Source organism: Phocoena phocoena, chromosome 10 (assembly GCF_963924675.1).
Source record: "Phocoena phocoena chromosome 10, mPhoPho1.1, whole genome shotgun sequence".
NCBI classification, from domain to species: Eukaryota; Metazoa; Chordata; class Mammalia; order Artiodactyla; family Phocoenidae; genus Phocoena; species Phocoena phocoena.
This window is the reverse complement of record NC_089228.1, coordinates 76,671,348-76,959,705: the sequence shown is the minus strand read 5'-3', so window position 1 is coordinate 76,959,705 and position 288,358 is coordinate 76,671,348. Positions and strand designations below refer to the sequence as shown.

The 288,358-nt window shown below is 39.1% G+C and overlaps 1 protein-coding gene and 1 non-coding gene across 2 annotated transcripts; one reads left to right on the top strand and one right to left on the bottom strand.

Moving 5' to 3' along the window:
- Positions 1–64,898: 64,898 nt before the first annotated feature.
- Positions 64,899–239,154, top strand: PTCHD4 (patched domain containing 4). The gene is made up of 3 exons (XM_065886048.1): positions 64,899–65,324; positions 115,509–115,989; positions 237,521–239,154. The coding sequence occupies exons 1-3, from the start codon at positions 64,899–64,901 to the stop codon at positions 239,152–239,154; spliced, it is 2,541 nt and encodes an 846-aa protein (XP_065742120.1).
- TRNAE-UUC (transfer RNA glutamic acid (anticodon UUC)) lies at positions 210,497–210,569 on the bottom strand. The gene has a single exon. It is a non-coding gene; the product is annotated as a tRNA-Glu (tRNA).
- Positions 239,155–288,358: the final 49,204 nt, after the last annotated feature.

The window sequence follows — 288,358 nt, the reverse complement described above, 5'->3', positions numbered from 1 at the left end:
TTATTTAAATAAAAAATTATTATGAAAAAACTTTAAAAAATAAAAGAATAAAAGAATGGATGGACGGAATCCTAGGACAAATGGTGAAAGCAAAGCTATATATCAAAATCTCACACAGAAACATACACATACACACTCACAAAAAGAGGAAAAGGGGAAAAAATAATATATCTTGTTCCCAGTGTCCACCTCCTCAATTTGCGATGATTTGTTGTCTATTCAGGTATTCCTCAGATGCAGGGTACATCAAGTTGATTGTGGAGCTTTAATCTGCTGCTCCTGAGGCTGCTGGGAGAGATTTCCCTTTCTCTTCTTTGTTCGCACAGCTCCCAGTGGTTCAGCTTTGGATTTGGCCCCGCCTCTGCGTGTAGGTCGCCTGAGGGCGTGTGTTCTTTGCCCAGACAGGACAGGGTTAAAGGAGCAGCTGATTCGGGGTCTCTGGCTCACTCAGGCCGGGGGGAGGGAGGGGCACGGAGTTCGGGGCGAGCCTGCGGCAACAGAGGCTGGGCTGATGTTGCCCCAGCCTGATCCATGCCGTGTGTCCTCCCGGGGAAGTTGTCCCTGGATCACTGGACCCTGGCAGTGGCGGTCTGGACAGGCTCCCAGGTGTGGAGGTTTGGATAGTGACCTGTGCTTGCACACAGGCTTCTTGGTGGCAGCAGCCGCAGCTTAGCATCTCATGCCGTCTCTGGGGTCCGTGCTGATAGCCGCGGCTCACGCCCATCTCTGGGGCTTCTTTAAGCAGCGTTTTTAATCCCCTCTCCTCGCGCACCAGGAAACAAAGAGGGAAGAGAAAGTCTCTTGCCTCTTCGGCAGGTCCAGACTTTTTCCCGGACTCCCTCCCAGCTAGCCGTGTTGCACTAACCCTCTGCAGGCTGTGTTCATGCCGCCAACCCCAGTCCTCTCCCTGACATCCGACGGAAGCCCGAGCCTCAGCTCCCAGCCTCCGCCCACCCCGGCGAGTGAGCATACAAGTCTCTAGGGCTGGTGAGTGCTATTTGGCACCCATCCTCTGTGCGGCAATCTCTCTGCTTTGCCCTCCGCACCCCTGTTGCTGCGCTCTCCTCCGTGGCTCTGAAGCTTCCCCCTCTGCCACCCGCAGTCTCTGCCCGCGAAGGGGCTTCCTAGTGTGTGGAAACCTTTCCTCCTTCACAGCTCCCTCCCACTGGTGCAGGTCCTGTCCCTATTCTTTTGTTTCTGCTTTTTCTTTTTTCTTTTGCCCTAACCAGGTACATGGGGAGTTTCTTGCCTTTTGGGAGGTCTGAGGTCTTCTGCCAGCGTTCAGTAGGTGTTCTAAAGGAGCAGTTCCACATGTATATGTATTTCTGATGTATCTGTGGTGAGGAAGGTGATCTCCGCGTCTTACTCTTCCGCCATCTTCTCTTTCTGTCGGCTTGTGTATTCTTGAACACTGCCTGTGGATGGCTAAAATGACTTGTGCTGATACAGTGCAACTCAACAGATAATAAAAAAGGTGACTCTTGTATCATCATCTGTTTTTAAGCTCCTAGCCCCTGCTTCCTGTCCCTTTTCTACCTAATTCCTGACCTTCCTCTTCAAAGAAGAAGAAAAAAAAGAGTTTCTCTTCACACAATATTGGGGCTCCCAGTGGACAAGGTTTCAAATAGAAGCATGAAACCAGAATGCATTTGCTGGGATAGAGAGCCAGTGGTGTCTCTGAATGTACATCTGCCTACGAGATCTCTGTCTCTCTACCCAAACTGTCTTCATTTAAAGATGTTATTACAATAACAGAATGTATGGTGGCCTCACAGTATGTTGGAAAGAATTCACAGGAGGTCTCAACCCTTACTGCTGGAAATCTAATCTTAGGTTTGCCATATTACAACACTGATCTCTTAAATGTCGTCAAGTTAATAAAAAGTGAAATGCTGTGCATTATACTATATTAGGTTGCCTTTTAAAGTCATACCAGTAATACATGCTTACTGAAGAGAAATTAGGGGGGAAAAGCAGAGGGATTACAATAATAACAGTACTATAAAAATCATATCATCTTTTATCCTACTACTTAGAGATAAGTGATGTGAAGTAACCCCCTTCCAAGTGGATAATATTCTTTCAGACAGTTTAAATTTTTAGATTTTTATTTGAATTATACTTTATATCCACTTGTTATGGACTGAATCGCCCCCAGAATTCACACGTTGGAGCCCTGATTCCCTGATGTCACTGATATGGAGATAGAACCTTGAAAGAAGTAATTAAGGTTAAATAAGGGTGGGGTCCTAATTTAATAGAATTGTCCCTATAAGGAAAGGAAGAGACACAAGGAACATACAGGCACAATGAAAAGGCCATATGAACACAGCAAGAAGGAAGCATCTGCAAGCCAGGAAGGTTACATTGGAAACCAGTGCTGCTGCCACCTTGATCATGGACTTCCAGCCTCCAGAGCTATGAGGAAATAAATTTCTGTTGTTTAAGCCACCCAGTCTGTGATATTCTGTTGTGGGAGCCTGAACAGACTAATACACTCTTACATAATGTTCTTTGGATTTCATTTATTCTTATACAACAAACATATTTTCTTTTAATAAATATCCCTCTACCATTGCTTTAAATAGTGTGAACCCCTATTAATTTCTAATAAGGAAGAAAAGATATGCCTGTAGCATTCTAGAATTATAAGAAAACCAGATTAAATCAAAGATTAGGTTTTATTTATTTATTATGACTGGTTTTCAATTTTATCATCATTAACTGTTGGCTTCTAGTTAACATACTGTACATACCTGTGTATACTCTATTAATTACTTAACTTGCTTTCTCATCATCTCTGCTTGGGTTATAGCTATAAAGAACACATCTGATCTTCTGCACAGTTGTCTTACTCATAACTCCTTCTTCAAAACACCTGGATGGATATTTTGTCTGCTTTAGCTCTTATAATTAATTGTGAGTTCAAGAGCCAAATCTGATATGTACTGGGGAAGAGTAGGCTAGAACTTCCAATGAAGCTGGGTATGAAAAGATACACTTAACTCCATGTTGGTACTGCTCCCCATGTGTAAGATTTTTTTACTTGAGATCTTATGTCCAGGTGATGTCCATGGCTAATTATTTGGGCCCAGAAAATGGAACCTGTTTTGAAACTTGCACTCAATTTTCATACAAAATTTATCTTTAAGGATCGGTTTTAAGGAGTTCCCAATTTTGTTGCATAAATCTGTAAACATGTAGGCAAATACTTAGGAAGGAGTTGAGTTTCCAGTAGTTGTTACAGAATTATTTCGATGTAAGATTCTCCCTGGGCTCTTAGAACTAGCATAATCCAGATTCCAACTGCTAAAATATACATCTGCTGCTGGACAAGACGCAGAATAAAATAGGTCATGGCAACTTTCCTGGCCTTTGAGGTGACAAGAGTCCTTACACAGTGAATTCTCCATGTAGTCAGAGGTAAAGTAAGGACACAGAGAGACTCACTCTTTATCTCACTTTTTATTCTAAGCATCACAATCTGCAACTTCCAAAATGAACATTGTTCTTATGAACTCTGTTATTGGTATTCATTGTTATTGGTATTCATAAAATAGAATGTGAAATCTTGATTCATCATTATGCAAGCAACCCCTCGAATAAGTCTGCATGCTGTTTACATTTTCTTTAAAGAAATTAAATGAATTTAAAGTCAACATCTATACATTGTTCTTTCTCACCCTCATAGGCTTACACATGTATATACCAACATCATTATTATTAAGTGGGTACAAATTTTAGAGGTCAAATTCACTTAACATAGATTAATTTCCATAGGACTTTTGCAGTCTTTACATCAACTGTACCCTGTGGAGAGGATGTCAGTCTTATCAGTGCTGTGAATGGCAAGTCTATGCTTTATGGGCTTATCTTGATGTTTAAAATAGCTTTGAATGGAATAGGATCCAATTTTTAATAGCACCCCCTTAAAAGGCCCAAGGTCTATAAAATTTTCAGTAAGATTCATTATTTAAAGTTCTTGACCCTTACTAGTTTCAAAGATGACATTCACTCTCTCTCCAAAAAGTACCCCAAATTTTTATTCTGTCTGTTATTTACATAAGATTCTCAAAGAAGTGAATTACTTCACAATAAGCTGAGAATTATGGACTTATATTCCAGTTGAGTAGCCTAAAATTGTACTGTGGGGATGGTGAAAAAATTCCATTCCTCAGATCCGACCATCCTTAGCTTTTCTCTTAATACATCCTAATTCACCCCTCTCCTGCTCATATTCACCTTCCATTCGTGCAGCTAAGCCTAGTTGCGTGGCTCTTCTCATGTTCTAACAATAAGACACACACACACACACACACACACGACATGTTAAATTTCGGAGGGATTGTTGACTCTGAATAGTACCAGTGGCTTAGGGAGGGCATGCCACAAGAGAAGTTAAAGTAAAATGGCTGGGTTATATTTAAGGATTTTTGGCAGATACTTAGGTGGAGTGGTTTTCCCCCCTTCTCACTGTCTTTGGTTTTTAGCACTTTTATCATGATGTGCCTAGGTGTGATTTTCTTAGAAACTCTCCAGCTTGTGGTTTAATAAATATAGATTGATGTTTTTCACTAAACTCAGGAAATTCTCAGTTGCATCCAGATGGGTATGTGCCCCTGGGGAAATAATGGTTACAGTTGATCAGTCTCAGTCATCACTCCCTCTAAGAATATTCAATTCTTGCCTTTCATTTTCTTAGGGTCCCTGCTTCTGGAAGTTTTTGTCTGTTAAGCACCTTGAGACTGCAGGAATTTCCCCTCTCATTTTAAGGGAATATCACTCCCACCAAATACAGCTTGGGAATGCTGCAAGTATCCATAAGAGGAAACCAGCCAAGTGTTGAGCCTCCTTGAATCCCAGGGTTTTTTCACTTCAGCCTGGTGTGACTGCCACTGGGCCCTCCATTTTCTCTGTTCCCCAGCAATGATCCTTTGCTCCCGCAAGCCCAGACTCTCAATCTTTAGCCCACAACCAATACTGGCAAATGCCTTCAAAGAAAAAGCAGCTACAGGTTCTGAGTTGAATTATGAAAGGTCTCCCCTCTTTGGTATCTCAGTACTTCTAGTTCTCCCTGCTTTTGCAACTCCTGATGATGTTTGTAATTTATTTTGGCTTCATAGGTTTTTTATAAATTTACTATTTCAGAAAAGTATTGAAATGCTGTGAACTAGTCTATCCTACTCCAAAACAGAGGTCTTCAAAACTACACATATTTTGGTTAACAGTATCTAAAGGTCCTTAATTGACTATAATGCTCACTGCACATCTCAAGATTCAGTACTTTAAGAGAGTGAACATTCCCTAAACATACAAAAACACTTAGAAGGGCAAATCATATATAATTAATAACTTTGTAAATAAATTTAATTTGACCGAATGAGCTCAGCTAACATCAAAGGAATCTAAGGAAAAGGTGTTAAATAGAAGAAGAATAAGTAAGAAATAATAAATTTTAGGACAAATAAATATTAGAGAAGAAGGGGGAAGTTCTAGTTAATCACAAAAGTAGAAGAAAAATTTGGGCATACAAACAAAATATGAAAAATGACAGAAGTGGAAGAAATAACCAGAAGGTGGCAAAATAGGTGTGTTTCACCTCCTTCATATTCTAAAGCCTGGCTCTTAGCAGAACGTAACAAGGTCCAAAAAGAAAAAAATATCTTAGTGTGCCCTTCTTCATTCTCAATAGAGTGGTAACATTTCAGAATTGACCAAAAGCAGTGGTTGTTAAGGAGTGTGCTGTGGACTTCAAGAAATTATTTTTGTAGAGATGTTACAGTAGCCACCTTCCATGATGGCCCTTCAGTGATTCTTCCCCCCAAAATTCAGGCCTGTGTATAATTCCTTTCCACGTAGAGCTGATCTGAGGAAACTGTAGGATTTAGCAGAAATAAAGAAATGTGACTTTCAAAGCTAGGTCATAAAAGACATTACAACTTCCCTTTGCTCTCTCTTGAATTGATCTCTCTGGAGAAAGCCATCTGTCATGTCATGAGAACACTCAAGACAGCCCTGTTAAAGAGTCCATGTGGCAAGGAATGGAGGCCTCTTGCTGAAAACCAGTACCAAATTGCTAGCCATAAGCCAAGGAACCACCTTAAAAGCAGATCTTCCAGCCTCAGTCAAGTCTTCAGATGACTACAGCCCTGACTGACATCTTAACCCCCATGGTATGAGCAACATCAGGCCAGAACCACCCAGCCTTAAGATTCCTGACCCACGCGAAAGTGAGATAATGTTTATTGTTAAGCCACTATTTTGGGGAGTAGTTTGTTAGACAGCAAAAGATAATTAAGACAGATGCCATGATATTATGTAAAAATTCAGGAGAAGAAGGTAAAGTGTAAAGCAAGTTGAAAGCACATATCAAGAATCCTGTGGTCCCATCTCTTGGTTTTACCATATTTCCAACATCCCTTAATTAATGGACCTACCGTTTGTGTTATGGCAACTGAGTATTATTTAAGAGAAACCACTTGAACAAATCCATCAGAAACGACAGTCTCCTTTTCTAACCCTTACAAAATTGCTTCCTGTCCTGCTCTCTCCAGCTTTTGGAACTACATTCTACTCTTCCCGTCTCCTCTCCAAACTCAGTAAACCTTATGTTATGGACCGAGTGTTTGTATCCTCCTAAAAATTCGCATTTGAAACTCTAATCCCCAATGTGATGGGATTTGGACACCTCTTTGGGAGGTGATTAGGTTTAGATGAGGTCATAAGAGCCCCCATAATGGACTTAGTCTCGTTATCAGAAGGGGGAGAGACTCCAGATTTCTCTGTCTCTCCACATCTATGCAAAGAGATCACCTGAGTGCACAAAGATGGTGACTGTCTAAAGCCAGGAAGAGGGCTCTCACCAAGAACTGACTCTGCCAGCACCTTGATCTTGGACTTCCCTGCCTCCAGAACTGTGAGCAATAAATATCTATTGTTTAAGCCACCCAGTCTATGGTATTTTGTTATAGCAGCCCAAGCAGACTAAGACAACTTATTAATAAGAACCAACTTCATCCCCTGCAAAAGAATTGTATATTATAACAAAAGCTGTGGTGCCAATGGAACTAATACACATATTATTATGAAAATAAGAAATCCAATCAAGCAAATGCAAAACGTGAAGGAAAAGTAACACTCAGGTGTCTAAGTAATCATGTTTGTAAACCATATCACTTTTCATGTTGGTTTCCCATGCATCCATTTACATTAACATGAATTTCAGGACATGATTTTGAGCACTTGCCTCTCTCCACAACTTCATGTGCTTTTTTCTAGAGGCTATGGGGAATTTTAACATCCACTCTGAAAGAAAGTCCACTGTCTGTGTGTGTTTACTAAATGTGTCATTGGACAAAAAGAATTAATCTTAACTACTGCCAAAATTCCTGAAATGAAGACATAAAAAGTCAGAGTAATAGACAGCCACTTGATGTATTCTACAACACTGAAAGGAAGTTCACTTCTTTTAATTTTCCCCTCTGACCCAGAATTTTCTTCTCTGTTAGTTTATTATAATAGTACCACAGGGAGGTTACATACAGATGGAAAAGCCTAAAAAGGAACATGATGCGTTTTACTTAAGCTGCTGAAAGCATTTCAAGAAGGGAGGACAGTTGCATAACCAATTGTCTTAATAATCCTTAAGTGAGGTTAGGAGACAGAAGGAGGATCAAGGTGAGATCTAGAGAGTGGAATTGAGCACTCAAATGAAATGTAGTTTTTATTTTTTTTAATTATCTTAACTTCCTTGGCTGAAAGCCTTATGATGTAAGTTTGTACTAATGATATGTCCTTGAACCACACAATATCTTTGCCACAACTCTGTTGAGCACGATTTTAGAAAAATCAACACTGCATTGTAGTGTTTTATTTAGGGATGATAGGAGAGGAAAATGTAATTGATTGTACCCAGTATTCTGTACAGGAGATTTCCACCAGAGAAAATACACCTTTTGGTTTTTCATTGAAATTTTCTTAATATTAGTGGGCTAAGTGGCAGCTGATAAAATTTTACTGATTCTAAGAAGATTCTTGTACCTCTCAAAAAGATAACCACAAGGCATAGTTCACACTAGAGCCTCTGTTCTTTTGATTTTAAAAGAGACTCTCATTCCCTATTAAAATGCAAACACCCAGGGAGAAATTAGCAAAGAAGATTGATTAATAAGTGTGCATCTCGCATGCTGAATTTGATGTTTAATCTTTCCTTCTCAATAATGAAATTTAAAAAAATGAAATCAGAGAAAAAATAATTATCAATTATAATGCATTCTCAGGAAATGATCTTACAGATTCATTCAAATTAAGAGGTCACTAAATGGTTACTGGTTAAAAAGTTACAACTCCAATGAGTTTTTCTTGTTAACAGAAGATGACAAAGTCTTTAGCCAAAAGACAAACCAGTGACTTAATATTTCATTCACCAGTAAACTTTATGAGCAGAGACATTTTTGCAATCCCTGAAATAACATAGGCGACCACCTAACCACCTTACTATGTAGAAAGCATGAAAGAACTGGACTTCTGAAGGAAAGAAGGAAGCTGAAACCATCAAGAGAAGAGAATTTATCATTGTTTCAGCCAACAAAATTAAAAACAACGAAAAAGAAAAACAACCAAAGTCTCAAGATTAAAAAGCATGAGAATCAGTTCAGTGCCCCTAAGCTCTTTTTCACCTGTGTTGTATACTTAGATTTCTGAAGGCCCTTTCCCAAACCCCATACTCAGTAATTAAGTGCCCTCTCTATTAACTCTTCACCCAAAGGTCCTTGGATGGTCTATGACTCCCAGATCTTTATTGTCAGTCAGGATTTTTCTTCTGGGTTCAGGTCGTATATCCAGTCACCTGCTCTCCACATCCAGATGAGATGTCCTGAAGGAAATTCAAGCTGAGCAAGTCCGAAGGTAAATTCATCATCTTTCCTCCAAAACTGCTTCTTACCCGGGGTTGCCCTCTCCCAGCAAATGAGAGAACAATACATCTAGTTTACAAGGTGGAACCATAGGCATCAACCTTGAAATGGATTGTTTCACTCCTCACAAAAATCTCTCTTTAATTACTTTTGATTTTCTGTCTTAACTATTTCTATGCTGTCTTCTGCTTCCTATCTCCAAAGCTTCCACTATTCTGGTCCAAGCTAGTATCATCTTCTGCTGGGCTGCTGCACTAGCCTGCTAACCACTCTCTCCTCTCCCACTTATGCTCTCTCAACAATCCATTCTCCACAGAAAGTACAGGAATCACTGTAGTGTGTGATTCCTCACACATCAAGACTTTTAGACATGGCCTGTCTTCGTTAGCCCTCAATGTCTTCCTCACAGCCACTTTGTTTAGACAATTCCAGTTTATCCTTCAGATCTCAAATCAAACAGCCTTTCTCTAGATAAGTCTAACTTCTCAGATTAGATGAACTCCCTAATCTGTTACCATGTCGTTATTTTTTTAATCATAGTTCTTATCTTATTTCTCATTTATACATTTGTGAAATTATTCACTTAATATCTTTCTCCCTACCCACTTCCCATGCTACTGGTCCATGAGGGCAGGTTTCATATATGCTTTGATTATCTCATTCCTGGCACATAGCTGGTTAATTGAATTAGGCAAAAAATTTTTAAATGACTCAAAACAGAAAGTGGCAGTCTCTGGAGAAATCAAATCTTGTGTACTTCACAACATGAAGGCGTGATTCTGCTAGTAATCATTTGATCTTCCTGAGTTGTAATGCAGATAAAGGCTAAATTAGTTGGGGAAAATAATATGAACTCAAGGGGAAGGAATTAAAAGGAAGGGTAATATGAGCAAGAATGTTTTGAACCTTCTTAAGAAGTGCATCAGCTTCCCAATAATTCAAAGTGATTACTAGATTCAATTTTGAAAATTGAATATTATTAACCAGAAGGTTCATCCTGAACTTAAGGTCAGTTTAAGGGCCATTTTATTACTTTGAATTGGACATCCACCTGCTTGGATGTATATACATATAAAATTTTCTGTGTTGTTCCTTTTGACCATCATTTTTAATTCAAGCTATAGAACTCCTAGAAGAAAATAGGGGGAAATGTTTATTACATTGGAGTTGGCAATGATTTCTTGTATATGACACCAGAAGTACAGGCAACAAAAGTAAAAATAGACAAATGGGACCATATCAAACTTAAAAACTCCACAGCATAGGAAACTATCAACAGAATTAAGTTGCAAACTATAGAATGGGAGAAAATATTTTCAAACCATATATTTGACAAGAGGTTAAATCCAGAATATTTAGAGAACTCCCACAACTCAACAACAACAAAAAACAAGTAATCCAACTAAAAGAGGAACAAAGGACTTGAACAAAAAATTATCCGAAGAAGATACACAAATGACCAACAAGCATGTGAAGAGATGCTCAACATCACTAATTATAAACGAAATGCCAGTCAAAACCACAATGAGCTGGGACTTCTCTGGTGGCACAGTGGTTAAGAATCCATCTGCCAGTGCAGGGGACATGGGTTCAAGCCCTGGTCCGGGAAGATCCCACATGCTGTGGAGCAACTAAGCCTGTGCACCACAGCTACGGAGCCTGCACTCTAGAGCCCACAAGCCACAACTACTGAAGCCCGTGCATCTAGAGCCCCTGCTCCACAACAAAAGAAGCCACCGCTCGCCACAACTAGAGAAAGCCCACGTGCAGCAACAGACCCAACACAGCCAAAAATAAAATTAAAAATTTATTTTAAAAAAAACAATGAGCTGTCACCTCGCACCTATGAGGATGTCCACTATCAAAAAATAGAAAATAACAAGTGTTGGCCAGGATGTGGAGAAATTGGATCCCTTGTGCACCACTGGTGGCAATGTTGAATGGTGTAGCTACTATGGAAAACAGTATATGATCCAGCAATCCCACCCACTTATATAAGTGGGAATGTATCCCACTTATAGGTATACATTCAAAAGAACTGAAAACAGAATTACAAAGGGATATTTGCACACCTGTGTTCATAGTAGCACTATATATATATATATGTATATATAAAATAGCCAAGAGGTGGAAGCAACCTAAATGTTCAACAGATGAATGAATAAAGAAAATGTGGGGTATACATACAATGAAATAGTTTTCACCTTAAAAAAAGGAGGGAGGGAATCCTGTCACATGCTACAACACGGATGGAACTTGAGGACTTTATGCTAAGTGAAATAAGCCAGTCACAAAAAGATAAATACTCCTTGATTCTTCTTACATGAGACATCTAAAATATTCAGTCCCTCAGAACCACAAAGTAGAATGGTGGTTGCTAGGTGCTAGGGAGAGGGTGGAAAAGAGGAGTTGTTGTTCAGTGGATATAGAGTTTCAGTTTTGCAAGATGAAAAAGTTAATAGAAATCTGGTGCAGACAATGTGCTTATAGTTAGTACTGTGCTGTACACTTAAAAATGGTTACAATGGTAAATTTTATGTTATATATTTTAACTCTGGTAAAAAAAAAATAAAAATAAAATCGTAGGAGCACAATGATATATGTATTATATTTACTTTCGAAGTGAGTTTATGTGATTCAGCTTTAAATGTGCATGTGAACTGGCTTCCTGCAAAGGAGTCGTTGAAACAGGAATACTGATTGTTTTGCGTAGGCATCAGAGATTTATCTCATTCTTTACCAATGAATGCAATCATCAAAAATAAAACACCAAGCCTCAAGTTTTGGCTTTTTTTTTTTTTGCGGTACGCGGGCCTCTCACTGTTGTGGCCTCTCCCATTGCGGAGCACAGGCTCCGGACGTGCAGGCTCAGCGGCCATGTCTCACGGGCCCAGCCGCTCCACGGCACGTGGGATCTTTCCGGACCGGGGCACGAACCCGCGTCCCCCTGCATCGGCAGGTGGACTCTCGACCACTGCACCACCAGGGAAGCCCTTGGCTTTTTTAGTTGAAGACGTCCAATAAAAATATATCCTAGCAACTTTTAGACAAGTAAAGCTGGAATGTAGGTCGTGGCTAGAGATCACCTATATATAGAGGTGAGAAGAAAGCTATGAGAGTGAAGATATAAATAGAAGACTTCTGAGGGCTAAGGAACCAGACTTAGGAGACATTCAAAATTTGTGGCTCTAACAAAACAAAAGCTAGAGCTAGAGAAGGAAAGTCTAAAAGGTTATAGAGGATACTCAGTCACAGACTTTTAGCCTTAGCTAAATGATCATGAGTATATTCCAAATAGCACTAAAGAAGAAATATTTTTCCCACTAAAACAGTGGTTTTGGTCTCTGTTGCTATGTTTTCTAATCTAAAATGTAGTCAATTCTCTTAAGACATCTTTCTTCTGTATTTTATAAAGCATCATTGACGTTCCACAAATACCTTACGAAAAAACCCCTAAATCCAGTTCTAAAGCACAGCTTGATGCAAGTGTTGGAGAATGGAAAAAAACAAAAAAACAGCAATTAAAAAAATGAAAAAAACAGAAATCACAAAACCTGAGACACAGAAAAAGGGAAATGTATTTGGAAAATTGAAGAGATATTCATACTTTAGAAAAATTGTATAAAAGATGATTTCCATCTAATTGCTGTATAGTCAATTTGCCAATGATGACAATTTGCATGTTTAACTGAAAAGAAAATAGCAAGCAACATCTGAATGCAAATGAACATTTTTGGCTTTTCCTTTTAATGGGCAGGTAAAACAATTACACGAAACCAAACATTAAATACAGAGAAAAGAACTATCAGCATTTAACTTAATGTTTAGCCAGTAATTTTGGTAGTTGCCCCAAATATATATATACATACACAAATACTTTGTAAAAAGCAATGCAAAATGTCATATGTGTGAAAGAGAATGAAACCTTGTAATTTTCATTGTAGTTGTAAGTTTTCTGGCCATTTTTATTCAAGTTTAATTTTAGACAGAAATTTCCTATTCTCAACTGCTTAGTGAAGATATAACCAATTTGATATGCCCATTGTTAAAGCATTAATGTTAAGTTATAATGCCAAAGAACAAAAACAAAATGGAACCCAAGTAGGGATAAGAAACATAACTCAAAATTACTGAGGCCGGCTTTGTAGTGAATAATTGCTAAAATGTAACTTAGAGACAGGTTAGAAACTTCTGTTACACTGTCCCCCAAGTCCTCTGATCATGTTGTTCACTACAGTTAGAAAGCTGCAATTACTCTGTCAAGTGGGAACTCAGAGAAGGAAAATAAATGTATGCAAGTTAAAATGGATAAAATGAACAGATGAAACTGAGATTTAAGGATATGTATTTGATCTCTGCTCCTTTTCAGAAGTTCACACTTTTCCAGCCCTGTTCTCACCTCCACATTCATGGGATGGACAGAGGCTGGGATCTACCCAGTCTTGTGGTGGTGACCATGCAATATGGCAGGCCAGTTGCAGTCTGGAACTTCACTCATCAAGGCTGTGGAGGCATCAGCCACATCCATGGCACAACCAGGGAGGTCCAAGCCTTGTGGTTGCAGCTATCCAACATGGCATGTCCCGTGGCCTCAGCCACCTTTGCCTTTTACCTGGATTGATTACCTTCAACATCAGATATAGCTGACTTCCATAGAATTTTGCAAGAAGTAGACCTGCAGGGAATCAGTCTTGGAGAAGTAAATCCTTAACAGAAAGAAATCACAGGAGTGAAGAAGAGAGTTGGATCAATTCTGCAACTAAGAAATAGATGTCATTTGGGCAAAAATTCTATGTTTGTGAGCTGTTTATGCAATGAGAAAAATAGGAATTTGGTAACATGCTGAGGATGACATGGCTTGTAAATGATGAATCAGGATTTAAAGCCAGCTGGCCCAACTCTAGTACCTGCTTCTTTAACTGTGGAATTGAACAGCATGTCCAAATTACATAGAAAATTCTAGGCCTCAATATTCTCTTTATTGATCATTAAGTGGTCATTACAGAATTGCCTAATAGTCCACAAAGTGTGGCTTGGTTTTGATATCAGTAATACATGATTAATAAGATTCTTCTCAAAAGGTAGTTTTCACAAGCTAATCCATGTAAAGTGCCTAGAACAGTACAAGTCACAGTGAGAGCTCGATAAATATTAGGTACTGCAATAATCAGTTATCTGTTGAGTGACCAAGGTAAAGGAGGAGTTGCCACAGGTAATACCATGAGAAAGTCTGCCTCTAAACAATGAACTTGGTACAATGTCATGGTTCTTCATCTCTAAAGACTATTTGGTAGGAAAAATAAATTGTAGAAAGTGGATTTCACAAGACTCAGAACACTGACTTATTTACCATTTTAGAATTTAAAATGTTATTAGAGAAACACCATTTTACTGAGATAGAACCAACTAAGCAAGGAAAAAATGAGATAGAAGTTTTTTTCATTTGAAATAGATTTCTTGCCCTGAAATAGGGGATGGTGATGTAGGCAATAAAAATGAGGAAGATCTCTAGTTGCTCAAATGTTCAATGGGGACTGACATTTCCAGACAGAGCTTTGGGAAATGACAGTGACTGCCAGGCTTCTGCCTCTCTATCCATGACACTAGTAAAAGCAGGAGGCTTGAAAGATCTGACTTGAACCACTTTCTCTACATCACATCAGCTGCTTGACTTTGGATAAGTTGTTTAAAGTCCCAAGGCTCAGTTTCTTCATTTATAATATGGTAGTGGTAATGCATACACACATTAAAGGATTGTAATTAAAAATACTGTAGGTAAAGTGCCTACAATATACAAGGACTCTAATAAAATAGTAGTTATTGTTATACTGATAGGCAAGCTGAGGTTTTAGTTCTGGTTCTGCTATGAAATAGGTACATGACCTAGGAAGAGGCACATCACTTCTCTAGGAGTCAGTTTATTTATATAACAGATGAAGCCTGTCATCCACCGCATAAAGTCTTTCTACCCATAAGGACTCAGGGGATGAGAACTGTGGTGAAACAGCTGCTATGTCACTCAGAATTTAAGAGGCATTTATATATTCTTCAAGAACTCAGAAATATACATTCTAGCCCTGAACTACCTGTTCCTAATTTTATCCCATTTTATGGTAATATGTGTCCATTAATGCATATTATTTGCACATGCATAAACTGGTGTACACTTATCAGTGTATTGTGAATATTGGACAGACTGATAAGCAAGAATAACTGGGACATTCAATACTTAAAGATAGTTCCTTGGGAATTTTACTCTGAATGACAATGATATGTTAACATATATCAGTTAAGACTGGTGATATATGGAAATTTGGAGTAAATCTCAATCTGTACTCAGGAAAGTAAGATGTGAAGTTGATGCACATGTATGTAGATTAGAAGTATTAGTGGCTCTTCTATTTGTAATTTAATGAAAGGAGATAAATAAAAGAATAATTCGATTTGTGAATGATAAATAGGATCCAAATTTAGTTCCCCTTGTCTGCTTCAAACACTAGTTCAAGTTTGTTGTTTAGTGTTTCTTTACACATAAATGTTCAGGAAATTTCTACCACATATTTTCATTTGTGTAGGGTCTTATGGTTTAAGCTAATGGATGAAAGCTTAGACAGTGTGCAGTGTTCTGACCCACTTCTGTGAAAATCGGTCCTTGGGATATTTTATTTACATTCAATAGCTGACTAAAACTTCAGTAAGGAAGTTTGCATTTTGATGGTTAATTCAGAAATCATTTCAAAATTGGGCTGTTGATAATAGCCATCCCAAGTGAGTGCAATGATTCAATCAGCAATAATGTCAAAAGCAATTACATTTTGAAATGCTGGGTTCTAGTTTGTACATAGATTTGTCGTAATACGCTGTTGAACATCTATTAAGTTTGTATTCAGGTTATATTCCTGTTATTTACATATGTATTCTGTCCAGTATCACAAGTTGATTAAGCATCTCCTCTACCTAAGGATGTGTTCTGGTCTTATTCTTTTTTATTCCCCACAGCATCCATCGCTGACTTAAAGAATCAACCTGTCACTTACCCAACACCTAGCAACAGTGCAAGCGTTTGGGAGGGAAAAAAAATCCCAAAATTTTACCAGGATGATCCAATATAATGGTATGGATTTGTCTTCTAAATCTTGAATTCTTAAAAGAATTGTTAACCTATTCCATATGTCAGTAAGAAACACAGTGAAACCATATTCTAAAGATGAATAGCCCTTTTACTTTTTAAAACCCTTAAGAATTTGCAATGGCAAACTATTCTTTAATTCAACTTAAAAAAGCAGTTATATATAGAGAAACATGTATACATTGATATAAAGCCATGGAGTTTTTGAGTGTACTTAAAGGATCCCTATATAGAAGTTTTAAGAATCTTCAAGAATCCAGGTTGGTGGCTGGAGTTCTGTTTTTAGAAAATGATAGTGATGCTGGCACTCTGCCACTGCCAGGTTCCCACACTGAGGACAGGATTAAGGGAAAGGCTGAGGAGAGAAACAAGTACATAGAAAAGTTGAGAAACACAGAAGACTTAGGCAGGTATTTAGAGAGAGTAGTGCTTCATAGTATGGACTTCCAAATCAGAGACCAGTCTTATAATCAGGGTCTGATACTTGTGAGATCTGTAATATCAAAAGATTTGTTTACATTCTATGAAATTTAGTTAGCTTATCAGTAATATAAAATTATTACTTTTCTCATAAGAGTATTATTAGATATGATAATATATATGATATATATGATAATATATGATATTAGGTGTATTTACCTGGTACATTTTTTAGTTTTGAGAGTTTTTTGGTTTTTTTGTTTTTGAGATACAAAATAAGAAGGGAACATTGGTGTTAGTAATTCTGGAGAGAGTTTCTCCAGTGAGCATGCTTTCAAGGAAGCCTTTCATCTTTTCAATTCTGATCTTTATTATGTATATGCCAGGGAAGAGAAAGGTGTGAAACCTCTCTGCCCTACATTCAGTCCATTTCAAGATTTAGATCAGAGGCTGAATAAAGACCCAGAATGCCCAAATATATGGATGATGTAATGCTCACAAATAACAAATTCACTGGTTGGCAGAATGAACAGGCCAGACAAATGGACATTTAAAAAAAAAAAGATGAAATGTAATAGGATTGAGGTAAATGTCCATGTTTGGTTCTCATCCCCTTGACAAGAATTACATACATGCAAGATAGAGGATATAAATTCATGTGAAAATACTTGAGTGTAAAAATTAACCACAAGTTATCTCTGTGTAGCCATCTCCACCCATTACCACATTAATGGTGCCCGAAACTCTCTAATCATCTTAGAATTGTTGCCCTTCTGTACTACGCCTTGAGGACAATTTTTTCTGCCATACCTACCCACTCCTACCTCTATCTTTTAAATTAGGATGAGTGAATAATTTAAGTATATAAGAAGCTGGTTTAGATGCTTTTCTCCTCTCCTAAAATATCACCTAAGATGGAGGAGCAAGGACTGGGAGAAGTAAGTACCAGATAGAGTTAGAGAAAACTGTTTTTGAATTCGTATGTGAATGTATACACACACATAGATTCAGGGTCTTTCCTATGTCAGCTGTGTGCTTTGGTTAAGTTATGTAACTTCTCCGAACCTCAGTTTTCTCCTCTGTAAAGTGGAGGTGATAATACTTACACCCCACAGTATTTTCATGAGTATCATAATGATATATTTCAAGTTTTCAGTAGGCACTTTACTGCACTTATCTCCATTCACACCCTTCCACAGAAGGCAGGTGCTGAGATTATAAAATGATTTAATTCCACTTCTTTCAGTGATTTAATATTTTACTTAAGGTCATTATTTTTGAAAGTATAGATATACATTGTCCTTATCAAGTGAGGAAATACCTTGAGGTTAGCCCACTTTGAAATCTTGGGTCTCAATTTAAATGCTATATTAAGACAATAAATAATGAGTGTATGGAGAAGATTGACTAAGATAGTGAAAGATAAGGACCCCAGATATAAATACAGTGGTCGAAGAATAGGATAGATTGGTAAAATGAAAATGCAGGATGGAGCTGGACACAAAGGCTGTCTTTAAATACTTGAGCAGATGTCATACAGAAGAGCAAGTCTATTGCTGCAGAGGGCTTAGAAGTAGGAACTGAGAATGAGAGTTACCAAGGGACTGCTTTGGGTTTACTATAATTTGGAGCTGACAAAACAGAGGGATTAGAAAACCATTTGTCACATATACTGTAGAGATGTCCCTGCATTGAGTAAAACTAAGTGAGCTGGAGGTGATGGTATTAATTTCATGTATATAATATGTGAACATACAGATAAAAAAATAATTCATTTCCAGTTATGACTGTGTGAGTCTGTTATTCTCTGATGGATGACATAGAGCCTGTTGAGACTTGTAAAAAGAGTAACTGAAGGCAATGATGGAATCTCTTTGGATAACTTGAAATATATACTTGTAAGTAATATGGCTACTGCCTCAAGTACCCTCACCTCTAAAACAGGAGGATGTTATCCCTCTCTCAAAGTGTCTCCAAGTCATGTTCAAGAATAACCAATAGCATGCCTCACTTGCATTCAAACTTAGATACCACCACATGTCTGTCCTGTTCTTACTTTCCTGGTTTGACTCCCCCATTACACATCTACTGACCAAACCAGAGTGGTTTCACAGCACTCACTGACAGTCATGGGAACACCTTGTCCAGCCATGTAGGTTACATCTGGAAGTTCCTGATGCTGGCTTCCATGGCCCTCTGTTCCACACAGAAACAGCACCAGCATCCACATCTCTGAGCCATTCTTTGTCTTTTGGGTTCTGAAGCAGCTCCACTCATGCCCATAATCTTCAAAGTCCCAACCTTATGATATTGGCCTTCGGCTCTGTCACTCTATCCCTACTCTGCCAGTTCAAAACCAAGCCAAGGGACCAATTTGGAATAGGCTCCACATCTCCTCCATCCTTCTTCTTCATCCTTTAAATCTTCCTTTTTAATCCCCTGCTCCTGCACTACCCAACCAAGACCATTTCTGTTTCTGGTTCTCAGTCAGTAAACAAAAGCATCAATTCATACAATCAAATAGATTTAACTGGGTGTAGATTTGTGTTGGCAATAGGAGATAGGATGTCAGTGGTCATATATAGAAGGAGGGAAATTATTGTTTATTTTAGCACCAGCTAGCCCAAATGCCTTGTTCCATATTTTTCTCAAGGGAAAAGCAGATATTAAACTCTTTTAAGATAACTTCAAATACACTAACATAGTTCCACAAAGAGTTTTCTTTCATGCACTATAGAAATAGGCCATTAAATTTGCATGTCTAAGGGACCTTTTTGGCAGTTGCTTTCCTTAAACACAATTAGTATGGTCAGCCCATGAAACTCCAAGAAAAAAGAGTACAAAGTAAATGATCCAACTTTGTTTTAGTGTGTGTAGTAGAGAGGAATAAAGACATCTCTTTTAACAGCTATACCTATATTTTAATTTGACTTTATAATGTGGAACAGCAAATTACATTAACCTTTTTTTAAAGTCCTTATCTGCTTGGTCTCCAGATGTGGGAATATTCTGGTCTAAAATAGAGACTGATTTAAAAGTCTCCTTTGAGGGAAAAACTAGAGATAATATAGCTAATATTCCTGTAACAAAGAAATATTATACCCCAGAAGTAAGAATTACATAGTTTTCAATATGAGCTCTGTGTCTAATTAGCATTGTAATTTGGGAAAACTTATTTTACCTTTCTGAGCTTCAATTTGGTATTCTATATATTGAGGGTATTAGATGTCTAACATTCCCTCCAGTTCTAAAAATAAGTCTATTATTCCAAACCACAAAGGATTTGGGGGAACCTATACACAGAAACATTTTTGTTTCTACGTTTCTTTTGTAGAGAAGGAAGGATACTTCTTTTTTTCTCTCACCTTCTTACTCTCATGAAGTTACTTAAACTGAGTAAAATATTTATTATGTAGGCCAGATGTTTTCAGTGTCTAGAGTATTGCTTTGACAACTGCATGATAAAATAAATTCTGTTACCACAATTTTAAAAAGTAGAGCCTTTTCTTTCTACCTGGTTTATCAAAGTAAGTTTGTAGTGGCTATTTCAAAAACAAGATTTCTAAAGAAACTAAGAGGGATTCAGTTTTAATAAACAGAACCTCTACTTAAATATTCCACTGACAAGCTGTATGAGTTTGCTAAGGACCTTAACTGCTACTATGTCTCACTATCTGCATGCATGAATTATGACTAAATTTCCTGTCTTACAGCCTTGCTTTGAAGATCAGTTGAAATACTTATTTAGCCAACCTTTAAATAGTGTTCACTTTTAAACCTTATGAAACAGTGTTTAAAATAGTATTATTTATAAAGCAGATAGTATCGTACCCAAACCTTAAAGAGTGTTCTTTGTGGGGGCGTTGTTTGAAATGTTTTATAAACATCAACTCATTTTATTTCCAAAACAACCAGGTGATCTGGGGCTATTATAATCCACATTTTATATATGAGAAAAATGAGGCCCAGAGAGGTTAAGCAACTTACTCAGACTTTCACAGCTTGTAAATATCTGAGCTGGGATTTTAACACAGTCTCTTTGGATCTGGAACCCATTTCTATAATCCCTATGCTATACTGTTGCTCACTTTGAAAACTCCAATACTTTGCACAAAGTTTGGGCACTATTATTTTTATGACCACTGCTACTACTATTATTACTGTTTTGTTGTTGTTAATTTTGCCTTACTTGTTCTTCTCAAACTGGGAGAGTTGTACAATGAAGGTTTTATAATGCTGTGTCAGGAGTCTATTCCAAGCCTCGGCATAAGCCATAAGCAATTTATTAGAAGATCTAAGGGAGAAAGATTAAGTAATTAAACTGGTAAATTATTTAAAGCATTGCTCTTATATTAAAATAATCACAAATGTTTTAGGTAATAAAGCAAAATTCACAAAATTTTCATGACAAAATATTTCAAATAACTTTCAGGTGTAAAGTAGAGAGCTATATTAGAGCTATATTCCATTCTATATTAGTTAATTTCCTTCTAGATTTTGTATTGTTATAGAGGATCTCTGGAAATTGCACCAGGATCACCAGGACCAAGACACCCATGTCACAGCTGATGGATCATAGTTGTGTCCTCAAAGGGAACTGCTCTCAGCTGGTTGCCTAGAACCACCTCACCCAAGGTTTTGCCCACACCTCTGGTAGCCATGGCCAATGACTGACTGATGTGGGAATACAAAAGCTAAGCCCCTGAATCTCAATTTCGGAAAATGTTGAAGGGCCATCCCAGCCCCACAGCTCCCAGTAGGGGCCAAGGGCTCAGTTGCAGCCCCATAGTGGACTAGCTTTTACCTCTGCCCTATTCTGTCTTCCACACTTCCTTAAAAGCTTATCTCTTGGGCATACCTCCTCCAAACCTTTGGCATGTCACCCTGTGTCTCATCCAGGGAACCCAGTCTAAGACAATGCTTTTTGGATTTTTCACCTCTTGTGGTGTGGACTTAACAGATTAGTTGATCATGGGAAGAAAAAAAAAGAAAGAAAGAAAGAAAACATCCAAAACATTTAAGGGCAGAATTTAATGATAATGAAACCATCAAGCTTTCAAGTAGTGTCAAGATGGGTGAGGAAAGCTGCTTGTTAATTTCCTGCTTGTTAATTGGAAATCTGGAGAGAGACTGTGATTGCCATTTTTGCCCTTATGCTTCATCACCTCCCATCATAACTGACAATGTAAACCAGTTTCCCGTTTCAGATCAAGGCCCAGAACAGAAGCATGTCTGTAAAGGCACATTTGGGAAAGGTCACGAGATATTGGAATGATGGTGATCACTTCTCTCCTTTGCCTCCTATTTACAGAATGAAATGAAATGAGAATATTTCATAAGTGTGAATTAATTGTGACAACTTGGAAAAACACTTCTTCTAACAGCCCTCATCTGAAAAAAAAAGTTCACAGTACTAGTTTAGAAGTTAGGGATTTGGATTTCTGAGCATATGAAGATATGAAATAAATTGTTAATTTATGTTCAGCTCCCTAGAACAGCCTTCAACTTCCCAGGGCTGTGGAATTTAATGACATGAGGTTCCCAGTACCTTGTTAGGGTCGAGATGGGGTTGCATGTTGTAGGTTTAAACTGGCTCCCAAGTATGATCAGGATCATAAAGACTCCTCTATTTCTTGACGACCAAGGGATTAGCACTGGGTAGGACCAAGCAGGCAAGCAGAAGGATGTTTTTGAAAAGCTCTGGTCACACTGTCTGAAGGGTTGTCAAAAAGTGTTAGAGCTGAGACAAGTCCATTACCAAGTCCAAATTCATCATCGAGTTACCATGTTTATGGAAGGATACGCTATGTCTGATACACAGTCAGAACCCAAGAAGACACTAAATGCCACAAAGGGACAGGGAAATTTTCTGAGTTTATTCTGAAGGGTGGTCGCTTCAAAGGTGACGGGAGGCTCCTTTCTGAGAGGGGTCGGCTCTCCACCTTGGTCCAGCCTCTCGTGTATAAGAGCCAGGACCTCGCTGAGCCAGCCATCTCCGCCTTGATACGAGATGAGTTCCTAAGAGGAGACTGGGCTGATGAGATGGGGGTTGCCATCATCCTGTTGGGAGAAGAAAGAAATATGAAAGGTCTTTCTACAGCTGTCCCTGCACCTGTCATGATTCGCTCACACTCTGTAATCACAGAAGGAACTTCGGATTTTTATTTTCTAATTTTTCTCTCTTCAGCAGCAGTGTCCACACATGATCTTACAGTTGGAATTAGAGCACTTCCAGAGGTGAGAAGGCATTGCTTCATACTGTGTACCTTTAATTAATTTATTCATTCTCTCTCAACAAACACTTAATGATCACCTAGATGGTTAAAGATGCTATGAGATATAAAGGCAAACTAACATTTCATCGTTTAAGAAGTTTACATAATCACATCAATAGTAAGATATACACTAAAATAATTAAATTTCAGTTAAAGGTGATAAGTATCTGTTACAGGCTGAATTATGTTCTTCCCAAATTCATATGTTGAAGCCCTGACCCCCAATACTTCATAATGTGCCTGTATTTGGAGACAGGGTCTTAAAAGTGGTAAAACAAAGTCAGTAGTGTGGGCCCTAATCCAATATGACTGGTGTCCTTATAAGAAGAGATTAGGACACAGCTATACACAGAGGAAAGACCATGTGAAGACATCAGAAGGACAGTGTCTACAAGTCAAGGAGGGAGTTCCTCAGAAGAAAATAACCCTGCTGACACCTTGATCTTGGACTTCTAGCCTCCAGAATGGTCAGAAAATAAAGTTTTGCTGTTTAAGCCAGTCTTGGTATTTTGTTATGGAAACGCTAGCAAACTAACACAGATTCTCTGAAAAAAAAAAAAACAACTGACAGAATTAAAAATTAAAAGATCACTTTACACACAGACGCACGCACACAACCCTCCTTCAGACTGAGTGCTTAGAATCTATGTCTCATTTTAAAACATTTGGATATGGTTTATTTCCATGAAACCTCTCCTATTCAGAAAGGTTATCAGTTGTATTCTTGATCACATTTGTAAATTCTTTTATTACACTAGAATATAATCTTTTGGTATCTGAAAACTGAATACCATTTAAAGGGTCTAGGTGTTGCCCTCTTATCTTCTCTCATGAGTTTCAATTCCACCTGACACCCTTTCTTTACAGCTCCTTGTTAAATAATAGTTGAGTATGTATGTTGTTTCTGTCAAGTTAACAAAAGTGTACATCTTCCTAAACAGTTTCTTCTCTTGTTCAGTTTATTTTCTTGTCTGCTCTTAACTAATATATATATATATATGTATGTATAATTGTCTTAAGTTTTTTTCATAGGTCTCTACACAGTCTGGGCTTTGGGCTATCCTGGCCATTTTGCTGCAGATCTGACTGTTCCATTTAAGGCAGTTCGTTCACACTATCCATTTAGTGATCCTAATGACCTCTCTATGTAATTTCTCCCTATTTTTTTTTAACCCGTTCTTTTAAATACTGACCTCAGAGAGCTCTGTGTATAGTCAAACTGTTCTCTTTTCTTTTTCTCTTCCATAGAATTACCAAAATTTTGTCAAAATTCCATTCTAGAAAATGCTATCGGGCTTCCCTGGTGGCGCGGTGGTTGAGAGTCTGCCTGCCGATGCAGGGGACACGGGTTCGTGCCCCAGTCCGGGAAGATCCCACATGCCGCGGAGTGGCTGGGCCCGTGAGCCATGGCCGCTGAGCCTGCACGTCCAGAGCCTGTGCTCCACAGCGGGAGAGGCCACAACAGTGAGAGGCCCGCATACCGCACAAAAAAAAAAAAAAAGAAAATCCTATCATTTTTGTATCAAATTTTATTTAAAATTATTTACATAATATAAAATGAACATGGGTTCCCTGTAAAATTGTTTTTCAGTAATACAGAAGTTTAGAGAACAAAAAGGTAAAATTTCCCCATGACCAAACCAATTTTAATTCCATTCCCAGAGGTAGTTGTCATTCATACATTGATGTTTCAATATCCTTTTCTAGGCATTTGCTGGAGGAGGTCATGGAGAGGACATGACCACTGGTTGACCTGTGAGCTGGACCCAGGCAATGGGAGGCACCTCAACTCCCTCCCCTGTCCTTGGGATGCACATTCTACCCACTGTTCCCACAATGGGAGCCGTTTTCAAGGACGCAGCCATGAGAGAGCAATGTGTTGTTGAGACCATCTGGACAGTACACACGACTGAACCAAGGTAAGGCCTCTACATAAACTTTCAAGATCCTGGCGGGGATTGTGGCACCAAAGGTAAGCCTCCTACATAAGTTCTCTTGCTTATTAAACCTGCCAACTACCACTCCCGAGTGGCTGCCTCTTCCTTCAGTCTCTCCAGGCCCTCATGTATGGGCCTTAGTTTCAGATTTCACCTGGAGAACTCCTGAGGTTTTGAACCAGCAGAATTTAAATTTGTCAGGAGATACATTATCTGGATGTCTAAACACCAGAACTTTCTAAAGTTTTATAGCCTGTTCTTTGATCATCAGTTTATAAACCAAAGTGTCATCATGGTTAAAGTTACTAGAGTGCATGATGTTGTTGTGCTGTAGTGCATGCTGATTGGTGGTAGTCCTGTGAATAGCCAGTTGGTGTTGCCATGGAATCCTTGTTCTTTGTGATACAGCCTGAATGTGTGGGACTTAAGGCAGGGTTGCATTAATGCCCAGTATCGCTGCTGGAATGACAAGTTTTCTAAGATTATCAGTCGTTTACATATTTTGACATTTAAAGTTCTTTATAAACCATTGAACTGTCCAAATGTGTATTATATATTTTAATCTTTTTCCATTATAGTGCACTGTGGATTTGAAATGTCTAAGTGTTGGAAATAGCATTATACCAAAACGTGGCAAATCTTAATTATGGATAAATGGATATGGATAAATACATCTGTGGGTATGGGGCTTTTTAAAACCTAACATACCCATTGTGGAATTGTTTTTATGTCAGTATATCTAATACCCCCTCACACTATTTAACAGCTGCATGGTATTACATAGCTTGTGTAGTAGTTGTGTTCCTAAGAAGAAAACGTGCGTGGGCAGGACTAAAAGAACCAGCAAGGGATGGTGAAGCACCCAGGTGTCAGCAACAGAAGAAAACAGTTACCACCTCGAGGACTGAGGAACAGGGAGAGAATGAGATTTGGTCCTCGAATGAGTGAGGACTGTGGGCCTGGGTGCTTGCCCATACGTATCCAGTGGGAGGTCCGGCCATAGGTAGAAGGATGCTGTCACAACCAATCACAGTATGGCAGGGAAGTAGCAAAGGAGAAATATCAGAAATACCTTCTCACTCTCCCATCCTGTTGGTGCCTCCATGGGTTGATCCAAACCAACAGAAGGCCAAAGCAGAATGGAAATGCAAGTCATCTTCCTAGGAATCAGAGAAGTACAGAGCATGGGTATAGAGGGGCAATCACAGAATAAAGAGCATTGCACATATATAAGAGTCATTCTGAAAATATTCACTGAGGACCTGCTATTCACTGTTGCCCTGTTCCAGGCATTGTTCTAAGCACTTTCCATATATCGCCTCAGTAAATAAATTAATAGCATAAACTTTTAAACCATTCTTTAGTGACAGAACATTATAGATGACTCATTCCCCACCCCTTTTTTTTTTTTGCTCTTACAACAATGCCAAACAAAATTATTTTCTTGAACACACATATAAGTGATCGTGTGGAAAAGATACCTACATAGGAAACAGCTGAGTCAAAGGGAAGACCTTGTTTTTAACTTAATAGATTCAGTCAAATAATTCTACAGAAAACTGCATCAATTCACACACTCACCGGTGAGAATGCCAGTTGCCCCAGACTCTGGCAGAATCTCACTATTCTCTCATTTTCACCCAATCTTCCAAGCAGGAAACGGCACATCGCTGTGGTTTTAATATGTTTTCCCCTGATTACCTGTGTGATTGAGCATACCCTTTTATATTTATTACCATTTATTAGTAATTTATAGTTATAAACTGTATTATTTGCTCCATTTTCTATTGGTTGTTTGCCTTTTTAAAAATTGTTAACATTTTTAAAATACACTAAGTTTAGTAAACTTTTATAGTTTTTTTTCTCTTACAAATATTTTCTCCTAATCTGGTGCTTGTCTTTCACTTTATTTAAGATACCTTGCATTTTACAGGACATGTTGCTATCCATTGAGTTGCGTTTATCAATCTTTTCTTTTAGGGGCTTTGGTCTTGTAGCATATTAGGAGGTCTTTGCTATCCCAGAGGAATAAAAATATTTTCTTTTTTTTCTCCAACAACCCCATGAACTTCTAAATATAGATATTCAATTTATATGGAGTTTCTTTTTGTACATGATGAGCGGCAGAATTATAACATTAGTTTTTCCCATATGGGTATCCAGTTGTAACACACTATTGAATAGCAAGTCTTTCCTCTCAAGTATTTGAAATACCATTTCTATTATAAACTACAAAGAATTCCTTAATGATATATCATATTGCAGTCCTGGGATAAATATACTTGGTTGTTATCTTAGTCTTTTAACAAGAAAAGAATTTAATTTGCTGATTTTTAAAATTATATCTATGTTCTATGTGACATCGAACTATTATTAAGTTTTTGTGACAGGAGGTACAACAGTACCTCTTGTATTATTGGCTTGGTGTTAATAGCAGACATGTGATGAATAAGAAAGCTTTAATCTTTTTCTTTACCGTGAAACAGCTTAAGTAACAGGAATTATTAAGTGCCTTATAGGATGCTTTGACTGAACTCATAAGCTAAACAGATGTCATTTAGGCACTTCTGCTTTAAATACTTTTCCATTTTTTAAAAAATTTGTTTGTTGGTTTATTAAGGTATTTTACTTGTTCTTCAGTCATTTCTTTGGTCACTCATATTTTCCTAGAAACTGATTATTTCATCTAGCTTTTCATATATATTGGTATAAATCTACATGTAGTATTTTCTTATTTTTAATTTCTTCAACATCTATAATTATATCTGTTTCTTTTTCCTAATGTAGATTACTAGTGAATTCTCTTTTTTCCTGTTAATTAGACTTGCTAGAGTTTTAGATATTTTATTTATTAATATATATTTTAAAAATCTACGTTTTGGCTTTTTAAATCACATATACTTTTCAATTTTTTCTTCTGTTTTATAAATCCTGAATTTATCTTTGTTTATTCTATCTCTCTAAGTACTTGGAATTGTTTTCCAAGATCTCAAATTAAAGGCTTAATCTATTCATTGTTTATTTCATTTTCTGTTAAATGCATTTAAGGCTGTAAGTGTTTCTCTGAGAACCTGTTGGGAGGGAGAAAGTGTGAGAAAATAAATTGTTATTCAAAAACTTTCCATTATTACTTATATCAGAAGATGTGACAATGGAAGTTTGAGCTGATACTCATGAACACTACAAATTACATCTCAGGGTGAGGTGGCAGACCCTCAGTGCAGAATTTTCAAAGGAAATATTCATGTTGTCCCTCACTCACATCTAGGATATTAGAGTCAAGAGTTGGATTTGGAGGAAATTGCTGAAGAAGGTGTCTCTGGCCTGAACCCTGCTGAGTCACAATCCCGCTCTCTCCCACAAGAAAAAAGAGTGAGGAATGTGCTCTCCCTCAGCTCCACCCACATCAACAGAAAGGGGGTTGCAGGTGACCACTCAGAGTTTAGCCTGTGTACTCTGCAGTTAGAGGGACATAGGAGTAGACAGGGGTCTGAGTCAAGACCAAGAAGCTAAATAAAATAAATAAAGCACAACATACTGGCTGAAGAGACCTCCATGGGAGCAAAGTAGTGGCCTGAAGTTTGGTAGGAAACTGCTCTTCCAAAGTTTTGGGGAAAAGACTTACAATTTCCATGGACTAGATATTTATAGAGAGCAGCATGGCCTCTCTCCCAATTTCCTATCCATCCATCCCATAATTAGAGTAGTCAGCTAGCCAGAAGGGGAGAAGGAATAGAAGAAATACAGGAGGAAAGAGAGAAAAAGCCAATTAACCTCCTTTCCTTAGATTTTTCCCTGCAGTGGGATCTCCAGGAGAGGACTTAAATCAAGATTAGAGTTTTTGATGATTATATAAGACTAGACATTTTAATCTCTGAAATAAGACCCTGTTTGACAAGTTAAACAGGAATTATTCCTTTAGGGTAAATTGTAAGGCTGCCAGTTAACCTGAGCTGGGTAAAGGGGAAAAGTAGCGGCACTGAACAAAAACAATAGGACAGTGAGACGCAGAATAGGGTTTCTTTATGACTACACCCATGAGTCATGTTTGCTCACATTAAGGTAACACTTAATTACCTTAAGCGTTGGGTCTTCGTTGCTGCGCGCGGGCTTTCTTCTAGTTGCGGTGAGCAGGGTCTACTCTTCATTGTGGTAGGCGGGCTTCTCATTGCAGTGGCTTCTCTTGTTGCGGAGTACGGGCTCTAGGTGCGTGGGCTTCAGTAGTTGCCGCACGTGGGCTCAGTAGCTGTGGCTCCCTGGCTCTAGAGCGCAGGCTCAGTAGTTGTGGCGTTCGGGCTTAGTTGCTCTGCAGCATGTGGGATCTTCCTGGACCAGGGCTCAAACCCATGTCCCCTGCATTGGCAGGCGGATTCTTAACCACTGCACCACCAGGGAAGTCCCATGGTAACACTTCTTGATCTGAGAGGAATTGTCAATGTCTCCCACTTTGATTATGTCTTTATCTGCTAGTCCTTATGTTTCACTGGGCTTGCTTTGTGTATTTTAAGCTGATGTGGCTGGAAGAATAAAGTCTTCTGATTGTTACAAATTCTTAGAAAAATAGACCTTGAATCATAATAAAATAGGCCTCTTTATCCAAATAAATAATCTCCACATTAAATTCTACCTTTTTGTTGTATTAATATTGTCACACTAGTTTTTAAAATAAGTTTTTACTTGGTACTTTTTCTTTCCATCCTTCATTTTTAAACTGTGTCATTTTGTTTGGGACGTGTTTCTTGAAAATAGCATTTAATTAATGTTGTTTGATTTGTCTATTTGTTTTTATTCTGAGTTTTTCTGTTTACATTCTTTTTACCCAATCCAGTGATATCTGTCTCATAGGAAAATTTAATCCTTCATGTTTATTTTAATTACTTTTGATTTACTTATTCATTTTATTATTTTTATTTATTTCAATATCATGAGACTTAAACACAGTAAATTATTTTAGGTTAATAATTTATCATGTGAGCTTGTTACCTAAGTTGTTCTTTTCTTGAGCTTTTGATCAGGATTCTCTATTCCAAGTGATATACAATTCAAAGTAAAAAAAAGTACACGTGTGTTTATGTTTAGCTATAGGCTAAAGCAAGGAAAACAGAGTAGTGAAAGGGAAGCTGGGCTCGGTGTCCACAGGATGTCAGGGCTTAAATGGTGTCAGGCAATCTCCCCACATTTCTGTTACCAGTTGAAGCTTCCTCTCTTTGTTGGCATCATTCCCTCAGCTTTCTCCTCCCAATGTCTCCTACTTGAATAGTGATACCTATAGGCTCATGGTCTTATAACTCAGAATATTAAGTGAGTAGAAATAACATTGTTTCTTCTGCTCACTGGTATACTATTTTAAATTCTAGCAATTTCTCTCATTCCATATCTTCAGATTAAGTGAGTAGAAATAACATTGTTTCTTCTGCTTACTGGTGTGCTGCTCTAAATTATCGCTCATTATTGACACAGAATTTTATTAACCCTTCTCTACCCATTTCTCTACCCCTAGGTCTGCCTTTAAAAAGACAGAATAAACTTCCTTCCAAGATTAGTAAATGAAATTTAAAGTTTAATTTTTACAGTAATTAAAAATGCATTTTATGACTTGGAGTTAATCATATGACTGTCTTGTATTTACATTTTTAAAAAGAGAACTACTTGGGCAAAAGTAGTTTGAAGTCACTTCAGCTTTTGGGATTTCAGTTTTTTTCAGGTTGAAAAATGAAGTGACTTGAAGTGGACGATCCCTTAACTTCTTTTTATCTTCAGGTCTCCATCAATCTGTGTCTCTATAATTTCTGTCTTGCAGAAATTCTGCAAGAATTAATGTTTGTGAAATAACTTAAGACTTAAGGATGCTAGTGTCAAAAACTATTTTTTTGCTAGTGTCAAAAACTATTTTTATTAAATGAAGCATGCCAGGGAAATCGTTTCCATCTCTTCCTCAGTAAGACAAAGTGCAGGAAGGATTCAGACTGACTTAGTTTTGATCTTCTGACTACTGTTAGACCAATGGTTGTTGCTTGGGATTTAGGTACCATGACTAGAAAGAGCAATTCTATCAACAGAAGGACAAGAGAAGGAATGACAGTGCAAAGGCAGGCATCTCATTTCCATTAGGCCTCACTCAGTTGGGGTCAATCTAATTTTTTTAGTAGTTTAGACATTTTATAAACTATATTTATTATCTGAGTGACTTACATTACTATTTTGTATGTATTTAATTAGTTAATTAATCTAAGGTACTTTTCAGTATCTATATCCAAATTTTTTAATGCAACAGAAATTTTAGCATGTTTCACATCCTCTCATGAATCCACATTGATATCATCGAGGATTAAAAGTTCCAGACTGTTTTCAATTTTATAAGCTATGTTCCAATAATTATTTTAACTATGCTCTTTCTGGCCCATTTATCCTCAGTAATAGTAATTTTGTCTGCATTTACCTTGCTGTTGAAAACCATCAACCCAGCATGTGGTTCTGAACTTCATTAAAATGGCCACTAACAGAAATTACACGAGACATTTCCAGTGAGGTTGTTAGTAGAAAACCTACTTGTGTAGACATTTGTTTGTATAGTAATGTGCACCCAGACACTCTTTGGTATATTCAGTCTACGTCTAAAAGACTGTATTCTAAGTTCTGGATCAGAATGCCTACTTCGAAAAGCTCTGCTTACTGCATAGCCTAGAAGTAAATGTCTAAGCCAGCTGCTGCCCTTTCAGGACATCCATTCTTCTTATGGCTCAATAATATTACATTGTATATATAAACCACATTTTATTTATCTGTTGATGGACACTTGGTTTTTTCCCCCCATCTTTTGGCTATTACGAGTAATGCTCCTATGAACATGTGTGTACAGGTATCCTTTGAGTCCCTGTTTTCAGTTCTTTTGAGTATTTACCTAGAAGTGGAATTGCTAGGTCATATGATAAGTCAATATTTAGCTTTTGAAGAATATACTTTTTATAGGACCAAATATTCTGAGTATAGAATGTATGACCACTTGGAAGGTTGGGGGAGGAGGAATTCAAGTATTTGATAAGGATTTAACCAGATGGTTCCTGAAATGCTTTAATAACCTGAAGATCTATGATATTATACTATTATGTTAACCATTTATTCATTTCATCTATCAATAAAATAACAAAATAAAACTTGCTCTATAAAAAAATACACCAGGTTTAAGAAACAGCATAATAGTGCCTTAATCTGAAGAGTACAGGCAGTAGCAATTTGATGAGATGCACCAGATACCACCCGAGTATAATAAAGGTGCTCTGTATCTTGAGAAATAAATCCACAAGCAACGGAACTAAAAATGGTGCTCTTGAAAACCCTGGATAATCCAGTAATATTCACCAGTAAGATAATATGATCACAATAGTGTTCAGTGGAAGAAACGTTTTAAAGGTGACAAATACACCCTTCTACTAGAATTTGAAAAATTGGGGGTTAGAAACACTCCTAGAAGAAGATGCAGTGACATACTGAGTTTGAATGGTGAGCCAACATGTACTAGCTATAATAAGACTTGGGGTAGGGCATGCAAATATAGGACAAGCCTTACAAGGAGAGATGTGCAGGAACTCCATTCCAGATCCAACTCCAGAGGAGATCACCTTGTTGAAGCCTCCACTCGGTGTCAGAATCTTAGAGCATCTTGGAAACTATTCTGAATATGGGATGGATGACTGCTTAGGGGGATGATGGAGAAAAGATTCAAGTACAGAGTAAAGATTTAACCAGATGATCCTTGAGACACTTTATAAGCCTGAGGGTTTATGATGCTATGCAATTATGCTTAACTATAAATTTGTTTCATCTATCAATACAATGCATCAAGATTAAGAAAAAAACGTGATAATGCAACACACTAGCCACCAGCCAAATTTACCTCAGAAGAATAGGATCTGGGCCTTTTCTGCAATTTCAGACAATTTCCCAAATTAACCCCTAACTGTAAGTCATTATTGGAGTCAGAGCTGAGAATAACTCTGTCTTTCCAGCACTTAAAAAGCCATTGGATTTAACACAAATCACAGATTGAAAATGTCATTAAAAATAACATCAATGAACAGTAAAACCCCAAAATTAAAGACATTAGCTTGTGTTGTAGGTATTATTCTTGTCTCTATATTTGTATTCACTACATATGAAATGTATTTTTCTGAAGAATGAACTATTTTGTATTCATTTTTTTCTATGATTGTTAAAACATTTTAAAATAGATATCAGTAAAACTGTGCTATCCTAGGACTTTGGAAGTAGAAGGAATCTTGAAGATTCCTGGTCTGAATTTTACTTTAAAGGATAATGAAACTCAGAGAAGCCAAGGGGTTTATATCAGACACGCAGGGAGGTAGTGGCAGAAGAGGCTCAGAAACTCTGTGCCCTAAACCTCATGTCATAATTATGTTTCCTTTGCTGTAAATCCATCAGTGAATTGCTTGACTTATAATGAAGAAAACAGGGCTGAGAGTAAAAGGTTTGCTCTTGGGTTCTGAGATAACTGGTCAACACCGTGCTTGTGATTTGTTTTCCACATCTCCACTCCAGTGGTTCTCCTTTTCAGCTCTCATATGCCTCTCATATGTATCTTATGTTACTGTTATCCTGTGGAATTGGTGCCCTGTCTACAGGGCCTGGAGCAGAAAAGAAGCACCCAGAGTTGGGTCACCTCAATGAAGCAGGAAGTGCAAACAGGCAATGCCAAATTCCAGAAGCGTAGAAACCCAAGGGTGTCCAGAAGGCCTACTTCTATTGGAGGCCCCTTACCACATGCTCAGCCACACTAATGACTGGAAGCAGGTCTCCCTTTAAAGACTGGAACTGTGCAGACTGGCGATCACTTTCCAACGAGCCTGCAATTTGGAAGGCCCTCTCCCAGCATGCATTAGAAATCTGGATCAAGTTCACATCAGCTATGCCAACCTCATTACTGTCAGGAAGGAGGCAGTTTCTCAAATAAAAAGAAGGCAAATAAGCTTCTTTGTCATACCAATCCCAGACAAAAATAGCTGAAACACTATTTAATATGAAACAAATTGCTGTAGAGGTATGCTGTAGAGGTACAGAGCTTGCTTTCATTTTAAGGAATCTGTATCTAGGTACTTAAGTCTTCAAAAAGAACAGAAGATACAATATACTCTTTTTTTTTTTTTTTTTTTTTTTTTGCTGTACGCGGGCCTCTCACTGTTGTGGCCTCTCCCATTGCGGAGCACAGGCTCCGGACGCGCAGGCTCAGCGGCCATGGCTCACGGGCCCAGCCGCTCCGCGGCATGTGGGATCTTCCCAGACCGGGGCACGAACCTGTGTCCCCTGCATCAGCAGGCGGACTCTCAACCACTGCGCCACCAGGGAAGCCCACAATATACTCTTTATTGAGCATTTTAAAGGATTTCATTTTTACAGTCTAATACTTAATTTTATTTCCAATATTCAGTTATATCTTAGAGTTGATGGCAATTCTTATTTCCATTATTTGAATCTTCTTTTTCCCATAGCCACTCAGATTGAATAAGGACAGCTCTAGAGTTTCCCCAAACCCAGAAGAATTTATGTCGAAAAGATCACTCTCTTTATGCATTAGAGTGTATCAAACCTAATTTGGCCAAGGGAAACAGCAGTCTCATAATGATGAAATTCCTTCCATCCTTTTAGGTTTGTACTCATTTCACTGTTTTTCTTTGAAGCTAAAGCAACTCCTATGTTTGCTATTTTGTACCCTTTCATTCAAAATTTCAGTTCTTCTTGCAGAATTGCTACATGGTAATTGCTGTGGCCTTAATGATACTTGAAGGTGTCCTCAGTGGTTGCTTGCTCCTGGACTTTTCCTGATTTCTGAGAATGTCCGTTTGGGTGATTATGGCTGGCAGCCTTAAAAAGGGCTGTATGGCCATGCTTACTGAGGCTGTAAGACCTGGCTGCTCTACTGTGACAGATATTGTACAGGAACTCAGCTACCAACCAAAGAGTTAAATGATTAGCATAAGTTTTTCTCTGCTTGCCTCTGCCTTATCTTTCTGAAGTTGATGTTAAAAGACACCTGTGCCTTCTCCTTCCTGCTGAAGCACTTGGCCAGACTCACCCTATTTCACATACATCTGGAAATGTTACTATTTGCAGATGGACTGAGCTTCTGTATTTATGATCTCTTTGATTTTTCCTACCTTCAGCAAACTTAGACTATACCATGTACCTGTGTTCACTCTTATAACAGCTTCCTACTAAAGGTCTATCTTCTTGGCTAGATTATAAGCTCTTAGAAGATAGGTCCTCCACTCCACTTATTCTTATATAATCTAAGGTGCTGGACACAGAGTAAGTGCTCAGTGAAAGCTTGAACTCAACAATCCAGAGACCCAATGTGGACTTTACAGAAGCAGGTTGGGTGGCAGCTTTGGATATTTCTTCCTCTGTTATTGGCCTTTTCATTGGTGATTTGTTAATTGCAAAAGGATGAAAATTATATTTGGAGTTGGCTAGATGCGAGTTTAAATTCCAAATCTATCATGTATCTATGGTATGATTTAAACTTCTTGAGTCTCATTGTCCTTGTCTTTCAAATGGGATAATGATGCCTCTTTTAAAAGGTTTTTATAAAGGCATAAAACTGTTAATTATTATATTTGTCACATATTATATGAATTTCTCCATCCTAATGAGAAAATACAATTATTTCAACCTTTAGCATGATTGTATTAATGAAAGGCTTTGAAGTCAGATCTTATAATAGTCAAACACAGTTGCAAAACTATAGAGCTAATAAAACCTTAGAAATTATGAAACCTAGTGCATTTCAAACTTATAAAGCTATGGGATTTCTGTTCAAGGAAAATACTTATAAGGGATTCAAAACTAAACATTAATTCTCTAGGATATTCTGGTTGAAGCAAAGATCGAGATAGTTGAACCCCATCTCTTTTACCTCCCCCTTTTTCTCCCATTCAATGAGCATCAACTAAGGAATTGTCTATATTTCTAGGACTCCTCATATGCGTTTTTGAAACCCAGTGGATGGTCCAACCCTGTCATTTTATAGATGAAAAAAGCTAAGAGTCAGGATAAACAACAAGGTCCTGCTGTATGGCACAGGGAACTATATTCAATATCCTGTGATAAACCATAAAGGAAAAGAATATGAAAAAGAATATATATATACAACTGAATCACTTTACCATACAGCTGAAATTGACACAACACTGTAAATCAACTATACGTTAACAAAATTTAAGAAAATTTTAAAAGCTACTAACCAATAACATTTTGTAACCTTAAAAAAAACACTAAGAGTCAGAGACATAATATTACACGTTCAAGGTGACACAGCTCACTAATATCAGACCTGAGGCAAGAGCCGCACTTCTTAATTTCCAATGTGGTGCTTTTTTCATTCACTAGAGGGCGGCATATGCACTTAGTATGACAAGGATAATTGGTCCCATATTGATCTTTCAGTCCAAACAAGTCCAGACAACAACAGCAATAAAAACAATATCTAATTTGTATTGAAGTTTACTGTATATCAAACACTATTTATGTATTTTAGAATCACTTTCATCTAACCATTGCAACACCCTATGATTTGAATATTGGTATTATCCCCATTTGACAATGAAGAAATTAAATATTAGAGAGGCCAAATAACTTGCTTAAAGTCACCCAGCAAGAAATCCTCAGGGTCTATACTAAGTTCAAATCTTCCCAACACGAAAATCTACATTGAAACAGCACTAGACTCTGGATACTGAGAAAATAAACATAAATATTGTTCACATCAGTAATCGTTAAAAATTTCAAGGCCAAACAAAGATACTGACTTTAGTCAGGGAAAAAATTCATTCCGTTCAAGTTTTCTACTGCATACATTTGAAAAGAATCTGTTGATTATTTTGCTTTACATTAACAAGCCATTTTCTTGATTAAAAGCCATTAAAAACCATTACTTTTTAAGCTATGCTTGCATTTCTCAGGCACATTTAAATTTTACAAGTCTTTATTTCCCAAGAGAAAGCTAAATTTAGTCAATATTTTTCTAAGAAAACAGTCTTTGATCTATGGTGGCACATGAATATTAAACCATTAAATAACAAAGAAGTATAATCATGACTTAACTAGCTGCTACAAATTAATTTAGATTTACATTGCAAAAATTATTTTAACAGGAAATAAAATTATGGACATTAGTTGCACTCCTATATTAATTTTTGTTTATATACCTCCAAAATTATCCATTGTAAAAGTCAAATATTTAATCATGAATTATTTTTGAACTGATTATTTTAGTGTATTCACCTATTTTTACTTGTTTAATGCAATATATATTTATGTTAGGTTTTTTTTGTTTTTGTTTTGTTTTGTTTTGTTTTTGCGGTACGCGGGCCTCTCACTGTTGTGGCCTCTCCCGTTGCGGAGCACAGGCTCCGGACGCGCAGGCTCAGCGGCCATGGGCTCACAGGCCCAGCCGCTCCGCGGCATGTGGGATCTTCCTGGACCGGGGCACGAACCCGTGTCCCCTGCATTGGCAGGTGGACTCTCAACCACTGTGCCACCAGGGAAGCCCTATGTTAGTTTTATATTGACTATATACTTCCATATTTTGAAACTCTAGTGATTCCCTCATGTCTAAATTCATATAATTGGCATACAAAAAATACACATGTATAAACTGTACAGTTTGATAAGTTTTGACACATATATATTCCTGTAAAACTATGCATCAGGATGGTAAACATATCCATGGTACCCAAAGGTTTCTTCATGCCCTACCCTGCCCCAATCCCCAAGCAACAACTGATTTGTTTTCTGTTCCTATAGTTTGTTTTTTCTAGAGTTTTTTATAAATAGAATCACACACTATGTACTCTTTTGGGGGGGGTAGGGGAGTGGAAGTTTGGCTTCTTTTACTCAATAGAAATATTTTGAGACTCATCTATACTGTTATGCATATTAATAATAATTCCTAAAGTCACAGTTGCTCTAACCTGCTAGGGTTTCAAGGAGGAGACACCACATTTATCTTAAAATATTACTACTTAAAATATCATCATCTACTCACATTTACCATATTACCCTAACTCTTCCTCATTTTCTTAGGCTACCAATCACACATCTTCCATTGTATTATCTTTTGAGGTATACATTTGTAGATTTAGTCATGTCTCTCGGGAAAGAAGACTTTGAAAAGCTAGCCCCAGTTTAGAAAGGTAAAGTTATTATTTGGTTAGGTCAAATCCATATGTCTTCCAATGTTCTGTCAATGCTGTGCTTAGCTGACTGTATTACACAGCATTAAGTGAGGAGTTTGTGGCCTTCCTTGTCTTCTAATCGATCTCATATTTCTTCATTTTCTCTGAAATGTAATCCTGTTTCACCTTTCTTCATTTTATTTATCAACCCAACAGTAAGTTCTCCCAAAATGCTCCAAGTACGTTCCCTCAAGTGGAATCTTCTCATTGTCAATAATCATGATTCATATCTTCATTTTCTTGCATTATTTTTTCACAAATTAGTCCTTTGGCTGCACCATAATACTGTTATTCATCCCTAGGAGTTTCTTCCATTTCTCTTTGTTTTTCAGGGAAAGAAAGAACATGATGCTTCTGATAAAATACATTCCTTTTTATCTGGAATGCCCTCTCCCTATCATCCTCATTTTTGCTAATCATTTTCTCTAGACTCACTTTGAATTCTTCCCCCCCGTCTCCCCAAATCCACCCATTTTGAAATCATATGTTTTCCATGTGCTCCCATAGCACTTCCTTTGTACTATTATGCATTTAGTACCTATAACTTTGTGGTAGGTTCTAGTATGTATAAGATATCTTTCTGCTGCCTGTGAAGTCTCAAACAGCAGCCTTGAATCCCTGAAGACGCCTTGCACCTAAGGGATAAATATTATTATCTCAGTAGCTTTTGTGTCAGTCTCCTGTCTCTGAACAGAAGCAAAAAGATCCCATGATGACCTTCCCACCAACCGTCTTTATGGATTAGTAGGTCTCTTCAGGGTCAGTTTCTTTCTTCTCCCTCCAAACTCCTTCTTCCTTTAAAGTGACAGATGATTAATATGTGGAGGTGGGAAAAGGGAGTGACAAAATGGTAAGAGGCGATTGGATCTATCTAGGATTAAAGATGGGAGGAGAGGTTGTCAGATTTAATAAAGAGAGACTCATTTCTAGCAATTTGTCTCATTCCATATCTTCAGATTAAGTGAGTAGAAATAACGTTTCTTCTGCTTACTGGTATGCTACTTTAAATTATCACTCATTACTGACACATCATTTTATTAACCCATCTCTACCCATTTCTCTACCCTTTAGGTCTGCCTTTAAAAAGATAGAATAAACTTTCTCCCTAGACTAATAAATGAAATTTAAAGTTTAATTTCTACAATAATTAAAAATGCATTCTATGGCTTGGAGTTACTCACCTGTCTTGCATTTACATTTTTAAAAAGAGAACTGCTTGGACTAGTCGCTTCACCTTTTAGGATTTCAATTTTTTTCACGTGAAAAATGAAGTGACTTGGGGCTTCCCTGGTGGCGCAGTGGTTGAGAGTCCGCCTGCCGATGCAGGGGACACGGGTTCGTGCCCCGGTCTGGGAAGATCCCACATGCCGCGGAGCGGCTGGGCCCGTGAGCCATGGCCGCTGAGCCTGCGCGTCCGGAGCCTGTCCTCCGCAACGGGAGAGGCCACAACAGTGAGAGGCCCGCGTAACGCATAAAAAAAAAAAAAAAAAAAAAAAAAAAAAAAAAAAAAAAAAAAAAAAAAAAAATGAAGTGACTTGAAGTAGATGATCTCTGAAGTTCTTTTTATCTTCAAGTCTCCATGAATCTGTGACTCTATAATGTCTGCCTTGCAGGAATTCTGCAAGAATTAATGTTTATGAAATAATTTAACACTCAAGGATGTAAGGTTTTATGCTAGTGCCAAAAACTATTTTTATTAAATGAAGCATGCCAGGGAAGTCTGTTGTGTCTGGGGATAGCTGCTGTCAGACTCCCCAGCACTGCTGTGCCCAACACAGCCTTGGAAAGGGGCAAAAGGGAACAAGAATTTCCCTAATAGATCCAGAAATCATGATGAATGCAGAGCACAAATATACCTGAAATTCAAAATGGAAGTGATAACATGTACGGTCAAACATTAATGCTTACAGAAAAGAGTCCATGAAAGGATCTTGCGTTGGTGGCCCTATTAACACTCATCCATGCACGAGAGAAGAATTGGTGATACCTCTGTGTGCCTGTTTGCATGGTGTTATCCCTAATGACTTCCCCTTTGTGCTGAACCTTTCTTTGCCTGATTCCTTCTACCCCTACCCCTGTTTGATAACCCTGTTTTAGCCATTGAAGTCACTGAAGTGATTACTGAATCACTGAGTTGGAATTCAAGACAATATAAAATTATTAATTCAGTTTTTCCCATGTTTCTCATATCAATAAACTGAGCTTCAGAACAGTCTATGAACTATCAAAAAACACAATTAATGCATATTTATACTAGGCCTGAATAGCATGCTGTGACTCATAACCAATGCTTATTTCACCACAACTTAATATCTTATAAATTAATTCTAGTCTCAGTACTGACTGATGGAAGTGTAATGGATCCCCTAACTGCATGTTGACAAAAGGTTTCAATGCTTTAACACAGAATATTGGTGAAGCAAATAATCTACCTCTTGGCAAGGGCAATGGAGGAGAAATTGTACACCAACACTAGAAGTGCTGGTACGAACTCCACCACACCGTTTAGGGATAATAAAGGAATCATGGTCAGTAGACTTAGCCCATCGGTGGATTACTATTTCATTACTGCCTAGGTTTCATTTTCCATAAATATGAAAAGGCAAGGTTAGAATTAAAACCATCAAAAACAGTCATTTTTGTTCATAGTAGATGAATATCAGCAATTTTAGGACAGGAGACAGATGTAAGGAATATATTGGAGTTAGTTGTCCAGTGAGAGCTTATCTAGGTCTTCATTTAAAATGTTTACTAATAACATGGGAATCTTATAAAATATAATTGCAATAGTCTGGAACATAGTCCAAGATTCTGCACTCGGGTGATGCTGACGCTTCCAGTCTCAGGACCTCATGATGAGGAGCAGTGATCTACAGCAGTGCTCCTCAAACTTGGTCATGCATCAGAATCCCCTGGGGGGCTTAACTGAAAACAGATTTCAGGGCCCTACCCCAGAATCTCTGCGGAGATTCTGATTCAGTAGATCTGTGGTGGGGACTGAGAATTTGCACATCTAACAAGCTCCCAGGTAAGCTTGGTTGACTGACTGAGGTCCATATTTTGAGTAACACTTCTCAGTCATCTGCAGCATGTCTTACATAATTTCATTTTTATTATTGCCATCACCAGATGTTGAACAATAAAAAAAAGTAGTGCTTTTGTTTTAGGTAAAGGAGAGTAAAAGCCACAAAAATTTTAAAAGATTAAAGTGAGTAGAGGTCTTCCCCAAGATGGCAGTGTAAGAAGACCTTGTGCTCACCTTCTCCCACGGGCACACCAAAATTATAACCACTTACAGAGCAACTATCTATAAGAATAACCTGAAGATTAGCAGACAAGATTTCCACAGCTAAAGATATAAAGGAGGAGCCACAACAAGATGGGTTGGAGGAGTGGAGACACAGCATAGTCAGGACCCACAACCCCAGGTTAGTGAAGCTTAAACTAAAGAGATATCAAACCACAGAGGTACTCCCCAAGGAGCAAGAAGCAAGAGGTCCAAGCCCTGCATCAGGCTCCCAAGCCTGGGGGTCCTACATCAGGAAGATGAGCTCCCAGAACATCTGGCTTTGAAAACCAGTGGGACTTAGGTTTGGGAAAGCTGGAGGGCTATAGGAAACAGAGACTATGCCTCTCAAAGAGCATGTGGAAAATGTCATCCGCTCCAAGTCTAAGCACAGAGGCAGTAGTTTGAAAGGCGACTGGGTCAGACCCACTTGCTAATCTTGGAGAGCTTCCCAGAGAGGCAGGAGGCAACTGGGACTCCTCCTGGGGATGGAGATGCTGGTGGCAGCCATTTTGGGGAGCTTGTTCTACCTTGATGACACTGGCACTGGTAAACACCCCACTGTTGGTGGGATGTAAATTGGTGAAAACACTGTGGAGAACAGTATGGAGCTTCCTCAGCAAATTAAGAATAGAACTACCTACCATATGATCCAGGAACTTCACTTCTGGGTATTTACCTGAAGAAAACAAAAACACTAATTCAAAAAGATATATACACCCCAATGCTCATAGCAGCATTATTTACAATAGCCAAGATATGGAAGCAACTCAAGTGTCCACCAACAGATAAATGGATAAAGATGTCATATATATATATATATATATATATATAATGGAATATTACTCAGCCATAAAAAAATAAAATCTTGTCATCTGCTACAACATGGATGGATCTAAAGGATATCATACTAAGTGAAATAATTTAGACAAAGAAAGACAAATGCCATATGGTCTCATGTATATTTGGAATGTAAAAACCAAACCAAGCAAACAAAACAAATTGCAAACAGACTTATAGATAAAGAGATCTATAAACAGGTGGTTGCCGGAGTGGAGAGCAGTGAAGGTTTGGGTGAAATAGGTGAAGTGGATTAACAGGTAGAAACTTGTAATTATAAAATAAATAAGCCACGGGGATATAATATACAGCATAAGTAATATGGTCAATAATATTTTAATAACTTCATGTGGGGGCAGATGGTCACTAGACTTGATGTGGTGATCATTTCATAATGTATGTAAATGTTGAATCACTACGTAGGTCACCTAAAACTAATATAATATTTGTAGATCAACTATTTTCAATAATAAAAAGACATTAAGGTAACTAAAATATGCTAAAATATAAAGATTTTGTTTCTCCATATTTTCCCTCACCTCAGTTATCCTAAATTATGGTAATTTTGCCCAGATTTACTTGCTGTTGGACACCATAAAACCAAGAGATGGTAAACTTTCATAATACTGCTTACTGCAAAAATTTTAAAGAAATTTTAATAGAAAAAAATGGTTATGCTAGACACTTGTTTATATAATAAGTGTGCAATGAAATTCTTGGTGTGAATTAAAAGCTGTGAAAAATTAACTATATTTAATACTAGGGTGCATGCTCTTTTAAAGGATGACTGAACACTATTGCAACTTTACCTCTGTCAAGAATGAAGCTAAGTCAAGACTGAAGTGGGATAGCTGATGAATATTACACATGACTTTTTAAAATTTATTTGAACATTTATGGATTCTAGCTGGCTACCAATGCTCATTCTATATTTTGATGTATGGTCTGCATTATTGAGTGGCCAGCCCCACGCATGGACAGATGACAAGGAATAGAGATTCTGCAGCTCTCGGCAGCCTGATTTTCTCATGGGATAATTATTTTTTCTCCTCCTGAGATTTTTTTGCAGCCTAATGTGGAAAAATGATATGCTTTTAAATCAGGCTGTTCTCAGCTCAAGTCCTAGCACAGATAATCATTAGCAGGATGACCGCTCTGAGCCTGCTGCAAAATGGCACTAAAAATACCTGCTTGGCAGGACTGCTGTGAGGATTAGAGACAACATAAGTTAAGCAGCCTGTAAAGTGCCCAGCTGATAGCAGCTATTCTCTGTGGAGGAGCAAGGTTTTTATAAGCTTCCCTGGGAATGACTTTCTCTTCAGTCAAATACCCAATGATCATGTAAAACAACTCTTGTTAATTTATCAATATTGACACAAAAGATAGCAGGTAAGTAGTGACTATTTATAAAATTGTGTGCATTTGTGAATGCATATTTATTTAACATTATTCATAATTAAATTTGGAATTGTAACTAACATTAAATGACCTATTTTAACTTCAAACGGACATTAGTTTTTATAATAACAGTATAGGTTCTAAATATTTATTAACTAAATCAAAGGTTACTATACCAAGAAGTATTAAAATGTATGAAATAGCTCTGAGAAACTACAGAAACATAGCGATGAAACATTAAAAGATACATCAAATTGACTCTTCAACTAAAACTTCTGTACCAAAGAAGGGAGATGGATAATATTAAAGAAAGAGAACAAATAGAAATGAAAAGAGAGGTAAAGTAATCATGTGGTGGTGCAGGATGTGAACAATTAACAATAATCAACATGGGAGGCACAGGGTGGGGAACACATGAGACATAAAACTGCAATTTATAACATTGGGAATAAGAATTTGTAATGCAACTGATAAATGCATTGAATGCTGCCCAACGAAAAGATTATTCTCAACCTGCTGAATGAGATAATATACTCTATATAAAGAGCTGGTTAAGGGAATTTAAATTTAAGAACAAAATTTGCAAAATCTTACACAAGTACAATTCAACAGTGGGGATTATGACGAGTGACAAAATTAAGCCAGTACTCTAAATGTTCACTGTCAAAAGATTCATCATCTCTTATATGAATATGATTGCTGGTTGTCTTTACAATGACTGTATGGTTAACTACATTTAAAAATGTGTTAATATTTTATTACCAATCATTAGAATCTGCTAAAACAGTAAGTTCTACATAGGTATAGCTAATTGTGATTCTTCTTGGTTTTATGGAGACAGACTGATAGCCTTTATATACCCAATTTACCACTTAATTAGTGACCATAACTTCCCAGAGTCTCAGAGTCCAATATTATGGAAAGTATTAAATAAATAATATTTAGAACATCCTTGAAACTATGTCTGTCCTAGAATAAGTACATTGTAAATTGTTCAGCTGTCATTACCATCATTTGATTACTATTAATCTTCTGGGAATTTCTACCTTATCTGGCCTTGCTACTATTGACTTCACCACATTATGGCATCAGCATACATTTGTCTTCAACACAGGCAAGCTTGCATCAGAGTGATGTTTACCCATTTTTCTTTAACTCAGAGATCTGGGCAAAGCCTACACATTGGGGAAAAATTCAGGTCCCTTTGACTTTGTGAAATATGTACATTTCCACTGCACTAAAATCACAGAGCCCTTTAGTTCCTCAAACACTTAGTGATATTCTTACATGATATGTTGGACTTTGCTGGATTTTTGCTCACGGCTTTGAAATAATAAATCATCTTCAACAATTCACATTTACACAACCACCCAGACTTACGAGTGTTTATTTCATGCATTGCTTTTGTTTGATCTATTCCATAGTCATCTTTAACACAATCAGTTGATGATCATTTAAACAGAGGCCAAAAAGTCAGTTGCTTTTTATGAAGAAAGGAGGCACTAGAAACTATAAGTCACTTACCTATTTTAGAACTTGGGGTTTTCATGAAATAGGTTTTCTTAAATCAAATCGACATATTTTTTGGAGCAGCTAAACTATGCTAAGTGAGGTAAATCAATTAGTGCTGACTGAAGAGGCCCACCCTTCCAAATGGGGCACACCAAAATGCTATCAGTAGAGACTTCTAAAAGATACAGAGTATTATTTTGTGTTTTATCAGAACAACCAAATTCTGGATGCTTTCCTGTAAAAGTTCTACAAGAAAGGACAAGGAATCTATGATCCTGGGTTTCCTATTGACAGTTTTGTAACTTAACATGTCCACACAAAATATTATTTTGGTTTTGAAGTAAATATAATTAGTGGTTATACCCTCGATTTAGTGCAGCCAGCTGGGTTGTATATTGTAAAATAACATTTATATTTTATCTAAGTTGCTCTTACATTAATATATTCTGTATATTGCCCACTTTATCTGAGATTTAACTTGTGGCTACCGCATAATGGTTTCATTTAAAATAGAGATACATAAACGTTATAATTGACCCTTGTCTTGGCTGCCTAACTCACTAATAATTGAGAGCTAAAGGAAGTGACAACTCACACAATAGCAGGCTAATTCTTTTTGGATAGTTATGACTTTTTCATTTACCTCATCAGCTTTCTCTTTAGAATCTATATATAGGCTTTGGAACAAAAAGCATCTGGATTTGAATCTAGGCTCTGCCATCTAGTGGTTATGAGAACTTAAACAAGTTGTTTATCCTCTTGGAGCCTCAATTAATTCATCTAGAACCCTATAGCAATGAATACCACCCACCCAGCACTTTTGTGAGGATTAAATAAAACAGTGCATGCAAAGGCCCTGGCTCTTAGTAAGGATGCCATAAATGTTAACTATTATGATTAAGATCATTAACGTTATAATTGCTTTCTAATAAGAGGTATTATGATAGCACAACTTGGTTTATCAAACTTGGTATTGTATCACCTAAAAGCATAAAGGTACTGGTCTGAGTACCTCTCATAGGGCATGAAAACAAGAAGTACTAAATATGAGACTGGGTACTGGGACTTCTGGAAATATCAAATAGGTCAGAGGAGGGAAGCACTGAAGGTGGTCACAAGGGACAAACACCAATCCCATTTCACAGTTTTTCTAGGCTGGGGCTAGTCCTGTCCTGAAACCAATGCTGTGTCACATCTCTACACAGATAGACAGGCCTAGGGAGGAGGTGTCTGGACAGGCGGGCAGGCAAGTGATGGGAGTAGAGTTGGGAGCAGCCTCCATGTCTTCCATTTCAAAGCTTTAAATACTGAGCTGGTCCATCTCTGCTTAAAGTCTGCTTTGGTACAAACAGCTCTTTTGTATTTACAATAAAATTCTGAAAATTAAGAGAAGCAAAAGCTTAGAATATTAAGGTAAAGGTATTCCTCTTATTTACTCTTTTAGATAATGAGAATATTGATGTAAAGGAATTCTTATTTGCACTGTTAAAAAAGAACAGGGATAACAAAAATCTAGGACAAATGTTATCATTTGTGCAAATGATAAAAATAAAACAAAACATAGTAACTGTAGAGAGTTGTGGTGGGAATGTTTTATTCCTTGTGCATGTGTGTTTTTCTCTGTAGACATTCTCACTTTCTTAATCTAAAGCATTCCCCACAAGTAAAATTGAAAAAGTTAAAGGGAAACAAATCCAAATGTCACTTTTCATTCATATTATTCTACTGCCATCTCCTCATAGTGACACAGAATTCTTACTTCATTAGTTCATCTGTAAGCAGACTTGCTCTGAGAAATAAGTCAATGTCCTTCCCCTTTCACCTCCATACTCCCCATTCTCCCCTACTATATTTTCACTGAAGTATATTTTTGAAAAAATAAAGGGAGAATATTTAGTGATTTAAGTTTATTTGAAAATTTTGATCTTTTAGTAAAGGATATTCTTCTGGTACAAGGGTCTGCAAACTACAGCCCTAAGGCCAAATCTTGACCTCTCTTTTTTTATGGATTACGAGTTAAGGGCAGGCTTTTCCTTTTAAATTATTGAAGTAAAATAAAAGTCAAAAGAAAAATAATTATTTGTGGCAGATGAAAACTATATAAAATTCAGATGTTATTGTCCACAATTAAATTTTTATTAGAACTCAACCACACCCATTCATTTACACATTGCCTACGGCTGTTTCCATGCTCCAACCGCGTAGTTGAGCAGCTGTGACACAGACCATATGTTGCACTCTCATTGCTTTGCACCGTTGCTTGGTTCACTACAAAATCACAGTGACAGTTCTAATTCTACAACATTTCTGGTGTCATGCATATCACTGTACCACAACATTTATTTTGTTACCATTGCATATCATGTCAAAATAAGAAAAGAAGAAAAGAGTGGACTTTGAGTACTGCAATCTAATGGTACAGTGGATTATGGATTATTTCATTATCAAATTAGATAAAAAATGTCTTTTTTATTAAGCAATGATACTATAGCAGTGCCAAATAAATGTTGATATTTTCAGACTATGCACTCATATCACATCTCCAACTCATGGGAAAACAACAATCAGATAAAGGAGAAAAATCTAAATGGAATAACTAATCACAAAAATTTCTTCACAAGAATAAAAACAAAAATGAGGTTGCAGTGAAATTTCTCAGAAGGTCATTTATTAGCCAAGCAAGAAATCCATTTACCAACGTTGACTTAGCAATTGAAGAAATGTAATGAGAGAAAGTAATTAAGACTATCAACTTTTTGACAAGAACAGTTTCTCAAAGAGTTGAAAACATTGAGAGTGACATTTATAGTCAATTAAAAACAAGGCAAACGATCTTGAGTGGCTTTCCTTACCTTACCAACGCTAGTCGGTTGTTGCTCACCAAAGAAGTCAGTGATGAGTTTGAAATGACTGAAGAATTACCCTCCATGACTAATCTGTGTGAAATAAACATAGGTGAGAATATTTTCAAGGAAGCTGAGAAAAACTAGTTCAGTACAACCTGAAGTGGAATCTGATAAGATGTGTTATCATTGATGGTGGTAAAAACCTGTGTGGAACAGAAAAGGGCTTATTTTTCTTTTAATTCATATAACTTGTGAAGAATCCAAGTGTTTAAAGCTTAAGGTTATTCCCTATATTATTCATTAGCAGGCACTTTGCGTAAAATATTTGACTCTATCTGGTGTTATCGAACCAGTGATGTCAACAGTGAACTTCAGTCACTCTTGAGAACTTAAGCATTGTCAGCTGGATGATTTTGAACTCAGGACCAAGAATACAATTTTTCTGAATGAGGAGAACTTCTCTTAACCACTGTTATCAAATCCTGAGCAGCTTTGAAATTAGCTTTTGCTGCTAACTTGATGTTTCTTAATGAACATGAAGAAAGGCAGGAGAATGCTTATATGTGAAATGTATGCTTCAGTATGGTCATTTGCACAGCAACTGATGTTGTTGAATCACAAGTAATATCAAACTTATTTTTATGTCTTATGCTGTCAAAAGTTAAAACAACAAGCTAGATCTCCATTCTTAGACAGATTGGTCGTGGGCTAAATTACAGTTCTAAGCTAAAACTACAGACTGCATCCACAGCTGCTAAAATTACAGCGGCCTTTGTCTGACCTTGATGAAAGTGCAAGGGAAATTTCCATATTTTGAGATCAATTTAACTGTGCAACTGAGGAGCTTCCACCAAATCTTCATTGAAAGTGGTTAATTTGCAATGCAATGGCAAGTTAAAAGGCAAACATTAAGAAGAGAATCTAATAGAATCCACAAATTCCTTCCAAGAGATGAATATGTTCAATTAAAAATCATATGTATGGACTTGAGGACACGGGGAGGGGGAAGGGTAAGCTGGGACGAAGTGAGAGAGTGGCATGGACTTACATATACTACCAAATGTAAAATAGATAGCTAGTGGGAAGCAGCTACACAGCACAGGGAGATCAGCTCGGTGCTTTGTGACCACCCAGAGGGGTGGGATAGGGAGGGTGGGAGGAGAGACACAAGAAGGAAGAGTTATGGGTATATATGTATATGTATGGCTGATTCACTTTCTTATAAAGCAGAAACTAACACACCATTGCAGAGCAATTATACTCCAATGAAGATGTTTAAAAAAAGAAGAGAAATAAAAGGAATCCAAAAAAATAAAAATCATATGTTTGTGGGACTTCCCTTGTAGTCCAGGGGGTAAGGCTCCATGCTCCCAATGCAAGGGGCCCGAGTTCAACCCCTGGTCCGGGAACTAGATCCCGTGTGCCGCGACTAAGACCCAGCACAGCCTTAATTAATTAATTAATTAATTAATTTTAAAAAATCATATGTTTGTGGATTGTTAACAGTACCTACCTGTGTGAAAATACATTTCATAGATGATATATACAAAATCTCATTTCAGATCAACATTGACAGGTGGACATTTGCAACCAATTTTGATGACAGAGCACACAAAAGTTGAAACCCCAATGTTGTGAGTTTTCGGTCACTGCTGTAACTAATTACCACAACTTAGTGGCTTAAAAATAATACCCATTTTTTATCTTACAGTTTTGTAAGTCAGAAGTCTGAGTTACAGCATGGCTCTTCTTAAAGTCTCACAAAGCCAACATCATGGTGTCAGCAGCAAAACTGTTCCTTTCTGGAGGCTCCGGGAATGATTCTGCTTCTAAGTTCATTCAGGTTGTTGGATGAATTCAGTTCCTTATGGTTGTAGAACTGAGGCTCTCATTTCCTTGCTGACTGTTGGCCAGGGGCCAGTCCTTGCTCCTAGATACTCCCCATGATCTTTCTCATGCTTTCCATGTGGCCCCTCGACCATCTGTGGGTCAAGTCCTTCTCATGCTTCTAATCTCTACGACTTCTTCCACTGCATCTCTCTGTCTTCAGCCTGAGAGCATTCTCTCTACTTTTAAGAGCTCATTTGATTAAATTAAACCTACATGAATAACCCAAGCTAATCTCCCTATTTTAACACTCATAATCTCAATTATATCTACAGCTTCCCTTTTGCTATATAACATATGTAAAGGATCCAAGGACTAGGATGTGGACATATTTGTAGGGTCATTATTCTGCCTAACGTATATAACTAAGCAAAATGTTACTGCCCAAAAAGAAATCTATTTTTTCATTAGCAGATCTGTGTTACAAAAAATTGTGCTTTACTTTTATTCTTATTATTATTATATTTTGAACTTCATTAATTAAAAATGTATGGGAAGTTGTGTTCCTCTCTTATATAAAGACTTATCTAATATCCTCAGTTTTGCCTTTGGCCCATAAGCTTAAAATATTTACTCTCTGGTCCTTCACAGAAAATGTTTGTTGATCCTTGTACTAATGAGAAAATAAGTTGGCATAGACTTTCTGGAAGGAAGTTTAACAATATGTTTCAGTGACTAAAACCAAAAAGACAAAAACAAACAAAAAGCTGTGCTAGAAACTATATTAACAGGAATTTTCCCTAGGAAATTATGTATGTGTGTGCTCAAATTCAGCAACAGTTTTTGCTTATTCAGCATCATTTATAAAGGCCAGAATCTGTAGCTAAGCCAAGTATGTATCAATAGGAGGATGGTTAAATAAATGAGTAAACCCATTCGGTACTAAAATTATATTATAATAAATGCAGCTCTTTTTATCATCATTGACTACATGCAACTTAATGTTTTTAATAATGCATATTTATAATAGTTTTAAGAGGTAACTATAATTATAAGCTATTTGTATAAAAATAAGTGACTTAATTTTGTGGGCACATTAAAAGAAGCAATAGAAAAAGACTTTAGTCTGAAACGGTTAATCCTGAAATAGAGCTCTATAACTATTGTTTAGAGGTTTAGAGAAATCTTCCAGAAGAAAGGGCTAAAAAAATAATGAAAGTTGTTTCTCAGTAGTGGGACTGAGAGTGGGAAGTTTTAGAGCAGGGAGCCTTGCTTTTCATTATAAGGTCTGTGTACTATTTGATTTTACTTTGATAAAAGTATAAAAATAGGGAATTTTGCATACTTGTGTGTGTGTGTTTGTGTGTGTGTATTTGTGTGGTCTCTTCTTTTAAGAAATGTGCCGTGGTAGCTGTCCTTTCCTCAGGAAATCATTATACTCCACAAAACAGAAATGACTGAGGAATTGAGAGTAGAACTAATTACTAAATTTGCTCCCTTTGACCAAATAGGCCAGAGCTTAAGTGAAAGAAACATAAATTGAATGGAATCTCACAGGACCTAAAAACAATATTTTGTAGGTCACATTTTTCCTTTTGTCCAGCATATTCTGCAGTCTTCCCTCTACACTCATTTCCTGAAGAGAATATTCCTGAATTCTGATGGTTGTAGAAAGCCCTCCCTTCCCACCAAGAGAAGGGACATCATTAAGCGAAGGTCTTTTTGTCCCCAGGACAAATCTGACACAGACGGTAGAATATTTCCCTTGTATGCACAGGGAGGCAAAGCAAGAAAAAGTCAATAGATAGGCAATTTTTCTAAACAAGGAAAAATCCAATATACACTAAGAACACAGAAAATTCTACTCAGCAGTCTAAATATCAGAATAAGAATGAGCTTTATAGTTGCCTAGCCTGATTTCAAATTCCAGTAATTCCTAACCCTGCAGACCTCAGTTCTAGTATCTGTAATACTGAGTAAACGATAATCTATGTCACAGGATTCTTTAGTAATTAATTAAATAATGAATATAAAGTAACTAGCATAGGTACTTCCCTGCTGGCGCAGCGGTTAAGAATCCTCCTGCCAATGCAGGGGACACGGGTTCGATCCCTGGCCGGGGAAGATCCCACGTGTCGTGGAACAACTAAGCCTGTGCACCACAACTACTGAGCCTGTGCTCTAGAGCCTGCGAGCCAAGATTACTGAAGCCTCAGGGCCTAGAGCCCGTGCGCCTCAATGAGAGAAGCCACCGTAATAAGAAGCCTGCGCACCGCAAAATGAAGAGTAGCCCTGCCCACGACAACTAGGGAAAGCTCATGCACAGCAACAAAGACCCAACGCAGCCAAATATAAATAAATAATAAATAAATAAATTTATTAAAAAAATAAAGTAACTAGCATAATATTTAGCATACAGTAAACATTCAACATAGCTAAGGTTCTCTGCCTATTACTGTAAACTTCTGCCCTTAAACTACTTCCTTTTAAGTATCTGCAATCATATAAATAATATCTAAATCTATCTATATATATACCTAGTACAGCTTTTAAATATACACAAATTAATTTAATTTAATTATCTGTTTTACTTTCAAGTAATTATGTGATTCCTTTCCCCTTGCATAAATATTTGAAGGCAAGGAGCACATGTAATACTTCTCATGTAACTACATATCGTGCATTCGTCTGTTAATGTATTTGAATATTTACGTTCAGTATTCCAGGTAATGTGCACACTAGCATCTGACTTGTGAACTTTTATTATCCCACTGTTACCGATGAAAAGGCTAAAACTTAGAGTAGTTATTAAATATCTTAGCCAAGGTAATACCACTAGAAGGAGGCAGAGAAGGGATTTGAGGGATTTGAACCAGATGTGTCTATCCAGAGTCCAGGTATCTATTATGTGTACAGCCATGACCTGTAAAACTGAAAGGAGAAAAGTTACTGCCATTGCTTTTATGCTTATCTTTGCAGGTACATTGAGGAGGTATACTCTCTGTTTTCAGTGTACACATACACATTTAATCCAGCACCAAATTATATCTATTTTCACCTGTAAGGGACTCTCAAATCCTTTCATTTCTCACCTGTCCCTGTCCTTATTACCTTGGTCCAGAATGCTCTTGTCATCAGCTCAAATAACTGCTTTGGCTTCCTAAAGGAACAACCAGTCTTTACTCTTACACCATCCAGTTCCCTGTCTACACTGTAGCAGAGCTGTGATCTAAAACCCAGTCTGTTCCTGTAGCACTTCAGTAGCCCCTACATTGTTCTGAGCAAGAAGCTCCAACTCTTTTGCTCCCCCTACAATGTAAGCTCTGGGTGAAAGTAGCCATCCTGTCCAGTTTGCATGGGAGGTTTTGCACATTTTTGTTGTTCAGTAACTCTTCAGTCCGTGTGTGAATGAACCTAGTTTCTAAGCTTCATTATGTTCTTCACCTGCTCATTCCTTCAGCTTCATCTTTTGCCACTCCTGAGCTTGAATTTACACTGCAGCTATAATGAATTGTTTAGATCATGAAAATCACCAAAAGAAAAAAAGTTATCAGAAAAGCACAGTGCTGAAAGAAAGAAAGGTAAGCTCCAAGACTCAGACATCTGATAAAGCCAGGAGAGCTGAGGCTGGTGACAGGGCAGCTAGGAGGGCCAAACAAAGAGATACTTGGGAACGAAAGGAAAATGGACAATGGACACAGGAGTACACACCCATGTCATCAGCCACAAGGACCAAATCTCTGGATCAAATGTTGTGTGTTGTGTCTTATCCTTAGGGACAAGTATACTTGTCTTACCTTCCTTAGTTCCTTCTGTGTTTTTCTTACATCAGGAGAGCCATTCTGGAATGAGTTCAGTGACTGTTTTGTTGCTATCTGGTTATTATATGCCAGGCATCCTGTTAGAAGGTGAGGGTGCAAGACCAGAGGGTAGTATGCATTTCCCTCATGAAGACTGCAGTCTATGTAGGAGGGAGATATCGATTATTTCAGCATGGTAGAGGAAAGACTGCACTAAATTTTATAGCTGCACGCAAAGATGAGGGCTCACAGAAAGAGGTTTCGTCACAGTTTCTATAAACATCTATTGATTTTATCTATGCCAACAAGATAACTAAGTCTCCAGATGTTTAGGCTACATGTTTGCTGGACATACATTGTTGTTTATGTAGAACAGGTGAAGGGTCATGTGAAACTTTTTTATTTTGCCATTTGAATATGAATTCATTTTGTTTACACTGCTTTTCCTGGCTAAAAGGCTGAAAATTTCCCAAAGGTCACAGTGGGATTCCTCACTTTGTTTGACAGGACGAAGACCAAATTTTTGAATGTCAAACACTCTTCTAAAGAGTTTGAGTTCATCTGATGTCTAATGCCATTTCACTTATATCTTTTTCTGAAGAAACTGTTTTCCCCAGCGTGAAAACTCTATTTGAAATTAAGTCATATGCAAGTTCTGCTGCAACAGGAGCTAGGTTCTTCCATGTCTCTCCTCTCAATTTCCACACCATTCTGAGAGGTGGGGAGATGGGTAGTCATCCAAGGGACAGGGGTTATAATCACATGAGTAGGCCAACTAGGTCTTTCATGTTACAGTGTTCCACCCAAATATTTTCAACAATATGCAGTATTGAATATGCAGATTAGGAACTTGCTCAGAAATCACAGTTGCAACTCCTGGGAGCAATGGTTTACCAGGTATGGGGAGAAGACAGAGCAGTGGAAGCCCTTCATCTCAAGTGTAGGCAGTAATAGCACTGGCTGTAGAAAATTTAAAGAAATAGTAAGACTGACTAAAATTTGGTCTGCTCATTATTATTACCATGTGCTGTCATTCTAAACAGTGTCAGTGGTAAAATCCTCCTTTCTGTTGAGCTAGATTACCCCCTCTGCACCACTCCCTTGCAAAGTCTCCTTCTCACTATTTACCTCTCTCTTTCTGTTCTACCTGTGGGGCAAGGGCTGCTGTTGAGACAGACTGTGACCTGGGACCCTTTGCTGAAGTGCTGCAATGCTTGTACCTGGAAATACCTCTCCTCAAGCAACAAAATACAAAGAAACTGTATGGGACTAAAAATAACTGTGTGTTGGCAATCTGTAGATCTTCTTTGGATAAATGTCTATTTAGGTCTTCTGCCCATTTTTGGATTGGGTTGTTTGTTTTATTGATATTGAGCTGCATGAGCTGCTTGTATATTTTGGAGGTTAATCCTTTGTCAGTTGCTTCGTTTGCAAATATTTTCTCCCATTCTGAGGGTTGTCTTTTCATCTTGTTTATGGTTTCTTTTGCTGTGCAAAAGCTTTTAAGTTTCATTAGGTCCCATTTGTTTATTTTTGTTTTTATTTCCATTTCTCTAGGAGGTTGGTCAAAAGGATCTTGCTGTGATTTATGTCATGGAGTGTTCTGCCTATGTTTTCCTCTAAGAGTTTTATAGTGTCTGGCATTACATTTAGGTCTTTAATCCATTTTGAATTTATTTTTGTGTATGGTGTCAGGGAGTGATCTAATTTCATTCTTTTACATGTAGCTATACAGTTTTCCCAGGACCACTTATTGAAGAGGCTGTCGTCTTTTCTCCATTGTATATTCTTGACTCCTTTATCAAAGATAAGGTGACCATATGTGCGTGGGTTTATCTCTGGGCTTTCTATCCTGTTCCATTGAACTATATTTCTGTTTTTGTGCCAGTACCATACTATCTTGATTACTGTAGCTTTGTAGTATAGTCTGAAGTCTGGAAACCTGATTCTTGCAACTCTGTTTTTCTTTCTCAAGATTGCTTTGGCTATTTGGGGTCTTTTGTGTTTCCATACAAAGGATATACAGATTGCCCACAAACACATGAAAGGACGCTCAACATTGCTAATCATTAGAGAAATGCAAATCAAAACTGCAGTGAGGTATCACCAGTCAGAATGGCCATCATCAAAAATCTACAAACAATAAATACTGGAGAGGGTGTGGAGAAAAGGGAACCCTCTTGCACTGTTGGTGGGAATGTAAATTGATACAGCCACTATGGAGAAAACAGTATGGAGGTTCCTCAAAAAACTAAAAATAGAGCTACCATATGACCCAGCAATCCCACTACTGGGCGTGTACCCTGAGAAAACCATAATTCAAAAAGAGTCATGTACCACAATGTTCATTGCAACTCTATTTACAATAGCCAGTACATGGAAGCAACCTAAGTGTCCATTGACAGATGAATGGATAAAGAAGATGTGGCACATATATACAATGGAATATTACTCAGCCATAAAAAGAAACGAAATTGAGTTATTTATAATGAGGTGGATGGACCTAGAGTCTGTCATACAGAGTGAAGTAAGTCAGAAAGAGAAAAACAAATACCGTATGCTAACACATATATATGGAATCTAAAAAAAAAAAAAAAAAAGGTTCTGAAGAACCTAGCACCAGGACAGGAATAAAGACACAGACATAGAGAATGGACTTGAGGACATGGGGAGGGGGAAGGGTAAGCTGTGATAAAGTGAGAGAGTGGCATGGACATACATACACTACCAGATGTAAAATATATAGCTAGTGGGAAGCAGCCACATAGCACAGGGAGATCAGCTCGGTGCTTTGTGACCACCTAGAGGGGTGGGATAGGGCGGGTGGGAGGGAGACGCAAGGAGGAGGACAGATGGGGATATACGTATATGTATAGTTGATTCACTTTGTTATATAGCAGAAACTAATACACCATTGTAAAGCAATTATAACCCAATAAAGATGTTAAAAAAAACAAAACAAAACTGTGCATGCACAGTTGGGGCAAATTCTGGACCCAGAAGATACAAAGAAACCAAAAAATCCAGTTGCCACTCTTGAAGAGCCTTGAGCAGAAACAGGGTACTGCGCATGCCCCCTGCACACACCACCACCTAACGGGTAGTAAACCAGCTAAGACACCCCTACAACCTGACCCCTGGACATACCCCTACCCTCATCCCGTATAAGGAATTGGAATCAGTTAAACCTGCCCCTGCCACTGAAAGAGCAAGTGAAGGAACCTGTTGTTTGTTCTCGCTCCCTGCTGCTGCAGCAGGCCCCCAATAAAGCCTCGCCTGGATTTCTTATGGGGCCTCTAGTCAATTTCTATTGGTTGGGGAAGGCCAGGAACCCTGGTGGGTAACACTGTTACCAGAGACAGGGAGTGTTGTCATCAGTTGCTGTTTTCTTTACAGTGGCATCTATGTTGCTATCTGATGAGGCAGTAATAAAGGTTCTATCCAGGGGCAACATCCCTACTGTTTCCCTACTAGAATATCTCTTCCCTGGCAAGTATGATGCCTTCTTCCACTCAGCAAATGGCTTCACAAAATTATTTTGTCAGGATCTGATGAGAGAACTGCCCTATCAGGGAATAGGAGGCATTTTCATGGTCAGGCCTGAAAGTGACGCACACAGTAGTTACTGAGCACTGCTCCTTTAAGAACAGGATTCTCCCTGGGTGCAGTAACACCACCAAAAGCCCAGTTTGGTAACCAACAACCCATTTTGAATATAAGCACAAGCTTTTTGGAAAATGTATAACATTGTAACTTATAAATAATAGGACAGAAATATCCTCCTGAGTTCATCTGGAAGAAAGAGAGATATTTTTTAGAATAATTTGCAGAAGGCCTTGCTAGGAATATTTGAGAAAAAAGAATTCCTACTGGAAGAAAGGGAAGGAGGGGAAAAGAGAGGAAAGGAAGGAAGGAAGGGAAAATGTGTAGAAAACCCTTCAATTTTTGTAGAGCACAACTGATTGACCTGTACTAATTTGGATTTAAAAAGAAAAAATTAAATTAAAAAATGGTTTAAAAAAAAAGTGTGGCCTACTTCTACCTAAATTAGAAAATGTTTATTTAAGTGATTGAAAATTGAATGTGTACAAAGCAGCACACCATCTCTGTGCCTTGATCCAATAAGACTCTGCACTATACTGTACCTTGGCAGGCAGTTCTTAATCTTCAGTCCAGCTACTCCCCTGTGGCCACAATATTCCAAGTATTTTTCCAGCCTCTATCTTTTTCCAGACCCAAAGCAAAGCTTGTCCTCTCCTTGTGTACTGGGCCACTCCCAACCCTCAGAGGTTCTGTGTTTGATACTTTGTAAATAGTAACCAGGAAAGGGAAGCTGAGACTTAGTAGGGAATCAGAGGTTACACTTGTTAAGATGTAGCAAACCTAGCAAATGAACCCCATGAGCTTAAGTTCCAGAAGATCATGGCATCAAACCTGGAGTGAAATTAACATCACTTTAGCTCAATTCTAATTGTATTAGTTTACAGATATAAATCTAAGGCATATGGACATTTAATGATTTGACCAAGGTGATACAGTAGTTAAGCAGGAAGACTAACTAACTAATGATTAATACAAAAGCAGAAGCTTGACTGCATGAAATCTTCTTCAGAACTTTAACTGTGTTCCACCACAGGAAGATAGTAGCTCTGGCAAAAATTCAGTCCTGATGATTTATTTATAAAGGGTAGAAAAGTGGATGTCTGTACCCTTTTGTTCCTTTTTTGAATATGTACTGTGGATATTTTACTGTTAGAATGAGAATGATGTTTATTTTAGGTTTTAAGCATACCGGGTGCAACAACATGGCAATGAGACTGAACCTGTAAGCCACATTTGATGCACAACTTTATAGATGATAAGTTTTAGGTTGTCAGTTAATGCAAATCCTATCTAAACTTATAATTTTCACTTACAATTTGCATGGACTCCTTGGGTCAGTCAGTTTCATCCCACACAGATACGGTGATCAGAGAGAGTGGAGTTTCTGGGAGAATACTACTTGTATATCTCTATCCTATTTAGATAAAGGCAATTTTAAAGATATCAAATATCCTTTGTATACCACTATAAAGCTTTTTAGCATAAATAAATTAAAAACCAGAAAAATTTCTTTGTCTGATTACAGCTCTATTTTCCATTCAGAAAGCATAGTCTCCAGAAACTAATTTGCTCCACACAGAAATACTCAGCACCAAAGTTAGCGCTGGATGCCGCACATTCAAACATCCCTGCCATCACACCATGCTTCTTTCTAAAGAAGCTTTTGCTTAAAACAAAACAAACAAAATAAACCCCACATAAACTCCCATATGACAATGTGCTCAGAGAGGAGGCTGGCCCCATTCCCAGCCACAGCCAGAGTCCAGATTGGTCTAAGCCAATTACTGTGTTATCATTCCTCTCATCAGTGACTGACTTAGATAAATGAGACTTACGAGGAAATCTGTTGGGGGTCTTCTGGGAAAGACTTCTTCACTCTTAGGAGAGATGCAGAGAAAGAGGCAGCTTCCTTTTCCTTGGGCTCTTATTTTGCCTGGATGTATTGCCCGTAGAGCTAGCACGGAGTTCAGAGTCCATGCTCTAGGGAGGGACAAAGCAGAATGATGAAAAGGACTTGGATTCCTAATGACACACTTGAACCTAAATTAACCAGCTCTATAACTGCCATTCTTCTGGACATCTTGTCATGCATGTGTAAGAAATATCCTTATTATTAAACTAGGTGCAGTTGGAAATATCCAACATGGTAAAGACCAAATTGCCTCTAAAACTTTCCCACTGAGATGTGCCCTTCCTGGATACAACAGGCCTCACCAAGAAGTGTGGAAGATCCAATGCAGACTCCTTAAAGCCATCACAGAAGGAGCCCCAAGAGCATTTTCTTAAAACCCAAAAGCCAGCACTGCTTGAGATGACAGTGGCAGAACAACGAGGTCTATGTGAAAAGACAAAGGGTACCAGATGTTCACCTTGAACATATAACAGGGACTTGGGTAAAGAGGGCAAGAGAATCCAGGAAAGGGGTGAGAGAGTCGGCACCATGATCATCATACCCATTTCCTCTTCTCCCTAGATACACAGCTAACCTGCATTATTCAGCTTCTCTGTGACTAAGTTCTAATCAGAGGCATATAAGAGGAAGTGACGTATGCCTCTTTCCAGACTGTGCCATAAACCTTCCAGATGTGCTCCCCCAGGCTCTCTCCCCCTTTCAGCTGCCTGGCTAGGAAATGGTCTTAGGAATGACCTTGAAAGCCATGAGTTAAAGGCGTATGAGTGACCCATGGAAACAGGTCTCTGTGTTCTACCTGTTCCTGCTCAGGAGGAATATCCAAAATAGACTATTAACCTTGAATGAGATATAAACTTTCATTGTTTTACACTGCTGAGTTTTAGAGGATTATTTGTTACAATTGCTAGTATTACAGCATTAATTAATACACCAGCGGTAAAGAGTTTTGGTGAATAGTGATATGACTGAAGTGAACAAGTGGGCTAATATAATTCAAGTTTATAAACAACAAAAACTGAGGCTCAGAGAGTTGGGTGTCTTGCCCAAAACACCCACGAAGTGATTTGTAGAGCTAACCTATAACTCAGATGTTCTGTGTCCAAGTTCACCTACTTGCGTTATCCTATCCTACAAAAGGACAAGTGGATAAAATCTGACTTAGTTCCAAGTCTTGAAGACTGATCTTGACTAAGATATATCAGAAAAGGCAAATCCTGTATGAACTAAACAGTACAGATTATTGTGTTGTTATTGATTGGTCCCTAAGTACACTGCTTTCAGCTTTATATTAAGCTTGATTTTACATCAGATTCACTAGAATTATCACATGATTGGTATCCACTGATGTTTTAGTGCAGATTAACCCGTAGGTTGATCTAGAACATTGCTAACATTTCCTTTATTTTTAGCGTATAATTTATCTTTCTAATATGGTATTTGGCATTAGCTTTTTTTTTTTTTTTTTTTTTGTGGTATGCAGGCCTGTCACTGTTGTGGCCTCTCCCGTTGAGGAGCACAGGCTCCGGACGCGCAGGCTCAGCGGCCATGGCTCACGGGCCCAGCCGCTCCGCGGCACGTGGGATCTTCCCGGACCGGGGCACGAACCCATGTCCCCTGCATCAGCAGGCGGACTCTCAACCACTGCGCCACCAGGGAAGCCCTGGCATTAGCTTTTAACAGTATCAAAATTAAGAAAGCATTCTTTTCTTCCATAATGGTATTTGGCATTAACTTTTACAGTATCAAAATTAAGAAACCATGCTTTCCTTCTTTCCCTTAAACATTTTTTCTAATTAAAAGTTAATATGTTTTCATTATAGCAAAGTTATTTAAAAATTTCTCACAGAGCCGGTTTCTCACTGTTGGAGTGGGAGGTTACAGGTAAGCAAGGGGAAGAGGCTACAATTATCCATCTGGTGATAGATTATAGTTGGAGACATAAGTATAAACATATTTAGCTTGATATAGATACAGAGAGTTACATAAAGAACTATATATAGATACACATATACAGGGATTAGTATAGACCCATGTATTTCCTTTTTCTGTCAGCTGAGAGGGCTTAGAAGCAATAACATCCCAAGAGCAAGCAGCACATATGGCACCCAGATCTTTGTTTCTGTTACCATTCTACAATAAAACAAAGCATGGCTCCTTGGAGAAATGGGTGATTCTAGGACTGGGGCAGGAAAGATACAAGATGAGCCTGGAATATCTTACAGTGCCAGAAAATAAGGAATAATTTTTTAAAGGTATCCCACAGTAATGGGATATGTCAAAGGAGCTCCTCATGACCAAAATTAGAACGATTTGAGCAACAAAGTAAACAAAGTAGTATCAAATTATAACGCAATATATAAAGAAATATCTAGAAATATCCATGAATCTGTATTGATACAAAATATTGAACAAATGAATGGAATAGAATAGAATAGACAAATATCTCATGCAGAAAAATTCCAAATAACTTATGGAGACTCCAGTCTCAAGGACGAAGGAGGTGGACCATAACTCCCACTACTGAAGTGTAGGCTGTACCTAGTGACTTCCTTCCAAAAAAGACAGTGCGGAAAGGTGGATGGAAGAAGAGTAACTTTACAATTAGTAGTGACAAGTCACATTGATAGAATATACCCTTCATAAGCTGTAATGAAAGGGGCACTTTACCTCTGTGTTCTTCCTCCCCAAAACTTCTTACCCCAGTCTAATCATGAGCAAAACATCGTACAATTCCCAGTTGAGGGACATTTTACAAAGTATCTGACCAGCATTCCTCAAATCTGTCAAGGTCATCAAAAACAAGGAAAATCTGAGAACTGTCACAGCCAAGAGGATCCTAAGGAGATAGGATGACTAAATGCAATGTGGTGTCCTGAATGGGATCCTGGAACAAAAAATGATGTTAGTAAAAACTCAGGAAATCTGAATAAAGTATGGACTTCAGTTAATAATAAGGTGTCAATACTGGTTCATGAATCGTCATGAAAGTACCATACTAATGTGAGATATTGATAATAGGGAAACTGGGTGTGAGGTATAAGGGCCCTCTGTGTACTGTCTTCACAATTTTTCCAAAACCTGAACTGTTCTAAAATTTAGAAGTTATTTTCTTTCAAAGAATTACCTGTAATCCTATCATCTTGCAATAAGCAGACATTTTAATGGAGATTTAATCTTTTTTTCTATGGGTCTATTTTTCAAAGTGGTTTCATACTGTACATACTTTTTTCACTTAACGTTTAGTGAACGTATTTTCATGTCATTATAATCTTACAACAATGTATCATCTTAGGGATGTATCATAAATTATTTAGTCAGTTATCTATTGGTATGTTTATTCTTCTCTAATCCTATTGAATTTATTGGGGAAGGAGATGTGGGAAATGGAGAGAGTATGAAGAGAGGAAACAATTCTGACATATTTGTTCACTGTGAGAAAGAGAGGGATGCGGCCAATCCAAAGCTGCCAGGGAAAATGCATTGGGCCCAGAAACAAGAGACCAAGACCAGACACTGGTGTCAGCTCTGCAAATGACTCTGACGGTAGCCTTTAAGTAACTTAATCTCTACAGTTCTTTATCTACAAAATGTTTTTATCTATAAGATGGGCTAGATAACTTGCTCAACACCATCCATTCCTAAAATCTATTCTTCCATATTTTGCAAAACGACTATTTCTTAGAAAATTTCATGTAGGTGATATGGCCAAATATACTTAATATAATGAAGAGGATGTAGAAAATGGATGACAGACACATTTCCTCTTTGTTGTATAGCCAAAAGCAATTTCCCATCACGTGGCACTAACAGAATACATTACATGAAGTGACAGTTGGAGGCAAAGGGGACTCTTCCTGGTGAAGGAGAGGGAGAACCAGTCCATGAATGTTGTGAGAACAGATAGGAAACTCTAACAACAGAATGATTTCTAGACAAATTAGTGAGTTTTTAGATGTGAGAATTTTGCAGCTTGGGGCTGGATAGTGAACCATTGGGGATATTACAGAAGGTATTTCTGCCCTGGGTAGGAATTCAAGCTGAATGGTCACCAAAAACACTTTCCATTTTAAAAGCCTAAGATTTTTCTTTAATTTTATGAACAACACCACCTTTAGCATTGACCCTGTTTCTGAGCTCTCTGCTGTCTCATTGGTCTCTTAACTGAAGAACTGAAACACTAGCAAAAATAAAGGCATCAATTAAGCGGATAAGTCCTTTGGCTTGTTTGTATGCATTGATGGGTACATCTCTAAGCATCTCATGAAGGACGGGCCCTTTCAGTGTGATTAGGAGAGTGTGAGCGGAATCGTCTCTTGAAGCTCAATCTTCTCTATTAGGGCAAATACAGAAAGAACAGAAACTTCGGAAAGCAGATCTCCTGTTCACAATCAACCTTTAGAATTTGGCCTCAAAATTCCTTCATATTCTTTTTGGAACGTGATTTTGTGAGAGCCCCAATAGGTAGAAAATAACAATACACACACTTATTAAAGTTTTTGAAATTGATCTGATTTGCAGGTAAGGGTTCTTCACCTTCACACTGTTGGGTATGGAGGGAGGAATTGCACCTGGTGGGAGTTTTCTTTCCCATGTGGTGAAGGTGACTCTGTTTCATACATTAGTTGACTCCAATGTGTTTCCCCCTACCTATCTCACCTTCTTTATTCAAAGATTTTGTCATGGGTGTCCCCAGACGTTTGTTTCTGGAGTTCCACTCCCACGAGAAAATGAAGGTTCTCAGGGATGAGGGGTGGAAGGGAAAATGGGGGAAGGAGATTGAAACAAGCCTTAAGAACTTTTGGTCCTAAACTTCAAAAGTACAGAAAGTGAATGTAATATTTTATGAGGAACCACATATTGTCTGTGGACCTTCACTTCCAACACACACACACACACGCGCGCGCACACACACACACACACACACGCACACCCCTAAGCCACAGGCGACTGCTATTGGCAAATGCCTCTTCTCCAATCACCAGAGCAAGGAAGGATCCCTAGAGCCCAACGCACCGCCAATAGTTGGGGTCTCTGGCAGCCTCGGCTGCAGTCGCCCAGTCTGGGGAATGACAGCGTGGAAGGCGCTGCAAGGAAATCCTTTGCATGCTTTGTGGTATGTTAAAAATGCAGCATCATCCTCTCTGCTCCTTTTCTTGGGCCGACAAGCCGAATTAGAGAGCACGGGGAATCCAGAAAGGCGAAAAGGCTGCCTCCGCCAAAAGCCCTCGAGTCCTCCACGCCCCCCACCCCAGCCCCCCACCCCTAACCCCCTTCTTAGGTTCTAATCGCCACCGCTCCAATGGGCCAGCGGCGCCTTCACCATCTCCTCTTCCATTCACTCCAGCGGGGAGGGAGGAGGGAAAACAAAACTCTAAAAATAACTGTCAGCCTCTTAAAAAAGGAAAAGCTTAGCTGCCGTCCCCCCCTGCATCCCCCGCTCCCTCCCTTCTCTTCTCCCTCCTCCCGCCCCCCCTCGTGGGGCACATGTCTGCTTCTTACAACACCGAGCCACATGGTTCCAGTTAGGCGCCGAACCCCACCAGGACGGAGAGGAAATCCACATCTGTGGGACGCTCCGCACGGAACCACCTCCAGCGAGGGTGGCCGTGGGACTGCAGCACCGGGATGAAGGGCTAGACCGCGGGATCGCTGCTCATGCGGTGAGAGGGGGCGCGGGAGGCGGCCGGGGAGGGGTGGGCCAGAGGGCCCCCGCAGCGCCCGCCGCCCGCCCCCGCGCGCGGTGGGTACCTGCCCGCCCTGCTGCAACTTGCTGCAGTGTTTGAAAGAGTAGTAGGAGCGCATGGAGGTGGGGCCGGGGAAAGACCGGGTGGCGTGGTGAGGGGTGAGCGCGGAGGGGGCGGGAAGGCGGCGGCGGCGATGGGGCGAGGGGCAGACCCGGGGCGGGTGGGACGGGGGAGACGCGGGGGTAGCCTGGCGCTTACACATGTCACATGTGCTTTTTAAGACGGCCGGGAGCGCCTGCAAGCTGGATTTGGTGGAGGATGCTGCGGCAGGTGCTTCGCAGAGGGCTCCAGTCGTTCTGCCACAGGCTGGGCTCGTGCGTGAGCCGGCACCCGGTCTTTTTCCTCACCGTGCCCGCAGTCCTGACCATCACCTTCGGCCTCGGCGCGCTCAACCGCTTCCAGCCCGAGGGAGACCTGGAGCGCCTGGTCGCTCCCAGCCACAGCCTGGCCAAGATCGAGCGCAGCCTGGCCAGCAGCCTTTTCCCCCTGGACCAGTCCAAAAGCCAGCTCTATTCGGACTTACACACCCCCGGGAGGTATGGCAGGGTGATCCTCCTCTCCCCACCCGGGGACAATATTTTGCTCCAGGCTGAGGGGATCCTGCAGACCCACCGAGCCGTGCTGGAAATGAAGGTGAACCACAAGGGCTATAATTATACTTTTTCCCATCTGTGTGTGTTGAGAAATCAGGATAAGAAATGCGTGCTGGATGATATTATTTCAGTGCTAGAGGATCTCAGGCAGGCTGCCGTCTCCAATAAGACAACAGCCAGGGTGCAAGTGAGGTATCCCAGCACTAAATTAAAGGTACGCTCCTCTTGCATGCTTCTGCCAGTTAAAGAGGCAGCACTTCATTTCTTGCCCTAAACAAGCAGAGAAAATGCAGAGGTCTCATCCTTAAGACTCAGAAGCTGATGCTTCTTTCATTTTGAGGGGTGGGGGGGAACGTTGGGCAACTGAGTTAAGAAAACAGGCAATAAATGGCATGACTAGATATTAAGAAATTCAAAGTCAAACAAAACAAATGCCAAAAAAGAAAAAAAAAGAAAAAAGTTGTTTCTGAGACCCTGCAATTACATCTTTGTTCAGGGTTAATAAATCAGTGAATGGAAGGGGGAGGGGGGATCCTGAACAATTTGGGGGATTTCTTTTCATTATGGGGCTCGATGTATTTCTTATTACTGATTACACATCCACCTGGTGCCATATCCACCTATTTACATCTTCCGCCTGGCTTGATTTTGACATGTAGGGAGTTTGTGCTTCGCTGCCCTGTGAGTGTGTGTCTGAAAGCAGTGGGTATGAATGGGGTAAGGATTCCAGGAATTATGTGTATGTGTGTTCGCACAGCAGAAGCAGCAGAAATTTTCTGTGTGTGAAAATAGAGATGTGCGGCTAACTGATGTACTAGTTAACTGAGTCCTGTTATCTTCCTTTCACACACACACACCCACACACACACCCACACACACACACAGTCCAAACCAGAGCAAGATTATTATAACAGCCCACTAGCAAAAGAAGAAATCCCCAGTCAGCAGAAGTTGCCGTGAATGATAATTCCGGCATTAAATAGATGTCACTGTTTAAACGCTCAGTTCAGATTTTGTCGCTCAGATGAGATTTCTAAACTCATTCCACACTGTCAGGTTTGAGCTGCTGCAGGCAGTGAGGCATGCAGTCTCCAGGTGACTGAAGTTTCAGGGACGAATGTGACTTCCAAAAGAGTCACTGCACCATTTGTATGCTTGACCCTGTGCATGCTCGGAGGCTGCACAGCCAAGAATTCCCGAGACAGGTGTTTCCCAAGAAGAAGGAATTTTCTTGCTTCTAATGTGTATGAGGATGTGTGTGTGCTTCTGGGGAGATCATGGAATAGGAGGGACCCCAGTTTCAATGAATGGGTGGCCAAACAGAAAATTGCTAATATTTCTGTTTATTTATTTGATACAGCATCTGTACACAATTTTAAAAATACATTTCTCAGGATTTTTGAGATAAAAAGGCTATTTTTCCTGAATTGAAGGAGGATTTAATGCACTAAGAAGCTAAGAATTCCTCAGGAAATCCCATAACCTGCTTCCTTTTAACATACTGTCCTTGTTTAAATGTATCCAGAGGCTGACAGGGTTTCAGCCCCTTGTTCAGAGGAGCAGTCCCTTGGGGTTTTAGTGAAACTAGACAGATGATTCATCAGCTTGAAATCTAGGTAAGGGCTTGCCTGCCTCACACTTACCGAAGGGAGCATGGTGAATGTATGTGGTTGGGTTGCATGCATTCCGTTTCCTGAATCCTTTGCCATCAACATTATTGCTTGCTCCAGAAAAGGATGCAGTGAAAAGGCGATCTTCTTCGCCTACAGTCTTTTAACTGAGTCCTGTGCTAAACATCTGGTGTAAAGAAAGATTTTGAAACTGTGACATATTTAAACTTCAGTTTGTTTTCCCTGTTGAAGCAGGTTTGCAGTTTATTAATATGCAGTCTTAGTTAAGTTCCTTATTTCCTTGAGTCAGCAGTACTCTCCAGGTGTAAGGGCTTTGTCCAGTCAACCACTGTGGGCATTTTGTTTAGCCGGCAATATCATTATGACATTTACAATACAAACCCCTGAGGTCTCTAATTCACTCCTTTAATAATGATTCGTTGTGTTCCTATGATTTACTGGGTGCTCTTCTAGGCACAGACAGTCTGGAGCAAGAAAAGCAAGGTTCTTACCCTAATGGGGCTTAATCGTAGAAGTCAGGGTCCTCACCCTGAGTTACCTGCAAGCAGGGACTCTGCAATCTTTGGGTCCACTAGGCTAGGCCTATAATAGGTGCTCTGTCTAAACTTTCTGGCTGATTGGTTGGTTGATCTGCATCTTGATCGGAGTCAGTGGATAATCAAAGAATGGAGTAATTGATTACAAAGGGCCATGTAGTACTAGTGGAATTATTCTACTAACCATAACAAGAACAGGAGAATTATACACTGGCTCTCTAATCTGTAAAGCCCTTCTTCTGCTACATTCTAATATCAATGTCTCCTCAAATGCATTGGCTTGACTCTCTTTGCATGTTGTCAGTGGGGTCCTTAAGCTATTTTTGGGAAAATGAATTATTTGGTAATCTTCTGAGAGTAATGGTCCCTCTCAAGCATCCAGATATATCACACGTGCTAATGTAATATAAAATATAATTGGTGGAATTCCAGGTATACCTAGAACCCTATCAAAGAGTCTGCAAGGCCTTTCAGGTGAAGAACTCCCTGGCACAGAGCAAAGTGAGATGGGCTTTTGTTTTGATCATATGTGATCTGGAAATGATTTTAATTCATGTGTGACAGTGATACTCAAAGAGTGTCCCTAGAATGCTGACCCACAATAAAGTTTGAGAACTTCTGTTGTATGAGATTTGAGAGAAATTTTTATATACACAGTTCTTGGCCCTCTAATTAATGTTGCTTTCCTCTGTCATACTTGGGTCACCGATCTTCCCAACTCAGGCCACTGTGGAAAATTTTAGTGCTGGATAATGCTGTTGGTGGGCAAGGAATCAATAGTTAAGGAAAAATGCAAAATAAATGGCAGGGGCTGGATAGTGTGAGTAGGAATTGGCAATCTCTTGACATAAAGGAAGCAGTAGGTCAGAGCCTGGAGGTAGTCTGAAGATGTATAAACACTGATTGACAGAAAGGAGCGGCCAGAAATCTTAGTTATGACAATTGGAAGGGCATCTTCCAAATATTATTAAGACACCCAAGTAGTTCTGAGCACAGAAAGGTTTAGAACTTCTGATAAACATGATTGTCTTGACAAGGTGATCCAGACAAGCAGGGACACAAAAAGTTGCTGGTGTGGAATTCCAAAGAGAGGCTCAGATAAAGCTGATATGAAAAAAGGAGCAGTCAGCTTAGAATACTACAGAAGAAATGAGACATACACACATTTTCAAAAGCTGCATAGAAAAGACACCAGAATCTGAAATTCCTACACCTATATAATACGAACTCTACAATTGTGCCTGTCATTATAATCTTTACGTTATTACACCCCTGAGTAAGCACAGAGGTCAAGTCTTACATTCCTTCTGTACTATTCACAACCTCCCACCCCAACCTTGTCCAGTTCTATGCAGACAGTATTTACATCACTAGTCGGTCTGTTGATTAATTTGTTCATTTATACTGTAACATTGCAAAGTTATCATTACTTTTCAAATTCTATGATGTGCTTTTACTTTAAAGGTATTCTTTACACTTTCTAGATTTCTATAAATTTTTGGACCCTGGTAATTCGGGGACCATTTTTTCTACTTATTTAAACGTACATATTGTATAAGTCAGTACACTGCAGCCAGGCTGAATTTTGAAATTAAACACATAACGTATTGTTGGAACCAGTCTCGTGATTAAAATGAGACAGGCACTCAAATTCCTTAAGCAAGGACTGCTCTGGACTCCAAGAAATATTGTCATTATAACTCAGGGGGCTCAAGTGGTTACAGGCAATATTTCCCTGCTTCTTAGGTAGGCCATGATAACCTCACTTTTCCATCTGCTAGTTCCAAGAAAGTAACAGTTTCCATATGTCCCTAGTTCTTAATTGTTACCACTGAAAAAGGCCAAGTAAAGAAGAAACAGAGAAATGTGGTTCATGGCAAATGGTGAGAAACAAATGAAGCATATTTGCTTCCCCTGCAGCCTGTCCTCCCCATTAAATTCCATTACTACACACCTCTAAACAGATGTTTAAGTGAAGTGTAAGTGCTGCAACGTACCACATTTAAGAAGAGGAACAAAGATAGATTTTCCTGCTTCTTAAAAGAGTGTTTCTTTGGGCACATTTTGAGTACATCTTCCTAATTTGGAGGCTGTTGCCATTAATTATTTAGTTCCAATCTCAATGGGAGAGCAACTTAAGTCAACATGGAAAGTAAAGACCAGCATTACTTTCAGAGATTTCCAGGGAAAGTCATTCCATAGACTTCTTTCCCTAATTCATTCTAAAACCTCAAAAGACAGCTGTGTCAGGGTCTTCTCATATACTTAGATTAAAGTTTACATTCCTGATTCTCTCTCTTAATAAGGGGGAAAAAATTGCTGCCTTATTGAATGTTCAGTTTGTGTCCTAACCAATGTGGTGTTTTATACACAGCATGTCATTTTTACAAGCTTATGAATCGGGAAGAATATTTTTATTCGCCTTCTATAAGTTGGGAACCTAAACCTAAAGACCAGGAGGTCAAGTGACTTCTAAGACGTCCCCAAGATAGTACATGTTGGAAGTGGGATTTAAGTCCAGGTCTGTCTGGCACTGAAGTTTATATTCTTAACCACGGTACTATATCGGGTCCCTGTACATCGTGCACTATTCTCTGTGACAACAGCCCTTTGTGTTAAGGAAGAACTAGGGCCGTAATTCCCAAGCATCTCAAATCCCTGCTGAAACCACTGGTGCTCTTTTACACCAGTCCCCTTGCTCACTCAAGAGACCAGCCCAGGTGAAGGTGCAGTGAAGCTTCACTTCCCTTATTCACCCACAAGGGAGTAAAGCTTCCAATGTGGGCAAACTCCTACCATCTGACTATCATGGAACTTGCCACAAAGAGCTTAATAAATTCCTCACTGGCACATGATTTCACCTTTAATATTATTTCACATCAACTCAGAACAAATTAAGGTGAGACTCCAGGATCCACTGAGTGTGGGAAACCTGTCAGGTGACCCACGGTTCTGAGCCAGGGGCTTATGTGCCAGGCAGGCTTGAATACTTCTGTCTTAAATTGGCATCAGGAAAAAAGAATTGATGAGATAGCATGGGATAATACAATGCAGACTGAATTGAGAAATATTCAGGAGACCTGAGTTCTGACCCCAGTTCTGTAAAGACCAGTTATGTGACATCAGATAAGTCCCATCTCCAATATGGGCTTCGAGCTCTAGGATTCCTCTGTGACATCAAGGAAATGCTCATCCTTACTATCTGTAGTTGGGCCTGTCACCTGGTTGAGCTTAAAGCTGATTACTGTCGTTCAGTATTTTCCAAAAATGTTGAAATTAAATCTAACCATCTCTTTAAGAAAAAAAATCAGCAACGTTTTTTCTCAAGCCCCTTTACAGTTATGTTACAATAGTAGCCACATTAAGTCCTCATTAGCCTAATCATCTTAATATTATATGAGAACACAAGGTATAGGAACTATACATAGGCACAAGGGTATTTGGGGAAAATGAAACATAAAATTAGAGTGGAGAGTATTTTTAAAGTGGCTTTGCAATCCGTGCCTTTCTCAGACAGGATTATTATGGCACAGCCATTCATTGAAATCAAGGCTCATTCTCTGTAATTCAGGGCCTCTGAAAGGTACCTGATGAGCAGCACTTAAAATGAATGGGTCTCTTTAGTTACAGGATTTGTGTTGGAACAGCCATGTTTTCCCTTCAGAGCTCCCCTCCCTACAAGGAGAGGCTTCATCTGTGCCACTCTTACTTCCCCCTGCTGTCTCAAAGGCTGAAGGCAGAGGATGGCTCAGGTTCTGGAAGACAGAAACATGTTTAAAGGGTTCTTATAGCTTCAGGAGGGTCTGAAAGCAGCTCCAGGTGTTCAAGATAGATGGAGGCTTGCCTGGACATTTAGGGCTCGGCCTCAAAGTTCTTTCTGCCCTTTGAACATTCAGGTATGTTCTGTCACCTCACCAGGTCTCTTAATTACATGGAGAGAGAGAGTGTGCAGTTCTGATTGTCACTGCGGGTCATACTAACGTGGGTAAGATGTACAGTAGACTCAAAAGTCATTCATATACACTAACTAACGTAATGTACTGTAAGTGTCTGCTCTGTGTCAGGCCCTGTGTTGGGCGCTGGAGATTGAGTGAGGAATAAAGCAGATGTGGTGCATGACCCTCCAGGAGCTTGAGTCTAGTAGAAAAGGCAAAAATCAAATAAATTTATTATTACAGATTATCCTAGAGGAAAATTGCATGGTGCTGTAAGAGTAGTAGACCAAGTCTTGGGCTCTTAGAAATGACTTCCTTGAGGAAGTAACTGTGAGCTAAGATCTGGGTTAGATGGTGGAGTTAGATGGTAGAAGCAAGAGTATGAAGGGGAAGACATGGTACCTTAGATACCCTGAACGAAAGCCACTGTGGATGGAAGTAAAATGTAATGGTGAAGGTGCTAAGGGCTGTGTTGAGAATTTCTAGAGAGTTGGTATAACACAATTTTGATTAGGATCTATGGAGCTAGATGGTCTAGTTTTACATCTTTACTCTGTTCCATTAGCTCTATGACTTCGTACAAGTGTTTTAACTTCTTTGTAACTCAGTTCCTTCAATCATAGCCCTGACTTCCCATCATTATGTGGGTTAAATGAGTTTATGATACTTAAAGCGGGGCTTCTCAAATTCTAATTGTCACCTGGGGAGCTTGATAGAAATGCAGATTCTGACTCACTAGGTCTGGGATGGAGTGGGATTCTTCATTTCTAGAAAGCTCCCAGGTGATGCTGGTGCCTCGGGTCCCTAAAGCACTTAGAACAGCACCTGGTTCTTTGTAAATGCTTAACAAGTGCTGGCGGTTTAACTCTTTGAGCAGTGATATTCTGCCCTTGTCTAAAATTGGTTAATTGATTTTCTTGTGAACACTTGATTAGATGAAAAGCCCTTTTTGTTTCAGACCTCAAAGCTGAAAATCTTTCTATCCTATGGTAGTCATTGCTATTTACTGAGGAAGTAGCATATGAGGGGTGTAGATCCTTCTGATTTTTGCACCAAAGAGCTTGAGCTGCCTCCAGGATCATCATTCTGAATGTGACCAGTCTTTGCTAAGGACAGTAAAGAACAGTTAAGGAGACTGTGGGACCTTGGTTTCAGTGTTCACTGGGTCTGGAAATATCTTAGAGTTTGTATATTTTTGTCATTTTCAATAGAGCTAGCCTTGGCCTCTTTCTCCCCTCTGGGCTGCTGTGACATTCTGATTCTCCTCTTACATCTCTGATGGTTCTTTACCTCTTACTGGTTCACTCCCCTTACTACTCCCATATTTATAATTATTCCCATACAAGTCTTTTTTCATGGTGTGTTCTCTCAATATTCTCATTCAAGCCAAACACCAATTTTCTTCCAGGTCTGTAACTCTTTGAATGGCATCTCTGTTCTGCCATTAACTTGGGCTCAGAATCTCAGTCACCTATGATTAACTTTTCTTTTCCCGCCACCCCTACCCAGCCGAGACATGTAAACAGTAAGAGCTAATTCATTCTATGCCACAGTGGCCCTTAGACCAAGAGCATCCCCCTTGCCTAGGAACTTGCTAGAAATGTACATTCTTGGACCTCAGTCCAGATCTACTGAAACTAGGGATTAGGTCCCACAAGCCCTCCAGGTGCTTCTGACTCCTGTAGATGTATGAGAACCTCTGTTCTGCAGTAGAGGTGTTCAGTCTTGGCTGAGTGTAGGAATCATGAGAGGAGCTTTAAAAATACTGATGTGTGGATCTCATCTCCAGAGATTCTGACTCAGTCAGGAGGTGGCATGGACACTGAAATTTTTAAAATTTCCTCTGATGATTATAATGGATTATCAAGGTTGAAGACCAAGGTCTCCTTTTCAAATTTCTTCTTCGTTTCTTTCTCACTATCTCTCCCTTGGGCTTTCATTACCTCTTACCTATTTTATCTAGGCAATAAGCTAATCTCTCTCACATAATTTCTCACACTTGGAACCTAGCCTGTATAACAAGATCATCTGCATCTCTTGATTACATTTTCCTCTGACCAGATCCTGCTAGAGTTTCCCATTGCCTGGAGAAGACATTATCAACTCCTGACCATAGCCATTGAGAACTTTTCTTGACCAGGGCTCTAACTTATTTGAAGTTTCAGATTGCAGTACATCTTATGCTGCAACCAAACCGAAGCAGACCCACCCTCAACCTTCCTGTTTTCTTACCTTCATTCATACTGTTCCTTTTGCTTGGAATTTCTTTCACACTGTCAAATTCACATCTCTTAAAAGTTGCTTTTTCCATGGAGCTTCTCTAAGTGCTTCCAAAGGTAGAAAGCACTTTTATACACTTTAGAGGTACTTTGAAGGCAGTTCCCTCAATCACAGTCTAACTTGTATTATAGACTTTTAGCAAGTCTTTGCTAAAATATAACTGTATGTGCCTAATGAACCAGTAGGGCTGGTAGCTTTCACTACATACATTGATTTGCCTGTGTGGAGCCAGCCAGTACAGGGGAGGTTGTGGAACAAGCCCTTGGGGGAAATTGCAAGGGGACAGGAAAAAAGCCCATCCCAGCCAGCCTACTGTTCCAAGGCTGTGCCTAAACCCTAAAGAAAGATGGCCACAGAAAGACACTGAAAGCTGTTTCTATGAGTGGTCCTGAGATACAAGTGCCACAGAAGGATTGCCTTTGGGCTTAGGAAACAAAGGACCACCAGAAGAGGGAGAGAGAGAGAGAGAGATTCTTTCCCCCAACTATACACAGCACACATGTGACTTCAGCTTGGGAAAGCCTGCAGAGAGGCAGCTCGAACACCTGGTAGGATTACCAGATTTAGCAAATAAAAATACAGGACACCCGGTTAAATTTGAATTTTGGGTAAACAAAAAAAAATTTTTTTAGTATAAGTATGTTCTAAATATTGCATTCTTTGCTTATCTGAAATTCAGATTTAACTGGGCATCCTGTATTTTATCTGGCAACGTAGCATGATGGGAATTCAAAGGATCACATCTGAAGACCCAAACACAGACTTCAGAATGTCAGGGGACCAGCGCCAGTTCTAACGCACAAGAGTGGCCATGAGCCAGGGGGCCAAAGAGGCAGACCGTAAAGGCCAATTTGGGAAATAGTAAAGACATTCTAAAGACTCCAGGAAATGCATGGGTAAAAGTTTTCAGAGGCCAGAATTTCTGTCTTATTCAAGTGGGGATTCCAGCAAATGAAATGTAAGTTCCTCTTGATATGACCTCCTTTGGATACTCTGCCCTTAGGAAACCCAAGTTACATTAATTGTTTTAATAGTTCCAAGTGTTTATTTGCTAGTGAAATGAAAGACTGCACTGGATAAATGTTTCATTTAGAAGATTCTTTTGTTTTATATTTTATCTATGAAAAATATTTATACATAAATAGAAATGTAATTAAAGGAAGTAAGTTGTAAGATAAGTCCTGGGGATACAATGTACAGCATAATGACTGTAGTTAACAATGCTGTATTGTATATTTGAAGGTTGCTAAAAGAGGGATGTTAATTAAACTTATCACGGTAATCATTTGCAATTTACATATATATCAAATCCTTATGTTGTATACCTAAAACTAATACAATGTGATAAGTCAATTCTATCTCAATTTTTAAAAATTTAAAAAAGAAAAAACAGAGAAACTGACCACATTAGCCAGAACCATATCTATATTAAAACAGCAGTTTATCATAAGTAAAATAATTTAGGTCAATACTGTAGTTTGAGAAGAAATTTTTTACTATACAAAAAAAAGGGTCCATCCGTTACTCAAGTTTGAGAATCATTAGATTGGAGAGAGGGATATTTATTTAGTTACCCATGCTAAATGTAGTAGGACTGAGAGCATCATAAGCAAAAATACTAGAGGTCATGGAATGTAAAGTAAAAGATTTTATCATTTCTATTCATGTCATGGTAGAGAGAGAAATTAATTTCTTAAAACAAAGGGAATTGGCTAAAGAAGTGAAGAAGAACAGAAGTCCTACTTCAGGAAGGAAGGAAGGGAGGGAGGAAGGGAGGGAGGGAGGGAGGAAATAGATGATGTGGCAGATTAGCGAAAATTTGTAGGATGAGAATATTAGCAAGCCAAAAGCTAAACCCATAGACAGGATTGGTTACCCTTTCCATGTATGAAATGTGGCATTAAAATCAAAGATGAAGCATGCTCTTAAATGTTTGTGCAACAGCATAATAAGTATATGGGCTGTTTAGAACCCATCTTATTTTCCTTCAAGATTATAAAGCTTTTTAAAAAATAATAGGTATGTTTTTAATTATTAGGCTTTTATCCTGATCTCCTGACATATGTTCCACTCAGAAAAATAGCAGTCTTTTAAAAAGCATCACTTGAACAGAACTGCTAAAATTACCCTCAAAAATAATTCTAAATATTGGTAACCAGTCACCCATCTCTACATTGAAAACCTTTCTGGTTTGTAATTTACCTGCAAGGCACCTTTTATTTGTAAACTGAGGAATCACCATTCCTGTGTATATTATAATCAGTATGTTTTTGTAAATTTATATAACTTGTACATGCATATATGTACACATACTCTTTTTTTTCCTCCTGTTCACATTTCTAGTTTAAAAGAAATGTGAGAAAAGTCTAGCTTGTCATTTCTCCCTCCCCAGGATCCAGGTCTTCCTGCACAATGCAATTTGGGGAATGATTTCTCTAGGGCAAATTCCTGGGGAGGGTGAGGCAAAGCCTGAGTAATGGAGCATGAGGTCAGGGCCAGTGGGTCACCACGAAGTGCGCCTGGAGACAGGAACCCTGCTAAGCTCCCAGGGAGGAGTGAGAAGCTCAGGGACTGCACTAGTTTAATGACCCCTTTTCGTAGTTGGGCATATCTCTCTGAGGGAATAGCACACAAAACTGGTACTAGCTGCTTGACTTTTATTATCAGTACATTCTTTTCAACCATTGTTACCTTGGGGATTATTTTTAAGGAATTGGATCCTTTCTAGGCTTTTAGACATTTTTTATTAACTAATCACATCAGTGTGTCTCTTGCTAAACAATGTTCACTTATATTTTTAGTTAATTTATCCCAGAAAGTTGTTTATAAACTGATGTTATCCTACTAGTCTTCTTCCTGATAGAAGAATGTTTTGGTAATTGATAACTAAATTGACATAAGATTTTTACTTCCCTTCTTTCCCTCAGCTCTGAGCCCTGAAGTTATTGATGATGTTAAAGTTATAAGCATTGACAATGCGGCCCGTTTAGCCTAAAGCAACAGATGTTTTTTACTGAGGTAGGCCCTAGTTTTTAACGGGTTGAGATAGGGGAGCCACTTATTGATTGAGCCCCTCCTTTAAAATTATAAAATAATGATGAAGAGGTTAGTGAAAAGGAAATAGACAAATCTATATTTGAATCTAATTTTATCATTTATTAGATGTATGACCTTAGACATGTTATTTAACGTCTTTGCCCCTCAGTTTTTCTATGTTAAAAAAAGCATTATTCATATTTTTATGTTACATTAAAAGTATTAATATCCATTCTACAGATTTTAAAACTTTCAGGCACTTAGTGGTTTCTTAATAAATTGTAACAATTTTTTATCTAAATCCAACTTCATAACTACACCAAGTGAAAAATCACTCACAATCCCACTCACCAATTCTAGAAACAATTTATTTCCAGTCTTTAACTATAAAGTACACAGTTGTTATATACAGTGCATGTCTTTTCTGATCCGATTTATTTTCATTTTTTATAAGAATTTAAATAATTATTTTTTGGTAGCTCAGAAGTCTGGCAAGTGACTGTGGCATAATTTACTTAATTGTTCATTTATTGTTATCGTGAGAGTATATCTAGAACAGTGTTCTTGGAGCTGATTTCCACAATCCTTAACAGACAAATGGAAAATATTCTGGCTTGTCAACAGAAGCTGAAGGAAAAGAGCATTTTCTTATGTGATTTAAAATGTCATTTTCATAAGTATATGAACTTATGAAAGCAAGATACAAATATAGGTTAACAAGTTCCAGGGGAGCAGGTGTCCCAAGAAAAACCTTGGATAGAAATTAGAAAGACCTGGTTTATTTATAGATGAACTCCAAAATGCTGTAAATTGCATTGTTAAGGACCACATCCAAGAGTAAGCTTCTAAGGGTACCTTGTGGCTTATCCTGTTACAAAGTACTTTTTACTGCTTTTCACCTGGTATAGTTCCATGATTCTCAAAAGGAACACTTCAGGAACTTTCCAATTATATGATGCCTGTTCCCTCCCCAGACCAATTGAATCAGAAGCTCTGGAGAAGGGGCCTGAGAATTGGTATTTTCTTAAGCTCTTTGTATGATTCCAGTGAATAACCAGATTGAGAAACACTGAGGGACCTTAGACCAGAAAAAGATCCCCCCATCCTACCGAGCTCCTTTGCAGTTTCATAGGATGAGAGAACAAGGGAATAATACCACTTCCTTTGAACCTCCACTTCAAGGCTTAGTCTGGGGTCTCAGAAAGAGAGCATTTGCCCTGATGTAAGCAATCACAGTACCATTTCCCTGCCAGGTAAGCTGCCTCCATAGGAGCTCTGTAGCTAAAATAAACAACTTCATTCTCTCCTGTAATTCTCTAATCTGATATTCATTGGCCAGAAATATGATGTCTTAATCAATTTGCTCTGCTCCAAAGATGTCCTGGATTGCCAGTCATTGGGAAAATGTATCCCTTGACACTTTAAAAGGCATCCTTTCTTAATACACTTCTGCCAGGAGATTAATAAGAAAACCTGTAGGCACATGGTAAATTTTTATTATTATGGTGATAGGGCCAAAGGTAATAAATCTTGATAGCTCAAAGGTGTATAATCCTAGGACTTGAAATAGACTTTCAATTCTTATTAAGTTGTTATCAGCGCCTTGATTTCCATCAAGATCACCTAAATTCCTTCATATCCTGAGATGGTCAGTGTTTACTACTTTGTAACCATTCATTAATACTATTCATTGTTAGCCTATTCCTTGGATAAGCATGTAGTAGGAGATAAAGAAATATGTGTTGAATGAATGAAGGATCAAGTGAGTTAACTATTTGGCTTTTTAATTGTCCCATACTGAGTTTTAAAAGCATCATGTTAAAGAATTTCAAAATACTCCCAGTCTCAGCTTAGCCAAAATTTACTTAATCTTCAGCCAAATCCCATGCCTTCTATCTTTTCATCAGTGAAAATAATATTATACTTTTCTACGTAAATGAGTTCTGGGAAGGCTAACTACCTCTAGTTTTAACAAGCTTGAGACATTCTAACTCATTCACAAACAGATCCTGGAGTCCCCAGATCAGTGTGGCAAGTCCATTCATATTAAAACAGTATTAACACAATGTCTAATTAAAGGAAAAGTATGTTCATTAAAGTGCAATGAATATTTAAAGTAGTTCCAACTATATAGGAGCCGTAACAATCTAGTGCCCTTCTTGGGTCAGTAGAAAGCTTTCCATTAGCATCCCAGTGGGTTCGCAAATCTTATACTCCCTCCCTTATTATTTTTAAATGGCAGTTATAAATCACTTGATACAGTGAGGTGAAAGGATGTTTTCCTAGTCAATATGAATGATATGGTGTGCACTACTGGCCACCAGTAACGGGAAATTATACATTACAAAAAGAAAGCCAAACATTTGGTACCCCACTATCACCTTTATATTAAATATTTTATTTTTAGCAAAAAGTAAAAGCATTTCACAGTTGAATCCATACTCATATTTTGCAGAACCATATAAAATAGTGAATTGACCTTTCTTTTATTTACTGTTCTAAAAAAAGGGTTAAGTAATTGTGACATGCCTTAAAGGAGTTTGACATAATCATCATATGTGCATACATTTTTACAAGCCTTTGTTGAAAGAGATTTGGGAAGGTCATCCAATCTACATGTTTCGGAAAGCCCTGTTATATATAAATTGCTTCAATAAACTACTCACTATTTAATGTCTCTCCAGAAGAAAATTATTTCTCATATCTATTTAAAACATTTATTTCTATTCTTACTTCAGTAAAGAAGAAACCTGGTCTTTACTATCATTTTTGAACCATCTTCTATCTGTGACCTCGAAAATGGTTATTACATTCTCTTGTACTTCTCTTTGGCTGAATAATTTCTTACACATAGACCTCATTCTCAACTACATACCCTTTTTGTTTTTAGCAGAATTTTAAGTTTTGGGAAATTGCTGTCTCCTGAGTCTTAAACACCTATGTTTTGTTCAAAGGATATACAAGTATCTTCCCTGCTTCAATATTCTCCTCTCCATATTTGCCTTATCCCAATGAATAGCTTTTCTCAATAGAGACGTATTCTATGCTTATATTGTTTCAGACACTGGGCTAGGCACTGGAGTTACAGAGATCAGTTATAGATCCTCTTTTCCAGAAACATACAGTCTAGTGAGGAAGGAGGACAAGTAAATGGAAAATTAGCAGTACAGCATGGTAACTTGAACCTTAAAGGTTAGTTCAAAATGATTCAGAGCACCAAATAATCCAGAATTGGTGCTACATCAGACTCAGCCTCCTCCAGGGTTCTATAATAAGAACAAATACTCTATATTAGTGGGAGAAGTCTTTCAGGGGTTCTTATTTCAGTTGATAACAAATGCTTTGTTTTTAAATGTATTCATTAAAATTGAGGTCAGTGGACAGCTGCTCTCCATAAACAGGGAAATATTTTGCCATGAACAGTTACTCTGAAGGTTATGAAGTCAACATAAAATCCCAACAATGCTATAGACTTAAAAAATGAATACAAAGCAGGAAAATGTTATGGGTATGGGCCAAGAAATATCAAAATGAAAAAACAGGAGGGTTATTAATCATCCACAAAACCTGGCCAGAAGATTGTTGGCTAGTGGAACTTTCCATGACCCCCCCCAAATCATCCTACCCTCAGGACTTTCTCTCCAAGTGTTAGTAACTGTTAAGGTAATTGTGGGATTATTTAGCCAGCAAAAATAAAGCATATACGCAAGTATAAGAGGCACTTGAGACAAAAGAAGAACAAGTGTTTAGAGTGTGCCCACTTGGGTGGGAAGTCAGCATTTTTGTTTGCATTAAACAAATGAGGAGAATTATTTTCTTTCCTAGAACTGGCCCTGATAGGCTAGAGTCATAGAAAGCCCTCTTGAAAGAGTGAATTATAGGACCCCCTGAGTATGCCAACATTTAAGAGAACTGAAAAAATGTGTAAGTTTTCTAGGTACTGTTGACATTGGGTCTGATAATTCCTAGTCGTGGGGCAGTCCCGTGCATCACAGGATGTTTAGCAACATCCCTGCCCTTTGTAGACTCTGGTAGTATCGTCTTCTCCTGAGTTGTGATAGCCAAAACCAAATGTCTCCAGACAGCGCCAGATGTCCCCTGGGGTTCAAAATTGCTCCCCATTGAGAACTAGTACTCTAATTCTTGGAACATTGAGGCAAAGCGTTCTCCTAGAATGCTCTCCTCCTGTAACACAGACCATTAGGAAAGTAGACTTTATCTAACCTAAATCCCTCATATTGCAAGTTGTAAATCCTCTTTTTCAGTGGCCTTGGAGCATGTGCCCTCCATGTCAGGAGTACTCAGCCCACTTGGTGGGATGCCAGGGTCTAATCTTGGAGAATTTCTAGGATGCCCAGTGAAAGCCATGAAGACATGCTCACTAATATGTCTTCTCCACTGAGCGGAAACTCTCCAGTCTTGTTTGCTTGTCAAAATTGTAGTCCATTTTAGATTAGAAACCTATTTCAATTGTAAATTCCATTGGTGGGAGAAGCTCAACATTTGGGAGAGAGCACAGCTGGTGCTTCCTGGTTGTTAAATAATTCATCTTCCTCATTCTGGAGAGTCAGAAACAGCCGCGCTGAGATACTAAATCCTCAAGGTAATATTGCAAAACCTAGTCCTTGGCACTAAGGAGGGAAAAGGCCTGCTAAATTACAGAAGCCGTCCTCCACAGCTTTAGAAGAAGCTGGAGAGAGAATGCTATTTGCTGACTTAATTTTTCCCCATTTTGGTAACACGGGAAAGGTAGGTTTCCCTGGGAGAATTTTATGAAGCTCCGTTAAGCAAAATCAGCCTTTCAGCACTTTATATTGTCATGCCTGTGTCATTCACGCACATAATTCATTTTTCAAGTGAAATATTTTGACCGTTCTAAAAATTATTTTCCCCAGAAATCAGAAGGTAAGGATGGAAATGGTGAAGCACTTGCCAGAAAATAGGTGACTTTTGAACAATCCCTTGATGATAAATATTTCTCATTAATGGTTCTATTCTCACACTTGGCTATTTATTGAGTAACTTATTTTAGTCCAAATTGTCCTAGACCTGTCCTGAGTTCATCTGGGATTTTCATATTATTTTTGAAGCTGTGTTAAATCTTCCAGAACGCACACCTCCTACAACAGTGTTCCACAGCAGTTCATTAATGCTTCTTCAGGTAACTAGTAATCTTAGAACTTTTATTTCTGTGCCCTGAAAGAGGGAACATTCTAACCATAATGCTTATTTACATCTTAACAAGACAATATTCTTCTGCATACAAGACAGGGTCCCTATGTGCTACTCTACACCCGTATGCTCAGTTCAACAAAGATTACTGATTGTGGGACTCGAATGAGAATTTATAATGCGCAATGATTGCAGAAACTTTCATTTTAATCCAGGCTGCCTGAGTGGTTGATCCCACATGATATAAATATCAAAACTACCAAACTTCAAATTTTTCCATTGGTCAGGCTCTAGAGTTTTGTATTAGCTCCTCTAAGAATACGTAGACAAAGGTAAGAGAGCAAGGGTGCATGCAACTGTTGCAATTACCAAGGCAACACAAATTTATAATGATCATTTAGTTTTTATCCAGGGCATTGTTCAGGGTACATAGCTAGACAGAAATTGAATTTCCCAACAGGTAATTTGCCAGGTGTGATTTGTAGCAGCTTTGTTCTTTTTTGGGGGGTCTATTTTATTTTATTATTATTTATTTATTTATTTTAACATCTTTATTGGAGTATAATTGCTTTACAATAGTATGTTAGTTTCTGCTTTATAAAAAAGTGAAGCAGCTATACATATACATCTATCCCCATATCTCCTCCCTCTTGTGTATCCTTCCTACCCTCCCTATCCCCCCTCTAGGTGGTCACAAAGCACCAAGATGATTTCCCTGTGCTATGTGGCTGCTTCCTACTAGCTATCTATTTTACATAAGGTAGTGTATACACATCCATGCCACTCTCCCACTTCGTCTCAGCTTACCCTTCCCCCTCCCCGTGTCCTCAAGTCCATTCTTTACGTCTGTGTCTTTATTCCTGTCCTGCCCCAGTTTCTTCAGAAACTTTTTTTTTTTCTTTTAGATTCCATATATATGTGTCAGCATACGGTATTTGTCTTTTTCTTTCTGACTTACTTCACTCTGTATGACAGACTCTAGGTCTATCCACCTCACTACAAATAACTCAATTTCGTTTCTTTTTATGGCTGAGTAATATTCCGTTGTATATATGTGCCACATCTTCTTTATCCATTCATCTGTTGATGGACACTTAGGTTGCTTCCATGTCCTGGCTATTGTAAATAGAGCTGCAATGAACATTGTGGTATATGACTTTGTTTGAATTATGGTTTTCTCAGGGTATATGCCCAGTAGTGGGATTGCTGGGTCGTATGGTTGTTCTATTTTTAATTTTTTAAGGAACCTCCATACTGTTCTCCATAGTGGCTGTATCAATTCATTCCCACCAAAAGTGCAAGAGTGTTCCCTTTTGTCCACACTCTCTCCAGCATCTATTGTTTGTAGATTTTTTGATGATGGCCATTCTGACCAGTGTTAGGTGATACCTCATTGTAGTTTTGATTTGTATTTCTCTAATTATTAGTCATGTTGAGGATCCTTTCATGTGTTTATTGGCAATCTGTATATCTTCTCTGGACAAATTTCTGTTTAGGACTTCTGCCCATTTTTAGATTGGGGTGTTTGTTTTTTTGATACTGCGCTGCATAAGCTGCTTCTAAATTTTGGAGAATAATCCTTTGTCAGTGGCTTCATTTGCAAATATTTTCTCCCATACTGAGGGTTGTCTTCTCATCGTGTTTATGTTTTCCTTTGCTGTGCAAAAGCTTTTAAGTTTCATGAGGTGCCATTTGTTTATTTTTGTTTTTGTTTCCATTTCTCTAGGAGGTGGGTCAAAAAGGATCTTGCTGTGATTTATGTCATAGAGTGTTCTGCCTATGTTTTCCACTAAGAGTTTGATAGTGTCTGGCATTACATTTAGGTCTTTTATCCATTTTGAGTTTATTTTTGTGTATGGTGTTAGGGAGTGTTCTCATTTCATTCTTTTACACGTAGCTGCCCAGTTTTCCCAGCACCACTTATTGAAGAGGCTGTCTTTTCTCCATTGTATATTCTTGTCTCCTTTATCAAAGATAAGGTGACCATATGTGTGTGGGTTTATCTCTGGGCTTTCTATCCTGTTCCATTGATCTGTATTTCTGTTTTTCTACCAGTACTATACTGTCTTGATTACTGTACCTTCGTAGTATAGTCTGAAGTCAGGGAGCCTGATTCCTCCAGCTCCGTTTATCTTTCTCAAGAATGCTTTGGCTATTTGGGGTCTTCTGAAAGTGAAATTTTTTGTTCTAGTTCTGTGAAAAATGCCAGTGGTAGTTTGATAGGGATTGCATTGAATCTGTAGATTGCTTTGGGTAGTATAGTCATTTTCACAATGTTGATTCTTCCAATCCAAGAACAAGGTATATCTTTCCATCTATTTGTATCATCTTTAATTTCTTTCATCAGTGTCTTATACTTTTCTGCATACAGGTCTTTTGTCTCCTTAGGTAGGTTTATTCCTAGGTATTTTATTCTTTTTGTTGCAGTGGTAAATGGGAGTGTTTCCTTAATTTCTCTTTCAGGTTTTTCATCATTAGTGTCTAGGAATGCCGGAGATTTCTGTGCATTAATTTTGTATCCTGCTACTTTACCAAATTCATTGATTAGCTCTAGTAGTTTTCTGGTTAGCATCTTTAGGATTCTCTATGTATAGTATCATGTCATCTGTAAACAGTGACAGCTTTACCTCTTCTTTTCTGATATGGATTCCTTTTATTTCATTTTCTTCTCTGATTGCTGTGTCTAAAACTTCCAAAGTTATGTTTAATAATAGTGGTGAGAGTGGACAACCTTGTCTTGTTCCTGATGTAGAGGAAGTAGTTTCAGTTTTTCACCACTGAGAACTATGTTGGCTGTGGGTTTGTCATATATGGCCTTTATTATGTTGAGATAAGTTCCCTCTATCCCTACTTTCTGGAGGGTATTTATCATAAACCGGTGTTGAATTTTGTCGAAAGCTTTTTCTGCACCTATTGAGATGATCATATGGTTTTTTCTCCTTCTATTTGTTAATATGGTTTATCACATTGATTGATTTGCATATACTGAAGAATCCTTGCATTCCTGCAATTAACCCCACTTGATCATGGTGTATGAGCCTTTTAATGTGCTGTTGGATTCTGTTTGCTACCATTTTGTTGAGGATTTTTGCACCTATGTTCATCAGTGCTATTGGCCTGTAGTTTTCTTTCTTTGTGACATCTTTCTCTGGTTTTGGTATCAGGGTGATGGTGGCCTCGTAGAATGAGTTTGGGAGTGTTCCTCCCTCTGCTATATTTTGGAAGAGTTTGAGAAGGATAGGTGTTAGGTCTTCTCTAAATGTTTGATAGAATTCACCTGTGAAGCCATCTGGTCCTGGGCTTTTGTTTGTTGGAAGATTTTTAATCACAGTCTCAATTTCAGTGCTTGTGTTTGGTCCATTTATATTTTCTGTTTCTTCCTGGTTCAGTCTCGGAACCTTGTGCTTTTCTAAGAATTTGTCCATTTCTCTCAGGTTGTCCATGTTATTGGCATATAGTTAGCTTTTAGTAATATCTCATGATCCTTTGTATTTCCGCAGTGCCAGTTATTACTTCTCCTTTTTCATTTCTAATTCTATTGATTTGAGTCTTCTCCCTTTTTTTCTTGATGAGTCTGGCTAATGGTTTATCAATTCTGTTTATCTTCTCAAAGAACCAGCTTTTAGTTTTACTGATCTTTGCTATTGTTTCCTTCATTTCTTTTTCATTTATTTCTGCTCTGATCTTTATGATTTCTTTCCTTCTGCTAACTTTGGGGTTTTTTTGTTCTTCTTTCTCTAATTGCTTTAGGTGTAAGGTTAGGTTGTTTATTTGAGGTGTTTCTTGTTTCTTGAGGTAGGATTGTATTACTATAAACATACCTCTAGAACTGCTTTTGCTACATCCCCTAGGTTGTGGGTTGTCGTGCTTTCATTGTCATTTGTTTTGAGGTATTCTTTGATTTCCTCTTTGATTTGTTCAGTGATCTCTTGGTTATTTAGTAGTGTATTGTTTAGCCTCCATGTGTTTGTGTTTTTTACAGACTTTTTCCTGTAATTGATATCTAGTCTCATAGCGTTGTGGTCGGAAAAGATACTTGATACGATTTCAGTTTTCTTAAATTTACCAAGGCTTTATTTGTGACCCAGGATATGATCTGTTCTGGAGAATGTCCTATGAGCACTTGAGAAGAAAGCATATTCTGTTGTTTTTGGATGGAATGTCCTATAAATATCAATTAAGTCCATCTTGTTTAATGTATCCTTTAAAGCTTGTGTTTTCTTATTTATTTTCATTTTGGATGATCTGTCCATTGGTATAAGTGGGGTGTTAAAGTACCCTACTGTGATTGTGTTACTGTCGATTTCCCCTTATATGGCTGTTTGCATTTGCCCTGTGTATTGAGGTGCTCCTATGTTGGGTGCATAAATATTTACAATTGTTATATCTTCTTCTTGGATTGATCACTTGATCATTATGTAGTGTCATTATTTGTCTCTTGTAATAGTCTTTGTTTTAAAGTTTATTTTATCTGATATGAGAATTGCTACTCTAGCTTTCTTTTGATTTCCATTTGCATGGAATATCTTTTTCCATCCCCTCACTTTCAGTCTGTATGTGTCCCTAGGTCTGAAGTGGTTCTCTTGTAGACAGGCTATATATGGGTCTTGTTTTTGTATCCATTCAGCCAGTCTGTGTCTTTTGGTGGGAGCATTTAATCCATTTACATTTAAGGTAGTTATTGATATGTATGTTCCTATTACCATTTTCTTAATTTTTTGGGGTTTGTTATTGTAGGTCTTTTTCTTCTCTTGGGTTTCCTGCCTAGAGAAGTTCCTTAGCATTTGTTGTAGAGCTGGTTTGGTGGTGCTGAATTCTCTTAGCTTTTGCTTGTCTCTAAAGGTTTTAATTTCTCCATCGAATCTGAATGAGATCCTTGCTGGGTAGAGTAATCTTGGTTGCAGGTTTTTCTCCTTCATCACTTTAAATATGTCCTGCCAGTCCCTTCTGGCTTGCAGAGTTTCTGCTGAAAGATCAGCTGTTAACCTTATGGGGATTCCCTTGTATGTTATTTGTTGTTTTTCCCTTGCTGCTTTTAATATTTTTTCTTTGTATTTAACTTTTGATAGTTTGATTAATATGTGTCTTGGCATGTTTCTCCTTGGATTTATCCTGTATGGGACTCTCTGTGCTTCTTGGACTTGATTGACTATTTCCTTTCCCATATTAGGGAAGTTTTCAACTATAATCTCTTCTAGTATTTTCTCAGTCCCTTTCTTTTTCTCTTCTTATTTTGGGACCCCTATAATTCAAATTTTGGTTTGTTTCATGTTGTCCCATAGGTCTCTGAGACTGTCCTCAATTTGTTAAACTCTTTTTTCTTTATTCTGCTCTCTGGGAGTTATTTCCACTATTTTATCTTCCAGGTCACTTATCCGTTCTTCTGCTTCAGTCATTCTGCTATTGATTCCTTCTAAAGAATTTTTAATTTCACTTGTTGTAGTGTTCATCATTTTTTGTTTGCTCTTTAGTTCTTCTAGGTCCTTGTTAAACGTTTCTTGTATTTTCTCCATTCTATTTCCAAGATTTTGGATCATCTTTACTGTCATTACTCTGAATTCTTTTTCAGGTAGACTGCCTATTTCCTCTTCATTTGTTTGGTCTGGTGGGTTTTTACCTTCATCTGCCGTGTGTTTCTCTGTCTTCTCATTTTGCTTAACTTACTGTGTTTCAGGTCTCCTTTTCGCAGGCTGCAGATTCGTAGTTCCCGTTGTTTTTGGTGTCTGCCCCCAGTGGTTAAGGTTGTTTCAGTGGGTGGTGGAGGCTTCCTGGTGGAGGGGACTGGTGCCTGTGTTCTGGTGGCTGAGGCTGGATATTGTCTTTCTGGTGTGCAGGACCGTGTCCGGTGGTGTGTTTTGGGGTTTCTGTGACCTTATTGTGATTTTTGGCAGCCTGTCTGCTAATCGGTGGGGTTGTGTTCCTGTCTTGCTAGTTGTTTGGCATAGGGTGTCCAGCCCTGTAGCTTGCTGGTCATTGAGTGGAGTTGGTCTTAGCGTTGAGATGGAGATGTCTCGTAGAGCTTTCACTGTTTGATATTACATGGAGCCGGGAGGTCTCTGGTGGACCAATATCCTGAACTTGGCTCTCCCACCTCAGAGGCACAGGCCTGACACCCGGCCGGAGCACCAAAACCCTGTCACGCACACAGCAGCCTGAGAGGCTTGTATGCTCACCTGCCAGGCCCAGCTGTGTTCTTTTGAAAAGTCATGTAGTCATCAAAAGGAGACAATTCTAGTAAATACAATCTCTTTTGGGGTTCATTTATTAAAGTCTTTCTTCATCTTATAAGAACAGAGAGGGAAAAAACTATCCTGGTGATTGGTCCCATGGGCCAGACAACCCAATATTCAGCCTCTGACAGTTTGAATCCAAGACATCCCAAGCAATATTCAGTTTAAGGCAGTGGTATCAGAGGAGATATATGAACATCCATACTTTTTTCCTTCATGTTTTCTTCAGAAGTGAGGAGTGTAACCTGAGCTACTCTGGCTTCTTAATAACACAGCTTGCTTTCGTATACCCCAAAAATGAGACTTTAATTCAAACAAGCTTTTGTTTTATTATGTTTCAAAGATGTCTTCCTTGGGAAACCTCATTTCATGTGCATTTTATTTCATTTGAAAATTGATAGCTTGTATCAAAAGTCAGATGTTATGCTGCTAGATAGGATATGTATTATTAAATAAAGTGTAGGACCTTTAAAAAGGCACAAATGAAAATGCTGTTCCAATATAATATCAGTAAACTTAGAAGCATACAGTGGAAGGAAAACAGAAGTTGCTGGAGAAGTTTAAAATAAGGATCCCTAAAGATAATAGAGTTAACACAGTTAAAACACTAGTTTATAACTAATATTAAAAGATAGGAAAGAATCAACCCATCCTATCGATTATGTGTATATTTGCTTAATTGAAAATGAAATCATGGTGCTGGGAATAAAACTGACACTTTAAAATCTGTCTGAATTTCATTCAAAGGAGACGGAGGTGTTCACTCAAAACACTTTGTAGGAATGGGCCTTCCCAACAGGGCTACTTGCATCTTGAATTCTTTTATTTCTGTAAAGGAACAATTCCAGTAGGAAGGAGTGACAGAAACAGATTTAAACATGGGTATATATCTGTGAATTAATGACTCAACAGTATGGTTATGAAAAGGCCTTAATAATGAGATGTTTGGAAATTAAACTAATTCAGAGGTGGCAAGTTTTAGAGTTATTTTCTGATTTGTCCTCCCAAATAGCTTATCTTTATTTGTTTCCTGGTATTATTTAATTTGTAAATGTGAGTGTTTACTCTCTAATTTCTTGTTTTCTCTGAATGTCTGGTTCAAACAAATTGTGAAGTAGTCAGGCTGGCTTGGTCACAGCTAAACCACGACATGACAACTACTAAAGATACAGTGAACATTTTTATATAGACATTCCACACCTTGTTTAGAATTTGTTTAGCCCTCTTTTCATTCAGCATACATTTTAATGAGAGTCTCCTCTGTACCAGAACTTGTGCTGGACCCTGGAGAAACAAGAGGGCATTAAACCCAAACCCTGTGCTCCAAGCTGCAAAACTTGTGGGCAAAAGCCCCGTCTCTGGAGTAAGATAGATCTAGTGTTCCATCCTGACCTGGTCACTTACTAGCTATGTGATATTGGACTAATGACATTCTCTCTCTAAACCTTGGCTTCTTCCGTTTAAAATGGGATAATGATAGGAACAATCTTATAGGTCACTGGAAGGATTGAAATGAAAAACACTTTTCAGTGATTATAGCAAAATAAGCAATGAGCAAATGTTTTGCTTATGCTCTAAAGGGAAGAAACACATTTTAAAAATGAAATACAAATTGTAGAGGTCTCTAGTGTAGGGGCACCAAGGATCCCTTGGCATCTCAAGAGCAAGAAAAATGAAAATGAACCGTCCGATCTGAGTGGAGGCATGGACGCAATCATCAAAACCTGCAATTTTAGAAATATTACAATTCAAGCATTTGTAAATGAGATCAAGGAATTACTCTGTTCCTCATCCCTGCTGAATTAAAGAAAATAGAATTAAACTATAGTAAAAGATTAGGCCTAAGGGAAAATTTTGTCAATTCTAGAGGTTGTTAGAATTTATCATCCCCAAAAATGTATTTTTAGAAATACAACCTGCAGCTGTCTTCCCCGGATGATTTGGTTGCAGGGCTGACTGGAGCCAGAGGGGTGAAATCTTTAGGATCTTCCTCTTCTCCTATGATTGATGTAGGAATGATATGCAGAGTTGACAACATATAGTAAACCATCGTGGCAGAGATGGAAAGGCTGTGGGAAGAGGTCAGGAGAAATAGGTAGCAGATATAATTTTAATAAGGAATGGAGCATATTCTGTAATGTGTCGAATTGCATAGTGTTTTGAAGGTTTGGTGTGGAAACATCAACATATAAATTCTGTTTGCAAATGTTGCTTAGAATTGCAGCCTCCAAATCTTATGGTGGTGTTGTATTAAAGTCCAATAGTATTTCAGTTCGTAAGATGCTGTTTGACAAGATTTTGAGGACTTTGTCATTTGGAATGCGTGTCAAAAATATTTGGAAATTTAAACCTAAGAATTCCTCTGTTCCTTCATTTTCAAAATGCATGTCACTCATTTCAATAAGAAGGGATTCTAAGCACAACGAAACATGGGAATAAATAAAATTGGAACATACAGCTATCTGCTTTGCATGCTCTAGACCAGGTGTCAGCAAGCTTTTCTGTAAAATTCCAGAAAATGCATAAAGAAATGAGGATGACTATGTACCACTTAAACTTTTCTTATAAAAACTGGCAAGGGCTGGATTTGGTTGGTGGGCTGTAGTTTGCTAACCCCTAGTTTAGATTTTCTTTTAAAGCTATTTTTTCAAAATGATTAACAATAGTTTCTTGTGCTGAGTGTCAGACACCCCCACTGCAAATCTGGTTTGTAAGTCTGTGTTTTCTTTCAGTCTTCAGAATGCAGCATCTAGAGCTGCACTTAGACTAGGAAGACTGAATTCTACAAAGAGAATTAGACAGATGTATTGCAGGTTTGTATTACAAACTTGGTTCAATTTAGAGACCATTTGTGGACACTGAAAGGATAGGTGAGAAGGGTCTAGTCCCTGATGACATGAGAATATCTTTGTGGTGTATTAAAACTTTCCCGCAGCAGGGAAAATGAAATGTCATATTTTTCTTCTTGCATACCCAAAATTGCTCCCTTCATGAAAATGTCTCGGGATGCAAGTACAAAAATTAAAATATTAATGAAAATACATAAAATAGCAACATTAAACTCTCCTTGGGAAAGGCCTCAAAACATTGACTTATACTGGGCCTTGCAATCAGTTTCAACTGAGAAAAGTGAGGTTCCCCATCTTATTCCTTTCTCCTCTCCTTCCCCTCAAACCCCTGAGTTTTTGCATTCTAATTCTCACATACTGAAGACAATTTTACTTTAGATTTTGGATCAGGGGTCTAAGCCTGCAAACTCTCTGCTTCTGCCTCTGGGTTAAATAGCATCTCATCCTTAGATCCACAAGTTTCATGTAACCGCTACAGTGCATCTGATAAGCTTTATGCCCTCGAGGAGGCAGACAGCCTCACTTTCATAAATACTTGGCATCATCCGGAAGCACGTTTTTTATTTTTGAATATTGTTATGAGCTTGGCAACTATTTCTGGTGACATTTCTTAGAGACATGCATAGTGAGAACAGCAAGCATTGGACACCTTTGAATTTAAGGAGTGATAACGTTTTGAGCTTGAGATCATAGCTGCACCATGCCATTATAAAGCATGCTTTACAGCAAGCCTGCAATATGCTATCACTCTAATGACTTAAACTAAGGGTGAAGAAGTGTACGGAAAGTGCAAGTATGCTTGAGGCAAAACTTTGAGACTAAGATGAAAAAAGTGAGGAAATAAAATCTAGACACTTCACGTCAGAGTCTTTTGATTTTGGGCGTCAGAAAATGCTGCCTCTTAGCATGAAAAGAATAATTAAATACTTTGATAGGGAATGGATTCTGTGAGGTGTATGCCTCAGATTGGCTTCTGGACATTACTCATATTGTTACAGATACTAAAAGAACAGTTTGGATCAGGAAATTGTAGTTGTTGGAAAACCACTCTGGGAAGGCTTGGGATTGACATAGAAATTTATTGAAATGAAAGAAAATTTAAAGACAACTAGTGCTTGTGCATATTTGTCTACCGTTCATGCCTCCCTAGCAGTGCATATTTTTTAAAATGTGGGTTTGCTTATACCTTCAGTCCTTTTTAAAATTGTACTTGTGTTTCTCTGATTTGTCCCAACTCTAATATTTGTTCCCTCATATTTTCAACTTAGTCACTAATACTGTCCGTCCCTCAGTTTGGTACACAGTAGAAACCCAGCAAATATATTTGATACCTTAGCTGAGGAACTAGACCCAAGACTACTGATATTCATCACAAATCAGTGTAGGCAGCAATTTGGCAGGCTTTCTTTTTGGCCACTATTCCTTGGGTAAAAATTAAGCAAATGAGAAAATACAGGCAACTGTTTATGGTGCTGGATTTTGTTGGCAGTTTTTTCTGATTAATCATGTTATTGATGTAATATGTACTAAGTGTCCACAGCATCAGATGTCTGCCTGTGTTTTGACTAAGGCAAGACCTAGAAACTGCAGAATAGAACTGCAGGGTAGAAAACTAGGAAAGAAGAAACTGCAGTGCAATAGCCTGGGAAGTTGCCTGAAAGAGCTTCCAGCAAGCAGCATCCAGAAAAAGAAGATTGGGTTAGTGACTTGGTTGAAAAGGACCCTTGTTCTCATTCTAGTCAGTTTCCATTTCTCTGTCCAGAATGCGGAGCTGATATTTCTATCACACTTTTCCGTCCCTATGAAGGACATGTTTTATAGGGAGCAGGGGGTCCTCTAGCCTGGACATAGGTTGGAGCTTGTATTTCTATTGTATTGAATTGTATTTGCATTAGCACCCTCATTTAAAATTCAAATAACTAAGATTCCTGGAAGGAAGTGATTTCTCCAAGGACACAGAGCTAGGAAAGAGTGAACTCAAACATACGTCTTCTGAGTCCAGGTTCAGGTGTTTGCCTTTCTGCACATTGCCTGATAGGAAGCTATCTGGAGCCATTCTTACTCTACTCCCAGGTAGGAAGCCCCTAAATTAGAGTTAAAAATTGCTCAACATGGGTGGTGTTAATACACAAAAACATTAAAGAAAGAGTGAGGAGTGAGGTTTTTTTTCCTGTTTTCTTGGAGTTAATCAATTAGAAGGGAAGAAAGTGTTTATAACTAGCAACATATCATTGGTTAATGTCCCTGCCATACATAGATTGTGACTTTAAGAGAAGACCAGTCTGCTTGGTTCCCACAGCTATGACCTTGAGCACCAAGATTCTAATCAATGTGTCAGTACGTTTCTGGGTATGTCTTAAGCTATACCAATCAAAAGGAACTTTACAGTGTATTGCCCTTTCTTGCAGCAATCTAAACACTTTGAAATTTTTTACTAGTCATAAATATTCACAAATAATTTCAGATGGCTTTTGAAAACATAATGAAAACAGAAGAAAGAAGAAAATTAAAATGTTATTGATACTACACATTTGCTAGCATCTGTGGTCAAATGGTTACTTAGTTTCAACTTCAAATTTAGATCAGTTTTCTGGATGCTAGGAGATACAACTAAAAACAGCATGACCCTCTCAACAGGAAGAATATAATTTTATCAGTTTTCCCATCACTGAATCTTGAAGAACTGATATCCTGGACAATAACCCCAAGTGACATTTTTGGCAAGCACAGAAGGAAATTGTATGGAGTTGTGGCTTTCAGTAACCTGTGATAAAAATTGAAAGCATAGTATTAAAACATTTTAATGATGGAAACTCTGCAAGGGCTAGATGTGTAGACCTCCCATATTCTTACTGGTACCAAGGAGAGATTTTTAATAAGTTCAACAGAGTTGGTGGGCAACATGTCTCCTAGGCAGTCTTTACCAAGTGTTACTTTATTTAGCTAAACATTTGGTAAGAGTTGGATTTCGGAGTGTTTGAAGTTGCATGCTTTGACAGGGGACTTTAGAACCAATGTCCTATATTCCTGAGTATGGGAGAGTGAATACTTTTGGAAACCAGAGGAAGTAGTAGCAGAGTTGATATTCTATTATGAAAATTGAGAGTCCAATTAGATTCTCAACTGGATAGAGACCTGCTTCCTCTCTACTCTGTGGTATGAATCAGTTTACTCACTAAATTGAACTTGTCACTGCTGGTTTCCGTAGGAACCAGTTTTTTTTGCTTCTTGTTTTTGTTTTTTTTGGTTTCTTTTTGGCTGCACAGCACGGCTTTTAGGATCTTAGTTCCCTGACCAGGGATCAAACCCGTGACCCCTGCAGTGGAAGTGTGGAGCCCTGAACACTGGACTGCCAGGAAATTCCCTAGGAACCAGTTTTTAAACAAAGCTCATCTCACTGTGATAATTAAAAAAAAAACAAAACTGGTAATTGACACATAATGAATTGATATTTGGATTTAGTTAAAACATGATATTCAGAAGGGACACCTGCCATGATCATCACCATGGCTTTTATATATATATATATATATATATATATATATATATATAAAAGATGCAATTTTCAAGATATTTCTGAATAACCTAAAGTGCATGGTACCTCTCATTTATGCTTCACCAGAATGACATTTTGCCCCTTTTTAGAAGCTGCAGTGAGGCAGGGTGGTGGGTCAAAAAGGGCCACTACCTTGGAAGTTAGACAGTTGTCATTTTTACTCCATCTATCATGAGATGTGTTGCTTTGGGCAGCCACTTGGCTTTTCTCTATAAAATGTGAATAATAAGAATACTCATTTCACAGAGTTGTGGAGAGAATTAAAGCATTGGAAAGCACCTAACAATGTATCTGGCATACAGTACAAACTTAATAAATAGGTTTTATTTTTTCTCCCTTACTTTAAACCCACTCTTTTCCATGTTATAAAGTTTCCATGCTGTGAGACATTTATTGTTCATAATGTAGAACCATCCTATTGACCCTCAGATTTATAACTAATCATTATAACTCACTCATTATGAAAGTCAGAAAGCAAGACATGCTTGATCATTTTTCCTTCCTTTCTGACTCCCCTGAGACACCTGATGTATTCCCAGTAGAGGTGCCACTGAGGGAAGGAGGGAATTGCCTCCGGGCCGTGGTGGCTGCTACATGCGCTATAAGGAAAGACTTAGGATGAATCTTCCCAGGGATTCATGGCTGCATTTCAGAATGGGTGAAAACAGAACCATCGTAAATAAAGATGGAGGATTTACGTGAGAAAGGGTGTTGGGAAAAGAGGGCAATCAGACTGATTGGCTTGGTAAGCCACCCTGATTATCCCGTGAGTGGCATGGTCTCAGCAGTACGAGATTGACTTGTGCGTGCACCTAAATTAAGAATTAGAATCGCAACATCATTAAATTTCAGGATTGGGAAGGATCTTAAAAATTGCCTTATTCTCTTGCTACTCAAAGTGACACCCGCTGACCCACAGCATCGTCACCCCGTGGAGCACGTTAGAAAGGCAGAACCTCAGACTCCATGTCAGACTTGCTTAATCAGGACCTGCATTTCTACAAGATCCCCAGGAGATTCCTGTGCACACAAAAGTTGGAGAAACACTGGCCAGGTCCATTACCCACCCTATGTAAGCTTCAAGTCTGATATGCATGTCTTATATTTTCATTTGAGTCCCTGATAAACAGTGTTCACTGAAGTATTGAACAAGGTTGAAGACAACTCTTCAGTGCACCTCTGAAAAACTCTCTCAAGTCTAGCGCGATATCAGTGATTAAATCAGCATCCTGCCCAGTAAAACAGATTCATCTAATTAAATATCATCACCACAAATATTTTTCTTCATCCTTTTTACAATAACATCACAAGAAACATTTTCTCTAGCATTTTAGTTGTGCAATATATCATACACAAGGAAGAATATGTAGAGACGTATATAGTTTAAAGGGTAATTATGAAGCAAACAGCATGGAAGCATAAGCAGATTTAAGACATAAATCACTGCCAGTAGTCAGCCTTCCTGTGGAGCTTTCCCCCATCACTCCCTTTCCTTCCCTCGAGTGGTAATAACCACTAGAAGTATGACTTTTATGATAATCTCTTTCCTTGTTTTCCTTTATAGTTTTTTCATTTAAGTATACATTCTTAAATAATATGATTCTCTTTCACCCCTTTTGAGCATTATATAAATGGAATTTTATGGTATGTGTTCCTTGCTAATTTTACTCAACTTTATATTTGTGTGATTTATCCATGTTTATTTGTTTAGCTGTAATTGGTTTCTTTTCATTGCTGTTGTAGTATTTCATTGACCACTAATTTCACAAGTTATTCTAATGTTATTGTTTGTGTTGTTTGCTCTTTGGAGCCATTATGGACAATACCACCATGAACATTTGTGTACATGTCTCCTGGTACTTGTGTGCGAAGTTGGTCCAGGCTACCTAGCTGAGAGAGGAATCCCAGAGTCATGGAGTCTCTGCATCTCCAACTTTAACTGATGATGCCAAGAGTTCTCCAAAGTGGTCCTGTCATTAACATTCATATTTACCAGAAGAATAAGTGAGAATCCTGTCATTGCCCAAAAGAGAGGTTTTCAGATGCTGCTTTGGTAGAGACCAGTGCACGAGGTCCTCTGTAATTCTTACATATCTGTCTGTGACTGTTTTTGCTTTAAAAAAAACCAAAAAACAAAAACTCGAATCAGCATTTTATTAACCCTACCTCTTATCTTAATTGTTCACCTACTACTACCTGAAATATTAGGCTTCAAATCAACATCAGTCCTTAGAGAGGCAGGTGAGAAATTCACTTCCTTTCCTTTTTTTAAAGCCCAAATTACATTTGCCCATTTCCCGGCTTCTGATCTCACATCGTTCCTGTGGCTGCATCAACAATACTGTTGGCAGCTCCTGTTCTCTTCGGTGGTAATTAACCCAGCTCAGGAAACAGATCCCTTAAAACCACCATTCAACAATGTTTTCATCAGCTTCTATCCCTTATTCAGCTTCAACTCCTTTTTCCCTATATTCTTCGTACCCCTTCATTGTCATGGAAAGAGAAGACAGAACCTAAGTACTAGTTTTATTCTTCACTTTCTTTTCTTTTTGGTTAGCCACCAAGAGTTACATTACTAGCCCAAAGCAGTGAGCCTATTTGTTCTCTGATCTTCTTCCTCCAAACAAAGAAAAACAAAACAAGTCTAACATTAACAACCACAAACAAAAAGAACTCTTTTCTTACCTTTAGCCTTTGGTGGCTTACTTTAAATTTAGCCTTTTGAAAACTCTGCTTATAGATTCATGATGTTCTTTTAAATTGTCTCCTTCTATTGATTATTTGGACTTCTTTGTTTAAAAGTTAAAATCACTGGAGAGCATTCTGTGCCGCCTTGTTTTTTGTAGGTTTCTTCCCTTTTCCTTCCTCAGTGCAGTTACTTATGTTTGCATAGTCTAACTGGTATTTTTAAAGACTTTTCCAACTTCTGAGCTTTCTTTTTCTGTTATGGAGTTGCACGGCATAGATTATGTCAACTTTTTCTTTAAATCCCTGAAATCCTTTCTGAAGTTCACAGTGCATGTCTGATTAAGCCCAAGCTTAATCAGAAGGAGATATTTTAAAAAGAAGAGAAGAAAAAGACACAGATCCTGTGTATACTTCCTTTATGAGAAAAGGACCCTTGACTTCCAGACTTTGTGTACCTCTGTGGTTTTTTTTTTTTTTTTTTGAAGATTTTTTTTTTTGATGTGGACCATCTTTAAAGTCTTTATTGAATTTGTTACAATATTGCCTCTGTTTTATGTTTTGATCTTTTGGCCGTGAGGCGTGTGGGATCTTTAGCTCCCTGACCAGGGATCGAACCCACACCCCCTGCATTAGAAGGTGAAGTCTTTAACCACTTGACTGCCAGGGAAGTCCCTATACCTCTGTGTTTCTTCAGTATAACATGCCATCACTAAGTACTTTCTTACTTTCTCACTTTAGTGCTTTTACCTTTTCTCCTCACTGCTCATGAGCCTCAGTCTGTCTTGTTAGCATAACCTCTCTCCTTAAATTGTATCCCTCTTGGTTCCCTTCTTTTAACCATCTCTCTGCTAACATACACATTCTTGATGTCTTAGGAGCCAAAAAAAAAACTTCTTACCGTGTTTCTCGTATGAAGTTTGACTCATCACCATCAGGCTAACATTGCAAGCACAGGAGAAAGAAATTCTTCCAGGGCAGTGGTTCTCAAACTCAAGTGTGCGTTAGACTCACCTAAGGGCTTATTAAAGCAAACATGACTGAAAAAAAGAATTATCTATATGGGAAGAAAATCTAAAAGAGTGGATATATGTATATGTAAAACTGATTCACTTTGCTGTACAGCGGAAACTGACACAACATTGTAAATCAACTATACTCCAATAAAAATTAAAACAAAACAAAACATGACTGGGCCCTACTCTCTGAGGTTTTGATTCAGAGAATCAGAATTTAGAGAATTTGCATTTCTACCAAATTCCCAGGTGATGTTGATGCTTCTGGGTCCAGGGAAACATTTTGGAAGTCACTGCAGTCGAGGGAAATATTAGAATCTTCTGAAGGATTGATTTTCCTAATTCACAGTGACCCAACTCATCTTCATACTTTGTTATTACAGAGTTTGAGTTGTTGAATCCACCTGAGTGGATTCAGGTGTTGCCATCTTCTAAGTAAGTGTTTCAACAGAATATTATATGTATTAGGAAAAAGCATATTTCAAATATCACATATTTCTCTGAAAAATGAAGAGGTCATTATTTATCTACCACACAGATGATAACAAAAAAAAAGATTATTTAAAGAAGAAAAGTAAGGAAAAAGCAGTTAATTTTGCATTTGATATACATTTCATCATACAAGAACAGTAGAGCATTATGACGAAGGGGTTCCATTCTTGGAGAAATGTGTCTTCTTCTTTTGGGGGATGGTAAATGCAGAATGTGTGCAGCAGCCATTCTGGAAAGGGAGGTACTTCACTGTGCCTGATAGCTCACTGCCCCTATATCTTTTTTTCTCTTTTTGCCCCGATATCTTTAACCAGCATTTTATTACTCAATTCTTCAAGACATTTTATCTTCTAATCATTGTTTTGGGAGTGAGAAGATTGAGTGAAAAGCAACATTTTCAGTGATTACAAAGGGAGTTTATCCTGATAAGAGATGGTGCCTGCAGTAATTAGGTCTTGAGAGACAGACTGGCTGAAGAAGTGCACAGGATGCCAAGACTCAGAAGGGAAAGAGCAGCAGAGGAGTGGAGAACAATTAGCCAGAAGACACATCTTCTCCCGCCCCAACACTCTCCCTGTTAGACTTTTCAAGTGTGTGTTAATATTTCAAATCTCCATTCGAATAGTAATGGTACTACAGTTCTCTGAAACCAGAGAATATAAACATTTTTGAATGCCTTCCCACCCTCAGCTTTGTTCTGTAAGATGTTACCCAAAATTCTCTAAGTAATCTTCACTGTTTTTCTGAGGAAAATAAGAGAATGCAGTACAGTTAACCCCTCATCTTTATATCTATACCTTGATTCTAGTCCCTTTTGGGGAGACCTGTATCCAGAAGCCCCACCTCTCAGGATCTACCTTGGCAACTGTACCCAGTCACCTAATCATGACTTCCCGTAGACAGCTCTTATCCAAATGTGCCATCATTCAGGTCTAAATCTGTTTGCTTAAAACCTACCATTTTAGGGCCTGTGCACCTGTGAGGTTTCTTTGCTTTTGTATTTTTATAAAATACAAGTGACTATTGCATCTGTCACACTAAAGAAATCCCACAGCTAATTTTAGTCAAAAGGGTACAGTATGCTCAAGCTGCCTCTTTTCTCCAACATCCGGTAGCCCAGGGTTTCCTATAGTGTCCCTCAGGGCCCACGATTCCTCAAGCGGTGCCAGCTGTTTGACTCGTTAAAACCTGTTTGTCTAATTGGTTGTTCTTTCAGGCCCTTGCTCTGTGCCTTCCAAGTTAACAGATTGTTGTTCTGGGTTGACCTGAGAAAGAAGCAGTATCCAAGGTAACCATTCCCATCCGGAATTAATATTCTAAGGGTGATTTTCTGGAATGTTGCCCCCACCCCCTTTGTTGTGTAACACACAATAGCACCTCGTGGTAAGAGTTTCAGGCCCAAAGAAGAGGTCAAAGCAAGGCTGTGGAAATCAATGGAAAAGAGATTTGAGAGAAGGCAGAAACCATGTGAATGTTGTTGGTACTGGTCCAGCTACCATTCTGACATAAAGAGAAAGCCATGAATTACCTGGATCCCATCCATCTGCCTGCAAATGTAATGTCCTGCCCTTCTCCTCTATTGTGATCTAGTATTACAAGTCTCCACACAGTTCAAAAAGGAAATTTTTTAGCTGATAAGGCACATATCACTCTTGGATCAATAACTGAGTTTTGAGGAGCTACTCTATTGTAGGCAGTTATACAAAACAAAAACATTTATTCTGCCTCTGGGGAATTTCCAGTAAAAAAAGGGGAGAACAAACATACTGAAAATACCATATGATAATTATAAATGCCATAGGAGCAATCCAGAAAATATCACAAGACTTCAGAGGAAAGAGCTTTCTTCCAATTTAAATTTCTTGAAATGTTTTATATCAGTTCTAACTTTTTATTTACCACTGATAAAAAAAAAATTCTCTTGCAGATAAGTTATCTCAGACAGTTCTGAGTTTTCCTCAGAAATATTGTGGCTTTAATGGTCACATTGATCCAACTTGAAAATCTGTCCGTTTTATTATTTAATTATAACCAGATAATTAGTAAGTTGCTAAAATTATTCTTAATGCAAATATTCTATTGCTTCATAAATAGGAGCTCATTTTTCTTATTTCTTTATTATTTAATCTAATGTCTGTCTATTGAAGGTTTGCTCTGGCAAATTAAATTAGAATTTTGGATCCCTCTCCCCTCCCTGCCACACACACACACACACACACACACACACACACACACACACACACACACACACACACACACACACACACACACACACACACCTATTTCCTTGCGTAAAGTATACTGCTGACTCATGTGGCCCTGAGTGATCAAATACCCCTTTCCAATACTGCTTAGCATATTCAATGACCTGACCTAACAGAACTCTTTTCCTGACTTGTTCAGTCTTCACAGATGCCTGCCTGTGAAACAGGAGATTTGTGAGGTCACCTCTAAGGATTTTCTTTGTGTTGCACACAGCAGAGGAGAGTGTGGTGTTTTTCATAGCCGTTTTCTTTTAACTGCTTTTCAAAGAATATCTGAGTTAAATTTTTAGACTCTGTCATCACTGTATGCTAAGCATATGATCCAAAGAAGTCCCTGCTTTTGTGGATAATAACCAAGTCAAGGACAGAGGGTACATCGTAATAATGAAATGCAAATTTCTCATTAAAAGGCAAATCCTTCATCCCAAAAGGTTGAACAGGATGCAACTTCACTTGACTGGCGAGAACTTCCTATTAAGCCTCTGAAAAAATATTGCAACTGGAGACTGTTCTTTGGATCTGAACGACTTTCATTTCAATGAATTGGGACATATGAGCTTATTGTAAACCCATGTACTATAAAAATTTATTTTGAGATAATTAAATAAGTGTCAGCAAATGTGTTGCCATCCATTATAATTCCTCATTTGTTTAATATATATTTTCCCATCAGGGATGGTGAAATGTTTCATCAGTATAGACTCTACAAGAAGTGTTGCCAGTTTTCTGCATTATTTTGCCTTTTTATGAATTTTCCTGACCTTATTTTTCTCAGCCTATGGAATCTCACCATAACTTCCAGTCTTCCTGCAGTCTGTTAGCTGTGTAATACCTTTGAAGTGTTCATCTCTACCCTCTCTTAAACACGCTACTCATAATTTCACTTGTTTCTAAGTATCTCCACCTTGATGTTTTTCGGGTACTTAAAACTCAATATATAGAGCTCAATCCCTGTTCCGCTCATCCCACACAAATGTGGTCTGCAGCTCAGGAAGTGCTGCTGTCGTCTACAGGGCTCCTAAGCCAGTACTTTGGAATCACCACCTGTTTCTCCCCACCTTTCCTTATTTCTCACATTCAGTCAGGCACCAAGTTCTATCCATTGTGCTTCTTAAATTTCTCTTTATTAGCTCATTCTCTCTTCTCTCTGTTGTCACTTGCTCCATTTAGGGATTCATTATCTCTCACCTGGATTTCTCCTGGAATTAACTTATCTACCACCCCCTGTCAATATTGTTCTAAAATCCTGACATACACACACAGGCATTTCAGACCATCCATCATATTGCTACCAGAGGGCACTTGTAGCACATATATCTCACCGGGTCACTTCTAGTTTTAAAGATTTTCAGTGGCAACTATTCCCAGTTCCTTCGGGCAGTACCCATGTCACTTCTGATGTCTCCCTCGGGATCATCCTTCTTTTCCGTCCTAGACGATCAATAACAAACATCATTGCTCACGCTGCTATTGAAGGGATGGTGGGCCTCATTGCCCTTTCACACCAGGAGTCCTTTATTATTCCAAACTGGGTAGCTCAGTCCTGAGTGCCATTTTATTCCTTTAGAACCTCACTCCGTATTTCCTTGTAAACAGCTCCAGTGTGGTGCAGACAGCTACCAGCCACAGTTCTGAGGGAGTGTTGTTTTTGGTGTGTGTGTTATTATCATTGTTTTTAACAGCCCTTTGACATAGCAATGTGCATTTGAAAAGTCTCCCCTGATTGCAGTGGCTTCAAATAGCCTTGATCTTTTTAGCCAAATCAGACACCCACTTACCAAGTTAACCCTGCTTCCACAAAGTACCTCCATGTAAATGAAAGATGTTAGATTGTTTTCTTTACATAATCTCTGTAAAAAAAGAAAGCCTCTCACCTTATTCCTAAGGAGGCCTGACATAGTCATAGCGAATGCTCTCACTGCTTGCAAAATCATAGGGAATTAACCTGTGTTGCAGTGAGGGAAAGTGACAGTGAGCGTTCTTACGGACAACGAACCAGCCCTTTATGTTTTTGTGTCTGTAAAATAGCTTCATTTGTAGTGGGTGCTTTAAAAAAACTAGTTCTTTGTTGAGTGTAAGTTGAAAGCAACGTCTGTGTGTCCCCTTTTTGTATTTGCATTTCTCACTCTGCATTTTTTTCCTTCTCTTCACTTTGATGTAATCAACTCATTTGAATGAAGATATCTGCGATCAATGGGGAAGATGAATTACACTGAATTTATATTGACACTGCATTAGACACAGTGTTCTTAGAGCATCCTTTGAGCAAACATCAGTGATGCGTGTGATGTGTTATAGAATATCGGAGAGAACATTGAATATCTGTAGCAAGCAGGAGATCTTGTACTGAAACAAGTATATTAAAATCAAAGTTTACTGCAATTATTTTGATGAAATTATATTCCTTGGAACAATCCAGTAGGGTGCTCAGATAGCACGTCAGCAAACACAAAATGAAACCACGTGAGTGTAGGGTCACCTCATCTGGCTTTTGCCTGCTGCCATTTTATTTATGAAATTTAAAGACAGGTAATAAAATAGGGAAGCTATGTGAGGCTCCTGCATGCTTTCACCAGGTGCTTTTAGTTACAGGAACTTTCAGTGGGGGCCCTCTGTATTGTGGAATCAGGAAGTTTGATTCTTATTTCCATCATAGTCTTCGCTGCAAAGAAAGCCACAGAGCTGCAGCAGGCCCTCTTTTCACCATGGAGCTAGTCACATCCAGAAGCCCCACCTGTTTGGTGCCTAGAATAAAAGCATAGGGCACTGCTGACACATGGGCCTGACTCAATGTCTGAACCCAGTGAATCCTGGGAACCCCGCAGTGAAGGAGGGTAAACTTCATGAGCTCAGTTGACTCAGAAAATTTGCTTTGGTATTAAATTGTTTTCTGTATTAGAGAAATCCTCTGTCCAGATGATCACTTGGAGTATATTGAAAAGAATTTTGAACCAACTCTTTTAGGTTTCCCCTAAAAATACCAGGTACAGTTTGTCTTCTTAACCTGCATTGAACTGGGAGCAAGCTCTCCGTCATATGGCGAGTGGACGCCCAGGATTGGAACAGACAGTTAGAATCTTTTGTTCCTCCTTTTAGCTAAACATCTCCTACTTAGGGAGCCCTGGAAACTTTCTGTATCTGCAGTGTAGGCTGAGGGTTGATGGAATGTTTTTGGTGCCAAGGGCCATGGTCTGTTTTTAATTCATATTAAGATCACTGAATCCCTCAACCATCATTTTGTAATTGATAATAACTGTTGATAGAGCTCCTACAAAATAGCATACAGAGTGCCATCCCTCTTACAATATCATAAAACATTTCTCATAATAAAGCTTATGAGCTAGACAGTCCTATTTCATAACTGAAAAAGGAGGCTCAGAGAACCTGAGTAACTTTTAAAAAATCACACTGGTTTTAAGTGGCCAAATCAGCATTCAAACCCAAGTTCTTCAGACTTTAAAGCCAAGCTGCTCTTGTCAGCCACATGGCCTGTGATGCCGAAGTGGTTTTGCATCACCTTCCCGGCAAGCAGGTCACGGGACCTGTAGTATGTATTGTAGGTCTTTCCTCTGAAGAATGGGGAGGGTATCTCAGTCCATTTCTTAACAGTTTGTAAGAGCAGCTTTGGAAGAATTCTCTCTACTAATGTTTTATAGTTTGAAAAGAAGGGTAGTGATTTGTTGAAAGAAAAAATATATTGATTGTCAAATTATGAGAAATCGGGCTGCTGAAACTTGGCACTCTTTTGGAAAACTCAGAAGCAAATTGAAACCAGCCTAAAACAGGATTGCAATTTTGATTAGAAGCCTTGTCTCCAGACTCCATGAAATAGGGCTAGGTGATATAAGAACTGACACAGTGAAGAGGGATATTTATGTGTGGCTAGGAGAAGCAGCAATCATGTTTATGTAGTGAAGGCAGTTAAACTCCCAAAGGCTGGAATGTGGGTCGGCCCACTTAAAATTGGCCTAATTTTGAAGAGTGAATTTGCAGTGATGATTACTTTCATTATAATGAGACTGTCTTAATATTTTTCTCTCTTGCCTAAAAATCTAAGTAAATCAATTGTCAAACCTTCTAGGATTATGCATCATATATATGCTTTTACCCACCATAACTTTCTACCATCTAACTTATTCAGGTTACCATGTGTTCCAAACCAAAAAAGGGATATGCAATCTTAAAGATTTTAGTTTGTGAATATTATTAATGAAAAAGCCTCATATAGGTATAAAACTAAAAACACATGCATGTAAGTGTTCCATGAATTATCTCTAAGTTGTATCTGCCTTACTGAAACTGGAGTCTACCGTCATTAGACAGGACTTACTCTCTCGCTTAATATACGTAACTTTGTGAGTCACTTTTTTCCTACATCCAACAAGCATTTGTAAGTGACTGCAAACGTACTTTAATATTAGCCTTAAACAAAAACAACCAGAAAGGCAACAAACAACCAGAAAATAAAAGTGGAAGTTTATTTTCTAAATCTTTGAAGATTTTTGGATAATCTTTTGCAGTAGGTTAAATTATCAAGCAAAAAAAAAAAAAACACAACGCACTTTGCTTTTGAGTTAATTTTTCATTCAGGCATTTTAAAAGTTTAATTCTTACTTTCTTGGCTTTATCGAAAGGCTTTCAGTTATTTTAATATCTTTGAGGCTGAATAGCTTGGTAGTAGTAAAGAACAATTATATGGATCTCATTAGAATGTATATCACACACAGTATTTTCAAAGCTTGTCTGTCCTTTTAGATATTAAAAAGAAAAGGTAATTTAGTGAAGATAAAATGGACTTAAGCAAGTGCTGTATTCTTTACCTGGCATCTTACTGACATAGTTCAATAATTATCCCTCACTGTGGCTTTGCAGTAGTTGTGTTTCAAATGAAGGACAGAGATAGGAGGGGGAGGGGAGGAAAAGGAGGGGAAAAGGTCAGAGAGGAGGGGAGAAAGAGTGAAAAAAGAAAGAGAGCAGGAGAAAGAGAGAGACAGGAGTGGGGGGAGAAAGGAGATGGATGGAGAAAGAGGAGGGAGGATGTTCATAGAAGCCAATGAGATATTAAGATCTGGTTCACCTTCAGTAGAGAAGCAAGGGTGTCACCTTCGTTTTATCAAAGTATTAAGACACAGGTAACCTCACCCACAACTGCAAATAAAAGCTATGCCATTGATTTCTTCTTTTACAGTATGTCAGTTTCTCTACATTTCCTTGAGATATGTGTCCCAAATTAGTTTCCTTTAGCTGGAAAAAGGTCCCACCTTCATTTCCTAACTTCACTGAAATTGGAAGTCTAGTTGGAGTTATAAAACAAATAACAATGGAAAAAGACAACACATATTAATTATCAGAAGAGGCCCCTTTGAATGAAAATTTGATACAATCTTGGAAAGCAAAGAAAAATAGAAGTTAGAAAAATGGAGTTCATAAATGGCAACACTGTTTTCAAACTGCCTAAATTAATGGCCTATCTCCTGGAAGTTTTAATCAGTCTCATAATCCAGACCTCTGTGATTACAATTATCTGGATAATTTAAGAAAGAAAGAAATCAGCTTTTGCCTATCGTGATGTTTTATGCATCACAAATCCTCAAAAATTATTTTTCATTTGATTGGTCAAATAATTTGGCCTTTGTTTTCAGATTAAAGAAAAACCGCATGGGAAGGAAAGGTATAAAGACAAAAGTTAAAAAGAACCTCATGAGGACCTTTTCAGAACTCAAGTTCAGAAGAAGGAAAATGACATTGAGCTACAAAGGTCTCCATGATCTTTTTTTCTGAGAAGAAAACACCATTTAGCCAAGGGCAAGGTCAGATCAGCTGGAGAGTTGAGTGTGTGCTAGTGTTTTACCCTACCCTTAGAAGCTGGGAATCTGCTGTTACTCTAAGTCGAATACTATCCTTCATCATGTCTCGATGCGCAAAACCACGGTCCTTCATGAGGAAGAATGAACCACTGAAACTCAAGTTTACTTGGAAGCCACAATGCAGACTGCTTAGAACTTGAGCCTGGGACTAAGGGAGTCTTGATTCTTGGCCTTCCCTCCTCTCCCAACTGCCTGTTTGAGTGAAATTTGATTCAAAGTCTTACCTAATTTATCCCTCTCACTCCTATCTAGACTTTATTCAGTTCTCTTAACACACTTATTTTTATTATTTTTGTTGATGAGTCAATAGGCTTTTTAAAAAGGTAATATAAAATAGCCTGATTAACCAAAGAGGCAGACATGACCTATAATTTTATACTGAATAAGAGCCAGTGTTAAAATGTTGATAATTTCCTTTGAATATTTATATGTGCATAATTAGTTTTACGTGGTTGAGTTCATGCTATATGTATATAATTTTGCAGCCCTCAGCAGTTACGATTCTTCAGCAGTGTCTCCTGAGTTCTAATGCTCTATGCAGCTTTATTTTCTTGTCATCTAAAAGGCTTTTGTTTCTGTACAAAGTTATAAACTCTTCCAAGGAAGAGACCTTATCTTCCATTTATTTGTCCTTACCTTGCTTTCTACACATAGACTAACAATTTGCCTTCCTAGGCACTCAGCAACGAAGACCCAATGCAGCCAAAAATAAATAAAAATCAAATCTTAAAAAAAAAAAGCTTAGCTGCCAAATCCTGGTTAAAAAAAAAAAAAGAACAGTGTGTATTCTATAAAATCTGAAAAATCGTTTTTTGGATGCTCATTCAATCAGTTAGTTAAGTTTTGGATTAGATAATGCTGTGAGGAAGGCAAAAAAAAAAAAAGATCCCATGGCCCTTCTCTAGTGTCCATCTCCATCCCCAAGGCACACCTAAAGTTTATTTTTCACATTGCAGTCAAAGAGAGCTTTTGAACAAACAAATCTCCATACTCATTACCTGTACCCATCTCTGCATCACCCTTTCTTGCCCCCACTGTATATTCCAATCATTATCAAAGTCCCAGGAGCACAGTATGCTTACTCTTCTTTCTTGGCCTTTGCACATGCTGTTCCCTCTGCCTGGAAGACCATCCCCCCCATGTTCACCAACCAAATCCCCCATCCTCACTTGGATAATTGTTACTCATGTTTCAGGTCTCACCTTAGATGCTACCTTCTTTGGGAAGCCTTCTTAGTCCCTGCTAGGTTAGTGATTCCATCTCAGTGCTACCTTAACATCTTGGGTTAACCAGTATCATTTATATATATATATATATATATATATATATATATATATATATATGAATGCCTGCCTGCTTACTTATCTTCCACCACCTCCCACTGTACCCCAGAGCCTTAGGCTCTTTGAGGATAACAACTATAGCTGTTCACTACTCTATCCTTAATAGCTGGCTGTCATAGAACATGTGTTCTCTGAATATTTCTGGAATATTTCTGGAATGAATGAATGACTCTGCTCTTCTTGCCTATTCCCACCTGTGTGTCATGTCCTTGGGTACCCCACAGATTCACCACACTCCTGCCTGCCATACCCACTCCTTTGATCTTCCCTAACTTTCGCCTTCTTGAGGATGTTTTGAGCTCTACACAGGTTTGCCTCTAGTTTGTTAGTCTGATCAACTGTTCCACTTAGAGATGCTAATGGCTCAGGTGTCACATTCCTTATAAAGCATGTGGTCGTAAACTAGTCTTTTCCGGAGTTTCTTAGCCCAAAGCAAAAGCTATAATAGCAGACTTTCAATCCCTCTCCTGAAGGAAGCTTTCTCTATTCCTCAAATGCTCCTGTGTGAGCGATGGCCGCTTCCTTTGTGTAGACCAGCATCAAACTTAAATCTTTAATATGGAATACTTGCCCTGAGTGATCATTGTGCTCGCGTTGTGAAAGACTCATTTAAAACAGTAATATTGCTTTTAATGGAAATTTTTGGGATAGGGTCACTGATACAAGTTACAAGGAAATAAAAAGGTCACTGTTATATGCTTCATATTTAATGTAGATATCAACTCTGCTTCCACACATTGTGTATATATTTGTGTGAAGATTTTGTATGAGTTGAGGAGAAATTAAATGCATTTATCCTATTATGTGGTAAGTAAACCAGTACAGTGGAGAAGATGAATCCTCCGTGATTCATTCTTCAGATTTCATGAAATAGCGATCTGAAGAAAACATGAATTTTACTATCTAAGAAATAAATGAATTCATCTGGGCTAGTGAGAAATGATTTACATGTAGGTAAAATGGGGCAAAGTCTTGATCTTTTTCCATTTGAGAAAAATTCTCTCTGGAAATTACTCCAAAGAGAAGAAAAAGCTACTGGGTCCAGATTTAAAAGAAGATAAAAAGCTTCTTATTTCTATGGAAATGAACATGGGTCACCTTGCATTTCTCTTTTCTTCTTAATTATTTTTTTTCCTCAGGGCAGATTTCTCTAGCCTACTTTGTAATGTCTAATAACTTTACCATGGACGGATCATTAAATACAGAGCTAATGAAACCTTTAGAGATAATTTAAGCCGAACCTTTTATTTTGGAGATGAACCAGTTGGCAGTCTGAGAAGTCAAGCATTTTGTCCTCTGTCACCCTACTGTAGAGCAGCAGACCTGCAGCTTAAAACCAGTCTGGACCCTGGACCCTGTGTGCTTTCCATCACATTTACAGACAGTTGCTGGGAAATGTGGAAATAATAACTAGATGGCTAAGTAAATAAACAGTTATCATTCCAATATTTAATTTATGACACATTAATAATATCCAACATTTTCTGACTGCTATTCTAAGTGTTTTATATGTATTAACACACTTGATCCTCACAATGCCTTATGATTCTTATTTTAACCAATAATAAAGCTGACGTGCGGAGAGCTAAGGAGACTCCCACAGCTGGTCAGTGTTGACACTGGGCTGTAAGCGTGACAGTAGCCTCTTGAGTCTGTGTACAAAACTGCTACCTTGTACTTCCTTTCATTTAAAGTATATTCACAGATTATTCAAACATATGTGCAGTTGTGTTAAGAACAAGAGCATTGAAGTTATAAACAAGAATGAGGTAATTGGCTCTGCCAGTTAGCTGTGTAACCTTATATTACTTCCTCTGGCAAGGCCCCTGTGCTCTGGATGGTGACCTGAGGTTATTTCAGAATAGCACTTCCTCAGAGAGTGGCCGGGAAAGTTACCCAGGGTAATGCAAATAAAGTTCTTCCGTTCTGGAACTGAGTCTGCCACACGTGTTAAAAATTAATATGCTAGAGTGCTTAATTAAACTTGTAGTCTCATTGGCTGAAGCCCTTATTTCATTGCAGCAACACAGAAACCTTACTTTTTTTAACCTTCCTCTTTGAAAAAAATAAAAAATACACCCCTGCACTATTCTAGCTTAGTAATGTGACATAAGAAATTTAATTTATTCTTTATTAGGGCATTTTAATGCTTTAAAGTGTTCATTTTGAAAATGCTTTTGATTCTTTTTTTTTAAACTAAGTACCTTATAGGAACTTGCTTTCGCATTGCTTGTTTCTACTAAACATGAAGCTCTAGAGAGGAAATTCAAGATAGCTGATGATTTTATTTAATCCTACTTTGTGTGTACAGTCGATATTGAGAATAAAACAAAGAGATATGTTAGGAAATAAATACAAGAAATAAATCTTATTTAAACAAGAACAAATTGTACCATTCCTTTAGAAATGTCATTATCTACCATACATAAGTCTTTCTTTTCAGCAATAAAAGACAACTGACCATCTAAAGATTTCCAATATCCTTGCAGTGTTGACCTCATCAAAAATTGATGAGATCAAAAGTATAATTATTCTGGACAGGAGCCGTGCTGCCAGATTATCTTGCCCAGAAAATCTCTGAATGTCAGCCTAGCACATATATTGAGCAGATATGACACTTTCTCTCCTATAACTTCAAAGCATCATTGAGTAATTTTTTTCTCTGCACAATAGTTTATGACATTCATTTCTCTTTCCTCTCCTATCTCTTGGAGAATTTATTCTTTGATCTTAATCTCTAAGAGTTTAATTTCCTTTTCCACTGTGGAGGTGTGGATTGGGTGGGAGTCATTGTAAAAGTTACAGAGTAGTAACCATAAACAAAATAAGACCTAAAGAATATAAGATTTTTTTTTCTGGCATCACTGCTCCTGGAGAGTTGATGTGATGAGGTGCTTCATGGTGGTGAGATAGTATCATGACCTGTAATTCTGTTGATTCACCTTGGAACAATTCACCTACCAGCGACGGCCTGGGCTGACATTTTTTTCATGCTGCATTAAGAACCTGAAATACTGCAGGGAGTTCCTAACTGACCTCCTTCGTTTAGAGTCACCCTGACTCCCTAAATCATTTTCCACAGTGCAATGAGAGAGCACTCCAAAAAGTAAATCTTGTCATTCCCCTGCTTAGAACTCACCAGTGGTTTCCTATTGCAGGACAATAAGTCCAGCTCTTTTAATAAAGCTTCCATGGCCTTTACAGCAGAGGCCCTGCTTCTTTTTGTAGCCTCCAATCCCATCACTTCCTTCAGTTCTTTGAACATCATGTGCCGTTCTTTGCCTCTAGGCCATGATACATGCAAATCCTTTTTCCAGGTACCCCTTAAGTCCCCCTGTCTATTCACTAGCTTATGGCACATGCTTGCTTGTGCAATAAAAGTGGAAGAGGACTTGTACTTCCTATTATTTGAAAAAGGAAATATTTTTAAAGTTATTTATTCACGTAAGTGCAGTTCTGTCTGTCTTTACTCATTTCTGTCATCCAAAAGATTTCTGAGGGGGCTTCCCTGGTGGCGCAGTGGTTGAGAGTCCGCCTGCCAATGCAGGGGACACGGGCTCGTGCCCCCGTCCGGGAAGACCCCACATGTCGCGGAGTGGCTGGGCCCATGAGCCCTGGCTGCTGAGCCTGCGTGTACAGAGCCTGTGCTCCGCAGCGGGAGAGGCCACAACAGTGAGAGGCCCGCATACCGCAAAATTTCTGAGGGATTGTTAACAGCAGAACAAAGATTTATGCATCCCTCAGGCCTCATTTGGAGATTATGGTGGATCAAAGAGGGTGCTGATAATGTGTCTGGACAAAAGTCAAAATCTCAAACAAGGCAAAATATAGATTTTTTAAATGGCTGGTCTACACTGGGTTTAGCTAGCTGCTCACCACCACCACCCCCATTTTGAAATTGTCTAATTTCCATTTCTTACAAAAATGACTTCATAAAAGATAGGCTTTTGTCTCATTATGTGTAAATGAATGTAACAAATCGAATGCATTTCTCTCTCAATCTGCCCTACTCCACGCACCAGGATAAAATAAACAAGGTCTTTGGACATTCGAAAACTCTGTTGAATGAACATCGTGTACAGACCATTGCCCCAGTCAGCCTACTCAGTATAGTCTTGGGAAATACACTTTTATACGTTATTTGTTAGAGATTATTCTCCTGTTTTGTGGTGGAAGAGTTCCTTGGTTCCCAGCCCATAGGTGCTTCTATGTGGGAGAAACAAGGAATGAATATAACATATACTGTAATTATCCTCTGAGCAGAACTTCCCTGGATTTATAAGGAGTCAGGTGGGATTAATGGAGAGAGCACTGAATCATGTGACCTGGCATCATGCACATATAGTCTGCATTTCTCAGTAATTGGATAAGAAACCCTTGGCTGGTTCATTTCCCCTTGTAGGTTTCAGTTTTTCTCATCTATAAAATGAGTGATATAAGTATCTGAGTATAAATGTTTACATAATATTAAAGACATTTGTCAGCTCTATCATTCTATGAATTGAACCGGCATCATTAACATAAAATGAATTTAAGTCTCTAATTCATATCCTTGGGTCCACTTCTGCTCTCCCTCAACCTATTCACATTGAAGCCAGAGCCTGTTTGGACAGTTCTGAATGAGAGCGCATCATTCCTGCACCTAAAACCTTTCACTGGCTTCTGTTTGCACTAGGAGTAAAATAAGAACTCCTTGCCAGGCCTGCCAGGCCCTGCGTGGCCTATTGCTGGCCAAGCCCTCAGGCCTTGTCTCCTCCGCCTTTTTTCCTGAACTCGGCTGCAGCTGTTTTGGCCTTTCTTCCTGCTCCTTGAGCCCACCACGTTAATTTTCACCTCAAGGCCTTTGCACTACTCCCCCTCTGCCTGGTGCTTTCCTCTATTCTTCTATGGCCAAGTTTACGTCCTCACAGAGGGCTTAGCTCTAGAGGACACTTTGAACACACCATCTAACCTAGACACCTCCTGCCCAGCACTTAGTCCTATTTTATCTTCTCCTACTATTTCTATCTGAAATAATCTTCGTTAATCACTTAATTGCTGCTTTCCTGTCTCCTCTATTAGAATGTGTGCTTATTGAGAGCTGGCAGCTTCCCTATCTTGCTCGCTGGTAATTTCCCTGTGCCTAGAAGAAAGCCTGGTATATAATAAACACTCCATAATATTTGACTCAGTGAATTCACCCTGAGGTGTATTTAACTAATCACAGGTTATTTTTTAGAGACTACTTCCCTAAGTATGGGAAAAGTAAGAGATGGTATAAGTGTCTGGGAACAGTAGGAAGCCAGATGAAGAGAGGTATATGTAGAGATTAGAGGATGGTAGAGAAAAAAACCAATATCCTTTTTTTCAGTCTCTTTTGTCTAGTGTAATCTTAATCCAAAATATGTCAACATCACAGATACGATTTCAAAGAAGTGGGAACAAGGGTGGAGCTAAAACTTACACCAAGCTTAAACAAAAATAAACAAGCCCAACTGAGGAGCAATTTGACCTGTACTGAAAGAGTGAAAATCATACATCACAGTCTCTCAGTGATAGGGCAGAATTTCCACCTCCTTACTCAAAGCTGCCCCACCTTTCCACCTGCAGCTCACTGGGGGACCCCAGAGAATTTAATCAAGACAGAGCCTTGGGAACCTACAGTCAGAATTTCAGTTTGATTTTTTATAAGGAAAAAAGATAGGAACATTACAAAGATGCCATGGGGAGTGGGAGAAACCCCAAGCAACGGGGAAAAAACCCTCAAATTCTTATTGAGAAATATATCGTTCATTTAGAGTTAGTCAGGTTGAATTAAATAGAAAGACTTTTTATTTAACATGTAGGGGGAAAATGGGTATATAGAGTGACTATAAAATTTCTTTCTTGCAATTCTTCATGGTCCCTACTAACAATATTTGTACGGTCTGTAAATTTCTCAAGCTTTTTGAGTTTCAACACATTCTTAAGTACTAGGGCAGCTTTGATGCAAATACAAAAAGTACCCCAGGTATAGGTGTCTGGTACTAAGTCCACAGTACTTGTTACACGTGTCTCTTGAGTACACAGCGCCTCACGGTTCTGTGAAAACAACCGTGGTTACCACACAGTTGGGTTTGTTGCCCTTCTGTACTACCTTTCTGTTTCCTGTTCTGACTCTACACTTTTAAATCCTCACGAGATACATGTCATGTCTTGCCTGATGTAGCGAACACATAAGCTGTTCATGGCATACATTTACCTCTGTGCCTGTGTCTCTTCTGGGACCTGATGCACCTTTTCAGAACCAGACTCCATCCTGCAACCTGCCACTGGGTTCGATATTCCATCTGACAAAAATTGCCATTGGAGTACATGACAGATGCGGCAAATTCGGCGATGGCTGTCAGGGATTTCTTTCTGAGTGTTAAGGCACACGGTTGAGAATTACTGCTCTGAATCTGTTTAAGCAGCTCAGTGTCCACCTTTCGTCTTCCTTAAAGAAGAGTGATTGCCCCTCTTATAAACCCTACTCTTATGATCTTGTCTACTCTACTTCACGTGAAATCCTGAAATTGAGATGACTTTTGACAACCCCACCTGAAATCTTAGTCTCATTTGTGGGGTTTGTCCACTGTGCTTTCTGGTCAACCTACAACTGGAGCAGGTATTTAAAGGGAACGTTGTAGTGAGTGAACAGGTGCTCACATTATATTTAGAAAACATGTCAATACTATTAAATTATTTGTAAAAAAAAACCCAGTATTTTCTTCTACTTGTTCTGCAATACACAGCTGTACCCCCAGAGTACAAAGAACAATGGATGTTTGTAATGTTTGTGTGTGTTGTGTGTGTTAGTGTAGGTGTGTGTGTGTTAATGTAGGTGTGTGTGTGTGTGTTAGTATGTGTGTGTGTTAACCCTAGAAAGTTCAGCATGTATTTATTAAACATAATTATTTTAACTTTTGAAAAGTTGTTAACTCATGCCATGCTTCACTTTTGGCTGAAACTGAATGATTAAACTTGATCCTGCATAAAGGAGTTATAATAGATTGTTACAGAAGGAAATGGTGAGAATGAGGGTATGGATGAGATCGAAATAATATGAATGTACATTTTCCTATGCATGTAGCAAGTCTTGTATAACTTCACAACGCTCGTTGCATCCTTTTTAATTCCGATCATTTTGCATGGTATCCCATGGAGCTCCAAAGAGTTGAGTATAAAATCCTAACATGCCACTCCACCCACATCAGTTCCACAGTCGCTGGAGTCTACCTCTGCCTTTTGTGCCCCTTCACTTAGAGTAAGACTCTGTTCTCTGGAATGCACATCCCTCTGGTAACTTCAGCCTCCCCTTTTTCTGTTTTCAAGGATGGGAGGAACAGTTTTATTGGACACCAACTGGGCGGGGTAGTGGAAGTGCCAAACAGCAAGGACCAGCGGGTCAAGTCAGCCAGAGCCATTCAAATCACCTACTACCTCCAGACCTATGGCTCTGCCACCCAAGACCTCATAGGGGAGAAGTGGGAGAATGAGTTCTGTAAGCTTATGAGGAAGCTCCAGGAGGAGCACCGGGACCTCCAGCTATACTCCTTAGCATCCTTCAGCCTCTGGAGAGACTTTCATAAGACCAGCATCCTGGCCAGAAGCCAGGTCCTCGTGAGCCTTGTGCTGATCCTGACCACAGCCACCCTCTCCAGCTCCATGAAGGACTGCTTGCGCGGCAAGCCCTTCCTGGGCCTCCTGGGGGTGCTCACCGTGTGCATCTCTGTCGTCACCGCAGCTGGGATCTTCTTCATCACCGACGGAAAGTACAACTCCACCCTGCTGGGAATCCCGTTCTTTGCCATGGGTAACTATCCATCCTTGTGGTAATCGGCTTCTTGCCGGTTTAGGGCAAGGTAGTACATTTCTTGAATTCTCAGGTGGAAATCTGTTTTAATTTTTGCATTGGTATGTCTGTGATGTTGTGAAATTTTACCTGGGGTGCTGTCTGTTTTACCTGATTAGGCCTTTTTCAGTAAATTTTAGGCTGACCAAGGCACCTCATTTATGCCAGGGACTTTAATGCTGTCCAGTGTTTTTAAAGTACAAACTATTGTAAGCTTCTACTCAGCTTCTTCAAAAATTATAGGTTAAAGATCATGGGGTACGAAGTTAAGGAGGTCCAATACCTGTTTCACACAGATTTTTGTGGTTCATATTAGTGTTGCATCCTCAAACTGATGGTGATGAAGAGTGGATATCGCGGGATGAAAATTCTGAGAGCCACCGATACTTTCTAATTTCAAAGACCTTCATTAGACTTTGTTTATTAATTCATTTCAAAGTTTTTGCAGAGAATATACTCCATTTCCTCACCTCTATTTAAAATTTTTCTGCAACCACTTAAAGATGTGGCCTCTAACTTTTTGGTGTCTGTTGAAAACAATTCATGAGTATCTTCAGTCAAGATTATCCTTTCTTGTACATTTTTCCCAGACATACTTAAACGGTCTAGAAAATGGTATGTGAGTGTGTATGTATGTGTGTATGTGTGTGTGTACGTGCACGCATGCACATGTGTGTGTTTCTTGCAAAAGAGAAGATCAAGTCTGGGAAGAAAAGTGAGTGATGGTTCATCAACAAGATTGATGGAACTTATCAGAATAGAGATGATGACGGTGATTATTTGTGGTGCCACTGAAGAGTTCTGTCAGATGTGGTACAATTCCATACATGCAGCAAAGGATAAACTGTGAAAATGGCCTCTAGATGGTGAACTGACACGCACAAGAGAGTCTTCAGCTGTAAAATAATTGCTTTTCCCTTCCCAGGTTAATATCAGCCCTAAATTATAGCTTTATTATTGAGTAAAAAAAGATGTAGGCATGCAGTTAAAGTCTTCCAGGTGATCTGGGCCCTTTTCATTTTGACCTAAACAAACATTTTCGAGAACAACGTTGCAAAGTGGATTTATCTGGAAACCCATCTTCACTGTGGCCCTGTTAGCTCATCTCGGTAAGTCTCAGTTTCCTCTTGTATAAAATGAGGATAAATGAAAAGCCAGTTCCAATTTGACCTCTATGGTACAGCAATATTTCTACTTAAAACTAAATAATAATAACAATGATAATAATAATAAAGCAGCTATGCTTATTATCACTTAAAAAAATAAAATGAGGATAATGATTGGATAATAATGATGAGGATAAAAAATAAGTCAAAGAATTGTTTTCTGAACGTAATAGAATATACCTAAAGGTAATACGACAGGGTAGACACTCAGTATCATCGAGTTTTAGTCGTTAAGCTGGTGTGTTACGTGCAGTGGATTCAGTGATGTATAAGAAACAGCCCTTGGCTTCAAGAAATTGAAAGTCTTTCTTGCATTCTGCATATCATGTTTAAATGAATGTTCATCTTGTTAACAAAATGTTTTTCTATTTGCTAAAGAAATATATGAAATTTTTTTTCACCAGTGACAAGGATAGGTCTAGATTTGAACCACTTATACTTGTTATGTTTTGTGGGCTCAGTCCTTTAACTTCATAATATAAGATTCATATGAATCATGCAGCATGATTCACAAATGAAACATGGATCATTCGAGATGGACAAATTAGGCACCTTATAGCCAAGAGGGCTTTTTCTAAAACTGGTGGCAATCTAATTAGGTAGTGGAAAGATTTAGCAGGAAAATTCTATAATGTATAGAATTATATTTCATACAAATAAGGAGAAAAATTGTCTCCAGTGATGCTGAATTGTATTCTAGGCTCAGATACTAAATCAGTGGTATTTTGATTCCTTAAAGAAATAATAAGAACACTGAAAGCCACAGTGAGGTAAATGTCCAAACCCTAAAACACACACTTTTCACATTTTCTCCTCTCTCAGTCATCTTTATAATCACAAATCAGCCCTGGACAGGGTCGGTGCAGACTCCAGAAGCCTGGTAAATGGTTACTTTTCAGTATTGCTGCACTTCAAGTTCTTACAATAATCTTAGAAGAACTTTCCTGCTATGTTCTGAAAACATAACAACAGTAGACCTATAAATATATACTTATTTAAGGTATTCGCTCCATCAAGGGGGAGTTGGTTTTGTTGTGTTGTGTTTTGTTTGTAAAATGATCATAATGGTAAAGATACCATGATGGAGAACTAGTGAAATAAAAGGGATATGCCACAGAGCTAGGACATCTGGGTTTCCATCCCAGCTTTTCCACTAACTTTGTATGTTTTGTTGGGCAAGTTAGGTATAGTCCCTTTGTCCCAGTTCTTCATCTATTTTTTAAAATTTATTTGTTTATTTGTTTTTATTTTTGGCTGTGTTGGGTCTTCGTCGCTTGTGCACGGGCTTTCTCTAGTTGTGGTGAGCGGGGGCTACTCTTCGTTGCGGTGTGCGGGCTTCTCATTGTCATGGCTTCTCTTGTTGCAGAGCACAGGCTCTAGGCACGCGGGCATCAGTAGTTGTGGTACGCAGACTCAGTAGTTATGGCTCTCGGGCTCAGGCTCATTAGTTGTGGTGCACGGGCTTAGTTGCTCTGTGGCATGTGGGATCTTCCCCGGCCAGGGATCGAACCCATGTCCGCTGCATTGGCAGGCAGATTCTTAACCACTGTACCACCAGGGAAACCCCAGTTTTTCATCTATTAAATGAAGGATTTGGGCTCTTCAGTCTTAAATTTTGAAGTTCCTACATTATTCGTTTCATTCTTCAACTGAAGTTAGAATTTGATCATTCTTTTGTAAAAACCTTGAAGGTTTGTATTATCTTCAAACTTCTAACCTCCATTCTCCTTTATTGACTCTGTGTGTGTGTGTGTGTGTGTGTGTGTGTGTGTGTGTGAGAGAGAGAGAGAGAGAGAGAGAGATTGAGAGAGATTGAGAGCTGAGTTTGGCAGATACATCCCTTCTGGTGGTACACACAGCATTGTTTAAAAGTAGTCCTTTGATGAATTAGTTTACATTGTGTCAAAACTGCATAATCCAGTGTTAGTTGGGTATAAGGAAAAGAAGCCCAACTCTTTTTATAAACCTCTATTTCTATTCCTATCTTCCTACAAAGATTTCTTTAAGGTAGTGAATATTCACTTCATTATGCTCCAAGATTCAAGCCATTCATCCTCATTAGAACTTATCCCTGAAGCTGGGTATGTTGCTTAGGTGTTCTACTCTTCAACCATTCTATTTTTGACCAACTATCTTTCTTTAATACTGCATCTGCTTGTTCTTTTTTCTGACCATTCATCCAGTTAATACCCGCAATGTCATTTCAGAGGCATGTATTCTGTACTTCCATATCCTTCATTTTTAAAGCCTGTACCAATTTTTATATTTTGGCTTGTGTCCCTATAGGTAAATGTGTGTTTGTTGAATTGTACGTTCAATATTTAGGCTTAGAAAATAAGATAATTATAAGCATGTGTATTCTCTCTAGAAAAGATTTCAGAGAGAGAAATCCAGACTCATAATAATTTCTTTAAAAATGCTTAAAATGACCCCTTTTAGCTCCAGCTTAATGACCTTTCTCTATACAAGCATAAACCAATGAGAATGCCACTAATTTAATTTATAACTCATTGTCGGCCTTTTTTTCACCTCATTTGCTTTATGTGGATGTGTTTCCTCTTTCTGGAAGGAGAAATATGGGCTAATATCACACACTGATGCCAAGCTGGCTCCTGCTGTATCTTGCTGATCTTCTGTGGGTAGTTGCCAGGGACATTAGGAGCCTTGGTTCACTATTATTTTTGCTGTCCATCCTGAGTTTGTTTTATATGCCAGGAGTCTTACTTTAGTCAGCTTGATGTCACTGGACATGTTCAGATGACTCGTTTTTTTCAGGTGAACCCAGGGTTTCCAGATAGGAGACCTTCTCATTCATCATCCAAAAACTGAGCTCCATATTCATTTACTTATTAGTTTATTCAAATATTTATTGAGCACCTACCATGTTCTGGAGTAAAAAGTATTGAACAGAACTGATCAAGTTGTTGCCCATGTGGATCTTACATTCTAAGCCTGCTAAGGGAAAGTGTCAGACAATAAACAAATAAATATAAACTGTGTTATGTTATTGATAAGTGATATAAAGTATAATTGTAAAACAGGATAAGAGATAAAGAGCATAGGTGGTCAGAGAAAAGCCTTTCTAAACAAGTGAATTTGAAACAGAGAGCCAAATAAACTGAAGAAGGAACCATGCACTAACTGAGAAAAGAGTGTCTTTGACAAAGAGAACTATCCATGCAAAAGCCTTGAGATGGACCTTACTTGGTGAAGTTAAGAAAGAGCAAGAAAGGGAGTGTGGCTGGAGCAGAGTGGGCACCTGTCTGAGTATTATGCAATGTAGCATACAGCCAGGTCACATAGGGCACAGAGAACTTAATACTTAAGATGGTAAGCTATCTGAAGCATTTTGAGATGAGAGTGTGATCTGACTTACATTTTATGGAAATGAGTCTCAATGGAGCAAGAATGGTTTATAGGTTATAACTCATACATAGGTGAGAGGTTATTGCAAAATCTTCATGGGTTATAATGGTGGCTTGAAATAGCATGGGAGCAGTGACAGAGGTAAAAAGGGATTAGACTCAGGATACAATACTGGAAAATAGAATTCACAGGATTTGCTGAAGGAGTGGATATGGTATGTAAGAGAAAGAGGAGTCACGGATGACCCCGAGCTTTGAGGACTGAATAACTAATCGAAAGCAGTTGCCGTTTACTGTCACAGGGAGATCGTGGGAGGAATAAGTTGTGGGGGAAATACAAGAGTTTCGTTTCCCATGTGCTCAGGTGCCTATTAAGTATCCAAGTGGGAAAATGTGGAATTGGCGATATAAGACAGTATGCAGATCAGGTTCAGAAGTAAAATCTATTAAGTTGGAGCTGAAAATATAAATTTTGGATTCATCATGACATACCTAATAATGAAAGCCATGGAATCTGATAAGATCAACTGGAAAGATAAATATTGATGGAAAATAGAAGTCGTCTAAAATCTGAGCCCAGGAGTATTCCAGCGCTTATGATTGGGCAGATGAAAGTGATTCAGAAAATGACACTAAGAAGGATTAGGCTATCAAGTGGGATAGCAGAACCAAGGGAGAATAGTGTCCCAGCAGCCAAGTCAAGAAGGTGTTTCATGAAGGAGCAAGAGATCAATTGTTCCAATAGCTGCTAAGAAATTGTGTCCGGTGAGAACTGAGAATTGGTCGTTTGATTTAGGAATTTTTTTTTTTTTTTTTTTTTTTTTTTGCGGTACGCGGGCCTCTCCCTGTTGTGGTCTCTCCCATTGCGGAGCACAGGCTCCGGACGCGCAGGCTCAGCGGCCATGGCTCACGAGCCCAGCCGCTCCACGGCATGTGGGATCTTCCCGGACCGGGGCATGAACCCGCGGCCCCTGCATTGGCAGGCGGACTCTCAACGACTGCGCCACCAGGGAAGCCCTGATTTAGGAATTTGAAGGTCATGAATGACTTTGGCAAGAGCTGCTTTAGAGGAGAGCTGAGGTAATTTAAAGAGGTTCAGTAGAGCTTGGAGCATAGGAAGTGAGGACAGTGAGTAAAGCTAATTCTTCTAAGGAATTTTTGCACTAAAGGGAAATAATGATTTATGCAGTTGGGGATGACGTGCAGTAGAGAAAGGTTCATAGTAAAGCAGAGAGAAGAGATTGCAGAAGCAATGTCATTGAGCAGGAGAGAGAGATAGGACGGGATTCAGAGCACAGCTAGAATCATTGGCTTTATATAAGAGCCTAGATGGCTCTCATCTACAGTTAAGAAAAGGGAAGGCAGAAAATATGGACAGATCCAGATAGATTGGTACATGTAGGGGTGGAACCACGTGGAAATTCTCTTCTATGGCTTCAACTTTGTCAGTAAAATAGAAAGCAAGTCATCAGCTGAGAATAAATTTGGGGAAGGAGACATTAATTTGAGGAAAGTGAAGGGATTCTTAAAGAGTCACTTCAGAAAATTGGAGAATAAAGAAGAAAATTTAGGTGAATAACTAGGAAGCACAAGGATCTCCTTGATGTTTACATGCATGAATTAAAAAAAAGAAATCAGTTAGCGTGTTTGCTGAGTCGGTCCCCCCTCCAGCCATATATAGCTGCTTGGGGGAGGAGTTGAGTAGGCATTGAGATGAATTTAATCGGAAAGAAATTCCCAGAAAAAAAAAAAAAGAGGGTTTATAGTGTATGCAAAAGAGTGACCGTAATGACAGATCATGAACGTTGTAATAGTTAGGATCAGCTAGACTATGTTGCAGTAACAAATAATGCCTTAAATCCATTTAGTTTAAGAGAACAAAGATTAACTTCTTGCTCATATCACAGTTTGGTGTGGGTCGGGAAGCTCTCTTTGGAAACTCTTTGCCACCAGAGATTCAGGGATTTAGGATGCCTCTGTCTTACAACATGTTGCCTTCTCAGAGTTTGTGCTCCCCGGCATGTACACAAATGAGGGAATAATTAGAGAAATCACACTACTTATTAACTACCTTGTACCCAAACTGATTCAGTTACTTCTCATCACATGCTCTTGGCCAGAACTAGACATATGGCCATAAACTAACTGTGAGGGAGGATAGAAAATGTAGGAGAGCAAGTGGATTATTTTATGAGCATCAACTGTCTCTTCCACATAAACTAAGCCAAACAGTAAAGGTAACGAGGATTTATTTTGCCTCATCAGCGTGGTAAAACACTGATAAGGTCAAAATATTATATTATTTGTGGGGTCAGAGAATTGTCTTAGGTTGGAGTCTGTTCTGGTTATCTGTTTCTGTATAATAAACACCACAAAACTGGGTAGTGTAAAACAACAACCATTAGATTATGCTTGTGGATTCTGTGGGTCAGTATTTTGGAAATGGCACAGTGAGGTGAGTTCCTCCCACCTCTAGAATTTCTAGAGCCTCCGCTGAGGATGGCTTGAATATCTGAGGTCTGGCATAGTTGGATCTAGAACAACAGTTTTCAACATGGCTTCTTCGCTCACATGGCTGGTACCAAGTCTGGGACTTCTGAAGGAGAATCTCAGCTGGAGCTGTTGAGCATAGCATCTAAATTTGGCCTCTCCAGCATGGTGTTCCTGGGGTAGTCAGACTTCTTATACGGTGGTTCAGGGCTCCAAGAAAACGTTATGCACAAGAGAAGGACAAAAGTTCAGGGCTGGCTTAGACATAGAAGTCCCATAGCATCACATCAGCCCTATTCTACCATCTGAGTACCAGTCACTAAGGCGAGCCCAGATCCCAGAGGAGGGCAGTGGGACTCCACCTCTTAAGACAGTGGCAGAGAACTGAAAGGGTGGCAGAGTCACATTGTAGAAGAGCATGTAGAATGGGAGCTACTGTTGTGGTCACCTTTGGGAAGTGCAATCACCACATAGTCGTAATGTGAGTGAGATGCAAAGATAGAGGTGGATTCCAGAGATGCTTGCTATAAAGGTTTTGAGATGAGATTATTACTGATGACAATGGCTATGATTTGATCATTTGGGGATGGAAGACAAATGTTAAATTAAAGACATTAGATGTTCAAAGGACCCAATTTAACAGACATAGATATTCCATGATCTCCAAGGCCCAACAAATCTGGTATCTGCTAACCTTCTGACCTCAGGTTCAACCTGTCTGTCTCTCCTGTACACCTGGAAGGCTCTTCCTCAGATGTTTCCTTACCTCCTGCAGGTCTTTATACAAATGGCACCTTCTCAGTGGGGACTTTCCTGGCCACTCTATCAGAAACCACAAGTGCTTCACCAGTACTCCCTTTCTCCCTCTCTGATTCGGTTTTCTCCTTAGAGCTCATCACTATCTAACATACAGTATACTTTACTTTTTGGCTCGTTTTCCCCGCCATAGAATGTAAGCCCCCAAAGGATGTAAATTTTTATTTTTCCATTCACCGCTGTTTTCCAAATACTTCAAACAGTACTGGCCTCGGGTTGGCACTCAACAAATATATGTGGAATTAATGAATGAATGGTCTGTTAGCGTTTCTCGAATGGGTTATAGTCTATTAGAGAGTCATTTAATTTAGCGTATCATGATCCATGTTTATATTTCACTTATGGGGAATAAAAGAGAGTAGAAAAGGACAGGAAATATCAAAAGGTGTTACACATAGTAAAGTGTTATTGCATCGTACTTTTGTTTCAGTTTAATATACATGTGTATAATAGACATGATATAAGATATATTGCCTAATGTGGGCCACAATCAAAATTTTCAGAAAACACACTGTCTAGAAACTTCTTTGGACTAATGTCGTACAGAGACACAGTGATAGGTAAGGATTTGTTGTTAGGGAGGCAACTGGGAGAACTCATCAGAAGCATGGGTAGCTGCTCCTCTTGGTTCTGCTGGAGACAGAATCTGGATTTACAAAGGGGAAGGTATTGCCAGGGACATAAGGTATTACTTCTTGAGCACTTTTATTTTCCTCGACTTCGACCAGCACAGTGTTTGGCATATAATGAGCCCTCTAAGGTTTGATGGTTGGCTAAAATTTTTTAATGATTATATTAAGGGTTTTGAAATGTTTCTCAATAAGTTAGTTTTGCCACAGGACCTGTTTTACTCGGGGTCATTAAACCTATCAAAAGCCTGCCCCAAATAACCCTATCGCTAGAAGCTCTCTTATTGGAGCTATTTTTTAGCTATGTCAGTTGCAGCCACCCTGCTCTTGGTGATAAATAATCATCTTCTTTGGGAAAATGTTGGTCAATGATGTGAAAATATCTCTCTGTTTAGAGGCTTGGAGTCAGAAGGCCTGGAGTCCAGTCAAGTCCCTGTCCATTCAGGTGACTTCTCCTTGGGCCTCCCATGTTTTCTCTTTCATAAGATGAGGAAGTCGGACTGATTGGTCCTTAACATCTTTTCCACCTCTACTCCTTAATCAGTGAATCATTCGTGTGACATTTAGGCTATATGTTATCTAGGTTTTTGGCTCGTTGGGAGCTGGAACTGGGTCTACTTGTCATCTTTTCAAGTGTCTAGTCCAAAGTTTCCATAGCATGCATTTTACAAATGTTGACTTTTGCAAGAGAAGGCTTAACTTTTGGTTGTCTTTAGCTTAGATATCTTAATGTCCTTATTTTTTATATGTTATTCTTCCGTTTTCATTTCTTTATATTGATCTCTGTTCTTTTTGTAGCTGTGAAATGGACCTCCCGGAACAGAAGTTTTTAACAAGTTAAGATGTTGTCTCACTAACTGGTTTTTGTAGACCTTTTGAAGGAGGTGGGAAGGGACCAGATCTTGGCATAACAAGTAAGAAGCTGAATTTTATGCCAAGCATTTGAGGTAGCATTGAATAGTATGTAGTTTTCATTGTGAAGCACTGTCCAACATTACTAATAATTATATCCTGACTCCTTAAGATTCTTATTTTCTTTTGAATCCACCTCCATCTGTTGCGCTTTTTACTGCTAATGAGCTTCCTCCCATGGTAGCTGGAATTTAGGAATGAGGAAGAGTATTTATATAACAAAATTTTACTCAGGGTGAAAAGCATATGGGCCCATTTTGGTGATTGTGTTTATCTCAAGGGTAGGTGATGTGCTAGTTTAGACTTTTAAAATGGAAAGATTTGTAATTAAGCCTTACGCTTTCTAATATGTTATGCCCTTGCTTTTTTACTTCTTAAATCAGATAGTGAATTAGGCTTGAATATTTAAGCAGACAGGGAAAGGAGAGAGACATCAATTTATCCGGTATATGGTAGAACTGTTCCTATGTCAGCTTCTACCACTTCTCCAGTGTGGACATCTAAGCCTTCCTCACATATGCATCTGTCACAAGCAACCCTAGCTATCCTCATTAATTGAAGTTGACTTGATTGTCATATGAGAATGTTCAAGAAAAAAATATTCCTGATGCAGAAGAGCTGCAGTTGCCAACCAGATCAGGATTTTCTGCAGTGCTGCATCAAGGTAAAAATTGCAATTCAAACTCCTGAAACTTGAAGGGTGAAAATGCATTAAGGCTATGCCATTGCTTTTCTGAAGAAAAGCAAAGTCTCAGCCAGATAAAGCTCATTTACAAACTAGAGACTTATTTCCAAGATTCAATTCATTTCCAAGCCAGTATTTTCATACCCAGTCATTGAAAATTAGCAGAGAAAAATGAGATTAATCCTGCATTGGTTTGAGGGTCCTAGAGGCCAGCCTTGGGCTTCCAAGAATTGAAGAATCCTTGTACACTGATTTTCACCTGGCTTCCTGGAACACGGTGGTTTGTGAATGCATCAAATATCTGTGTGTCATCGTGATTGATTTTCTTTGTAATGAGAGAGCAATGCCTTCATCCAGACCAAGGCCAAACTCTATTATTCAAGCCTTGGCTTATAGATATCACTCTGTACCCTTAGAGAAGTTACATTTAATATAAAGAAGATGCTGCTACTTTTCCTACTGCTTCTCACACTGACTTGGCCCAAATGGAATAAGAATATGTCCTGGCCAGTGATACTTCTAGTGATTGTTTCAATGTTAAGTGGAACATCCTAAAGTAAATATCATACTTAATAATATAAATCAACAAAGTATTAGTTAAGAAAATTTACTAATAGTGTTTGAGATAATAAAAAACATAGAGTATAACCATAATAGTCAATGATATAAACGAAATAATGAAGGAAAAGGAGATAATTTTATCAGAAAGGACTGGATATAAGTAGGTTAAACTACATTTTAGCAAAAAAAATAAAAAGTGGTGGATTTGGGGAGAAACAGATTAGATGGCTCATTTCATTGAATGAAAACCAATCAAAATCACACACACACACACACACACACACACACACACACACACACACACAAAGAGAAGCCAGTGGAAGGCACCTAACTTGCAGATTTTGGGGTGAAACTGTGATGCATATAATAAGGACTCATAATAATTAACTGCAAGTTGCTAGATTCACTCTATAATTCAGTCACCTTCCTCTTCCTTTCCTCTGTCAAAGTCAAGGGTCAGGGCAACTTTATAATAAAGTTTACTGTGTTGGTACAATGTTTTGCGAATAAGAAGTGCTCAATAATTATTTCTTGAATGAATGACTTGTAATTTCACTAGCTCACAGCAGACATGAAGGAGATTTTTATTAGAAATGGATAAAAATCTGTGTTGGAAATTGTACGTGTTCTTTGAAAAATTTTAGAACCATGGCTTTTAAACAAAGCCATTGAAAGTGTTTATGTAATGAGGAGATTGTGAATTTCCAAACATGAGAGTATAGTCTAAATGTTGTATCTTTTGTTTGGTGCATCATGTACCTTAAAAGTATCCCGTTGGCCATTTGATCATGCAGATGGCTTCCTGTTCACCCAGAGGAACGTAGGGCAGCTGTTTCCATTAAATGAGGAAATATTTAGTTCTTGAAAATAGTTCATGAGAACTATTCTCAAGCCTGGAGAGGAGCCAAGGTCAGAACCTGTATTACTTGATTTTCCCTCCCAGGTTCCTTGACTCTGTTAGCAGTTCTCAAACTCGGCCCTGGGGAGTCCTCGGGATGTGCTGGGGGTACAATGGGCCTCAGAAAGAATTAAGCCCCCAGAAGTCCTGGCTACTCCTTCCTGCTTCCGAACAGAAACTTTGTTCTGATATTTTTACATGACAAGTCTCCATAGATATTTAGTTTTAGGAAAAATTCCTGTGAATTAAAAAAAAAAAATGTTTGAAAACTGCCCGTCCTCTACCATCCTGTAGTGCCTCTTTCATAATAAAATGGAAGGTAGAAACTAAACTTGAGGTGAACTAAGTGTATCTTACAGTCTGGGTGGCTGTGCTTTGATCAACTGTTATATCCACAGACAGCCTGTAGTCTTTTTGTTGAAGTATTCCTAGAGGCAGGATGTCTACTTAAGACCTTAACTTTCTCTCTTGCAGACAAGTTAACCTATTTTTAAGATGCAGAAAATCCAAAAGGATGGAGGCAGTGAGGTTGTATCTCTGTCATGAGAACTAAGTAAGACTGCCAAGAGGCTCCAAAGGGTAGAAGTAATTGTAATTTTACTGTATTCTAGGGTTAGAATGGCTGTCTTACAGGTCAAAAAATTGTACTATAAAAACACAGTGACAAAACTAGATTCTCAGTGAAAGAATCCCGTTAACTAGGTTGACAAGGGTAATATGTTAGCCAGAATCTCTGTTCTGGTAACCTTTTCAAAAAGTGGTTTACACTAGCTAGGCTTCCCTTTCTCAAGATATATAAAAAAGACTCAGAGGGCTATGTGATGAGCATAAATTAAAACACAGTGAGGCAGCATGTGATCCCTGACGCAGGCAGGCAGACCAGCAGGGCGGGGTGGGAAGCGCTGGTAGTGCCAGTGATGAGTGCGCCCTCCCGTCTCACAGAGACCGCCGAGTTCCGTCAAGTCTAACTTTTTAGGACTTCCCTGGTGGCACCGTAGTGAAGAATCCGCCTGCCAGTGCAGGGGACATGGGTTCGAGCCCTGGTCCGGGAAGATCCCACATGCTGCGGAAGCAACTAAGCCTGTGCGCCACAACTACAGAGCCCGTGTGCTTCAACTACTGAGCCCGCACACCTAGAGCCTGCGCTTACCGCAACTAGAGAACACCCGCACACGGCAATGAAGACCTGATGCAGCCAAAAATAAATAAAATAAATAAATTTAAAACAAACAAGCAAACAAAAAAACCCACAGTGATGTCTGATGGATTTCCTTGTTTCCCACAAAGAATGATGCCAAAATGCCCACCCGTGCCTCCCAGATTCAGTGTCATTCTCCCTTGGGAAGTTCTGTGTACCCAATACAGATGCTCACATTGCTAGACCTTACCATTCATTCTGTGTTGGCCGCCACCATTGATAAGCTTTCTCTCTAAGATGATTCTCTAAGATGACTCAATATCGCTATGTAGTAAACAAAGTAAGTAAAGAGTGTTTCTGTTGGGACTAGGAGACATTCTTTCTCCTTTGATTATTTACTAATGAGTTTAATCCTCAGAGAGGGCCCATCTTTCTGTGATTTCCAAGTGTTTGTGGTTCCTCCTTTCTCTTCCCCCTGTGATCTTTCTTTTTGGTTTATTATTTATTCCAGTCTGTTTATCCCTTTGCCCTTTCTGCTCATTCTTCTTAACCTTATCCTGAAAGATGAGAACCTTAAAGCAGTAGCAGGTTATGTGAGTTCCTGTATTCCCCACCCTACCCAAACAAGGTTATCAACACACCATCTACTCACTCAGGTCAGCACTGCTGTGTGTCTATAGCAGTCTGGCCAAGGGAGACATGTCTGTCAAGGGAGGCCTGTGGGCTTCATCTCTATGCAGCCTCTAATTCCAATTTCCTTCACATTCTTTGCTCAGACCAAAACCAAACTGCTATGTGGCCAGATATACAAGGCTGTTTCATGATATTCCTTTTCCTGGAGATTCCCTTCTATCTCTGCTTTGTTCTGATTTTCAAAGCTTAAATGCCTCTTGCTCTATGGAAATTTTTAATGACTTCTAAACCCAAGAACGACTGATTTTCCTTTTTGCTTATCCTTGTTTACATGCCTATATTTACTTCCATGTTAGGCTGCAGAGCTTTCATTAGAAAGGATCAACTTACTGTTTTTGTATCCTTAGCAACTAGTAGTGGGCCTAGCACAATTAGGAAGTATTTTAAAATTATTTTCGGACTGACCATTCTGCCATATTAGCCCACTATGCATAACTGGCCTTCACCTTGGCTTCCTTGAAAAGCACTTGTGCCTGTAACTCTCTGTTTGCACTCTCCATCATCACCAACAGATTTTCTTCTCTAACCTTTCTCTTCCCTGATCTTTGCTCTGAAAGGCTGATTCCTATGGACGCATCACCCAGGCTCCCTTTTCCTCTGGCTTTGGGTTGGATTTGGCCACCAAGAGGCATCACCAGGAGATAGTAGGACAGAAGGAGAAAGAGGTCAAGGTCTTTCTTCCCTGCTCCCTCCCTCCCTGCATTGGCATTATTTCTCTGGCAATAACTCCAGTCTCTGACAGGCAGCCACTCCTCTGTATCTATAGCTCTTACTGGACCCTGATCATACTATTTCCTCCCTTTATTCTGTTAGACTTAAAAGTGGTAACAGCTTCCTGCTCTTGATAGTCTCTGGGTACCTCAACATCCCTTGTTGTTGTTTCTTTTCCCATTGGCTCTGCTCATATCTCTGTAAGTAGTCTTTCAATTAAGGTTTTTTATTTATACCATTTGAAGGATTTCTATATGTCCTACCAAGCCTTTCAATCTCTTGCAAGATATACAGCATCCCGGTATCTTGTTGGATCTGACATTCTGCCCTCAAGTCCATCCGCCTGCCTTAATTCTCTGCTTAACACTAGCCAACCGACCTTCTCTAAGGGCACTGAATCCTACTCTCTACCAGCCCAGCTCCTGGTCACCCATGGACCTAAGGAGCAGTCTGCCTCGCCTACCTGAATTTGATTACCAGTTGACATCTGGACATCTGCAGTCACGTTCTGCCTGCCATTTTGGACATCTTAGGTTAACAATGTCCCTTGGACAACGGGCAGTGTATCTCTTTTTAGAAGCCATTCTTGTGTCAAGACTTTGCTTTCTCCAGTAAGCTGAAGTCTTGAGGGCATTCAAGCTTCCTATGCAGACTTGTTTTTGTACTTTTCACGGCTATTACGATAGGCCGTTTTTGAGAAAGATCCTACAGAAAAAGTTTTAAACAGAAATGTTTTTACCATCACCCTTGGTAAAACTTAGGGCTGGCATTAATAGAGGCTATGCCTTCTGCAAAGCAAGAATGAGAAGTTATCTCATTGGAAAATTCCATATCACCATAATCATTTTTAGGTCATGGTGGCTATTTTACTCCTTGTACCTAGTTTAAGCTAAAAGTAGTTTAATATAAAATTGTTGCCTTACAGTCAAATTTTCCAAATATATATAAAAAGAGGCTGCCTGTCCTTGTTTTGTGCCATGGTGCCTGTGCTTTTGCAGCTGAAAATAGCATTGGTGCTTGTTCTTGGCACATTTTACTGCAAGCTTCTACCTAATTTGCTGTCCACACTCCCCCCGAAGTCCTTTTCAGCATTGCCGCTTTCCAAGTATTTCCTTCTCATTGACTATCTATGTCTCACTTTCCACAAAGCTATTCATTTTCCAGTTTTGAGGTTGACACACATCCTTCTACTAACTCTCTTCTTGCTAGAATCCCTGTTTTCTATTCCTGGGTAGTAGGTTTTTGTTTTTGTCTAACTCATTTGTTTCCATTATTACAAAAACAATGCATTTTTAGGAAAACATTGAAAGATAAACAAAATCTAAAACCATCATCCAGAGATAATTTTTGATAAAAATTTCATGTTTATTCTTTGACTATATCTATAGAGAGATAAATATGTCAATATATGAAACAAAACGAGATGACTGTATATATATACTATTATGCAGCCTGCTTAATTCAATAACTCAACAATTTCCATATGTGCAAAAAAAGTGTAAAACTTGAATATATACTATTTTCACTAATAGTTATATGTTAACATGTGTGAATACTACTCAGATTAAAACATAGAACATCACCAGCATTCCTATAGCCTCTTTCTAATCATACCCTCTCCCTCGCAATAATCATTATCCTGACTTTTTTTTTTTTTTTGCGGTACGCGGGCCTCTCACCGTTGTGGCCTCCCCCGTTGCAGAGCACAGGCTCCGGACACACAGGCTCAGCGTCCATGGCTCACAGGCCCAGCCGCTCCGCGGCACGTGGGATCTTCCCAGACCGGGGCATGAACCCGTGTCCCCCGCATCGGCAGGCGGACGCTCAACCCCTGCGCCACCAGGGAAGCCCTATCCTGACTTTTAAGGTTATCAGCTCTTAGCTGTTCTGCATAGTTTCACAACCTATGTTATAATGTACATAAAAATATATATTATTATCTCTTCTAGGTGAACTAAATATTTTATCAATGTAAACTGATTTTCTATCTCTAAAAACAATTTTTGCTGTAAAGTCTGTTTAGCTCCATCAGAATCTTTTGTTTATATTTTTAAAATATATATATTTCCATTCTTTAAGTATCAACCTTTCTGTTTTCTTAGATTTTCTATATGTGTCTTGTAAGTTGCATATAGTTGGATATGGAGATTTTTCCTGTCTTAATGATTTTTGTCTTTTAGCTGAAGAACTTAATCCCTTTAGTTCCTTTAATATAATTTCATATATTCGAGAGTTTAAATTTACCATTCTATTTTGTGCTTCCTATTTGTCTCACACTTCCCATATATATTCCAATCTATCTGCCTCTCTCTCTCTCTCTCTCTCTCTCTCTCTCTCTCTCTCTCTCTCTCTATATATATATATATATATATATATATATATATTCCTTTTTGGCCATCTTTTGGATTGAATTAATACCTTTTATTATCCCAATTTTTTCCCTTTGCAAGTTTGAAAGTTAAATGTTGGCTTCTAATTTTGTGATTGCTTTAGAAATTATAATATTGATACTTATCAAAATCTAAAATGCATCAAAACCTTCATTTTTCTTCCTTATGTAATAAAGTAGTTAGATCATTTGAACTCCATTTAGATCCCCTCCTGACTTACCTGTTAATCCTGTCTACCACTTTAATTCTAATGTTATTATTTAACCTCAGTAGACATTATTATTTCTTTTTTATATAGTACATGGTCTTTTACATTTACCCACATTCTTGCTACTTTTTTGATTATCATTTCTTCTTACATCTCACACCTTTCATCTGGAGTTACTTTTTTCTGTCTAAAGGAAATTACTTAGTACCTTTAGAGATGTTCTACAGGTGAAAAACTCAATTTTTTGTTTCTTTATCTGAACATGTCTTTTTTCCTCTCATACTTGAAAGTTATTTTTGCTGGGTATGTAATTCTTTAATTACATTGAAAATAATGATTCTCTATCATATTATTCCACTGTCTTTTTCCTCTGACTATTTTTAAGATTTTTCTTTGCCTTTGGTTTCCTGCACTTTCACTATGATATATCTAGATGTGGCTTTCTTTGTATTTATCTCACTGAAAATTCATTAAGTCCCTTGGTTTCATGAAGTATTGTCTTTCATAAATTCTAAAAAATTATCACTTTTATCTATTCAAATGTTATTTCTATCTTATTTTTTTCCCTCCCTGTTGAACTCCAATGAAACATGTTACAACTTCGCATGTCTCTTATCCTCCCTTTGGCATTTTCCCTTTGTCTCTCTGTGCTGAACTCTGAATAATCTCTTCTGTTTGATAGAATAGTTTACTAATTTTCTCTTTTGCTGTATGCTTGAGGGTGACACCCTCATGATTGGGATCAGTGCCTTTATAAAAGAGACCCCAGAGAGCTAGCTTGTCCCCTCTACCATGTGACATACACAGTGAAAAGAGGCCATCTACGAACCAATAAGTGACCCTTCACCAGCAACTGAATCTGCCAATACCTTGGTCTTAGACTTCCTAGCCTCTAGAACTGTGAGAAATGAATGTTTGTTGCTTTTAAGTCACCTGGTTTATGGTATTTTTGTTATAGCAGCCTGAAGGAACTAAGACACTGCACCTAGGCTATTACTAAAATACCTATCAAATTTTTAATTTTTATTATTGAATATTTTTATGTCTGAAAGTTTGACTGAGTTTGTTTTTGAGCCTATGTCTATATCTATTTTGTGTTATTTGAAGATACTTTCAAAGTTATGTATTTTTAAAAACAGTAAATGTAGTCTTCTAAGATTTTTATATTCATTATATTATCTGGGGTCTCTGTGGCTCTGCTGCTGTCTGTTCTTTGTACAGGTCTTAAATCAATCACCTTATTTCCTTGTGTGCCTAGTTATCTGTGAGTGTGTGGTAGTCATTATCCTTGAAAAAAAATTGTGTGTTTTCAGATTCCTATGATGCTGTACCCTCTTCCAAAGAGGCTTGTGTTTGCATCTGTCTGGTACCTGTGGGCACTTATGAGTGGAAACATCGCAAATGTAGTTCCCAACTTGAGGTTCCTTGCTCCATCCAGACTATGGTATCCAGGGTGTAAATGTACACAAAGACCCATCTATAAAAACAACTTTTATGATTTTTTTCCTTTTCATTTTTCTTCTCTATTCTATTCAGCACAGATACCATCTCTAAAGTGTGTCATTGCTCTGAATATGTGGCCTTTGAGATCCCAGCTTGAGGTGGGGAAGGTGTCTCAATAAGACTTCTCACCTCGCACAAACCATAAAACTAAATTTCTGCCCTCCTTCATAAATGAAGGCTATTAATCTGAAGCCCAAGTGTGCAGTAGTATTATTTAAAAAAAAAAAAAACAACCTCTCAATGAAAATAGGGTTGCTGTGAAATTCCACTTAGCACTCTACATTCAGTCTTAGCCCAAGAATTTATTCTTAAAGTTCCCCACTATATTTGCAGCACTTTAGTGATTTTTAGGACAAGGTTTGTTAGTATATTTTGTGTTTATTTTTTATCTAGCATTTTTCTTGTTTTTGGCTAAAAGGTTGATCCAAATAGCATGATCCTGTAATATCAGGAAGCAGAAACAGCTGCAGTGTCACTTTTAATGGCTGGATATTATTCTGGACTCTGTTTTTAAACCATTATTATTTTAGTATTTTCATGATATACATGTATTGTGTGCTTAATGTTAATATTAGCTGCTTTCTAACCCAAATTTGTTTTTCACATAATTTCATAGGTTACAATTTGTTCATTATCTTCATTTTCTGATTCAGTAGATAATATTCAAATACAAACTTTTTAAAGCTTACTTTTACTGTAGACCAATTAATACTTTTCCTTTGAAAAGCAGGCATCTCCTTCTCAAAGGAAAGGGTTTGCCACTATGAGAACTTTAATCTGAATTTAGAAGCAAGACGTTTCCATACACAAGGTGCACTAGAATGACACTATCTAGAGTAAGACACTACTACATCACCAGTGTAGAGTGCAATGGTCAAGAAGTGCCTTCCCCGCGGCAGTGACGTGCTTTTCATATCCATGTTCAGGAAGTCGAGAGGATGCCAGTCACTATATTACTAGACCATACTGTTGATACTCCTATCCTACAATTTGATGTACATTTTGAGAGAAAACAGAAATAATATTCATGGAGATTCTTGAGGTCACAGTTCAAAAATATCGGTCTTTGGAGTATTCTGGGTTCAAGTTTCATTAGACCAGATTGATAGAAAACATAATTCAGCTCCACTAGGCAGAACAGATCCAGGGATTTGATGACAGTAAGGTATAAAGAATCTCTTATAAACCAGTGAAGACAGTTAAGAACAGATACATATACCTTTTTTTTTTTTTTTTTTTTTTTTGGCCACACGGCATGTGGGAACTTAGTTCCCTGACCAGGGATCGAACCCGCGCCCCCTGCATTGGAAGTGCAGAGTCTTAACCGCTGGACTTCCAGGGAAGTCCCCAAGAACAGATACATATACCTCTTTATCAAAAGGTTCTGAACTTAAATGCCTTGGGGGACAGGTTGCGAATACTGATACGTTTACACTGGTATGTGCAAATAGACTTATAAGACAATAGGGAATGATGGGGATTGGTGCAAGAGAAAATATATAGACAGCCAAAAGGCACTGAAATTTAATTTTTTAAAAATCCACCACCTATATGAGATACTTCTGCAAGCCAGGTTGTATGGTCAGGGAGCCAGGAAAACTGACAATGGAGATTTAATAACAACGCATAAGTATTCAGCACTTAGAATGTTCCACTAATAACACTTTACAGGTATTAATTTACCTAATCCTTATAATAATCCATTGTATATGAACTTCTATTATAGGTCAGAACAATGAGACAGAATTTTACTAATTGGCTGAAGGTCATATCAGATAGTATGTGGTAGAGCCAGGGTACAAACACAGCAGCTCTGTCTCCATCTATGCTCTCTGCCGCTAAGTGTATTGTCTTTCCAAGTCTTCATAAGTAGCTAATTATTAGACAAGTTAAAGTTCTAGAAACAAAATTAATACTGTCTACCAGATTCTCTCAAAACTCAGACATATTTTCTATCTGATAAAAAGAAAAAAGTATACATAGTATTAATATAATATTATATTAATATATTAATTATATACACATACACACAATTACTCAGTTCAGTATAGTTTGAAATTTAGCATGAAGCAGGTCTGCTTTGGTCTCTATTCAAAAATAATTTAGATACTGAAAAAACAAAAGAGCCAAAAAAAGAAAGCAAAGTTTTAAAAGGAAAAACTCACCTCAATATAATATCACCACAAGTTTTTCTCATCATGTAGACTCCATGGATATTGCTAAAAATATCAATGTGTTTGAATGAAAATTCGTATGTTGAAATGTTAGGCTTTCTATACCTGAAATGAATGGTAAAAATAGGGCAGAGTAATAAAAAGTTATTTGAATATGCATATACAACATAAATAGCAGTTGAATCAGCATTAATTTTATTTAATTAAAACGATCAGTAGTTTTTTTCACCTTCATTAAATGAAGGATTTCTTCTAAGACAAGAATATTGAATGGGAATAGTTATATCATAAACTTTTCTTTCTCCATTTTTTACGTATTTCTAACTTTATAATGCTAAAAAATATTTTGACTAAATATATGGCTTTCATACAACATTTTGCTATCTTGGCAAATCCTTTGTTACCACAAATACTTTTATTACTGTTCAAAAATATTAGACCATTCTAGCTAGTTACTTCATAGAATTCCATGTGTCCTCACATCTGTCTTTGTACCACTTGTAAGTTTTTAGCATGTCCTTCCTTTTATACTGTGTGGCCTTTTTCAATATTTACTTAAGGCACAGAGAACCGGTCCTATCACCATGATAATTTTTATTCAACTATGTCAGCATAAAGGAGCAATAAGAATAGCAGCTATGCACAAGAAAGGCAGGAGTCATTAAGAAGTTAGGGTCTGACGCAGACATAGTAATGGACTTGAGGACACAGGGAGGGGGAAGGGTAAGCTGGGACAAAATGAGAGAATGGCATGGACATATATACACTACCAAATGTAAACTAGATAGCTAGTGGGAAGCAGCCACATAGCACAGGGAGATCAGCTCGGTGCTTTGTGACCACCTAGAGGGGTGGGATAGGGAGGGTGGGAGGGAAAGGCAAGAGGGAGGGGATATGGGGATATATGTATACGTATAGCTGATTCACTTTTTTGTACAGTAGCAACTAACACACAACTGTAAAGCAATTATACTCCAATAAAGATGTTAAAAAAATAAAAAAAGAAGTTAGGGTCTGAGAATAATTCCAGGAATCACATGAAGAGATATATGATGTTTTATGAATACAAATCAGTTTTCAAAAGTAAATGGAAATGTGTTGGAATGGTCACAATTAAATTAGAAATTCCCATATTATTCATTTCACTGCAGAGAACCCTATGCTCATGTTAAACTCATAGAGAAAATCTTAACACAGTTGAAAACATGAAAATTTGTCTTTAACCGCAAGCTTAAAGAAAATCTTAAATTATAAATTATGTAATTGTTCTCCCTACCTTTGAAATTCCTCCAATACAAGTTATATCTCACATCTACTTTAATTTCCATCATAGGTGTGCTGGGGTTTAGGGTGGCTTCCCCAAACTATGCCACAGTGGCATCTTGATTATTTTGAACTGAAGCTGCTTGAGAAGCAGCTGATGAAGGAAACTCTGACCCTCCTCTGTCCTCCTGAAAGCACGAAATAAATCTCTCATGTGAAAGGTGCCCTCCCTGCATCTGGAGATAGAAGGGATACCCTATTGCCACAGACAGAGAATTTGAGGCTGAAAAGCCTGTGAAAACAAACCTTGTTACTTCTTTAATTCATTACCCCAAGCCCAAATTCTGTTTAGATTTTTCACCAGTTAAACAGCCAAAACCTAAGTTTCTTTGTCTTGTCAATTTCTTACAAATTTATCGTTTCTTTGTCCAAAAAGTACAGTGGCTGCCTGCTTTGGCCACTTCTTAGGTCCTATTTCTATGAGTGCTCCATGGGCACAAATTAAAATTTGAGTTTTTTTCTCCTGTTAATCAGTCTTGTGTCAGTTTTATTATTAGTCCAGCCACAAGACTGGGGTAGAGGGGGAAATTTGCCCTCCCTGACAGGTCCAGTTATGACAAACTACGTGTGCATTAAATTGTTAATTAAGCCATACTTGTAATGTATTAACATTTATCTTCTTTTCTGATGCATAATCACTGGTAAATATCTTCTGAAACTGTACCCATGTATGTACCTTAGATATTCTTTAAGCATCTGTTGATCCGAACTAAAGCTTTATATGAAATAGCAGCTTTCATTAAAAGAATCATTAAATGAATCATTTTTAGAAGATTTAAAAGAATCATTTTTAGGGCAGTTACCCTTAAATCATTGTTTTTTGTCTTGTTTTGTTAATTTTTTTTAATACCATGCATTTTCTGTCTTCCTTCCTTCCTTCCTTCCTTCCTTTCTTTCTTTCTTTTATTTTATTTATTTTTGGCTGCTTTGGGTCTTCGTTGCTGTGTGCGGTCTTTCTCTAGTTGTGGCAGGTGGAGGCTACTCTTCATTGCAGTATGCAGGCTTCTCATTACAGTGGTTTCTCTTGTTGTGGAGCACGGGCTCTAGGTGCACAGGCTTCAGTAGTTGTGGCACACGGGCTCAGTAGTTGTGACGCACAGGCTTAGCTGCTCTGCGGCATGTGGGAATCTTCCCGGACCAGGGCTCGAACCCGTATCCCCTGCATTGGCAGGCAGATTCTTAACCACTGTGCCACCAGGGAAGCACTAAATCATTGTTTTTAAGATTTAATTTAATATATAACAAAGAAGGGAATCCTTGAATTTTTTGCAGATTTTAGTAATTAGGAGGTCAATGATGATTATCAAGTTATATATTTATGTAGAAACATTACTAATGAAAAATATTTATGATAAAACACTTATTGACCATTTATGTCACTCTTCAAACAGAGCCTCTCATTTCTATTTAAATATACCATATTACAAGGTGAAGGAAATATGTCATTCTTTTTGCTTAAATATTGCATATGTTGTACTGCCATGAATTTACATAGGAACTGGGTTAAAATTCCATTCCATTTACTGAAATGTTTGATATTTATGATTTATAGTATTTTTGTAAATGTAAAACTAGAATTATCCTGTTTTCTAGGTTCTAAGATTATAATGACCGGTTAGCATAGATTACCATAATATTTAGAGTTTTAAAATTTGAACTTCGTAGGCCTTTAAGCCATTAGCATAGTTTGTTGAGTTTACTGGTGATTTACTATTGTCTTTATTTTTCCTTAATATGTTAAAATAACTTTAGGCATTTGCCAAAATTTTATCCTATTACACACAAAGACTGAGTTTTGCATATGGTTGCACTATAAAAAACTAAAATTGGAAATCTCAAGTTATTTGCCCTTCAAATCTTGAAATACCAAATGTGCCTTCCTAAATAGAAAAAAAATTTTTTTTCAAAACTGTTTTAATGTCATGCTTTTAAATTACTCTCAGAATGTCTGCCTGAACTGTAAGAAAACTAAATATTTAAACCACTGAAAACTAAACCTTTCCGTTCTGAAGCTCAAAATCATATTTTGAATCATGCATAAATGCAGCATTGGCATTATAAGGCATCATTAAAACTTCCTTTAGTAATATTCTTTAAACACGCTAAAACTCATTTTTCTTTTGCAGAAACAAACTAAAAAAGCAAGCAAAAACTACTTTGCAAACGTTATTAGCCACACAATTGTCTTTCTTCCTCCATTTTACCTCTAACACAGTTTTCTTGCCTTTGTCATCATTTATTTGACTTTTTGATGTCTACTTTTAAATTTTACCCTAACGTTTAGAAATGTGTAATCTATATAAGTAATCATCCAAATGTATGTCTATATTTAATTTGATTTATTTTCTTATATTTATTAATTAAATTAAATCATAATTAATTCTTTAGTTCAATTCCATTCTGAAGGCATTAAGGGCATGCTTACTCTGTGCTTTGCCATATACATTATATATATTATTTTATAGTCCTTTTAAACATTTTTCAAAGTTATTTATCTTGATATGCATTAGTTGCCCTCAAAAAAATATAGTCTTGTTTGGAAGTCAGTTACACTACATTTATGAGTTAATTCGTGATTTCATTCAAAATTCTTCTTGAACACCTATTATCTTTTAGACATTATGCTAGGTAGTGGGGGAAAAATAGGTAAGTCAGACTGATGTGGTCCCTTCATTCATGGAGATTAAGTTCTAATTTTTATACATATGGAAAATTAAGGACTGATTTAGGATATAATCTGAGATATTTTGCAAAGATAAATAGTAAGCACCATGAAAGGGCCATAAAAAAAGAGAGATGAGGTTGTGGTTGACTTCTTGAAGAAAATTCAAGGGAAGATGAAACTCGATGTCAGCTTCATAGGTAGACAGTTCTTCTAATTAGAGATGCTGCTACAGACATTTTTAATCGCATACCTTCCTTACAAACCACTAAAAGCAAACAAAGAGTCACAACTATAAATTGTGAAGAATATCTGCTCTATTGGACCAAGATGAGAGATGATGAAGAGTCAACATGTATCCATCTCCTTGATCTTATGGCAGGCTGCAGATTTCCTGACAGTTAAATGTCAGCACTCTGGAAAGAGCTCAGACCACTGTTCTAATAGCAGAATGAGATGTAGAAGCCAAAGCAAGCCTTGGGAGGGTCGGAGAAATGTCCCATGAGAACCCAGTCTAATACTGTAAAATGTTAGGAAAAATGGAGCAAAGGAAAGAGTAGTCTTCTTCGATGTAGCTAAGCCTGGGTGAGGGCCGGAGTGGGAGCAGTGTGGACTACCTCTTAATCTCAGGGAACCTACATTTCAGGAGGGTCTCTGTGAGCCATACAGACTTCCTGAGTACCAAAAGCTAAAAGGAGATGGGCAAGCAGGATGGAAGACACAGAGGATTTAGTGAGGGAGAGCCTAATACGGCCAGTCCAAACTGAAACGTGAAGGGCAAGCCCACCTCACTTCTGCTGCCAACCCCTCAGGGTTCAGCAATAGCTGGTCCAGACAGAATTGCCTCCATTTCATAACCAGGGAGGTTCCAGCATACAAAATGAAGGGAAAAAAATGTAAGCAAAATGCAGATAATGACGTTCTACCGGAAGAGCAGTTTATCCCAGAAAAACCTCAAAGCATGCCACATAGAAGATACAAACACCACGACCTCACTAGGTATTACAAACATGTAAAAAATAAACACAAAAGAAAACAGAAAAACTGAAGAGACAGTAAAAAAAAAAAAAGGAATATTAAGTAGGCAGAACTCAGGGCAAAAGGGAAGGAAAAAATAAAATTATTAGAGAGATAAGCTACCTTGAAAGCAACAAAACAAGTGAAAACACATTTAGAAACATAGAACACAGACATGAGGAAATTGCATAAAGTGAAATAAAAAACAAAAATAGGAAAGCAATTAGAAGATGATTGAGAGGGAGACCAAGGCATCAATATAATGATAAGCAATTATTCTGAGGGAAAATATAGAAAAATGGAACAGAAATAAAATATTCATAATTACCCCAACCATCCTTCAAGTATTAAGATTAAAGATAGATAATCTCCTGGGTGTAATAGCTCAGGAAATATAGCACACAAGACCCCTTTTTAAAAATGAATTATGTTTATAAAATGTCATTAAAAAGGGAATCAGAATAAAAAATCAAAAAGGAGAAGCCATGATAAAGCTATTGAATATAGAACCAAAGTTATCAATTCTTGTTATTATAATCATAGTGTCCAAAGATAATGCTGTAAAATTCTGTAAATATATATATATTTAGTTATCCACTGCTGCATAACAAATTACCCCAAAACATACTAGCTTAAAACAACCAAAATTACTATCTACCATTTCTAGGAGTCAGGAACCTGGATATGGCTTAGCTGGATCCTCTGTTTCAGGATCTTCTGTAAGGTTGTGATTAATTTTCAACTAGGGCAGGATCCCTTCCAAGCTCACTCAGTGGCTGTTGACTGGGTTCAATTCCCCACAGACTGTTGGATGGAGGGTCTCAGTTCCTCAGTAGCTGTTGTAGGCCAAAGACTATTCTCAGTTCCTTGTCACACGGAATTCTCCAAAATAAGAACATGCTTCATGGAAGCACAAGAGAGTCTGTGAGCAAGATGGCAGTCAAAGCCTTTTACAGTCTAATCACAGAAGGGACATTCCATCACTTTTGCTCTATTTTATTTATTAAAAGCAAGTCACCAGACTCAAATCAATAAAATTAGAACTGAAAAGGAGAAGTTACAATGGACACCGCAGAAATACAAAGCATCCTAAGAGACTACTACAAGAAACTCTATGCCAATAAAATGGACAACCTGGAAGAAATGGATAAATTCTAAGAAAGGTATAACCTTCCAAGACTGAACCAGGAAGCAATAGAAACTATGAACAGACCAATCACAAGTAATGAAATTGAAACTGTGATTAAAAATCTTCCAACAAACAAAAGTCCAGGACCAGATGGCTTCACAGCTGAATTCTATCAAACATTAAGAGAAGAGCTCACACCCATCCTACTCAAAACCTTCCAAAAAATTGCAGAGTAAGGAACACTCCCCAACTCATTCTACAAGGCCACCATCACCCTGACACCAAAACCAGACAAAGATACCACAAAGAAAGAAAATTACAGACCAATATCACTGATGAATATAGATGCAAAAATCCTCAACAAAATACTAGCAAACAGAATCCAACAGCACATTAAAAAGAGCATACACCATGATCAAGTGGGATTTATCCCAGGGATGCGAGGATTCTTCAATATACACAAATCAATCAGTGTGATACACCGTATTACCAAGTTGAAGAATTAAAACCATATGATCATCTCAATAGGTGAAGAAAAAGCTTTTGACAAAATTCAATACTGATTTATGATAAAAAAAACTCTCCAAAAAGTGGGCATAGAGGGAACCTACCTCAACATAATAAAGGCCATATACGACAAACCCACAGCAAACATCATTCTCAATGGTGAAAACCTGAAAACATTTCCTCTAAGATTAGGACCAAGACAAGGTTGTCCACTCTCACCACTATTATTCAACATAGTTTTGGAAGTCCTAGCCATGGCAATCAGAGAAGAAAAAGAAATAAAAGGAATCCAAATTGGAAAAGAAGAAGTAAAACTGTCACAGTTTGCAGATGACATGATACTATATATAGAGAATCCTAAAGATGCTACCAGAAAATTACTAGAGCTAATAATTTGGTAAAGTAGCAGGATACAAAATTAATGCACAGAAATATCTTGCATTCCTAGACACGAACAATGAAAGATCAGAAAGAGAAATTAAGGAAACACTCCCATTTACCATTGCAACAAAAAGAATAAAATACCTAGGAATAAACTTACCTAAGGAGACAAAAGTCCTGCACGCAGAAAACTATAAGACACTGATGAAAGAAATTAAAGATGATACAAACAGATGGAGATATATACCATGTTCATGGATTGGAAGAATCAATATTGTGAAAATGACTATACTACCCAAAGCAATCTACAAATTCAATGCAATCCCTATCAAACTACCAATGGCATTTTTTACAGAACTAAAACAAAAATTTCATATTTTGTATGGAAACACAAAAGACCCCGAATAACCAAAACAATCTTGAGAAAGAAAAACAGAGCTGGAGGAATCAGGCTCCCTGACTTCAGACTATACTACAAAGCTACAGTAATCAAGACAGTATAGTACTGGCACAAAAACAGAAATAGAGATCAATGGAACAGGATAGAAAGCCCAGAGATAAACCCATGCACATATGGTCACCTTATTTTTGATAAAGGAGGCAAGAATACACAATGGAGAAAAGACAGCCTCTTCAGTAAGTGGTGCTGGGAAAACTGGACAGTTACATGTAAAAGAATGAAATTAAGAACACTCCCTAACACCATACACAAAAATGAACTCAAAATGGATTAAAGACCTAAATATAAGGCCAGACACTATAAAAGTCTTAGAGGAAAACATAGGCAGAACACTCCATGACATAAATCACAGCAAGATCCTTTTTGACCCACCTCCTAGAGAAATGGAAATAAAACCAAAAATAAACAAATGGCACCTAATGAAATTTAAAAGCTTTTGCACAGCAGAGGAAACCATAAACAAGATGAAAAGACAACCCTTAGAATGGGAGAAAATATTTGCAAACAAAGCAACTGACAAAGGATTAATCTCCAAAATTTATAAGTAGCTCATGCAGCTCAATACCAAAAAAATAAACAAACCAATCCAAAAATGGGCAGAAGACCTGAATAGACATTTCTCCAAAGAAGACATACAGATGGCCAAGAGGCACATGAAAAGCTGCTCAACATCACTTATTATTAGAGAAATGCAAATGAAAACTACAATGAGGTATCACCTCACACTGGTTAGAATGGGCATCATCAGAAAATCTAAAAACAGCAAATGCTGGAGAGGGTATGGAGAAAAGGGAATCCTCTTGAACTGTTGGTGGGAATGTAAACTGATGTAGTCACTATGGAGAACAGTATGGAGTTTCCTTAAAAAACTAAAAATAGAATTACCATATGACCCAGATATCCCACTACTGGGCATACACCCAGAGAAAACCATAATTCAAAAAGCACATGCACCCCAGTGTTCATTGCAGCACCTTTACAATAGCCAAGTCATGGAAGCAACCTAAATGCCCATCGACAGACAAATGGATAAAGAAGATGTGGTATGTATATATGATGGAATATTACTCAGCCATAAAAAGGAATGAAATTGGGTCATTTGTAGAGACATGGATGGACCTGGAGACTGTCATACAGAGTGAAGTAAGCCAGAAAGAAAAAACAAATATCGTATATTAACACACATATGTGGAATCTCGAAAAATGGTACAGATGAACCGATTTGCAAGGTGGAAATAGAGACACAGATGTAGAGAACAAATGTATGGACAATGGACACCAAGAGGGAAAAGTGGCTGGGGGGGAGGGTTGTAGTGGTGGAATGAATTGGGAGATTGGGATTGATATCTATACACTAATATGTATAAAATAGATAACAAATAAGAACCTGCTGTATAAAAAATAAATTAAAAAATACAAAAAAAAAAGAACAGTGCCTGACACATACTAGGCACTCAATGAATGTTATCATCATCATCATTACTATTATTCCAGTTATTAAAATGCTGCTGTGAGTATCACTGGACACATAATTTTATTCACTTCTCTAATTATTTTCTTATGATAAATTCCTAAAAATGAAATTGCAGGCAAAAGCATATATATCATTGTCAGATTTGTCATTGTCAAACTTTTCAACCAGTTTATGTTCATTTATCTTCTCAGCAGAACATGACAATGTCTGTTTCCTCAAACTCTCACCAGTTGTGAAGTCCTCTTAATAACTGATGATCAAGTTTCATCTTAATAACTGATGATAACTTGAAAAGCAAGAGATGCTATTACATTTTCATTTTAGTTTGTGTATCATTATTGAGGCTAAATTTTTTTCCCTTTTTTTATGAAGGTATAATTGACATACAGCATTATATTAGTTTCAGATGTACAGCATAATGATTTGATATTTGTATACATTGCAAAATGTTCACCACAATAAGTCTAGTTAACATCCATCCCCACACATAGTTACAGAATTTTTTTTGAGATGAGAACTTTTAAGATTTACTCTCTTGGACCTCCCTGGTGGGGCAGTGGTTAAGAATCTGCCTGCCAGTGCGGGGGACATGGTTCGAACCCTGGTCTGGGAAGATCCCACATGCCGCGGAGCAGCTAAGCCCATAGACCACAACTACTGAGGCCTGCGTGCCTAAAGCCCATGCTCCACAGTAAGAGATGCCACCGCAATGAGCAGCCCGTGTGCCACAAGAAGAGTAGCCGCTGTGCACCGCAACCAAAGAAAGCCCACGCACAGGAACGAATACCCAATGCCGCCAAAAATAAATAAATAAATTTATTAAAAAAAAAAGTTTACTCTCCTAGCGACTTTCAAATATGCAATACTTAACTATAGTCACCATGCTGTACAATACATCTCCATGATTTACTTACGGTATAACTGGAAATTTGTACCTTTTTATTTCCTTCATCCATTTGCCTGCCATTCCACCCCCCCACCTCTGGCAACCACCAGTCTGTCATCTGCATCTATGAGCTTGGCTTTTTTTTATTCCACACATAAATGAGATCATGAGATATTTGTCTTTCTCTTTGTGACTTATTTCACTTAGCATAATGCCCGCAAGTTCCATCCACGTTGTCCCAAATGGCATTTTCTTTTGATGAATACCCAGAAGTGGAATTTCTGGATCAGAGGCTGAATTTTTTTAATCTCCTTATTGGCAGGAGAAATTTCTTCTTTTGTGAATTACAATTCATATTCTTTGCCCATTTTTAAGTGGGATGTATTATTTGAATTAATAACTTATAGTTTCTAATTTTAGAACATAAGCACCTCTGGAATATTGATGAATTGAGATTTTAGCAGACTTTCAGCCAGATAGAATTCATTTCCCATCTGGAGCAGGCCGCTGAGAAGGCTCTGAGGAACTCACCCTTTGTCCCTGGGAAGGTAGAATTGTGTGTTTGAGCCAACTTGAAAGATAGCCAGGAGAGTGTTCACTTTCTGTGTGCTGAATTATACCTAATAAGGGCTTTTTAAGGTTTTGAGGACTCCAGCAATAAGCTGAGTGAGGTACATCAAATGGAATAGCAGTTTCAGGAAGTGCTTTATCAAAGTAAAAAGCATAAGAAATTGGAGAGTGATGTGGTCTGTGAAAGTCCCCAAATGGTATGACCAACCTGGAAGAACAAGGCATCTGAGAGCTAAAAGGGGGGAGACATGAGAGAGAGGGAAGAACAGAAGTGCTGAAGGCTTGCTTGGGGACTAGTCTCAAAAATATGACCCATTTAGCCCCCGTCTTATATACAGATGGCCAGGGATGTGTGCGTAAAGTTGAAGAAACATATGGCACACTATATACTTTCCAAAAGCAAGAGTTTTCCGTGTTTATCTTTGTATGCAGAATGCTAAGCACAAAGCCAAATTCATAATAGGTACTTAAGAAATATTACTACTTTAAAGAATGGGAGTAGTAGCACCGTTAGCCTAGGTGAGTGTAACGGTGATACATGGATGCTTGGAGGAAGAGAGATACAGAGAGTAGTGATTGGAGGTGGAGTGTGGTCATCAATGTCAACCTCATGAAGCGAAAAGGATACACCCAAGACAAGGCAAGATTAGTAGCTAGGCAAACTGTCAGGAAGTGAGAAATCGATGAAACCAAGAATTGGTTGGGAATACAGATATTAGGAAACAACAGAGGGATATCTTGATATTGGGATAAAGCACCGGCCTCAGCCAGGATGGTTATGTATGTTAGAATCTATAACATGAAGCATTCCCCAAGTGAATTAGTAATTTATTTACTTATTCAGTAATTATGCATTGAACACGCAGTATGTGACTGAATATGCTACTTACTGGGTATATGATGGTGAACAAGGTACATCCTGTAACTTCAAGAAACAAACAGTGACAGCAGAGCGTAAAGGCCGTGATGGAATAAGGAAAGAGTTTTAAAGGAGTCTCAGTGGGGAAGCCTAATTCATCCTTGGGGGTGATGAAGCCTTCCCAAAGGAGATGAGACAAATACGGGCGACTGTAATGACTGACAATTCAGGATTTGTTAGTTGAGTTGAAGGAGGACAGCTGGAGAGTACAGTTGGCCCTCAGAATCTGCAGATTCCTTGTTCGAGGATTCAAACAAATGCAGACCAAAAATATTTGGAAAAAAAAAAATCCAGAAATTTCCAAAAAATAAAAGTTGAATTTGTGGAGTGCTGGCAACTATTTATATAGCATTTGTATTGTATTTACAACTACTTAACTTCGCACATTGTGTCAATATTAGGCATTATAAGTAATCTAGAGATGATTGAAAGTAGATGGAGGCTGAGCATACATTATATGCAAATATTATGCCATTTTCTATAAGGGACTTCAGCATCCACTGATTTTGGTGTCTGTGAGGGTCCTGGAACCAATCCCTCATGTATACTAAGGGATGACTGTAAATTCCTGAAAGGGACAGCAGGATGCAGCAAAATACGGAGTCCAGAAGGAGCTTGGAGCACTCAGGGAACCTCTTGTATTTCGGTGTGAATACAACCTGGAGCCTATAACGGAAGCAGGCATATAATTGCTTGGCTTTAAAAAAATTTTAATTACCAATTGTATTCTTAGTGGTATGACCTAAAACAACCAGATTTCCTGAACGTTACTTTTAGAATTGTTATGGGTGCAAGGATACATGAGAGTCAAAGATCAGTTAGAAAATACTGAGAATGTGCACTTTACCAGAATATGTGTGTGCAGACAGAGACTTGTAAGTTCCATGAGGGACCAGACTCAACTATCTTCTTCACCATTGAATCCCCAGTATGTGGAATGGTGCCTAGTATATAAATATTTGTTAAAGGAAAGTGAAAATGAGTGACACTGCCACAGCTTGATTATAAAAATGTAGCTTGGTATGAAATGTTTTAAATTCCAGATTGTTTCTGGCTGATATTTTTACATTTACTGGCCAACTTCCCTGTTCGCCAGTAATTTGTGGTCAGCAAATAAAGATCAATGTTAATATTAGCCTACAATTGACACAATGAGAAAGGAAAATCTGCAAGAAATAAAAACACTGTGCTTTCCAAAATCAAGTATTTTTCTTAGATTATTGTAGTTTTCTCAACCAGGGACAGTTTTGCCCCTCAGCCCCCAGGGGATATTCTGCAATGTCTGGAGACATTTTTCATTGTCAGGACGGGAGAAATTCTACTGGTATCTGGTGGGTAAAGACAGGATGCGGATAAACTTCATGCACAGAATGGGATGGCCCCCACGACAAAGAAATATTTCCAGCCTAAAAATGTCAACAGTGTTAAGGTTGAGAAATCCTGGAGTTTTTAGACTCAGGGTCTCTGCTTATTTGACACGGGTCGTCAAAAGATGGTTTTATCTTTGAACTCTTAGAATTCTTCTAGCTCTCAAAGTCTATATTTTTATTATAATGACTGTATTTGTCTCCTTAATAGAACAAAATACAGTAGGAAGCAGGGAGGAGAAAATGGATTTTGGCTCTTGAGTGAAGTATGCTTTGAAGAGTTAGCCATTTGCCTGCTGCTAAAATGAGATGAAATATTGGAGCCAACTTTTTTCTTGTTTTCTTTCCAGAGTGGAGCCTGGGAAAACTTAACAAGTAGGGAATGTCTCTGGCATTTCTCCTAACTTACCTCTTATCATTATTGGTACTCAACCCCCTCTGCTTCTTTATGTCTTCTCTTTGTGTGTTGTCACCTCACCCATAAAGGATCCCATTATTTATATATGGAGTCCCCCATATATAAATATACATACCCCTCATTCTCCCAAAATAGCCCTTCTCTTGGTGTCCTATTCTTAACTACTTGAGAGGACCCTGAGTCAGTTTTAATAGCTTACAGAGGCTTTGATGTACATACTTGATAACTGTATTTTCATTTTTTAAAGAAAGACAGTAATGGTTAACCCAAAGTTATTGAACAATAATGATGAGATTTCAAGCAGTGACTTATTAGAGCTCTTTAAAGCAACGCTTTAAATTTGCTTTTGTTCTTTGGGATTGAATTTGTATGTAAACTCTTTTTTTTTTAAAGAAGGTGCTGGTGGTAGGAGTTTATTAATTAATTAATTTTTGCTGTGTTGGGTCTTCGTTTCTGTGCGAGGGCTTTCTCTAGTTGTGGTAAGCGGGGGCCACTCTTCATCACAGTGCACGGGCCTCTCACTATCGCGGCCTCTCTTGTTGCAGGGCACAGGCTCCAGACGCGCAGGCTCAGTAGCTGTGGCTCACGGGCCTGATTGCTCCGCGGCATGTGGGATCTTCCCAGACCAGGGCTCAAACCCGTGTCCCCCGCATTAGCAGGCAGATTCTCAACCACCGCACCACCAGGGAAGCCCTGTTTGTAAACTCTTAATTCTGCAAACATAAGAATCTATAACCAAGGTTGGTCTTCATCCTTGGCGACAGACAGTACTAGCTGTGATTAAACTGCTAAAATATTGGGTTAGCCAAAAAGTTCGTTCCGGTTTTTCCATATGAACTTTTTGGCCTACCCACTATTTCCACACTGATAGATATGTAGCTGCTTCTCTAAGCCTCATGAATTCCCATCATCATCCCCAGTGACCCAGCCCCACTGAGAACCTTCTCCATCTCCCCACAGTTCAGCAACTACAGGGTTAATACCTGCCCCAGTAGGTGCCTTCTAACTGCAACAGCTTCTGTTCTGATTGGCTCTTTCCCACTGCCACACACACACACACACACACACACACACACACACACACACAAAACATGTTATTAAATAGTTGGAATAGTGTTTTGATTACATCCCCAGCTACAACTGTTGTCAAGTTATTCTGTCTTGGTTGGTGGGGGTGGTTCTTATCTTCTTAGATCCCAATAAGTAAAAGTGGATGAAAAGCTTCCTTTTCTTAATATTTGGGTACTTGTTTGAACGTTTTCAAGGAAAACAGAAGACCTCTGATATAAACCGAAATTTGATCTTCCACAATATCTTCCTTAAAGTTCCAAAAAATATATCTATATCTTTGTGCAAGAAAATTAATTATGGTAAAAATATCCATGGCAAAAATATGACCATTTTGTTTGTATCCATTTCAAATGTGAAACACACAGAGAATTACAAACAATGGTATACGTTAAGCATAATTTTCTGACTCATAGGGATAAAAAGTGCAATGTAATGATATTTACATGGAGAAAAAAATAGATGAGGAATGAAACAAGTAGCATGAAACAAGTGGTTTAATTATCAGAGTGCTAAAAGCATATTATGAAAGATTATAATATAGAAGCATGATAAAAAGGGAATGGCATCATTCATCTTTCAAGCACTAAAATTTGTTAAAAGAAGATCCCTTCAATTTCAAAGTTAAAGATATTTTAATAGTGATATCATCATTTTTTAGAAGTCCAATCAATACAAAAAGTACAAAGACAAGAGTAAAAAATAATTCTAGTCTCACCACTCAGAACAATTATCATTAACAATCGGTGAGCCTCGGTCTGGATGTCACACAGTGTACTCATGCAGAGATAAGGATGTATGAATGGATGAAAATTTAGATTGATGACAGATGGATAGATTGGAAAACAAACTGATAGCATGCTATATTTTATCCTAAAAGATTTAGTTTTATTTACTTTAAATTTTTAAGAAGCAAAAGAATTTTGGGAGCTAAACTTTTGCTAAACTTTACATAGTATTCATAAAATACAAGAGAGATTCATTTCTAGAATTTCTATGAGCAAAACAAAAAGACTATGCAAGACATTAGGAGGTGGGCTTCCCTGGTGGCGCAGTGGTTGAGAGTCCGCCTGCCGATGCAGGGGACACGGGTTTGTGCCCCGGTCCAGGAAGGTCCCATATGCTGCAGAGCGGCTGGGCCCGTGAGCCATGGCCGCTGAGCCTGCCCGTCCAGAGCCTGTGCTCCGTAACGGGAGAGGCCACAGCAGTGAGAGGCCCGCGTGCCGCAAAAAAAAAAAAAAAATAGAGACATTAGGAGGTGAATTTTTAAAAATATTTGTTTCCCTTTTTAAGGGCTCCCCTTTTCTCTTCCCTATTATGAAACATTTTTAATTCAGCACACTTTATTTCTTTATAGCTCCCTCTTTGCCAGCTCCTGACCTTCATTAGTTACTATATAATTTTTTTTCTAACATAGCCCTTATCCTCCCAATTGTTTAGTTTGAGTTCTATTTTTAAATAGAGTCCAGGCTCATCTTCAGCCTTTTCACTGAATCCATACACAGTTATTCTGCTGTTTCGTGATTGATTTAATAATTGTCCATTATCTGTTGACTTCCTAGCATGGAATGTAAGCATTTAGCCCACTTACACCACCTCAGCCACACATACTTCACTCCTGACATCTTCTCCTTATGGTTATATCATCATTTTTTATTAAATCAATGGTTAGTCCTTACACTAATTGACTAAATTTTTTTCAGAACTGAGAAGTGATTACATTTCTCCCCTGTTCAGGTTTTTCCTCAAATTAGTCATTGCCTTGCTTTTCTAGGTTAATGTTGCTAATTCTTCCCAGATTCGGTATTATTTCCCACATGTCAAAATGCTTTAAGTAATCGGTTAGGTTCATTTTTCCGTTTTAGAGATGTTGCTTCTGGACAGTATCTCCTGAGCCAGTCACCTGATTACTCTCTAAGTCTGCTGCACTATTGTCACCTTTGGCTGGAGTTGATCTTGACGATCCTCTTTTTCTATGTCCTGTGATGGTAGCCCTATTTCCCAAATCTTGTGTCTTCTTGTTTACATTGTTAACCCAAATTTCAGAAATGGAGGCCTGATTGACACAGGTGTTTATTTGGGGTATGTTAGGACTGCAACCCAGAGACGGACTCAAAAAAGGACTTGAATATGTTCCACCAGACTTCAAAATGGAGGAAGCTTATAAAGGCAAAAACTGCAAGGCTACAGTTAGTTACATGAGTTGTTTATCAAGAATTATAATTGGAGCTGGCAAGCAGTAAGGGTGCTTGTTAAGCAAGGATTGGTTGGGGTCAGGAATGGTTGATAGTTACAAGAGGGAACAACCTTGAGACACAAGATTGCAGCTGGCTGATGTTTTAAAAACAGTTGGTGTGCTTGGGTTTGGTATATTTCACAGAAAGTTCGAGTCTCAGTGATGTAGGGATGTGTCTGAGGCCAGATCCTCAGTAGCCACCAGCTCCATTTTGTATGACTTTGACTGTGATTATTATGATTTCAATCTGTCGTCAACATGGAGTACATTCTGAGAAAGGGAGTTTGGGAGGCACATTTTTGAGAACCTTTTGTATCCTTATATCTTAAAAATAGTTTGGCTGGGCATTCGTTAGAAACTTCTTTCTGAAATTTGGAGGCATTTTCCCATTATCTCCTAGGGTCCATAATGTTGTTGCTGCAGTTACCAGATGCCAGTTTGATTCCCCAGGCTTTATAGGTAACTTGTTTTCACCTCTCTTAAGCCCTTTTGTTCTGAAATGTGGGGTTCTGAATTGGTGCAGCTATTTTTTCATTCTTTCGCTGGGTGCACAGCGGGTAATTTCAGTTGGAATGACCTTCACTTATAACTCTCCTGGAGGGTTTTTTTCCTTTTTAATTTCAGCAATCATGCTTTCAGTTTCCAAAGGGCTCTTTCTTGTTTTCCTGTTGTTCCTTTTTTTTTTTAAACATCCTATCAGGTGTTGTGAGTTCAGTCTCTTTTCTTAACTTTCTGAAGATATCATTTATCATTTTCGAAGTTTCTTCTGCTCTCTTCAAAATCACACTTCTCCCTGTGTTCTTTTTCCTGTTTGAGTTTCTGTGTTCCCACTGCAAGGCTGTCCTCAAATATCTTGTGATCTCTTCCACGTCAGGCTTTTTTAAAAGCATGCCGGGAGCTCTGTGTGCATGCTTGGCACGCTTCATGGCTGAGTGCTCTGGCTGGCATCAGAGCACTCCTGAGCAGTGGTACCCAAATCTGGGCTTGAGAGTCAAACTTCAGCGTCTCAGAATCCCCTGGAAGCCTTGCTAGGACACAGAGTGCTAGGCACCACCCTCAGAATTTTTATTCAGTAGGTATGTCGACTGAAAAAACATGCACAACGTGATGTGAATTAAGTTTTACTGGGGGCAAAATGAGGACTATAGCCCGGGAGACAACATTTCAGACAGCTCTGACTGCTCCAGAGAGGTAGGGAGAAAGGTCAGCGTTCTATATGATTTTAGTAGAAAGGGGTAAGTGCAGTCGAGCACATGTTTTGCCAGAGGCTTGCTGCTAGTCACGAGAAGCAGACGTCACCGGTAATGAATTTACTGCTTTTTTAGATATGAGAAGATGCAAGAATTGGGGCTCATAAAACCACCGGAAAATACCTAACTCTCTGAAGGCCTGTTCTGCCAGTTTTTCCTCTGAGTGCCTCATTCCTGATGTCAGCCTGAACCCCTGCCGGGGCGTGCTGAAGTTCAGCAGCTGCAATGGCTAGTCACTTAATCCTGGTAGAGGCAGATGGCAAGTGCCAATTTTTAGTGGGCAGGTAGAACCTGAGAATTTGCATTTGTGAAAAGTTTGCAGGTGATGGTGGTGTCGCTGATCCTAGAGCCACAATGTAAGAGGCATTGGTCTAGAGGAAGCTCAGTTCATCTCCCTGCCTGGTGGAGATACATCTGCTACCAGAAGCAGAGCAAAGGAATCAGACTGGGATTGTCACTCTTTAGTACTGAGCTTTCTCTAAAACCTTCAGTTTTAGGAAAGTTCTCATTCCAGAGCTTCATTGTACCTCGTGTCTTGCAAATTATAGTCCCTCTGATAAATTTCATCAGAGAATAAACCTCACCCTACCTGGGGATCTAGCTGTTCCTTATAAAGAGTTCAACCAGATCTCCTCTTTTCAGTCCAACTTCCCATTTTCTTCCTCCTGAAGTGCTACTTGCCTCCAATTCCTGAATCCTTCTAAGGTCTCTGCAGCTTAAGTCTGCCTGGCACCCTTCCCTTCAGGCACACACCCTTCATTTCCTCCACACTTAGTTAATTACTCTTCTTCCACCTGCTTCCCATTTTCTCCCACTTGTTAACATTTCACCCATTGTTGTCTCTATTCCCAATTTCTTTCTTTTTTTAATAAAGTATATACCTTCTTTAAAAAACTATTTCACGGGAATTATAGCCATTATCTTGTAGTAACTGTTAATGGAGTAAAATCTGTAAAAATACTGAAATTCGATGCTGTGCACCTGAAACTACTACGAGGAGTAGTACTACTCCCTCTAGGAGGGAGCAAATATAAATGCATGTGTTCAATCTACTGTTTTATTAAAAATCTCCTTTTCCTTCTTTGCCTTTCCCCTCCACCTTCACTTGGTAGTTTCTTTATTCTAGAATAATAGTCATAGACAATGAACATGGTTAAAGGCATATAGTTTCTCTTTTATAAAAACAGTTCTGTCTTATCCTATGTTATACCCATGAGCTCAGTTTGTGTTCCTACTTTTAGGGACCAATGTGAACTACCCAAGGTTTTAGAAGGAGTCTCAGCTCCTTCACTTATTTTGGTCTATACTTGACAGTGTTGGAATCAAAGTTTATTATTTGAGTTGTCGATATACCCTTGTTTCATTAAGGATAATGTTTTTTAAAATAAATTTATTTATTTTTTATTTTTGTCTGCGTTGGGTCTTTGTTGCTGTGCTCGGGCTTTCTCTAGCTGCAGCAAGCAGGAGCTATTCTTTGTTGCGGTGCGTGGGCTGCTCATTGTGGTGACTTGTTGCAGAGCACAGGCTCTAGGCACGCAGGCTTCAGTAGTTGCAGCATGTGGGCTCAGTAGTTGTGGCTCGCGGGCTCTAGAGCACAGGCTCAGTCGTTGTGGCGCATGGGCTTAGCTGCTGTGCTGCATCCGGGATCTTCCCGGACCAGGGCTTGAACCCTTGTCCCCTGCATTGGCAGGCAGATTCTTAACCACTGCACCACCAGGGAAGTCCCCAGTGTTTTATGTGATGTTATCATTTAAGCAGTCAGTGTTTTCCTGAGAGATTACTTCATAGTCCTTAGTTATATCAATATATCACCCAAATACTCTTTTTCTTAATGGAATATTTTTTTATGTGCAAGGTGCTTTGGACAAGATATACTGGGCCTCATTCTGCTTCTCCATTAATGCATTTTTTTATGCTTTATGCTTTACAGTCTGATTCGAATTTTTCAAATACTCCCTTGATTTTAATCTAAGCCAATGTAATATTTTGTGTTCGCACCAGAATCTTTTCTGTAGGGATATCTCAGATCATTTAACCTAATGGGATTCTTTTTAAGATGTATAGTGCAGGAGTGATTTTACTTATATTCTAAATAAGGTACCGAAAGGTACAAAGATTATTTCTTGATTAAAAATCTCATCCAAACTCAGAGATAAATCTTCCACTAGCATGCAGGTAGTACATTTTCTCAAAATGGTTTTCCCCACAAAGCAGGATCCTTAACTTTTTGTTTTTTAATCCAGACCATTGGAAATGCTGAGGAAAGATAAGAACCTCACCCTCAGAGTAAAAACAAACAAACATATAGTCACACATAGTCACACATTTTTGTTGTTGTTGTTGTTTTGCATACAATTGCCAAAGCTATCACAGCTCACAGGAGAACCTCCATTATCCAAAAGTTAAGGGTGGACTCCTTTGTTCTGGAGGGTATATCTTACCATTGACTTTGTCATCATCACCATTATTATCATCCTTACCATCATGACCACAATCATTAGATGCTGTTTCTATAGTAGTTTAGAATTTTCAATGTATGTGAATCTATATTGTTTAACTTTCAAGACAAATTTTGTGTGAGTGTATGTGTGTATACACACTTATTCTACAGTTAATTTAGTAAACATTCAGTGAGTATCTTCTTTGTGCCAGGCACTCTTTTAGAAGCTAAGAATAAAAATAAAATCTGTCCTGGAGGAGTTCATATCTCTTAGTGTTGATAGACTGACAACAAATAATTACAGAGTACAAAGCCAAGAGAACTGTAGCAGAGATACATAAGTAAATGCTGTAGCAGCACAGCGCAGGAGACAACAAATTCCTTCTTGGAGGAGCTCCATCACCAAAGCTTACATTCCAGCAGATATGGAATATCAATATTTTGTCAATAAAATACACTCAAATTACTTCCACCACCATCGCCATTCATTTCATTGTCCCCTACTCTAGAAGATGTATTTCTGTTCATTTTTTTCCAATTGTTTTCTAATACATGTATGTACCCAGCCTCCCTGACCTACCCACTCTGATAATTGTCAAAAAATTAAAAATTTTTTTGCAGAAGCATAATGAGGGACTAAATGTTGCTCTGCCCTATTCTAAACAGTTTTCTTGGACATGCAGTATATCTTTTCCTCTGGAACTTTCTGGTACCCTGAATCATTGGTATACTATTTTTGTATGTTATGTAACATCTCTATCTTGTTGGGTTTTTTTTTTCTTTTCTACCTTGGGCAACTTTTTAAAGATCATAGTAATATATCTGTACACAAACTAATCAGTTTTTATTTTGTGCCGATAGTTGTTGACATTTATCTCCTTAATGCTCTTCTTCTGTTTTCTGGTAGACTGATACCTGATCAACTATTTTTATAGGACGTAAAGAGGGATCTTCTTAGTAAGGTGAAAAGGTCACTTTAGAACCAAAATAAATGAAAAAGATACTCAGGCTTCCTTGTTCTGGATACAGACTATCCTCATTATTCATCCAATAATTACTGAGTACAGGATTGGCTACATACATTGCAGAACTTAGTGTCAAATAAAGATCTGGGGGCTCTTATTCAAAAATTAAGTGTTTCAAAATAGCAACAGCAGAACACTAAACCAAGGGTAGGGCTCTTCTCTGCATGGGGCCTGGTGTGATTGTACAGGTCACACTCCCATGAAGACAGCCCTGTCTTAACATATACTATGTGCCTGGCACAGTAAGTGTCCAGACTACCAAGAAAATTAGGAAGAGACAAGTAAACAGACAATTGCTTTACTGATTTAGAACAACTATATCTGCACAGCGTCATAGTCTATAGAACCACTATTTTGGCACCTAAAAAGCACTGAAAAACAATTTAAAGATCTACTGAACATTTTCACTAAAGTGCCAAAAGGAACTTACATAGAAAAAGTTAAGAAATGTTTTTCTTTTCTGTGTTCCAAACTGGATGATCCCCACCTGTTATGAACTGAATGCTTTTGTCCCCCCAAAATTCATATGCCAAAACCCTACAATCCAATGTGATGGTGTTAGGAGGTGGGGCCTTTGGGAGGTAGTTAGTTCTAGAGGAGGTCATGAGGGTAGGGCCCTCATTAATGGGATTTGTGTCCTTATAAGAGTCACCAGAGAGCTTGCTGTTCTCTGCTCTTTGCCATGTGAGGATACAAAGAGAAGGAAGCTTTCTGTAACCCAGAAGAGGGTTTCACTAGAACTTGACCAAGCTGGCACCCTCAACTCAGGCTTCCAGCCTCCAGAACTGTGAGAAATAAGTTTCTATTGTTTATAAGCCACTCAATTTATGGCATTTGGTTATAGCAGCCTGAATAGCCTAAAACACTGCCTTAAACCTTTCATTTTAGTTCCTCCACATCTCAGAACCTTTCAAAACAGTATTTCAAAACTCATCCACACTGAACTTTTTCTCTCCTCTGTATTCTTCTCTCTTCTCATCACATCTTTCTGGACCTTGTCTTTTTTCCTGAAAGGGGGCTAGTTCTTGGCCTAGTAGTGAAAATCAATCTAGCTTTCACTGGCTTACCTAAAGCAGCCACAGGCCAAACCACACCCAGTCCCTCTGATACCCTCAGCCTTTGCGTTGTCTTCATACACTTTTCAAAGAAACACAGTTATTTGTTTTGTTTATTTATTTTCCTAGTTTACTTGTTTATTGTCTGTCTCCTAACCAGAATTTAATTACCAAGAATGAAGACACTTGGCCTGTTACTTGGTTCCTAGAGCTTTGAAGTGTAGGCTCAATGATTTTCTGTTGGATACATGAACTGTAAAGAATTCAGGAAGTATGGAGCAAGGGTAAAGAAGAGTGAGTGGTGAGAGATGCAGCTGGAGCAACACAAAGTTCTAGGAATAAGCAAGGCAAGACCTGGGGTTTAGACTGGACCCCAAGGGCTGTGTGGAGCCATTGAGGAGATAGAAACAGAGCTGTGCTATTTAGAACATCTGTCCCATGTTGAGAGACCATATAAGATGCAGGGTAGAGAATGGAGTCAGTAGAAGTCAGACTGAAAACAAGACACCATTTAGGAGAATATTGTAGAAATCCAGCCAAAAGATAAAGGAATAGAGAAAATGGGACAGGTTCCAGCTCCTTCTCTTATGTTGATCCTTCCTGTTTCCTGTTTTAATCAAATTGATCAAATTTACAATTGTAAATCAACTACACTTCAATTAAAAAATATAAAACTTTTTGGAAAAGTTAAAATTTACAAAATCATATATATAGCATTAAAAAATAAGCTAGAAGACTATGGCAAAACTCTACAGTAAGCCTTGTGACTCCCAGCTCTTGATTTTCACGCTCTTGTGTGATTCCCTCTCCTTCGGGGTGGGTACTGGACCTGTGGCTTCCTTTAAATCAATAGAATTTGGCAAGGGTAATGGATGTCGCATCCATGGTTATGTTACATAGGACCGTGCCCTCTGCCTTGCAAAGAGACTCTCTACCTTGCCAGCCAAGGCCCCAAATCTACAACCACAAGGGACTAAATCTGGCCAACAACCATGTGAGCTTACAGGTGGATCCTTCACTGGTTCAGCCTTGAGATAAGCCCTCAGCCTCAGCCAACACCTTGATTGTAGCCTTGGGGAACTCTGAAGCAGAGGACCCAGTTATACCATACCCAGACTCATGCCCCACAGAAACTGTGATATAACTAGTAATGTGTGTTGTTTTAAGCCACTACATTTGTTGCTATGTATCTGTGCAGCAATAGATCACCATTACAACATAGTAAAGAAAAAAGAAGAAACAGACTGTAGAGACTAAACATGAAAACTGCCTCAGAACTGGGCACTACCCTGTGAATAAATTAAGATAACAGCAAATGGCTAGCAAGGGTCTGGTGTGTGTACCCTTGGGTTTGGAGTTTGCTTTCTTTTATAGTATGTATAAGTGATTGTAATTATAATAACGTAAGTGTTCAAGTATTTGCTTGATACCTATCTCTCCCAAATAGACTTTAAACTTTTTAATACCAGGAATAGTGGGGACGTGTCTTCACTTTTACACTGTATCCCCAGGCTTAGCACAGCCTGGCAGGGAGTCGTCACTCAAGCATACATGTATTTAAGATATTTGATGGTTGAATAAAAGAATGAACTGCAGTAAGTTCCTAGGACCTAATGTCTCAAGTCGAAAGCTGTATCTTAGAGACACCTAGCAGAGAGCCCTGAGGATCTGGCTCTAAGTACACACATGAGCAATTATTTTCTAGAGCAGAGCTGTTTTCATCAGGCCCAGGAAGACTGCTGAATCCTAGTCTATTGCAGATGGAAGACAACACCCCTGTGATTTTTCTCTTCTCTTTTTCTTTACCCTTTTTCAGGCTTAGCCTCTTACTGATTTGGAGACCCTTTGTTCACCACACCTGACTTTCAACCCAAGATGCATTTTGTCCAATGAGTATTGTCTTCTGTCCTCACTATGTGGAAAAGCAGAAAATGAAACTATACAGCACTACTTTATTAATCATTCCTCACACCCTTGCTCTGGTGGCAGATGTGTGATCTGCCTTCTGAGCATTCCCAGTCATTCTAGATCCCCCAAACAGATTGCTCCATCAAGGCTTTAGGAAAACAGGCATCAGATCTGCAGAGACAGCCTTTTGCTCATTTCTAAATCCCCAAATGCCAACTCTTTACATCATTTTCTCTCCCAGAGCATAATCTAAGAATTCTCACTGTTCTACCCTCTAATTTTTACCTCTTCAGTATTATATTATCTGTTGTCTCTTTATTTTTTTTTCCTTCTACTCCAGTTTATCTATATACCAGTCTAAGCACATTTACTTTTTCTCTCTTTAATTGCCAGTGATGCCATCTATAGTAGTTAGATTGGAGTTTATTTTATACACTGCTATCATTCAAAATAACCTTTTTTTTAATATTATCAAAGTAATGTATGGTCAAGACATGTAGATAAGTAACATGGGTAAGAAAAAAAAGTCCAACCATCAAGGAATAACCACTGGTAACATCATAGTAATTTCTTTCCGATATTGCCCTGTGGTAAATAAGAAAGAAAATTGTACTAATCCATTTCTTATTTGCAGAAATATGGCAGTATAGATGTCCAGGAAAGCTTCAACCAGCACCAACACCTAAAAATGCTAGATAAAACATTTTGTGAAAATACTTTTTTTTATAGCAAAGCTGATCTGGCAGTGAAGGAAGGAAAAGATCAGAGGTTACAAATGACAAGGAAGCACAAATCCAGAGTGTCTTGAAGTCAGCATTTGCCCTGAGGGGAACTGCTGACCCCACAGCCTAAGGCTTGGGTTTCCATGGGTCACGCCTGAGTGAGACAGGAGGAAAAGCCTGTCCCCTGAGGAGAGTAGGGGCAGGATTGGGATCTCACACCTGATGCAGAACCCTTAGAGGGTGGCACCTTTTTTGGTTGAACTTGGAAAAATTGATTCTGCAGAGGGAAACAGTGGGCAATGCATGTCTCCTTGGCGCTGTGTGAAATGAAAATAAAAAAACATTGAGAATTCCCATCTGTAATTCTACACTCAGAAGAAAACATAGATGCTCTTTTGAAAACTATACTTTAAGTGTCATCTTCAAATAATTCCAGAAAATCAAGTTTCAAACAGGGTACATGCTGACAAACAACAATGAGCAAGAGTCACAGAAAAAACAAACTGCAGAACCAGAGCTTAGAGACTTCACCTCTTTGAAAATTGACAACGTAATAAACAAACTAGGAGTGTTACATCCGTTTAAAAAAAATAAAAGAGGGAATCAGAAGAATGATAATGGGGTTTCAAGATTTTCAAAATCGATGAAGCGGATTTCAAAGAGAACCAAATAGAGTTCTAGAAATTAAAAAAGTGAATATAATAATTAAATTAAAGACTCAGTGGGTGAGGCTTAAAGAGAAGGTAAACTGGAAAATAAGAGCTGAAGAAATGATAGAAAACCAGACATAGAGGTTAAAATTGTGAAAGAAAGCTAAGGAACATAAAGGATAGAATGAGAAGGTTTAACAAACATTAGATCATCGTTCCAGAAAGAAAGAACAGAAAGAGTAGCAGAAAAGTCATATCCAAAGAAATAATGAGTAAGAATATTCCAGATTTTATTAAAGACTCTATTTCTCAGAGTCAGAAAGTCCAAAAGAACTTAAGCAATCTAAACAAAAACCTATCCATACCCAGCCACATTATATTGTAATTACAAAATGCTAAGGACAAGAAGAAGATTTTAAAAAGCAAAAAAGTTAACTGGAGAGAAAAGGAAGACATAATGGAACAAAATTTAAACTGACATTTTGACAACTATGAAAAGTAGAACATAATTATCTTTAATGCCCTGAGAAAAAATAACTATCAACATGGAATTCTGTGTCTAGCAAAGAATATCTTACGAATAAGGGTAAAATAATGACATTTTCAGACAAGAAAGAAACTAAGTTTAGTTAAAAATTAATTAACACTAAAGGAACAAACAGCTAATGAATGCAATTCAAGAAGAAAAAAAATGACCCCAAACAGAAGGTGTGAGCTACAAGGAGAAATGTGAAAAAAGAAAATATAAACTTTTTGGTAAATATTATATATACCAATAACAATATCTAATAACAAATATGTTATATAGCAGTAACACTTTTAAAGAAAATTGTTCTTTTTTTTCTTTGGGGGGAGGACAAAGGGAGGGTGGGTAAAGGTATCAAATGACTAAATGACTGGGCAAAATTACCATATATGTGAGCAGTATTGTTATCGATATAAAATGTTCTGGCATGGCTTGGTGAAAAAGTAAAGTTATTAATAAACCTCAGATTTTTTTTTAGTTAAATACACAATTGAACATCTCTAGAGTACTCATTAAAAATAAAGAAATAGAATAGAAATTGTGCACGATTTCAAAATTAAGAGGGAAAAGTAAATTATTTAGGGAAAGCTCAATACAAAGCAAGGCAAGAAAGACGAATAAAAAGGAAACATAAAAATTAATATGAATAAGAGGATAGAAATAAACCAAATATATTAGGAATCATAATCAAGGTAAGTTAACTAAACTGTCCAGTTTAAATTTTTCAGATTGCATGTTTTAAAAAATACATCCTAATGTAGAGAAAAGATGAATGTGAAATAATCAGAAAGTACACCTTGGCCAGTGATAACCAAACAAAATCAGGTAAGCTATATTAACATCAAGGGAAAAAGACATAAAGGCAAAAAAGGCTTTACTAGAGATGGAGGTCACCATACATTAACAAAAAGTCTCTAGCTGTCAGGAAGATGAGAATTCTAACTTTGTATATTCCTAATAGCATAGCTTCAAAATATATAAAGCAAAACTTAGCAGAAATGTAGAAATAAATTTAAAATGTACTATTATAGTGAAAGATTTGAAAATACTTCTCTCAGTTATTAAAAAATCTAGCAGAAAGCTAGATTATTGGTAATAATAATTATTACCAAAGCTATTATTGGTAATAATAGAAAATATTTGAACAACACAAAGAACAAATTTAGTCTAATAGCCATAATGCACCAAGAATGGGAGGATGCACATATTTTTAAGTACAAGTGAAACATTAATAGAAATTAATGGACCATCATCTGGACAGTATAGCAAGATTCAACAAATTGCAAAGAATCAGTATCATATTTACTATATTCTCTGACATCAAGGCTGTTGATTTAGAAGTCAATAAGGAAAAAATATCCAAAATCTGATCTGTTTGTAAATTAAAGGCATACTTCAAACTGTGTATCAAAGAAAATTCATAACTAAATTTAAAAGTGCATATAATAATTGAAGAGCAGAATACTACTTAAGAAAACGTGTACAATGAAGCTAATGTAGTAATATTTAGACTAGCAACTAAAATGTAAGTTAGGAATATCCTAACCAAAGATGTTTAAGACTGTTATGAAGAAATAAAGATTTATGTTTAAAGATAGTAAAGGGGACCTAATTAACTGAAGAAACATGTAATTTTCATGGGTAGGAAAACACAATATCATATAGAAGATGTCTGTTTTTCCAAATTGATCCATATACAGGCAGTAAAATAAATGAAAGTAAATGAACTTCAGCTCCATGATTCAACCTGGATTAATCTCAAAAGTATGTTATGCAAAAAAAAAAGAAGAAAAAGAAAGAAAGGAAAGCTAATCTTAGAAAAAAAATATATAGAATGATTACATTTATTTTAAAAATAGGCAAAACTAAACAAAATATTGTTTAGGCATACTTACCATATGAGGTTACATTTTAAAGTACAAAATGATTAATATAAAAGTTAAGAGAAAGTCTACCTCACGGAGGAGAGAGAAGGGGAAAACTTTAGGGAAGAGTCTTTGTAATGTTGTATTTCTTAGGCTGGGTGGGGTGTATACAGGTGTTAGATTTTGTTTTGTTTTGTTTAAAATGGACAAGTATGGTATTCATGCCAAAAACCTTTTTAAAGAAAATTATACTTCTCAAATTGGGAAGTATAAACCTTCACCCTAAAAAGAGAATTCTTAGAACACTCATTTTACTGAAAGATTTTAAAACAGTTTACCATAATCCAGCAAGGCAGTCTAGTACCTAATGGTTATAATAAAACATTGTTGCTCCATTTCCACGGAAGACAGTCTGCTTATCTATTGACCATTTTGTATCGTTGCCTCGCAGAAGTGTATAGATTCTGTCACCTTTATATTTGTTATTTTGTTTTTATCACCCGCTTAGCATCTACCTGTCCTGATGATTTCTGCTGAATACATGACTCACTCATCCACATTTTCAAATGGCTCCTGGGTCAATTTCCTTTTTCAGACTTTGAGCAGATGGAAACAAGAAAGGATAGAAAGAGGGACTATACAGGGAAGGGAAGAGAAGGAGCAAAAACGAGGCTGTGGATTCCCACTTATCTTCCTTCATGTCTGAGGTGACGTATCAGGGAGGACTCTGACCCCATAACTTAGGCCAAGTCAGATTTTCCTGGCACGTCCTTGTAGGACTCTACATTTCCCTACCCCCCCCCCCCGCCCCGCCCCAGCACACTGTATCTTGTTATAATTGCTCAGTGCCTCTCTTCACCCACTAAAGCACAGGCACCACAAAGGGAGGAGCAAGTTTGGCTTATTTTCCATTGTATTTCCAGCACCTAGCTCGTTTGGCAAAGAGCAAGTCTTCAATACATGTTTGTTGAATGAATGAATGGATAAGAGACATGCTCCCAGGTTTCATTAGTAAGCATACAGGTCTTTACAGCGGCCTGAGAAGAACATGAGGGCTACTATCCTTTGCTTCCCCTCCTTCCTCTTCTTTGCTCTTAGCACTATACTTGTTATTAAATGAAAGTCTTCCAGGAGGGTCTTTTTTTTTTTTTTTTTTTTTTTTTGCGGTACGTGGGCCTCTCACTACTGTGACCTCTCCCGCTGCGGAGCACAGGCTCTGGACGCGCAGGCCCAGCCGCCATGGCTCACGGGCCCAGCTGCTCCGCGGCATGCGGGATCTTCCCGGACCGGGGCACGAACCCACGTCCCCTGCATCAGCAGGCGGACTCCCAACCACTGCGCCACCAGGGAAGCCCAGAAGAAGGGTCTTTTTTAATTGAAGTATAGTTGATTTAAAATATCATGTTAGTTTCAGGTGTACAGCATTGTGATTCAGTATTTTTGCAGATTATATTCCATTCTAGGTTATTACAAGATAATGGCTATAATTCCCTATGCTATACAATCTATCCTTGTTGCTTATCTATTTTATGCCTAGTAGTTTGTGTCTGTTAATCCCATACCCCTAATTTGTCCCTTCACCCTTCCCTCTCCTCACTGGTAACCATAAGTTTGTTTTCTATATCTGTGAGTCTTTCTGTTTTGCATATACATCCCTTTATATGTATATTTTTAGATTCCACATATAAGTGATATCACATATTATCTTTCTCTGTCTGACATTTCACTGAGCATAATATTTTCTAGGTTCTTCCACATTGCTGCAGATGGCAGTATTTCATTCTTTTTTATAGCTGAGTAAAACTCCATTGCGTATATATGTGAATATATATATATATATATATATATATATAAAATCACATCTTCTTAATTCAGTCATCTGTTGATGGCACTCAGGTTGCTTCCATATCTTGGAATGTTGTAAATAGTGATGCTGTGAACGTTGGGGTGCATGTCTGTTTCAAATTAGTGTTTTCATTTTTTCTAGATATATGCCTGGGAGTGGGATTGCTAGGTCATATGGTGGTTCTATTTTTAGTTTTCTTAAGGAACCTCCATACTGTTTCCCAGTGGCTACACCAGTTTACATTCCCACCAACAGTGTACTCAGGTTCCCTTTTCTCCACGTTCTCTCCAACATTTGTTATTTGTAGACTTTTTGATGATGGTCATTCTGACAGGTGTGAGGTGATACCTTGTTGTGGTTTTGATTTGCATTTCTCTAATAATTAGCAATGTTGAGCATCTTTACATGTGCCTGTTAGCTATCTGTATGTCTTCTTTGGAAAAATGTTTAGTTAAGTCTTCTGCCCTTTTTTCATTGAATTGTTTGTATTTGATATTGAATTATATGAACTGCTTGTATATTTTGGATATTAACCCCTTGTTGGTCTCATCATTTGCAAATATTTTCTCCCATTCTGTAGGTTGTCTTTTCATTTTGTTGATGGTTTTCTCTGCTGTGCAAAAGTTTTTAAATTTAATTAGGTCCCATTTATTAATTTTTGCTTTTACTTCTTTTGCCTTAGATTAGGAGACTGATCTAAGAAACTATTGCTACAATTTATGTCAAAAAGTGTTCGCCTATGTTCTCTTCAAGGAGTTTTATGGTCTCATATCTCACATTTAGGTCTTTAAACCTTTTTGAGTTTATTTTTGTATATGATGTGAGGGAGTTTCTAATCTCATTATATTACATGTAGCTGTCCAGTTTTCCCAGCACCACTTGTTGAAGAGACTGTCCTTTCTCCGTTCTATATTTTTGCCTCCTTTGCTGTAGATTAATTGACCATAGGTACATGGGTTTATTTCCAGGCTCGCTATTCTGTTCCATTGATCTACTAGTCTGTTTTTGTGCCAGTACCACCCTATTTTGATTACTGTAACTTTGTAGTATGGTTTGAAGTCTGGGAAGATTATTCTTCCAGCTTTGTTTTTTTTTCTCAGGACTGCTTTGGCAATTCAGGTCTTTTATAGCTCCATATAAATTTTAGGTTTATTGGTTCTAGTTCTGTGAAAAATGTCCTGATAGGGATTGCAGTTAAATCTGTAGATTGCTTTGGGTAGTGTAGCCATTTTAATAATATTAATGCTTCCAATCCAAGAACATGGGGTATATTTCCATTTCTTTGTATCATCTTTTATTTCCTTCATCAATGTTTTATAGTCTTCAGAGTATAATACAGATGTATCTAGCCCATTCTCAGGTCAAAAGCCCACATTAAAGCTTTTACCATATGTCTTAATGGGTCATTAAGACTAGGTAATTTTGGAGAAATAATTATTGCCATCAAGTCTGCTGTTAATTTTTTTTGTCTTTTATTCTTTTATTCTTCAAGGGCATTTTTTTCACATTGTATTCACCTGCTAGAATTAATGTATGTCAGAGATGGATTGGGAATTCTGTCATGTTATTTTCATTGCTGCTTTTTGAAAGTTCTTTGAATAATGTGTTATTGATTAGGATTCATCCTTATTTTTGCAAAATGAAATTTGGGAGACTTGGATTTTTAATGGTGCAGGTATAGTCAGGTTGGTCTCATCCTTAATTGATTTCCATAAACCACTGTGCTGTGTGTTTGCTCTAGTTGCAGCCCTATCTTTTCATTTTAGCCCTTGCAGTTATTGTTACAAAAACAGAGAGCTATTGGAATAGGAAGGTTCTTTTGAGATAATCCAGTTCTGCTCTCTCATTCTATTTGTTGCTACCCAGCTCTGCTATTCCCTTTCTAAACTACGTGCAAAAGTAGAATTTGTTTCTGAAGATTGATCATTTCTGGGGGAGGAGATTTTTAGTCCAACATCAAAAACTTTTTTAAAAGAAATGTATAGAAAATACTTACTACTAATAAGAAAAAAAAACTTACTAGAGAACTCTTTATGATTTTTATGATTCTGAAAGTTTGACAAGATAAAATAGAAGGGGCTTTGTAGCCAGATGGAACTGTTTTCCAATACCTGAGTTGTAATTATAATAATCTAAACCAGAGGGAGGCAAACTTCTCTGAAGGGTCAGAATGTAAATATTTTGGGTCTTGCAACTCCTCTCTTTAGCAAGTACTGTACTTAGCTCTGTCTTTGTAGCCGAAAGTAACCACAGACAATACATAAATGAATGACTTTGGCTGTGTTCCAATAAAATTTTATTTACAAAAGCAGGCAGCAACCTGGATTTGGCCTGAAGGCTGATAAACTGATAAGCCTACCCCTGATAAAGTGTCATTTTCCAGGTATATAAGCTTGAGAAATTTACTAAAATCTAAGCACTGTAATTGATAACGACTGGATAATTAATACATTTAACTGCCCCAGATTTTGCGTTCCTCAAGGTTAGAACTGCAAATCCTCAGGGCCTAGCACACAGCGCCAAGCCATAGTAGGCATTGATTAAATGTTAGTTGAATGGATGAACGAATGAGGGCATGCTTTGGAAAACTCCAGAAAATCACAAAAATAAATTTTGTGACAATCATCAAAGAATAAAAATACCTACAGGCCTTTCCTTTCTTTACAAACTTTACATTGAGCACGCACAACATTGTACATGTTTAAATATGTAAATCTCGGATTTGCATTTGTTAAGTATTTTAAATTTACAAAAAGCACGAGACCCTTGCAATCCTCAGTCTGAAATGGAGGATTTGCCCCAAGTGGATAGTATTAGGAAATTAGGCATGCCCTAAAGACTCATCTTAATAAACTACTGATATCTGCATTCAGGTAGGTCAAAATAGAACTAATTAGCCAAATCATTTCTGTCGTAAAACTCGGCGTAAAAAAGTTAATCCACAACCAAGTTGCAAACTGCTGTCACAAACTTGAGGACTTCTAGAAAACGCTTTCATTTTATGTTAACATAAATAACAGAAAAAATATTTTTCAGGTCATCTGACGTATTCTTGCTCAATTTCTCAACTGATTTACTGAGACAGGAAGGAGCCAGAGGTAATTTTTTTGCACCTGAGAGAAAAAACAAGACAGAGATTATTTTTTTCCTCTTTCTCCCCTGGGTGGCATCTGTGAAGTAGCAAAACGCATGTCTCACTTTGCAAAACGGAGCAGTGTTTGCAAGGAGAAGCACAGAAGGGTAAACACGGTTTGCTAGGAAACAAGGAAGCCTGCTTTTCCAAACCACATTCCCCCTACTGGAACTTGCAGGTACAAGTCTGTGCTTAGCGGTTAGGGCCACCTTGGCAACCTCACCGACTGTGACAGAAGCAACAGAGAAAGACCATCGTGACCCTGCAGCTTACATTTTCTGTCCTTGAATCCATTTTGTGTTATTGTTTTGAGGTTTTTTTAAATTGTGCTGTGTTTTGCTATTTTCTACTCTCACTGCAATCCCTGAAAATTTATGAAGGACAACCACTGCATACTCATGGGTTATTATAAGGTAGAAACATATTTTTCTTGAAATTTATCAACCAAAGAGTTCTGTCATTTTCAAGTTATTCTGGGAGGCTATAAGCTTATGCCAGTGGCTATGTCATTGTCCAGGGTACATTTGCAGCTGCCCAGTTGGAATCTTTTCAAATTCTCTGCAATGCTGTTCTGAACCTTTTTGAGGGTGGCAATGCTTTATCCTTTGAGAGTGTGTTTGATTTTGTATAAACAGTTCTAAATCATTCAGAACTAAAACACATGAGCCAGGTGAGTGGCCAAGTTGCATAACACAATTTTTCATCCAAAGCTGAGCTGGACTGTTAGGGAGAGAGACATCCTGGGGCTTGGGAGCTTCCTACAATGGGAAGCAGAATAGAACCGGGTCAGAAACTGCAGTTTTCTAGTGTGGCTGCTAGACAAGATGTCAACACAATTTCCAAAATGTCCACATTCCAGGAATGTTTTGAGCTTTGAAATTAGCTAACTTACCAAGCAGAATGCTTTTAAGGGAATATCCATGTGTGTATTTTTTAATTAACTTTTTTAAAGCAAAAATCATATAGTACTAACCATGTGCCATTCCTTATTCTACGAATTTCACAAATATTAATTCATTAAGCCACATAACCCTAGGAGGTCTCTACTGTCATTAATTCCATATTACAGATGAGAAAACTGAGGTCTAATAACTTACTCAAGGTTAAACAACGTGTTGTGTTTTAATGATCTCCCACTCAGTTCAGCTCCAGAGCATTTAGTATGTTTCTACGTGGTATCACTTTTACTGCTTTATGGCTATGCCCCCTAGTAGACTATGCAGCATGGACTCCTATGGTGAACCTCTGTCTCCAAATTCATGCCTTTTCCCCCATATGGATATACCAGACAAGTTCTGTCAGGAAAATGGGTACTTCAAGCCAGAAGAGATTTAATATAGAAAGGGATTCAGGAGCTTCCAAACCATCAAAAGGGCCAAAGGACAAAGAACAGGGAAGGGCTCTTCAAGCTTTCAGGAAGCCACGAGTAGACAACCTACAGATTGGTGCCTCCACACTGCAAATCTCACCTCTGCCAACACACACGTGACTTTTGCATCTACTGGAAGAATACAAGTGTATCTTCTGCTTTTCCTCTACCTTCCAGACATCTTGAAAGCGTCTGATTTGTGGACTTTCAATCAGCAATTCTGCTAGCAAAGAGTCTGGAAAATGTAGCTCCTGTGTCTATAGCTCCTGCCTTACAAGGGAGAGCATAGAAGGAGACAATGATGCTAGTTGCCGATAGACAGACAAGCTGGAAGTCAGGGAAAGTTTGTTCTAAAACAATTGATACTATGGCTCACTCAGCAGACCAGATAACGAAGTCTATACGTTAGCCTCGCAGTCAGAGAATCAATATTTATTAGTTATTTGTTGTGGACCAGTAATGGAACAGGTGCCATGGGGGATATTAGACTTACAACCACCTTCTATATTTTAATATTGATTTGACTATGAGCCAGAGATGGCCAGTTCCTCCCTCTTTAAATTCATTAGAGAATCCTGTGAGTCCTGATCCTAAGCAAGAGTGAATAAATAGAAGGGAAACAAAAATGGAAACATGTAAATTGGTTTTTCTCTTCTCTTATTCTCTGTGTGGCTGCTTTTAAGCCACATTTTTCAAAGTGCTGTTTCTCAGACGATAAAGCACAGCAAAGTGGCAAAGGGAAATGCCTGTTCTTACCAGCTTTTAAGGAGTGTGGAAGTTAAAGCTTTAAGTATTTATGGTTTTAATTTTAGGCTCAGATGCAATACAGTGACCTAGAAAGGCTAATGCTTTATATGGTATAAAGTTTGAAAAATATTCAGCTGAATAACTCTGGGGAACTCCCTTTGCAGATGGAAAAAAAATCATTTGTTAAATTGTTCTCTCTTTCTCTGATTTTGTTTGGAAGGTCATCCACTAGGGGAAAAATATCCAGGCCACGTGGATCCCAAGCTCTTTGCTAAGCACCTACCTAATACTTCTTCTAATTACATTGCATGAGTCATAATGCAGGAAACATGATACGTTAATAATTTAAACCCAATATACAGACTAGTTACAATTTGTTACATTGTTCAGTGAGATTATATAATGACATTAAAGATGCAGTTGAAATGTTTCTATATATTTCTCTATAGTTTTCGTTTATGATTTTCTTTGTGGTCACTCATGAGACCCAAGACAAAAAAATCATGAAAGAGCTGTGGTCAAATCCATTTCTACGCTGGATGAGAGACCTTTGCAGAAATAAAACAATTATGATTATAATTATGGTTCACGTCTGTGTAATGACAGGGCTTTCATGTTACATCAGAGTCCTTTACAACATTCCTAGTTCAAAGGAATGAATGTCTAAATCACCTAAAGTTCCATTTGTTATAAAATTCCAGATAATATTTTTAAAAGTATAGAATTCCACATCGAATCATAGGCAAAATATCAGTTTCAGAGCAAGATAGAAGATTTTGGGAGAGCTCATTTAAACAAAGAACACGAGGAAATGAATAAATAACAGGTAGAACTGTGTGGAGTCTGTTGAATACCATGTATCAATACTGCCTGAGTACTTGAGCATTTATTAACTCATTTATCTTCTCAACATCCTCAGCAGGTACATTTATTTATAGCCTTACGCTACAGATGAGGAAACAGAGAAACAAAGAGGTGAACAACTGGTCCAAGGTCACAGAGCTGATGAAAGACCAGGCTGACTCCAGATGCCTCACTTTGAGGCACTGATAAAGAGCAGAATGAGAAGAATAAAACAGAGGTTCACGTTGCAGTAGAATCAGACTGTGCTCTCCACTACAGCTCATTGAGACTGTTCACCCCAACTGGATCAGTCCCCCTCCTCTTCTTTTGGCAATTGTTTTAGCTCCAGATTCAGTGTCACTCTTTCCCTTGTTATCCTTCTCTTAACTCTTGATTTTGATGTACCTGAAGGACATGGTTCCCAAATGTAATTCTCCAACCAGTGACATCAACACCACCTAATTCTCAGGCCCCACCCCAGACTAAACTAATTAAAATTTCTGGGCGTGGGACCCATCCATTTGAGTTCTAATAACCCCTCCACAGTATCCTGGTACAGGTGAAATTTTACAGCCACTGCTGGGTGGGATCCACCTCCATGGCCTCTGAGTTCCCTGAATTCCTCTTCCCCAGTGAGTTTCCTCCATCCAGCCTCAGGCACTCCATTCTACACCATCACCGAGGCCTGCCTTCCTTACCTAGCTTAAATTCCATGGTTAATTATTATAATCACTCTCTCAGGAAGATCCTCAACTCCCTGGCCCTTTCTCATGTGGCTGGCCTCACCTAGTAAAACTAGAATCATGGTTAAATCTAATTCTGCCTACTCTGCGCCTGTACCTGTGTAGCAAAACATGGTTGAAGAAAAACACACAAGCACACTGACTGTTCTCCCTTTAAATTTGTGTCCACGCACCTGAAGTTGGTCCTGATGCTGCCCAGCCATCACCCCCAGCCCACACCGCCCCCACTCACCTAGATGACTGTCATACCTTCTCCTCTCTCCTCAAAGACCCAGTACCGTCCCCCATCTTCACTTTCAACTCATGACCTCATTTTGTTTCATTGAGAAAATAGAAACGTTCAGAAGGAACTTCCTTGGGTTCATCATCTACCTTATAGCGTCTACAACCATATGCTCTCCCTTCCCCGCCACTTGTTCTAAAGCCAATCCCTCTGCTTCTTCACTAGATTATTGCTACTCATAGTGTGGTCCCTGCCAGCAGCAATGGATTACCTGAAAGCTTCTGAGTCATACAGAATCTAGAGCACCATCTTTCCACCAAACAACCCTTATCCAGTCTCCGATGACCCCCTCGCTGCCAAACCCAATGGTTAATTCTCAGTCCTCATCTTTCTCCACCTATTAGCAGTATTTAGCAATTGGTCCGTGGCTCCTTTCTGAAGTGTTCTCTTCACTTGCTTATTGATTCTCTTTCTTGGTTTTTTTCCAGTGCTGCTGCTGGCTCCTTTTCAATCTCCTTTACAGGCCCCTTCTCTTCTTCCCACCTTCTTACAGTCAGAGTGCCTGGGCTCAGTTCTTGGTCATCTTTTCCATATACTTCATTTTTTCTTCAGTGATTTAATACAGTCCTCGATTTAAATACACACCATGTGCTGACAGCTCCCATATGCATATCTCCAGCCCAGACATCTATCCTGAACCCAAGCGTGTTTCCTGATGCTCATGTACCCAATAGCCATTTGGTGCCTAACAGACATCTCAAACCCAGCATGTACAAAACAAAACTCCTGATCATCCCCCACAGACCTGCTCTACCTATAGCCTTCCCTATCTAAAAACAAACTCTCCATCTGTGGAAAGTCCCTTGACAACTCTGTTTCCCTCACATAATCCATTAGGAAATAATGTTAATTCTTCTATCTCCAAAATATGTCCAGACTCTCACCACTTCTCACCCTCTCCACTGTTACCACGCTGGTCCAGGCCATCTTCATTTTTCATTATGCTTCTTTAGTAGATTCCTAATGGGTATCCCTGCTTCTACTCTTGCCCCCTTACAGTCCATTCTCAAAAAGCAGCCAGAGTCATTCTTTTAAAACACCAGTCATATCATGCTTTTCCTTGGCTCAATACCCTGTAGTGTGTTCTGATTATACTCAGAGAAGAATCCCACATTCTCCCAGTGGCTACAAAGTGTTACATGACCCAGCCCCATTATTACTCTGAGGCCTCCTACAACTCCTGTAGCTCACGCTGCCCCAGTCATATGGGCTTTCTTGCTATTTTTCGATCACACTAGATTTGCCTTTGTCTATAGCCTTCCCTAGCTCCAGCTGTTCCCTCTGCCTGGAACACTTTTCTGTTTGATTCACTCACCTTCTTAGACCTACCGTGACCACTTCCAGGTTGAGACTGGAGGCCCTTTGAACAAAGCCTCTCTATTCTCTACTATGTTTTTCCATTGCACGCATCATATTCTAACATACTAAGTACTTTACTTATTTCTTATATTTGTTGTTTAGTATCCCTGGCTAGAATACAATCTGTAGAAGGGTCTTTGGTTGATTGATGTGTCCTAACTGCTTAGAAGAGTGTCTGGTACATACAAGTAGTTGTGTGATGAACAAATGAGTGACTGACTGGGAGGACGAACGTTGTGCTTGTGCCTTGTAGATGCAACTTGAAAAAAATCCAAAGGAGAAAGAGCATTGCCTGCTAGCCAGGCCAGTTCTGGATTTGCCATTACTATCTGTGGCCTTGGACAAGTCACTAAAACTTCCTCAGCTTCAGATTCCATGTCTATCAAGGGAGAACTGTGGTATCGTTTTTATCAGGGGTTTTTAAGATAATGTTTGAGGAAATGCTTGGAAAACATAAAGTGTTTTATAAACAGGGGACCATATAATTTAATCCAAACTGGGATATTTTTGAGAGTGAGAGAGGGCACTCAATAATTATAACCAGAGTGTCCAGTGGAAACCAGGACATAGTCATCTTATATGTATCAAACTCATTTGAATTCACGTTCAAAATATATACCTAGAATCTCATAATTTCCATCGCCACTACCACTACTACCTTAGTCCAAGCCATCATCTTTTTTTCACCTGGTCATTTGCATAGCCTCTTGTCTTGTCTTCTCCTGTTCCCTATAAAGTGTCCTCCCCTGCTTACCCTGAATGATGCTATTAAATGTAAATCAGATCAAGTCACTGCTCTGCTTCAAATGGTCCAGGGGCTTTGCCTGTCCTTCACGACCTCAACTACTTATAGTATGACCTGCATGATCCATTATATTACTGACCTTCTCTCCAATGACTACTCCCCATACTTGCCCACCAGAGCTCCTGGTTGTTTCTCCAACATGACAAGCATGCTCCTACCTCAGGGCCTTTGCACTTACTATTTTCTCCACCTGAAATTTCGTTCCCCTGCATATTCACATGTCTCAGTCCCCTCACCTCTCTGCTTAAATGTCACTTTATCACCCATTTAATAAAATGACAAGTTCTCCCTCTGAACCACACTGCCACTGGCACTTTCTGCCCTCCTTATCTGCTTCATTAGCTTTATTTTTCTCCATAGCATTTATCATTACCTAACATTATATATGCTTTGTATTTACTTACTGTCTGTCTCCCCCACTGGAATGTAATGTCGATAAGAGTCAGAACTTTTCTTTTTCTGTGGCTATATCCCAGCACCTAAAACTGTATCTAGCACCTCATCAGCATTCTGTATATTTGTTGAATAAATAAATAGATGAAAGAAATTGAAGGCATGATTAAGTACAAGTCAGATATGGGTCAACTTGTTTAAAGAAATAATAGCCAAGCTAGGGTATGCAAGTGCATTGATCCCAGTGAATTCCTCTCTGAATGCTTTCACACACAAGAATAAATAAATAAATGCTTTCACAGTGTTTAAGGCCTCCCTTGATGTGGTTTGGTATGTGGAGAAGAGACTATTAAGACAGTGTTGGTGGTGATGTAAATGAGAGGTGGCAGAAAGTACAGGGTGTGCCAGCTCGTGTTACTCCACTTGAGTTCATACCGATATCTGAACAATGCAAAGTGCCCCACAGCATATTCTCCTTTGAAAAGAATTCAACATATGAATTTCTTCCCTAATTTGGACTACCATAAGAACAAACCTCTTAATACAATGCAAAGCCACAAATGAAGAGGTAACATAGGGATGATATACTTCACAGTTGATTTCACTGTTTAATTTATGTATTTGACCTAAGAACAGCCTTACACAGTGAGACTGTGTGCAGTATATGAGAGCAACGGCTTTAATTCTATGACAAGAGGCTCCTTAAAAAGATCTGGTTTCTAAATCTGTGACACTATCATACAAAAACACTTACTGGAAATGACCTAGTCACTATAAATAATATCAAATAAGCAGTTAGATGATATCTTTTTCAACTAGGGTTACTTTGCTATGTGAACCTTATTTAATTTTAGATTTGAGAAGAATGAAACATTTAAAGACTTAGTTAAATAATATTGTGCATATCCAGTCATTTCAATTGTTTTATAAGATTTAGAAGTATGAAAATTTATTTAACATCTCTGTTTTCAAAACCGACGTAGATTTTATGGTTAAATACAAATAATACCCCTCACCAAAAGACGAAGATAAGAGAATCAAAGCGAGTGAAGGAGAAAGTGAGTGAATATATAAATTTGGGGTTTTGGGGGTAGTGATGGAGTAAAAAGTTGTCACTTCATTTTAATGTAGTCCCAAATTCTTTATCAAGAAAGCATGGCCTTAGAAGTTTTAGGAAGATATTTAAGAAGAAAGAATGTTGAAAAGTGAACTAAAAATTGTTGGTCAAGTTTAACTGTTCGTATGTGCTTTAGCAAACTAAGTGACACACACACACATATATTTTAACATCTTTATTGGAGTGTAATTGCTTTACAATGGTGTGTTAGTTGCTGCTGTACAACAAAGTGAATCAGCTGTACATATACATATATCCCCATATCCCCTCCCTCTTGCGTCTCCCTCCCACCCTCCCTATCCCACCCCTCTAGGTGGTCACCTAGAGTACAGGTGTGACCTGTGCTATGCGGCTGCTTCCCACTAGCTATCTATTTACATTTGGTAGTGTGTATATGTCCATGCCACTCTATCACTTTGTCCCAGCTTACCCTTCCCCCTCCCTGTCTCCTCAAGTCCATTCTCTATGTCTGTGTCTTTATTCCTGTCCTGCCCCTGGGTTCTTCAGAACCTTTTTTTTTTTTTAGATTCCATATATATGTGTTGGCATATGGTATTTGTTTTTCTCTTTCTGACTTACTTCACTCTGTATGACAGACTCTAGGTCCATCCACCTCATTACAAATAACTCAATTTGTTTCTTTTTATGGCTGAGTAATATTCCATTGTATATACACACATATTTTTATGTGACTAGATTAAGTTGCTAGATTTAGATCTGTAAAATGTGCTGGAAACCAAGCATGTTAATTTTTCTTTTTTCTTGGCTTAATACCCAGAAAGTTTTCATATGTAGTAGCTTTCAATGTAACAGTTTTATGAGGAATTTGGTGACATGGATGTACATATACATTAAGTATACAGGAGCTTTTTAAGTTGTAAACAGATGATCATGCTATTCTACAAAGAATTTATAAGGACAAGACCTTAAGTTGTCCTTAGTTTAGCATAATAATCAAATGAAACATAAGAACTTAATCATTTGCCGTATTTGATCCTTTCTTTATAATGCATGGTAATCGATGGTTAACTGTTCAGGTAAGCATCGGTAAATAAGCATCAGGTAAATTTCTGTTGTTTAAAACGGAGAAGAAAGGAGCTACCATTATCATTGTGTTTGTAGGAAGGTGTTTTTCCCTCCTAAATGAGGATTGGCCTCAATAAATAACTGATACTGAGGGTTTTTAAAAGAATGAACTTTTGTTAACTACTCGAATGCTAAAACCATGATTTTCCAACACTTCATTGACTTACGTATTATGGGCAAAGCTAAAACTCAGTTGTCTGGAGCTGTATCATCTTGGCGGATCCATTAAAAATTTGCAAGCACTTAAAATGTTTTCTAGTTTCTTAATAAGATATATGGTCAGGATGGCTAATATTCATACTCGTTTTGAAAACTCTCCAAACTAAAATTAAATTATTTCAGCCAAGTTCTCTCTGTTGCACAGAATTAGGGCCCTTTAAGATTTGTGTGTATCTCTGTGGATCCAGAGCCCTTTCCTGAGAAACATTTGATTCCGCCCCAGGTAGCGCTGCAGTAGAGGTATGGTCTTCCGTTCACCATGTGTTCACCTGGCGCCTGATCTTCATTACAGATGTCAACCCAGCCTTCCACTTGGTTGATTATGAGCATATGGTTCCTCCTTTAATCAGCCATACAGAATTTCTGCAGGCTAGGTTCTTGTCAAAAAGTGTAATTTCAAACTCGCCCCTCCTAACTGTGATCAAGAGCAACAAGAAATGGTATTTATTGTGTGTGGCTTAAATTGTGTGAAGTCTTTCTTCTAGGTGTTCTACACTTTTTCCCTTTGATAAATAGTAGCTTAACCTTTGTGCCAGGATGCTAAACGCTTCACACATATAAACTAATTTAATCCTAAGAATAAACCTAGGGAGGGATAATATTATTACCCCTACTTTATAGATGACTACACTGAGCCAGAGGAAAAAAGTACTTTGTTCATTTACACAGCCAGAAAGTGGCAAGGTTGGGGTCTAAACTCAGGCAGTTTGTCTCCAAAGCCCATGCTCTTAACCTCTACACTGTACCGTGCACAGCTGGCTGTGTAGTTGTACCAAAATATGCAGGTCCCTCAGAACTGTGTCTTTGTCTAGTTTTGCTTTGGCATTGAGCCACCTATTGTGTTGAGGGCTGTCTGAAGAAGTAGCCTTATGAAACTCATCTTTGGACGTACTGAAAGATATTGCTCTGGATATAGTTCACTACCTCATACCAAGTACCCTTTAGGGAAATAAATCTCTCTCAGGTGTCAGAAACAAACACACCAGAAAAGGTGTGCTTTCATCAAGTGAACAACATTAATCCATTCTCATAACTTACTGTGTTTGTCCCTTTATTCCAGCCCCTGGAAAGCTCCAAACCTAATTTTTACTCCAGCTCTATCTCCCATCTTTGCCCTTTTAGTATTTTGTGCCCTGATCCTACCTATTATTCAACACTATTTCCCTACATTTATCTCCCTTGTTTTATTATTTGTGACTCTTAAAATCACTCCAGATGCATTTTTAAGAGCAAGCATGAAAACAAAGTATTGTTATTACTAATAGATCCAGTAAAGATGGAATAGTGCTTCTTGACAGAGAGATGCACTAGTCCAGTGAGTGTGAAATGTTATCCACACTTGTGTTTGGGCAGCAAGCATTTTAGGGTCAGCGAGCTGTAGGTAACTGCTCACTATACTTTCACCTCTGAGTTCACAGACACTTGGGTTTGCCTTTCTTCAGTAGAGGTGTTCAGACTTCAGGCTTGCATGCAAAAGCTAAAGGGAGATGGGAAAATTTGAGAGTCAAGCCCTATCTGGTCTGGAAAGGAATGGAATAGAACAGAGTCCCTTCCAAGACCACAGAGGTAGGGAGGAGCTCTGGAAGCAGAGAGACAAAAGAAAAGGATGAGATTCTGGTCTCCAACTTTTGATTAATAATAAACCAAGGACTCCTGGAATAAGCCATCCAGTCTGGGCCTTCCTGGAGTCATCTGAATTACATAATTTAAGAGAAATGTCTCCAAAATGCCTCTCCCAACACCTGGAATTCCAATATTGGGGATTCACTTGGACTAATATGAAAACACTCCTAGGAGGAGTGAGAAGGGCCCCTATTACGTGATCCTGTTGACTAATATAATTAGCTGGCTTTCCTAAGACCTTGCTGGGATTAGCTGAGGTGATCAGAGTATTGATGGAAATGAGAAAACAAGAGGAATGAGGAATAATTTTAAGCATGGGGCCCTTCAGAGAAATACTAGGGTAAGTGACATCTTTAGGGGGAAGAGTTGATGAGGGAAAAAAGTACTGCATGCAGTTGTGAGCACTTTGAGTTTTTGGTGCCTTTGGAACATGTGAGTAAAGAGACTGGGAACCATTTGATTATATGGGTCAAAAACTCCAAACAAAGATCTGGAAATAAGTTTGGAAATGGTCAGTTTAAGGATTTGCTCTCAAGGGAAAGAAAGATAGCATCTAGGGGTGGATGTACATTTAGGGAGAAGAGAAAGGGATCCAGAACAGAGCCCTGAGGGTACGGGTGGAGAAGAGGCATCCCAAAAGGCAGCCTAGATGCACTGGCCAAAAAGAGAGGAGGAAACTGGCGGAGGTATAATGGAAGTCAGGAACCAGCATGTGTCAGCTGTGACCTGGCTTCATCCTCTCGGGAATCGCCATGCAATGAATGTCATGCTCTCAGAGGAACGCCTGCAGGGCACAGTGGGGTCAGTCAGCTGTGGGAGCCACAGAAGGAAGAGGTCTTGTGCAAGAAGGAAAAGCCGTCCAGAAAGGAAAAACATCAGGAACAAAGGCACGCAAGTAAATTCTCTGTGTGGTAAGTTTATAAAAGCACAGACCGTTTGCCTTTGTTAGAGAATAAAATGTAAAGGGAAAGCAGAAGGTGAGGAGAGATTTTATTCACTTAGCAAACAAGGCTCGGCCTGGGCTACACAGTGTCCTAAGAGCCTTGCAGAGTTGAACACTGAATCCTCCACGCAATCCCAGGAGGAGCTACGGCGAGTTTCCCCTGTACAGAGGAGGAAATGGAGATTAAGTGGGTTGTGTGAAGTCTCACAGCTGGCAAGGGACAAAATGGCCCTTCCTACCCAGTCAGCCTGGCTCTGGAGTTGATGTTCTTAACCACCATACCCTGAAGCTTCTGCAATAGAAAGACAGGAGGAAAGGGGGGAAGCATAGGCAAACAAGAGAATGTTTCTCGAAGGAGGGAGATTCTGTGTAGAGCTTCCATCCAGAGGGTCGGACGGGAGCGGTTCCCATGCTGCGTGGAACTTGAGGCCACTCTCGGGTTTTGTGGCACTGCGTGGACTTCTACAGTGTTCAGTGTCCCCGGGAAGCCCTTTAGTCCCTGGATCACTTTACCTTCAAACCTCAATTTCCCCCACCAGTAAAATCACCATGATACTGGAAGGATTCATGACCCACTACCTAGGAAAATTCCCTGGCCCCGTGAGATGAGCATTATCGTGATCCCTGCCATTGTTGTGTCGTTATTATGCTAATGATACCTTTTATCAGCTTCAGTCCAAAAGGGGAATCTGTATGTTTAATTCAAAGAGTACACAACCTAAATGAAGATGAGAACTTACTGTTTCTTCACATCCTACTTGGAGAATATGCTTAAAAAGCAAATAGCATTTTAATAGCAAGTAAAAGAAGCATTTCATTGCTTTTCAAACAGTAATGCTTATACAATTATCTGTTTTCCTCCATCTGAAATTACCACTGTGAGTGTGCTCCTTTATTCATGCATTTAATTTGTAGCCTTTCAGCTGCTGTTCGAAACACTTGGCTTTCTATGTGCATCTTCAATCCCGTGTTTGTCCATCTGGAAATACTTCTTTTTCCAAATATGGAAAAACTCATTAAAGAGAAAAGCGCCGAGTGCATATCTATAACTTGCATTGGACGCAGCTGATATTTGCATGCGTAGCTGTAAGACCAACAAGATGCTGAGTAACTGAGCACAGGAATGCGGACTCGAGGGAGACCTGGGTGCAGCCCCTCATTGGTGGGGAGTTGGCGTGCTGAGCAGGACCCTGCCAGACCTCACACTCAGGACCTCAAGAGCTGATTCAGGGACCTTCTGGAGGAGACGCTGTCTTCTAGAAAATGAGGGTCAAATATAAAGCGAAATACTCTTCACAAATCATGTGAAATAAGGATGCTGCCATTTCCAGTAGCCTGACAAAAATCCCCTAAATGCACATCAGCTGTCTGTCCTGCTCACTAGAAGGAAAACAAGGACTCTGTAGGGCAAAATCATCGGATATTCAAAGCTCTCTCTCTCTTTTTCTTTTTTTTTCCCCAGCCTCTTGTTTCTGGTCCCTTTACCATTCCTCCTTGACAGACATTACTAGGCCTAACCGGCTTCCCGGAATCCACACTGAGAAGGACCTGTAACCTGGCATTTACAGATTGACAGACCCAGTTAAATTTTGGCTAAGATCAGTTCACACTACAGTGTTATTTCAGCTTCAAGTTAAACTCCGTTATGAAATCTCCCTCTGTAACACATATACGCCTTCTTAAAGGTATTTTTTCTAGGTATCATCAAAGAAATAGAGGTCTCAGGAAGTTGTAGTTCAGAAGTCTCTGAGATCAGAGGAGACCCGCTTGGAGGCCTCCCACCGAGGGAAACCTGATTGACAGTTTGTGGATAACAGAGGTAGGTGGCTTCGAGGCCACAGTCTGGAATCTGCCCACACGTAGAGAGGGACACGGTGCTCTCCCAGGAATCCCGCCCAGCCTCCTCCAGCTGGTGAATAACTCTGTTTCAATAATTAATTGCTAAGGACAAAAAACCCTGTCCTGTTCATTTGCCATCCCCTCTATCAGAGCCACCCAGGGGCCCTGCTTTTAGGCCAAAGAAGAGCTTAGCCCCTCCCCCATTGCACCTTTGAACCTAATCTGTGTTGCCCTCTGTCAGCTTTCCTCACTGTGGATACGAATGCTTTTAATCTTGCGTATCTGACATAGTGATTTTTGGGTTTTGGGAACCGAACTCCCCTTCTCCGATAATAAGAAATACATCCTACTGATATCCATATTTCATACCCATTTTAAGGAAGTTTATGATAAGAACGAGTGTTCCTAAAAGAGTATTTTCTTGCTGAATAGGAGTATTATAAGAATACTCTTATTTTTATATTTATCAAGCAGTTGTGTCTAGCACTTTGGGGGGCCCCCAAGTAAATAAAAGGCAAGGTTCCTTTCCTTGAGGAAGTTTTATGAGCTTAGCTCACCATCAATGACACAGAGTTAATAAGTATTAGTTAGTTATTGTCAGTGACATGTCCCATCATTAAAGAGAAAGAGGAAGCCGGGTGTCACTACACTTAAAAGGGAAAAACAAAATGGTCAAATTATACCGCTTTTGCCTGAATTCTCTGAAAGATGCAAACCAGAGCAGAGCATGACCTGAGTAAACCAAGTAATTGCTCCCCTAGGTCTCTGAATGTTTAACCATTTTTAAACCACTGGGATAAAAAATAATATAGAAATTCATATTCATATATAATTCCATATGGTGTTTTTAATGGCAAACAAGGTATTAGAGTAGCCATACCCCACATTCCCCCATATGTAACTAAAAGGAAAGCCAGAGTATAATATTACTCTTCATGACTACACTAACTTCTTTATAATACTGATATTTATAATATGAAAGCAGGAATATTTCCAAGATCTTGCCTATGTAATGTGAAGTTGCTAGCTCACTCTGAGTTGGTGCAGAACTATCACTTAAAATATAAATTTTGATAGCACCCTGCATACCTTCTGAACATACATAGCTCTTATGAATGTTGCATTTTGGGTTTTCTGCAAAGCAAATCTCCTAAAAATATTTTCTTTAATGTGTGCCATGGACCCCTGGGAATACATAGAAATGTGATGATCTGGTAGACACTGATAGTTAAAACTTTGTAAGGTTTGATGTTGTGGAGACTAAAAAGAACCCTATTTGGGGAAATTCTACTTTAAAAATCAGTGTCCCTATTACTGACTTTCTATCAGATCCCACACATCTTTATGCAAAGCAAAATTACTTGGATATTCTTGAAATGTATCTTTGGGATTATTTAATATCGTAGTTGAATGTTCAGGTGTAAAATCTTGTCATGTCTGTAAAACATCTGCCTTTGTTGCCCTTTCAGAGAGTGTGTCTCTGTGCTGACCCCAATGTGCTGCTTCTCCTCCCACTCACTCCTTTTTCCTTTTCCTTCTTTTCCATGCACTTTAGAAAAATCATGCTATTTTCTGACAGCTGATATGAGGACGCTGACCCAGCTTCAGCCACGGGGCATGGAAGTTGATGGAACTAGTCACAACAAGTTTCTTACCTAAGACTACATTTTGTCCTAGAAAAAGTGAATCTAAGAGGCAGTAGAAAAGCTATAGGACAAAGAGCAGGAGGCATTGCCCGGTCGGCCTGACCTCTGACTCACTGACCTGTAAGGAGGGTGGGCTGCTCCCACTCGTGTGAAATAGAAAGCAAAAGGAACCAGAAAGGGGCCACACTCGACCGCAAATACCAGGCAGTGAACTGGACTGTCACCGTGGCTTATGCTGGCATCCAGTTGTGTCCATAAATCATCTACAAAATGGCATCAGAGCGAGCAGGACCCCACTTCCCAGGTAATGATTCATACCCCTTTTAGTCCTCTCTGGAAATTCACAATTCCACATCTGTGGACGTATATGGCACGGGAGTGTCGTAAACTAAAATGCAGTAGTGATTTGCCCAAGTTTACAACCTTTTTACCTACTGCAAGAAAGGAAGGGGTAAAGTTATTTATGTTTTCTTCAAAGCAGGCAGATACTCAAAATGTTTGCAAGATTCAGGGAGCAAGGATTACAATGAATTGCTACAGAAGTATCCCTTTGGGCTTATCAGATACTCTTCCTTATTATGGGTCTATTAATTATAAATGTAAAGATTAAAAAATGATAACTTGCCACCTGGGTGCAGGTAAGTTCTTGATATGCAGTGACCTACCTGAATTTTTTTTTTACTTCTATGTCTTCTTCCAGAGTTAAAATTCTTAGTTCGAAAGTGTTTAGTTTTGATATGTCAATTGTCTTTTTTACGTGGATTACTTTACTTGCTTTGCCATTTTTTTCATTTTGTACTGATTATAAAGAAGATGTTGCATATCAAGTTGTTTACATAGCATTTGATAGGAGTTCACATTAAAAAAAATTGTCTAGTTATTAAAATTAAGTGTTAGATACCAATTCATAATTTTAATAACAGCTTCATTCTAAATGCAGCTTTTTTTTTTTTTTTTTTTTTTTTTGGGTTACGTGGGCCTCTCACCGCTGTGGCCTCTCCCGTGGCGGAGCACTGGCTCCAGACGCGCAGGCTCAGCGGCCATGGCTCATGGGCCCAGCCGCTCCGCGGCATGTGGGATCCTCCCGGACCGGGGCATGAACCCATGTCCCCTGCATCGGCAGGCGGACTCTCAACCACTGCGCCACCAGGGAAGCCCGCAGCTACATTTTAAAACATTTTTTATTGGAGTATAGTTGCTTTACAATGTTGTGTTAGTTCCTACTTTACAGCAAAGTGAATCAGCTGTACGTATACATATATCCCCCGTTTTTTGGGTTTCCTTCTCATTTAGGTCACCACAGAGCTTTGAGTAGAGTTCCCTGTGCTACACAGTAGGTTCTCATTAGTTATATATTTTATACATAGTATCAATAGTGTATACATGTCAATCCCAGTCTCCCAATTCATCCCACCCCCCCCACCCCCCTTGGTATCCATACTTTTGTTCTCTACGTCTGTGTCTCTATTTCTGCTTTGTAAATAAGATGGTCTATACCAATTTTTTCAGATTCCACATATATGTGTTAATATATGATGTTTGTTTTCCTCTTTCTGACTTACTTCCTTCTGTATGACAGCCTCTAGGTCCATCCATGTTTCTACAAATGACCCAATTTCGTTCCTCTCAATGGCTGAGTAATATTCCGTTATATCTATGTACCACACCTTCTTTATCCATTCCTCTGTTGATGGACGTTTAGGTTGCTTCCATGTCCTGGCTATTGTAAATAGTGCTGCAGTGAACATTGAGGTGCATGTATTTTTTGAATTATGGTTTCCCCTGGGTATATGCCCAGGAGTGGGATTGCTGGGTCATATGGTAGCTCTATTTTTAGTTTTTTAAGGAACCTCCATACTGTTCTCCATAGTGGCTGTATCAATTTGCATTCCCACGAACAATGCATGTGAGTTCCCTTTTCTCTACACCGTCTCCAGGACTTGTTGTTTGTGGATTTTTTGATAATGGCCATTCTGACTGGTGTGAGGTGATATCTCATTGTAGTTTTGATTTGCATTTCTCTAATAATTAGTGATGTTGAGTATCTTTTCATGTATTTGTTGGCAATCTGTATGTCTTCTTTGGAGAAATGTCTATTTAGGTCTTCCACCCATTTTTTGATTGAGTTTTTGTTTTTTTGATATTGAGCTGCATGAGCTGTTTGTATATTTTGGAGATTAATCCCTTGTCGGTAGCTTCGTTTGCAAATTCTCCCATTCTTCTCATCTTGTTTATGGTTTTCATTGCTGTGCAAAAGCTTTTAAGTTTAGTTTGGTCCCATTTGTTTATTTTTGTTTTTATTCTCATTACTCTAGGAGGTGGGTCAAAAAATATCTTGCTAAATGCAGGTACATTTAGAGTGCTACCATTCAAAAGCATTCTCTGTACCCCAGATATGGCTAGGTTCAGCTCAAATAATGTTTTCCTTTAGGAATTTCCATTCTAAAGTGGAACGGCCATGATTACTTAGAATACTTTTCCTCTCAAGCACCATTATGATAAGTTCCTTATATTACTACATTGTACATTAATTCACTCATTCAACATTAAAAACACATTTATTGGGTATCAAATGCACCAAGAACTGTTTTAGCTCCTGGGGGAAAAAAATGACTAAAATTTGGTCCCTGTCCTCAAGGAAAACAGGATCAAGTAGAGTGGGCAGAAATGTAAATAGGAATTTCTGTGCACTAGGATATAGATGCTATAATGTGGTATAGTGTAACATTATGTAATACAATAGTATAGAGTTATACACAAAGCATAGTGCTATAACAGAGATAGAAGAGATCAGCTTTTTGGGATTGGGAATACTCAGGGAGATAACATTGTTTGGGGTGAACTCAAAAAGGAGAGACATGGATTAAATGGTAGACCTGTTATCCATTGCTATGATTTAATCCAAATCAATGAAGACTAAAGAAGATACTAAAAGTAACTTTAGACTTTTCTTCTCTATTAGTTTAGAAATGCCTTTTTGGAATTTCATCCCCAGTCATAGGTCCCTGCCTTAAATAAGAGCCACTTGAATTCCTTTAGATTTCTTTCTTTCTCACTGACTTTCCTATTTATGGAAATAATTGTCAGTGCCAGTTTTAGAAACTATTCCTTGCTAACCTTGAAATGAAAATCTTGGGTTTCCCTGGTGGCACAGTGGTTAAGAACCCGCCTGCCAATGCAGGGGACCTAGGTTTGATCCCTGGTCCGGGAAGATCCCACATGCAGTGGAGCAACTAAGCCTGTGCGCCACAACTACTGAGCCTGCACTCTAAAGCCCGAGAGCCACAACTACTGAGCCTGCGTTCCACAACTACTGAAGCCCGCGCACCTAGAGCCCATGCTCTACAATAAAGAGAAGCCACTGCAATGAGAAGCCCGTGCACCGCGATGAAGAGTACCCCCGCTCTCTACAACTAGAGAAAGCCCGCAGGCAGCAGCAACAAAGACCCGTCGCAGACAAAAATTAATTAATTATTAAAAAAAAGAAAATCTTTCCCTCATCTTAGATAAGTAATGCTCTTTTCAAAATTATTTGGATTGGCTTTTTTTTTTGTTTTTTACTGCCATAGGAGCAGTTCTTTAAAACTCAGTCACCTGGAACTCTTCCAGTGCGTGTGTGCTTAGGTAAGCCAATATCCTGGAAAAATAGCCACTGAATGAGGAAATCCCCAGTAACCTCACATGGGCCACAAATTGTTTATATGAAGAATAACAACAAACAAAACAAAGATTAAAAACCTTTTACGTTGTCATTTATTTTGAAAAAAAATAATATAGCGTATTACCAAGCAAGAATAAGAGTTAAGAATAAAAATAAGTGAGGAGGAGGAGAAGCAGAGAGAGAAGAGGCAATTGATTTTTTTTTTTTTTTGATGCATAGACCTGATAGCAAGATGGAATTTGCCAAAGTATCAATTCCAGTTCAAGTTATTTCCTCTTTAACCATACTGTTACAAGAAAATTTACACTGAACTAGAAACCATATTTTAAAGAATGTCCATGCTCACGTTTTTCACTTTAGCAAACAGCATTGTTTACGTACTTGCATTTGCACGTGGGATTGAAATATTTCTCCCCCAAACCAAGCCTGAGACAAGTTAAGCCCTTGAAACTGTGTTCCTGGTGAGACCTCATCTGTGTGCAGAAAGGCCCCAGAATGACCCGGATTAGACCCAAGCTGGTGCTGAGGAAGGCGGTCCCGGGAAAGTAAACTTCCGATTGAAAGGGAATCTGGCCTCAAAATAGCCACGCTTAGGAAAAGTGATAAAACAGTTTGCAATCTTATGGTCAGACCACTAGTTTTTTTTTTACACTTGTAGATTGTTTATGTATGTCGATAAAATCCCAGACCCAGGGGGCCCCCCAACTCTTCAGGATTTGAGTTTGTAGTGAGGGTACAGAGGAAGGCAGGATTATGGGGGGGCGTGGCTGAGGGACAGGGCAGCCTTTCTGGCAACTGTCTAGAAACTCAAGATTGACAAGTTGTAGTCATTTAGTCAACCTGTGCCTCCCCCCAGAAAAAGGAGGGTCCTGAGGGGAGGTGGTCAGCCATGTGTCTATGCTGGGGTCCATGGTGACCCCGGTCTCTCACCTCTACTCTCATTCTGTGGTTCTGAATTTCTGTGTCCACTAGGAAAAAACAAAAACATAAGATGGTAATACCTGGCATTGGTGGAATGAAGGGGCAATGAATGTTCTCATACACTGTTGGTCCCAACTGGGCACATCAGTTTTCTGAGACTTGTATAATAATTTGAATGGGCTTTGATACAGAAACCCTGTTTCCACCAACAAGGGAGTTTCCAGGGAGGGTCTAGAAAAGGATCCTCATTTTGATTCCAACCTGCCTTCAGGTTAAGGGGCCCTGGCTGAGGGGGCAGTTCAAGGAGCCGTGTGAATTCCCTGCTCTGGGAGGAAAGACAGCTCTTACTTATGGGCCCAGCTCTTTGTTCTTGACGTAATGGCTGGATTTAGTCCTCATGACATCCCAGGTGGTGGGGTAGCACTATCCTCTCTGCGTGGATGTGCGTCAGTACAAAGCACGTGCTCCCGAGCACAGAGAAGGATGTCAGAGAAGTTGCTCCCCACTGCTCAGGTCTGCAACCTGGCAGCCTGAGCACCCTTAGTTGCTGGTGGGAGAGCTTCAGCATAGGTATCGGGACACATGCTGCTGAGGTGGCTAATCTTTGCTCTCCCTGTAGTGCGAGCCAGGCTTGGTGCCCTTCCCCTGCTGCAGGGGAGGTATGTGGCAGAGACAGAAGCAGAAGCTCTCTGAAGCCAGTGTTTCTAACACGCTTTTTGAAAACTTAACCTTATGGGAAAGATTGAACTCCTTGTGCTTGGTAAGGAGGGGAGGGCCTCTGAGGACACAGAGAAGGAGAGGAAAAATAATAATAACAAATAAAAATCTCTTCATTTAAGTCATTTATGGTGATAATATAAAAGATGATGATGAAATCTATAAATTCTCCCAAAAATCCATGGATTTTTCATCTCAATTCATATAAGATGAAAGAAAGAAAGGAGAGAGAGAAAGAGACAGAGAGAGAGACAGAGAGAGAGAAAGAAAGAAAGAGAGAGAAAGAAGGAAAGAAAAGAAAGAGAGAATGAAAGAAAGAAAGAAAAGAAAGAAAGAAAAGAAAAGAGGAAGGTAGAAAGAAATCATTGACTTTTAAAGTGGAAAAATAATTTGATCCAGTATTCTCATTTTAACAAATACAAAATCCAAGTCCTGGATTTATAAAAGGTACTAGAAGAGATGAGTCAAATAATTGTATACACAGAATTAGACCCCAAGCCTCAGCTCCTGGTGGATTGTTCTTCTCCTGCTATTTTTTATATGTGGTCCAGTTCTGGTTTCTACATCATAACATTTTATACCATTTAGATTAAAAGGTGGCTGTTTGGGGCTTCCCTGGTGACGCAGTGGTTGAGAGTCCGCCTGCCGATGCAAGGGACATGGGTTCGTGCCCCGGTCCGGGAAGATCCCACATGCCACGGAGCGGCTGGGCCCGTGAGCCATGGTTGCTGAGCCTGCAAAGGTGGCTGTTTTATCTGTCACTCTTTATTCTTAACCCAAATAGTATTGAACCAAGGGCTCAGGTAAGTGTGAGTAGCATTATTAAGGAGCAAGCCAGAACTCATGGACAAAAGGACCAGCAATGAATGAATTCCCTGCTATCTCAGTATCCTGCAGAAAGGCCACAGGGAGATGACTCATCCCCACAAATTGCTCCTGCCCCCATAGTTCTCCCTTTTTATTTTTTATTTTGTATTGAGGTATAGTTGATTTGCAATATTTTCAGATATATGGCATAGTGATTTACAATTTTTACAAGTTATATTCCATTTACAGTTATTATAAAATATTGGTTATATTCCCTGTGCTGTATAATATATCCTTGTAGCTTATTTATTTCATACACAGTAGTTTGTACCTCTTACCTACTCTATCTTGTCCCTCCCCCTGTCCCTCTCCCGACTGGTAATCACTAGTTTGTTCTCTATATCTGTGAGTATGTTACTTTTTTGTTATATTTACTAGTTTATTTTTTAGATTCCACATAAACATGATCTCATACAGTATTTGTCTTTCTCTGTCTGACTTATTTCACTAAGCTTAATACCCTCCAAGTCCATCCATGTTGCTGCAAATGGCATGATTTCATTCTTTTTTTATGGCTGAGTAATATTCTAATATTCTCTTCTTTATCCATTCATCTGTTGATGGACACTTAGATGGCTTCCATATCTTAGCTGCTGTAAATAATGCTGCTTTTGGGGTGCATATATCTTTTCGAATTAGTGTTTCATTTTCTTCAGATATATATCCAGGAGTGGAATTCCTGGATCATATGGTAGTTCTATTTTTAGTTTTTTGAAGAACCTCAATACTGTTTTCCACAGGGGCTGTACCAATTTACATTCCACCAACAATGTATATGGGCTCCCTTTTCTCCACGCCCTCACCAACATTTGTTATTCCTGTTCTTTTTAGTGACAGCCATTCTGACAGGTGTGAGGCGATACCTCACTGTGGTTTTGATTTACATTTCTCTGATGATTAATGATGTGAGCATCTTTTCATGTGCCTGTTGGCCATCTGTATGTCTTCTTTGGAAAAATGTCTATTCAGGTCTTCTGCCCATTTTTTAACTGGGTTGTTTGGTTTTTTTGACATTAAGTTGTGTGAGTTGTTTGTATATTTTGGATAATAACCCCTTAGTTCTCCCTTTTTTATAGCAGGGAGTGTGAGTGGGGGGGATAGAGGGTACATAAACGTGTTGGGCTTAGGATCGAAGTAGCTGAGCTTAGGTGCCAGCTCTTTAGGATAGTCCTGGGAAATGATGGCTTCCGACCCCTGCAGAGCTTAGGGATCCCTGGCCCCATAAGAGGTTAAACTGGGTGTTGCCTCCCCTCTGGGCGGTGAAGGGCCCTCCAACCCCAGGTGGCCCATTGATGGGCAATCTAGAGGAAACTCATTGGACAATGCTATTCGCTTTCCACAGAAATGAGTAAAAAAGTTTTAAGAATCCCCTAACTATGTAGATTTAAATTAATTAATAATAATTGTTATCAGGCTTGGGTGCCAGACATTGCATGTGCTTTACATGTGTCACTTTTAATCCCCACATCTACCCGAAGGCAGATGTTATTTTCTCCACATTACAAATTAGAAAACTGAAGGTAGACTATTTTCCCGAAGATTATTAGTGATGGAGCTGACATCCAAATTCAGATCTATGTTCTTTCCACTGCCTGCTATTGTTTGCGTTTAGATAATTATATTATTTAACCTAGGAAATATAATCTTAGAATCTCAAAATATTAGAGCTGAAGATCAGTGCTTCACAACATGTAATGTGCATGTGAATTGTCCAGGAGCAGGTTAAATTCAAATTCTGACCCAATTGATCTTGGATGGGGCCTGAGTCGCCACATTTCTAACAAGATCTCAGGTCAAGCTGATAGTGTCTGTCCAAGGTTCACACACCTTTAATAGAAATGCACAAAGTATCTTATAGATAACCTAGTCTAACTTTCTCTTTCTACGGGATTTAAGTTACACAAAATCAGGGATACTATCTCTGATAGTATCTTTATTTAAGAAATAAAGAATAGTTATATCTTACTTTTTTATCAAAGAAGTAGCTGTTTTCAAAAACAGTCGTATCCCTTTAGGGTAATATATTGTACACCATTAAGCTCTTTGAAGAAAACATTATATACACATAAACATATATAACTGATAGACTATATTTTAAAAATTGAAGTTTCCCAGCATCAAGAGAAACATCTGCCCATTGGCCACTGTCAACCCAGAGCACTCACCTTTCCTCCTCACCTCCAGGAGGTGACTTTCTGGCCAACACCTTGTCAAGGATTCTACACAATTATAGTTGCAGTACTGAGATGAGGACATCGTTCAGATGTCCTTCCCTAACGTGAGTGAGTTGAGCCCCAGGCCCCTTGAATGCAGCAGCATGGTATTTGGTGTTTGCTGGCCTCGACAGAAGGAGGAAGGTGAGCAGGGGTCCTAAGCAGCGCTCCCGGAAGACCCTCCCGCCGGCCCCCAGGCAGAGGCAGCCTCTGAGCAGGACATTGCTCATTAGTGCGGGAAGCTCCAATAATCAATCCCCAGAACCTGTTCTTTGCTCAGATGAATAACAATGAAATTAAAGAGGCCTGTTCAACTGGGAGCAAGTTGGGGAACAATCCCCGATGAGTAATCCCTGAGACTGAAAGCAGGCTAAACAGCAGTGCTGCATCTGACAGGAAGGAAAAAAACTGCGCAAATCTCTTGGGAAGGAAAGAGTGACTGAAAGCAAGCCAACAGAGAACGTCACAAACTCTTGTGAATTTCCCACACTGTGGAGGTTGACACAGGTCCTGGGCTGTGAGAGATGAGACTGGCAAAATATGAAGGGGTCATGAGGCTTCTGGCTTTCTTTTAGGGTTACAGAAAGTCCAAAAGGGACTTGTCAGGTCCTTGGGGAACAGGCCGTTTGACTTGATCACGAGTTGGTGCCACATATTAGAGAATAATTTTCATGGGCAAGAAAACTAGGAAAATACCCTGCCAGTCATACCTCTACTTCTGTCTATATGTAGCTGCAGATATTCACCATAAAAACAATATATTTATAAACAGGAAGTAGGAAAAGTGATTCATCATAACTCACTCAACAAATATTCATTTAATGCCTTTTTTGTTCCAGATATTTTTCTGGGTACTAGGGTTACAGCAATAAACCAAACAAAGTCTCTTTCCTCATGAAGCTTTGACGCTGGTGAAGGAAACCATCACCATCAGTAATAAAAAACATATATAATATGATGTCTGGTTACAAGTACTGTACAGAAAAATCCAGATAAAGGAAAAGAAACTGAAGGGAACTGCTATTTTCCATGGGGTGGTCAGAGGGCTTTTCTCTGAGGAGGCAACATTTGAACAGAGGTTTGAATTAAGCAAGTAAAAGGAAAGAAAGAAAAACTTAGAGGTAAAGGATTGTATTTGTGTTCCTTACTTAGGAACATTACAATCTGCTCTCAGCTGTTTTTGAGCAAACCTCAGTAAAAAATCCTTACAGGGTTCTTTGACCTGTTCTTTCGAAATACCAGTTACAGAATGCATGTTATGGGCCAGGCACTATGCTAAGTGGGTCACATACCTTATCTCCTATAATCCTCCCAAATCTATAAGGGAGATGTCATGACCTTCACTTTACAGATGGGGTAACTGAGACTCGTGGGGTTAAACCAGCCCAACATACTCAAAAGCAAGTAGCAGGCTAAGATTCACTCCTGGATCCATCCACTTGGCTTCACCTCCAAGCATCCTCCCTCAGTTTGAGTGCCTCTGTACCACTGAGTTTCAAAGCCATCTTAATCTTCACTTTGGTAAGAATCTGAAACAGCCTATTAGGCATCCTTCTCTTTCTCCTTCACTTCCTCTCATGCTCATTCTCAAGTGGGTTTCCTCTCTCTGGGCTTTTCCACATAGTCAGGACCCCATCAAGCTGGCCAGGACAGTACCGACCAAGAGTGGCCTAGACCAACCATCTGGCTGAGCACATGAGGCAGCAGCTCAGGAGAGGACAAGGCTCAGAAGAACAGGCTAGTGATAGTGATGGCGAGATTGTACTTCATGTAGAAATCAGTCAGAGAATAAAGGATTCAGCAGGGAAGCTACAGAGCCTACACAGGTAGGAATATTGAGGGCAGTGTCAGTTAGAACTGGAAATGCCAAGGGGAGCTCTATCTAGACATAGTTTTTTGTTCTCCATTCACTCTTTGTTAGCGATAACCTTCAGCCCAGCACTGCAAAGCGTCATTCAGAAATCAGAGGATTTCAAAGGATCCCTTGGCTGGGACAGGGAACTCGTGCCAAGAGTACTGAAGTGACATCGTTCCCCTGAGCTGATTCCAAGGAACCTCTTTACCTTTGCAGTCAAGCTTTCTTACGTGTTCAAACTCATTTTTCTATCCAACAAATAAAAGTTAAAACAAGGAAAACCTAACAACGAGCCTATACCATTTACAAGGGATTTATGGGTACCATCATGTTTAACATGACACAAATCTCAAACTTGACATCATCTATGCACTTGGCATTGGGGTAAGAAAAGGAATCAAATGAAGGGCACAGGAACAACACTGTATGGTTATACCAAGTGGGGAAAATAATAGTAGCAGGAGTTCCATTCTTAACCCCAAGGGCATCTGGTTGGAAATGACGGAGAGATGGAGCCAGTCTTGGTTGGTTTACATTGTGCTTCATGCAAGTTAAGTTTGTATTTATATGTGAGGACTCTGGAAAAGCAAGACATAAAAAGTGTTTAAGGCTATAACTTGTGTAAGGACGAGATCTTTGGTTATATCGGTGGGAAGGGTAGTAAGACAACTAGAATTTCTAAAAAAATAAATAAATAAATACAGTGTATTATGTATTACTGAATCTCAGAAATTAGGAGGAAGAAAACCTGTAGAGAAAATAAGACTATTTCCTAAAGCACATAGAGGAATCTCTCTATGGAATATTTTGATTTTCCCCCTTACACTTTAAATTTGGAGAATATTATAAAATATCATGTCTGTGTTGAAAATATTTAACTAATGGCTCATGGGCTACTCAGTAAATTTGATTAATTTCTGTTAATTAATTTCTGCGTCTGTTCCCCTCTACATCCTTGGCCAGCATCAGTCCTTAAGACATCAGCACAAGAGGAAGCTGAAAATTGAGACAATAAGAATCAAATATTGGGGACTTTCCTGGCAGTCCAGAGTTTAAGACTCCACGCTTTCACTGCAAGGGGCATGGGTTTGATCCCTGTTCAGGGAACTAAGATCCCGCAGGCCACGCAGTACAGCCGAAATAAATAATTTTTTAAAATTTTTTAAAAGAATCAAATATGTACTAAGAGCTAAGAAAAGCAAAATAAATAACGAGATAGGCAAGCACACGTAGAAGCTACCAGAAACAGTATCAGCAAAGGAGATATATGAAGGCAATAAATGAAACTCAGTAGGACTCTTTTTTTTTTTTTTTTGCATCTTTATTGGAGCATAATTGCTTTACAATGTTGTGTTAGTTTCAGCTGTATAACAAAGTGAATCAGCTATATGTATACATATATCCCCGGAAAACAGACACACACATACAGAGTGGGAAAGTGGTGGTGAAGAAACAGAGGACTGGGGAGGGGGAGAAAGGAAAAGAAATGAAAGAGGAACAGTCAGAGGCAAGGGATAAAATCAAGATGATAAAATCTGAAAATTTTTAAAAATAAGTGTATATCATAGCCATTTGTTGGATTCCTGTTCGGCCATTATAAATAATGGTATAGAAGGATGGCAGGGAAAAACGTCCACAATGTATCAGTAAGTGCAGAAAGTAGGCAATGAGTGTGTATTGAATGATAACAATGTATGTTTCATAGAAAGACTGAGGGTTATTTCTGGGTGGTGAGGTTGTGGATGATTGTAACATTTTGTGTTTTTCAAATTTTTACTCCTTCTTTTTTTGCATTAGGGAGGCATTGTCTACGAGAAAAATTTTAAATTGGTATTGCAATGTAAAAAAATTTTTTTAAAAATTAAAAACCTTTAATAATCAAAAAAAAGTGTATTTCATAATTTCTTCCAGCAACTGTCTGGCATTCAGGAAATCTCTCAAAACTAACATTCATTTGAAAATGAAAAGTTGAATTCAATATATTAGTTAAGATTAGACTTAGCTATGAGCAACAGGAATCAGTAAAATAGCAACTTATACAAAATAGAAACCTGTTCTTCTCTCACTTAAAAGTTTGGATGTGGACAATCCAAGGCTGGTGTAGTGACTGTCTGGTCAGTTGGAACCCATGTGCCACCAGGCAGCCAGCTACAGAGGCTGCCCTTGTTCTCAAGGTCCATGATAGAGATTCAGCCATCATATCCACATTTTAAGCATTAAGATGTAAGAAGTACATAAGGGTTCCATATCACAGCCTCTTAAAGTTCCTGGAACCTGATATACTATATTTTCACTAATATTCCATAGGCTAGAATTTAGTCACATGGCCACACCTTCCTACGATGGAGGCTGGGAAATGTCTTATTTCAAGTGTCCTTGAGCACAGCTAAAAGCTAGGGCTTCTAAAACAGGGGGGAATCGATATTTGGGTAGAAAAATAATAGTCTCTAACACAGAGACAAAAGCTGATATTGAAAACAAAGCCCGGGGATATCACCAGTTTATTGACAAAGGATAAATATCACCAGGTAGCAAATAGGGGGGTAAATGTGCTATGTGCTAATATTTAAAGGAATGTAAATTAAAGCAGAGGGGTGGCACTTTCTCTTATCAAATTAACCCCCCCCAAAAGAAACAAATTTGCTGAATAGTTAAGGAAAAGTGTAATAGTAGTTATCTTGGAGCAGTGGGACTACAAATGATTTTTTTTCAAAAGAGCTTGTCTCAAATTTACAGTGGTGACAATAATAATCTTTTCTTTAAATGCGAGCCGTTTTTTTTAAACTGTGCCTCTTTGTTTAACTTTTGCAGCAGACAATTTTAGATCTTGTCTCAGTGACCTGAACCAACAGTGTGGTAAATGGAATTACACTTCAGGGGTCATCTTTTTTTCTTTCTGCTTCCTGTAATTTCAACAACAATCAGCAGAATCTATTTAGCTGTACTTAAGAGATTCCCAGTCCTCTTGTCTTGTTTTTTTCTTTGACACTTGGGTGGTAGCCATCATTTTCCTGGAAAGAGAATTTTAGCTAAAAGCCTATGTGTCTGTCCATGGTCAAATTCTTCACACTGTGTTTACTTGCCTGTCCAGGCTCACATCTCTGTAATGTTCCTCTCTAATATGATGGGGTGTGTGTATCTTTATAAGAAGACATTGGTAAGGAGTGGGCATGCTTAGGAGAAACAACCGATGCAGTGGACAAGTATTGTGAATACAAATGTTGATTTAGTCCACACTGGATGATGATTCCAAAATTTATCTTTAGCCCTTCACTCTTCTCTGGGATACAGATGCAGGCAGCCAACATTTCTATTTCGATGTATAACTAAGTATCTAAGAATGTATCCTAAGCAGAATAGAATGCTTGACTGCCCCACCCGACGTACGCGTGCCGCTCCCCAAGTCTCCCCACCCAACCCCCACAGTTAATGAAATCACAAGCTACACAACTGCTCAGGTAAAACTCCTCAAGAGTCATTTTTAAAAATGTTGTTCATATCGTTCTTATCTCCATCTCATCCATCAGTCAGTCGTGTTTGCTCCACTTTGCAGTTTTATCCCAAATCCGGTCACTGCACACTACCTCCAGTGCTACCTTTGGTCCAAACCACTATCATTTCTTGTTTAGACTATCACACTAGCTGTCTGTGCAATCAGGTTCAACTGACTGCTTCAGCAAACAATACTCAAACTTCAGTGGCTTAGCATAATAAAGGATGATTTCTAGCAAGGAGACTCTGCTCCATGCAGTCATTCAGGGATCTGGTTCCTTCAAGTAGACTCTGCCATCACTTAAGTCTTCAAAGTGCAGCATCCAACGAGCAGATGGGGGAAGAAAGAACTCATGGGGATTCACAGGAGAAGTTTCAAGGTTGAGGCCTTAAAGTGACCTACACCATTCCACCCACATCCCATTGGACAGAGGCCAGTCACGTGGCCCCACCCACCTGCAAGGGAGACTGGGTAATGTAGTCTTCCTGTCTGGCCAAGAGGAAAATAAAACATGTTTTGGTGAACACACGGCGTTAGTTTTGTAACACCCATTTCCTGTTTCTACAACAGAGCATTTTTTCAAATAGGTTAAAAATCAGAGTATACCACTGCCCTTCTTAAAGCCATGCAGTAGCTGCCCGCTGCAATTCCATCAAAATGCAGACTTCTCGCCCTTATTATGAAATCCTATATGATCAGATACCTGTGTGTCTCTCTGACCTTGGATGCTTCTACACTTCCTTTTGCTTGCTATTTTCTGACATCCCTCAGCAATTCTAAGCTCACTGTTTACTTGGGGCTATGGCACATGCTGGTCCCCTCTGCTGGAACACTCTTCTTCCATATATTTAGATGTTTACAGGCATACCTTGTTTTATTGCACTTTGCAGATATTTCGGGGTATTTTTTTCCAAATTGAAGGTTTGTGGCAACCCTGCATTGTCAGGTGATGGTTAGCAGTTTTTAAGAATAGAGTATTTTTTAATTAAGGTATGTAATTGTTTCTTTAGACATAATGAGATTGCACACAATACACTACGGTATAGTATAAACATAACTTTTATACTGCACTGGGAAAGCAAAAAGTTGGTGTCACTTTATTGTGATATTCACTTTATTGTGGTGGTCCTGAACTGGACCCACAATATCTCTGATGTATGCCTTCTTGTCATTCTGATCTCATCCTGTCGTCTCCTCACAGAGGCTGTCCATAATTAACTCATTAAAAGTAGCTCCCCTGTGCATCTAATATCTCTCTATTAGATTACTGTGTGCCATTTTGTTTACAGCATTTATACGTATGAGATACCGCCTCATATATCATTTTATTTCTTTATTGTCTGAAGCCCCTTACTCTACTAAGAGCAGGGACCTGGTATCATTAGAACGGTGACTGATAGAGGATATGCATAAAATATCAGTTTGATCAATGAATGAATGAACAAATAACTATTTCAGTTGGTTATAAGTTGAGGTTCAGCTTAAACATGATTAAAGCTTATTTCTCTCAGCAGTAAATAATTCCAGTATAAAGAGCCATATTTCAGCATACTAAGCCTGATATACCAGCTTCACAGAGGCAAGTCCAAGAGCTCTTCTTCCTTGTTTCTCTGCTAGTACTAGGGGTTTGCCCTAGACTGACTGGTCCATCAAGGCTCACATCTCATCCACAGCCCAGCCAGCAGGTGGAGCTAACCTTTCATATCCCGACTCAGAAGTTGAACATACCATCCCCTCTTACCTTCCATTGCCCAGAACTTAGTGATGTAGTCATACTTAGTTGTAAGAGTGGATGAAAAATTCAGATTTAATATATATAGCTATGTGCCAAGGTAAAAACTGCAGGTAGATAAGGTTCTGTTATAATAGAGGGGAGATATACTAGAAGAAAACTAAAAGTCTCTGCTATAATACTTGAAATGATTTTTTTTTCCACTTAGAATTTTATAAGGGAAAAAACACCATTAAAAATAACTAAACCGGGCTTCCCTGGTGGCGCAGTGGTTGAGAGTCTGCCTGCCGATGCAGGGGACACGGGTTCGTGCCCCGGTCCGGGAGGATCCCACATGCCGCGGAGCGGCTGGGCCCGTGAGCCATGGCCACTGAGCCTGCGCGTCCGCAGCCTGTGCTCCGCAACAGGAGAGGCCGCGACAGTGAGAGGCCGGCGTACCGCAAAGAAAACAAAAATAAATAAAAATAACTAAACACTAATTGAATTATCCTCAGAATATCTATTAGGAAAAATGTTATTCTTCCTTGTTTTGTAGATGAAGATGTAAGATTCAGAGATGTAAGTAAATAACTGGTGTGTAAAAAAAAAAAAAAAAACTGAACCTACAGTGTGGAATTACCTCTATAGTATTTGTGACCGTTAACTTAAATATATTTGTAGCTAGTCAAGGAGAAATACTGTACAAACATTTTAACATTAACTACCCATCCCTTTTCATGTAAGTATCTGTAATATCTTAGCAAAATTACAATAGGACAATCTCTGTCCTAGTTCTGATTCAACTCCTCTGGCATTTGGTTGCCCTGGTTCTAGTCTCTTACTCACTCCTACATCCCACACATTGTTATTTCCCCAGGCTGATCTGGATTCTTTCTGCTTCAAAGCCCAATGGACTAATTGCAAAGGACTCTTGATTTCAGGTTGAATGCAAAGGCATTGCGTCTTAACTTACTTTGACTTAGTCAATGACCTTCCTATTCCTTTAGCTAGCTATTTTCCTTTTCAGAAATGCCCTAATCTAAACAAGTTGAAAATTTGAAAGAGTGGCTTTCTGATACAAACATGAACTTTCTCAGCTCCAAAAGTCTGTGAATACCCTCTGCAGCTGTTCTTGGAGGGGGTTTAAGAGGACTTCCTGGATTTTTCATGGAAAACGTAAATTCTAGGTTGAGTCTAGGCTAGAAAAAAAATGTACTGTGAAGCTCTTCTCTCCACTGAGTTTTTTCTGTTTCCTCTTGATAGCTCATATCCATAGCTCCACGCACATACCCATCCCCAATCCCCACTAGTCCTTACTGCTTCAGCAACTTAAGTTAAAAGTTCTGCTCGGGTTTTAATTTTTCTATTTCATGTGCATGTTTAATGGTTGCAACTGTACTACCATCTTGCTACTTGGATTTACTTTTTTTGTTGTTCCTGTGAGTGCCTTTGGCACCATCAGGATAGAAATAAATTTTCAGGCATGTCTATCTCCAAGAAAACAAGGTGAGATCCCTGAAGATAAATCTTTTAAACTTCCAGTAACTCTACATTCGAAACATATATACTGTGTATTCATTTGGCACCTGCAAACCTTTAAAACTCTTTCCTCCAGCGTCACAATTTATTTAAGTTTGAGAAAATTTATAAAAGAATATGTGTAGAAAAATCAAGTGTTTTCTTCAATTTTGGCTGATGCTCTAAAAGGGTTATGGCATCCTTAAAGAAGGAAGGCTAAGAAGAAAACCTTTCAAGGACAGCACATCGCAGTGTATGGAGTTTGTGTTCTTACACATCTCCCTACGTGATAATGTGCACCATCTGTGTACGTCAGAGTATTTGTCCGTTTCACTGATGCATTTCCCTCAGTCTGGCTTTTGTTATTTGGACTGTGTAGGCTGGTTGGACTGTGTAGGCTGATTGGTGATGCATTCAATCCTAGACCAGGCTTAAAACATGACCTTGAACAATTTACTTCCTTGTGGCATTGGAATTTTGGAAGGAATGACTAATTCTTTTCTTTGGATTCTTTGAAAACATAGTACTTGTTTTTTCCAAAAATAGAAGCATTGAAAATATTAGTATAAATTGAACTGTGAAAGATATAATCATGTTTTACATGCAGAGTTGCCCACAGTACATTATTTTATATTGTAGTTTAAGTTCAGAGAACGAGTCTTTATAAGACAGGCAACTGCATTTTATTTAAATTCAGATTTTTTTGTTTTGTGATGTTGTTTTGTTTTGTTTTGTTTTGGGGCAGGGGGTTTGGCCCCACGTGGGGCTTGCCGTATCTTAGTCCCCCGACCAGGGATTGAACCCAGACCCTCAGCTGTGAAAGCATGGAGTTCTAACCACTGGACCACCAGGGAATTCCCTAAATTCAGATTTTTTTATGATCAGAGGATTTCTTTAAATGATATGTTGAGGAGTGCCAACCCACAAGGATGTAAAGTACAGAGTGGTTTTATTTTTCTCCAATTATTGCCTTCAACATGAGCCTTCACATTTTGGACAGATTCTATAATTTCAGGTCAATTTTAGGTGTTCCAATTCAGCCTGTTTCACTGTGAGTCTTTAACTTCCTGTCCCATTAGCCACCATCCACTAGTTCTGGGAGGGAGGGTGGTGTACTTCTCCCCATCTAACCCCTTGTAGGGTACGTGTGTATGTGGTTATGCGGGGTGGATGGGAAGGTGTGATTTAGAGATACCTGATTCTTCCCCCTCTTCTAGGTCTAGCTCTTCCATAATTGGGAACGCAGAAGAGGAATTAGGAGGGGCAAATCTTAAACAACTGATTACGTGTAGGCGGTGGGGAGGAAGACTTCTTGCTCTGGCTCACAATGGCCCCACGTGCTGCGACAGCATCCACAGGTGTGGTAGTCTCCACATGGATGATGGAGGTGGTTTGCTAGGGATGCCCTCAAGGAGGGTCAACAGGGTCTCCCTTCAGTCCTACAGCATATAGGTTCCTAGGTGGGGTATAACCTCACTTGGCCAGTTTATGCTTTGGTTGCCTATGTCTAGCCTCCCCCATTAATCTTCCTGGAACTGGAGGAACTGCTAAGGTCTTCCTCCATCCAGAGAGCCACAAGGACCCAGAGGATACCACTCTCCTGTTCTCCCAAGCCACACTACACTTCAGTCCCTTGTCATTCTGCTGATGTTGGCAACTTCAGCCGCTTTCCAGCACTTTCTGGAATTGGCAGACAAGAAGCAACCAACAGTCTCTGTTCACACTCAAAACTGCCAGGCATGCACACATATCACACTCTCCCAAGAAACCTCTCGCCATGCACTAGATGATAGCACTAAAATGGACTTCAGAGTTTGCAGCTCAGAAGCCTTCCGGCTGGTCTGTGAAAAGGATTCTCTTAGAGCACTGCCAGCCACACCAGCTCCTGCCCCAAATTCCTCACTTTCTTTCTTATCCTTAGACACTCAATGGTTTCTTTCAGACTGTTACTGATTTTGTGTGAGTTATGCATGTTCTCAGGATACTTGGTGCTCCTCTGTCCCAGTACAGGGCAATTCTGAGGAAACGGGAAAAGTCCCAGTCTTTGTTTCTAATAAGCATAGTAAATATAACTGCCAAGCACTATAATTTATTGTCAAATCCATCACAAATAGAATGGCGTTATCACTAGCCCAACTTTCAGCGTGTACCTTTTAGTTTTCACTCTTCTTTTGACTTCAATTTTCTTCTATGCAAAAAGAATCTCCCCTATAACTTCCATGACTCTATTCTACCAAATCAGAAATTTCTGGAAACTTGCCACAACTTCAGTTCAAAAATGATGTCACTATTGTGTTCCTATGAAAGCTGCTTAGGACTTTCAGTGCCAATGGATGGTTCTTCTCCATAGCCAGGCATTGTCATCACCTCGAGGTGATCGCCGTAAAGAAATTTTTTTCTATTTTGACGTGTACTTGAATTCTGACTATGTCTCAATAATGGTAAATATTACAATATGAACCTAATACAGATATCAACACACCTAGTAATGTAAAGAAATACTGGCAGACTAAATATATCATTTTACTGAATCAATAAGGACTTAAATATTTAACTTCAGCTTTTACAATTCATATTGACAAGTATTTGGGGGAGCCTGAGGCAATCCTCTTCCTGGCTTTACTTTTTCAAGCGGAGAGGTAGTAAAAAGTCTGTGATATTTAATTAGGTTTCTTTTCCGTGAAATTACCTTGTAGACCTTTCAAAATGGATGGTTAATCGCCACCTTAGGCAGACATATTTTATTGCCCCAAATCTTAAATGAGTTCTAATAAAGGTTCAAGAAGTAGCTTTGGGGAATTTTGACAAAGCTGATGAAAGAGGAGAGAAAAAAAGAACCTCATGATAAATAATGTGTCATTCTCGTGCTGTCTTTAGACTGATTCATGCAGCGTTCACTCCTTTTTTCTCTTTCCTTTGTTGATTGGCATAACTCTTATTAGTCAGGGTTCACAGAAAAGCATAACCAATACATCTATAAGGGAACAATAAGGAACTGTTTCATGTGATTATGGAGGCTGAAAATTCCCACTGTATGCAAGCTGGAAACCCAGGAGAGTTTGTGGCATAGTTCTGTTGCAGGAAGGGAGCCCCCTTCCAGGGCCCGAGAGTGGGCTTTTGTCTAGAACTCAGAAATGAATTGTCAGAGGAGACACACGTGCTGACAAAGCAAAAGACTTTATTGGAAGGGGGTCCGCAGGCAGAGAGCAGCAGGGTCAGGGAACCCAGGAGAACTGCTCTGCCCGGTGGCTCGAAGTCTCAGGTTTTAGGGTAATGGGGTTAGTTTCTGGGTTGTCTCTGGCCAGTCATCTTGCTGTGCCCATATTTGGTCTGATTTAGGGCCCTTCCTGACGGCACACACATCTCTCAGCCAAGATGGATTCCAGCGCGAAGGTTTCTGGGAGGTTGGCAGGCCATATTTGTGGGCTGGCGTCTCCTCCCTCGTTTTCGGCCCCTCCCAAATTCTTCTGGCTGGCAGTGGTTTGTTCTGTGCTCCTTATCAGGACCTCCTGTTGTGAGATAACCCATGCAAGTGGGTCATTATCGTGTCTGGCCAGGGCAGGCAGTTTCAGTCAGTGATTCCCTAACAGTTCCAGTTCAAGTCCAATTGCCCGGAAACCAGGCAAGCCAGTGGTGTAAGTTCCTGTCTGAATGCAGAAGACCCATGTTCCGGTTTGAAAACAGTCAGGCGGAGAGAGCGAATATTCCCTTTTGTTCTATTCAGGTTTCCAGTGGATTGGATGAGGCCCACCCACATAGGGGAAGACAATCTGCTTTACTCAGCCAACTCAAATGTTAATCTCATCTAGAAACACAGACACACTCAGAATAACGTTTAACCAAAGATCTTGGCACCCCAGGGCCCACACATAAAATTAACCATCACAATGACACTAAGAAAATACTTAAATGGCCTCTGAAACATACAGGTGACGAAAAATAAAAAGATCTGTCATCCATGCAGATATTTTGTGTTCATAATACCAAACATTCAGATATTTGAATGAGTTTGGAAAATGAAATTTAACTAAAATTAAATTTTTCCATTGTTATCCATATTTCTGTTTGCATAGCCAGAACGCGGGACAAAAACAAACATAAAAGAAAAAAAAATCAGTGTCATGTTAACACTTGTGAATAAGGGATATTCTAACATAATCAGAGACCAGCACTCCAGATCCAGAGTAGTTTAAAATCTTATCCAGACATGGCCTGCATCAGAATTGCCAAATATTTGTTTAAGATGCAAGTTTCTGAACTCCATCTCGATCTACAGAAAAGTGTCTGGGGAAGGGGTTTCAGAATCTACATTTTAACACCCCTGCAGCATAAACCTCCTCAAGCATGCTGAAGTTTGAACCTCTGCTCACAGACTCTTTCTTTGCAATAATATGAAGTAACTGAAGCCTAAAACCAGAAACTGGTGCGGAAAGAAAGAGTCGGGACTCTGTTTTTGAGCTCTGGACCCACTACTGATGGCAAAAGGGCTTTCTAAAGGGGTTTCTCCTTCAGAAGTTACATTTTCCCCACAAGGAGTCATGATTTCATCTCATTAAGCACGAGTTCACCATGAAAGTCCAAAACCCTTTATTTCAACTCTTCTTTTTCTCTGATTTTTCACTAGACTGGGAAAAAAAAACAAAAACAAAGTTGTAACAAAAAAGAGCAGAACACTTGCTTCAGTTTTTGGAAATGAGAATTGGGATCACAGGTCACCCAGATCGAAAAGAAGCTGAACAGTGTGAAATACTTGTCCTCGTTAGAGGAATGAGTAAGATTTGTCTTGGTGGGGAAAGTGGTAAGAAACAGTGTCCCAGTGGGGAGCACCATAAAATGAAGTCCATGGAACATATACCACCAGGATCGTCCACTGCTAATAAAGTCGACTAGCGCCAAGTAGAAGAAAGGAAATTCCTTGAAACAGACAGGAGCTGAGTTAATAATCGCTTACTGGAGAAGCCATTGTTTTGCAAAGCTTGCCGAGTCTGAGGTTTAGCTCACTGCTGGGCAAAACTATTTGCCTTTCCTTTGAAATTTTTCAGGACAGAGGTATCCCAAATTATAGCAACTGACTGAAAAAATGTGAGAGTTTAAATATAACCAAAGGCCATGACCAGAAATTCTTTGTAAATCACATGTGTGTAACAATTTCTATTGAATAAATAGAAACACGTAATTGCACTTGAGACATTTCCAATTCATATCACCTCTAATACAATCTATATAAATACCTAAACAGATATTTTAATGCAGGGGATTAGGTACAAAGATGCTGGAAGAACCAGACAATCAAAAGCAGAAGGAGGGGCCTGGAAGAGCAATAAGTAGGAAGGCGTGATACCCAGAGGTAAGAGCTGCTATTATTGCTGGGCTGTAGCTACAGCTTACAATTGCTATTGAAGCATTGGACGTGCTGTCACGGTTGGTTCTGGATCTACCAGAATTGTCGCCTTGATTAGGGCAGAAACTGTTGCCTGAACCACTCTTGTAGCCGCCATTTCTGTAGCCCCTGTTATATTGTCCCCTGTACTTCTGGCAAAAAAGTATACCTGAAACCACAAGGAAGAAGAAAGCCACTTCTCCCCTTCCTCCTATCTGCTCTTGTACCAGTGCCTATTCATGGTAGAACATAACCTGAATCCAACTGGCAAGGGAGCCTGGGAAATATTTTGCAGGCAACCAACCCTCTACAACACACAGCAAAATACAAAGGAATGGGGGCGGAGAGCAAGGAGGCAAATATAGGCCTTCTGTCCATGCAACAGGGGATATAAGCAGCTCGTGAGGTTATAAGAACAAGTGGTAGACAGTGAAAATTAAGACAAGAAATTATTTATTCATCCTAAATGTGATGAGAGAGATTAAATTAATGAGGGAGATTTATGCAAGAACTTTTGCTTCTAGAATAACTGGTCAATTTGGAGTTTGATATTTATTGAGAAATATCCTGCAGTTTGTTAATAAGTCATAGTTGAGTACTTACTGTGCTCCAGAACCGTGCCAGGCAAGGCTAGCAGCATTCACAACTTTAGGGAGTGTGGCTTTCAGGTACTGGGTATAAGATACAGTCTTATATGTGCCTTTAGGGTTTTTACGAAATGTGTAACCTGGGCAAAAGATCTACAGATGTCTAGTGAACTAGTACCTGCATCTAAACAAATCCTTTCTCTATAAGAACTGTTCTAAAAGGATTAATTTGTTAACATTTTTAAAAGACCAGAACACACGAAAAATCACATTTAATAATAGAAATAGCTAACATTTATGGAGCATTTATGAAGTGCCATATACTCTTTCACAGTCATTGTAGGTAAGATCTTATTTACTCCTCATAAAAATCCCATGAGGTAGGTACTACTGTTGACTTCCCATTTTACAGATTTTTTTTTTAAAAAATGAAGCTCTGTAACTTAAGTACTTAGCACAAAATGACCCAACTAGTAAGAGGTAGAATTAGGACTGGACCCAGGCCCAGAGAGAATGCAAGAAACCCAAGCTTTTAACACATCCAAACTGTAAAATTAAGGACAAATCAGTTTTAGCAGTGCTGGTAATTCAGAGCTAGAGGTGATTTATCTAAGATTGCCTTTTTTTTTTTTTTTAATTTGTTTTTGGCTGTGTTGGGTCTTCGTTGCTGCACGTGGGCTTTTCTCTAGTTGCGGCGAGCGGGGGCTACTCTTCCTTGCAGTGCGCAGGCTTTTCATTGCAGTGGCTTCTCTTGTTGTGGAGCAAGGGTTCTAGGCATGTGGGCTCAGTAGTTGTGGCACGTGGACTCAGTAGCTGTGGCTCATAGGCTCTAGAGTGCAGGCTCAGTAGTTGTGGCGCACGGGCTTAGTTGCTCCGCAACATGTGGGATCATCCCGGACCGGGGCTCGAACCCGTGTCCCCTGCATTGGCAGGAGGATTCTTAACCACTGCGCCACCAGGAAAGTCCCAAGATTGGCTTTTAAGAGAGGTTCTTTTCTCATCTGGAGCAATAGCACAGGGAGGCAAGGCCAAAGATAGAAAAGCTAGAATAAGGAGAACTTTGTAAAGGTCACACAGGGGAAGGGGTGGGGGAAAAAGGAGTTGCTGGGTGTCTCCACTGACGATACCCAGGAAATGTCAAGTCATCAAAACTTCCTCTTTGTGCTCCATGCTGTACCTGGAAAAAAGCCCTGCAGATAATAGATCTTTTTGTAAATGCAAAATTGAATTGGATTCTGTTATTTGACAAGATGAAGATCAGTTTGTTTTACGTCAAATTATCTGCCTCCCATTGTTGCACTGCTTCACTTACTTACACCAACAGCAATGTCACTAATTTTTTATTCATTTGGATTTAGTGTCTGAGAAAGAAAACATTCAAGGAAGGCTTGAAAAAAGATGATCAGTTATTTACATCCTGGTGCGAACTGGTTTAATCTTCATATGATCAGTTATACTAAGGAAATGGGAATATTGTTGGTGACAATGAAAAGCAGGAAAAGAGGGGAGTAAGTTGAACTGCTTTGTGCTTAGTGGGGGGGGGAGGGAGGAGGGGTCAAGGATGCTAAATATCTTGCAACGCACAGGCTGATTTCACAGTGTAGAATGTCCCTCCTCAAACTCATAACATGCCCAACTGAAGGATGCTGGCCTAGAGTTCTAGGACGAGGCATGGTATCTTTCTAATTTCAGAAACTTACCCACCACTAAGGGTGGGGTGGATTTGCTTTCTTTTGTATCAGTAGGTAAGAGAAGTGTCTATTCTCCACCAGAGCAGAAGCTTAGCTTTCTCCCTTGCCTCCCCAGACCTGCTGCCTTATTTCCCTTGAGTGAGACCCCAGCCCCATCATCACAAGCTACAGTGCAGTAGGTGCTGACTCTCATCTAATGGTCAATTTTGTAGCCTCTCCTTTATCAACCTCAGAGCAGCATTGGACACCACGGATCACGGCCTCCACTCGAAATGCTTGTTTCAGTTGGCTTTTGGGATGCCACATCCTTCCATTTTTTTTCTGCCTTCCTGGCTGTGGCTTCTCAGTCTCTTTTGTTGGATCTTCCTTAACTGCCCAACTTTCTTTTCCAGCTTTATTGAGATTTAATTGACATGCAACATTGTATTAGTCTAAGGTGTCAACATAATGATTTGATATACATATATGTTGAAAAATGATTACAGCATTAAGTTTAGTTAACATTCATCAACTCACATAAATTTTTTTTCTTGTGTGAGAGCTTTTTAAGATCTACTGTCTTAACAACTTTCAAATATGTAACACAGTATCATTAACTATAGTCACTACGCTGTACATTATATTCAATCCCTAGATCTCATCTAGTCCCCTGACCATCTATATATTAATGATTCCTAGAATTCTTCTCTAGCCCAGTCTTTTCCCCTGAATTCTGGCTGCACTGTTAGATGTCCATTAAGCATCCCAAATTGAACATGTCCAAAATCAAACTCTCACTGTCTGCCCATCCATGTAATTCCCTCCAAGAGTATTCCTCATCAAGTTTTTCCCAATTCAGTCAGAATCATCACTATGCATGTGGTTGAGAGGCTCAAAACCTTGGAGTCATCCTTGACTTCTTTCTTTCACAACCCACATCCAATCCAGCAGCAGATTTTTTTGGCTCCACCTTCAGGATATATCTTGTATCTGCCATGTCTCACCATCTCTACCTCTGAAGTATTATATTCTACCTGGACAGGCTGTTGCCATGGCCTCCTAATTGGTCCTCCTAATTGTTCCCCCTGCACTCTTCCCAGCATCATCAGCTCAAGTTACTCTTCTCTCCCCAGTTATTCTGATTACCTCTATCAGGGCTTACACAGCCATACATGACCTGGTCCCTGCTAACCTCTGACATCTTTTCCTACATCTCTTTCTTCCACACATTATGTTGTAATAACACTGGGCTTTTTGCTGTTATTCCACATGCCAAGCATGTTTCCACCCCTGTCCTGTATAGTTGCTGTGCCCTCAGCCCAGAATATTCTACCCCAAGACATTATCGTGGCTCATATCCTCATCTCATCCAGGTCCCTGCACCAAAGCCACCATCCCAGAGAGGCCTTTCCTGGCTATCTTATCAGCATCCCCTTCCCTCTCAGTTCTCTTATCAGTTAAACTTTATAGTACTGTGTTAGGCAAGGTCCAATATTGGGGGGGGGGGCGTGGAAAGAGTCCACACTAAGTGGTCCAAAAGAAGGACTGCAATGTAAGCAAATAGGCACAAAGTTATCAGAAGAGGCAACACAAAGATTAGGAAGAAAAGGAAAGCTGCTTTGACCTTTAGAATTTTTTTTTTTTTTTTTTTTTTGGCCACGCTAGACGGCTTGTGGGATCTTAGCTCCCCAACCAGGGATTGAACCTGGGCCCTCGGCAATGAAAGCGCCAAGTCCTAACCACTGGACCACCAGGGAAGCCCCATGACCCTTAGAACTTGAGTACATGTATCACCAGAGCCCAAGGGCTGCCCTTGGAGGGAGGATGAGGGGTGGATTCACAAAGTAGCTTATATAGAGAGGAGAGGCAGCCGATATAAAGGGAACATAGATTTTGTACAATGCACTGCCTGAAACAAGAGAAAGGAGGAGAAATGCCCTGGGTTCTCCCTCCGTCTTGCCCTCCAGTCTCCTATTAGTGCCTCCCTTTGGCCAAAACTAGCTGAAAGCCTGAGAGCAAGGGACCCTCAGAAGTGTAATTTCCAGGGGAAAGATTGGGAATGGATCCAAGAGCAGTGAGCAAGTGACAGTCACAAGTTCTGATTACTTCTTTTTTTTTTTTTTAATGACATGTCAGTTTAAATCATTTATTTGGGTCTTCGTTTCTGTGCGTGGGCTTTCTCTAGCTGCGGCGAGCGGGGGCCACTCTTCATCGCGGTGCGCGGGCCTCTCACTGTCGCGGCCTCTCTTGTTGTGGAGCACAGGCTCCGGACGCGCAGGCTCAGTAGTTGTGGCTCATGGGCCCAGCTGCTCCACGGCATGTGGGATCTTCCCAGACCAGGGCTCGAACCCACGTCCCCTGCATCGGCAGGCAGATTCTCAACCACTGCGCCACCAGGGAAGTCCCTGATTACTTCTTGACTTGATCGATATGCTCAACTTCTTGTCCTTGTTGTTGTCGAATGTCTGTCTTCCCCATGGGAACGTAAGCTTCATAAGGGAGTTGTATTTTGTCAACTTTGTCCTCTCCTGTATCTCTGGTACCTAGAACAGTGCCTGGCACACTGCACTGTGAATAGATTCTTATGCATAATGAGGGGGTGGTTATTTTTAACTCAAAATAGTTAACTCAAAATAGTTGGAACACGCCCTTCTATCCAAACTACCTATAAAGGTCTTATTTTTCTTCAAAACCTCTTAGCATCTTGAAGCACATGATTACCTCTGACCAGGAGAGAAGACTACACATCTCTTAGAATAAGGGATATTTAGGGAAGGGATGCTAAGGGTTGGGAGAGAGGGCTGTGGATAGAGCCATACCAGGAAGTAGAAAAGGTTTAGACTCACAATGAGTTTGCAGCTCACAAGGGCTATCTTGATTCAGAGAACCAGAGTTTCTAGCACTGCTAAAAGTACATCTTTTTCAAACACATTCTCTTTATTATTTACATGGAAACACGTAGGAAGAGAAAATTAACTTAGAATGGAAAGCTTTTTCTGAAGGATTTTATCAAGTAAAAACCTGATTTTGCTTATTTAGGGAAAATTAGGAAAGAAAATAGACACTCCAAAAAATGAGAACTAAAGCTCTGCTTTTAGGAACACAAATATTCACAAGCAGTATGTCCTTCCTGTGTGCTATGGTTGTCCACACTACAGAGGGCACAGGTTTGAACTGATCAATTCACTGTCCTGGGGAGGGTGCTTCGAGTAACTCCAATGGCAGCAAACATCTTGGGCAGGTGAGATAGGAGGTAAATAGCATCTCGTCTGCTGGCCTGTGATATCGTAAAGTGAATAGATGGCAAAAGCAAAATACCAAAATATTAGCTAATTAAGCAATATACATATGCCAACGTCTGCAACCAGGAAAGTCCTAGAGAGAATCGAAGTGCTTTACACATTCAGTAAATATATGTATATGTATAGCTGATTCACTTTGTTATAAAGCAGAAACTAACACACCATTGTAAAGCAATTATACTCCAATAAAGATGTTAAAAAATATAAATAAAATAAAATAGAGTGAGATGCCAAAAAAAAAACCAAACAGTAATGGAGGAGTGCTGAGGTCTTAATTATCCCCCATTCAGGACTCACCGCTTCTGGTCAGATGTCATGAATATTGATTAGTTATTAATGAGTTCCTAAAAGCAGCTAAATACAAAAGCATTTATTGAAATGTCAATAGCAGCTTATTTCAGAGTGCCTCCCAAAATATTGGAGACATAAACTTGAGATACTGAACTTGACATTTCTCATGTCAAATCAGAGCCAGGGGCTATGACGTGTGTGGTAGTCAGTATTCTCCAGAGACACAGAATCAATACGAAGTATATATATGAGATTTGCTATAGGAATTGGCTCATGTGATTATGGAGGCTATGTCCCACGTTCTGCTTTCTGCAAGCTGGAGAACCAGGAAAGCTCCCCTTCTCTGTACCCTCTTCCCCCTTGGTGTAATTCAGTCCAAGTCCAAAGGCCCGAGAATTAAGGGGCCAATGGTGTAAATCCCAGTCTGAGTCTGAAGGCCTGAGAACCAGGAATGCTCATGTCCAGGGGCAGAAGAAGGTAGATGTCTTGGCTCAAACAGAGAGAGGCTCTTGGAGATGGTTATCAAGAGACTGTGACTACCGGTTGACCCTTGAGCTAAATCTGGGCAATTGGAGGTTCCTGAGCCCCTCCCTGTGTTTAGAATGTATGTTCCGCCCACCATCCCCATATCAGCATCCTTTCTAAGGACACAGCCTCGAGAAGGTAAGGTCATTGAGACCATCTGGACTGAGTATGTGACTGAACCCAGTTAAGGCCTCTCTATAAACATTTAAGATTATGATGGGTAGGTGGGGAGATCTACTTGTCTCGCAGCCACGCAGGACAAGCCTCATATGGAAGTTCCCTTTCTTATTAAACCTGCCACCTCTCAATCTGGAGTAGCTCTTCTAGCTCTTCTGTCTCTCCCTGCCTTCCATGTACAGGGGCCATATTGCAAACCAACAGAGTGAACTTGCCCTCCCTCTGCCTTTTTGTTCTGTCCTAGCCCTCAGTGGCTTGGATGACGCCTGCCCGCCCTCATGAGAAGCATCTTCCTCACTCAGTCTACCACCTCAAATACTTATCTCTTCTGGAGACAACCTCACTGACACACGCAGACATGATGTTTTTCCAGCTCTCTGGGAATCCCTTAATCCAGTCAAGTTGATGCAGAATTACAACCACAGTATGTAATGTCCTAAGGTCGTGAAATAGAAGACAAGGAAGGAAGGGACAGATGAGGGAGGAAGAAAGGAAGGACAAACTTTGCCAAGGAAATCTGAAAAAAAAGTCAAAAACTAGAAAAAAATAAAGCTGGGAAGAGATGGAAGCATGAAATGGATTGCAGAAGGAAATTAGAACAATGGAGAATGAAGATAAATGGGATTGTGATGCCTGAGTCCCACCAGCAGTGGGTTGATGGTGTGGGAGGTATGGTGGCTGTGGTTGTTCCTCTTCTGCTGGTGGTTTTTTTTTTTTGAAAGTTTTTTTTAATTTTTATTTTCTATTGGAGTGTAGTTGATTTACAATGTTGTGTTAGTTTCAGGTGTCCAGCAAAGTGATCAGTTACACATACACATATATTGTTCTCGTTCATGCTGATGTCTTTAAACACAGCCATTGTACGTGTGGCAGAATGAGCCTGTCACTGACAGCTCCAGTTGTTTCTGATCCAAGCAATGCCAGGAGTGAGCCCCCTGCCTCTGTTTTTATGTGTTTGCTATTGCTGTTTTCTGAGGTAATCATGGAACAGCCCATCTTAAAGAGAAAGATGTCACAAGTACTTGGGATCAGAAAACAAGGTGCTGTTTAGTTTTCTTTGTTCTGGCTTCCAGGACCTAGTTTCAAACCAAAGGGCATGCATTGATGGAAAGATAAAGAGGTAGTTGCTGAATAAATAAAAACCTAATGAACATAAAAGGCAAAACAGCTCCTTTAAACAAAACAGAACGTATGCCTCTACCTCCCAACTAAATTCCAAGTGCCTAGCCAAAATTCGGAATGAGTGTGTGTGTGTATGTGTACCTCCTTGCCTGTGCAGTGCACCAGATGTCACCCTGACCTTTCAATGCCTCTTCTAGCCGCACAGTCAAGGTCTCAACAGGTCCCTCCATTCAAAGGAAGAGACCCTCAAAACAAAGGTAGCTGTTGTCTTCTGATGCTATTTCAGAGAATTGAATACCAGGTGAGATCTTACAGAACACCTAGTGCAGAATTCTAGATGTGAAAACTGGAAGTCAAAAAAGTTAAGTGACTACTTCAGTTCCACTTAGCCACAGAGAAGTAGAGCGACATTCCCTAGTTGGGGGGGATGCTGACCCTCCCACTGCAGCAGCCATGTCTCCCATGTGGAGAGATAAGTCACCCCTTATGTTCTGAGAAACAGTTTCTACTTCTTGTTCTAATGTGATACGTGTGCAAGGCCTCCCAGTGTTGCAAGGCAGCAGACACCAGATCCCAGCAGGGGTAAGATTTAGAGTCCAGTTACTTATCTGCATCTCCACTGTTAACCTCTTGACCCAATCATTTAATCGTTAGTGCTTGCTTATTCATCTGTAAACAGGGGGAACAATATTACTGACTTGCTTCAAAGAGTCCTAGAGATGAAATAATAGTGAAAATGGCATAATAATTGAGTTTAAACTATAAGCTAATAAATCATCATTGGACAATTGAGGATAACAAAATATTTGTCTACCGTAACTATTTTCTTAGTTTTAAAATCTGGGCCTCCAAACCAAGTACTTCATTTTAACACCAGAAAATTTTAAATCTTTAAGTTTTTATTTAATATGAATGATATTTTGAGTATATGAAATCTCCCCAGTAGGTAGGCATTCAGTGCTTATTACTAATCTGCTTCAGATGGTGCGAGCAAAATATTTCGGTAAAATATTTCCCTGAGATTACAAAACTGGGATGGTTTTGTAAATCTGTGGTCTCAGGTGTCAGACATGTATTCTCTCTGGTATTTAATCTACTTTCTCACGAGGTCACAGCCTCAACTACAGTGATAATTTCTACCTCAAGAAAAGAGTTCACTTCTAGATTTCTTTTGAATATCAAGATTAAAGTAGCATTTGAAATACCCATTAGTGTGAACAAACCATTTAACATAATTTATGGTTTTAATTTCAGTAAATATATGTTAGCACCCACTGTATACCAGGCTCCCCGCTAGGTAGTCTGACATTCATTTCGTGTAGCATTCCTAAGCGAGAGAGGTTTTTAGAACAAGGGAACCATTATGTCTTTTCTGCTTACATCACTACTATTACTTCATTATTCACATATTGTAATCTCCTCAAACAGATCATTAGCCACCCACGGTTTTACATTCACTGTCAGGAAAAAAGTTATTAAAACGGATATTGCATGAATTGAAGTTAGTAGGAACTATATGGGTCCTCAGTGGCTGAATTTATAGAATTCTGGCATAATTAGATATGAAAAAAAATATTTGGTGGGCTAAATTTTCATTTCTGGTAGAAACCAGGACATTTTGTTAGGACAATATTGGCAGAAACCATGGTTAGATTTCAACAGCCTGGGTTATTGGAGAGGAGGAGTAATTCTAGCCCAAATCGGGTTGACAAAGAGTGCCATCAGGGAAACTGACCCAGCCCTAGGACAATTTGGGTCATATGTACAACGAGCACCCCCAAAAAACTGGGGCAGCATCATAATTCTATTCAGTTGATCCGTCCACAAGAGTCTACCCATTGCTGGGAACACGTAGAACAGTTATCTTTCCTGAAAACGTTAGGCAATGTCCCAGGGTGAGGGATGGGGGCAGTTAGAATCAGGGCTCCGAGCTCTAAGCAGGAAAAGGAAGACAAAATCCCAACTTACAGGTCATGTCAAATGAGCAGGAGCTGAAGAGTGGGGATGATGCCGAAAGTTGGTTGATGGCCATCAGAGTGTCCAGTAACACCAGTACAGTATCTGGACATTTGGGGTATCAGTATATGACTCCGGATCCTAATCTTTTTTTTTTTTTTTTTTTGGTACGCGGGCCTCTCACTGTTGTGGCCTCTCCCGTGTGGAGCACAGGCTCCTGACGCACAGGCTCAGTGGCCATGGTTCACGGGCCCAGCCGCTCCGCGGCATGTGGGATCTTCCCGGACCGGGGCACAAACCTGTGTCCCCTGCATCAGCAGGCGGACTCTCAACCACTGCGCCACCAGGGAAGCCCCCTAATCTTTTAGCCGAGTCTCTCTTTAGGTCTCATGCAGGTCTTGTCCTACTTTTGTGGGATGTGTTTCCAAAGAACTTAGTTTTCACAGCCTATGTAGTGAAAATCTAGTCTGCTTTGTGTGTGGACTACTTAAAGGCCAACGTGAAATCTCGGGCAGTGTTCTACAATATTTCTTTTTTTGTTTTTTAAGATTTTTTTTATGGGGACCATTTTTAAAGTCTTTATTGAATTTGTTACAATATTGCTTTATGTTTTGGCTTTTTGGCCGAGAGGCATGTGGAATCTTAGCTTCCCGACCAGGGATCGAAGCTGCACCCCCTGCACTGGAAGGCGAAGTCCTAACCACTGGACCACCAGGGAAGTCCCTACAATGTATTTCTGTCTTAAATTCTGACCAGTTTCACGTGTGAGTTATGAGGGATCTGCCCACATAAAGGTTTAAAGAAATCTTTTCTCCAGCTCCTTCTTCTCCAAAATCCTGCCCTCTCTCTAACTGATAGAGAGAGGAGCACAGCTGCGGGTGGGAGTCACGGAGTCCAGGTTTCCCCCAGAGTCTTTGCTGACACCACCCTGGCTGCAGGGGCATCGGAGAGCTGCCTGCTCCCTTGCCATGCATGTGCTACTTCTAGGTAGAATGGGAAGTCCAGGCTCCCACTCCATCTCTGCCAGCACCACAGGGGAGTGAGGGGAGGGGGCATGGTTTCTTCATGATGTTTGGCCGGAGTTAGGTGGATATTGTCAACAATTTTGCCATCCCGCTGGATCACCCAATTTCTGGTCTTGTCTAGAGGGAGCTGATTATGGGAGATTTTGGTTTTGCCTGTGTCTTCTGGCACTTCTAAATTAAGGGCTTCTGCAGAATCTAGCACCAAGCCCAGGATGCATGGGAGGCAAAAAGAAAGCATAGGAAAATCACCCCTGTTGTTAATGCCCCAGGTCCCTCCCCGGTCAGTATACCATCTTCATTCCACCTTTCAAAGTCTTCTTGTGTTTGTTAGTTATATTATGTCCAGGGATTTTATAATTGTACTTAGCAAGAGATGGAGCAAGAAATGAGTCTTCTCCATCTTATCTAAAACCAGAAGTCTCACTTCAGTAACAGCGTTAATTGTTATAATCATTAACAAAACACATTCTTCCCTGTGGCTGTGTTCCTGGGAACCTGAATGAACCTGAATGAATAATAACAAAAATGTTATTATTGGCTCCATGGGGAGGTAAACAGTCTTCTACTGAGAAAAGTTTTCTCAGTTCCAAGCAGTCATTTCCAAAATCCCTTCCTACCAATTCCACTTGGCCAGTAGAAACCTGTAACTGCATCCAAGACTTGAAGTCCATGTTTGTTTCAAAGGGTGTTTAAGGGGAAAGAACAAAATACAAACATTATATTGATGTATGCTATTCAAGACGGTCCTCCTTTGGAAAACAAAGATGGGGGAAGCATATCAGAGTTGAAATTTTCTGTCTCTTTCTCAGACTGACACGGTTAATATCAGGTTTCTGCATGAGCAGTATTATAACTCAATATAATAACATAGTAAAACTAACCATAATCTGAAAGTGGGGTCCAAAAATGTCAAGGTCACACACTATTAGAAAGCTAGTGAAATGTTGAGGGTGAGCCTGCTAGGGGAAGCTACCAATCTCCTTATTTTCAAAATGAGCCACATCACCACAGGATTTCACCAGAGCTGATCATCTCATGCTGATCTCATGTCAAGATTTACATTTTAAAGGCTTTATCCTGTGTGGAAGATTTCATTATTCTCCTTCTATAAATGAAGAAATTAGGATTCAGAGAAGTTAAGAAATTTGCCCCGTGTCACACAGCCTGAATATGGCAGTGTAAAGAAGGAAAATGAGAGAATTCAGGCTCCAAATACTCGGCTGTAATCCGTACTCTATCTTTTCCCTCCAAGATCCATAGACTATGCCCGTAGGCTAACTCAGGCTCCAGCTCTTGGTTATATTAAGGTTGGTATTATACTCTCTTGCTGAGTCGGCTTGTGCTGGGTGAGACGCATCCCACAAGTGGAAGTGATTCCAGCTTGGAGGGCAAGACCAAGGATGGGGCTGGGCACCCTCTCTCACCAGCTGAGCAGGAAAGCACCCTGAACACTCTTTATTGCGTGCAGTGCCTGCTTTGAAGTGGATTAACTGAAATGTCTTGCGTTTTACTTGGTGTTTTTTTAAATTTAATTAATGTTTATTAAACACCTAGTGTGTGAAAGCACTCATGGAGTCGCGGGACCCTCATATAGATCCAAACGGAATTGAGTAACTCTTGGCCACAAGACAGGATACACTCGTCAGGTCCTGGGCTTCTGTAAACTATTTCAACTTTGTCTGGCGTACTTGCTTCTCATTCTCGGCTCCCTTCCACACTGTGAGGACAGACACAACAAACACCTGGCAATGTCGGCATAAAGGCAGGCAAGCTGCTAGCACAGGGAGGGGCACAGTTGTCCTGGCAGACTGTCTGATCATGGTGTGAGGGAGGTCTGGTGGCAAGAAACAGGCTGACTGGTAGCAACGGAGCAACGTAGAAAGGAGCTGAGGTTGGCTCATCAAGTTACTGCAATTAGCGTTTGGAAATAATGAACAAGACAAGAATCCAGAGACATGATTGAGGCCATTCCCTCAACATTTCCCAAGACTGTCTTATTTGGGAGGTATAGAGAGACTGTGCTCAGCATTGGAAATACAGTGGTATTTGGTGAAAGATTCTTTCACCAACGAACCAGTAGAAATTTTCCTTCCCTTGGTCTCCAATAGTACTCTTTCAAGCTGTCATAAGAATGTTTCAGAGTTGACTACATATAACAAGTATTTGTGCACTTTTCTCACTCTTCAGAGCTATAGTTTTGTCCAAGGCAGAGACTACCTCCATTTATCGTTACCTCCCCCCAACACAGAACCAAGAATAACATTTTGTTCATAGTGAAAATACAATAAATTGTGAATTAAACTACAGACACCAACTTAGTATAAACCTCTGTCATCATCTGTCTCCTGAGCCACTCACCACACACCACCTCGTAACTGGCTGCTGGACTTTGATTCTTGACCCCCTTTGCTCCATTATCCTCATGGAGCCAGAATTCTGTATCAAAAGCAAAGCTAGGGCTTCCCTGGTGGCGCAGTGGTTGAGAGTCCACCTGCCGATGCAGGGGACGCAGGTTCGTGCCCCGGTCCGGGAAGATCCCACATGCCGCGGAGCGGCTGGGCCCGTGAGCCATGGCCGCTGAGCCTGTGCATCCGGAGCCTGTGCTCCGCAACGGGAGAGACCACAACAGTGAGAGGCCCGCGTACCGCAAAAAAAAAAAAAAAAAAAAAAAAGCAAACCTAATCATGCCTTTTTTGCCTTGCATCCTTCAGTGGCTCCCCATTGGACTTCCAATAAAATCAAAACTCCTTCACGTGATCTACAAAAGCCCCGTATTTTCCAAGCCACACTGTTATCTCCAACCACGTTCCATGACTCTTTCCTCATGACTCAGCCATTCACATATGTGTGTGCGCATAAGGGGTGTGTGTGTGTGTGTGTGTGTGTGTGTGTGTCTTTTCTTCTTAGTTCTTCTAATTCTCCCTCCAGTTCACCACCTGTGTACATCCTATTCCTTGCACATGAAATGCTTCCGCTCTCTTTCCCTCCCACTCATCCTTCAGGGCTCACCTCAAATGACATTTCTTTTGACCTCCCCTGATAGAAAGTGTGTCCCTTGTTGTTCTCTCCATTGAACCCAGTCCTTTTCTTCATGGCGCTTAGTGCTTTTGTAGTTATATATTTACTCGCGTGTTTATTTATTTGATGTCTTTGTAGCTCATTAAATGATAAATGGCATTTGCAAAGAATATTTCTTGAGTGAATGAATGATTTCCCCATTATTGAAAGACTAATCTTATTTTCATTTTGTCCCATTTACTAACACCCAGATATAATTCTCTCCACCTTCTGCAAAGCGCATACACTATACAGAATTGTAATGAAGAGAAATGGTGGTTTGTGTCCATGCTGTTTTGTACATCCAGAAGGCATCTTCCCTGCTGTAATCCTCCTCCCAGTAGATTCTAAGTCAGAGGTGGGCAAATTTTTTTCTGCAAAGAGCCAAATACTAGATATTTTCAATTGTGCTAGCCATGCAGTCTCTGTCGCAATGGCTCAGCTCTGCCGTTGTAGGGGGCGAGAAGCCGTAGGCAAAAGGTAAATGAATGAGCATAACTGTGTTCCAATACAATTTATTTCCAAAACAGGAGGAAGCAGCTTTGGGGCAGCAGGCTAGTTTGCCAACCCCTGCCCTAGGTAATCAGAGTCACAGCTTTAGATGACACTTCTGTATTGCCTAGATTCGTGCAAAATCCTAGCTGTACTGATCCTTTTTCACCTGCACCCTTGCCTTCTATTCTCATCCCAGCAACCAAGGTGATCTTGTTCAGTGGCCTCCCATCTTACTCCACATAAAAGCCAGAGTTTCACTGTGATCTGCACGGCTGGCCTCTGTCCCTCATCTTGACCTCTCTGAGCTCACCTCCTATCCATCCTCCCTGCTCTCAGTCCACTCCAGCCCACACTGGCCTTGGGCTGTTCCTTGCCCATATCGGGCAGATTCCTGACTCAGTGCCTTTGAACTTAATGTTTCCTCTGCCTAGAATACTCTTCTCGTGAAGACATCACAGCTGTTTCTTCACTTCTTTCTGGCTGTCTTCCAAAAGTTATCTTTATGGTAAGGTCTTTCTTATTCACTCTCTCTAGAATTTCCCACCTCTACCCCAGACACATATAACTGCCCGTTTTCTGCTTGTTTTCCTGATTGACCATATATAACACGTTATATTTAGCGCTTATTTGTCTTAGTACTTATTGTTTGTCTTCACTAGAATTAAGCCCCACGAGAGCAGAGACCACCTCTGTCTTCATCACAGCTGTATCCCTAATGCCTATAATGGTGCTTAGTACATAGTATACACTCAATAAATATATACTGAATAAAAGAATAAGTGAATAAGCAAGTCCTTTTCCTTATAGGAACTTCTGTGCCTGAGCCAAGACATCATCACAAGTAATTTTTTCTTTTCCTTTTAATATTCAAGAAAACAAGTCAAGTTTCCAGTTGAAAAAAATTTGTACACATTGGGCTCATCTTTGTACTCAACTTAAGAACGCTTAATAGTTGCAACTTCTTTTCATCTGAACTGACTCTCTCCACTGACAGGGTAAAACTAGAGGGAGGGGAAAAAGTTTCAAAAGTCAAATAGAAGTTATATCTTGTTTTTTAATTAAATGCATATGCAGAAATTGGTTATTGAGAGGTTTTACTTAAATTCTCCGGGTATTTGTTAACTTGCTGACCAGACCCTTAGCCCATGGGTCAAAATAATGCCAGAAAAACTCTTCTTAGAAAGCTCTGAGAACAAGTTGTTTTCCTAGCTTTAAACAGAAAGCACTATGTGAACCTATGTTTCCTTTGTACTTCAGAACAAAGAAAAACATCAAGTTTTTCATGATAGGTAAGTGGGTTACTTATGAGCATATGAAATTGACTCAAGATAAGACATTTGACAATTACACCAACAAAAGAGAAAAAGAAAGATTAGAGTTTGGATTTATTTATATGTGATTAAAAGGAAATCAGAGTAAAGAAAGCTAGCTGACAGTTTTTAAATTGGCTGCTTTGTTTGAAATGGAAGGGAAAACAATTGCTAATTGACCTTCAGGCTGAAAACATTGTTAATGCCTCCATTCCTTACCAATGCATACCCTCATCGTCTTCCTGTGTCCTGGAAGCGTCTTCTTCATTTCAGCTTTCCCATGTCTTCATTTTCCTGAGCTCTTGTAGTTTCACCTCTGAGTGACATGCAGTGCCTTGAACATAGTAGGTAGACAAGTGCCTGTTACCCTGGATTAAAGTATCTTGAATTCTTATTTAATTATTTCTTAAATATATGCCTTTTTTCAATAAGACTGTAAACCTCTCAAAATAAAAGTTATCCGAACCTTCTTTCTCTAATCCCTAATACCCAGAACAAACTAGTTACTAAAATACCTGTTGATGGCTTCCCTGGTGGCGCAGTGGTTGAGAGTCTGCCTGCCGATGCAGGGGACATGGGTTCGTGCCCCAGTCCGGGAAGATCCCACATGCCGTGGAGCGGCTAGGCCCGTGAGCCATGGTCGCTGAGCCTGCGCGTCCAGAGCCTGTGCTCTGCAACGGGAGAGGCCACAACAGTGAGAGGCCTGCGTACCGAAAAAAAAGAAAAAATACTTGTTGAATTTGATTATTTAAAAATAGAAACGTTGATATACAGCAGATATTTAGATTAAAGGATTATAATTTTACAGCATTTAAAATGAAGCATTTCAGTAAAGCCTAGTGTTGTAAGAGGAGCCAGACAATGTTAATTTATCCAAAATCATACAAGGTATTTGTGTTGTTGCTGTTGTTATTATTGTTGTTTGTAAAATCTTTAATTCCCTAGTGTTTTCACAGGAGTAAGTGGGAAATACGAGTTCAATTAAGAAAATAACACTCTAACCCTAGTTATTGACTTGCTTATTTTATTTTTTATTTACTTATTTATCTATTTATGTATTTTTGGCTGCGTTGGTTCTTCGCTGCTGTGTGGGGATTTTCTCTAGTTATGGCGAGCGGGGGCTACTCTTCGTTGCAGTGAGAGGGCTTCTCATCATGGTGGCTTCTCTTGTGGCCGGAGCACGGGCTCTAGGCTCCCAGGCTTCAGTAGTTGTGGTGCATAGGCTCCAGAGCACAGGCTCAGTAGTTGTAGCACGCAGACTCAGTAGTTGTGGCTTGCAGGCTCTAGAGCGCAGGCTCAGTAGTTGTGGCTCACGGGCTTAGTTGCTCCGCAGCATGTAGCATCTTCCCAGACCAGGGTGTGAACCTGTGTCCCCTGCGTTGGATTCTTATTGGATTCCCATGCTTATTTTTATTTTTAAGGCATCAATGGGTTATCTCCACTGAGTTTATCTCAGGCAGGTAGCAGATTTTGTTCTAAAAGAAAGAAAGGAAGGAGGGAGGACAAAAACCTCTGGTAGGAAGGATAAAATAAGAAGCAAGATTTAGAAGATTCAACACGAAGGCTCGCTTCTTAGAGTCTAAAGGTAGGATACCAAATAATGGTAATGATAATAACCATAATAATAAACAGAGTGATTTGTGAAATACTGAGATTTTATTCTGGTCTAAGAACCAAGCTCTCTGCTCCTTGGAGGGTAAGTATCCTCCAGACATTCCTTCCCTCCCTCTACTTAACCGCTGTACATCTGCAACACACATACCATCTCTCTCTCTGTCTCTCTCTCACCTGACTTCTCTCACGGGAATACTAAATTGGTTTAAATCATGTGGGAGCATTATAAATACTGTTTGATTATGAGGATAAATTGGTTCAAATCACATAGGTACTTTCCTAAGTGCTGACTGATGAGGAAGTTTAGATATGCTATAATTTATAAACAAAATGAAGAAGGTTACCTGGCAAGATATGAGAGGTAGGAACAATTTTTGTACTTAAGAAATATAAAGGGAAGAGAACACTTCCCAAATCATTCTCTGGGGCCAGTATTACCCTGATTCCAAAACCAAAAACATCACAAGGAAAGAAAACTATGGACCAATATTTCTTAGGAGTATAAATGCAAAAAAGTCTTAACAAAACATGAGCAAATCAAATCCAGCAACATATAAAGAGGATTATACGCCACGACTAAGTGGAATTTATCCCATAAATGCAAGGTTAGTTTAATATCTGAAAATCAGTTACTATAAAACGCTGTATCAATAGAATAGAGGTCAGAAAAGACATGATCATCTCAATAGACATAGAAAAGGTATTTGACAAACCTCAGCACCCTTTTATGATAAAAGACACTCAACCAACTAGTACTAGATGGGAACTTTGTCAACCTGATAGAAAGCATCTGTGAAAAACCCAAACCTAACATAATATTTTTGATGAACACTTTTCCTTTAAGATTAGGAACATCACAAGGATATCTGCCCTCACCACTTCTATTTGACATTGTATTGGATGTTCTAGCTAGGGCAATTAGGCAAGCAAATGAAATAAAAGGCATTCATATTGAAAGGAGGAATTATCTCTATTTGGAGATGACATGATCTCATTACAGAAAATCCTAAGGAATCTACCAAAAAATGGTTGGAACTAATAAAGGAGTCCAGCAATATTGCAGGATCGGTATACAAAAGTCAATTATACTTCTATACACTAACAATAAACAATCCAAAAATGAATTTAAGAAAACAATTCCATTCATAATAGCATTATAAAGAATAAAATTCTGAGCAATAAATATACCAAAAGCAATGCAAAATTGTACTCTGAAAACTGCACAACACTATTGAAAAAACTTTAAAAGACCTGAGTAAATGGAAAGACATTCCATGTTCATAGATTAGAAGATTTAACATAAAGCTACAGCAATGAAGATACAGTGGAACTGGCGCAAGTATAGACATACAGGTCACTGGAATAGAACTGAGACTCCAGAAATACATTCTTGCATTTATGGTCAATTGATTTTTTTGACAAAGATGCCTAGATAACCCAATGGGGAAAAATAATATTTTCAACCAATGATACTGGGACAATTATATATCCACATGAAAAAGAATAAGTTGGACTTCTTCACACTGTAGGTAAAATTCAACTCAAAATGGATCATAGACCTAAATGAAAGACCTAAAACTATAAATCTCTTAGAAGAAAATGTAGGAGTAACTCTTCATGACCTTGGTTAAGCAAAGCCTTCTTAGATATGACACCAAAAGCAAAAGCAACAAAAGATGGATAAATTGGACTTAGTCAAAATTAAAAACTTTTGCACTTCAAAAGATTCCATCTAGGGCTTCCCTGGTGGCGCAGTGGTTGAGAGTCCGCCTGACGATGCAGGGGATGCGGGTTCATGCCCCGGTCTGGGAAGATCCCACGAGCCACGGAGCGGCTGGGCCCGTGAGCCATGGCCGCTGAGCCTGCGCGTCCGGAGCCTGTGCTCTGCAACGGGAGAGGCCACAACGGTGAGAGGCCCGCGTACCGCAAAAAAAAAAAAAAAAGAATAATGTGAACCTGTTTTGTTTTTTGTTTGTTTGTTTTAGTTTTTTTATTTTGTAATTGCTGAAATAGCCCTAGGTTTTCATATGTCTCTAAGGGTTAGAACTTTCAGATGGTCACATGGCCAAAAGTCATCCTTCCCAAGGTCCAGTTAGCTGTTTCAGAGTCATAGCTATCTGGGAGGGTTTTCATTTGACTCTTTCTTACGATTGTTTCTTGATTAATCTTTGCCTAATGGAAATGGGCAGGACAAAGTCCATGAGAATTCTCAAGACAGAAAGGAGTAAGATATATCCCAAGAGGGCAATAAGAGTTTCCTTCAACTTTCATCCCTTGAAGCTGTGTTTGGTGGCCTGGTGTGTTATCATGATTAAGTGTCACTTCTATTGATGACTTCAAGAATGAAACACAGCAGTGTGCCATACTATACTGTGAGCACGTAGCTAAGACTCCAAATGAATGTTCACCCATAAATAAAAAGTGTCGCCTGCTATTTATTGAGTTTTTAATATGTGCCAAGGACTGTGGTAAACACTCTATGTGGATTATCTCGTTCATTAATGTCAGCGACACGCTATCAGGTAGGGGCTTGCATTTCCTGCCCTGCGCATGAGGAAATTGACACGGAGAGGTTGCTATTGAAGGTGTGGGGTAGGAAGTGATGTAGCTGGGGTTTGAACCCGGGGAATTAACACAAGAGCCAGTACTCAGGGCCCCTCTTCCACCCTGCTATCTGCCCAGCCACTGTCCTTGATCCCCTGCCTTTGAGAATTAACATCGAACTTTTTCTGAGATAACTCCCGTTGATTAATTTATGCTGTGTTAAAGCTGTTAAGCTGTGGACCGCTGGAAGGGGACAGATGACAGAGAAATATGGTGAGAAGAGGCACTTTTCATCTGAAAAGGGACTCTGTACTCATCAGGGATGTATTCAAATGACAGCAGTTCTCTCACTTAGAGAGGACCCTCTAGGAAATGGTGTCCTTGCACCAGCCCCCGCCCCCCCACCGCCGGGGGCTGCTGGAACTCAGCAGGCTGTCCCAAAGCCCTACTGTGCTCTGCTCCTAGAAGGGAGTCTGGTTTGCTCTGTGAGCTGCAGAATAAAACAGTGGCTGAAAAGCTCTTCTTCAGCTTCTTTCCTGCCAGATGAGAACAATTCTATTAGCTTAGCCTGAATAAGAGCACACATGGAAGGAATGCTGCAATTAGTTGGATCCAGTTAACTGAAGTCTTTTATTAATCAACATTTTTTCACAACGAACTTCTTAAGGACAGAACAGGCAATTTCAAAATAATCATCAGAGAAGAAAACTTTTAAACTTTTCTCTAGGCCTGGTATACATTCAATCCAAACTCCCACATTTCTGCAACTATATACTACTGTTCAATACTAGCTATCATTTGTGGGAACACTGATTGTGTGCCAGGTATTTATATAAAGGGATTCATGTGTCTGTGTCTCCTTTAACACAGCAATCCTTTGAAGCAGGAATTGCTGTTTTCTCCATTTTACAGATTGGCAAATCTAGCCATGGAGTCTTTCATTTGCCCAGGGTCACACATCTAATAGATGGAAGCTTAAACCTACAGAACTCAGCTCTTTAACCAATATGCTAAATTGCCTCCTGATTATTGATAAAATGATGTAGGATAAAATGATGACTCTGAAGTAAATTATTTAATAAATAATAAAAGCTAACATTTATTGAGTGCTTCCTTGGTCCCAGGCCTGCTCTAAGCATACTACAACTATTGTATCATGTAATCTTCACATAGCCCATTAAAATGGGTGCCTTTTTAATCCCTATTTTCCAGACTAGGAAAGTGAAATACACAAAAGTTAAACTAATTCTCCCCATACCACACATCACAAAATGATGTGCCAGAACTAGAAGCAAAATGTGTTACTCCAGAGTTCATCATTTTAATTGCTACAAATAATTCCTTTTTTCCCCTTTTTTTAAGAACTGGATGCAGAAGAGGAATACAAGTCTAATGCATTTTAGAAAGATCTCCAATAAAGCTAATCAACCAATAAAAGTGGAATCAGAAAGGAAGTTCTGGTTGATTAATTTAACGACTTCAAATAATCAGATGATCCAATTCTTGAGCTTCCTGGTTAATTGAGTTTCCACTGATTTCAGGCCATTCTGTTCAGAGAGAATTCTCGTTCATGGGTTGTTAAATTTATCTTCACTGGTTAAGACAGGCAGCAAAACATTCAAGGGTGCTCCCGGAAAACTTGCTCTTTAAAGCATTATGCTTTTATCAAGCATTTGTGCTACAACTTTGAAGATTTTCTTTTGAATGATGTTTATAAGAAACCAAAACTGTGCATAATTTAAATTTGCTCTGTAAGATTCCTTCCATTTCAAACGCGTTTCTTAATGATTGAATCAGACATTTTAAAAGCATTTTAAAAGCATTCTCCAGCTCTTGGTGTTATAGAAATCCTAAGTCATCATCACTTCTACTCTTTGTAGGATAAGAGATCCCCAAAGCTTGTAATTAATGAACCATTAAATTCAGGCATATGGATATGATATGGTTTTCAAATGGGACAAATGGGAGTTATTAAACTTCAAAGCGATGACATTTTACCGTATCTTCCTAATGGGAGGCGCTCAGGAAATGGCCTTCAAATGAATGAACTGATTATTCTAACCAATCTTTGAATGCCTTTAGCTCAATAAATACTTAGATTATCTTAATTTTCCTTCCTCCAAGTTCTTATACTTACTATTTTCTTCTTTTATATGATCTCTTATTGTAGGTCTTGATTTCTTTTAAGCATGTGCTTGTGTTTAGTTTATGAGCTACCAATCCACTTCTCTTGACAGTTGTAAGATTTTCAGCCCCGCCCCGGTTCTCCCATTCATTGCTCTTCTCTGCTTGAAGCAATGACTGTTTCATCCACGTGGCTCCTCCCCGCTTCTCCGATTTTAACAGCCATGTTATATTCCTTGCCACTTCCCATATGCCCATCTGGCTTTCTCTTTTTAGTGAGAATACAACTAAAATATCACTTCCACCAGAACGCCGTCCCTTTCACTAGTGACATGATTTGGAAATTCAAATCCTCCAGGAATTAACTCTCATCCAATGCTCCTGTTCTAGCTCCCACACTTCTAACTCCTACACTCAAAGAAGTCAATTTATAAAGTCAACAATAAAGGAAGTTTAATTTCTCTCGTTTTCCAAAAATATTTATTATAAAATATCAATGTCCTCCAACCAAAGACCACCAGGACTCCTACAATAATTGAACAAATCTGGGTTTATTGACTCACTGCAATGAGGAAGAACACACACCTCTGAGGATTATGAAGCATTTTTGGAAGAAGATATTAGAATGGACTTAGTATATGATTTTTGCAAGTGTTAGGTGATTTGGAAGAGGGTTGAAGGCAGCAAGGTTGGTTCCTGTCAGGAAGAGAGGGTAAATCCATGATCAGTTACCTTAACAATTCTTAGAAGGCAAGGAAACCAGACCAAGATTAAACTGTGATTGGTAAAGAAGCAGCAATCAATCCTACTATTTTTTTTTTAATTTTTTATTTATTTTTGGCTGCATTGGGTCTTCGTTGCTGCACACAGGCTTTTTCCTAGTCGTGGCTCTTCCTTGCGGTGCACGGGCTTCTCATTGCGGTGGCTTCTCTTGTTGCGGAGCACAGGCTCTAGGCACACAGGCTTCAGTAGTTGTGACACGCTGTCTCAGTAGTTGTGGCTCGTGGGCTCTAGAGCACAGGCTCAATAGTTGTGGCTCACGGGCTTAGTTGCCCCGCGGCATGTGGGATCTTCCCGGACCAGGGCTCGAACCCGTGTTCCCTGCATTGGCAGGCGGATTCTTAACCACTGCGCCACCAGGGAAGCCCAATCCTACTATTCTTGATAAAAGGATGTTTGGCCTATTTTATGTTTCGGACAATGTTTGCATTTTGTTTGTGCTCAGTCGTGATTATGGAGTGGTATTATTTTGTCTCAATCTATCCCGGTCACAAAGTGATCTTGTCTGATGCTTTTCTGCCAGACCATCTGTGTCATCAACAGGACAATACTAAGCTGAACTGTGAGGGCCAGACCAGCTCCTGGCAACACCAAGACCTACTTGACAGCACCCAGCTATCAGGGCTGCTTTTTCCTTTCTCAAACATAATGTATATTCCTTTCATAAAACTAGAAGACACGGAAAGCATTGAGAAGAAAATGAAAAGCTTCCTGGGAGTCTTTCTCTCTCCCTGAATGGGACTACCAAAGAGGGAGAGAACAAGAAAGCAAGCCACCGTGTGTGCGCTGGCTCTGCAGTGGAGTTTCAGCTCTTGGCAACACTGAGCTCCTGCGGCAAGGAAATCTGAAAAGAGAGCCCCCGAGTTCCCTCCAAAAGCCAAGTCAGCTGTGGTGGTGAAGAGAGCAGGAACCAGGCTGCATTCAGAAGCTGGCATCCCAAGTCAAATGACTTGGAATGTTCTCCATGGTAAATACCCTGGAGTTGCCAGCACTGAGCTTTTCCACTCAGTGGAGTACTTCCTGTGTGCCAAGCACATGTATTAACTTATCTAAAACTCAGAACAATCCCATGAGGCGGCTTCTCTTGTCACCTCACTTACAGATGAGAAAACTGAGACATGGAGAGGTTAAAAAACAACCTGCCCAAGGTCACAGAACTTGGAAGTAGGAGACCCAGGATTTAAAGTCAAGCAGTTTAAACTCTGATTTAACCCAGGATTTAAACTCTGGCTCTGGGCAAGGTGCTGCTAGTCACAATATCAAATAGTGGGACTTACCTAGTTTTCCCCACTTTGAGTATTAAAATCTTGGCTAATAGTCTGTGAGCTTTAGAACACTCCCATCTCCTCTCTCTCTCTCTCTCTCTCTCTCCATATATATATATATATATATATATATATATATATATATACATACATACACACACACATATCTCTCTCAATATATATACATGTGTATATGTATGTGCATGTATATACACATATGCATGTGAATAAACACACATACTGGATTTTTAAAATTTTAACTTTATATAGAACTACAAAATAAATTGTCAAAAATGATGGAATGCAAACTCTGGAATGAGACTACATGCCCTTTTCTATACATTGAGATATGTGTCAAGTATATAACAGCTCTGAAAATCATACAATGAGAATCTGTTACTAGATTCCATTTTTTCTTATTAGAGACATGATAAAGTCCTCTAACCTCCTGCTAAGAGCTAAGGGATGAGTATCTGTTCAGATTCGTTCTGAATTCCTTATTTTCCTTCCTCGTTGCCTCTCTTCTCTGTGTTTTACCTGCCTCATTCCGTACGGGGATGGGGGCACTTCAGGAGAAATGCTTAAGGGTAATATGAAGCTAGACCCTCCCTCACTGCACACCACAGGTTTACACGTAAAACCGTCAAATAGGCCCCATCAAAGAGCAACTTGGAGCATTCCTGCTGAATAACTTCCTACCTATGTCTTTGTGGGCTACATAGGTACCAAGATGCAACAGCCTTGGCCGTCCTTTATGAATGGAGCTTGATAATCACCTATTTATTCTAGATGAGAGTTAATTAAAAGTAGTCAGTCTACAAAGACACACTGATAACCACCGCTAAGTTAGACATCATGGGGATTAGAAAATGTCTAAAAAATTCATCATCTGTCAGGTAACAGGAGTGCCTTATGGACCCATTTCTACCCTGCAACTAGCAACTTAGAGCAAGTTTCTTAATTTCATACTCCATTCCCTCTAGACGTTTACAATGCTGAACCAGCCGAACGAATGAATTATGTGCTAATATTGTAACTGAACATCATTGATATTTACCACCGCCTCTGCCACAGAAGCACTTGGCAAATTCCCTTCTCAGTAAATTGAGGGGCAAACTGTATTTCACTAAATCTTATACTGAGTACAGGGCTGTTAATAACAATTATGACAAGAACTTTAAAAATATCTTGAAAACTAGACAGATTTTGGCAGATCAAGGCCAATTTAGTTTCACAAACATTTACTGAGTACCAGTAAGTGCCAAATAATTGGAATACAAAAATAGAAAAGATAAGTACCTGCCCTAGATGGTGAGGACCTATAAGGACTTACATGAAATACAGTCCCATGAATGGATAATTTCAGTTGGGTGTAGTAGAAAGCACTAAGAAATGTGTTGGCACACAGAGGGGAGGCTTCTAAGTGGGTGAGTTAGATGCGAAGAGGGGAAGGGGAAAGCATTAGGGATGAGATCATGTTTAAGTGGTATCTTTAAAATATACATAGAAATCAGCCAACTAAAGAGAAAGAACTATGCATAAGGATCCCATATAATGCCAGACCAGTGACTGACAACTCAGAATGCTGATTCAATATCCCGATTTTTTTGTTAGCTGCTTTACTGGTTCAGTTGACTGGGATTTTGTTTTTTCATCCATTAGGTTGGCATCAGGATCACATAGCCTAAGAGCCCAATAAAAAATCAAAATGCTGGGCTTCCCTGGTGGCGCAGTGGTTGGGAGTCTGCCTGCCGATGCAGGGGACACGAGTTCATACCCGGGCCCAGGAAGATCCCACATGTCGCGGAGCTGCTGGGCCCGTGAGCCGTGGCCGCTGAGCCTGTGCGTCCAGAGCCTGTGCTCCGCAACGGGGGAGGCCACAACAGTAAGAGGCCCGCGTACCGCAAAAAAAAAAAAAAAAAAAAAAATCAAAATGCTTTTCTAGTTGAGCTCAATGGTGATTTCCACAAACAGAGCTGCTGAACACATAGTTAATTAACCAAAGCAGAAATAACGGCTAAGGGAAAGTAGAAAGTTTTCTCTGGAGTGAGATGTGAGTGGAGTATTATTTTTACCTCTATTTTTTATGTCGCTGAAACAGGAGATGTCAAACTCTCATGACCTGCTGAGGGCTTAACGTGTTCAAGCGAAGAGGAAGACCCACCAGTACGTCTTCAGAAGAGAATTCTAATTCGGCAGATTACAAAGAATTAGAAGCCCCACAGAAGGAGCTTATTAGAGCAATAACTGTATCAAAGGAAAACCCAGTAGGAAACTAACTGGGTCAGTTACAATTAGTTCTGATTGGATTTGATCCTTGTTAAAACTATTTTCTTTGGAATTCTTGATTTTGGAGAGGTTAGGTTTGGTATTAAAGTGGCAACTGTAAAATTTGTGTTAGATTTGCAGAAGAATATCATTGCTTTGAAAGAAGTCACTTCCGGACTAGCAGTGAACCAGAGAGATTTCCTACAGCACTGTCAGGTCAATCATAGTGTAGAAGTTTACAGGGGAAGTGCAGGAGCTTAGAGAAATGTTGTAAAATGTGGGTTGGAATAAGTTCTCAAGAAGATCCACCTCACTGTAGAAGTCATCTTTACTTGTTGTAGAGTGACTGCTTGAGGTTCAGATCAAATTATAACTAATTCTGAATATTGTTCAGCTCACTTAGGACTGAAATGAGTTTTGTTTGGTAACAAATTTTTTTTTAAATTTTAATCATTTAAAATATTTCCCCTGGCTGACCTGCACTGCCATGGCTAGGGAAAGAACCGACACACTCTTCATTTTCTCATTTCTCAATTGCAAATAGCAGAACTTATTAAATTATTGTTAAATAGGGTATGTTAGTAAGCTGACAGCTAAGTTTTCCTTGTTATTGCACAATTCTTCCATTTGCTTTCATTGAGAAAGAGGTCCCCCCAGCAACATCCCTGAAGACTTTTGCAATATTCAATACACACACATATATGTGCAGATCTTTTATTTCTATTCATTTTCCTCCTTGAATTTTTCTCCCAGTTCCAATTCTGTCCAAATCACTTTTATTCCTAAGAGTTCTCTCTCTCTTTTCTTTCATGAAACTTTATCAAGACAAATGTCAGTTATCCCATAATGTCCCAGGTGAGATACTTGTCATATTATTCTAATATAATTTGCAAATATATACTAATATAGTGGGAGGAAATCATGATCAGTGTTTGGCAGTCATCTTTTGAAACATTAAATAAAGTGTATAATTTGGGCAATAGATTATCTCTGCAGAGAGAAAAAATTCAATTATAAACATCAAAAACAAAACTACTTTCCCTTAATTAATAAGGGTTTGTGCCCTTATTCATGTTATTCCATCAGTCTAGATCACCACTGCCATCATCCTCTACCTAGTAACACCTTTTGGAGATTTTCTGACCCCTCAGAAAGAATCAACTGTATTTTCACAGTACACAGCATACATCTCTATTTAACAAGAATGTAAGCCTTCCTTTCAAGTCTGTTAGCTGCTTACATATATGTCTGTCACCACTCAGGAGCATGAATGGTGTTCATAAGACAAACTGAGGCCTTCGGTGAGGATTAAGGATTTTGGTGGGAATCGGACAGAAGCAAAGAACTGCCAGGACTAGGGTACCAGGGAGTAATATAATGGAATCAGTTCAGGTCTTTGTTCAGTGGGGCAAGTCACACTTGTGTATATTCCATGCTTCATCATCTGAGATGGTGGACCACCTGTCTTTGAGTAGATACTAGTGCCTTGTTTTCAGGTGTATTGTTTGAATTAAAATAGGACTCTCGGAGTAAGGGTGGAAAAATAGTGAATACAATCCTTTTAAAAAGCTATGTAGGGGCTTCCCTGGTGGCGCAGTGGTTGAGAGTCTGCCTGCCGATGCAGGGGAGATAGGTTTGAGCCCTGGTCTGGGAAGATCCCACATGCCGCGGAGCAACTAGGCCCGTGAGCCACAACTACTGAGCCTGCGCGTCTGGAGCCTGTGCTCCGCAACAAGAGAGGCCGAGGTAGTGAGAGGCCCGCGCACCGCGATGAAGAGTGGCCCCCGCTTGCCACAACTAGAGAAAGTCCTCACACAGAAACGAAGACCCAACACAGCCAAAAATAAATAAATAAATTTATAAAAAGCTATGTAGAGATTTAAGGATTCTTTCAAGTGAGCAGAGATGTTCAAAAAATGGTTCTAGCATCAGAATGAAAACTAAAGGGAATAGTAAGAAACCAAGAGGGAAAACACTGCAGAGGTTAAAAAATGGGATCTCTGTTGTCGACAGGCCAACTGGACAGAGCAACAAGATAACCCCAAACCCTAATTTCTCTTTGTAGGAGGCCAGTTCTGTGAAATAATTACATAGTTATTTGTCTGGAAAGATGGAAGGGTGGATGGATGGATGGTTAGATAGATAGATAGATAAAGCTTAATACATACATACATACATACATAGCTAGAATAAATGCACCAAATTGTTAACAGCAGTTATCTGTTATGGGACTATGGAATAATTTTTTCACCATTATTTTTTCCATTTTCCCAAAATTTTTGATGGAAATATGTCCTATTTTTATAGTCAGAAAAGGGCGATTAAAATGTGTGTGTGTATGTGTGTGTGTGTGTGTGTGTGTGTGTATAATATCTCTTTTTCTTTTGACTAAACCAATAATTCTCAGTTGGAGGCAGTTTTGTCCCCAAAACAGCATTTGGCAGTGTTTGGAGACATATTTGATTGTCACAACTGAGGAGTGTGCTACTGACATATAGTGGGTAGAGGCCAGGAATGCTTCTAAACATCTCACAACATACAGAACAGTTCCTAAAATTCATTTGTATTAGAAGCTATGATCTCAGGCTCAGAATTACCCAAGTAAAAATGACCTCTGGACTGACAGATATTGGAAAAGATTGTGTTTCTTGTTTACCTTTATGTTTTATATATTGACTAGCACAGATCCTCATGGTAGCAAATTCTAATAAATGTATATTAGGTTGAGTTGAATTAAAAGTGTATATCTCAGGCTTCCTTGGTGGCGCAGTGGTTGAGAGTCCGCCTGCCGATGCAGGGGACAAGGGTTCGTGCCCCGGTCCGGGAGGATCCCACATGCCACGGAGCAGCTGGGCCCGTGAGCCATGGCCGCTGAGCCTGCGCGTCCGGAGCCTGTGCTCCACAACGGGAGAGACCACAACAGTGAGAGGACCGTGTACCAAAAAAAAAAAAAAAAAAGTGTATATCTCTTCTGGGCACAATTAATATAGGTATAAAGATGCATAATAAACTTTTGAATTAGTAATTAAAAGGTACATTTTCTAGACCCAACTGGAATTGAGAGTTATAGTTGATTTAATTCATTGAGAGGTTAGTGGGCATCTATCACTTTGTCAGATGTTCTGCAGAGTATAAAAGTAACATAAAATGCATTCCTTGACCTTGAGGAATTTGCAGTCTAACCAAAGAGATAGACCATGTCCTGAGAAAACCATTTTGTTCCAGAGCAAAACAGCACATGTTAGTGTGCCAAAATGAGTAGCTAATTAGTGCAATAGGAATTTAAGGAACAGAAAAAAATCAATATGTCTGGAATTGTCAGAAACGGCTTCAAGACAAAGAAGAGAACTGAGCTAACAGACTGATGGGTCGGATTTCAATATAAGCAGCAACAAGAGGAAGGTATTGAAAGGCAGAGAAAAGAGCATGAACAAAACTTGGAAAGTAAGACTGATCATAGGCAAGCTGATGGGGAGTGAGAGGACTACTCTCGAGCAGGTAATAGATTTGAACTGCTGGGAGGTGACCAGATTATGGTGAAAATCGAATGAATGAGTATTATTAGGAACACCCTGTAAAATATCTAAGCCTATGAATGGGATAAAACATGCCAGCCCCAAAGTTGTGTTTTCAGTCTTTACCATACTTAGAGTGATTATTTGACCTCATATGATTTAGCTTCATCTTCCCACACGTAAGACCTTTGTACTATATAAAGTAACAACCTGGCCTACATAATGTACCTAATGCTCCATAAAAGTGACCAAAAGCAGAGACAAGCCAAATTTAGCCATAGCCTCCAGTAACCTTTCTCCCCCCTTGTGACTACAAAGATACCAAGAGTCTTCATTTCAGAAGAGAAGTGCTCTCATTAAAGAATTATTTTAGGGCTTCCCTGGTGGCGCAGTGGTTGAGAGTCCGCCTGCCGATGCAGGGGACACGGGTTCATGCCCCGGTCCGGGAAGATCCCACATGCCGCGGAGCGGCTGGGCCCGTGAGCCATGGCCGCTGAGCCTGCGTGTCCGGAGCCTGTGCTCCGCAACGGGAGAGGCCACAACGGTGAGAGGCCCGTGTACCGCAAAAAAAAAAAAAAAAAGAAAGAAAAAGCACACTCCATCCACTTTAATGGAGCAGTCAAACATTTACTCATCACCCACTCTGTGTGAATAAAAGCTCTGTGAGGAAATGCCTGCTATGATCTTTCCCCCCGAAGGTCTTGCCCTGTGTTTTATGTGACCTGGCAGATTTTTTTGACTCATATCCAATGTTAATTAATCAAATCTATAGGAATTGGTTTCTAAGCTGTTTGGCTACCTAGCAGGTTATTAACATTGTAAAATCAATTTAACACCATTTTTAAGTGTTTAAGATCATCATCTTATAATTTCCAAAATCAGCATGTAAGTCAGTTTGAAATGAAGGTTAGGGACTGTCAGTCAATACTTCAGTTGATAAAGCACTGAACTGGTATTGAGGGGCATTTGAAGATGGGTGACTAACAGCCCCTGCCCTTGACAACTTAGTATCCATTTAGGGAGACACTATGTGTGCAGGGGGAAAAAAAAATCACAAAACAATGCCACATAACATTTACAATTTGTCAAATTAATGGAACAGACAATAAGTGCTTCATTTTGCCCAGAATACCAATAAGTTTGGACTTTGCTGAAGTAGAAACATGAACCAAACATATCCTGCAGTGTAACTGAAATTTGAGATCCTGATAGGAGTATCATAGTACTTTGAAGGTTAGAGTATGCAGGACCGTTGAGCATAGATGACCTATAAGGAATTCACCTGAACCATAGGAGGAAATGAAAATAGTTCTTCTCTTCCTTCTTTTTTTAAATTAGGTCATGGAACGAAAGGAGTATTTGAGCTTCTGTCTGGATGGCGGAGAACCAAAGAGAATTTGCCCTTCAAAGACAGGGTAGCAGATGCCTATTCGGATGTGATGGTGACCTATACCATGACTAGCTCCCTGTACTTTATTACTTTTGGCATGGGTGCCAGCCCGTTCACCAACATAGAGGCTGTGAAGGTCTTCTGTCAGAACATGTGTGTCTCCATCCTGTTGAACTACTTCTACATTTTCTCCTTCTTTGGCTCCTGTCTGGTCTTCGCTGGCCAACTAGAGCAAAACCGCTACCACAGCATCTTTTGCTGTAAGATCCCTTCTGCAGAATACCTGGACCGCAAGCCTGTGTGGTTCCAGACAGTGATGAGTGATGGGCATCAACAGACATCCCATCATGAGACGAACCCCTACCAGCACCACTTTATTCAGCACTTCCTCCGTGAACATTACAATGAATGGATTACCAATATCTACGTGAAGCCATTTGTTGTCATCCTCTATCTCATCTATGCCTCCTTCTCCTTCATGGGGTGCTTGCAGATCAGTGACGGAGCCAACATCATCAATCTACTAGCCAGTGATTCCCCAAGCGTCTCTTATGCCATGGTTCAGCAGAAATATTTCAGCAACTACAGCCCCGTGATAGGATTCTATGTCTACGAGCCCCTCGAGTACTGGAACAGCAGTGTCCAGGAGGACCTCCGGAGACTCTGCAGTGGATTCACTGCAGTGTCCTGGGTGGAGCAGTATTACCAGTTCCTGAAAGTGAGCAACATCAGTGCCAATAACAAGAGTGACTTTATCAGCGTCCTACAAAGTTCATTTTTAAAAAAGCCAGAATTCCAGCATTTTCGAAACGATATCATCTTCTCCAAGGCAGGAGATGAAAACAACATCATTGCTTCTCGCTTGCATCTGGTGGCCAGGACTAGCAGAGACAAGCAGAAGGAAGTCGTAGAAGTGCTGGAAAAGTTGAGGCCCCTGTCCCTGTCAAAGAGCATCCGTTTCATCGTGTTCAACCCCTCCTTTGTGTTCATGGACCATTACAGCTTATCTGTCACAGTGCCTGTTCTGATTGCAGGCTTTGGTGTTCTCCTGGTGTTAATCCTGACTTTTTTCCTAGTGATCCACCCTCTGGGAAACTTCTGGCTAATTCTTAGCGTCACCTCAATTGAGCTGGGCGTTCTGGGCTTAATGACATTATGGAACATCGACATGGATTGCATTTCTATCTTGTGCCTTATCTACACTTTAAATTTCGCCATTGACCACTGTGCACCACTGCTTTACACGTTTGTATTAGCAACTGAGCACACCCGAACACAATGTATAAAAAGCTCTCTACAAGAGCATGGGACAGCCATTTTGCAAAATGTTACGTCTTTTCTTATTGGGTTGGTCCCCCTCCTATTTGTGCCTTCGAACCTGACCTTCACACTGTTCAAATGCTTGCTGCTCACGGGGGGTTGCACACTTCTGCACTGTTTTGTTATCTTACCTGTGTTCCTAACCTTTTTCCCCCCTTCCAAAAAGCACCACAAGAAAAAGAAACGCGCCAAACGGAAGGAGAGAGAGGAAATCGAATGCATAGAAATTCAAGAGAACCCTGATCACGTCACCACAGTCTGAAGGGTGTAGACTAATGGATTCTTTTTCTTTTCCAGTATTGCACAACGATGCAGGGCAGGCAAAGCTCAGACCTCAGCTGCTTGGGCTGGCCAGGGGTAACAAGGCAAGTCAGATCAAGAGTGAATTGTTCATGATACATCAAGGTGTCCACTTCTTGGGGGGAAGAAGGACTCAAAGAAGGGGAAAAAGTTCTGTGCGACCTTGTTCTCCACTAAAGATAAGTTTCTGGATGTGACCTTAGAGCTCTTCCAAGGAATGGACGAATCAATGGAGTGTTAGAAGGCCAAAGGAGCCAACTGCTTTTAAAAATAAAATGCTTAGGAGAGATGGAGTGGAGAAGAGGGGGGCCTCCAAATAGCGGAAAAGACATAGGAAATGTCAAAATTGCCATGACAGTTTTCATATTTGTTTTTTGAACAGGTTGGTCAAAGGAAACCTATGCACTTGGGAAGTACATATTTAATCCCATCTAAGCCAAAGCACTTCCCAATTCATTTTAAGTGTGTGTATATATGTGTATGTGCCATATATACATATACTTAGATTTGTCTTTAGTGTACCTTGACATCTGTGTGGAGGGAGGTGCCCATTTGCAGACCGGCTGGCCTTTCTCTAGAAAGTCAAACCAGCCTCAGCCAAACATAGGCGCATTAATGGCCAATAAGCAAAATAAACAGAGATGTGAGCCCATTAGGTTCACATAGCACGTTGTCAGCCTTTGAGATTCTTGCTTTGGATGACTCAGCAAAAAACGCAAAAGGCGTTTGAATTAATTACCACGTGGGCGAGGTTTAAAATCTCATGTTCGTGCTAAATAGTTACTGTGGCTTTTCATTGGCTTCTAATGATTCTCTGTATTTGGGAGGACTGATTTAGCTGCTTTTAGGGAGCTCACCCAGTGCAAATGAGCACTTTACATGCATTGTTCATACAAATGTGTGTAAAGTTGCACAAGAATGTGTGTGTGTGTGTGAGTGTGAGAGAGCGAGTTGAGGTATTCCGTAGTTACAGTATTCTCATTTTAGATGTTGAAAATATACTGCCATGGAATATAGATAGTTAACATAGGAGAAAGTGGGCATAACTAGGAAACTTGTTATAGAAGGAAATAGAGTAAATGGAGCATCACCACTCGTCATGTGTTATCAACTGGTTCTTAGTGTAAAGAAAATACTCTAAACCTATCAAGTCTAGTGTGTTCCTTGCATTAATATTTGGAACATTAACCCAGGCCACAATCAGTATAGTGGTGGTCGCTATAACTACTGCAATATTGTTTTGTAGCTTCTTGCAATATCATTGTTCTTGTTACCTGAAAAGTGCTCGTCAGTTGGCAGGCCTCCTAGGGTGATCATCGCTGTCCACAGGTGACGGATTAACTGTAACTGCTGCTGAATTCTCTGAAAAACAGTACTAAGGGAAATGTTTTCATTGTGTTAAAATTTACAACTGCTCCCCAGCAGATAGACTCAGTCTGTTGGGTGCTTCCTTGGGTCAATGGTGTGCTTCCTGTCACAGAAAATTACTAGAAAATGCCTTTTCCCGTGCCAGGCAGTAAAATAACTTAATTTTCAGGTAGGACTGAACAAATGTCCAATGATTATGAAATCTGCTAGTCAGCTCTTTTACCTGGAGGAGAGCTACTGTCTCCCACCAACTTCAGTTGCATAGTTTAATTGAATTTAAAATATTAAAATCTCAGACAAACAAACAAAAAAAAGACTTTTTGGACTCACGTTCAGAAAAGAGATACAAGCCATTCCAGTCTCGTTGCAGTGTTTGGAAATGAAGTTGGTAGATTAACGAAGTAATGAAACAACAAAACGGGTATGCTTTTACAAATAAAGAGTTTACTGGAATATTAAGGGAAAGGAGAACTGTCTCTACAATGAAAAACCTTTAACCAAATTTTATTTTATTAAATGGAGTTTGTTTTGTCCTACCTTGAGGTTATTGAGTTTCTATTAGAAATGATCCATGTCTTTTCAGTTGTGTTCATATGGGCAAAAATATCAATAGATCGAGTATGGAAAATAATGGCCATAATATAGCATTATTGTTTGTACATTATTTGTAAAGTCATGTCACAGATAACCCTAGCCTTTTGCCTCCTGAACTGCTCTACTAGGATGAACTGGTATTTGGCACTAGCAGACCTGCAGACCACGACCTTATATCTGAAGTGGAAATTTCTGAGGCATTGGGTTTTTTGGTGGCATCGGGGGGACTCTTCTTTCACAGTTTACTCATCATTTGTGAAGATGTGTTTTACATCCCTTTCAAAAATGGGAGGTCATCAGCCGAGATGTTCCATTAACTATCAGTCCATTTCTTTCCAAAATGTGCCATACTCCATTAATTTACCAATTTTTAAAAAGCTTGCCTACTTGGGTCATTTTTTTTTCCTTGATTACCTTAGACAATTCCACATGCAAAGAAGATTGACAGGTTGGTTTATAAAGAAAGACTCAAGTGTTCCAGTTGCCAGATGCATATGGGGATAGTGGCATAACTACCCCAATACTGAGGCAGTTCTAATGTCATGTCTCCATCTAGATGGTCTCTATTTGGTTGGGGAAAGCAGTTCTTCTTTAGCTTATATCTTCAAGGATCAAAGTGACTAAGAAAAATATGAATTTCTCATTGTTCAGGAGACTAGAGAGGTGGAATTTTGGAAGGGATATTATCTTTTCCAGGACACCATGGTACTCCTTAGTGAACTGTAGCAATAATTTATTGAAATGGGATTTCTTGTCCTGGAAGAGTTAATATACCACACAAAATGCCCTAACTCAGTCCTTGAAAGTAATTTAAGCCTAGGAAGAATGTAACTGAGCATGCTCTGACCTCCCAAACTCACTGTGAAACAGGTATTTCCAAGAATCCCATTTGCCGAATGCCAAGATACATCCTAAAGTATAAGATCATGATTTCCATGTGACACCAAACCTCTGCTTCTTTCAGTAGCTCATGTGCAACTCTTCTAGTTTTTCAAGTTTACTCCCGTTGTTTACTCCTTTTGTGAAATATTGATGGTACTCAAATGAGGAACTTATCTACTGCTAGAAGATGACCAGTCAACTCCAGGAAGAGACGAAACCTGTGGGAACTATCTCAGATATGTAGAATATTTTCTTTGGCTGAAACATGTTTTTCCCTTCAAGTGAGAGTTTAAAAGTTTGCAAAAACCACACCCTTTCTGAATTTAAACTGGGATGTGGATTTGTTTCCTCCCATTGGAATTTAAATTTGAATTAGTACCATAATTAGTACCATAAGAGCTCCACTCTCCGTGACGGTTAATAAAGCTTCAAAGAGGTACTCACTAAATGATAGAAAGGAGATTTGGCTAACAGGTTCTTTCCCTCCTATAGTTAAAGGTGATCATATGCTGACTTAGACCATGCACAAGTGTTTTAAATGAAAGGTATACTTAAATGTCATCCCGTGAATTCTTTCAGGGACCAGTGAACCTCTTTGAAGGTTGTGCATGAATACTCTATGAAAGAATTATTCTCCACTGTGGCTGTATCATGTGAGTGTTCCTCTCCCATTTTATTCCTATTTATTTCCACAGAACTGTTGGTTTTACCTTGTGAGATTAGAAGAAGAATTAGGACAAATGAAGCTCCTATGATGCCATAATAGCCATTCTTGAATGTTGAGTTCAAGAGGGTGAGAGCTTTTTCCATTTTGTAATTACCCACTGCATTTTCCCATAATAAGCTGATCCTCCTAGGCTTGTGGTTAGAGCTAGGGATTAACTATTGCCATTCAGAATTACATGTATTTTTTATAAGTTGACTGTAAATATTTTAATTACAGTCACATATTTTTCTGGCCAAATAGTTATGAATGCCTGGCACTATGCATGAATTGTTACTAATAGTACATAGATTTTTAAAGACACTATTTTCATGGTTATTGCAACTTTTATTAAAATTCTCACGTCACCTATTCATAAATGCCTTGTAGGTTTTAGTTCCAAGGGCCTAAAGTCCATAGAAATTTCCATACCAAGGGGAACAGTTTAAAAGTTGCCTTCCCTGGGTGTCAATGGCAGCAACCTCTTCTAGAATGTCCTCTGGAAAATCCTAGAGGGTAAATCTGGATTCCAAGTAAAGGACCTAGCAGATTCTATGTTAGTCAGTAATTAAGCATACTTTAGTGTCCCGTGTTTGCTAATCTCAAGTTGAAACAGAATACAATGCCTTGAGAATAGAATTTAGATGTTGTCTCCCGTGGATTGGAGAACTCAGTAATTTGCTCCATCTCTTTCTTCTAGAGGGATCTCTGTTCAATCTATTTTGTTGGTGTTTGCAAATGGTATTGATAATCCTTTCAGATTTGAACCTAAAAACTGTCATTTATACCAAAATAGATTTAGGAACACTTTTATTCTCTTTAAAAACAAAAAAGCAAAACAAAGCAAAAACACTTCTTACTCTTTCTGTATTACAAAAAAGAAATTGTGACAAATTTTATGACACTGACTCAAAATCGATCTATAGCGGAATTGGTATGCCCTTGAAATTTCCCCATCTTCAATCTAAATATAAAACTCAGCATCATCACTGTGGTGCAGGCATTTACACCAATCTTTCAAGCACACCATGTACAGTTTATAATTTGAGACACCGTGCACAGAGAATTGCACGGTGCCTCAAAACTATAGATTCTTAACTGCTAGCCAAATCGAACACATGCCAGTACACTCCACTTGAAGATTGATTGCCTTCTCATTTGTCAGATTCATAATCTGACATTTGTGGGCAAAGTGCTCCTGAATTTCCAAGCATGAGTCAGGACCATAGATCATTTTGTGGATTAAAATGGGATACTAGGGAGTCTCCTTGAAAAGAAGCTTCAAGTAAGCACCCAGATAAGCATTATCCTGGATGGCTGTTGGCATTGCTCTGATTTTGTGCATCTTTGAGACATGAATATTTTGTTGATGTTTTCTCTGTACTTAATTAGGACCTCTCTGTTGCTGATAGAGAAGCTCCTCGCTTTTCTTATGATATGGAAAACAACTCACAGAGCGAAGTATATAGAGTTAAAAATCATACACTAGAATAGTACAGATGACTAGTCTACAAATAACATCATATTTCTTCTGCACCTCTAAAGGTGTTGTCAAAATTAAATGGGCTTATACATTAAAATGAGAAGCTTTATAAGGTAGATATTTTTTAATATAACAAAGTATTTATTAAAAATGATTGCTAATTTTGCACTTTTATAAATCATAGAAAGTCAGTCCCTACTATTTTTCCCAGTTGAAGTTTTCCCTAAGAAAATTCTCACAGGTCATGCTATTTATGAAGTCTTAAAAATGAGGAGGAAACTTTAGAAACAGAGGAATAAGAACATTTACTGGTTTTGTGTGATTCCTGTTCCATGTCACGTGTTTGTACTTATCTGAACTTGGGTCTTCAGAAGTCATTTAGTAACTGTGTTCCAGTTTCCAACATGGCTAATGGCATGGCTAGATAGAAGAACAGCATGTTTTCCCTACCCTCTATATCCATAGTTATTAGAGCAACTGCATTACACAAAAGGCTCTGTCAAACCAGGGGAGAAATAAGAACTTTAATGCTTTGGACAATTTCATTGAAGAATTTCCTAGGAGTAACTAGAGAGGCTGCCGTGGGTAAGAGACAAGGGGAGTTTATTATAAATGTGTCATTTTCCAGTCCTGTATAAATTTATTAACTTGGATTTTGCTAGAGGCAACCTGCAGTATGTTGTGGGGAGCATTTAAGTTATTTAATGTAAGATGGTCAACAGAATTTCCCCCTGGAAACTGAAATACCTTCCATCATTCTATTTGGTTAATTCACTGGTTATTGGTAGACACAATAAGAGACCTGGAAGAAAACCAAACTGTCATATTCCTACATACCCTGCTGTAGTATGCAGCACCTCTTTTGAGGTAGAATCAGGAAATTCTGATATCTTTTCTTCTCAAACATAAAAGTGCTAGGTACTGATAAATTAGACTTTAAACTCACCAATGCAAATATTCCAAAGTTCTAGCAGCGTTTAAGCAACAACTTTATTCTACTTTCCTGTTAATTATGCATATTTTTCAGCAATAGATTTTCTTACTCTTAAATAGGAAATCTGTCACAGCATGAAAAGGGCAGAGATCTCTCCAAGCTACCTCAAAAGGGTATTTAAAGACAAAATGGCAGGTAACCTTTGATTAAATGGCAATATGTTGTAGCCACAAAGCAATATTATTTACTAGCTCTCCTTGATGCTCTTTTTAGACCAGGCTAAGTGTAAAAGGAATACCCCTATGTGCAGTTCCACTTGTCCATTCTTGATTAATAATATTCATATACTTGAAATATCTCAGGACAGTTGTTTGGTGTCTCTCTGCAGACATCCCAAAACTTGGTTCAGAAAGAGAATAACCTGACATTGCCTATGAGGCAGTGGTCCACCTAATGAAGTGCACAGCCAAATAGTCTGTGAATAACTTCAGTAAAAATTCCAAGTGCACGTCTTATCAATGGAGGGAAAACTCAGTTTGTTTGTTTGTTTGTTTACCCTAAGCAAATAGAAAGAGAATAACTTACCAGTATTTGGCATTTTACTTAGGTTTTCTTTTTCACTAGATGTCATTACTATTATTTTTAGTTAAACTGGGGTTCTGAAACACAGGTCACTTTTGGTTCAGTGAAAAGAAAACTACTAGGAAGAGGTACTCTTCACCCGTGCATAGACAAATTGTAGGAATGAGAGTAAAAGTTGAGCATTTTATTTCCTTTTCTTTCCTAAAACAAAACCCACTTGCTCTTAATCCTGGCTAAACAAATGTTAATTTCCATCACAAAATAAAGGAGAATGATACTGAGACTCTAGTGTCTTATCAATACAAACCTAATGGCAAACCACCATTTTCAGATGTCTTTCCCTGTAAGAACATTCTTTTGTTTAATATTCTGCGCCATATAGGTTCTTACCACATCTTGTTCGTGAAAACAGTCTCACTTATCACTTCTAAAACAGTGCAAGTAAACTAATAAGCCATATATAGCTCTCTGCTCTGTAATTCTGTATCTTGGGCTCTGAAACTAAAGCTACTTATTGAGGAAAGCTTAAAAAAGAATTCTGAACAAAAAATGTCAATATCAAAAAATATATATATATATATTTCCTAAGTTATATTTTCACCCCAACGAATCTTCAAAATAGGGAACTGCCCGAATGCACATTTTTTTAATCTCGCTAAGAAGCAAGTATTTCCATGTGAGTCCTTCACAGTCTCCAAAATTCCCTGAATTTGGTCCATTATCAAAATTTATCTCCATTCTTTCTAAGTGAAAAAATAATTTATAAACCAGATTTTTTTCTAACTATAGTTAAAATAAAGAAGTAACAAATTATTCCCCATAGATTTGCACATGTATACATACCTCTAATAATTAAGTTGATGTCCTAACTCAATCAAGGGAAATTATGTTGCAAATATTTCCTTATTTATTTTATTATTGTCATACTTTGCCCACACAGAGATATAATAATTTTAGTTAAATTCCTCAGTATTACTCTGTTTAGGAAATCTATGATTTAAGCCTAAAAGTAAAACTCTTAAGAAAAATAATCATAAAGTCTTAGCTACTTGCGAAAACGTCATCTCTTATATTTACTACAATGCCACTAGGCAAAGTTATTTACATTACTTCTGGGTATGTTGACCTTTTATTTTAAAAACCACAAAAGCCTAGTTCCATTAGTCATAACAAGGAACAGTTAACATGTTAAAATACTGATAGATGATACAGGTGTTTACTCTTTTGTTACTAGTATCAGTTAACTTTACCAGTTCTTTCTAGGTCACAATCCTAAATGCTGCAAACTAGGCTGTTCATAGATTCACTGTCCTCTCTTTCATTTCTTATTGCTAATATTAAATGCCCCACGTAATATCATGACACATGACCTCTTCATCTCACTTTAGTGGGATCTTTGGGCTCCCTATCCTTTAGGGAAAGATTCTTCTAGGCTAGGAATTAAACTTCGTAAGCACAACATCCCATGACATCACAATAAAACATAATAATCTATACTTCTTCAGTCTTTTGTTGAATTACAGGTTCTAAAAATTATAAAATTTAACCTTTAAAAATACAAGAACACATGCATTAAAAATAATACCATGATTATGTATATCAATTATTTCTACCGTTTAAGGTAAGGTTCTGAAGCAAACACAGAATACCTTGGTATTCCTGAAACATATTTTTTACAAATCCCTAAGTTACAAGTATCTTTATAATGTGTAAATCACTGAAGTGTTACTGAAATAGTTAGATGGCCTTTTAAGACCCCTAACACTTGTATTAACTTCAAATCTAAAGCAATTTATAATCAGTTCAAAAAAATTCTGCCTAAAACATCTCACTTCATTACATTGTATTACTGTATGAACATTAACTACAAACGCGCATGAACTAACAATTTTCTCACCATGTGAGAACTACAGAGATGGAGACAATAATAAATAGGCTGGTGGCTCCTGAGCAGTACCCAGGCTTACTGACAAAACCCATCCCTCAGGCTGCACGCGATACAGTTCCAAGTCTGGACAAAATTATTCATGAGCTGTCAGCACTCTTTCCAAGTCATTAAGCCAATAACTTTAAATCTTTGAATACCCGAGTCCACTGTATCTGGTGATTAATGTCATGGCATTACACGGAATAATACATCGATATCCAACATTCACCATGTTTAACCTGATGCCAAAATTATACTGAATTAATAATCCGTAATCCACTTTAGAAGCTTTTGTTATTGCAGATTTCATTAGTGACATCATTTGCATGAATAACCAGAGAACTCTATTTAATAACATTCACTTTATATAGTTTTTCATATTTTTTAAACAAAGATGCCCAGAATTTTGTATGGGAATATTTGACTTACTCAGTAGCCATTCTCCTGTCCAGATTTAATATTTTAATCATTAATTTATTTTGCTTTTTTCCTGTTCAATTTTTTTTATTTCTAAAATAATTTTTCTTAGAATAATTAAAGCATGTTTTTCCTTTGGTAAGAATGAGTATGTCTAGAAAAGAGTGAAATAAGAACATAGCAAAATTAAGCTGGACAGGTGAACATATTTGCAGGCACTAAAGTTTAGGAAGAGTATTAATTATTGTTATTTATATGTGCATCAAGCTGAAATTGCCTACTGCTTTTTTTCCAGCTTTATTGAGATGTAATTGACATATAACATTATATAAGTTTAAGGTGTACAATGTGTTGATTTGACACACTTACATGTTGCAAAATGATTACCACCCTAGTATCAGCTAACACCCCCGTAACATCACATAATTACCGTTTGGTTTTTTGTGCTGAAAATATTTAAGATCCCTTTTCTTATTATATTCTCTCATATCACAATTTAAATTTTTATCATAGCACTTGTTCCTATCTGATATAGTCTATGATCACTTATTTTTTCCCACTGCTTTTAATAATGGCAGCTGACATGGCAAACAGTAGATCGTACAGGTCCTTCCACTTAGTATACACTTGCCAATTAGCTATTCAGTGAAAAACATAAATGAAAGAATTTCTTGCCTCTGACTTGTCTGCCTGTGATCTAATGAAAAGTGAGTTATTTAACAATCTCAATCTGTGAGAGCCGACACGTGGATGTTCTTGTTGTTATTTTGTTTTATTTTCTGTAATTCTCCTTTATAGCCAGTTACACCGGAATAAGGCCCCATATAAGGGAAGAATTTCAGGTATGTCAAACTCACTATCCTTTCCAGTAAGTTGAAATGCTAGAGCCTAGAGCTTTGCACATCTTGATAGTGAAGTAAAAGGTTATGTGATTTGACATGAAGAAAAATACCCATGGACAGGGATAGTAAAAAAAAAAAAAAAAAAACTCAGTAAGAAAAGCAAAAAAGCAACTTTTGCAAAAAATGCAAAAGTTCTGAAGAGGGAAAGCAACAGCTAAACTAAATTTTATAAATATAGCAAATGTTGAAAATGATTGCAAGCAGATCTTTGGTGTCAATATTGTAGCTATTCAACTGTGATGTATGCCAGACTGGAGATTTTTTTTTTTTTTTTTAAAGCCATAGCCTAGCAAAAGCAATGGTTGACAAACCTGTAATTCATTAGGAAAATCCACCACTACCAGACCCCCAAAGGGCCACCTCGGTCATACAACTAGAATAAAGAATTGTTGAAATTCTTATATTAGAGTCACATACAAGATCTCTCTAAAAGATCTCTTATGTTCCAATAGTTTTCCTTTATGTATTATATCTAAATACTTAGAGCACTCAGTTTTTTTCAGTAATAGGAAGCCACAGCTAAAGGTTGACAGGGACAGAAAATAATTATTGATTAGAAGAAATTTTCCAACAACTAAAACTATGAGCATACCTAGGAACTCGGAAAGTAAAATGGCATAATGAACCAGCCGTATCATTCCTTCATTAATCCACCCAACAAACATTTATTAAGCACTTTTAATGTGCCAAGTAATGGGCCAAGTCCTATGCTAGGGACAAACAATGCTCGAATAATTCACAGGAATATCTTAATGTCTTATAAAAAAATGAGAGTAACTATTTGCTTTAACGGTTGTGTTATGAAACATTGGCAAGACCAGAGTTATCATTTGCCTGCTATTATCCTAATCTAAAAATTGTTCAAAATTTTTAGTTAATATTTGTTTGCCATAATAAATAGCAGTTACCCTATGAATTTTTTGTTTGTTTGTTTTCTGGAAATGGGTATCAACGAGTGCTAGATGCGTCTGAGGCAAAATGGTAAGGTAGGGAGGCCAGGATGGGTAATCAATGGACTCGTGTTATTAACAATGCAGGAGATAAAAACTTTGAGGGCGTAAATCCTTTTGTTTGATATTAATACACTAAAACAAGTTAGTGAGTACAAGTATAAACAAGTTCCAAAACTCATAATTTGATCCAAGGGAAAAAATACTGATAAATAGACCAGTTGGGCCAGAATTGAGACTGACAAGAGCAAAAAAAAAAGGAAAAATCATTTTATGAAAGAGCATGAGCAAAGAATATTAATGAGGAATCATTCCTGCCCTGTTGCCACCTCTGCTCACTTTGTTCAGTGTGGAAATGACTAAGACATATTCAGAAGGATGGCTCACAGAAAGGAGACATCGTGACTAATTTGGGAAAGAAGAGTCCATCTGTGGGTGGAGGGAACAGTCTTACTCCTTCTTCACGTTAAGCTCCAAAATTTTGCTTGTCCAGTTGGAAATTTAGCACTGGGGGGATTGTGAGATCTCAAGCTTTGGACTGAGATTGATCTGGGATTGATATTTTCCACTAAAATGATGATTTGAGAGGTATTAAGCAGCAGCTGCCTTTCTTCTTTGTTCAGCTGAGCCTGAATACGTCAATGTTTATTCCTTAGTTGGACTCTACTATCTTTGATAGAGAACTGATGAAAAATATGCATAAAATTATTTTAAGTCTAAAACTCATAAAGACCTTACCACAAGAGAAATAATTAATTTTTATGAAAGTGTTTTATCACCACTGTTCATCCATAACCTAATGTCCCTGCTTAAAGTAGGTACATCTCAAGCAAGTGGTTCAAATAAATTAGTGGCCTAGTGAATTTTTACCCTGTAGCTTAACTCTTTGATATATTTGTAATCCTCTGCTCCACTGACAGCCCTGACCCTGCTTGGTAACAGTACCTTGGGAAATTGGAGATATAAATTCAGAGGAAAGAATCACAGGTGCCGGCAGACATTAAGGAGAAGGGGTAGTAGTACTATTATAAAGAGAGAAAGAAGCCTGCGTAGATAGGGGTCCCAGTTTCTGCAGGGCAGGAGGGAAGAGTCTACAAACACATAGAGATAACCCCTAGATTAGGATGGACGATGATGTAATTCATCAGACAAATCAGAAATTGATAGACTGTGTTCCAACCTACTATTTTTTTTTGTTTCCATGGCAACATTCTTAAAATTTCTTGAAAAAAATTTTTTCTTGAGTTGTGGATTTCTTCGTCTTCTCTTAATGAACAGATAATTTTATGTATTTCTTTCATTTAATTACCTTGAGCTCAGTGTTACACACTGTAAGGAAAGGAGAAAATGTATTATGTGGTTTCTCCCCTAAACTGCTTGGGATCTATTTGAAGAGGCTAACAGAGGAAGCCGTCCTGAGTGATAAAACACAGAAAATGGTTGACAATGACTTGCATGGTTCATACTCTATAGGGTTAAGAGAATGTGGGTATCAAGTTCTGTTGGCATTAAAGGGGAACACTGCATGAAGAAAATACAACTTCACTTGAAGAATGCAGTGGACCTGCTTAAGCCAAGGATCCCACCCTCCGCAGCCGTTACCTCTGATGGAAGATGCACGATGGAGGGAATCTGTCCCCATCCTCCTCCTCTCTGGCCTCCTCTCCTGCCACTCTCCCCTTTGTCCTCTTGTGCTTACGGTTCTCACCACCCTGAGTGCTCTTTTTCTGCTCTCTTCCCTTTTTTCATGATATTTATACGTAAATACCATGCCATTAGGAAGGCCTTCCATGACCATCTTATAAAAATACAGTAACCCTCCTCTCCTCCTTCCCTCCTTATCATAGCATTTGTTTATTATTTATCTGTCCCCAGCAAGTTAAAAGCTCTACGAGGGCAGAGATTTTTTTCTGTTCTACAAACTGCTATACCCCCAGTACCCTAGAATAGTGCCAGGCACATATTAGGCATTCAATAAATATTTGGGCAAAGAAGCATGGAAGGAAGGGAAGGAGGGAGGCATGAAGGGAGGGAGGAAATCAGATCAAAGTGTGCACCAATTTCAGGAGGCCCTTGAAAGCTTCAGGTGTTTCAATTATAAAGTTGAAGCCATTGGATGTATCTTATCATCTAGTAAGTAATTCAGGGTAGACTTACTAATAAACTAGAAAGTTCCTTGCTTGTGAATTCCTTGCCAGGTAGTATTTGCATCAGCCTTTCATTTCCTTAAATATTTATCAGTAGCTTAAATTTTAACAAAAGCCTGGGTTTCCTTTGATACAGCAGGGACTGTGTTCATATCCTATCTTACAGCTGAAAACGTGGAAGATTATCATGCAACCACAAATTTAAGTGGGGGAAATCACTGTGCTACTTCTTCTTGGCCAAGTAATTCAAAGCTTCTGCCCCAAGCCATTTTCAGCTGGAATTTTAGGATTCTGTCCACAAGTACCCAAAGCTAGCCTGACATAAATATAAGTTAAATATATCATCTGATGCCCAGGAACATTTCCTTCTTCCCTCAAAATGAATAGTTTATTGGTATTTTACCTGCTGCTCCCAAACTCACATTGATCCATTTATTAGTCTCCAAAACAGATGCTCATAATTAAATCACAGGTTCTGTAAGATCATTAGTCCTCTAATGGCTGAAAGAATTAAGAAGAAATTTTGTAGTTTAAATTCATCAGTTCAGGAAGGAATATAAGAAGCATTTTTCCGTATAATTGTGATATTTGCTGTATCATTCTTTCTGGTAGAAATTTCTCATCTTCTAAATTTTTGTTATTCTAGAACTTATTTTAGTTTCTTTAACACCAGCAGATTTATTATTCAATTCCAACCACAGAACGTCTGACTCAGATGGCTAGTAGAGTGTGGCTTTGTTATGTGTTCAAATTTTTTATTGCTTTTTGTTTTACGCCTTAGTTTATCCTAATTAGAATGTCTCCAAAATAATGTAATTTATGTTGGTGAAGCAGTATTACATTATTTGCGGCAGAAGATGCTTTATTAATTGTACCACATAGGTTTCAGCATGCACAGAGTTTTCTTTAAGTTTTGTAGATGTTTGGGTGATGTGATAGCTATTTTATTTTCATTAATGTTTTCATCTCTACTCTGTGCTCAGCTGAAATGGCTGCTTATATTTTTATCCACTTGAATCTTGAAGTTGAGGTAAGCTGAATATGTACCATATTTTTTCATATACTTTACTTTGTCCTACCCAAGGAATTTATTTATGGAGGAAGGTGATGAATATTATAAACTAAAGTCACGTTTTCTTCTTATGTCTGTCTCTGAATCCAAACCTGTGGGGTGCCTGCTATAAAATCAAGTATATTTCGATCTGAGAACCTTCCCTCTCTTATAATTGCTGAGGTATTCATTCAGTCCTCTCACTTGGTATATAATTTCTAGCAAAACACTTCCTAGGGAAGGTACAACAGAGACTGCACGAACAACACTCAAGTTTAAATGTCCATAGATGTTCTGGTTCTGCCGCTCTTTAGCCCACAAGCTAAATCAACTGAAATGTTTAGAAAGGCTTATGTTTGGATCTGCATTTGAGATGTGAAACAATGGCATCCTTAAATGTATTATCCCCAGTCCTCAAGGTACTGATGTCTAATTATTTCTAGTTACAGTTTGCTCCAAAACTATTCTAATCAAATTCACTTTGGGATGCAAGTGTTAAAGTACCAGCAAGTAAAAAATATATAATGGCAACCATTTGTGTGTTTAGCATGTGTGCTCAGTGTAATGCCCTCTTCAGAAGTCGATTTACTTCACAATTTTTTCATTGCCATTCTTCACAGAAAAATAAGCAATTTGTTAACAGTTTACAGTATTTGGGTACTATCGAAGAGACAGCAGCACTTGTAAACACTGTAGGTTAAAATGGTTTGGTGATGGTATGAAATTGGGTCAGCACTGCAGTGCAATATTGAAAAAATTAGAATGCAATAAAGAAATTTAGATATTACATGGGACTGCTTTGTGCTACCCAGACTCCTCCTTTCTCATTTGGACACAGAGCTACTCTTTTATCTTGCCGAAAGGCGATTGTCACAACGTCAGTGTGATGCTGCCTTGCTCCAGGACAGGAGTTGTAAGGGGCAAGATAATACTGAAATGCAGTATTGCAGGACAGAGGTTAATCCCCACAGTAAACTGTGGATTTGCATGCAACATTGTACTGTCAGTATGCATCTGTTCTTACTAGTCTGGGTTGAAAAAAGAAGTTTTCCAGTTTACTGTAGATCAAACGCCATTTCCTGCAGGCATTACAATTCACCAGCATGGTTACCCCACTCTGGTACAAGACTGTTGAAAGAAAAGAAAAAGTCATTGTTCTGAAAATATGTAAAGCGACACTGATCATACGTATTTTTTTTCAAGTGAGGCAATACTACAATAATACGAGTTGTTGCGTCTAGGTTTTCTCCAAAAGATCATTTTTGCTGGATTCAGAAGACTCGAAAGTTCCCTAAGCATCTTTGATCATAAATTTTGTCATGCTTCAGCTTATGGCAGTTTTGATATTCATTATTGAATTATTAATATCATTATTTTAATACAAATATTGTCCCCTTCCCATTATGAAAAGCTATTACAAACATATATGGATTTCTATAAAGGTTGATGACTATATGCTTTTTTATATTAGAAAATCATGTGAAAACAAAATTGATGAATGCTGTTAATTATTTTAACTTTTTTATTAGGTATAAAATGTTCATAAAATTATTCTCTCTATAACTTACCAAGATTTATCAGCTTGTGTAATTTTTATAATCAGAGGAGTCTGGTTTTCTAATTAAAGTTTTGTCAAAGAACATGAATTGTGTGACTTTTTCCTTCCTTGGAAGCATATTATTAAAATGACAAAAATACTGTCCAGATTTTCTCTCCTCCTCTACGTGGTATGCAAATGAAATTGTATCCAGCCAACACACCTGGATTTGGGGCTATTTTAATTTCCCATTGCAGAGAAAAATAAACCAAAATACTCTTATGCATATCTGAATACCGTTAGAACAAGCTAAAGCCAGGAAGGCCATGCAATTCATGGAGGACCAATCACACCTACTTAGAAGTCATTCTTTCCATCTACTCCCAGTTTGGGGAGAGGGCTAACACAATATGTAAATACTATCAACCTTCCCTCAAACAAAACAGTCAAGTCTCTTCACCTCGTAGGCCTTAATTGTTCCATTCCAAACCCCAAATGAAAAAATTCACTATTATTGGGATTATAATCCTGAATCTCAAATCCCTGGTAGTCTAGGAAATAAGGACACGAGCAACCGTGAGAAAAGGCAAGCACTCAATCGCACATATTTGCACTCTCATTGCCAAATTGCCTATGAAACAGGTAGCTAAAAAGGAAATGTTATCAGATATAGCACTTAATCGAAACTTTTCTTCTCCAAGGAACCCATCCTACCAATTTGCTGGGAGCAGATTGTATGAGATAAATTGTAAGAGTGACAAGCAAGGAAGCCATCTCCAACATCGTCAACTTCAGGACCAGGTATCATTGTACTTTCACTCCTTTGATCTAGAAAGCTTACTACTTTTAAGAGTTCCCCATCAAGATGCAAAAGGCGATATTGTAGATCAATAGTGGTAAATCTCAACAGCTTAGCTATCCATTTATGCGTTAACAATTTAGCAGGGGTTAGCAAAAATGAGAGTTCCTTTTTTTTCCTCTGAGGCACGGTGTGTTAATTTTCTAACTGGAAGAAAGGAAAAGCTTAAGGGTGAGTTAAATTTCACCTCCTCCTTAATTTGCTGAAGTCCAGAATGCTTTTTTTTTTAAATTCAATTAAGTGTAAGTATTTTCAGCACAAGCTCACTTGTCTCAAAATAACCAATTCTGCTTGATTAGATGTCACAGCAGGCTGCGAGGTAGATATTTTAATACCTAAAAGACTATATAAGCTGTTACCCACCGATAACTAAGAACTGAGCTGTTTGTCTGGGCTTCTCTCCTCAGTTTATAACCTTGGGGTCTATACATCACCCCTTGTACATTACACCATCCACACGTCACCAACCGTGAGTGCTTAGCTATGGTAAACTGGGCCCACTGTATCCTAATTTTCAGGATGAATGGAATTTTTTTCCTTAGAGAGTTGGTAGTAATGAGGAAGAAAATGTGGCCTATTGGAGAAAAAGATCTTGATAATTGCTGTTTGGTAAAGTAGTGATTAAAGTTTGGTGAAATACGAATCTAGTAGTAAAGAGAAAATCAGGAAATAAGCCATCTCAAAAAGAGCTATGGGGACCACGTATTGATAAAAATCATTCAGATCAGGATGGGAGAGAAACTGAATATATAAGCAATGCGTGTATAGAGTCAGACTCTCAGAAAGCATTTGAGATATTTCCAAAATCGTACTTGCAAATTGCTTGGGCTTTGCACATTCCCGTGGTTGGAAGGCTGACAGCATCAGTAAATGAATAGAAATGAATCTTGCTGAGGGGAGGTGTCATCCACAGCCCCTAGAGTCAGACATTATTTTACATCTTCATTATTGATTCAGAACAACGGATAAATCAAATCTGCATATGATAATGAAGCAGTCAGTGTTCCCAAACCTCACAAGGGAAGAAAATCAAGAAATACAGGCATAAAGATGTTAAAGAGACAGCATTAAAAAACCCAAATGAATTTGGCTGAGAAACATACAGGGAAATTTACCAGAACCCTAGGTATGGAGGTGGGGTTAGAAAAAAAACACACACAAAAATAGTTCAACCAACAGAGCTCAACAAAGCTATGCGAAAGCAAGCTGAGAATGCATTTGTAGTATTTATAAGCCATAAACAGCCAGTGTTATTTGGGGTGACATACAGAATTAAATTGAGAGATGAAAAGAGTTTTTATATACTATTGAAATGAGGGGGATGACCATTTTCAATCCCCAAAAATGTTTGGGACAAGTTGGAAGGATCAATAGTGAGAGGAAAGATTGGAAGCAGTTAGATGAATACACTTATAAAAATAAACTGTGGCTCAGGAAAAATAGAGCAGTGGCACACAGTGGCGATGCAAGTCGGAAGGAAAATAATAGATCTGAGCCAATACGCCCAAAATATGTACCATTTATTCACTCTCTGTTGAGTTCTCAAGGTGATTGGTGCTCAACAAAGCAATTAGTGGCATTTCTAGAGGCAGAGAAAAAGTTTTGTTACCCCAACTATGGGAACTGTAGGAGATAAAAGGAGACACTATTTGGTATAAATCTAGGTTCTGAATTTCTAGTTGTGGAATCCTTTCTTCAAGCAAAGATCAACACAACAACTGCACATGTAGAGCAGATGAGTACAGCAGACTGAGGCCAGGAGTCTGTCACTCCCACCACCCCACTTCCTACCCCTCAAACTCCCTGGAAAAATTTGAAAACCATTGGTAGATGAAAAAACAGAGAATCCCCTTTATCTCTGCCTCTGTATGGCTGAATGACGATGGTTAGCCTTGCCTATAAAGTGAATGAATTACATTAACGATATCTGAGGCCTCTTCCTGCTTTCTCTGGTCACTATACGTGTGGCGGCTGCAAATCTGGCAAATGAAAACCATCATAGTCTATCTTAATGCTGACTGACTGAACCATGCCAGAAAGGGAGACCTTTCTCTGGGTCAGCTTGCACTCTGCACTACCCACTATTTACAGCCTCACTTCTCACCCAAAGTTGGAATCCTTTCTACAAACATCCAGCTTCTGTTTGCACACCGCTTACAATGGAAGTCTCGCTCCCTTGTGAGGCAACACCTTCAGATAATTGTTAGAAAGCTCATCTTCACATTGATCTGATATTTATGTTCATCCTTTGGCTCAATCGGGATAAATCTAGCTCACCTTTCCCATAACAGATCCTCAGTATTTAAAGAGATCTCCCTTGTTCCCCTTTGGACTCTCACCTTCCAAAAAAAAAAAAGAAAGAAAAAATACAATCTCCAGCCGCTTCGACTATTGCTCAGATAACACTATTTGCTGACCCCTCATTATGCTGGTTTCCCTGTTTGAACTTGCCCCTGCTTCTCAGCAACACTCTGGAAGCACCTTGCCCAGAACTGGACACAGCCTGATTGTCACACAGTAAGAGGGAAGGTTTATTACCTCCTCGGCAGCCTAAGGTCACGTGAGCCATCTAGGCAGCCACATGGCACTGTTATCACAAGCACAGGACGTTATCAAGTAGAGAGCACCATTACTTCTCAGAAGCTCTTCAGCTATCTTCTTACTGATGAGGCCCTGGGAACCCACTCCGATGCAACTTACTGATAGGAAACAGGACCGGGAAAGCCCTGGGTGCCCATGCTACAGTTAGCTCCTAATTTCTTCAGAAGCCAGCACCAGCCACAGGAGGGAAGCTATTCCCTGCCAGGTTCCCTGACTCAGACCCTATGTGACATCCTACAAAGGTTGATCTCAGAGCAATCTCAGCACCCATTGCTGTCAGGAGGGAGTCAAGCAGTCCATGTTGGTTGGGCATCCCCGCCCACCCTTTCAGATTTGGGGTCTTAATTCCTGATTTGAACAAATACTTCATAACTTCTAAACTATAGAAGAAAATGAGCACTAGAAAAATCCCACCTTCTATGTTTTTAAAAGTTTTATTGAAATAGAGTTGATTTACAATGAATATATATTCTTAAAACAGAATATATATATATATACTTTTTTTACAGATTGGTGGCAGATTCCTGAGAAAAATAAATTATTGTTGTTTTAAACCACTAAGTTTTGGGTAGATGTTACAGAACAGCATCACATTATAATATTTAAATCTAAAATGCAGAATAGCAGGATTGGAAAATATACTCTAGCGGTTATCAAGCTAACCTTTTACGTTTCATGAACGGCATTACTAGGTTCAGAGAAGTTAAGTGACCTGCCTATTATCAAGGTGATAGAACTTACACAATTAAAGCATACACGATTTCCATTTACTTTCCATTATTTAGGATCTTTTAATTGGCAGTCCCCATTGTTTGTGCCTTCTCTTGTTTTCTGGACTAATTTTCACTTATTTAAAATCTTCTCCTTCCCCAAATAATTCAGGATGTATTTTGTATCAAGTTAAGCCTTTTTAAAAGGGACAATATACTTGGTATATGTTTTGGGTTTGTTTTTCTTTTTTTAACTTTGGTGACCCATAGTTACAACCTGTTCTGCATCACCTACATCAGAGACAAAACTGGCAGAAGAAAGGGCCTTTTCATAGTTTCAAGTCAATATTTTTCACCGTCAAGGCAAAACCACAAAGTTTGATGTTCCCAAGCAAGAATGATGACAGAGGGGAAATACCCTGCCAGAAAGTGAAAAGCAAGGTAAGCCTGCTCTTTCTAGGCTAACTGGGATGTAGAGGAAGATCATGGGAAACATATGTCCCAACTCCCCTTCTTTGTGCCAAAATCCCAGTTAGGAAAGGCATTTTATAAAGGCTTAGGGAAAACTGAAAGCAAGTGATGCTTCCTTCTGTTCTGCTTTGAACATTCAACATTCCCAAGAGAACCTTGGGAAGAGCTTTCTGGGATAATTGACTCAAAGCCAATATGAAGCACTGCAGCATAAGAGAGTAGCTCAGAGAAATGACTAGAGAAATAAATCTCTTGTTCCTGACAGCCTGCACAGGGCATGTGGAGACAGAGAAGATTCTGGGTGCCTTGAGGATGGAATGAAGAGACGTTGAGGGAACCAGTGTCTGATGAGACCTGGGAATTAGGCCCAAATGACACAGAAAAGTTATTATTGGTAGCAGACAGCCAGGACCACAGCCTTCAGGAATCAGTGTAGAATAAATCCAAACTGACCTCCCCATAGCAAAGACCCAAGAGGAGCCAGAGGGAACTGCATGAATCCACAGTCTTCTCTCCCCATCATGCACTCAGAGGCCATATTGCCAGAAAAGAAAGAAAACAGCTAAGAGCCTGAGCATTTCACCAAAAGAAAGAGAATGATTGCAAAGAGATCATTTAAACCAACACTGATAGGGAGTTACATTGAAATTTACTAAAACAATCAAAAGGGAGTGAATATTGAGTCAATGTATTCTGCTTAAGAATGAAGCATGAATTCATATAGAAGATCAGAGGCAATAGAAGAGCACACTTCAGATTAAGCTTGGCATGTTTATCCTACTGGTTTATTAATTATTCCTCATGGAACGAAAAATCAAACAAACAAAACATTTAAGGAAGAAAGAAGGTATATACACATAAGGACAAGTAAGACCAGGCAAACAACAGCAGATAGGAGATGTCAGCAAAATTTTGGAAGCTTGAAAACAGATGGAAATTTGATAGCTGATCTGGAAGACCAAATGAGGTGGTTGACCAGGACTGTGAGGTGGGCGACTAATAAGAATGCACTCCAGTTTTCACCACAGAGCTCTAAAAAGTTCAAGGATTGGAGGGAAGTGAACATGCAAGTTGGTGCTGTGAGTGGGTCTAAAAACAAGAGTTGAATTATTCACCCAGACCTGGTCGTTCTCCAAGGAATCAGAGCTTTCCTCTCCCAGCATGGGGTCAGCTGGAGCTGAAACAGATGAGTCCTGAGTTTGCAGGATCCCCGGCTGGGTTGAGAGGCTTTTTGGCTAGTGGAAAATAAGGCCATGGTGTGTGGGAACAGACAGGAAGTTGGGAACAGATGGGAAAGGATAAAAAAAAGGACTGTAGGGAAGCCATAAGGACTGGAAAGAACACAGAAAGAGGGAAGAATGGAGGTTCCTGTGGGACACCCTCCAAAGACCTACTTGACAAGGCCCTGTCCTCTTGTATGGAAAAAAAAAAGGAGTAAGTTAGATATACCAGGCACAATCCCTAGGCTCTTGATTATGTAGTGTTTCAAGATATTAAAATAAATTATTAAGCCTCCACAGGGGTCCACTGATAAATTGTCTTGAGTACATGAAAATGGCCCATTAACCCCCAACTCTGTAGCTGTCACACAGACACTGGCCCACCCCACTGCAAATTAGTAGGAAAGAAATAGGATTGAAAAGCAAACAATACCAAGCCAGAGACCTTGAGTCCAATTCTTTTGACTACCACCATCCCCCAAAGTGACTAACAGCTTCCCCTGCAGATCAGAAAGAGAAGCGTCTGATCCAAAATTTGCACTATTAAAGCTATTATAGTTTTGTAGTTAAAAGTAAGCATGGGGGGGCTTCCCTGGTGGCGCAGTGGTTGAGAGTCCACCTGCCGGTGCAAGGGACGCGGGTTCGTGACCCGGTCCGGGAGGATCCCACGTGCCGCGGAGCGGCTGGGCCCGTGGGCCGTGGCCGCTGGGCCTGCGCGTCCGGAGCCTGTGCTCCGCAGCGGGAGAGGCCACAACAGTGAGAGGCCCGCGTACCGCAAAAGAAAAAAAAAAAAAAGTAAGCATGGGGGTTGGAATTCCTAAAACTAGTTTTGAGTCCTGTGTGAGAGGAACTTAGAAAGGGCTGGGGCTTAAATAGCACCAGGACATGCGAGGTGTGACTTAGTACTTATGGAAATCTCTCTGGCCTCCGCCGAGATGTTTTTGTTCCTACTGGGTCTTGAGTCTTGAGTTCACGCAAATCACTGTCGTCCTTGGTCTCCAGCTACAAAGCTCTTTCAAGGCCAGATTACCATTAACTAACTTTGTCCCGCTATGAAACATGGGATTATTCCACTGCCCAAAGTGGGGATTTCAGAAGTGTTGATGCCAAGGATTGGGAAATAGGAAGGAGGAAAAAATTATCCAATGTGTAGTATTAAAGAACTGATAGATCAAGGTATGGACTGGTTCATTTAGGTGGATCATACAGTTATCATAAATGATGACAGGACTAGAGGTGGAGAGGGAGATAAGGAGCCAGAGAAGGAGTTTCTTCTCTTCAGGGAAAGAAAGGAGAGAGCAGGAGGCCAGTAGTCAGCAGCAAGGATAAGAATGATGATAGCATAGTTGAACGCACTGAGGTTCCAAGGAGCTGGGTGTTTGTTTCTTTGTTTTCACTTGTTTATTTGTTCTGATGTAGGAAAGAAGAGAAATGGCCTGGAAGCAGCGTTTGAGAGTCAGGGATACACTTAACATCACTTTCTGGGCTTGAGGTTTATGAGATGTGAGAGAGAGAGACTGAGTCCTTGTTTGAGAGAGGAGTGAGAGAAACCCTATCACAGAAGAATCAGGTTGAAGGAAAGGCAAGGATGTGGTTCAGAGAACCATTTGAATATAAAGACAACTCAGCACATTGCAGACCAGTGGAGAGAGGAAGCTGGGACTGGGTGAGTTTAGAGCTTGTGCAGAGTAGTGGGAGATGAGCTTCCAGTCAATCACAGATGACAGGGAGGCATAGAGGTGTGACCTTCCCAGATCACTTAATCGCCTGGAGCCTGAGTGGCTTCTGTGGGGATTGGGATGAATATATGCACCCCGCTCCACACGGAGAGGTGAGAAAGTTAAATGAAAGTGCTGGGAAATATTTATATGCCCAAGCCCATGAGGCATGGCAGAGATCAAATACGGACGCCCCTGCCACCCAAATCAAAACAGCCTGAGACAAGTGTTACTCCAGAATAAAGTGTCGAGTTAAATCTCAAATGTCCAAGGGCTGTGGAACTTCAGGGGGAAGAGCAGGCAGGGAAAGCTTTGGTATCTACTGAGTGAGAGTTTGTGTGTGATGTGGAAACTCACCCGGCACTGGAAAATGGGGTGAAATTAGTACAGAGAGAGAAGAGAACATTCCAGGTACAGTAATCTCAAGTATTTCCCTTCGTTATCACCTCTTATGAATGTTGAACTCTGGGGCCCTCTTACACATGGTTATTTCCTCTGAGTATCTTGCGGTAATGCTCTCTTTTATCAATCCCACCTTTTCTCTGGATCTAATATCCAGATCAAATTTGTTCAGAGCTTCAAAGCCGAAAAGGCTCATGCCTGTGCTCTCTTTGACATCCTAACATCTACCAGGAGAGTTCCCTTTCACACATCATTTTTCTCATTCATAGCCCCTCTTTTCATTTATTTCTCTTTAGATACGCATTTTCTTTTTCTAACCATAAAAGAATATATATTTATTGTATATGATTCTATGGAACATAGAGCTAATATTTAAGAGAATGAATTATATCCAAGTATATTAATCTAGTCCAAGAGGGCTACACTTGGCATGTATATTTTTTTAATTGAAATATAGTTGATTTACAATATGTTTTAGTTTCAGGTATATAGCAAAGTGATTTCATTATATTTTTTCAGATTCTTTTCCCTTATAGCTTATCACAACATATTGAATATAGTTCCCTGTGCTATACAGTAAATCCTTGTTTATCTATTTTATATATAATAGTGTGTATCTGTTAATCCCAAACTCCTAATTTATCTCTCACCTCCCTTTCCCCTTTGGTAACCATAAGTGTCTTCTATGTCTGTGAGTCTGTTTCTGTTTTGTAAATAACTTCATTTGCATTATTTTTTATATTCCATATATAATTGATATCATATAATATTTGTCTTTCTCTGTCTGACTTACTTCACTTAGTATGATAATCTCTAAGTCCATCCATGTTGCTGCAAGTGGCAACATTTCATTCTTTTTACAGCTGAGTAGTATTCCACTGTATATATGTACCATATCTTCTTTATCCATTCATCTGTCGATGAACAGATTAGGTTTAGATTTCGGTTGCTACCATGTCCTAGCTATTGTAAATAATTCTGCTGTGAACATCGGGGTGCATGTTAGATATACATTTTCTATTAATGCATTAATAGAATTTGATGCTGTATTTATTACAGGATATTTGGTTCCAAATTATAAAACAACCAGGGGCTATAAAGGCAGAAGAAAGTTTTCAAATATTTCTTTCAAAGCATGAGAATCTCTTTTTATTTTTCTCTGTAGTTCATGATTAAATTAAAATTAACCACCTCCCATTTAGAGCTCACTATGTGCCAACCACTGGATGAAACATCTCATCTCATTTAATCTTCACAAACAGGCCGTGGAGGTAAATACTACTCTTCTTCCAGTTTTGTTGAGAAATAATTATGTCACTGCATACGTTTAAGGTATACAGCATGTTGGTGTGATTTACATATATTACAAAATAATTACCACAATAGTTTCAGTTAACATCCAGCATCTCATATAGAAACTCTTAGTGTCCACTCTCTTAACAACTTTCCTCTACAGCATACAGCCATGGTAACTGTAGTCATCATGTTGTACATTATATCCCTAGTACTTATTTATCTTATAACTCAAAGTTCATACCTTTTGACCACCTTCATCCAGTTCTCCCTTCCCCATATACCCTGCCTCTGGTAATCACAAGTCTGATCTCTTTTTCTATGAGTTTGGCGTTTTAGGGCTTTTTGTTGTTGTTGTTGTTTTAGATTCCTCATGTACGTGAGATCATACAGTATTTGTCTTTCTCTGTCTGACTTATTTCACCTAGTATGCCTTCAAGTTTCATCCATATTGGCACAAATGGTAGGGTTTCCTTATTTTTATGGCTGAATAATATCTCATTGGGCAAATACTCCTCTTATCTCCATTTTCTTAGTTAAGAAATTGAGATTCAGAGAGGTTAAGTAACTTGCCCAAGACCACACAGCTAGGAAGGGGTGAATCGGGGGCTAGAGTCCAGAGCTGACACCTATCCTCTTAACCATGCTATGCTATTTGAGAGTCAGTACCAGTTGTGAAAATACGAGCCTCAGTTTGACACCTATGACTTAAAGTGAATATATGTACATACTCTTGAATCCACAGGCAACTAAGATCGATTTTCCAGACCTTCAAGGCTTTGAATAACAGATCACAACAGGTGACTAGAATGATTGAAGGGTTAGTTGAGGAAAGTTAATGGAGGAGCCACTTGGGCTTTCAAATATATGCTGCAAGGTGTCACCTAAACAGTCGCCACCAGGATGAAGTGCATTGGCCTCTTATTTTTCTAACATGTTCTAAAGCCAGTTGGAAGGTAACACCTAAAATAAAATTACAAACAAAATCCTAGGAAGAACATGTTCTGCATCTGAGATCGTACTTTCAAAGGCATTGCTATGCCAGTATCAAGTTCATTCTTATTAGAGGAAAAGAAAGAGCGATCTGACTGTGACGGGCCCTGAAACTTTGGGATCTCCTACCTGGCAGGCAATTTTGCTTTCTTAAGCATTTTGATAAGTTAACTTTGCTCTCCTGCCAAAAGGCTTCTGCTGAGAACACCCAGTTATTACTACAAATCTAAGGAACTATCACCCTATCCTATTTTCAATTTAACTTGACCTTGAAGAAATATTAAGTATGACTTGTTTAGAGGGGAGGAGAAGAGAATTACATCATTCTCCTGCCTCTGTCATCTCTTCTTAATGAGAGGAATTTCACACCAAGAGGAACTGGTGACATAATGAATTACTAATGTGTGAAGTCCTCCAGAGGACATGTACTGCTGCTTTGCGGTGATGGGACTGAAAATGTACTACTGTAAATAGATTTTCATAAGACCTACCCTGTCACTTTGCCTAGTGAGATAAAGAAATCTCCCCATCACTGAATCTTTAGGTGGGTCGTGGGAGGAAAGAGGGAAAATGCTTAGATCTTTTTATAAAGGAAGCTTGCTGTTATATTTCACCTTCAACTTGATCTTCAAATCATATGAAATCCATATGACCTACATTTTATAATTTAAAAAAACCCCAAGAAGGTGGCAGTTTTATTGACCACAGATAGTTCTAAATTAAAAACAAAACAAAAAAACAAACGAGTATTTTCAGTTAGGATTTGTCAAGTCTGTCAAAGTTCCCTGCATGGAGAACTCAGTGTTCCTGATCGTCTGAATCCTCCACATTCCACACCAATCAGCCCCACTTCAAACTCACCTATTTAGTTTGTCACCAAAGACAATGTGTGAGAGTCATTGACTCTATTCTCTCCTTTTTCAGCACATCTAGTCAGTCCCCTGGTCCCTTCATATTTTTTTAAATATGTCCCACACCTACCCTTTCACCCCCATCTCCAATACTACCACCCTTCTCCTGGCGCTACTCTAGGCAATGACCTTTATTTTTTTATTAATTTGTATTGAAGTACAGTTGCTTTACAATGTTGTGTCAGTTTTTGCTATACAGCAAAGTGAATCAGTTATACGTATACATATATCCACTCTTTTTTAGATTTCCTTCCCATTTAAGTCACCACAGAGCACTGAGTAGAGTTCCCTGTGCTATACAGTAGGTTCTCATTAGTTATCTATTTTATATATAGTAGTGTATATATGTCAATCCCAATCTCTCAATTCATCCCACCCCACTTCCCACCTTGGTAACCATCAGTTTGCTTTCTACATCTGTGACTCTATTTCTGCTTTGCAAATAAGTTTATCTGTACCATTTTTCTAGATTCCACATGTAAATGATATTATATGATTTTGTCTTTCTCTTTCTGACTTACTTCACTCTGTGTGACAATCTCTAGGTCCATCCATGTTGCTTCAAATGGCATTATTTCTTTCCTTTTTATGGCTGAGTAATATTCCATTGTGTATATGTACCACATCTTCTTTATCCATTCCTCTGTCGATGGACATTTGGGTTGCTTTCATGTCCTGGCCATTGTAAATAGTGCTGCAGTGAACATCGGGGTGCATGCATCCTTTCAAATTATGGTTTTCTCCGGATATATAGGCAATGACTTTTTTTTTTTTTTTTTTTTTTTTGCGGTACGCGGGCCTCTCACTGTTGTGGCCTCTCCCGTTGCGGAGCACAGGCTCCAGACACGCAGGCTCAGCAGCCATGGCTCACGGGCCCAGCTGCTCCGCGGCATGCGGGATCTTCCCGGACCGGGGCACGAACCCGTGTCCCCTGCATCGGCAGGCAGACTCTCTACCACTGCGCCACCAGGGAAGCCCCAGCAATGACTTTTTTTTTTTTTTTTTTAAACATCTTTATTGGGGTATAATTGCTTTACAATGGTGTTAGTTTCTGCTTTATAACAAAGTGAATCAGCTATACATATACATATGTTCCCATATGTCTTCCCTCTTGCGTCTCCCTCCCTCCTACTCTCCCCATCCCACCCTTCCAGGCTGTCACAAAGCACCGAGCTAATATCCCTGTGCCTTGCGGCTGCTTCCCCCCAGCTATCTACCTTACTACATTTGTTAGTGTGTATATGTCCATGACTCTCTCTCGCCCTGTCAAAACTCACCCTTCCCCCTCCCCATATCCTCAAGTCCATTCTCCAGTAGGTCTGCGTCTTTATTCCTGTCTTACCCCTAGGTTCTTCATGACATTTTTTCCCCTTAAATTCCATATATATGTGTTAGCATACGGTATTTGTCTTTTTCTTTCTGACTTACTTCACTCTGTATGACAGACTCTAGGTCTATCCATCTCATTACAAATAGCTCAATTTCATTTCTTTTTAAGGCTGAGTAATATTCCATTGTGTATATGTGCCACATCTTCTTTATCCATTCATCCGATGATGGGCGCTTAGGTTGTTTCCATCTCCGGGCTATTGTAAATAGAGCTGCAATGAACATTTTGGTACATGACTCTTTTTGAATTTTGGTTTTCTCAGGGTATATGCCCAGTAATGGGATTGCTGGGTCATATGGTAATTCTATTTGTAGCTTTTTAAGGAACCTCCATACTGTTCTCCATAGTGGCTGAACCATTTCACATTCCCACCAGCAGTGCAAGAGTGTCCCCTTTTCTCCACACCCTCTCCAGCATTTATTGTTTATAGATTTTTTGATGATGGCCATTCTGACTGGTGTGAGATGATATCTCATTGTAGTTTTGATTTGCATTTCTCTAATGATTAATGATGTTGAGCATTCTTTCATGTGTTTGTTGGCATTCTGTATATCTTCTTTGGAGAAATGTCTATTTAGGTCTTCTGCCCATTTTTGGATGGGGTTGTTTGTTTTTTTGTTATTGAGCTGCATGAGCTGCTTGTAAATTTTGGAGATTAATCCTTTGTCAGTTGCTTCATTTGCAAATGTTTTCTCCCATTCTGAGGGTTGTCTTTTGGTCTTGGTTATGGTTTCCTTTGCTGTGCAAAAGCTCTGAAGTTTCATTAGGTCCCATTTGTTTATTTTTGTTTTTATTTCCATTACTCTAGGAGGTGGGTCAGAAAGGATCTTGCTGTGATTTATGTCATAGAGTGTTCTTCCTATGTTTTCTTCTAAGAGTTTGATAGTTTCTGGCCTTACATTTAGGTCTTTAATCCATTTTGAGCTTATTTTTGTGTATGGTGTTAGGGAGTGATCTAATCTCATACTTTTACATGTACCTGTCCAGTTTTCCCAGCACCATTTATTGAAGAGGCTGTCCTTTCTCCACTGTACATTCCTGCCTCCTTTATCAAAGATAAGGTGTCCATATGTGCGTGGGTTTATCTCTGGGCTTTCTATCCTGTTCCACTGATCTATCTTTCTGTTTTTGTGCCAGTACCACACTGTCTTGATTACTGTTGCTTTGTAATATAGTCTGAAGTCAGGGAGCCTGATTCCTCCAGCTCCTTTTTTCGTTCTCAAGATTGCTTTGGCTATTCGGGGTCTTTTGTGTTTCCATACAAATTGCGAAATTTTTTGTTCTAGTTCTGTGAAAAATGCCAGTGGTAGTTTGATAGGGATTGCATTGAATCTGTAGATTGCTTTGGGTAGTAGAGTCATTTTCACAATGTTGATTCTTCCCATCCAAGAACATGGTATATCTCTCCATCTATTTGTATCATCTTTAATTTCTTTCATCAGTGTCTTATAATTTTCTGCATACAGGTCTTTCGTCTCCTTAGGTAGGTTTATTCCTAGATATTTTATTCTTTTTGTTGCAATGGTAAATGGGAGTGTTTTCTTGATTTCACTTTCAGATTTTTCATCATTAGTATATAGGAATGCCAGAGATTTCTGTGCATTAATTTTGTATCCTGCTACTTTACCAAATTCGTTGATTAGCTCTAGTAGTTTTCTGGTAGCATCTTTAGGATTCTCTATGTATAGTATCATGTCATCTGCAAACAGTGACAGCTTTACTTCTTCTTGTCCAATATGGATTCCTTTTATTTCCTTTTCTTCTCTGATTGCTGTGGCTAAAACTTCCAAAACTATGTTGAATAAGAGTGGTGAGAGTGGGCAACCTTGTCTTGTTCCTGATCTTAGTGGAAATGCTTTCAGTTTTTCACCATTGAGGATGATGTTTGCTGTGGGCTTGTCATATATGGCCTTTATTATGTTGAGGAAAGTTCCCTCTATGCCTACTTTCTGGAGGGTTTTTATCATAAATGGGTGTTGAATTTTGTCGAAAGCTTTCTCTGCATCTATTGAGATGATCATATGGTTTTTCTCCTTCAATTTGTTAATATGGTTTATCACATTGATAGATTTGCGTATATTGAAGAATCCTTGCATTCCTGGAATAAACCCCACTTGATCATGGTGTATGATCCTTTTAATGTGCTGTTGGATTCTGTTTGCTAGTATTTTGTTGAGGATTTTTGCATCTATGTTCATCAGTGATATTAGCCTGTAGTTTTCTTTCTTTGTGACATCCTTGTCTGGTTTTGGTATCAAGGTGATGGTGGCCTCGTAGAAGGAATTTGGGAGTGTTCCTCCCTCTGCTATATTTTGGAAGAGTTCGAGAAGGATAGGTGTTAGCTCTTCTCTAAACGTTTGATAGAATTCACCTGTGAAGCCATCTGGTCCTGGGCTTTTGTTTGTTGGAAGATTTTTAATCACAGTTTCAATTTCAGTGCTTGTGATTGGTCTGTTCATATTTTCTATTTCTTCCTGATTCAGTCTTGGCAGGTTGTGCATTTCTAAGAATTTGTCCATTTCTTCCAGATTGTCCATTTTATTGGCATAGAGTTGCTTGTAGTAATCTCTCATGATTTTTTTTATTTCTGTAGTGTCAGTTGTTGCTTCTCCTTTTTCATTTCTAATTCTATTGATTTGAGTCTTCTCCCTTTTTTTCTTGATGAGTCTGGCTAGCGGTTTATCTATTTTGTTTATCTTCTCAAAGAACCAGCTTTTAGTTTTATTGATCTTTGTTATCGTCTCCTTCATTTCTTTTTCATTTATTTCTGACCTGATTTTTATGATTTCTTTCCTTCTGCTAGCTTTGGGGTTTTTTTGTTCTTCTTTCTCTAATTGCTTGAGGTGCAAGGTTAGGTTGTTTATTCGAGATGTTTCCTGCTTCTTAAGGTGGGCTTGTATTGCTATAAACTTCCCCCTTAGAACTGCTTTTGCTGCATACCATAGGTTTTGGGTCGTTGTGTCTCCATTGTCATTTATTTCTAGGTATTTTTTTATTTCCTCTTTGATTTCTTCAGTGATCACTTCATTATTAAGTAGTGTATTGTTTAGCCTCCATGTGTTTGTATTTTTTACAGATCTTTTCCTGTAATTGATATCTAGTCTCATGGCGTTGTGGTCAGAAAAGATACTTGATACAATTTCAGTTTTCTTAAATTTACCAAGGCTTGATTTGTGACCCAAGATATGATCTATCCTGGAGAATGTTCCATGAGCACTTGAGAAAAATGTGTATTCTGTTGTTTTTGGATGGAGTGTCCTATAAATATCAATTAAGTCCATCTTGTTTAATGTATCATTTAAAGCTTGTGTTTCCTTATTTATTTTCATTTTGGATGATCTGTCCATGGGTGAAAGTGGGGTGTTAAAGTCCCCTACTATGAATGTGTTACTGTCGATCTCCCCTTTTATGGCTGTTAATATTTGCCTTATGTATTGAGGTGCTCCTATGTTGGGTGCATAAATATTTACAATTGTTATATCTTCTTCTTGGATCGATCCCTTTCCCTTTTAATAGTCCTTATTTTAAAGTCTATTTTGTCTGATATGAGAATTGCTACTCCAGCTTTCTTTTGGTTTCCATTTGCATGGAATATCTTTTTCCATCCCCTTACTTTCAGTCTGTATGTGTCTCTAGGTCTGAAGTGGGTCTCTTGTAGACAGCATATATAAGGGTCTTGTTTTTGTATCCATTCAGCCAATCTGTGTCTTTTGGTGGGAGCATTTAGTCCATTTACATTTAAGGTAATTATCGATATGTATGTTCCTATTTCCATTTTCTATATTGTTTTGGGTTCGCTACTATAGGTCGTTTCCTTCTCTTGTGTTTCGTGTCTAGAGAAGTTCCTTTAGCATTTGTTGTAAAGCTGGTTTGGTGGTGCTGAACTCTCTCAGCTTTTGCTTGTCTGTAAAGGTTTTAATTTCTCCATCAAATCTGAATGAGATCCTTGCTGGGTAGAGTAGTCTTGGTTGCAGGCTTTTCTCCTTCATCACTTTCAGTATGGCCTGCCACTCCCTTCTGGCTTGCAGGGTTTCTGCTGAGAGATCAGCTGTTAACCTTATGGGGATTCCCTTGTGTGTTATTTGTTGTTTTTCCCTTGCTGCTTTTAATATGCTTTCTTTGTATTTAATTTTTGACAGTTTGATTAATATGTGTCTTGGCATGTTTCTCCTTGTATTTATCCTGTATGGGACTCTCTGTGCTTCCTGGACTTGATTAACTATTTCCTTTCCCATATTAGGGAAGTTTTCAACTATAATCTCTTCAAATATTTTCTCAGTCCCTTTCTTTCTTTCTTCTTCTTCTGGAACCCCTATAATTCGAATGTTGGTGCGTTTCATGTTGTCCCAGAGGTCTCTGAGACTGTCCTCAGTTCTTTTCATTCTTTTTTCTTTATTCTGCTCTGCAGTAGTTATTTCCACTACTTTATCTTCCAGGTCACTTATCCGTTCTTCTGCCTCAGTTATTCTGCTATTGATCCTATCTAGAGTGGTTTTAATTTCATTTATTGCATTGTTCATCATTGCTTGTTTCATCTTTAGTTCTTGTAGGTCCTTGTTAACTGTTTCTTGCATTTTGTCCATTCTACTTCCAAGATTTCGGATCATCCTTACTATCATTATTCTGAATTCTTTTTCAGGTAGATTGCCTATTTCCTCTTCATTTGTTAGGTCTGGTGGGTTTTTATCTTGCTCCTTCATCTGCTGTGTGTTTTTCTGTCTTCTCATTTTGCTTATCTTACTGTGTTTGGGGTCTCCTTTTTGAAGGCTGCACTTTCGTAGTTCCCGTTGTTTTTGATGTCTGTCTCCAGTGGCTAAGGTTGTTTCAGTGGGTTGTGTAGGCTTCCTGGTGGAGGGGACTAGTGCCTGTGTTGTGCTGGATGAGGCTGGATCTTGTCTCTCTAGTGGGCAGGTTCACGTCTGGTGGTGTGTTTTGGGGTGTCTGTGGCCTTATTATGATTTTAGGTAGCCTCTCTGCTAATGGGTGGGGTTGTGTTCCTGTTTTGCTAGTTGTTTGGCATGGGTTGTCCAGCACTGTGGCTTGCTGGTCGTTGAGTGAAGCTGGGTGCTGGTGTTAAGATGGAGGTCTCTGGGAGATTTCCACCGTTTAATATTATGTGGAGCTGGGAGGTCTCTTGTTGACCAGTGTCCTGAAGTTGGCTCTCCTACCTCAGAGGCAGAGCCCTGACTCCTGGCTGGAGCACCAAGAGCCTTTCATCCACACGGCTCAGAATAAAAGGGAGAAAAAGTAGAGAGAATTAGTAGAAGTATGAGTAAAGAAAGAAGGAAAGGAGGAAAGGAAGGAAGGAAGAAAGAAGCAAAGAAGGACAGAAAGGAGGGAGGGAGGGAGGGAGGAATGAAGGAAGGAGGGAAAGAAGGAAAAAAGAAAGATGATACAGTAAAAATAAAATAAAGTATAATATAGTTATTGAATTAAAAAATATTTAGAAAAAAAAAAAGGGACGGATAGAACCTTAGGACAAATGTTGGAAGCAAAGCTATACAGAGAAAACCTTACACAGAAGCATACACATACACCTTCACAAAAAGAGGTAAAGGGGGAAAAATCATAAATCCTGCTCCCAGAGACCACCTCCTCAATTTTGGGTGATTCGTTGTCTAAAGGAGGGAAGGAAGGAAAGAAAGAAAGAACGAAGGTAAAGTATAATAAAGTTATTACAATTAAACTTAATTATTAAGAAAAAGAATTTAAAAAAAAAAATCATGGACGGATAGAGCCCTAGGACAAATGGTGGAAGCAAGAGTATACAGACAAGATCTCACACAGAAGCATACACGTACACATTCACAAAAAGAGGAAAAGGGAAAAAAAATCATAGATCTCGCTCCTAAATTCCCCCTCTTCAATTTGGGATCATTCCTTGTCTCTTCAGGTATTCCACAGATGCAGGGTATATCAAGTTGATTGTGGAGCTTTAATCCTATACTTCTGTGGCTGCTGGGAGAGATTTCCCTTTCTCTTCTTTGTTCTCACAGCTCACAGGAGCTCAGCTTTGGATTTGGCCCTGCCTCTGCGTGTAGGTCGCTGGAGGGCGTCTGTTTTTTCGCTCAGACAGGACGGGGTTAAAGGAGCCGCTGATTCGGGGCCTCCGGCTCACTCAGGCCGGGGGTTGGGGGATGGGGGAAGGAGGGGCACTGCGTGCGGGGCCGGCCTGCGGCGGCAGAGGCAGCGTGACGTTGCGGCAGAGGCCGGCGTGACGTTGCACCAGCCTGAGGCCCGCCGTGCGCTGTCCCGGGGAAGTTGTCCCTGGATCCCGGGAACCTGGCAGTGGCGGGCTGCACAGGCTCCGCGGAAGAGGGGTGTGGAGAGTGACCTGTGCTCGCACACAGGCCCCTTGGTGGCGGCAGCAGCAGCCTTAGCGTCTCCCGCCCGGCTCTGGGGTCCGCGGTTTTAGCCGCGGCTCGCGCCCGTCTCTGGGGTTCGCGCTTTTAGCCGCGGCTCGCGCCCGTCTCTGGAGATCCTTTAAGCAGCGCTCTTAAACCCCTCTCCTCGCGCACCAGGAGACAAAGAGGGAAGAAAAAGTCTCTTGCCTCTTCGGCCGGTGCAGGCTTTTCCCCGAACTCCCTCCCGGCTAGTCGTGGTGCACTAACCCCTTCAGGCTATGTTCAAGCCGCCAACCCCAGTCCTCTCCCTGAGCTCCGTCCAAAACCAAAACCCGAGCCTCAGCTCGCAGCCCCGCCCGCCCCGGCGGGTGAGCAGACAAGCCTCTCGGGTTGGTGAGTGCCGGTCGGCACCGATCGTCTGTGCAGGAATCTCCCCGCTTTGCCCTCCGCACCCGTCGCTGTGCACTATTCCGCGGTGCCGAATCTCCCCCCTCCGCCTCCCGCAGTCTCCGCCCGCGGAGGGGCTTCCTAGTGTGTGGAAACTTTTCCTCCTTCACAGCTCCCTCCCACTGGTGCAGGTGCCGTCCTTATTCTTTTGTCTCTGTTTTTTCTTTTGCCCTACCCAGGTATGTGGGGAGTTTCTTGCCTTTTGGGAGGTCTGAGGTCTTCTGCCAGCCTTCAGTAGGAGTTCTGTAGGAGTTGTTCCACGTGTGGATGTATTTCTGGTGTATCCGTGGGGAGGAAAGCGATCTCCGCGTCTTACTCTTCCGCCATCTTCAAGGTCCCCCCCCGGCAATGACTTTTATACAAGAGAAATCTTACCCTCAAAGCCTTTAGCGGTTCCCCATTACCATAAGAATAAAGTGCCAATACCTCAAAACAACCCATGCAAGACTCACTTTCAAAAGAATGAGATTTTGATCCCTAAAATAACCCCTAACTCCCAAACCTGCACCAGCAGGAGGCAGGCTGAGAACCCTCTGCAGCCTTCAGGAAGGGCACACTCTCCAGTGCCCACTTCAGATTGAGTCATGGACAATAAAAGGCAAGGATTCCCTTGGGCAAAGCCAGAGGTCATAGAAGCCAAATGACAAGGGACTCCTTCCAGTGGGGAGAATTAGAAGCTACTAGATGGAGCTAATCAATGAATTTACTCTACTGCCGGGGCAGAGAAGCTTCAAAATGCCTGCCAGGTTGGATTTGATAAATGCTATGGCTCTGTGATGCAGTATTTCCCATCCCACTGTTTTCCAAATGAGAGCTTTTATGGTGGTCATTCAGTTCGTACCCCCACCATAGCCTATTATATGGGGTTGGGAGTGAGGGGTGGTCACTGGACCACAGAAGCCTCACCCAAACCTGATGGATAGAATTTCCATCACCCAGAGCTTCTGGGCTCTTCCAAGGCATTAACCAGGTGGGACTTCAGGGTTTTCTTCCTTGGTGGAGGTGGGGACAGGTGGTGGAGTGTGTTCTGTGAAATGAAGGGTGCAAACTGGTATTTGGGTGGCAGAGAGGTGAGCTTTGGCAGAGACTGCTATTTGCCCCCATTCTCTCCTTTTCTCTCATAGTGATTAGACTGCATGTTTTAGCCATGGGGGAATATACCCCCTACCCACCCCCCCAACAGACTAAAGGCCACTTTTTTCTTAATCTTTGTTGTAATTAGAGGTTGCCCTATGACTAAGTCCTGGCTAAAGAATTGTGGAAAAAATGATATGTAGGACTTCCAAGTTGTATCCTTAGAGTGGACATGCCCCCTTCTCCTTTCCTGCTTCCTCCTCTCTGGATGTGAAAGCGATGGGAGGATCTGGAACAGCCATGTGGATCGTTGAGATTGGCAGAGCAACAGGGTAGAGGGAGCTTGAGTTCCCGATAAGCACTAGTCCCATAACATCACCCAACCACCTTCCAGAGGAATAAACTTCTGACTTGTCTGAACCACTGTTATTTGTAGCTTCTATTTAGATGTTGAGGGAAACATTGTGAAACAAGTGAATGACGTATCTACAGGCCGACATCATGGATAATATTGTTTATCCCCCCCCATCTCTTACCAAGGACTTCAAAAGACTTGCACTAGTATTCAGGGTTGATGTTTTCACTGGTGCCAACAAATAAAACAAAACGACCAACCCCACTTGTGTCGTGTGTTCAACGAAACCATTTCATCTTCCTCTTGGGCACATAGGAAGACTCATTTTCCCACACCTTGTTGCAGGTGGGTTGGACCATATGACTCAGTTCTGACCAATAGAAAGTGAGGGGAAGTGACACATTGCACTTCCTGGCATGATCCATAAAATCTCCCCGCTAGGGTATCCACTCTCATCTCCTCCTTTTGCGGTGACCTTGGAGACCACATGTTGAAGATGGAGATGTAACAGGACAGCTGTGAAGGACACTGACCCTGAAGGACTGCATGGAGAAGAATCCATCTGCCCAATGGCATTGAATTGCAACAAGAACAGGCAATAAGTTTTTATTGTGTTCAACTACTGAGATTAGGGGGTTTTTGGTTTTTGGTTTGTTTGGGGTTTTGGGTGTGTGTGGTGTGTGTCATTACTACAGAGTAGCATGGCCTTTGTTTTAATAAAACATTATCAGGAACAATATTTTAAAAGGTTTTAAAATGTGGCTATCACTACATGAGAGCTGATTCATGTCTGTCTGTGTTAATCCCTTTAATTTGTGGGACTAACAAACACACATGTGCACATGTACACACGCACACACTTTCATGCATCTATTAATACTTTAAAATTTTTTTTCTTCAATATTCTCTCCCATGTTTTTGTTTCTTTCTTAAATGGTCATAATACAGGATTGAGACATTTGCTTTGGTATTGGGTTTCTTGGATAGCATGTCTCTACATTTCTGGGGCCCCTGTTGCAATAAGTTATAGTCAGTGGGAAAACCAGCCTTTCTAAGTAGACAATGCTGTCTTCTGAGATGAAGGCATAAAGGTCACAATAGAATATTTATTGGTTGTTCCAATTTTTAAGAGGTGACCTTGGGGGACTTACTTTTGTTTAGACAAGGAAATCGGTGATATAACTCCCAGGGATATTTTGAGTTGCTTGGATAACAACCAGTACTATCAAATGTTAAGAAATATTCCTAACCCGTAAGCATTTTAACCTAAACCTTGAAGTTTTAGAAGAGTCCACACAAATCACCATAATGGGCAGATAGAGTTACCAAATTGTACAATTTGGCTGGTCCCTTTAATGTAAGCTTTTCTTAGTTCTGTCAAAGCCTCTCATTTATTACCCACTGTGCCACTGAATCTTTAGATTTAAAATAAACAATGCGAACAAAACCAATATAATTCAGAACATCAGTGCAGCATCTTTTCTTTATTGAAAAAACACACTTCAATAACACAGCTGTGGCTTGAAAAGAGAGAGAAATTATTTTAAATGTGAGGATACAGAGAAACTGACAGAGATGAGAAGAACTATCCATCTTTCCCCAGTGCAGTAGCCAAATGTGCCCTTTAGTTGAACGCACAACTGGGAGAGAGCAAACAAATAAATAGGAAACTAAACATTTCTGAATATTCTCATAGAGAGTACTTACAAATGCTTTGTACAAGTGAATTTGGCAAATTATGCTTCTAGAAGTTTCCCAAATAAGAGTCAAAATTCTAACCATCTACAGGAAGCAGTAATTGGTGGTTTCAAAGACATTTTTACAACCATAAATTATCAAGAAGCTCAACTGCTATCACAATAAGTAAAAAGCGTAAGCTACTCATTGCCTTCCCATTGCTAAGGATGCCCTTTCCATCCTGGGTCACTCTTTTGTTTCGTTTTTTAATTTTTTTTAAACATCTTTGGGTCACTGTTTTTTAATCATCCATGAAGGTTGCAAAGTGAGTACTTAACAACATATGTTGCATACTGATGATTAAATTTCAACAATAACACTTCAGCTGGCCTTGGTCATCTATTTTCTCAAGCTTTAAAAACAAATACGCATAACAGACTAAATTTTTTTCAGAATTTCAAAATATGTATTAGAACCTGTCATTTTTTCTCTGAAGCTCTGTGAACAGGTGAAGGGTTTCTTGGCCCCAGAGGATAGCTTCATATTCCTTGTCACAATCCCCATTATTACCAGGACTCATTCTATCCAATTCATGAGTACTAGAACATTTGTACCTGCTCTGTATAGACAATAACATTTTTGAGGGGAAAATCCATTGTTCTTAGCGTCTATTCAGCTGCTCTTCAAACCTATTCACAGAAGGCACAACTATATGGACAGTCTACAATCTCTGAGCCATACTCTCTGAGGCCAGACTCTCATTTATCGATTTATTCACACATGTCTCAGCAATGGACACTGGGGTGGAGATGGAGAGTTGTTTGACTTTTTTTATAAAGCATCAACTTTAATGCTTGCCTTTGGTAACTTCAGGTAGATCCTAAAGATGAAAACCCAGTGAGAAAGAGAAAGTTCCAAAGGGTACTTCATAAGCCCAGTTGAACTTATAACCAGAACAGCCTACTGTATTGTGTCCCACTAAGAAATGTGTAAAATTTCCAAGTTAAATTACTGCTAAGCTTTCTGTAAAAGAAACCAATTGCCACAAGAGCAAGAAATATGCAATTTTTTCCATTTCAAAGAATTCCATAAATAATGCAATTATTACTCATCACAATTTTTTACAAATTTTTTGATTGAGAGATTGGCCTATTGTATGCAGGGATACATATGTTTATATAAAGACATATATACATGCATATATATGATCACATAAATAGATGAATGGAAGAAAGAAAGAAAGAAAGGAAGGAAGGAAGGAAGGAAAGAAAGAAAAAGAAAAGGAAGGAAAGAAGGAAGGAAGGAAGAGGAAGGAAGGAAGAAAGGAAGAAAGAAAGAAAAAGAAAAAGAAAGAAAGAAAAGGGTTATTTCCTCAGGTTCTCCCATGGATGCACAGATACATTGTGTAGCTGTAATGCTCTTTGTCATCTTACAATTTGGATAGCATATACTGCAAGTCAAAAGCCCCAAAGAGATAACCCAGCCAGTGGATTCAGATTAAAGTTTTATCTCTGCCTGAGAACACTATTATCTTTCGTTCCAACACTTTCCTGTATCATATTCACTAGGCAGAGGTAGCTGCCTCTGGAATCAAAGCAGCTCTTCCTCTCCAAGCCCATCTTATCCAAATATGTGCCTGCTCCAGATCTTCCTCCCTCACCCTCCCACAAATGTATTAAGTCCTTGATTCATCCTGCTACGTAATTTACTTGTTCATCTGCCTCTAGATCCTTAATTTCTCTTTCTGTGCCCTGAAAGTCTGGGTCATTTCCCTAGCTTGATTTTTTAACCTTTGCACCTTACAGCCATGCCCCCAAAGATGCATATTAAATACACATTGGTGATAACACCTGTTCTAAGGATATGTGATTACCATGTCACCATATACTTCTTTCTGTGACACTTAGTTAAGGAAATGAGGAGTAAGGTTTGAGGGAAGAAGTCTGATTGTCTAGCATCTCAGTTCAGAGATAATTTTTGAGAAATAAATTATTCTGAGTCTGCTTCTCTTAGTTCCCTTTTTTGACCCCTGCCAGACTCTAGCCCCAAAGCCTTCAGTCTAGCTTCTCCTACATTGATTCAACCCAAAGAAGGTAGTTCTGGTTGTCTCTGATGTTGCTGAAAAGTCCCAAGCGCTTTGAAATTCTCTGGTTTTATCTAAACATTTGCCACTTTTAACATGTTTTCTCAGGTGTGTGAGTAGGATACACATCACACTATTTACACTGAGATGACTTCGCAGGGAAGGTGATCAATCATCTTTGCTTTTGTACATCTTTGTGTGATATTGTTCCAGTTGTTCCAGTGAGATTGTATTACTATTTAAATTTACAAACATCAAGTAAAAAACTTTAAAAAATTCTTCTTAGTATTATTTTGTAGTCTCTTTAGGATGAACTGAAATCTTTCTATATTTTTTCTCTCATTTGACATTTATAGCATAAGAGACAAACTTAATTACAGAGGAAATCATTTTCCCCCAACAATTCAACCTGCCACTCAAACTATTTGTAATCTACCCAAGGCTTGTCTGAAAAATAACTGGAATTTGTTTCCTTTTTCATTTGGGGAGATTATATAGCCCACCTTCTTATTTAGGATGTAATTACTGCAGACTTTCTAATTTCTTTTACCAGATTGCCACAGATTCCTCTGAAAGTTACCCCCAGCGTATGCCAGACACTTCTACCTACCTTAGCTATGTTTTAAGGTCTCTCCTTCCCTTAATGATATTCTTTTTGCAGAGTAACAGCCATGCTCAGGATACTTTACAAAACACCCATCTAACTTCCAGTAGATAAAGCAGGTGGAAAAGTTCTGATTCATGAAGGCTTTTCTGGCTCTATCACCAGCTTTCTGTGTTTTGTGGGAAGAGCCTTTGGGGCTCTCTGAGTTTTAAAACCTCCAAGAATGAAACCTGGATAAGTTGCCTGACTTCCTAGGGCAAGTGAATGCTTTCACTGATTTGAAAGTTTGGTATGAGCAATAGCTCCCTGGGTTCATGGAATAGACATTTTTCATTCTGGACAAACACAACCTAATTAAACCAACCAGAAAAATAAACAAGATTTACACTCTCTTATCACAATAACCATTGACCTACACATACTTAGAAACTTAGAACCAGGAACAAAGTGACCAGGCCAGAAAAAAAAAAACACCTTTCTTTCTTCTTAGCGTCACAGATCCCAAAATCAGTGTGTACTGCATTTCTAAGGTTGATACTTAGTGTGTGATTGGCTCTTCTGGTTTTCTCTGGCTCATTGCTCTTGAGCTAGCTGACCCTCCTCTCATCAGTGAACTTGGAGACAGCCTGATGCGCTCCTGTTTCACAGACATAAGTCTCAGGTTTGCACGCCCAGATACACCACGTCGTACAGGGGACCCTGTTGTCATTTGTTGCTGCCTTTCTAGTCTGGCTTTATCATTCACATTTAAAAATTATTATTAACAAATTTTTAGGACTGTACATACCCATATCACATTATTTGATTCCCCAAATAATTATTGTCTTCATTTCCAAATAAGCAAACCAAGGCTCAAAGAAATTAAATGATTTTCTCAAGGCCATGTTGTCAAAAGTATAAGAACTGATTCCTTAACTCCGATTGTCTAACCCAAGGACCAATGCTCTTCTTGTTATATCATGGTGCCTCCACATTTTTATTAAGTTTTAAATTTACACCTTCCTTAATTATGAGAGGAGAATATAATAATGAGATCATGATGCTTTACTCTCTATCTCTCCTCTTTTAATCTATCTGGAGACATGTATTTTAATCACCTGCAATGAATGATTGCTTATTAGATACTATTATGGCCTAGCTATATACAGGACTAAAACCTGCTGAGTTCCCTTGGTAATTATAGCATGTGGGGGGAAAAAACCTATCACACTTGCTTACTTTGACCTACTTTAATGAAGTGATAATGTTCATTATTAGCAGCATATATCCAAATGTTCCCTATCTCCACGCAAGTCTGTCTCGGCCAAAATAAATGCCCAGTTAACCAGAAGTGTTTTAGTTTGCCTCAGTAAAGCTCTAAAAATGCTGGCGCTTAATTCTGTGTAGGTATTATACAACTGTTCTGCTTCCCATGACACATTTGAAAATAATCGCATAATTCTAAAACTGTTCTGCAGGGTTTTCCACTCAGGGGAGAATTTACCAAATGTGTACTCTGGAAGACAATACTCTGACCCTGACAGAGGAAAGTGAGATAGATAGCAAAGAGCTGCTCTTCCAACTCTCCCTCAGTGCCTTTCCAGCTAGATCATGGACATCTCTGCTAAGGAACCACAAAGGGGTTCCACAGAGCCTCTGCCATCACCAACAAGGCATGGGCCAGAGCTTCCAAAACAGATTGAGGTTGGATGTGGGCAGGTTTCATGATGAGCATTGGTGGAATTTTTCCTGGTCTAAAGGAGCACAGGGACATGATGGGAGTCATAGGTTGTCCTAAAACAATGAAATCTTTAGATTTATCCTTTCCTACCCTAAAACATGAGAAACATGATCTAGCTGTTAAGGAAAGCACCAGAGCTTGCCTCTAGAATATTTCTGAAAACAGCATTACCAGTTGTGGACTCTCCACTATCAAGTAATTCTGAATTAAGTCAGTCTCCCCACAAACCTCCCTTTTCTTTGCTTCCACAGTTCACATCAACCAGAACAAGCCAGGAGTCAGGGGCAGTCAAAAGAAAATGCAATGGATGTAAATATTGCGGTTCGAATTCCAGGGCTGTAACAAACTTTTGACTTTGGTCAAGACACGTACATTTTCTGTGCCTTATCAGCGGAATAGGAATAACACTCATCCCACCCTTTTCATAAGGCATTGGTAATAACCTAGAAAGTACAAAGCACAATGGCAATAGAAAATAGTATTATTAAACAAAATCCTTAGCCTAGTGACTCTGGCCAAGTGTGCTTTGTTGTCCCTTTGTTTCCCTTGTCACTATAAGAAAACAAGAGGATATCAAAGCCACTAGAGGATGCTCATGTCATCAGATATCGCTAACCCCTCCTCTCCAAATGTACAGCATGGTGGATGAGAGCTCAGGTTCCAGGGGGTCACACACCTCTGGAGGTAGATCCTGCCCCTGTGTCTTACCTACTGTGTGACCTTCATCAAGTTATTTCATACTTCTGAGCTTCAGTTTCTTCATCTGAAAACAGGGCAATATATTCATCTGGAAATCCCATCTCAAAGTATTATTATAAGGATTAAATAAGGCAATGCATATAAAAATGTTTTATAGAAAACTTGGCAAATACTGAGTGCCTAGAAAATGTAAATATTTTCTCTTAACATTTCTTCCACTTGATATAAATAGGATCTGCTGGAAATAAAGAGTTCTAGACTCAATTAAGTTTGGAAGATATTGGTTTAAATTTCTTACACGCAGATTTCTCAGAACCATTAATATGTTAATGTACAGGGAACCTCTTCAAAAAGGAGAGATGGTGTCTAGCATTTGCCCAGAGTATTTGAAGATTAAAACCCTTTATTTTTGCTGTAGCTTTTCAGGACAGGGTTTTCGTGGATCACAGTTTGGGAAATCTTGTTCTCACAAATCAGATATTCATAAAATTGTGGTGAAATCCCAGGATGTTACTTGCTTCAAAATAATGGGGGAAGAGTGAGAGGGAGGTAGCGGATGAGGGTAAACATGGAATAAGATAGGCTATGTGTTGATCATTGTTGAAACTGGATGATGGCTATGTTGGAATTCATTGTACTATTTCTCCTTTGTATATGTTTGAAATATTCCAAAAAATTTTCTTTTTTCCAAAATTCCAAAATTCTTTTTGAAAAGATACTAAGCAAACCAGAAACACACACACACACACACACAAATCCAAGAGGAATGGCTAATCTTCTGAGGTTCACAGACCCATTCGTGCAAAGGTAAATTATCTGCTTCTCTCACTAACTTGGAGATGAAACTCTTCACACACCTGAAAGAACCTGAAGAGGTCACCCGTGGAGACAGTAGTCAAGGAGAACCCAATTCGCTTAATTTTTTCACTCATATGCCTACAAGGTACACTATTACAGCCCAAACCAACCAACCCCACTTTAGCAGAAGGAAAAATAGAATCAGCGCTGGATTACAGAGAATTGAATATGCCGAACATTCCATTGACCCGATGCAGTAAGAAATAGGCTGGACTTGAAGGGTCGTGTCCATTTTTCATTTTAACTAAAGCTGTCTTCTGGGAATGCCAAGGTTTCCAGCTGCCAGGGAAAGGATGTGCAGTTGACCTAGAACCTATTTCACTTGCTAAAGTGCCCAATTTATTATATGAACAGAATTCTCTCTACTGATAACAATGAAATCACCACACTACTATCACTTGTTGGCTTTTTGGACAAATTCTCCCTAACTGCTCTCTTGCTCTAAATGGCATTATTTTAAACATACCTCATTATTTTTAATTATACCCAATTAAAGGTACTTGCATATTTGCATCACGTATTTAATGATTTAAACTCATTTTAGGGCATTAACAAAATTCTACTATTGTTCATTTAATCTTTAGAAAGTTCTCAGCTAACCAACCTGCCACCAAGATTTGTGTTCATGCATTAGTCATTTCCCAACTAGACCACTTCAGTCTCCAAGCAGGGCCTTTTTATTCATCTCTTATGTGTTTATAATCCACTCAAAATTTATAAGATACTTAAGTTTGTTTCCATCCTCTAAATTTCCTATCTCCACTCTCCCTCTGGTCAAGCACTGTGACTTTCTTTTTCAACTAAGAGTTACCTTTGAAATTAAGCTAGACTCTTCTTATTTTGTTCCTATTGTACAGTTCAAATAAAGAAAAAATAAATTAAAAAACAATTCTGTTGAGTTACAAGAAGAATGGATCTCTGTTCTCCTCTTTACAAAAAAAAAATTGATTCAGGTTGCCCTAGTTTGACTTCTTATTTTCTAAAGACGTCTAATAGGGGACGTTCCCAAGATCCTTAAGGTGGAAAAAAAGAAAAGAAAAAAAGAGGAGGAAGTCATTCGATTGTGAGAATTGGGCAGTTTCTGCACACCTGGGACCCACATCTGGCAACCTGCATCTGCAATGACCTCCACATTAACTGTCATGACGGAACCTCTGAGCACAGGAAGCCCACACTATCCTCATGGAAACTGGACTTGACCTGGAAAAAACCCTAGGGAGGTACTCAGATACTACCGTAAAGGCATCAGGACCAAACCTGCCTCCCTAACCTGGCGACCCTTCCCATCAGCAGAAGACCCCTATGCGTTGCTTTGTCAGTTCTAAAATATATTTTCACCAGTGCACACTCATGTCTGCCCAGCACCTCTTCTGTAAGAGAACAAGTCAAATTACAGATGGGGGGTGAAGCTGACCCAGAAGGAGACACAGACTGACCTCCTTGAATCAGCTCTGGCTCCAGATGAGCTCTCAAAAGCCCAATTCGTTAGAACATCAGTCCCTTATTTACTAGATTAAGGTGTGCAGGGGAGGATGTTGAAAGTGTGGGTCTGCAGCATGCTGCAGTTGGTAACTCTGCCATTATCCTAGAATGGGACCATTCAGCTAGTTGACTTCAATGTTCCTAGGGCGCATCATTATTCTGACATTCCTTGTAAATTACTTTTCTCCTAATAGGGCAAATAGGGTGGGGGTGGGAGGTCAGAGAACCAACATTTGTAAGCTAACATCTCTGTGTGTGCCAGACACCATGTGAGCAATTTAGATGCACTCTTCAGAGCCAGTAAGTATGTTATTCCCATTGTAGAGAAGGAACAATTGCATTTTGGGGAGAAGCATACCACCAGGTCAGTGGGAGATTCTAAAACTAAATCCAGACCCTAATCATACCACACATTCACACACACACACACACACACACACACACACCAGAAGGACAGGGGTGGAGATGGACATTGTCATTGAGGACAGCTTCTCCCATGAATTTCTTTTTCCTTTTCCCACATGTAAGTGGTCCTGCAGATTCAAGCTTTCCAGATGCATCTCATCCTGTGCCCTTCCTGAACATTCTAATGGTCACTATTCTAGTTCAGGACTCCCTTCTTCTCTGTTCCACTTGCCTAGCCTCCCAACTCCTGTCCTTGTCTTCTACTCCTGAGATATATTGCCTAGAATGAAATGCAACCTCCTCAGACTAACCTGTAAGACCCTCTAGGATCTGCCCCCTACTCACCTGTACAGCCTAACTCACTCCTACACAGTCTTTGATCCATCCAATGCAAACTGTTTTCTATCCTCTGGTCATGCCCCTCAGGGGCCAGTCCCCCGACCTCCTCCCATACCCAAAAACCTAACCCATACTTTAAGTTTCTTCTCAAACTACTTCCTCCTTAAAGCCAAACCATCTATCCATCTATCCCTTGACTCTGCCCCTCCTGTTAGAAAACAAGCTCGTTGAGGTTTACATTCATATCTGATTTAACATCACTATCCAGTCATGTGTTGGACCAAGGTCATACAACTAACCGGGGACGGAAACCAGTTCTGACAACTCCCTTAGCAATATTCTTTCCAATCAGATTGTTGCTTGGGGCTTTGCTGGCATCACACAGGGGCTTGTGCTATTCAGAACAGCCAAAGCCAACGGTATCCTTGAAGTGTTTCCTTCAAATATATGGGAGGGACCTCGGATGATGTTTCTGGTTTATCTATGACAGATTAGCTTGTGGATTTGTGAAGTTTGAGTGTTTCATTTGAGGAATCTGATCAACAGACATGTGGGATGATAGAATTATCAACTAAATAACATTTTCTCCCAGAAATTAAAAAAAACGATGATAACATTGGTTCATAAACAAGTCTTCATTAGCTCTCTAATGGCCAATCTGCCCACAGAACAGACTCCTTCATTTAACTAAGTTCTTCTTGCCAGGCTCCACATCCCTCACATTTGGCATGACAATTTCAAAAATATACTGTATTATGTATTGGAACCCTCATTTGAATAAATATACATGCCGACCAACCACTCTGGACATTGTTTTGAGTTTCTGGGGAACTAAACTGAGTGTTCATTTTTAGACATTCTGGTTCATTTCCAGAATAAAAAACAAGAAATTAGTGAGCAACTGTCTGAATTATCCTGGGGGAGAAGGCAGGAAGAGGTACAGTTTTAGGTGGGAGAAAAATAGTCTCTATCTCATTTCAATAACTTAAGTCAGAGTTTTTTTAATCAGGAAGAGCATTTCCTTTTCCTTTGCTACCCATTACCCACAGCCAGTGAATCACCAACTCTTACCAATTTTTATTTCCAAACTACATCTATCATCCATCTCTTCCTCTGAAGCCCCCGTACCCCTGTTTAGACCCATATCACCTAGATTAGCATTCCCTCTTTTTCCTTCTTAAAACTACCCTTCTCAAACCGAGGAACATGTAACAACCACCTGGGATGTTTATTTAAATGCAGATATAAATAAACACCACTAGATTTAAACATCACACAGATTTAAATAGGTACCACTCCACAGAGAGTCTGATGTAGGAGGTGTGGAATGGGGCCTGAGGATTTCCATTTTAAACAAGCACCTCAAGCGACTCTGATAGATGAGCTTCAGTTGCCACATTTGGATGAGAATGAGAACTACCCTGTCCTCAAATATATGATCCCAAAATGGAAATCTGGAAACAATCTGCATATACTGGAAACACTTCCATAGTTCCGCACAGTTGACTGAAAATAAAGGAAGCTGTACTTGGGCTAAATTAAATCAAGACAACACTAAACCGAACCAAGGCACTACACTGCTGAATACGGAATAAACCACTCCCTCACTTCCTTCCAGTATCACAGGTATACTTACAATGCCTTTATACGTAACCTTCAGAATTATTCAGTTAATCATGACCCGTAAGGGCATGGCATTGGTGCCACCGCCTAGGAGATTTAGGGTGACCAAGGGGTGAGGCAACAGCTAGATATTCTAGTCAGGGTGTTTGTTTTGCTGCTAAATGATGCACACAATGATTTAACCACTTCTGGTATTTTCTCCAGGAGCTAAATATAAATAAATAATTTTTAAACGAATTTAAAGGAGTCCTTTTTATATCAACTTTTGCAAGCAAATATTTTTTTGCTTAGAGTCTGCCTAGAAGAAGTCGTTGCTCTCCTCTGCCACAGAGTCCCCAGTTTATGAGATCCTCCAAGTCTCCGTGTCCACCCGCAGGGACCGGACGAGCAACAGCTGCGTTAACCCCGCACAAGACAGGAAATTCTCTTGTTCATCCACTGTCTCATGCACCTCCACTGCCCTCTCATTTCTGCCTTATCCAGTCAACCCATTACAGTCCAGGGGCTCTTGATTCTTACCATGAAGACCCCTGAGCCAGCTGCTTCTCACAGCAGTGCTTGCCTGGTCTCCTGGCTCCAGGTGGACCAGACTGCTGATTTCTGGGACTGTCCTGCTCCCAGCCCACACCCTCCGTTGCAGGCTCCTCCTTGGTGGCTGCCCAGCTACCTCAGCTATCAATACCAGGAGAAGGCTCAGAAGAGATGGTGTCGTAAGCAGCTCTTTGCAGGAAACCGCCCTCAGCAGGAAGCCCCTTTACATGTCACTTTAGCAAAGCTGTATTGTAACTAACTTTGAAACTAGGCACCCCTATGCTCTACTCATCTCCCGCCCAAGCGCACCTTTCACATCTTTTAGTCACACAATACCTTGCCTAACTTGTCAGTTCTTTCCGTAGATCAAAGCAGTAGAAATGAAGAATAAGTAATTAACAGATGACCAGATCTCTTCCCTAGCTTCCCCTTCAGTAGTCTCCCGAACAAACTGTGTGACCAACCTGTGTGAACAAGGTAACATCCGGAGGCAGATCACGGGGAGTTGAAGAGCCTGTACACAAGCCTGCACACAGTAGGGCACGTCGACGACATGTTTGACCCCCATCTCAATGATTAACCGAGACTACTTCCCTGTTACCCTTTAAAAGTTTTCACGGACCAACAGAATCTTCAGAGGTAGTCTTAGGGGGACGCTGAGTCCACCACCTCCCCAGATTGCTGGAATTCTGATTAAAGGCACCTTTACTTTCTATCAACATTTCTGAGTATTGATTTGGTAAGCAGCAAGCAGTGGGACTTGAGTTGACAACGAAGGGTAGGGTCTTTTCTCATCTTGGGCATCTTCCCTATCTTAGGACTACTATCATCTTCAAAGAGTTCTTGGTTTCATCCTCACCCTGAGCTAAGGGCTTTGTTT

Coding starts and splice junctions, on each gene's coding strand:
- PTCHD4 (XM_065886048.1), top strand. CDS start 64,899: ATGTGCTTTTTAAGACGGCCGGGAGCGCCTGCAAGCTGGATTTGGTGG. Junction 65,325..115,508: donor GAGCCGTGCTGGAAATGAAG/GTGAACCACAAG, acceptor TCTGTTTTCAAG/GATGGGAGGAACAGTTTTAT. Junction 115,990..237,520: donor AATCCCGTTCTTTGCCATGG/GTAACTATCCAT, acceptor TTTTTAAATTAG/GTCATGGAACGAAAGGAGTA.